At 39.5% G+C, this 288,358-nt stretch overlaps 1 protein-coding gene across 1 annotated transcript; it reads right to left on the bottom strand.

Moving 5' to 3' along the window:
- Positions 1 to 55,282: 55,282 nt before the first annotated feature.
- ADCY8 (adenylate cyclase 8) lies at positions 55,283 to 182,797 on the bottom strand (the record flags this gene model as incomplete). The annotated part of the gene is made up of 18 exons (XM_082044676.1): positions 181,850 to 182,797; positions 152,175 to 152,324; positions 132,622 to 132,752; positions 129,811 to 129,922; positions 118,488 to 118,615; positions 105,733 to 105,891; positions 101,639 to 101,909; positions 96,045 to 96,242; positions 89,328 to 89,428; positions 84,570 to 84,771; positions 81,064 to 81,153; positions 79,570 to 79,742; positions 75,768 to 75,849; positions 70,181 to 70,339; positions 66,424 to 66,570; positions 59,392 to 59,484; positions 57,060 to 57,174; positions 55,283 to 55,770 (listed from the first exon to the last, which is right to left on the bottom strand). Exons 1-18 carry the CDS (start codon positions 182,777 to 182,779, stop codon positions 55,283 to 55,285), a joined length of 3,729 nt encoding a protein of 1,242 aa, XP_081900802.1. The 5' UTR covers positions 182,780 to 182,797.
- Positions 182,798 to 288,358: the final 105,561 nt, after the last annotated feature.

Here is a 288,358-nt window from a genome sequence, read left to right as displayed (position 1 = left end):
GGATTTCGAGATCAGCTAGTTTAATTTGTTACTCAGGCAGATATCAGAAATATTATTAAATAATCAGTTTCTGTGGGTCTGTAGAATAATGAAAAAATACTTAAAAAACAAAGAGTGAAGGTATGTCAATAATAAATTGGGCCAAAATAATTTATTTTTCTCTTTTGAAAGGGAATTGGAAGATTGTGTGGACACAGAAGATGAGATCGGTTTAGTAAATTATAGATCAAGCTTGAGTGACGCTATTTGCAATATCCCGATTGACAGTAGCACATAAACTAGGAGAATACTGTTTAGCTCCCTGACAGCAAACGTTCAGTGTCACAGCAGTGGGGCAGGACAAATAGCGGGTTGTCCTAATCCCTTCTCCTTCTCCACCACCTCATTTTCCATTAAGAGGGTCCAAGGTTAGAGAACAGGGTCTAAATGTTGTTAGTGGATGTAAATATGGATTGAGGAGCCATGGAGAATGAGGGAATTTTCATAGTGAGAGAGGAATTCAGTGGGGCCCAGTCTGGGCTCCTGTGCTGGTCATTATCTGTGTGAGTGATTTGGAGGATGAAGAGACAACACCCTCAGGACAGCTGAAGAGAGCTCTGGATGGAAGTGGCCTGTAAGCTTTTGGTAGGAGATCAGCCTTGAAAATGGTCTTGATGAGTTGGAGAGCGTGTTTGAAAACAGTCAGATGAAGTTCAGTGAAAGTCAGGAGATAAGCGCTATACTTGGGGAAGAAAAATGCCCAAATAGTGTCTCATACTTGCATTAGTTCAACAACTTCCAAAAATAGTATGATGAGTATAGCGGATCACAAACTGAATCTGCATTAGAATGACATGGTGTTGCAAGGTTGAAAAATTTTCTTCTGAGAGGTATTGAGAAAGGTTTTGGATGAAAGACTGAAGAGGTATGAGTTCCAGAATAATTAAAAAACCCCGAAACATACATAAGCAGCATCAAAAGAATCCAGATAAAATCCACAGAAACAAATGAAGTTGGAAAAAGCTGGAGAAAGTATGTTTGTTAATCTAGAAAAGAGCAGGTTAAATCATGGTCAGTCAGTGTGCAAAATGGTGTGATGAGGCCAATGAAAATGTTGTCATTTGCACTTGTGGTAGGAAAGGAAAAAGTCAGTTCACTTTAATCAAGCTAGGGAAAGGCAAATTACATATTAAGAAATTATTTCAAAATATGAAAGATGAAAAGCAGTGTGCAGATTTTCTGGGATCTTCTTCATTGACAATTTCTAAGAGCAGTATGACAAAAATTTTTCAGGCACAATCTAAATATGAATACCTATACTTAGGGTAAAAAGGCCTATTGTCATTCCTTCTGGTCCTATACTTCCATGCATGCCTCATCAAGTGATGAAAGGAATTTACCCATCTGTGCCGGCTGCATGTGTGTAAAACATCGTCAGGATGTGCTGGAGGAGGAAAGAGGATGGAGTAGCCATGGTGTAACTTCAGGAAGGAACTGACTGCTCCCTGGCTTGTAAGGATAAGAACTGCAGAGCCCCATTTCCTGAGACGTTTTAGATATGACTTGCACACAGCAACTTGTCCCGTTTCTGTAAACATCTTGTTGAAGCTGTTGGGTTGGGACTGAAAAAAAACAAGGTACTGGGAAAAGTTAAACTGGAAATTTAAAAGACAGAACAGAGAATACAGACAAAGCCAAGTGATAATTCACAGCAAGCCTTGAAGAATGAAGGAAATGGGATAGTGCAGTAGAGCAGGGAGGATGAAAGCAGTGGCCTTGTGGCCGTGAGCTGGCGATCAGGAGGGGTCCAAAAGGAGCCACATGTGATGTTCATATTTCTTCATGATGGTGTTTCAGAAGTTAGCAAACTTTGGATAATGCAATAAAGTGCACCCTATCTTTCCTTACAACCACAGTGTTCTCCCTGGCACCCAGCTTTGCCCAGTACTCACAACTAATGTTTAAGCTCCTGATCCTTTGCATGTCTTGATTATCTGGACTTCATTTGAGAGAAAGGCCAAAATAAACTTGGAAATACTTGTTGAATATGTATCTATGCCAAAAGCAAAACAAAAATCCTGTAGTCATCTCTTCAGTTCAGTATTCCAGGCAAAAAGGGTGCCATTCTCAGTCTCTTCTGAGGGACAAGGACCCCTTTAAACAATATCATTGAGCCTCACTGATAGCACTTGAAGTTTTGGGTTGGAAGGGTCATAACTAGGTACACAGAGGTATGAATTAAGAAATTTGTCACATTACAGTCTAGAACGGAATTTGGATCTTCTTACTCTGAGGTTTAGCTCTGGTTTTACATTTTAAACTGCTGTGAAATAGACCACATCTAGGGTTTTTTTTGTTTCTGTTTTTTTTTTTTTTTTTTTTTTAATAATGACTTTCTATGCTAGCACATCATCAATGAAAATCCTTCATGACTCAGTTTTATTGACCTAAACATATTAAAATGCTATTTCTATTTCATTAACTCTGAAGGCATTATTGCACTTTTACTGGCTCTTTCCTTGTAAGAATTATGTTTCAAGGTAATTTTTGAAAGCAGCTTTTAATCCACTCTCTTCCATTCTTGCATTTTTTTTCTTTCTCTAATGAATACTAATGCTAGCAAAGAACGTAAGGCTTGACCCAGAAATGAGTTTATGCAAAACCAGCTTGTACACTCTTACTTTAAACCTAAAGGGACAATAGTCAAAGTTGCTTCACTTCTATTTCCACTGTGCAGATTAATTAATTCATGTACACGAAGTGCTCTAAAAATTTTGGCTAGTGGTGCTTATATAAGTGTTAATGTTAATATAATGAATAATTTTTTTCTGAGTCTGTTTCAATAGACATCAGTGTCAGGAGAGAAAGGCACTGAAATTAGTGACTAATTTACTGGTATTCTGGGACAGCTGATTATTGCTGGAGGCCATTGGACAAGACGGTTAGGTGAAGTTTTGCTGAACACTTTCATTCTTCAATTGTTATTGACACGACTGACACAGTCATAACAAAGTCTGAGAGGGAGCAGCATATCTAAATGTTTCATGTATGCCAATGTCTAACACACATAGTGTTTGGGGTAAAGCTGTTGATCTTCACATGCCATTTTGAGGTGTTGTGAAATAACTTACAGTTTTCTTATCATATTCATCTTTTCTTATCCACAAAAGATGCACAAAGGGTCAAACAATGTATTCATTAGTCTCAGAGGGATGGAATTTAAGTGAATTGCTAGGTTATGCTTGTTGGGTCGAAGGAGCAGGGACACTCCAATATGATGCCTTCATTAATGACCCTTAGTGGGAGAGAATGGTGGAGGAGCTGGCAAGTTTCTAATATCTGTTTTTAATTAGGGAGACCCTTGTTCCTTTCTCCAAGCCATAAACAATTTTCATGGGTAACATATATTCTACATCTACATAGAGCTGTAGTATCCAGCTCTCGCAATAGTCAGCTTCAAAGACCACCCAGGCTGTGGGGCAGTGTTGGAAAATGGCATCTCCTTGGACTCGGTAATGCAGGACTGATTCAAACAGTTCTGATTAAAAAAAAAAAAAAAAACAAAAAAAAAACAAAAAAAAAAAAAAACAAAAAAAAAAACAACAAAAAAGCTTCAACACACAACACATAGCTGGAAAAAAAAAAAAATCACTTTTTTATGTACAGACATAGCTCCTTTATCAGACCTCACAAATATCTTGTCTCTAAGTGCATCAGACCTTGTACACTGGGTCATGGGACTTGGACAATATGCTGGTTTACATGATGCTTGGACTGGGCTGCCTTCTAGTGGTATGTTCAACCAGTCTCCACGGTCTTCTTCAGCCAGGGGCTTTGACCCCTATCACTAGGATATGTGTTGATATGTTGTCTGGTTTTTATTTACACTGACAAGCAATGCAGTACTCACACATAGTTGATCAGAAACCACCCATGGAGTAACCAAAAAAGGACATGCCAAAGACTATCATCTCTGATTTCTTACTCATTGACCATTTCATTGTGTTGTGTTGCAGATTATCTAGTTGGCATTATTGTTTGTTCCTTCACTTAAAAATGCAAATCACAACTCTGGTATATGCCCACCCATACAATAGTTCTTGGTGGTGTTTCAAAAAGCACATAACAGGAACAGTTAAATTCCAGGCATTCTGTTTCTGCCAAACCCTAAATTGTGGGTTAAGCTCTCTCTGTGTTGGACTTCTCAAACTTTAGCAGCACACACAAGATCTGTGTAATCAACTTCCCTGTTTGAGGAGTTCCCCTGATGAATGGATCTGTTCATTGCCAGGACACATGCCCACTGCCAAGTTCCCAGCCAGGGCTTCTTTTAATCCAGCTTTCCATTTTCATGGCACATCAGCAGCTGTGACACAGTCCTGTGTCCCTCTTCCACTCTGCGGTGAAGCAGCACAACCTGCATGGTCCTCTTCACTGGAAGAGGTCAGCCTGGGAGGTCTGATGAAGACAGTGTTGGGAAGACCCGGCTGTGATGCTGTGTATGTCCCACCTGCAGAGTAACATGAGGCAGAAGACAAATGTGAGCCTCATGTTTAATATATGAGGCTCTGCAGGTCTGATGTAAATGTGTATCCCTGGGTAGTAGCAGTGTTATTGCATCTGCAATTATTGCCACCTGGTCTAAGTGAGCTGAGGAAGCTCCTCTCCTTCTCTGACCTTATTGGCTAGTCTGACAGAAGACACGTCTTCTTCCCCAAACTTTGTGTCTCCTTATGTACTTGTATAAACAACTGTTTTCCTATTGGTACACCTAAGTGCTACACTGCTCTAGAGCCTCATACACCACTCTGGCTTACATTTTCCATGGATGTAAGTGTCGTCTCCCTCATGTAGTGTCTCCAGGAAGCTCTTTGATATGCAATATAGAACACAAAGAAAGATTATTCTGCTGTCACTATTTATCATCAAGATATAGACATTTTAAAGGTTTTAAAATATCGGCTTTAAACTGGCACAGTGATTATTTTATTGCTGTAAACCAAGAATGGGGAACAAGGGACTGAAAGGAAGGAAACCATTTGAAAAAATAATAGAATAACTCAGTATTTCTTTATATAATGAAAAATGGACTCAGGCTTGTCAGTGTGCCATTTGTTAAACACTATCTTACTTTTGTTTTGCTATTTGCTTCAAATGCCAAAGAACCTCTGAAATGACGGTGATGAATGGAAGTTTTCTGGCATGCAGCACCACTGAGTTCAAAAGGAACAAATGTGATCAAGCCCAGTAAAATATGTTTCCTGTTTCATTGTATGCAGCCTCTCTTGTGTGTTTATTCAACATCCCTCTAGTCATACAAGACAGAAATGATGAGATGCGAGGTTACCTGGTCGCCTTCTTGAAAAACACTGCTATTTCGACCCATCTCAGCAGCAATAATGTCTTCAAAACAGACCTTTTTGGCTTAGTAAAATCCTTGGTTCCAAGGTAGGCCAGGGTTATAATAACAATGCTTAAATCTTGTATGGTGAATTATCGCCAAGCTTGAAAGCACTTTGAAAAGAAGGGTTGTTTATACTGGTAAATCTGTTTTTAGATGGGGACAATGAAGCAAAGGTGAAATCAATTTCTTTGGTAAACAAGTCAGTGGTGGAGCCAGGAATAAAACTTCTTAGCATTATAATTTGAGGAATCTTAACCAACGTTAGACTATAAAACTCCTGAAAGTGGAATTAAAGCTTAATTTCAGTAGAGCTAGGAGGTTTGACAATAGCTGAAGAGTGAGGCACTTCTGCAGAAGCATTACCTTGCACTTTGCTCTAGGGAACAGCTGGTCAAATGAGATCTTTGGTGTCTCTTTATGTTGAGTCATAGCAGACTCGTTAAAGCTTATCTGTTCTGAATCTCAGCAAACTAATAAATAGCTGTTCTGGAATAGCTTGACCATGATCTGATGGGCATGGACTGCCTTCAAGGAGAACAGGTAGTCAGAAGGCTCTTGGCTGCTGCTATAAATAACAAATTTTATTGCAAGATGGTCTCTGTGTTGTTTATGATGAAGACACTGCTGTTAGGATAGCAGCCCTAGTCTGAGAAAGTCTTCTGTGTGTATAGGTATTATGCAGTAACACCCAAAATGCATGTGCACATACTCAACTGTTGGCAAAGGAGCTAAAATATTAGTCTTCACCTGCAAAACTAAGGTGATGGCCTTTTTTATGGGATCAGTATCTGGGCAGTATAACCTACTTGAAAATGAGAACTTTTGATGTGAAATTACGCATTTCCTAGGTGAGGAGCTAGTGCTGAGAACCTCCAGCTCTGAAAACGTCTTCCTTTTTCCTCCCGAACTGTCTGAAATGGTTGGTTCTTTAGAGACAGTGTTATGTCCCTGACAGTTTAAGGCTACAATTAATTAGCAATTAATGGGTAATTACCTCTTTGTCCTGCACCTCCAGCCAACAAATTGTTGGAAAAACTGGGTGATCGTCCCACAGCTACTCCCTGTAAGCCCATGGCCAAGGGATGGAGTGACAGCAGGGCATCATTAGGATGTCCTCATCCAAAGCCACTAAGTGTAGGGCTCCAGGCTAAACAACTATTTGCTAAAGGAAGTGATAACAGTTGTAAATGCCTGGAGCAGGCAGGGAGGTGTAAAAGGAAGTCTGGTTATGTGACTGCATATGTATAAAAGCCATTGGAGGACTACCTTGGTGCAACTTTTCCTACTCCAGTTTTGCCCTTCTTCCTATTGGTGTGGCAGGCTTATAGGCTGCAATATCCTGGTGGCTGTTGGAAAAGAGCTGATATTTCTAAATTTGGGCTTTGGTAAAGCGATGTGGCAACTCCTGTCAGCTAAGTGCAGGGATCAAGCCTCACTAACTGTTGTTTAAACTCTGACGCTGCTGGTGCCATCTCATCCATATCCCTGGGGGAAGGTGGCAACTCAGCATCCTACAGGCCTGCGGAGTATTCAAGGCTGGAACTACATAATTCAGCCACTGCCTCAGCCCAAATTACATCCCATGGGGCCCGGATGATAGCACTTGGCCACATGATGTTTAACTCCAGCCTTTAGTGGTGTTTGACAAACCCTACCATGAGTTAGCAAATGTGGTACAGTCCTTCCAGTCCATCTGTCATGAAACAGGTTGCACAAAAAGCAAGCTATTTCTTGAAAGGACTCTTTTGGATGTCACCTGAAAGTCCCTGTCCTTCACCAACTGTCACCCTGGTCTCTGATAGACAAATCATTTCAAATCCTTAAACAGAGGTTAATCGGCTCTTCCAAATCCTACGTCTTTAGTCAGTTTAGTGCAACTTGGATATCAAGAGTGTGCCAGGCAATTGCTTGTGCACTTTACCATCTTGCTAAGTCCCTGGCCTTGACAACTTGCTAGATTACAGGGAAAACAGCTTAATTGCATGTGATGTATGAAAACCTTACTGGTTTTAAACTTTCAGGTTCCAATTTGAGTGAAAACCTCCTTGTTTTTGAGTGATAACTAGCAGAACAAGGGCCTGCTAGCTGCTTTGGATGGTGTGTTATTTCTGCTCACCAGGAATTACTTTAGCATGGACAGAGAGGGGCTAAAGAGCATGCAGCTCTCTTTTGGCAGCCGGAGTCTGCTGATATGACTCTCAGTGCAGCTGTATAGATAACACCCCATCCAGCCTGTGGTCCCTCTGTCTCTGTCTCTTCAGCATCTCTTCAGATCAGGTTTTGACATGTGTACAAAAGGAGAGACTGCTAAGAGATGCCCGCTTCTCCAAATCCTGGCTTTGACACAAGGCAGCAAGAATGATTGCAGGCAAGTAATGGCCTGATTTGAACAAGCTGATGGAGAGGAATATCTGCCTCTGGTGAGATGCTGCACCCTGCCATTGTCCTTAGTTCATCTGCAAGGACTCTGTGTCTGGTGGCCCTGGGGGAGCAGCTGAGGCTTGAAATGACCCTCACTAAAAACAAGAGGAAGAAACAGGAGAACTCAAGGTTGCCTTTCATCAAAGGGGGAGGGGAAAAGCAATTCCGAGGAGCCTCAGTTGGAACCAGATTGTTCTAACTACAAAGACAGTCTGTTTGTCTTTTTTTTTTCAGTCCCTAGGAAAACTGACTGAATGTCACCAGAGACATGCTAAAAATATCCAGACAGATCTCTGGACTGCTCTGGGGAGGCAGTGAGCTCTGTGCAGGAGGTCACAAATCAGGCTCAGATCACAGCAGATCCCCGGTCAGGGCTGCCAAGAGCTGCCTCCCTCATTGCCTGTGGAGTGCTAGTAATTTAGAGGTGCTAATCAAAACTTGGGAGCAGTAACTTGTCCTTCGGCTAGGTGGGAGGAGATATAAGGAATAAACAAATTCCTCAGACCGTTGCTTTCATTTAGGCAAACTTTGATCTTGTGTCTGTCTTCCAAAAAGAGACCGCCTAAATGAACAGTGATTTGTGGCCACTGTGGCTTTGTCCTGCACCACTTTTTTCCCCTTGTCCTACCCTTTTCACTCTTCCTTGCACAAATAGAAAAAGCAGGTTTGTCCTTAAAGGAACTCAAACATCAGCTTGTACCTGTAGTACTTAGCCTCTCTGTCTTCGTATTGATACATACCCACTGGTAAATCAATCTACTTTTCTAATTACTAGATTTAATTATTATACACGAAAACGGTTTGTAAAGACAATATTTTCCTGTATTATTATCTCTATTGGGAGAAGAGTTTTTAATTTTATTTTCCATGTTGTCAGTTCTGCTTTTTAACAAAGATAGATTCATGCATGCAGAAAAACACTTGAAAATGATCATAAAACCTAGGAGAGAGGCATGAAGGAGATAGGAAGGACCTTTAGTTTCTGTATGTGCATCCAGCAACTGATTTTTCTTTGCAATTAGAGAAGGTCTCCATTTAAACCTTTTGACTGATGTACCATGTCATAGGCAGTCTGATGAAAGTGACAAGTGGAGTTGTTACTCTGAGCTTGTCCCACATGGACAAACTGACACAGCAGAATCAGGAGGATGATGCTACACTCCCTTGTGGTCTCCCAGTGATGTTCCATGTACTATTTTGCTGCACTGGTAGGCAGGAAGGTTTATATTTGGGACCTTCAGCCCTGTTGAAAGAGCCTCCTTAGAGTTCTGAGGTGTTGAGATATTTGTGTCTGCTAATGAGGCTGGGAAGGTGAGAACTGTAGGATTCAACTGATAGCCCTTGATGAGCTGGCAAACAGGAGGCTCCTGTCTGGAAAGGAATTATGGAACAAAGTTTTCAGCGTGGTGCCTGGTCCCATTTTTCCAATGATTAGAGGTAACCTGGAGTTTGAGATGGATAAAGACATGAGAGCTGAATCTCACCTTTGTCCTTAGGGTTGTAAGAACCTTTGTCTCTGTTCTCTGCCCCAGTCTTCCCCTTGGGAAGGTAAGTCCCCAGTGCTCTAGGGTTGACACATACTCCATTAATGTGCTGAACCTTGCCTCTCCCACAAGCAGCTGCACTTGCTCTCAACTGTTTGCATAAGCAAAGTTCAGAGATCATCTATTACTCAAAAAAAGCAGCATATTCAGTATCACAGACTCAGGCTTGCTTTGCTTTATGGAGGTTACATTGTCATGGCTATCTTGTCAGTATGCATCAGCTTGGCAAACAAGAAGTTTGTTGAGGGGAGTAACAGCGCACATACATTTAGAATGAGGGCACCTGGATAGATATTTCTGACCCAGAGTGAGTAATTACTTCTGATAAAGAACTGGGAGATATTTGCACCAGTGGTTTCCGAAACTCTGCTGTTCCTGATGTTGTGCTGACAGGTAATAAATGAGGATGCTGCTGAACAGGGATATGAACCAAAAAGATGGCAAGTTAAACTTCATCATGGTTAAAAACTGGGAGAGAAAACAGAGAGCAGTGCTTCAGAAATGTAAAAGGATGAAAATGTGCAGAGAAGAGAAATGTTACGGTCTAGCTTTCAGGATTGCAATAAAACGAGACAAAATGCACAGATATTGTGTCCTTAATAAGAGGTTCCAAGTGCTCTAGAAACATTTTAATTAATAGCTCACAGAATCACTGTGAGCCAGAAAAGTGACATCAGCCTTTCATAGCCCACATGGACAGGAGAATTCAAATGGCTGTTTGTGTCTTTAAGGAGGAGAGGGAGATGATAGACACAAATATTTGATCTTTTGTTGTTGTTAGTGTACAAAATCCTGGTTTCCTGAACACAGAAGTAATAACATCCCTATTCTGTCCAAGAACGACCCCAGCTTTTAACATAGCAGTACTTAATTTTCTCTCCAGGATGAGCTCTGGGACTCATTCAGCATAATCCTTCACTTATTTTATGTCTTGTATTTTTTCCCTCAACCCCTTGCTCTAGTCTGCCTATTGCTCAAACAGTTCTGGTATGAGAGTCAGTTAAACCACTTCAGCGCACCTATCTCTGTTTCATACAGTGACATATTCAGGGTGAAACTGTTACTGTTTTACCTCTTTATTTCCAGAAGCAACGTTGTTGTTCATACCAGTAGCCATGTACTTCTTCTCTGGGTCCTCTGGTTTCCTAAATGCACAGATCACCTAAAAGCTTCTTGGTTTTTGAGTGGCTTGGAGAGATACCCCAGAAATCAGGATATCAGCCTGTCAAGGGTTAAGATTGCGGGGTGACAATAAAACCCTGGCAGATGTATTGTTAACCTCCTCTCCCCCCCACTTGCCCCTTCAGCCCCTCCCTCTCTCCCCTTCCCACTAGGGACAGGCGATTGGGAGGGAAAGAAGGACAGAGAGAAGAGAGTTGGAAAAATTAAAAATGTTTAACTAATGCTACTAATAAGAATAGAGAAAATAATACAAAATATACAAAACCAATCTTGAAAGTCTCAGCAACTGCAGAGCTGGCACCCAAAGTCCTGGACTGGACTCTGCAGCCAACTGGAGCTGGATTCAGTCTGTCACTAGGCCTCAGTTTGCAGGGACAACTAGCAAGGTCCTCTCCTAATGTCAGCCATAAGCAAAAAGGGAAAAAGAAGGCAAAAGGGCAAAAAGATGAGATCCTCGTGATCTCCCACTTCTATATGAAGTATTCACATGAATGGAATGTTATACACAGTTGGTCAGTTTCTTGGTCACTTGTTTCTCGTTGTCCCTCTCGCGAGATGTGAATCTGTCCTTATCAATAAGTTAGCATTCCATTGCTATGTTTACCAAAACATGTATCCGGTTCTCCAGGAAAATGCAGCTAATGTGAAGCTTTAGCTGACAGGCAAAATTCACTAAAAGAGAAACTTGTTTTTTAACAAAACCAGGACACAGCCTTTGGAAGACTCTGCTTTTTCAACTTTCCAGCTCTCCATGCTTTACTTTGCAGCCACACAGCTGCAGTGACTCCTGGATGCTGCTGGATATTTTCTGCTTTTCCACATTCTCCCCAGACCACTCTTTTTTTTACAGGAGCCATCAGACACAGCTTTCCCAGACTGTTCTTACGCTGCCTTCCCTGGAAAATGGGGTCGCAAGGCATTACAGATGCCTGAACCAACAGGTTCAGAAAACCCAAAGTGCTCTCACACCTTCCTGGAATCATTAGCTCAGAAGACCAGTCTAAGATAATTAAAATAGAGACCAAGAAGATCTGAGAAGCTCTGAGAACCTTGGTGTCAAGGCCTTTGACATCAGCAAAAGGCTTGATTTCAACTGAGCTGTGGGGCTGGTGCTTTGTCCCCTTCTTTAAGGCAGTCTTGAGCTCAGATTGACATTCTACTAGTGAATCATCTCTGTGCCTCCAAAGGGCAATTTCAACTAAATCAGATGTGATTAACAATTTTTAGGAATGACAAAATATGTGTATTTCCTAGGGGCAATGTCCTCATCTGAATGATAGAGTCAAAAGGGGATGGAGTCTTAAAACAGAGACAAGATACTGCTGTGTCCCTCTCCCTCCAAATAGTGCTCAGATACTCACCTCACAGATTGGAAGGGACTTCAGGATTCAGAGCAGGGGGATAAACCATGTCTTTGCCCCTCTCAATCCACTGTCGTGGCTGTTAAATCACAAATCTTCCCAGCACATGAGTCTCCATTTTATCAGGTGTTTGGCTTAGCAGAGCCTGAGGTACACAACAGGCAATGTGAAACAAATGTTTGCCAAAACCCTGTTTCCAGGGCCCCCTATATCTCAGAGCTGCACATTTCAGGAGTGCAGCTGAGCAGCTACATAGCCAAATGCAAATTAGATGTTAATTAAGTGGAAGTGCATGGGAGAACTCTTCTCTCTTCTTCTTGTAAGTCTCAGAGGGGGTGAACCCCTTTACCTTTGTGTTGCCTTGGTACCTTCTTAATTCACTGTACCTTACCCTGCGAAGAAATGACTGGGATTACACAAACTCAGCACCTGTGAAAATATGAACCAATTATTGTTAGAAGCTGGCAGTGAGCACCTATCAAGGAGCTTTCTGACAGCAGCCGTGTTGTTTAGGAAAGGATTTGTGTGGCACAATAATTGTGTCAAGTTGTCCCATCTCTGTAGAAACATGGCATACAGAGATGGCTGTGAATGTGCTTTAGAAAAGCAGCTGATCACATTCCCATTTTTGGCAGTGCTCTCTGGGGTGCTGGAAAGGGAGGGGGGTGACAGTGAAGTGCCCGTGCAGGTGTCAAGGTGCAACCCACACTTAGTTGATGCCAGTAGTGATGTTATCTACATGCCAGGAGAAGCCATATGATTAAATATTAAATGATCACATGGCATTTCACTGCTCACAGGTGTTTGTTTGGGTGGAACAGCATGGTTGTTTTGGAAAAATCCTTTTCTCTCTCTGTCAGGGCTTGCATGGCAATAAGGCTTAAGAAAAAGATGTCATACCACTGTTTGCCTGATAAAAGCTCACAAACAGCACAGGAACAGTGACAGCACAGCTGGATGGAGGGCAGCAAGCAGCAGAGATCAGGACAGGGCCTAGCACTGATTGATCTACTTCCACGGACACAGCTGGCAGCATCCCCTGAGCCTGGTTCCTTTGGGTACCAGGGCATCCCCCAGTTTCCTGTATCAAGGACTGTAAGACTTGCGGCTGTGCAGACTGCCTTCTCAAGGTTTCCACCCCTTCCTGGCAGCAGGCAGGCACAGTCAGCTGCCTTACAGCCTGGGCTCAGCAGAGGAGCGACTCCTGTGACAAGCCAACGCTGGCTCCAGCAGCTCTCTTGCGAGCCCTAGTGACAGCAGGACCTGTCTGCAGACAGATGGGGCTTCTGAAACACAAGTCTGTTCTCACAGAGAGCATTCGTTAGGAAAAAAAAAAGGAAAATGTTTCATTTGTATGCTAAACAGGTTTCTTTTTCCATCCTTTTTTCCTTCTCTTCTCCAAGAAGATCAAAACACCAGTGAACATCACTGATCTCCACAGCAGTGTGCAGAGTGGGGAGACTTGTACCGCATTCGTCCCCAAGAGAGAGATAAGAAAGGAGCCAAGACAGTAATAAAAAAAGGGAAGGCAGAGCTAGTTGAAAGAAAAAAAGAAATTCTTCTTATAACATCCCAAATGCCAAGACTTTTGCATTCAGGAGGTCATGGACCTGGTAGAAGAGCCATTTAGTCCCCCTTCCACTGACCAGTGAAACATGTTTTCATACCATGGTGAAAGGTTGTGTGGAATGAGGATGGGCACCAAACTGCTGTCCTGAATGGGGCTGGAATTCCCAGCTGAAAATTTACTTTCTACTGTATTTCAGAGTGGAAACAACATGATGCTGTTGTGAGTTTTATTTTTTCCAGAGGCCTTTTGTCCTGCTCTTCATCACATGTTCAACGTAGGCCTTAGAAACTGGGGTGCTGAGTAGTTAGCCAGGCGGCTTCCTTCTCAAGTAATGTTTTTATAACTGCAATTTTGCTTTACAGACAAGTCTGATTCAATGAAAAAGTCAAATACTCAGTGATCATACAAGTTCACATCCCCAGCAAATAGTGAGGGAGAAAGCAGAACATGTAATGTGTATTTTAATTCAAGGGACATCTACTATACCATCCATGGGTTAGAGCTGAATTCCTTTTTAATCTGAAAACTGGAATTAGTGTCTGGCAGATATTGTTAAGGACAATATCTGCCCAGTGCATGCTCCTAGTGAATGTGCCTCTGTCTTAAACAGATCAGATCAAAAGACAGTACTTGGACTTGTTCAAAGCATCTGACACTGTCCTACACAACATCCTTCTCGCTAAACTGGAGAGACAGGCATTTGACCACTCAGTGGATGAGGAACTGACAATCACACTCAAATAGTTGTAGTCAATGGTTCAATGTCCAAGTGGAGACCAGTCACATGTGGCATTCCTAAAGGCTTGTTATTGGGACTGGTGCTGTTTAACATCTTTGTTGGTGACATGGACAGTGTGATTTAGTTCACCCTCAGTAAGTCTGCTGATGACACCAAGCTATGTGGTGCGATCAACACACTGGAGGGAAGGGATGCCATTCAGAGGGACCTTGACAGGTTTGAGAGGTGGGCTTATGTGAAACTCATGAAGTTCAAAAAGTGCAAGGTCCTGCACACAGGTCAGGGAAATCCCAGCCTGTATTTTGTGGAAAATGGATTGAGAGAAGCCCTGAACAGAAGGACTTGGGGTGTTGGTTGATGAGAAGCTCAACATGAGCCAGTAACATGCACTTGCAGCCTAGAAAGCCAACCATGTCCTGTACTGCATCAAAAGCAGCATGACCAGCAGGTCGAGAGAGGTGTTTTTCCCCCTCTACTCTGCTCTCATGAGACCCCACATAGAGTACTGTGTCCAGCTCTGGGGGTCCCAATGTAAGAAGGACATGGACCTGTTGGAGTGAGTCCAAAGGAGGACCAAGAAGATGATCAGAAGCCTGGAGCACCTCTCCTATGAAGGCAGGCTGAGAGAACTGGGGATGTTTGGCTTCAAGAAGGGAAGGCTTCAGGGAGACCTTATAGCTGCCTTCCAGTACCCAAAGGGGACCTACCAGAGAGCTGGAGAGGGACTTTTTACAAGGGTATGAAGTGATAGGACAAGGAGTAATGGCTTTAAACTGAAAGAAGAGAGATTTAGATTAGATATAAGGAAGGAATTCTTCACCATGAGAGTGGAACAGACTGCCAAGAGAAGCTGTGGATGCCCCAGCCCTGGAAGTGTTCAAGATCGGATTGGATGGGGCCTTGAACAACCTGGTCTGGTGGAAAGTGTCCCTGCCTATGGTAGCGGGGCTGGAACTAGATGATCTTTAAGCTTCCTTCTAACCCAAACCGTTCTATGAGTCTATGATCCTATGATAAATCCAGCACCAATCTCTCATTAAGTGAATTGCTGAGAGCTGTCAGAATATCGCTTCTGGAGTTTCTGAACAACTAATATTCAATTCAGACTTTTTATCACCCATCTGATGAAATTAGAATTAATATGACAGGGGGAGAAAAGAAAACAGAAAAGGGCCTAGAAGCACGCATGTGTACATGTGTATATATATATATACACACATATACATTGCTAATTTTTACAGTAATATATATATATACACATGTATACACTCTTAATTTTTACATTCAACCTCAGGAGTTATTTTAAATATTCCTTATTTTGCTTGTTGACATGAAATGGGTAAATTTAAAAAGAAAATCTGCACTTGTTGGGGTAAGTTCTGGTCTTGTGTAGTATTGACCATTGTATTTATATTTATACCACAACAAAACAAAGAAATAAAAACCATTTCTATATTTATACCATAATAAGTGAGATCAGCATTTGGCAAAAAAAATGTACTCTGAATATGATAAAACAAACCTCTTGGTCTTCTTTAAATAAATAGACGTTTTCCATCTGGTTAGTACTAGGTCTGAACAGGCATTTTTTTCATAAGGAACTTCCAGAACTGACAATTTTGAAAGTTCAGAGTTTCCATCTTGTTCTCAGCCAGCTTCTTTTTTCATTGACAGTGTCTGGTCTAGCTGTAGGAATAGAGCAACAAATCTGTTCTTCCTGGGTTTCTAATTGCCTCAGTCTTCTAAAAAGCTGTCTGGCAAGGGTACTAGATTTATCTTCGAGAGTGAAATTTAAGTAGTTTGGAGACAAAACAGTTGAACATAGGCCTCATTTTTCTTTTGATACAGGCAGCAAGAGTTTTCCTACTGATTTAAAAAGAAGGAAAGCTGGATCTATCTAGAACTCTGGATATGCTTCATCTAGGCTTACAGACAATTGTCCAAGCAGACAATTCATCATTCCAGGAAAAATCATCCAGTTTACTCCAAATCAAATGTGAATAGGAAATGAAAGAGACAAAAATGTCAACTTCACCCTGTGTCAAGATGATCCTCTTTATTATCATGACCATATTGTACTTTAAGCATTGATAATCCAGCTCATGGTTCAAATCACTTACCTTGGATGCTCAAAATAATTTACAGACACTCATTTTATCTCCCAAAACCTGTATGTGAGAAGCATAAAATAACAGATAGGGAAAATGAAGACAGAGAATTTTTAAGTTATTGAAGATACTTCCCTTCTGTCCCTTAAGTCAGTGAGGAGAATGCCTGGTCTTGGTTTCCAGATGCTCTTCCCAAATAATCATCTTCTCCTTAAAGAGGAACAGCCTCCTTCAGCTCATATTATTGGCTTTGACCCACAGTATCTCAGCCAAACATGACCTCAGGCTCTCAATCATTTCTCCCACAGTCAGCAATTAAAAGCAAGGCAAAGCAGTCCAGGTAGTTCTGGGTGAGGGACATCTCGGTCCTGCCTTGTTACACAGGGTTGATGGAGTGTGCAACAGCTTGCAGGGCTGAATCTGGTCAACACTTAGAGAAGCAACTGCTCGTCTGGTGGCCCAATCTGGGTGGCCATGGAGAAAAATATGTGTGGGTCCTTCTCAAAACACAATCCTGTTTTTTAGGTTTTTCAGTTTTTTTAGGTTTTTTAGGTTTTTTAGGTTTAGGTTTGTTTTATGGTAAGAAAATTAGAGTGATGAAATTTATTCTCAAGAAATCACTTTTATCTTGGTCTGGTTAAAATAATTCTATGAAATGATACATAACAGGACTGAAAATACCCACCAGATAGCCAGTGGCATTTAAAGCTCAACCAAAGCCTTGTAACATGTACATAACAATACAAATAATTTTTAGCATCTAATGTGGCACTTTCTGTTTTCCATGTACTTTCGTAACATCAACTCATTAATCCTCATGACTGACAACAAAGTGTTTTACAGATGAGAAAACTCATGAAGAGCATCTTTCAGGGGCCAGATTTAAGGCTGTAAGATGACTTTTGGTGTTTTCAAAGGAACATTAAATACTCAAGGTGCTGTGGCAAAGTCTGTAATTATACTATAAATAAAATCCCTGTATATACAGATGCAATCATGCACTTATATATACAGAGAAGAGAGGAGGAGGAACAACATTTAGCAACTTGTAAAGCTTCTGCAGAGATGTATAAGGCAGTGTTGATTACCTGGGGCCCGATTTGAAGGTGAGAGGTACAAGTCCATGCATAGTCTTCCTTGCTGCAAGCCAAACCTAGAAACTGCTGTGAAATAACAATAAAATAGCCATTTGCAGGTAGGAGGAAGATCTGCTCATAAAACCAGCCTGTAGGTTTAAAATAGTTTTTGGCTCTGTTCCTCTTGTGAGATTCATACTTCTACTAAATTTGAGTCTGACACAGGCACTTTGATTTATTAAGTCACAGTTTAGTATAAAAAACCCAATGCCTCTTTCAAATTATGGAATATTGTCTCATCTACTCCTGTTATCATCCATTATTTTGGCTATTCATTACTGTAAGGTTTTGTGTGCTTATGATAATCTGTGCCACAAACTTCCAAGGTTCTTTGCTGCACGGATTTAGGCCTAGATAGACTTTCTGAGATCTCATATTTCACCTAGCAGTGGGTTTTGTTTGTTTTTTGGGAGGGGGGGAATTGTTAGATTGCTAACCCGAAGGGGTTTTTTTGTTTGGTTGCTTGGTTGGCTTGGTTATTCTTCCCCCACAAATATGAGCTATTTCACGTTCTGCATTTTTCTTGCTTTCCCTTCTGAGCCAGGTTTTCTGCAACAGCCAGATGGCTGCTAGAAAACAGGAAGGCCTGTAGGTGGTCTTTATGATTAATATTTTAGTAGATTGGTACAGCTGCTTATTCAATGGTCAAATAGAGATTATGTCAGGCTACAGAAAACATGCAATTAACTAATAAATAGTGACTGGAAGTATAAATATACATTTAAAAAACTTGTCTTCATTTTGACCTGATGCTCATAGCTGAAATAAAAGCAAAGGACGTTATAACGCATGTCTTTTTAAAGCTGATTAGTTATGCTCCTTTATAGCTTCAGTCAATAAAACAGATTGAACCAAGCTGCTCTGCTGAAGTAATATTTATAAATTAATCACAAATATGCACCAAACTGTGTACCACTTTGAAATGTGAGACGTACTGCATCAATCACAGTATCACAGTAAGTTTGGGACTGGAAGGGACCTCAGAAGATCATCCAGTCCAATCCCCCTGCCAGAGCAGGAATGCCTAGGTGAGGTCACACAGGAACATGTCCAGGTGGGTTTTGAATGTCTCCAGAGAAGGAGACTCCACACCCCCCCTGGGCAGCCTGTTCCAGTGCTCCATCACCCTTACTGAGAAGAAGTTTCTTCTCAAATTTAAGTGGAACCTCTTGTGTTCCAGCTTGATCCCATTACCCCTTGTCCTATCATTGTTTGCCACTGAGAAGAGCCTGGCTCCATCCTCGTGACACTCACCTAAAAGAAGGATTATTTTACAAGCAGGTATTCACAACACTATATGAAGGTTACAAATTAGCTTAGTACTCCTCCTTAGTACAGGTGCTTCCTCTTTGAGCACCTAACAGCTGGTTAAATTGGATCCAGGGCCAGCTGGTCAGTCCCATGGGTGGGCAAAGCAGCACAGAAAAATACTGACATGATGTAAGAAGTGCAGAAGTGCAAAATGAAACAGATGGGATACAATCTTTACACCTTGCTGGAAGATTCAAGACAAATGCAAAACAAGAAACTAAACCAAATTGTTCTTTGGAGCTCTAAATGAATCTTATTCTGCCAGATTGCAAAACAGAAAGCCTATACTCCTACAATACACCTTTTTTTTAGGTAAAAATTTCAGATTGGGTAATCTTTATCTATATGATTAAGGCTAATGAATGTGTCATTTGTTTATATAAAAACCATAATTTTAATTTAGGAAAATACACACTCCATTTTCTTTAGAGTATTTACAAAGGTAATATCAGGGGGAAAAAGTACAATTGGTATTTGTACTGAAAAAACACCCAGGTGTAGTGAAGCATAGAAAGAGGCAGAGAATGCACACAAACGCTATTATTGACATCTTTACCATTAAATAACTATGCAGTTATGGTCAGTGAACACCACTGTTCATGAGTCTCCATTAGAACTGATTGTTAAAAAGGTCTGTTGGAGGCTTTTGGCTTGATGGTAGAATTAGTGTTGAGGTTGCATCTTATATTTAGTTTCACACCCTCAGTGTTTTTAGACTACAATTTATATCAGACTGCAGTTAACTGCTAATCAATGCTTATGCTGGCTGTGGACTCTAGCTGAACAGGCGTCTCAAATTGAGCAGTTTTAAGTAGAACAATCTCACTGAAGCAGTGAAAGGACCTGTGTGCTATAGCAGACATATTTGTGAGTCTGAGATATATCTATATGAAAGCATGACATCCATTTTATTCAGTGGACTAATCAGGTTTCTGCATTGGCCTTAGGTAGAGATACTCATTATAGCTGCCTCCTCCGAGAAAGCAAGCTTGATGTCTTGTTGAAGAATGATGTGGAGATGCCACCAGGGTGCAGTGGGTTAATGGCTGCTGGGCACCCACCAAATCATTTTCACACTCCCCCTTCTCAACAGGACAGGGTGAGAAAATGAAAAAGCTCATGAGGTGATTTAAGGACAAGTCAACTGAAGGACGAGAGATTGCTTACCAATTACTGTCACAGGCAAAACAACCTTGACTTGGGGAAGATTAATTTAATTTATTGCCAATTAAGAAAATAGAGTAGGATAGTGAGAAACAAATGCAAAACTAAAACACCTGCCCTGTGCTCCTTCTTTCCAGGCTTAGCTTCACTCATTCCCAGCTCCTCTACCTGAGCAGCATAGTGAGATGGGGAATGGGGATTGTGGTCAGTCCATAATGCTTCATCTCTGCTGCTCCTTCCTCCTCACACTCTTCCTCTCCTCCAGCATGGGGTGCCTCTCACTGGATACAATTCTTCGCAGACTCTTCCAATGTGTGTCATTCCTACAGGCTGCAGTTCTCTGAGAAGTGCTCCAGTGTAGGTCCTTTCCATGGGGTGCAGTCCTACAGGAATGAACTGCTTCAGCCTGCAGTTCCTGCCAGAAGACCTGCTCCTGCATGGTCTCCTCTCTATGGACCAGAGGTCTTGCCAAGAGCCTACTCCAGTGCAAGCTCTCCATGCTGTCACATGTTCCTTCAGGCCACATGCACCCACTCCAGCATGGAGTCCTCCACAGACTGCAGTGGATCTCCATGGAATGCAAGGGGACAACCTGCCTCACCATGGTCTTCTTCACAAGCTTCAGGTAAATCTCTTCTCCAGCTCCTGGAGCACTTCCTACTTTTCCACTGACACTGGTGTCTGCAGGGGTGTTTTCCCACTTCTTTTCACTCCTCTCTCACAGCTGCCAAGCAACATTTTTCTCCCATACTTAAATATGTTATCATAGAATTAGAACTGTTAGAAATGGAGAAGGCCCATGGCACTCTGCACAGACTGAAAGCTTGGAAGATTTATACTTGTAGAGATGACTCACCACACAAAATGTTGGCATGGCATTCCTGTTATTTTCCAGATATACACATACCTCTTTCCTCCTCTGAAAGAATAAATGGTGTGGTGTTAAGATATTGTTCTGCTGTGTCATTGCACTGTCCTAGGGTCCAAATCCACAACAAGGTTGCCCACCGGTTGTGAGGCTGGACAAGCCCCTGAGAAGTTCAGGTCTTCTCAGGGTACTAGTCCATGTGCACCACAAGCCAGCAAACATATATTTAGATACGTCCTCTACAGTGGCTGCAGAACATATCCAGCCATAGCCAACTGATGAGTGGAGGGGCAATCCTCAGCCACTGAGGCAGCCACATGGAGACAGAGCAGTCCTTGATTGTAACTGCACTGGGATCAAATATTCTGCAGAATAAATTTAGCAACTGACACCACACATGTCCTTGCATGGCTGGATTATGGCAGCATGCACAACAGTTCACTGAATCAGAGCCCTAGGGTGGCTGCAGTATGAACTGGAAGTATCAATTGAATATGACAGCAGGGATATCACTCTGAAAAGCACTTTTTTTTTTTTTTTTTTAGCAATGACTGTTTCAGTTCAAATTTGCAAACTGTCAGCTTTGCTGGAGGAGTCCCTTTCTTGGATGTTCTATAGCTTATCATTTTCCATGACATGTGTTGCACTGTAATAGTAAGAGCGTTATCCTGAGAACAGTGTTCTGTGGGTGCTCTCCTGCAAAGTGAATTTTCCTCATCCTCAGTTCTGCTGTCACTTAGCAACCAAGAGGATAACCAATGAAATTCTAAATATTATCTTGTCGAGGAGATCAAAACACAAAACGCACACTGAAATTGTTGGGGAACTACTTTTTTTTTTTTTTTCCCCTTGCTTCAGCACCTCTCAGTGGCAGATTCACAAAAAAAATTGCTAGTTTTAGTGAATTTATATTGCAACCTAGAATATGGAAGATAGCTGGAGGGATAGACGCCTTTTAATACTCTTTAAGTAAAAAATGGCCCAAGGAGATATAGAGGTGGATCTGCTGAAGAAAAGGACTATGACTTAGCATAATGTCACCAGTAATAACCTTTACCTCCCGATGTTGCAATATGACCAAAGGTTTTTTTCGCAGAAATCAGTGAAACTTCACCAACTTGAAGGGTCATGTAGAGAACACAGCAAGATTAGGTCTATGCAAGAGTTTTAGAGAAGCAGGATATAATAGCAGGTAAGGACTATGGACAAGGAGTTGGAAGAGTCAGGTCCCACTGTTTTAACCCATCCGTATTGTGTGTGATTTGACTTCCTGGATCACTTAGGCCACAGAGTAGCACTCGGTGATTCTGTTTCACATCCAAGATTGCATTAAAAAATATCTTTTTAGAGAGGCAGAGTGGCCCAGAGTATGCATTGCATTGTAAATGAAAGTTTTCGGTGCTTAATCATCAATTAAAACATGCTATTTTATTTCCAGTCTGAAGTTGCCTAGCTTTAAAAGAGACTGTATTTCATCCTTTTCTATTACATTGAACACTCTTTATAGTGGTCATCTATTCTTCATGGAAGCATTTATACTCTGACATCAAATCAACTTCTCATCTTCCTTTTTTTGAAGGTCTGTTGACCTTCTTCAATCTCCCTCCCTAGTGCTGTATCCAACATTTTTTAAGACTGTTCTGGAAACTTTGTTTCTCAGAAACTACAGAAAATGAACAAAAATATCCCACAAACTTAATGGTTGGTAGAATCTATCACTCTCCAAATGCAAACCTGAGCACTGGGCTCAGCATCCTAGCACCGAGCTCCTCAGGCAAAGGTAATATTGTCTTACTTTTCCTGATCAGCATTTCCTTTCCACAGTTGGGTATGAAACTTGGTCTCTTTAGCTATTTATTACAAAAAGAGCCAGTGTTCATACAGTTACCTGCAAGGAAGTCTGAGCTGCCTGTTTTTAAAACACAGTTTGTTATTACGAAAGCACATTTTAGTCACTATGATAAACCTTAATGCAGCCTGTTGTCATGGATTAACCCCAGCTGACAACTAGGACCATGCAGACACTTGCTCATTGCACCCACCAAGTGGGATTGAGGAGAGAATCGAAAGGGGAGGGAGAAATTTGTGGGTTGAGATAATAAGAGTGTAGGAGGATGGCAAAGGAAGAGATAATAATAATAAAAATAGCAGTAAAACAACAACAACAACAATAAAAATAATATATATACACAAAATAAGTGATGCACAAAGCAATTGCTCATGAACTGCGGTCCTGAGCAGCCGAACCCAGGGAAAAAAAGAGCATAAGGATAGAGCTGGAAAAGCTACATAAACAGCATGATGCCAATGACAGAGAAGATCTCATTGACCAACCTGGATGTCAGTCTAGGTGCTGTCCTGTTATGCCCCCTCCCAGCATCTATGCGCATCTGCAGCTAGAAAGTTGAAAAAGTCCTTGATCTCCTTGGCAACAGCCAAAACACCAGTGAGTCCTGACATTCTTTTCATACCAACTTCAAAACACAGCCTGGCTGCTGGAAAGAAAAAAAACCCCACCCCTTCCTAGCAAAATCACCACACCTGTGTTAAATGACATATGGCATGAGTCCATCTTGAATGTGTTCTAGGTCGTACTGTATAATTCATCTTCCCTTAAAACTTATCAGTTATTGGGTTATTCTACACCTTTACTGCTTACTGTTTTGTCATTTTTTTCTGGCTAATAACTACCAATCATAGAATATAAGGTTAGAATGGATTTCAGTAGGTCATCTAATCAATCCTGCTGAACATAGGCAATTAATAGCTAAGAAAAGTCCCAATCAGGTGAGGTTCAGTGGTTGTCTGACTGAAGACACTCCAGTTTCACAGCTCGCAGTGCACAAGGGCAGGGAAAGGTATGACCAGAGTTTTCGTTTGCCCATTTTGAATACTTGGCATGAGTGATCAGCTACTTGCTTACAACTGGATCACTCAGAGGTGGCCTTCAGGTTCTGGTCCCCAGCAAGGTCCCAGTTCATGCTTTTCAAGCTGGAGGCCTTTGATAACCTAACAGCAGCACAGTTGTCCCCTGGCACTCTACTGGACTGTCTGGCAGAATTTAAGACAGACGAGAAGCTCCTTCAAGATGTCACTCCTAAAGTTGAGAAATCAGCGGCCCAAGTAGTCATGGCTTTCCATGAGAGGAGAAAGTTAAAAAGTGACAGCAGCTGTGGCTGGGGAAGACTATGTTGGTATGACAGCAGAGGGCTGTGCAGAACTGCAGCCCTAGGCCATACAACTAAAGTTGATGATCTTAGCCTTTCCTACTAAAATCCACGTGGCTGAGCTCAACTGATTCTGATAGTGTTGTTGCTTATTAAACAGGGAGAAAATGAACAGCAAAAACCACTTAGGAGTATGCCTGTAGTTCAGAATATCATTAAAGTAAATGAAGAAAAAATAAAATAAGGCATTTCTCTCCTTTTTCTATTCCATTAATAGCAGTTACGTTGCCTTTGGAGGCCCCAAGGCGTCTGAGAAGAATCCTTTCTGCAGGCACGGATCCAAAAGGCACAGAGATAAGTTAACTTGGGGAATGTCACACAATCATCATTATGTGAGTTGTGAAAAATCCCACAGGTGCCTGACTTTCATTTCTATGCACTGCTTAATAGATAACTCCTTTATTTATTCAGAAAACACACAGGGTTTCTGTCACTGACAAATGATTTACTTCAGCTCCTGTTTGTAGCCACATGAAAGATAAAATTAATCTGTATGCAACAACTCACAGAACAACGTCAACTCACTTGTAAGATGATGTTATGGGGGAAAAGAGGCTTCCAGTATGTTTTCCTGATAACTTGCCACAAAAGAATTTTGGACTTAAAATGAGAATAATTTTGGTAATACACTGATGTGTTAGTTGTTGCTAAGCAGCCAAGGACTTTTCAGCCTCTCATACTGACCTGCCATCTATAGGGTGGGGGTTAATAAGAAACTGTGAGGAGACCCAGCCAGGCAGAGTAGTTGGCCCAAACTGGCCAAAGGAATATTCCATACCATACGACGTCACGCTCAGTATATAAATTTGGGGGAGTTGGCTGGGGGGGTGCGATCACTGCTCGGAGTTGGGCTGGGCATCAGTCAGTGGGTGGTGAGCAATCGTATTGTGTATCACTTGTTTTGTATATTCTTTTATTATTATTATCACTTTCCCTTTCTGTCCTATTAAACCATTTTAATCTTAACCCACAAGTTTTAATTCTTTTTCCAGTTCTCTTCCCCATTCCATGGGTGTGGGTAGTTGCGAGCAAATGGCTGTGTGGTGTTTAGTTGCCTGCTGGGTTAAACCACAATGAGCAGACATCAGTAATATTCCAGATAAAAAGGCACAGCAAGTGGTGAGGGGTCCATGTGGAGGGATGATCCTTTTTCCTGTTGTTTATACGGTAGCTGCACATTCCCCAGGGTGACCCATACTCGCATCAACCAGTACTTCCTAAACCTGGTGGGAGGTAGAACCTTCCCTCCTGAGATGATAATTTGATGCCTTTGTCTTCCCCTGCAGCCTGTCATCCTGTAACACTTGTGGTATTGAAAGCCAGGGTGGGAATTTTAACGTTTCCTCTATGTGCATTTATGAACTATGAAAGAAATTAAAATTGGCATTTCTGTGCCATTGGCTAGGGGCCACATTTTGACTGAATTGTGCCCTCATTTATAACAACATCAGTGAAAGGAGCCAATATGAAAGCTCATAAACTGTTTCCATCCTCTTTTGATAGTGGCTGAACAACAAAGAAAGAGCAACTGATGTTCTCACATTAAACATTTTGTTCAATATTTAAACACCAAGGCCTAAATTTTTTAATATGGTGCAGAAATCTTCAGATATGTGCCTCTCTTGAAAAGTAATAGGAGGCATGGAGCTAAATCCGACCACACCACATTTAATATTTATCCCTAAAGGCTTTTTCTGCTGCTGAAGAAATTTGAGCATATTGCACTTACTAAGGCTTTTGGAAGCATTCCAGTATCACCTGTTTATGCTCTTTGCAAAGAGTATATTAACTTTCTGCCTTGCAGTGCATATTGGGGGGAAGCAAAACAGTTGTGCCAGGCTGCAGGCAATGAAAGAAGTTTGTAAGACTTAAAGGAAAATCACAGATTTTAGTTAATAAATGCAGTTTAAATAATTTAATATACGAATCCAACAGGACTAGATAAAAGATAAAAGAAGGAAAAACAGAAGCCATATATTTAGTATAATGTATTTTTAGATCTTGGCTGCAAAGCATGTTTATGTTATCCTTTATTTATGCTCCTCTTTGTGCCTCTGCAGCTTCAGTGCTCAGATATTATGGCACATACTTGTTCTATGCTAGATCGTTGAGTCAGCTTTACAACATGCTCCTTTATTCCCACTCTTGTCTGGGGAAAGCTGTATCAGCTTTACATTCAACACGGTGTACTTTTCCCTCCTCCCTTATGGGCTGTGCAATTCACTTGGGGGAGGAAACTCCATCCCCATCACTGTCCCCCAGGATAGAGAGAAAGAAGCCTGGTGCCCTCCATGGTCGCTTTCCACCCTGTGATGCAGCATTTGGCATGGAGCGTTAGTTTGAGGACACAGTGGGGCACAAAGCAGGATGAAGGATTGCCCCAATGGGGTGAGGGTATAAGTGGGAGGTGAGTGAAGAAGTTTGCTGTTGTACTAGTATGAAGTCGGTAGGCTCTCCCACTTTATCTTCACCAGCTTATGGATATACTGTGTGAGAAGCGTGGCTGTAGTACTACATGCTTCCCGTCCTTAGCTTTTCTTCCCCAAACTGCTGAGTGAATAACCTACATGGTGATGGGATACTTACCTGGGCACACCTCAGGTGTAGCTCATAGTATGGACTATTTGCAAGTCTGATCTTGAAGCTGCATTCAGCACTGCAGGTGTAGCCTATTTAATTTATGTTGTAAAAAATCCCACGTGAAGCTTTGCCCACCTTTTCTGTCCTTGGAAGTAAACGATTAGAGTTACCTCAATTCAAACAATTCTTGGCCTGTGCTATTGAGACCAGTGCCAGAAGTAATCAGATGGCATTTGCAGATTCTTGAAGAAACCATTACAGGGCTACAACTGATTAATGAGCTATATCAATTAAAACAGTATTTGGACTATTAACTAGTAACTAGCTAAGCAAGTGATCTATCAATTAAGAGGTTTCAGAAGTTACAAATTTACATAAGCTGATTATGGTTATCTGTGATTTCTTAAATGAGGATTAATGGAAACTGAGAGAGAGTTTATAATTGTGATGAATCTTCCTTAAAATGTTTTATTTTTCATTGTTCCTCAGCTTGCATAAAATAATTTAGCTCAGTAATTATGTTTTTATGCTCTTTTTTACATTTGAGGCATTGTTATCTGAGTAGAGCTAATGAATTTTTTCCAACATTTAATCTTAGAAATTTCATTTTGCATAAAATACAAATTTACATCAGGTTTTCAAGGTGCCCACCTTCTGGATAAAATTCACATTTCTTTGTAAGGCAAGATATTTGTGTACTATGAGTAGATATCCATCTGCATGTGATGTGTGAGGAGATGTTCTAAAGTGTTGTTGCATAAGACATTACCTTCTTCATAAATTAATGAGAGGAAAGCTTAATCTGTTTCATCTAAAGATGCAGCAATGTCAATCACAGTTATCTTGATTAGATGGCAAGAAGAATAATTGCTGTTCAAGTCAAATGTCTTCACTAATTGCTGACTACGTAATTGTGAGGGGTTGATAAAACACCCTAGCAACACAGATGTTAGTACAATGCAGTTTTTCCAGGATTTTAAAGAAAGTACACAGTGGTAAATAATGGTATTGTAGCAAAGTATTCAGTTCTGTGTCGTGCTGTGCTTATAGGAACTTATAGAAGGTACTTGAAATGTTATTGACAGACAAATTTGTAAATCCCATCTGTGTGGGCTGAGGAAACAACCACATTAATTGATCTGGAAGGACTGGACCTTGGATCTTTCCTCTGCATAGGTCAAAACTGACATTATAAAAGGACAGGGGGAGATATCCATGGGCCAGGGCTGTAGAATATGTATTAAAGGCTGATCCTGTGAGTAAGTTGACATCTAAGGCCTCAGAGCAGTTATGACTTTTAACACATTTTTTGTGATTTTTCATGAATCAGGCTTTTCATATATTAGTACTCCTATAGTGATATAGATACAACACTTCTTTGGTAGTCTTCTGTTTACAGTGATACTGTTGCATGGCTTCAAAAGGACAAAAGTTAAAGGAAACTAATCTAATTCGAGGACTTGTATCCTGCTGTTAATGAAGAAATCCTCCTGGCTTTGCAGGCTGAAGTCTCCCTCTAACATACCTGGACAGGTTATTTCCCTTGCCAAGGGTTTGACAGATAACACAAACTAAAATCTTCCTATCTCTAGGGATGACCTGATTAATTTGAGAAGCAGGATATTTTTAAACCTCATTTTACACTGCTTCTTGTCAGTGGTGACAACTCATTATAATAATGAAGGATAGTAGAGAGGAACTTTTTTTCCCCAGCAGCTATGAGAGATCATCTTCAATTTTCTGTACAGTATTCTTATGAAAAAAAATAATTTTGCTTGAATGATAGACATCATATTAACAATAATGATAAAAAGAGAGATTCTGAAGGGAAGTATATTAAAAACAGCTTCAACATTAGTTAGAGGATTAAAAAACTATTTGGTTAATTAAAAGCAAAGTGGGAAGATAATGAACCATCAAGACCTGAAAAATAAAAGCATAGTAGTATTTTATCATTACCTTCTACTGAGGCCATTAAAGAGAGAGGGGCGGTAGAATGACTTTGGAAGATCTTGTGTATGGACAATAAATACTGAAATGCTGACCCAGCTCTCTCTGCAAAGGATGGAGACAGACCTCTGAACTCACAGTTCTCCTTGCACAAAAGAGCTGACCTCATCTCCAGGATCCTTGTTCAGCTTTGCAGTACTTCGCCAGCAACTCTGTGTGACACCCACTGTCCCCAAATGCCACAATGGAAGTGTCTGTAAGGGGATTTATCTTGCTTAGTTTTAGCTATTTATAACATAGAGTCCTGTATAGCATCATGGCATTCCTTTATAATCAGTGGAGATCTGCTCGGTAGAGTCAACAGAGGATGTGATTTGTCTTACTGCAAAGTAGGTGCCCACATTTGAATGGATGGATGGGTCACAACTCAGACTCCACTGACTCACCATTGGCTAGAAAAGGCACTTAGCCAGTCGAGACTGGTGCTGACAGTTGGGATTAACTCCTTGGGCTATACTTTGCAAGGTGCCAGTCCATGAATGAGCTGACAGATACACTGCAGATTAAACTCTGTTCTTAGGACTTCACTCTGCTCTCCAACAACTTTTTGTGCCCATTTACCCTATGACATTACTTACAGCTCTGGAGCTTTGGTGTTTTGACAGAGTGGACCTGTGTCATCATACGCCTTGGTTGACACACAAGCAAACCAGGCCGAGAAGTCTTGAAGAAGAATTAATTTCAACTGCTTGCTTGTAGAATCAAAAACTCTCAGAGTCAGTTACCACCAATGCTGCCATTTGTATTGAATTTATGAGTGTTAAACATTAATCACAATCTCTTTGTGGCTGGTTAGTGCACAGTGAAACTGCGGAAAGCCTCCAGCTGGTTTTAATGACATAGGAGAGAAGCCTTTAGCTAGGCACTAAGTATGAGACTCTTTGCTATGAGCTGACAGGGGAGCCATGGCTTATAGCCCTGTTGTGGGAAGCCTTCTGTTGGAATAAAAATGAGTCCTTTTCAGGGACTGCTGGTTACTGATGTATCTCTGTAGAAAATGTCTGGTTTACCAGTTCTGTAAAATACACATCTTTAGTCTGTTAGTTCAGTTTTCATCAGAGTCTTCCCAGACTTGAGGTGCACAAATGGGAGCTTGTGTGTGGAGATATCTAAGAAAGACTTCTCAAGAAGTATATGCAAGTTTTTCCAGAAAGTTCTCTCATGTTAAAGAGGAGAGACTCATAGCCCTTTTACAAGGGTGGATGAGTTCTCTATGAATATCTGTTAAGGGCTATTTCTGAGCAGATGACAATGCATGTCTGATATATTTTTAGGACAGCAGTGTGTTTGCTAATGTTTCCTATGCAACAACAAAAGAATAAAATATAACTGGTCATGAGTGTGAGAAGTCACCTTTAATAGCTTAGAAGCACTTTCTGGATGTGAAATGGCCATTTAAATAAACTTTTGAATTTGACCAGTCATTCATTCTTCCTGCTAACCTGTGTCTCAAGGTAGTGATTTCAATGATAATTACATTCCCTCCTAATTAAAGCAGGTGGTTGAATTAGAGATCTATTACACAGATAATTTCCTGTTCTAGGACTGGTAGATATATAATCGTGTTGCTGTTCTTCAAGCCTTATAACCAGAAGTTTGGAACATTTTTTCCCACTCACAAAGCTGGATAAAGATCTGTGCAGCCTTCTATTCCTGTGAATAAATAATTTCTCTGCTATCTGAAAATCTGAACTTCTCACAGCTTAAATTTCCTTAAGCATAAAATCAATTATAAGCATAGAATAATATCTCCCAAAACTATGAGGGAACTGGGGCTGTTCAGCCTGGAGAAAAGGAGGCTGAGGGGAGACCTTATCACTGTCTACAACTGCCTGAAAGGAGGTTGTAGCGTGGAGGGGGTTGGTCTCTTCTCCCAAGTAGCAAGTAATAGGATGAGAGGAAATGGCCTGAAGTTGCACCAGGGAAGGTTCGGATTGGATATCAGGAAACATTTCTTCATGGAAAGAATTGTGAAGCACTGGAACAGGCTGTCCAGGGAAGTGGTTGAGTCGCCATCCCTCGAGGTGTTTAAAACACGTATAGACGAGGTTCTTAGGGACATAGTTTAGTGCTAGAGTTATGTTATAGTTGGACTTGATGATATTGATTGTCTCTTCCAACCAAAATGATTCTATGATTCTAATTAGCCCTTCTTAACCAAGCTATTAGACCATCCCGTTTGAAGCTAGTGAGTCACCTCAAGGCAGAGACATCTTCTGGGTAGTACTTAATGGTCAGCTTTGTGATTCAGGTGATGCAGACATCAGCTAGAAAGCAATAGTCTTGAATCTACACTCCCTTTTTTATAACAAGCTGACACTAAGGTATCCTGGCCTCTTGCAATGGTGAGTGAAGGCCTGAGGAGAACCGAATCCCAGTGGCACCCAAGGGAGACAAGCAGCTGGAGTGGTTCAGCTGCTGAGGCATGACCACTAAGGTCCCCAGGTGTGCCGCACTTCTGAAGAGCCATGGATCATCAATCACCTGCCTGAAGGTCATAGAATCTTCTACAGCATCTCAGCAGTGGAAAAGGAGCCATTGCACTGTTTTGCTGAACAGTGGCTCTCAGAGCCATGGCTGCTTTCAGTTCCCACATCAAAGCCCAGATGCAAGATCCAGATGACCTATCCAGTATTATAAAAGAGGCTCTTTTTTCTTCTCACCCCCCCTGAGCTGAGACAGTCTGAATGACAGAAGAAACATATTCATTCGGTGAACTACACCATAGCTAGAAAAGCATCAGACAACTGAGATAGCTCTGAAAATTTAGAGAAGAGTGCTCTGAAGATCAAGGGAAAATGATCCTGGTAATTCCTGTTCATTAAACTGTGAATAAAGTGATGGGCGTGTCCTGAAATGAAGAAAATACTGACACTGTGTGCAGAAAAGTATGGGACATGTTTCGAAGATTTGATTTTTGACAGAATTACACTGCGAAGTTTTGCCATTTTCAGCTCTCCGTAAACGTCAGGATCTAGATGAATGAAATAAATGTGAGAATCAGTTTTGGACTTCAAGGAGATATTGTAAATGGTGTATGAATGAATCTTACCCAAAACATTAGTTCAAAATGTCTTTGTAGGCAAGTTAGATACAAAACACTGAAACCGCAGCATTTCTGAAGATGTGGCTGATGGTTTACTATTGGAATCAGTCTTGTTTAACACCCGTGTTAATGGACTAAGAAGGCTGAGTAGGCTGCTTGTTAATGGGATTCTTAGACTATTAAATAGAACGGTAATGTGAACACCAGGCAGGAGAGAGTAATAACAATAAAAGGACACAAAGCTGCTAACAAATAACAAAATGAGGTTCAGCTTAGAGGAAGAGAAGCAAAATGATCCAGCAAAAATTATTTTTCATTTAGGCAGTGGATGGAGGAATATTATAAGTTAATGGTGCTGATTGAAATGTAGAGACAGAAATACACCTGTGGGAATGTTATTGGTAGAGTTGACAGGGTTTGAGTCAGTAGGATGGCCCAGATGTTTGTACCTTTCTGTCTTTTTTTTTAGGATTCTGCAAGTTTTCAACAAGCTTCTACTGAAACTTTTGATCTGCATAAACAAAGTGAGCAAAACAAAATGATCATTTAGCTGAGAGGTGTCAGTCTTGTCTATGTATCCAGCACATCAGGGCCATGCATTCAGAACGGTGAAGCTTCAAAGAAAAAAACAAGGAACTTGGGAAACTGGAAGAATTAAATAAAAAATAAATTATGAGATGCTAAATTAATCTAGTTAAATGAGGTCTTGTAGACAGGGATGGGTGGAGTTGCAGAGCAGACAGACAAGAGATGCTCTCGCATGACACAGCACCATGGTTCAGCCGTGACACTTCGGACACTGCAGGGCAGGTGTCCTGAACACAGCAAGAACATGAGAGGTGGGACGGGTGGGAACCTTGAACCTCTCATGAACAGCAGCTGGATACCCTGGGGAATCAAAAATGTCACTGTAGGTACTTGCATTGCCCCTGAGTATTTAGGGTTTGAACACATCAATTCCTGTCTTCCTTGGTAGATTATGTTTCCCAACACAGAACAGAGTCTTTATTTGTAGTTGCAGGACAGAGGCTCCTTATCTCCCTTCATTTTGGATGCTGTACAGGGGACTCCCCACTTGTCTGTGGGGCAGAGAGAACTGTGGCATGCAGAGACCGCAGCCTCTAGCAAAGCTGTTTGGTTACATGCACCTGGCTCATAACACTGCAGGCTGCTCTCCTGCCAGCACACACAACTGCACTCCTGTCCAGCCATCAGCTGAGATCCAGCTCAAAAGCAAGACTGTTGATTAGAAATCTCCCAGGTCAACCTGAGATTAATAGACAAAGTTCTCCTTGGGGTGTTACTGAACATTTCCAAATCTCATCAGATTTAACTAATAGCATCCCAGCAGGGCATAAATGAAGGAGTGGCTGGCAGAAGTAAGGACTCCAACACCATTCCTGGAGGTGTTTAAAAGATGCATAGATGAGGTTCTTAGGGACATGGTTTAGTGAGAGTGTTAGGTTAACAGCTGGAACTGGATGATCTTAAAGATCTTTCCTGACCAAAATGAGTCTGTTATTCTCCTAGAAGCCCAGCTACAGGGACATCTCTTTTTCACCACCACATGGGCCTGGGCAGGTCTCTTAGGACAAGCCAATTGGCGTGAACATGTAGCCGATGTGGCTTGTACAAGTGTCACTCGGCTTTCTGGAGGGGCCTGGGAGTGAGCAGATGTGCAGACAAATCAGATGGGTGTGTGCTCAATGCCCTTTTTTGTGACCATGGGCAGCCCCTTTCTGAAAGCGGTGGCCACAAACAGGATGGACACTGCTGTACTCTCAGGTGAAGCCTCATCCATCCCTCTAAACCCTCTCCTGCTCCTAATTTTATCTCCTTGGCTTAGTTTTCCCATTTGGCTGCTTCTTCCCTTACAAAACCTTCCCTAACACCACTTCCATAAGGGTGGGAGGCACCAGAGCTGCCTCCCTTCAGTCCTCTCTTACCTACACCAAGCTTGTGCTAGTCCTTTCCTTTTGATAGGAGAATTTTGGGACCTACAATATCCTACACTCTGTGTTATACTCCATGGATAGCACATAAAGGATATAGGTTACAAAGGTATAAAGCTAAAAGGGCCTTGGTGGTGATGATATAGGACAATTACAAATGTATTTAATGAAAGAAAAAGATATGCTTCCCTGTTTTCATGAGGAACACAAATGAGAAGTTTTTGAAACATGAAAGTAACTAGGAGAAAATCATAGTGACTCTTCCAGCCACAATATAGTACAACATGATTCCGCATTTTGTTAGATTTTGACAGATTCTGCTGTTGGGAAAAAGGGAGAAACGGAAGGAAGGAAGGAAGGAAGGAAGGAAGGAAGGAAGGAAGGAAGGAAGGAAGGAAGGAAGGAAGGAAGGAAGGAAGGAAGGAAGGAAGGAAGGAAGGAAGGAAGGAAGGAAGGGCCTGGAATTGAGATACATAATTTTCCTCAGTGAATAACTGTATTGTTAGTGTTCCCAGACAAAATAATGTCACGAATTCACAAACCATGAATAATCAGGGCTGTCAGTACAGTTTGGCAATCAAGACTCTTCCATGTGTCCCTGAATTGCTTCAGAACTGAATGTGTCGCTCATTACTGAAAATCAACAGGTCAGATACTAATTGGCATCACCTCCTTCTCTCATCATTTATGCTGTGTGTTGTGAGTGTTAAATATTGCTCTGGGGTCAGTGAGTCGAAAACTGTGATTTGACATTGAGTTCACTCAATGAGTTCACTCATTTTGCCAGACATAAGAAAAATGACTGCAGAAAATCAAGACATAAGGTGTTGGTTTGTTTTTAATGCTCAGAGCATGAGATTAGTTAGGTTGTTCCTTAAATTAGACACGAGAAAAATTATGATTTATGGGCTAGAATTTCTGCAGGTGTTAATTAATGTAGCATCAGTCGATGTCGTGGACCCATACCAATTTGCACCAATATGTGATTTACAGAAATTTGCATTGGCTTAGAATAGCATCCTAATTGCATTTTCCCTTTGCACGCCTTCCCTACATGTCAATGAAATAGGTATTTTTGCTCTTCATGTTTGGACTGTTTGTTAATGAGATATATGACAGGCAGTACACGAGTTTATTGAAGTGACACTGATTTAAGCAAAACAGTAATTACTCTAGCAGATTACTGATGATAACATTTGCCTGGCTCCATCGTGAGGCAGTGCTGTCTCTTAGTGTTTGCTGTTACATGGCCAGAGAGGGTAAAGAGATCTTTGAGTGAGTTGCCATACTATTTTGTACACTGAATGGTATTCATCACCCTTAGAAAGCCACTCACAGCTAGTTATGCTAGGCATTAGATGGACAAATAGAGCATTTTCTGGCCTCAGAGAATGCAAACATTATTCAGTGGGATCAAGTGGGCAAAGTACTGGTCTCCAGTTCAAACAAGAGAGTTTTCTTGCCTGCTGAGTGACCTTGAATAAATTGATTTGCCTTAGTTTTCTCATCTGTAGAACTGTGGCTGTGCTGCTGATCTCCATTGAAGAATATTTTGGGATGAAGTGATGAAAAGGACATTATTATCTCTAACAGGCCCTAGCTAGAGTGCTTTCAATTTTAGTGCCAAGCTTATAGTAGAAGAATCCATTCCATCACAGTGATTCACCCTCTTGAACTGAGGTCCTGTCTCACAACACTTACCACTTTTGACAAGATGTTTGCTATTGTTTCCCGCAAAACTAACAGAAAAATAGCTGTTCTACATTGCTCTAGCATCATGAATGAATTGCTTGATGGCTATCTTTCCCACTCCATCTGCTACATATCCTCTTCTAGAATATGTGATCTCCCCTTTTAAACTTTTTTAAGTGATTCAGTGAAAATTTACACAAAGGATGCTCTTTGTTTCTCTGAATATTCACAGAATCATGAACACAAAGTATTTGTAGTTGTCCTGGATTTTGGAGTTCACATATGGTACAACAAGAAGACCCGTAGTGATACTAGCCTCTGAAAATTGCAGGGTGCTGATGGAGATCTTTGAAAACACCCCCTCAGGTGAACTCACTATGTTTCAAAATGCCTACATTTTATACTATCTATCTATATTATCTATACTATACTATCTAATGTTTGGGCTTACTTCAGCGATGACTGTGAAGTACCCCAAAGAACGTGCTGCTTTGGTGAATAAATCTGCTTGGGGGACATTTAGTGTACCCAAGGCACCCCCAAACAACCAACCTGTCCTGCTTGTACATGCCACCATCACCCAGAGAGACATCTGAAAGGGGTCTGTGGTGGATTTCCAGAAGAGTGCCCCTTCCTTTGCTTGGGCTAATGCCTGTTCCAAAGCTTCTGTTGGTTTTGTTGTCAGGCTAATGACAGACCATGCCCAGGAAAAGAAGGACTTGGTTCATCTTGCTGAACACTCATGGGAAGGGTTTAGGGGGGTATTAACTGCCTGAGTTTTGGAAACGTCAGCTACTTCTGAAAGGTATGAATATCTGCTTGCTTTTTATGACATTCAAACTTTATCTTCCTAAAGAGATGTATTTTATATATAAAGAAAAAAAGAGGTAGTGACAATTCTGAGGTAACATGTTTAAAATGTCTCAGCTGATGCTGTTTTCAGTGCCTCAATGAGAGACCATGTCTCAATGCAAAGCTGTACCTATAGAGCCCTGCAGTCCCACAGGCTTTTACAGAAGTATTTAACTGGGATGACACAAAGACCTTCAGGCCTCACAGGTTTATGTCACGTAGTCTGTGGATATTTTCCTTGACAGCGAAGCAAGCTGGAGGAAGCCTTGGCTGCAGCTCATCTAGAGATTATTGCATTATCTGCTCTGGGCCACCCTGTATTGGATAATAATGTTTGGTTCCTTATAAGATGACATGGTACTATTTTTCAGAAATTAAGGATGTTAATAAACTCGTACTGTATCCACTATGGATATAATACATTCATATCTATTCTTATGATTTATTACCATAAAGTTATACTCTATGTTCATGATGCCACTGGCACAAGAGACTAAAATGCTTGTGACTTTTGTCATTCCTACCAAGGTGAGCAGTCCTTATAGGATCTAGCTTATAACTATTGGTTGTTTTTTTGTGTATATGTATATGTATATGTATATGTATATGTATATGTATATGTATATGTATATGTATATGTATATGTATATGTATATGTATATGTATATGTATATGTATATTTATATTTATATTTATATTTATATTTATATTATTTTTATTTTAATCTTAATTTTTGTTTTTATTTTGTGTTCTTTCCCTACTTGGGATAAAAAGACTGCCTGCATGGAGAATCACACAGTGTACTTTCTGTTATCGTAATAATCTCTGTAGAAATAAAAAAAAGTATTTCCCTCACAATAAACAAAGTCTTGCATAATATTCACCATTCATCAGCTCAAGCAGTTCTATAAATGGATAAACCTAAGAATGATCTTTCTTCAGCTCTTTTTCAGGGTTTAAGCTGCATTACCCCAATGAATAGACCTCTTCTTGGAAAATCTTGGATAACAATGCACTTGCAGAGGTGAAAGTCGTCTCTCATGTGAGATGCATGCACAGTGCAAGTGCCACTGAGAACCTCAGAACTGATGAGCTGCAAATTTGCCTTGTGACCTGAGATTCCAGAAAAACCTGAGCATCTCAATTGCAATGAAGGTTTGTGAAATCACTCTTCAACATCACTAGGAACTTGTGAGCATTTAATGTCTTCATCACATATTGGCTTTCAGGTCAGCGTTTTCATATTTAATGGAATGTAAAATTTGGTTGTTCATCTTGTCTGATTGTCTTCAAAATCTGGTGACTAGTGTCCCAAAACAAGGATTGGCTTCATAACTAACCTGATAGCATTTTATTAGTCTGCCCTAAAAGTCATGGAAGTGAGAATGAGAATTCTGGTTGCACTGCATTAAGTAAACTCCTATGTATGTTGTACTTTATATATGCATATATATGTATATATATAATATATGTATGCATGTACATAATACCACTGCATACAGTGGTATTGTGCATATGTGCATATATGTCTATTCCCCTCAGCTCATTCAAGGAAAAAACGTTTTGCCTGGCCTGAATGATGATATTTTACAACATGGGTATTTTACATTTGAGCTATTTTACCAGACAGAGACTGACATTCAAAGAAAACCTCTTCCCGTTGAGAAACTTTATGAAATAAAACAACCTTGCTTCACAGAGATCTGTCTCCAGTCTAGGTGAATTTAGGTCAGGATGTATTTTGATGAATGAAGCTTTCTAGTTTTGTTCTGAATGAACGTTTTGCCTCCTGCCCCACAAGAGGGCAGCAAAGGAAAACGGTTGCCAAAACGCAAGACAAAAACATTCAAGGACGTTTAAGCATTTAAGTTTCCTACTGCGTTTAATAAGATACTGAAAATACCATTGTGTGGGAACTCTGAGAGCTTGTGGAAAGCCACCTGCTGAGAGAAAGAGAGACTTATTTTTCAAATAAACTCCAAGCTTCCTGATATATTGTGAGCTTAATGAAGTTACTTGGTATTACCTTCAAATATGCTCCCCGGTCATGTGATAATGGCACAGTAGCTATGCAAGGTCTCCTGGGCTTCAGCAGCCTCTTCCCGACTGTTAATTGTTCTATTCTCACAGAATTTAACTACTTCGCCCCAAGTCCCTCCCTGTCTTTCTAAACACTCTCCGCCTGAGGAAACACAGATAGAAATGGGGAGGGTTACACTTGAAGAACAACCTGGTGACTACAAAACCATCTCACTTTTGCCTATTTTACCCCAAGATCCCACCTAAGTAACAAATAAATGCTGATTTGCGGGGTTTTGTTTTCCAGAAACCTTACCAGAGCTATTCAAGCGGGAGCCAGGGTGTTGCAGCTCGTTCCAGTTGCTGGGGGAGTGCCTGTGTGCTACGGTGGCTGTGCTGAATGCAAATAGAGATTTGGTCAAATAAGCAGTTCTGTGTCGCATCCTGCGTTTTCATTCATGTGTTCTGCAATCCTGCAGGCAACCAGGGCACCGGCATGCTAAATACCTTTAAAATATATAGGAGGCTTTTCCCCATTTTGAATGTTTCAACTTCTAAATAAATGGCTAACAGAAAGCAAATTAAAAAGAAAAAAGAAAAAACAAATAAGAAACCAACAAAAACCTCACACAGGAAAGTGAAGGCATCTTTCCAAAGGCTGTATTAGAGCTTGGATATGGACTCAAATATTAATCATTCTGTAGCCTTGGGATGGTGGTGTTTTTGGCTGCCGCTGCTGCCATATTGTGTCTGTCTGTGACCCCACGGAGGGCGCATGCTGGAGCAGGCTCCTGGCAGGACATGTGGACCCATGGAGAGAGCAGCCCACCCATGCTGGAGTGGATTTGCTAGCAGGACTTGTGACCCCATGAGGGACCCACGCTGGAGCAGTCTATTCCTGAAAGACACAGGGAAAGGACTCATGCTGAAGCAGTTTGTGAAGAACTGTCTCCTGTGAGAGGGACCCAATGCTGGAATAGGGAAAGAGTGTGAGGAGTCCTCCCTCTGAGGAGGAAGGAGCAACAGAGACAACGTGTGATGAACTGACTGCAACCCCTGTTCTCCATCCCTCTGTGCCGCGGCAGGGGACGAAGCAGAGAAATCAAGGGTGAAGTTGAGCCCAGGAAGAAGACAGGGGTGGGGGAAAAGTGTTTTAAGATTTAGTTTTTATTATTTAGTTTTTATTATTTACCTATTCTGATTGGTAGTAAATTAGATTAATTTCCCCCAAGTTGACTCCATTTTACCCATGACAGTAGTTGCTGAGGAATCCCAGTCCTTATCTCAACCCATGAGCCTTTAATTGTATTTTCTCTCCTTTGTTCAGCAAAGAAGAGGAGTGATAGAGCAGCTCTGGTGTGCACTGGCGACCCAGCCAGGGCCAGCCCACCACACTTAGTGAAGCCCTCCTCCTCACACTGGCAGTGATAACCACTGTGCCCCAGCTGCTGCTACTCATAAACTGACACGGTCATAGAATCATTTCATTTGAAAGAGACTCTCAGGTTCATCGAGTCCAACTGTAACCTAACCTAAATATAGCACTAAACCATGTCCCTAAGAATCTCATCTAAATGCCTTTTAAACACCTCGAGGGATGGTGACTCCATTGCTCCCCTGGACAACCTGTTCCAATGCCTGACAATCCTTTCTATGAAGAATTTTTTTTCCTAATATGCAATCCAAACCTCCCCTGGTGCAACCTGAGGCCATTTCCTCTTGTCCTATCCCTTGCTACTTGGGAGAAAGAGACCAGCACCCTCCATGCTACAACCTCCTTTCAGGCAGTTGTAGACAGTGATAAGGTCTCCCCTCAGCTTCCTTTTCTCCAGGCTGAACAGCCCCAGTTCCCTCAGCTGCTCCTCATCAGACTTGTGCTCCAGGCCCCTCACGAGCTTCATCATCTCCTCTGAACTCTCTCCAGCACCTCAATGTCCTTCTTATGATGAGAGGCCCAACACTGAACACATGATTCAAGGTGCAGCTTTACCAGTGCCAAGTACAGTGGCACAATCACTACCCTGGTCCTGCTGGCCACACTATTCTGATACAAGCCAGGATGCTGTTGGCCTTTTTGGCCACCTGGGCACACTGCTGGCTCATGTCCAGCCACTGTCAATCAGCACCCCCAGATCCCTCTCTGCCAGGCACTTTCCAGCCACTCTTCCCTGAGGCTGCAGAGCTCCATGGTCCAACATTCACTACAGAGCATCAGCCTGTATGCCCCACTGTGAGCAGCAGTCTGGGTCCTATTGGGTACCTGCTTGCAGCTGTGCACATTTTTCTCAGCACATCTGCCTGTTACCAGGGCACCATGTCTTTATGTGGTCTTTGTGTCATTCTTCTGTTACAGCTTTCCAGGGTGAGGTGTGTGGTCTTGTCCCTTCTGGGTTGCAAGAATCCACCCTAAATCTATTCCAGGGCCAGAAGGGCCCTGGCCAAGTCCTGGTTAAGAACAAAAGAGAAACACACATGGGACACAACCATGCACTCAGCGTAACACTTTAAAGCAAGGGAAAACAAAATCTTTTCCTTGTTAGACTGAACATCTAAAATAGTAAGTACAGCTCGGCTCTCCAGAGCTCTAGCAGATGGATGAACTGGGAGTGTTTTTTAAGCGAATGTGATTCTCTCCAAGCAAAATGCCACTCTCCATTATTCTGAGCTGGAAGAATAATGAAAGAATCAATCAAATCCTCTAACAGTGACAGAAAACAGACAAAAATCCATGTGAGTCTCTTTTAAGGCTCTAAGAGGATTAGATTCCTCAGGCAGGAACTCTTCTATAAGGGGTTGTTTAGAGGAAGAAAGAGAAGTTTGACAGATGTGTATGGTCAGTTCAACAATGCAGCCTGTAAAAACCTTGTACACCATCTGAAGTGACACAACCTGGTTCTTTAGGTCTGGTTTAGGATCAAGGACCTGAAATTCAATTTTTAATCTCACATGAATAGTCCAAGAAGCATCAAACAAATCCCTCTGGTGCTTAGGGCTTTTCATTCCTTTCCTATTAATACCATTTGTCTACTTTGGTCACAAGCTCTTCAAGGCTGTCATTCTAGACACACTTTCAGAAGTAGCCGCTGAAGTGGCGAATACAGCCTGAGAACCACTCAGGGAGTCTTGTGGAGTCCCACCATGCTAGATCTGTGTGCAGTGATGGAGATGAGGGGTACCAAGGAAGACTCCCTCTCTTTAGCTGTGCCTTCTGGAGTGCCAGCACCCCACATGGAACTGAAGTAGTGCAAGAGCACTGCTGAACACTTCCCCTCAGCCACAGTGTGACTGCACCTGGACCTGCATCTGATACCATTTCCAGGGGCACTGAAGAGATAACTAACTCCATTTATGCCATATGGAGTGAAGTGAGATTCCAACCTTGGCAACAGACTTTATTACAAATCAGCAAGAGTCTTGTGTAATATAAAAGAAAAGTAAGATGAATTAGCCAGACAGCTTAGACCCTGCATTTTGTTCATGGAAGATAACGTCTTGGAGACTATGATGCGTGGGGTAGATTTTTCAAGATTTTTCTAGTACAATAACTCCAGTAGAAAGAGTTTTTAATATTCACCTTCCACTTCAGTGTTAGAAAGCTCTGAGTTATGTATTACATAAGGTGAAAAGACTAGGCAAGTTGTATTTCTGCCAGGTGATTGACATGACTTGCCAATGACTGATGCCATTCACAGATTTGGGCTGAGTCTCAAACTATGTTCTCCTGATCAGAAACAATAGAGGTCCCGGAGCTTCATGAGTCACAATATGTCATGAAGGTCATTTTAAACAAATAGACTCGACTTTGCAAGTGGCAGAGGCTACCAGCAGGCACCCAGTCAACGACAATCGGTACCTTTGTGGGGAACAACAATTTGTCAGCGCAGCTGGAGTTCAGCTGCGCTGATTACTGTGGCGTCTTGTTTTAGACATACAGAGATATATACACTGGATAGGTGCAGTCCTATAACATTCAGGCCTTACTGAGGTCCAGCAGGGACAATGGTGGTGTCCTGGGAGTTACAGTTCAGTTACTTTCATTTAAGTTCTCATGAAATACCTGGCTACTGTAAAGGACAAAGATACTAAAACAGTCCCTGTCTCACACTGAAGAGAAACACAGGAAAGGCTGGGGACAGCCAGGACGAAATTAAGTTAGAATGCCCATGTGTTCTCTGATCCCCTCCTTCTCATCTCAATTCCTACCTCAAAGCATGGTGATTTCCATTCAAACCACACACTTCCCAATTAATATGCCGAACCTCTCTAGGTTAGTTTGAGCCTTACAGCTGACCTTAAAACATCAGCATTGTTTTGTGACCTTCTGGGAAACTGATGTGATCTTTGCGCAAAGTCAGATGATTTCCATACACTTTAATTTGCACTCTAAAATTTTTTGCTCAGCTATAAATATGGTAGCATTATATTTTTGGACAGATCTGCCTTCTTGTTCCAGGCAGAGGGTGTTGAGTGTGATAAGAGCATCTGACACTTGTTTGTTAGAGGCCCTGCGAGTTAAGAGCTCCTTTTAAAAAAATGATGTACTGTAGAAAACTGAAAGCAGCTGACCTTTCTGCACATCAGCATTCTCTGCTGGTAAAAAAGTGAATGCCATTTAAGGGTGTCGCGGGAAAGTAAGACAGAGGGAAAGTTGTTAGTAGCTACGTAAACAATGATTACACGGTAAATGGATCTCTCAGAAAATACTGAAGTGTTTCTAATGTTAGTGGTTTTCCTCTGCAAACAGTATGACAGATTTTCAGATGAATTAAGCTGTAATAGTCAGCAGATGTGATTGCTTTCCAGAGCAATTTTTAAGAGGATCCTACTGAAATTATCTTTTTTTTTTTTCTTTTTTTCTTTTTTTTCTCCAAGCTCCCTGCTTCCAACAGGAGCATACATTGCATCTTTGTTATTCTTCTCCCCCCAATATCTTAGGTGTTTTGATCTTCACTGGCTTAAAACTGGGTGAGACTTTGAAGTGTCTTGGTTTCATGGCAGCTTGTTTCAAATATCCAGGTCCAGGGCTGTGTTTGCCAATGTGTGTGTTCTGAATGCATTTTTTCATCTTTTATTTCTGTACCTGTGGCTCTTTATAACTTCCATCCTTTCAACCATGGGAGCAGCTGTTTTGTCAAATGCAATGAAAGAATTTGCACTGAACTCTATGAAGGGTTCAGGTGATGCCAAGTGTGGGAAGTTTCATCTACTTAATTCATTTTATAAGCATGTGTATACAAGTGTTTCAGGACCGAACTTGTGATGCAGTGAAATGCTATAGCAAAGGACAGGAAAGGTAGCTGTTATGATCTGATTGCTCTGGAAAAAAAAGCTCTTCATCTTTGGCAGTCCCCTATGTGCTTTGGTAACCTACATCACACCCTTGAGGGCTTGAATCTGGCAGGAGTACAACATAAAGAGGGCCAAGACTGGGCTGTCAATACTTGTAGAATCATGATCATAAGGGAAAGTCAACAGCAAAGATCAGATCAGGAGGAAAAAAAAATCACAAGGGTGTCTCAGATACCAGTAGTAATTTTATGCTGTTTGGCTTGCGAAGAAGAATCTCACTTGAACTGGTTGATGCCCCAGTAAAACATCGGGCTTACTTATTCCTGTAGATCTCCAATCTATCTCTCCATGACTGATGTCGTGGTTTAACCTGGGCTAGCAATACAACCATGATAGCCACTCACTCACTCTGGGGAGCAAATCAAAAGGGAAGGGAGAAACTTGGATTGAGATAAACACAGTTTAATAAACAAAATACTAATACGCTACTAGTAAACATATATATAAAATAGAAATATAATATAAAATAAAAGATACTCAAGGCAAATTCCTCACAAACTCCATCTAAACTGAGCAGCCAGTCCCAGGAAGCAACACCTGGCCCCAACAGCTGATCCCAAAGAGAGAAAAGGAGGAAAAAAGGCAGAAAGACACAGAAGCTTCTGCAGAACAACAGGATGGCAAGTGACCAAACTAAATACATCCCAAACAGGACTCCCCAGAGCAGGTCTCTGACAGCAAAGAGAAGAGCCAGAGAAAGAATGCAAGAGACAAAACTGGAAGCTCCCATCTCTCCTTAAATATGAAGCATGAAGCTTAAGGGATGGAATACTCTCATTGATCAGTGTGGGTGTCAGTCCAGCTCTGCCCCATCCCTGCCCCACTTCCTCAATGCCTCACACCTGTGGGCATAGCGCTCAGAATGTCTTTGGCCCTCAGACCACAGCAATTTAAAGCATTAGCTCTGTGCTGGGGTGTTATCTCTTGTTCTCAGACTAAGTCCAAATAATGACCATGCTAGCTATGAAAAAAAAAAGGTTTCTAACTGCATGAAGAAAATTAACTAATTTTCAGTCAAACCAGCACAACTGAGATTTGCATCGGCATGGTAGGTGCCTGCACTGACAAAGGGGTTTTCAGACACAGCTGGGAAAAGTTATGTTCCCATAAATGCTTGAAGAAATGAAATGTATGTACCACTGAGGAAAGTATTTGCTGTCCCCCTGATTGGCATAGAAATTGCAAGACTTGGTAAACTGAAAAGCTCCAGGTCGTAGGTTAAAAGTAAGTAAGGTCAGAAACAAATGCTAATCTTTTGCTGGGCCATAAAACTCATTTATTTAGATTATCCAGCCCTAGGTGCTTTCAGTGCAAGATAATAAAACCCATGGTCCATGGACATAACTTGCAGAAGGACTGTGCCCACAGGCAATGTTCACAGCTCATTATGTATTATCCCAGCATATATATATGTGTATATAATATATATATATATATATATATATATATATATATATATATATAAAATCTCTTTGTGGTGGCATTGTGAAGAGGGTACCTACACAAGAAAAGCTTCTGGTTGGCAAGTTTGATTTATCCTGAGCAAAGTTACTCCTTGCTATGGGAGTAAAAATTACTACCTTTGTCAGCTGTTAGTGTTTCCTCCTTTTCATCTCTTGGGACAATAGTTTCATCCTGACTACAGGTGCAAAAAGATATTGCTGTAACATTTATACTTGTTTCAGATTTTAAACACCTTATTTTTCTTTAAAACAGTAAAAAGTGATCTTCTGCCATTGAAATATAATCTTAAGTTTTCTAGGTAAAATAATCTAATAAGAGAGCTTCATGGTTCCCTCTAAAGCTGTCACACCTTGAATCTTTTCACCCATCAAGACAGAGGAGAGAGGATGAGTTCTAAGTAAAGATGTGTCCCTAGTCTGCTGCAGCTTAAACCTCAAACTGGTTGGAAAGCAAGGTCATCATCTTTCAGAACATTTATTTGGAAACAGCAAAACCACCACTGTCAACCCCCTGACCTGTGCTTGCTGGTGTTTCCCATGAGCCACAATAATTCCAGAGCACCATTAATAGATGTTCAGCACAGTACTTTCTAGTTGTCTTGAAGAAGCTGCTCCTCTACCTCAAAAATACCGTTCAAGCTTGTTAGATGCATTAGGAAAAGACTAAACATCATAACCTGTGGGATAAGCTGCATAAAGGCAACCAGGAGAAGGAAAACGTGATGCAGGGCAATTCAGACACAACTATATACTTATGTAACTACATTTTTTTTTTTAAAAAAAACAAAGCCTGAGGGGTTTAGGAGCACAAACCCGTTCTTCCATTTAGATGTTGTTGAAAATGTCTTCTTAAAATAACCCACTTGAAATCCCCATTTCACACCCCTAAGCAGGAAGATATGTCTTTAAGAAGTCTGCCCTGCCCTGAAACTGTCCCTGGTATGAAATAGCTGGGTGGACTCAAAGCAGTTTTAAAAGGCTTTAAGTACACTGGAAACTATGCTCCCCCCTCCTGGGGCACCAGAAAAGAGAACAGTGTGATTGGTATGTGCACTGTGGTGATACACTATTAATAATTCAAAGCAGCAGAGGCTTTTATTCTGCCTTGCCATTGTTACTTTCCAGTACAAATCTCTCGCCTCTGTCATTTAGTGGGAACTGTTAATCCAAGTGAAATATTAGGACTTAACTTGTTCTCATCTTGGTGACAGAATTAGGTAACAGTACGTTTTGGGGAGGGAAGGGGAAAAATTCTTGTCAGCCTTTGTGAGGAGTTTGAGAAATGCATCATGAATTACATGTTGCAAATAGGTAATGGGGTTATTTGGAAGATACTTTCTGAGCATTTAACATGCCTCTCTTCCCTCCACACGACTTCAGAGGAAGCTTTTATTTCCAGTCTTCTTTTACTGCATCCCATGTTTCCTATTCAGCAGAGGCTTTTATAACTGTGGAACAAAAGCCTTCAGAAGCCTTGTCAGGCTGTGTATCTTACGTATGTAATATCATATGCTTATATAACAAAGACAGGAAGATATCATGATAAAAAAACTACTCTTGTAGCAAACTCTTCACCATTTAACTCAAGGCCACTTTTTTAGTTACAAGGGAAAGTACGAACACCTTCATTGTAGCCAAAGTCATACAACCACAAAGATTTCCTGAGATCACACTAAATCCTCTGTGAACAGAATCCTGTTAAGAAACAATTTCTCTTCCACAGTGGGTTTTACAGCCCTTCCTTAGAACAAATGAAACAGGGAGTTATTGCTTGGAGCACCAGGGTAAGGAGAAACACAGCTCAGTGAGATCTGGTGGGGTGGGAATGGTAGAATGCAACTGGGGGAGTAGTTCAGTTTATTTCCTGATGCTTAACTAACAAGTTGTTAGTTTTTTGGGTTTTTTTTGCTAAAATCAACAAAGCAGTTATTTGAATGACAAGGAAGCTAAATAGCTTGGTAGAGTGTCTGTCAGACAGCTGAGCCACTGTTTTGCAATGACTCCAGTGCCTTTCACAAAGGGAGACATATAACAAATTATGTTTTTTTTCTGGGTTCTTAATCAATACATGAAATGGAAAAAGTTTCCCTGAAAATAGGTCAGGGTCTTATACTAATTTTTGCTCCAAAACTCGTTACTATTTTACATATATAGCTGCCTGCACACTATTTAAATTGACTTTTTTAATGAACTGTAAATAGGCCTTATTTTTGGAGTAGGGCTTATATTTCGAACAGCCTCAAAAATCCTGAAAAATCATGCTAGGGCTTATTTTCAGGGTAGGTCTTATTTTCAGGGAAACACAGTACTACTAGCAAGAGCTGTGAAATATTCCCAGGACTGAAGATTTTGCCTTTGTCTGTTTTGGTTGTTTATCTCAGTGGTGAAGACACAATGCCAAATTCATGAATTTAGGAAAAAAACAGTTGAAATATCCAGTCTATCCGTCGGGACTTCACAGATTGCAGAAAGCTTCATTATTCCCCTATCAGTGGACTCAGGCGCTTGTATTTGAATAAAGCATAATTTCCACATATGTCTCTATAATCTTGTTTTGAACTCTTCAGGAGATAATAGATTCATTGCTTTTCATGGTGGTTTGTTCCAGTGGTTAATCATGTTTGCTGTCAAATGTATGTACTTTATTCCCAGTTTGACCTTGTTTAACCCCCCACCATCATTTTTGTTCTGCTTTTCTCCACTAGCTTAAAGAGGTTTCAAAAAACTACTATTTTTGGTTCATGAAAGTATTCATATATTGGAATTAAATCAATTAACTCCAGTGAAGCCTTCATTTCCATAAGCCACACAGATTGACTCAGTTCTGAAACTGACCTCCAGCAGAATTCTTATGAAGACATTTTTGTCATCTCTGACAGTCTCAGAGATCACAACATCATAGAATTGTAAAATCATTTAGGTTGGAAAAGACCTTTCAGATCATCATGCCCAATGGTAAACTTCACACTGCAAAATCCACCACTAAACCATGTCCCTAAGTGTGGAGGGGTTTTGATAGATAAAGATCTGTTGCTGAATTAGTCAGGCTCAAAGGAATCTCAAGGCCGCTTCGAGAAGCTGAGAACAGAATCTGCTGTGGCCATGGAGTTCCACAATCACCGGCGTCCTGGCGTGGCGTGAATCATCGGACGTATCATCAGTGAGACTCCAGCGCACGGACAGCCCACGATACTCATTTAGCGAATCCATGCTTGGAGCGTGGACACGTGATTAGAATATAGTTGCATATATAAGGAGGCTTGTTTCTGTAATAAATGGCTTTAGTGTGATTCACATTGAATCGACTTGTTTTGCTGAGTCCTTATTCGTTCCAACACCTAAGAACCTCATCTAAATGCCTTTTAAACCCCTCCAGGGATGGTGACTCCACCACTTCCCTGGGCAGCCTGTTCCAGCCTGAGAACCCTTTCTGTGAAGAAATTTTTCCCAATATCCAGTCTAAACCCTCCCTGGAGCAACTTGGGGCTGTTTTGTCTTGTCCTGTGGCTTGTTATTTGAGAGAAGAGACTGACCTCCACCTTGCTAGAACCTCCTTTCAGATAGTTGTAGACAGCACTAAGGTCTCCCCTCAGCCTCCTTTTCTCCAGGCTGAACAGCCCCAGTTCCCTCAACTGCTCCTCATCAGACTTGTGCTCCAGAGCCCTCACCAGCTTCATTGCCCTTCTCTGAACTCTCTCCAGCACCTCAATGTCTTTCCTGTGGTGATGGGCCCAGAACAAAACATAGGATTTGAGGTGCAGCCTCACCAGTGCTGAGTACAATCACTTCCCTAGTCCTGCTGGCCATGGAGTAGCTAAGATTGTTCCAACACCGTGAACCCTGCTTGAAAGAGCCCAACACCTAAAATGAACTTACACAGGAGACAGGTGGCCAAAGCCGAAGTTATTACCTTGAGCAAATGTGACAATGGCTTTTGTCTAGGTTAATGACTTCCACCTCGAAGAAGAAACTCTGTTTGGATACCAGTCTCTGTCTCAAAGACAGATTGTTTGCTATTGTTGTTGTTGTTGCTGCTGTTTCTGGGTTTGCTTGTTTGTTTTTTTGCTTGTTTTACTGGTAATTTCTTAACCATTGGAACACTGAACAAAACCAACTTCTTCCCAAATGTGTTGATGCTAAGATGTGATACTTTCTGACATCAACAAGACTTATTCCAGCTTGGGTTTATAAAAAACAGGGATAATAGATTGGAGCTGTAAGGATGCTTTTTGGAGTCTTAATCGAAGAATACAAATTAGGGTATGTCTCAGTGTCTTAAAGTAGAAGTTCACTTTGCCCCTGTTGCCGTCAAATTTTTCTTTCTTGTATACTTGTCAGGTGATGCTCCACAGGTGGGAATACAATGACATGGGTGGTATGCCTAGCTGACTGGCTAATGTCAATATGCATTGCATGGGAATACAGATTAAATGCAGAGGCAGCAACAAACGTGAACATAAAACCTGTGAAACTGTGTTCTAGGGGCAATGGGTGATATGGGAACTCTCCGTGTTCACTAGGAGTTAAAAGTTCAAAACCAACGTGGTTTTTATCTGTAAGTTCAAAGTTCAAAATATCTTGGAACTTGTTTTATGGACAATTTTTCTTGTTTGTTACGTCATTCTCAGGCCCATAAAGGCCCTTCTGCTCTAGTCCTCTAGCACTAAAAGTGGTGTAAGCAGAATGATGGAGTGAACTGATGGCTGAGGTCTCCTTGCAAACATGCTGGATATTAACTTTTCAGTTCATAGAGCTGAGGGTAGAATACTTCTGGAAGGCAACTACGATGGAGATTATGAAGTTGCAATGGACACACAATCAACCTTGTCCAAGAGGGTAAGAGGAAGCCATGTTGTTGTTTAAGCTAATATTTTAAGTATTGGACACAGGTGCGGTTTTTGTTTCTGAATAGATTCCAAATGGACAAATAAAAAGGAAACTATAAAAACATAGATTTCTGTTTCTTCTGCAGGAAGAAATAAATAAATTAAAAAAACCCCAACAAAACCAAAACCAAACGAAGCCACAAACAAGCCCAAAACCAAAGGATTTGTTGGTGATGGTTTCATGAAAACTTGCCTGCTGACATACACATGATGGTTTCTGAGAGATGATGGGTCCTGCCAAGTTAATTGCCAGGAAAAGGGCAATTTAATGGAGTAGCAGGTGACTGCATACTGCAGCGTCAGCTGTGGCATGGAGGAGATATTCCCTGTGTCCTCATTACCCTGTGAGCACGTTTGGGAGAACCAAGCTGCTGAGTGGCCATTGAAACAATTTACAGGTTACTATGCTGTTGAAGAATGAGCTAAAGGCAGAGTCTTGACAAACCTTGTGGGATAGGTCCTGCTGGGATCTTCTTCCCAGCCTCATTCAGCTGGGAGAACTGTTTGGCTACAGCTCCCAGCCTGTCTGAGCCCCTGGTCTTGCCTTTCCCAGTAACAGGGCCATGGGAAAAGAGCTGGTGCTGCTGCTGTGACTCCTGGTGTCACCCATACTAAGTGTGCTGACCCCAGGGATGGGGATGTGACTCCTGACTCCTGGATAGAGATTTAGAGCATCAATTTGGCACATCCAGAGAAGATAATCATTCATCTGAAACAAAATTGCTTGGTGATTTATAGAAACTTAGAAAACAGCCTGTCACAACAGTCTCTGTGAGGAAAGATGAGTAGGAAGAGGCTGTTGTATTTTTATTATTTTAAGTAACTGATAAGTTAATTAAAATGATACTTAATATCCTGTTGCTGTGAAAATATCCCTTGATGTATCCCATGTAACTGCTGCTGAGAGTGGGTTTTGCAATCAAAAGTAATTTCACACATGTGTCATTTATTTTTGATTGTTATATTTTCAGCAAACCAGCTGAGATTTCTTCTTCTTTTTCTCCATGTGCCAATGGTGGCGGTGGTTTGTTGTTTTTTCTTTAAATATTGCAAAACTGAAGGAGGCACTGATTTCAAGACCCTCAAAATGTACATGAACTATGAAACAGAGAGATGTTCAGTATATTAATATTAACATATTTATCAGCCAGAAGAAAACACCTTGGGCTGAGTGAGATCTGGGTCAGGAGAAGAATGAGTGGCATTTTTCAGGAGATGCTGTCTAACCAGCATTGCACATTCCTGTCATTTTCATACGAAAGAACAGAATCAGTCTCTGGATGGCTCTGTAACTCTTGACAGCCATCACCTAAAAAAGAGCTTAGTGGAAAATAGACAGAAAAAAAATTGGAAAAAAATGGGCCTTATCTACTGAAGTTACATAAACCAAGGAAATATTTTGTTCTACTAGGAGAGCTAATGACAGCATTCCTTAAATACTAACTGAACTGCAATAAGTTTCAAGTGCCCAGAGTTATGCATATTGAATTTTCACCCCTTCCCTCCATCTGCCAACTCTTCCTCTGTCATATTTTTTCCCCTCCTCCAGCAAAGCACAGAGCTGGGGAAACCACAAATGTTTAATTGTGTCACTGCCACTGAGCAACAGGAAAAGATTGATGGGCAGGTTAATAAGTTGACCGTGCAATTATAACGCTTACCATGTACCGCTGACGCTGGTTAATGTGGTTATTTCCTGCTCCTCTGATCATTTCACTGCATGTTGTCACATCAGCTCTGGACCTGGGCTCTGCTCCCCATGGTGCAGTGTGACAGGGAGCAATGATGGGACATGTGGCTACCAGTCACCTTTCCTGGGCTGGTTATTTGCACAAACTCCTTGGCTCTCATTGCACTTAGGAAAGGCAGCCTAAGTTCTGCTAATGAGAAAAGGATTGGATGAGATTTATTTTTTCCTGCACTTTTCAAAATGTGCAAACAACTGTGAAGTAATCAGGAATGAATTAAGGCTGGAGACAGTGAATGATATTTTTCTCCTGAGTGCTAGGCTACTACATTTCTAAATGATATCATACCTACCACACTGTTCTCAGTAAACTCTCTTCTGTCTTGGGTCTTAATGTGAGATAAGAGTAGATACCTTGACTGTTATCAGTTCCTAACTGCGACTTTCTGAAGAGATATTACTGAAATTAGTGAATGGCATAAATTAATCAACACTAAAACATTTTCACTGTCATGCAAACAAGCACTCTTGCCACAGATATGATCTTTGCCAGAATATAGGAGTGATGGTTGAAAATATACGCTTGGAGCACTGCAGAATAATGATTTTTGGTCCAGATAGTCAATATTCCATCTGCTTTAATGATTAAGGATGAATACTTCAAAGCTGGCATAAACTGCCCTTGATGTAGTTGGTTCCATGTTGCTTTTCAGTGAAGAAAGCTGCAGATTTCAGCCCATTTCTTTAGAAAATATTTAAGGCAGCAGAGCTTATGGCACAGAGCTTGTTAGGGGGACCAAGGTACAAATTTCTGACCAAACAGCTGGCTTCTGTTTGTGTTTGCAGTAAGCATTTGTAGAAATGAATAAAGTGACATCAAAGAGTATAGTCAGATTTTGTCAATGCTTTCTCCTCTTAGTGGGGAAAATCTGGGAAAGCTTTCAATATTGGCCAGCTGATTTGGCCAAAGAGTTACAAAATCAAGGCAATTTGCCTTTGTTATCCCCAGCATGCATGTTTCAAAGGATATTCAGGATATGTTTTGGCTTTATAGGTTCTTCTTGTATGAGCAGTATTATCCTGTATGAACAAGAAACCCTGAAGATAGAGTTGTGAGGGAAAGGTGAATACTCTAATGGTACCATAAGGTCATAGAGTAAAACTAGAAGACTGAGAGCATAAATAATAGCTGCAGCTCCACTGAAAACAGATACTACAATGAGAAATAACATTGCTGAACCTTTGAGGTCACCACACTTGGAAAAGGAACAAGCAGTGTAATTGCTGGGATGATAAATAACCATATAGTGCAGACAAATAGTCCCAAGCAGTGATTTACCTGAGGCAGTCACAGGTGAAATTCCTCACTAAAGAATTATTCATGTCAATGAGTTGATTTAGCAAACACTATCTGGCCAACACAGACTCAGGTTTCATTAGCAGACAATTTTACTTGGGAACAGAGTTATGCTAATGGAGATTTTGAGAGGGATAACACAGAAAACCATCTGTGTCTATGATAAGGAGCAGATTTGTGGCCCTGCTAAGGAGCAGTGAAGTTGACCTCACAGCTCCAGTCTCCAACCCTGTTATCCAGTTAACACCTTCCACTCACTGCTAGTTGTCATTACAGAGGCTGGCAGCAGTGGTGAGAATTAGAAAACCAGTTCAGCTAGGATATGTATTTAGCAGGAATTAAATGTTCTGGGAACCAGGAGAAATGAACCAATCCAGCAATGAAATAAGCTGTGAAGGAGAGGACAGCTGTTAATGAGCTGTTTAAACCAGTCAAAACTTCCTTCTTTAGTGCCTCAAATACCACTGTAAATGTGAAATTAATTTAACTGCTTCGGATGCTAGACCTTCCTTGTCTTCATCTCCTACAGTGTCAGTGCTGGCCTGGGCAAGCTAAGGGCTTCAGCTTTCCCTATGTGGCATAAAAATAATATTTGTGGGTGTTCAAAGGAGTAATCAATTTGGAATGAGAGCTCAGTTACCAGTAGCTTCATTACTAGGTGTGACTTTTCAGACTGCTATGCTATCTGTACGCGGTCCCATCTTTCAGTGATACAGTTTTGTCTGAAAATTATTTGGTAATTTTTATTATTTTCTATTTCTGAAGACAGCACTCAACTGCTTAAATTTTGCCCCACATACTCATTCACCAGGCTATATTACAACAAAAAACATTATTTTTGTCTTATTACAATTCAACATTTTCATGTTTTGGTGCCTCTTTTGTTAGTAAACAATGGTGTTTCATAAAATGTAGGGATCAATACCTCCTAGCCATAACTGGCCATCTTTTGTGCCTGGTCCAATGGTGATGCTCCCAAGAAATCTCAGTTTTCATTAACAACTGGGTAACAGCCTATAAAAAGCAAGGCCCATATTTACAAAGAATCCAAATGTTGCACTGTATTTCTTGTGTGGGATCTCGTCTGGGGATTGCTTTGTGATTACAGGTTTTGCTTCTTCCACCTGTGATTTATTTTAAAGATAATATTTACTGAGACAAACAGCAGCTCCTTTGAGCGTACAGACTTGATGAGAGGCTCATTTGTACACTTCACAGCTCAGTGTGAATCATGGCACCAATGCATATACAAACTGGTGTAATATATTTACTGTTTCCAAGGGGAACATAATTAGCCATCCCCCCAAATTTTATCCTTCTTCTGATGCAGAGCTCGTAGCACTGACATGTGCCATTGTAGGATCCCAGTCTCTGTGCTGGCACACGATTTGGGGTGTCCTCAGTCTTGGCCTCTCTCCCTCTTGAGGCAGCTGAGCAGGAGTTTAGCGGTGAGCTGTGATACTGTGATACTGTACTTCAGCACATACTCATTTTACAGCCTCAGAGAACCCTTGTTTTGGTAAAAACACAGACCTGGTGATGGGGTTAAGAGTTAAGCTCTGGAGAATTTGACTCAGCTGTGGACTCCAGACACATCATTCAAGGTCTAATTCTGCCATCCATTCATAGGTGTTTTGTGCCAGTCAAGATACCATAGTGCATTTGAGCCCTCCAAATGGGACTGACAGATAAGATATAGTGCCTACAGGAGAGCTTTGACCTCCTGTCATGAGTGCAAGAGATCAGGTGGATTAATTTATCTGTCTACAGTGCAGTCACCCATTTGTGAAAAGGCCTGAGGCTATTTTAACAGCCCACAGCCAGTGGACTCAATGGAATCAGTGGGTTTAGGGTAAAATCAACCTCATCTATCTCCCAGATAGATACATCTTAAAATCTTTTTGCTTCATCGACTAGCTTTTCCCTGGCTGTTATGGACACCAGGCAACTAGCTTAGGTGCATATAACTGCTTGAAGGCAACCGAAGGTGAGAAGGACATACTCAATCTCCTTATGCCTTTTCTTTCACCCCAAAAGTGTGGATGGTATTGCCTCCTTTCCCTGTGATTAACTCCCTATATAAATTTGTGTTCTAAATCTCTTCAGTCAGGGGTTTATTCTTGCCCCTTTCTACAGGTAACTGGAACAACAGAGTGGTGGCTTAAGGCTACTATGTCTGGACTTCCAGAAGTTAATCACAGCTGAGGGGAGAGATGGGGGCACCATTAGTTAAAATGTAGGAATTAAAATCTCATAGAAACATCACACCAATAAATAATCACACTCGTTCTAAAAAAAATTAAATCCTTTTTATTTGTATATTTATTTTTATATATAAAAGAAATACAAAAAAAAGAACACAAACAAAATGCTGATTATGGCAATTCAGTTTTGTCAGCCCCCTCTGCCTGGACTGCTGCCTCAGATCCACCGGGAGTGAGCAAAGTCCTCCGGTTGTAATGTCCTTTTATGATTCCAGAATTATTGTTCTCATTAAGGATTTGCTTCTGTTTTTGCCTGTTAAGAGACTGTACAAGTCCTAGTACAACAGCTGCTAATGAATACTGTCCAGTCAGTTTTCTTGGTTGTAAGATTAAAGGATTTGGTTGAACTCTTCCTAGAAGAAAATACGTTTTGATTTTTCCTTCCTGTTCACTGATACCTTTGACATAAATCTCTCCTCGGTAGTCGAAGGCAAATCCCCGGTCCTTCAGGATCAGATACGTTTCTTCAGGCACTTGTATTCTCCCACTAACACCTGTGCTGTCCATTCGACTTGCTAAATTAACTGTTTTGCCCCAGATATCATATTGGGGTTTCTTAGCACCGATAACTCCTGCTACAACAGAGCCATGGCTAATCCCTATTAAAAAAAAATTGAGAAGAGGTAGCCAGTTAGAAAGAATGGCTGAAAACCATATTTGCACTCAAGAAGCAGGTGAAACCTGGTTCAGATACGCCTATCACTGAGCTTAAGGAAGAGACGTATATATAAAGAAAGTAAGAAAAAAAGGTCAGGACATTCATCACAGTGGAATCACAGTACTTATGTATCATCTGTATTCAGCACACTATTGCCAATGCTCCTGCAAACTGATTCTTATGTAGCAGGAAACATCTCTCTGAAGGATCTTTCTGTGTCTATAGTTATGGAAGACAACCTTCTTAGTGCTATACAATCAATAATTTAAATCAATAATTTACATTCCCATGTTTCATGAAGTGAAAATATTAGAGTATTCTGGGAAGTTATTGAAAGTCTATATCTTGTAAGATTATTGCATAAACTAAAGACAAGCAATAATAAAGAGGAGGCTTTTTTTTTCCTACATCAGTGATTTAATAATATGTTTAGTGATAGTGAAAGGCACATATTTGGGAAAAGTATCTTAGTTTTTTACATTTTTTTAAAGAATATTTTTTTAAAATTGGTAAGAGAAGTGGCTTCCAAATGCCGTTGCATTCATGCTCTATGAAATCTTTGCCAGTGATCCATACCTACTAAGACTGGATGCATTTTGCCCAAGAAATCTTGGGAACTGAGAGTATTCTGTTTAAAACTGTTAGGAAGCCCAGATCACAGACAGTGATGCTGCGACCCTTCATGCTGTGGCTGACAAATATACTTCAGCTTTTTTTTATGGCAGGGTAGTACATAAAGAACACATTTCTTCTGGTTGGCTTTTTGGTTTTGGCCAGTGATCCAGTCAGCATGAGAAGCTGTGAGATTTGCTCCTACCATGCTGCATATATTCAGGCCACCTTTTCATGTCCCTTCTTACTGCCCATCCAGGATTTCCCATCCAGGATAACAGGTTCTCCATCACAGCAATTCAGAGCTGCTGCCACTGGGACAGGTCAGGTCAGAACTGGCATTCAGTTCTTGTGCAAAACCAAAGTATTACTCTAAGGGTTTAGTAGAAACTAAACCTTAGAAATTCTGCAGTCCCCAAACCAGGGCCTATGATCTGCAAACAGAGCAATTCTTATTTCTAACTTTGTCTAGGATTAAGTCAATTTGAAAAGAGGAGCTTCAGTATGTGAAGTATTTGAAATTGCACAGGTCATTGCAATGCTCCTGGGGTACACTTACAGAGCCGGATCCTTGCAGACAAAACCACATTTTAATTCTCATGTTTGAATTCTGCTTACCAATACGGAGTTCAAAGTTGTTGAATGAATGTTTGTTGATCTCCTGTATGCTTTCATTCAGAGCTATGGAGAAGTCAGCCAGAGCACACAAATGCCCCCATTTGTCTTCACATTGCTGAGGATTAAGTTATAAACCAATATGTTAGAAAGATTTTGCAATTTGCCCAGCTCCCACCCATCCCTACCAAGTGTCAAGTATCTTAATTTAGACATCATAAGAACAGTCTCAACATACTGAACCAAGAGAAGTAGGGCATTATTAATGGTAATGCTTCCCATTTACATTATACTTGTATACCTGGATATAGAGAACTTAGCATGAAGGACCAGAGAAAGTAATTTCCTGTCGATAGTTTGACAGGTAAACATGGGAATTAATAAGGCATGTGAAACCTATCTAAGCCTGAGCAAGAAAGTATAGAGAGGATTGAGTTAGCTTGGGTGCAAGAGACAAAAACTGGTGAGAACCAGGGATGAGCGGAAGAAGTGAAAGACATAACTCTCCTTTGCTGAAACTGTCACGCAGGAAAAGTACCAATTCCAGTGCTGTCAGGGATGGAACACTGACAGGAACAACAGGGCAAGCCAGCCAACCTGGGAATGGTTATGTGTGAGAGAAAAGGCTATTCTGTAGCTGATCAATCACCTCTTCTTAGAGCAGTCAAGTCACTCCCTGCTCCTTCCCCTGGGTTCCCATTCCTGTAGGGAAATCCATATACAGATGGGGACCAGGAGTGGGTTTTGGTCTTCCCAGAACACCAGCAGGGCAGATGGTGGGGCAGAGACTCTCGAGGACAGGGAACTCCCTAATTGTTTCTCTGAGTGGACAGTGGAGTAAGGAACAGTTGTGGTAATGTGCGATAATGGTGTGGTATCATCTTATCTATTCTGAAACTAGGTAATGCTTTTATCAAACAAATATCCAGTCCATAGGAATGAAGCATTCCGAGGCTCTCCCTGGGCCATGCAGTCCAGTCTTTTGCAATTTTTGTCATCCATAGTTTTTAATCTGGAATATAAACATCTCTCTGGCATTACTCCATTCTGTTCACGCTGTGCTCAGTCCTTGTCCTCAGCCTCAATCATTTCACAGCGTGCCAACCTCCCTTGGCAGCCCTCACCTCTTAGATACTGACAAGGTGATAGACATGTATGTATGGAGATCAGTATATTTAAAACATCCATAACAATTCCATTAGGCTATTATAGTTCAAGAAAAAATAATCAGTCTTGGAAATGCAGTAAAGATTTTCTCCCTTTGAATTTTTACTCACATCAGGAGCCAAAAGAAGCAGTTAGGAGCTGTGTAACCAGCTACCTCCTTGTTGTTCAGTCTTTCTTAGCTCATCTCTGTACAGAAGCATTTTGAGTTGGAACAAACAAAATCTCATGCATGCCTAGTTTTGTGGATTTCTAGCTGTCAGCATCACTTGTTACTCTGTAGGTGGGAGATGCTCAGCTAGTTATACTCCACATATTTTATAATGTATTCTAAACAAACAATGGAAATTTTCTAATTTATAAAGCTCACATTAATCTGGCTTCTGCTTTTCTGGCAGTTGCAATCTATGTGGGCAGATCTGATTCCCGCTTTGTGGTTGAATCCTTTTTTGTGGTGCTCTTCCTTGGGGAGAGGAACCGACTGCCAAGCAAGACAGAGGAGACCCACTTCAGGCATATCCTTGGGTGTAATTATGAATGGATTTCTCTCATCTGACTTATTTGAGGTTTATGGCAGTGACTGTGCATGTGTCCTCTGTGGCTGATTTTTCCCCCAGCTTGGTTTACATCTCTGTGATGAGGGCAGAGTGCAGATTTCATGCTTTGTGATGTTCTTCAGTTGAACCGATGAGTCTGCTTTCTTTTTGATGTATAGTTTATCAGGCTGCCTGTAGATATACAGCTACATCATTACAAAAATGTTTAAAGACAACCTTACACTTCCATATGTATTCTGTCAGTTAATAGATCCTCTCTCTTCATAGATTTTTGGAGGCTGTCAGCCAGATTCTGGTCTGAGTTACAGTGGTAACTTTAACTTCCGTCCAAAGATAGAGATAGACCTGCTCTAGATTCACATGAGTGTGACTGAAAGGAGATTCTTTTTCTAAGCCTGAATTTGAGGAAGGAATCCATATGGTTCTTGTTCTGAGCACAAGATGACATTTCAATTCATCAAGAAGTGCAACTGTTGTCTGACAGAAGCCCCAAATGTCTATTTTATTTAGCAAAGGCAGCTCTACAAATAACAGAAAGATAACACTAATGTTGTCTAATATGAACAGTGGAACACGCCAAAAGCTTTGTTTCTTAAGGAAAACTATTGTCTTACCTGTTTTTCAGGTGATAATCCTGACACGGCCATGTATGTGCTGCCAATCGTTTTAATTTTTTCAATATCTTGAAATCTCTCTTCACCTAGCAACTAATACATATGTCAAAAAATGCTGTTACTTCTGTAATTCTTAATGCAAAATGCTTCTACAGATATCAAAATGAGTCATTATACTCATAGTATCCTCCAGTTGGATTCTGAGACATACTGAACAAAATTATCTACTCATAGAATGCATTCAAGCTAAATTGTACTGTTTGGTAAATCACATAATGGATAATATAACACACGGATATTCCAGCATAACTCAAATTCAGATGAGTCCTCTGTTTTCTGAGGTATAGTCACTGAAAATTAGTGAAGACAGGCTCTCTATGTATCTATGGACAAATATAAGTAAACGTGATCACTTAAAAGTGTTCCTAAATCTCTTTTGGAGGAGCTCAGTTTACAAATCAAGTGCTGATACAGCAACAATTCAGATGATGAAACCAGTGTGAAAGGGAATCCAGTTCACTTGCAATGCCCACTTTAACCATCTTACACAGTCAATGGATGGAGACAGGTGACTCCAAAGAACTTCTGTGAGAGTTTAAGTTCTCTTGTACTCTGTGATTTCATCTACTACTGTCAGACCTAACACTGGTGTGTCCATTGGGTCATTCGGTCTGCACTTTTGTTATGTATTGTCCCCTTCTACAAAAAATACAAGGAACCAATGGGAAGTGGTAAACTCTCATATCTATTTGGGGTAGCTATAGGTGCTAAGTAAGAATCAAGAATTTGTCAGACTGAGAATCTGCAAGAAGAAGAATAAATTTAGTCTAGTGACTAATGCACTAGTGGAGTGGGAATGACAGTGTGGTCCTTATTCTAAGTCCATATTCACAGTTTAATTTTGGACTTTCCATGAAATAGAAGCCAAAGCTTTATATTCTTTGAGAAGCCTAAGCAAATTTCAGGTTGTGAACTCTATCAATAACAATAGTTTTATGTGGGCTATGAGCACAAATCACCCCATCACAGGCTTTAAAAATGTGTCTTGCTGATGTTAATACTGAAATACCCCAGTAAACTTCATGATACTTCAGTGTGGTATCTAATAAATTTAGGTATCAATATGGTTAGGCAGTCCTGGGAGAAAACAAACAAACAAAAAAGCAGTTCATAGACACAAGGAATTTCAAACTTTCATTTCTAAAGCCTCAACTTAGTTGGGATTTGAACGAAAAAAATTCTTGCTGTGGTCAAGCAAAAATTTAATGAAGCATTTCCCCCTTCTTTTATACACTGCCAGGCATTCTTTTTCCATTTTGTGGGTTTGAGTTTCCTGTCAATTAAAAACTAAAGGGATTATTTCATTCAAAGAGAGAAACATACCAAAAGCATAACATGAAATATCCCCCGCCATTGAACTAACCACAGCGTACGTCAGCCGGAGCGCTGGGGTCTTGGAAGCTTTGCTGTTCGTGTGCAGATATTGCACCATCTGTCTCTAATGGGAGGCTGCACAGCATCGTGCACAGGGAACACAAAGCCATATGGTTAATGGCTCCCTTCCAAGTCAGGAAAGTCCAAAATCTTGACCTGCTTCTCATTTTTCTTCAAACTGCCAGAAAAGCCCATTATCTGCATTTCCCTCCTACAAGGGCAGCTCTTCCAACTGCTCTCTTAAAGAAAAAGATAATTTCTTGTGGCTCGGCTTTTGTGAGCAGTTTGAGAGCACCAGGTGTGTGGGCAAGGGGAGAAAATGCTTGTGGTTAAAAACAGGCTATATTTTCATTTCCAGATGGTTGCTGGAAGCAACAGCAAACAGCACAGTAATTTAAAATATGCGATAAATATCTGAAATTACTCTTTTTAAGAAAGAAAGAACCTGCTGGCTGTGAGGCAATTTAGAAGAAATAATCTCATGTTATCTTTTTCTTCTCATTCATTATTGTTTCCAAATCTGTTTTTTCCAGCTTTATCCTGTCTGATAGATAGATCCTTTCCTTCTTCAAATAATGTTTTATTTACCAACTACTTTCTTCACAGTATGACAGGATGATGGATTTTGATATTGGGGAAAGATATTCCAACTCAGTCCTAAATCAGCTGCTATTTTTTATGACATTTTAAACACGCTTACTAATTTACCAAGATAATTCAGGGAACATTTTCAAACACTTGAATGTGGTTGGTATCTGAGAAGCAACTAATGGCATGATGTCACCATTCATGTACAGGTCATATGGAGGTGAGACCCTGGGATATACACATGCAATGAAACATGTACAAAGTAGTACAAAAGAGAATGTTCCAGGACATGGAACACAATTGCAAAGTAATCAGCAAAGTCTGAAAGCAGGATCCTGTTTTCTGCCAAAAACCTCTGCTTGTGGCAACACCATATATTAAATCTGTTGTCATAAACACTGTGTAAATCACTGCAGGATAAAGAAAACAGCAGGAAAAAAGAGCCCATGGACAAGAAAGCTCTTATTAAAGCACAAATCCCAACTGTAATATCACTATGATACATAAATGGTAGATTAAAAAGGCTAGAAACAATATTACAATCCAGAAAAAAAAAAATCCTTCAAGACTCATAATCTTCAAGAGAAATGTTCCAATATTATTTTTGGTGCGGCATCTCTAAGAATGGGAGTTTAACCCTGTATGTGTCTTAAGACTACACTAATATAAAAATGCGTAATTATGAAAATAGTTTTTTCAATGTTCATGTTTTTTTTTTGATGTATGAACTGTCATGTCAGCACCACTGTGCTTGAGTACAAAATAAGAAATTATACAGAACTGTATTTTATAATGATGCTAAATATATGTATATATATGCATCTATAGCTATATCTATAGCTATATCTATCTATATCTTCTTTTCTCAGTCTGGCAACCAACACCTCTCATTCTGCCTCAGTTGTCAGGAAGCCTGGATAATTTGGAAATTGAGAGATTTGTGAGCCATCATGGAAAAAGAACCCTGAGCAAAGGCAGTGTTTTGAGAAAAGTCAATCACCTACTCCCCAAGATGGGCTTTTGGACAAGGTTCCCCTGGCTCCCTAAGAAAGAACCAGTCACAACCTGCATCCTCTGCAGGCTCCTGCCCTGTGCAGTTGTTGACAGGTTCTGTTCCATCATTCACTACTTTTTAATTGACTGCCTTTGACTCTCTAACATAAATCCACTAACTGCAAACCAAAATAACATCCGGATTGTAAACTTTGTTTTGTAGTAACAAGGAAACTCCTCTAGAAAGAAGAAAGAAATAATCCAGATATTCTTGTCATGGGCAGATCACATTTTCCAAATCAGACTGATTTGTATCTTTACCACTGCTTTCCTTCGGAAACATCTTCCTGGCTCTATGGACACAACATTCCTACTACTATTATCTATGTAAGGAAAGGAAGGGACTCAAAGTATAGAATCTGATTCAAGATCAGGAACTCAGTTCAGTTCTCTAAACACAGATGTCTCTTGTCATCTAGAGCATGCTTCCCTGAAAGATCTCCAATGGCTTGCTCCAGAAGAGCATGAGTTTTTGATGGTGTAGTATGGGACCTGACAATCCCATGTGGGTGTCTCAAATATCCGGGGATATCTCAGATGGCACGAGGTAGTGATGTCTCACACTCCTGTGCTAAGAGTTCTACACTTGGGTATCTCTACAGAGGTGTTCCCATGATCCTGAGGAGTAAAGTTTTCCCATGGCCAACGGATCTGCTGTGCTCTAAAGCTGTACATCTGCATTTGACTTCCAGAGCTGTAACGAGACAGCAGACAATCTTGGCAAGGAACGTCATGAAAAACAAGGAATAGTGACATTATGTTGTTTCATTTACATGGAAACATCATTGGCCCTGAAACACCATATCTGAAATGACTTCTGATTCCTTTTCCATGGGTAAGATTACTGACTTCAGTTGTTCTGTCTGGCCTATCACCTTTCAGACTGCTCAGACAGAATAAACTAATGGCATGACCATGCTGGAAGTAGGTTAGCAGTCAGCAGGGGATCACATAATTTCATTTACTGCCCGTACCAGGAACATATCTATTTTTCAACTAAACATGTCTGGGACGTAATACAGTCCCTAATTATGTCCTTTATTAATTACAGAGCAGGTGTTAGGGCCCTGAATATAATATTGGGTTAGCATTTTGATGAAAACCTTGTCTTCAGTAATTGCCATGGCAGCAATGGAATTCTGTTGTGAAGATTATATGAACACGCATGACAAAATGTCTTAAATTAATTCATAGCAATAGGCTTTGCATTAAGTATGAACTATAATAATTTTAATTAGATCTGGAAAGAAAAACAGAACTATTAATCGAGAACTGTGCTGACAGCTGTGTAAGATCTCAGAGAAAAATGCAGGTATTTATACCTACAGAAAAAACAATGAAGGAGCTTAGAAGGTGACAGAGCTCTTCTCATAAGAGAGTAGTTTTTTCTTCTACTAACATGCACAGGGATGCATCACCTGTGAATTCTATTTTCCATTAGTAATTTTCTTATCCGATCAATTATATGGATAAATTCCCAGTTTCATTGTCTCTCAGAGTTTGGTAAACTTAACCCTGGTCCAGTTTCTATGAGCTTCCACTCTGTAAACATTCCCCATGCAGAGGTCCAGGATAAGGAAGGATGACAGATGAAATTAAGATCCTTATCTAGGTTCATATTTACGTTCTGATATGGGTACAGATATCTTTGTTTAAAAAAAAAAAGAAAAAAAAAGAAAAAAAAGAAAAGGAGGAAAATCAATTACTCCTTTGTGTCTTTGTTTTCCACTTATGAAATTAAGATGACATAGCTTTTATGAGAGAAGCAAATTGAAAATAAATTCTTCAGAACTTGTGAGAGGCCTTCGGCACTTGCTGCTTAGGATGGAATGAAAAAAATAACGTATTTTTCTTTTTTCTAATCTCTTTTTCTCAGTTACATGCCTTCCACTTTCATGTTTTCCTCTAGTACCTTCCTCCGAAGCCCCTGGAGTTACTTTCTCTTCAAAACAAAAAACCCAGACCAAAACAAAAACTCTAGGCTAGATCCTCAAAGGCTGATAGAATTTTAAAGTAGGACTAAGGTAGGATTTAATAAATTAAAAAAAAAAAAAAAAGAAAGACAGCAATTCTAAAATCTTCATTCAGCTCTATTTTAAACCCTGGAGAGGTCTGAACTCTGCAGATGCTTGATTTATTTTTTTTAAACAAAACAAAAAAAACCTCAGACATTTTCTGTATGCTTAATCTACAGACAGAATTCTAGTCCAGATACAAAGAGTAAGTTTGCCTTCTTGTCTTCTCTAAAAAAGCTTTTGCATGCTGACAATGCTTTTTGAGTTGAGACCCAAAGTGGTAAAAGATGTTCTCTTTTTTTCAAATCTAAGTGGAGTTTTTCCCTTCTCTGTTCTAGACAATTGTTCCATGGCAACACAGCTCATGTGGGATGCGAGATCCAGATCCAGCTCCTTTTGAGGGAACAAAGTAATTCTTTCGTTTCTCTTGAACTGCGTATTAATCTTCTGCTGACAAAACACTCACCACTTCTCCAGTCAATACTCTACTACAATAGAAAAATTCCTTGGGATAAACAGAGCATGAGTTCCTTGGGTAGGATATTTTATATTTTCCCAAAGATTTCTCACTATCCATGTGCCCTCTCCCCTGGTGTCGAGATTAATCTTTTCTTACTTTACTTATCTTTCTTACTTTCTTACTTTCTTACTTTACTAATCTTTTCTTACTCAGCAGAATTCTGAAAATAATGTCTTTTTCCTACTTTCTCTTTCAATATCTTCTCCATTAAACAGAGTCACAGACCTATGATACCGCTACCATCTCTGACTTTCTTCTCCCTTTTTTTATCTGGACCATTCCAGCCTGGCACACAGACCCAATCTCACTGTTAAGTACAGAGGTGGGTCAGATTCTGCTTCTACCACTTGGGGATCTCAGGAGGGCTACAGAGTCCTGAAAACTGCTTGCAGTGTAGATATTAAAATTCCTCACACGAGATAATTTTGGCCTTATTTTTTCACCCTTCCTAGTTCTAAATTTTTTTTCAAAGCTCTTTGATGATCTGTGCTTCGTCCCTTTTCTTAATTTATCTTGGACTCACTGCAGGACATGATAACATCTGTCTAAGCTTCCTTACTAACTGGTTGGCAGACTCTGCAATACCAACCATGGACTTTGTTCCTGACTTCCTCTTCCACGTGGCAATACCTACATTGGGGATCTGGCTTTTCCTGTTTATTTTAGTTCTTCCTCATCTCCCTTTCTGAAATTAACTGGACAGGATACCTAAATTTGTTCTTTTTCCTTTTTATATCCTATTTTTTTCTTTTTTTGCATTTCCCTTCACCTCTGCATTCCTCAGTACAATAACCAAACTTACTTCATTTACCTCTGTATGATGTATTTGACCAGACAATCTCCTCAGTTAATATGTCAACACCTTTCATTCTCTATCCAACTTTTGATTCTAAGCTGCGTGCTTCCCATTCAACTTGATTCTATTTTACCTTTAATGTTAATTGAGTCCATTTGAATAATGTCTTTGAAACAGTCTCTTTATCTTTTTGCATTTAGACCACTGCTTTCCAGGACTGTTGCAAATACCTTCACCCTTCTTTCTTCTACAAAATTAAGGCATGGTCTACTTCTAGATACACTGGTGCAGATTGCAGGGTTTCTTTTGTTTGCTGGTTTGGTTTTTTGTTTGTTGTTTTTGTTTTGTTTTGTTTTTGTTTTTGTTGTTGATTTTGCTGTTGTTTTTTTAATGTGTGTTTATACTCAAGTAACTATTAATTTCAGTCTCTGTCTCACTACATCATTCAGACTAAAGTTTGGCAAGACCAAGTACAAAATTTAAAATAGACAATTGTAATAGTAATTGAAGTAAAAAAAATATTGGAAGCAGAATAGTTATAAATTTGATAATTTAGGATGATATACTTGGTATTTGGTAACTCATTGTTGAAGCGCTATCATATTTTCTCTAGTAGCTGGTATTACCTCATCGAAGTCTGCAATGATTTCATTTAGCAAGCGCAGACATTCTACTCCTTGTTTATTCATCTCGGTCTGGGAATAGAAGTCAGCAAATCCAGGAATAGAAGCAAACATCACACCAACAGCATCATAGGACTGAGAGTATAATTCCTAAAAGAACAGAGAAGAAAAATGTGTTGAAGTGGTAATATAGGGATGAGAACATAATCAGCTGCAATTAAAATAGGTTTCTTATTTTTTTTCATGCGTATGAGGTTAGCCTTAGTATATTAAGTGTTAGCCAAATTCAACAGGAGAAAGCTGGCAGCTCTCACATTTTTATCACGGATTATATGCAGGGTTTGCCCTTTCCTTGAAAGCCTGCGTTTTGTGCTTCTGAGGTCAGGGTCTACACCAGCAAACCTAAAATAGAATTTTTCATTCTGATTTATATGGGAAACCACTTAAAGAAATGAAGGATTCATTTGCAACTATGAATACCAGAGGATCAAACACTGTTAGGCAAGTAAAAGGAACCTAACATTTATTTTTAATTATTGTTTAAGTCTGTGTTGCAAATGTTTGCAGTTGACAATATTTTTATAAATTTGTTGATTAACAGGGATCAGATGGGGCCGTATAAAGCATCTAATATGACATCTTCGTAAGAAGTCCCCTCAGCACATTTTCAAATGGATAACTTATACTTCACAGTACTGCAGGTCTTTACAAGTGTTTTTTATTCACAGGTTTTCAGAGAGCCCCTGCTCTTACTCTATGGTAAACTGCGGTTCTCCTAAGGGGATTATGGAGCCATTTGGTTTCCTGGTGCTGGGAAAGTTTCTGCTCTTAGGGTTTGGAAGGAGGGAGAAACATAAGTGAGGGTGATAAGTGAGCAGTTACTGGGCAGAAAGCAGCTTATAAAGAATTGGATGCAGGAGGCTAATAGGATAAAGTCTGTCCTGGGATAAGCTTCTACTTGTGTTATTCATATAATTCACTCTGGTACTGAATGACAGATTCATTTATGGATGGGGTCTTGTCACTACATATGTGAAAATGCAGTCAGTTCTTCTCTGAATGCAAATAAATTTTTAGTAATAAAACTAACTTCAACTTTAGAAGAGCCTGGGACATAGTCCCCAACAACTCCTAGTGTGCTTTTCTAGTGACTAATGTATCAAAACCACATGCACTCTCTTTTGTTTAATTGTTTCTAGCTTTAGCCTCTGTGGTTCTACCCAATGGCAGATACTTTAATTTCTGTGACTTCTCTTGTGACATTCTGACCTGGAGTAGTTGCTTCTCAATGTTCTTGTCAGTGTGCTTTAGGAAATTTTAGTGCTTTGCTCTCATGGTAAAAGGACTTGCTGCTAGACGCTGTATACCTACTGTGAACACCTCAGGTTCCTCTTCTTCCTTCATCCTGCTTCTCCCTAGAAAGCATCCTGAACTCCTGCCCTGTAATTTACTCTGCTGCTAATGTTGCTTCTTATCTAGACTCTTTAACAATGTGGCCTATAGTAAAAGTGGAAAAATTCTGCTGGTTTCCAAGGATACTGCAAAGCTTTGATTGAGAAAAAAACCATGACTGACTCCCTTCCTGACTTTACACTTTCTTTCACTGAAGAACATCTGCAGGGTCATGGAAGCCATACTCTAAGGACACACTTATTCTCTTTCATAGGTATAGAAAACGTAATACACGTGTTAGTTCATGGATGCTTATGGAGGACTAGACAATATGTGCTAGGAGAAGCATATATACACTCAGGCATACACTTTCCCCAGATCATGAGGACAGAAAACAACTGGCTGAGCCTTCAGCTGCTCTATTTTTGGTAAGAAGCATCAAGACAGAAATAATACATCTATGAGAAAATGCTTACAGTACACATTTGAGAATTCATTTTTTGAGAGCAGAGAAATTAACTTAATGGCCAGACATGAACGGCAGGATTGATTGTACTGAAATCTGGTAGATGTTACAGCTGGCCAGCTCACGCATAAATCATCCCCAAGTATAGTCACTCTGGAAATTACCTTACAAAAACCAGGGGTGGTAGAATTCAATTCAGTGGCAAATTACTGGAGCATCAGCAGTGATCCATGGGGCATCTGTCTGCATTTGAAGATTATTGCGCATGTGAGTGTATGTAAATGAATGTGTAAGAGAGGACATATATTCCCTGAAAATCCATAATGAGGATATGCCAAAATACACTCATGGTTGATATCAGGGTTGCTCCATTTGCCATGAAGCATTTTAACCTGGTTGCTTTCACACATACATTTTCTTATGTGCAGAGCAGTGTTTTTATGGCAGTTTATTACCCACAGAGTGTAAAATTCCTCAAGAAGCTGATTTCTGAAGTGCTTTTCCTTGTAGCTTCTCACTATGTTGTCCTTCCCTAGGTGATATTTGAAATCACATCTTCAGAACACAATGATTCCTCATTTTGCAGTCTAATTCTTCTAGCTATGTCTATTTCCAAAATGTACAATCAGAAAAGGGTAGCCTTGATTCCCTTTTTTCTACCCAATAAATAGATATAGCAGTACCTGAATCTTGCAGCACTTGTGACCTCTTCATTTTAAAAGATAATTCCAACATTAAGTAAGAAAATTCCAGTTTCATCACACAATAGCTTTTATTCACGGGTAATATGATACCATACATTTGCCTAATTTCAGGTAAAGAGTGAGTGTCTTACTGCTACTTTCAGAAACAAATTCTGGAATTTCTTTTATCCCTTCAGCAACATCTCTTCAAACTCCGTCTTAGGAATACTCAGAGATGCCATTATCCAGCTTTTCTTCGTGTATTACTAACACTTTTTAGGAACATAGCCACAAACTATGTTTCTGCAATGGATGCTTTGTTAACTGCCCCAAAGGGGCAAATCGGGGGTAATATGAAATGGTAAAAATGTTCTCTTGGGTCTGGAGATACAAGGGGCTCAGGTCTGTTGCTTCCCATTGCACAGATTCCTCCTGTACTAACTGACGGGGCTGTAATAATACTTCTGCAATACCAGGCTACCTTAAGTTTGCATAAGCATTCTGTTAAATTCACATATCCTTTTTAAAAATACTAGATTTTCAAAGGCTCATAGATTGGAAGAGACCTCTGAAGGTCATCTAATACAGTTCCCACTCAAAGCAGGGCCAATTAGGTCAAGTTTCTCATGGCTTTGTTAATTTGAGGGTTGAATATCCCCAAGACTGGAGATTTCACAAGGTTTCTGAGCCTCGATGCAATACTGTTTTCCCAAGGATTTTTTTTCCCCTTGTATTTGACTGAGATTTTTCTTCCTGCAGCTTGTGTTGTTGCCTCTTGTCCTTCCACTTGCACATTGGAGGAGAGTTTGGCTCTGTCTTCTCTATAAACACCTGTTAGGTAGTTGAAGACAATGATAACATCCTCTTTCAGCCTTTTCCTCTTAAGTTGGAACAATCTCATTTTTCTCAGCCTCTCCTCATATGCCATGTGCCCCAATTCCCTGGTCATCTTGGTTTCCCTCCACTAGACTTGCTCCAGTAGGTCCATGTGTCTCCTACTGGTGAGCCTGAACCTGGAAACACTGTTCCAGGTGTGGTCGCAGAAGTGCAGAATGCTTTACTTTAAAACATGAATGTTTTTTTATGTGAAACAAATGCCAAATATTGGCAGTATTTGTGTAAAGAATCTTATTGAGAATTAAGTTCTAACAATATCCTAGCAGATTTGTTTTTATTTTGTTAATTAGAAAAAAGTATCAGAAATAAAACTGATACATACTTCATTATCCCGATCCTTCTCCAGGAAGTGACGGGCAACGTGACTGGGTAAAATATTCCGTAGCATATTTTCATTGTGTTCTCTTAATTCCTTCATTTCATTGATTTCTTCTTTTGCTTGAACACGCCACAGAAAATCCAGCCTTGCTGTGTATTCAAGCTGTAGTGCCAGAAAGAAAAAAAAGGCAACAATAAAATCTGATAGGGTAAGAGTAGAGACTGTGTTGTCATCCTCGTCAGGCTGCTCCTGCCATGTAACTGCCTTCAGTGCTGCTTAAGCTCTTTGACTCTGAAGTAATTCGATTTCATTGCCAGAAAAAGAGGTTATTTCTTTGCCTTGTGTATGGTGTCTCATAGGAACCTTAGTTAGTGGCTAGAAAATTTCAAAAAATTATTTTCCTTTTAATCAACTCTTTATTAGTTAGATAATAGAGTCAAACAGGAGATAAGGTATTGGAAGATATCTGTATCAGTATGAAATAAATATGTTACCCTCATATGCGTTTTCAAATGAAATGGGTTTCATAAGAAAATAGTGTGAGGGTCATTCTAAACACTTTGCACAGACAAGTAGTTTATTTCTCAAGGATGAACATCTTTCAGCAAAACTATATATAACAGCCCCACACAGTCCCAAAGAAGACTTTCAAATTCGTGGCACCAAAATGAGGTATTGCTACTGCCTGGACATGAGCTATGTGTCATTTAAGTCCTTTAAACATAGTGAAAGACATGCTATCTGATACCCCCTCAAATACGCTGTCCCTGATGTGGATCCAGAGTCTGCATTGACAATTTAGAACATGCACAGTGGCCATGCCTGATGCCCTCAGCTACAAACCAAAGTCAAATGATTTTCAGTGCTGTATGTGTACAGGAAAAAAAAAAAAAGGAAGATTCCTGCACAGCCTATATATGCATATATACGTATATTGTGTATTTATATATATATATACATATAAATACATATTCATATATACATAAACAACAAATGTCTGCAAGCTGAAGTGGGGAACATATTGAAACAGTATGCTGTTTGCCTGAGAGGCATGTGTGTCAGCACGTGGACAAGACCAACCCTCCCAGAATTTTTGGTGCATTACACTAATGCTTTAATCAGTTTTTAAGGCAGGCAGATACTATAGCTTGCACAAGGGGTGACTTGTTAAGATACAGCTGTGTTGAAAATGATGAATATATATCTATGTGTAGTAAACTGAAAGAGCAAATATATTTGTGAGCCTTGAGATGCTCTAACCAGAGATAATAATCAAAGGCGCAGAAGAGAAGCATATTATACCAGCAAATAAATGAATTTTACAATTGGTTATCATCAAATATTTTACCAAAAGGTGCTGGGATTAAGGAAGTGGTTGGGGTATAAGTCATGTATCAAGCTGAAATAAAGGGCAAACCTGCAGTGGGTGGGAGTGACTAAGAGTGGGTCAGGCATTGTTCAGTGACTCATTTTGTTCACACTTTTCATCGTCAGTGGCCAATGGTGGTGGTTCAGAAGAGAAACCAAAGCACCTTGCAAGGGGGATTACAGGTTGAACTGTACTTCAGGGAGCTTTCCTCTTAAAAGCTGAAAGAAACTCTGGCTTGACATAAGCTACCAAAGTTTGTATGCAATTTAGCAGTGATTTACTTGCCCTGTGGGTGCTATTGCCACCTTTCTAGACAACCTCTTCTCTAGTTCTAATATTTTGATTTTCCGTCTTGTGGCTATTAATTCCCTAAATTAACTACACCAAAAAAACTGTCAGAAAAAAGTATTTTTAATCATTTTTTTTCAACATTTTTCATTTTCCTTCACCCTTTTGTGCCAGCAGACAGAGCCCATATCAGATCATAACTGGCTTTTATCTCTACCAGCTCACTGAGAAGGCAACATTGACTATAATTTCACAAGGAGTTCTAAAGGTATTTTTCAGGTTGGCTTGGAGCAGGAGCTGCTGGTGGATTCTGAGTTCTTTGATGTTTCACATATTTAATGTACTACAATAATAGCTTTGCAAAAAACCTCAGTACAGTTTTTCACAGCTGATTTTTTATGCTACGGTACAGGAAAAATTCACATCTATAAACCTAAGTCAGAATAACAGCAGCTAATCTTTACATTTTAGATAATGTCATTCTGGTTATTTATAATCACATAGTAACAAAATATTTTTCTTTCAACATCAATAGACAATTGAGATGACACTGTCAGTTCAGAGATAAAAGTGTGTGCTACATATGAGGTTTGAAAATAGAAAGTTTTAAGAAGATGCTTTACTAAGTTCCCATATTTGTTAAAACTAACAAAATTATAGGGTTGAGTTTTGAGTTTATTTTTGACTGTGTAAAAAAATGTTCTTGGGCACAGTGATGCTAATAAAGATGACTGTCTGCAACATAAAATGTCCAGGTGTTCTTGCCCTGGTATGTAGCTCTACAAACACTCTTATTTCCAGTAGTGAGTGAAGAAGATGAGGAAGATGTATTACACAGAAAGCCTAATGCTACCTATGTCCTCTAAATGCTGTACAAGCCAATCTCTCTGCAGACAGTTGCCACATGCAAGGAAAACACAAGGTAAGCATTTGAGGGACAAAATATTTTTCCTTAAAGAACAAGAAAAGAGGATTTACATCCCAAAGGGGCACTTTCAACCACCAAAACCAGTCTAACTCCAGATAAAATAAGCAAATATCCTTTCTTCCCTTCACTAAAATCTGAATAGGAAAAAGAAATTTAGGAAAAAACTCTTCATGGAAATGGTTGTTGGGCATTGGAACAGGCTGCCCAGGGAAGTGGTGGAGTCATCATTCCTGGAGGGGTTTAAAAGGCATTTAGATGAAGTTCTTAGGGACATGGTTTAATGCTAGAGTTTGGTTATGGTTGGACTCGATGATCCTGAGGGTCCCTTCCAGCTGTAATGATTCTATGATGCTGTGATTCTATGAATATGGAAAGGATAATGAAGAGATCTGAAGCATAATGCCAGAATTAGGTATGTCTCTTCCTCTCTTTTTCTTTTTCAACTGGATCAATCCCTTCTTTGCATTTCCTCATTACTCCCACTTTTCCCAAGCATGAAGAAGGTTCAGGGGGTCATGTTTTTTGCAGATAAATTGCTGTGTAGGGATGTCAGTTCTTTCTCCATTTGATAAGGTTTTGAAGGATAGTTTATGTTTATACAGAATGTTCTGCTTCCATCATTTAAAAGATCAAGGAATAAATGAGTATATTTAAAAAAATAATAAGTCCAGCCTCAAAATTACCCACAACACTTCTGTCATGTGTTTTATGTCATGTGCTTCATGTCAGCTTTAGTTTGCAGAAACACTGCTGTATAATATGTTACTTGTGTTAAAAAGATGTGCTTCCAGATGAAATTTAATTTCTAATAGGGAATTAGCCATTTAGCCTGATGTCATGTAACAGTAACACAACTACTTTTTATTATGGGTTTAACACCAAAGACCCTTGACACCAGAGACCCTCATTGGCTGAACTACAAGTAAGATTTTAAGAAAGCTCTGAGTCTGATTATACAGTCTCACACAGCTTTTTGTCAAATCTAACTTGAAATTCTGGGTGCAAAAGTAGTGATTAACTTCAGATTATAATGGGTAAAGAACAGTAGTTAGTTGTTCAGAAATTAAAGGTCTATACGTCTGATCTTATAAAAGTCATCTTTTTTGTAAATCCAAATAAAATGGAGCAAGTTGTTAGATATTCTACTACAGAATACTTTTGTAATTTGTGAGAAGCAAAGCTGTGCTGGAGGACAACTTTATTGGATTTACAGTGCTCTTCATCAGTTCAGACTACTGAAGCAAATTTTTTAATATTCTCTGGACAAAATTTGTACATATGTTTTCAGTTTGTATTTTGACAGAGACATTCAGGTTAAATCTATAATAGGAAATTAAACAACACAAGGAAATATTCCTGGGCACTGCTGTTGGATATTGTTAAATTGATATAGTGGTCCTATGAATCGTTTGGGAGAAGATAAAAGAGTTAGCACATCTCAGGGACCATTTCCAAGGGCAGTTTGAGTACAGCTTCCCTGTTTTATGGAACAAGCAAGATAAATAGGATGGAAAAAGAGTGTGTTGTGCTAACAGACCTCTAAGCTGGAAAATAGTCTTCAATATCCCAGATGAGGCTTATGTAGAAGACAGATTCAGAATTGTGATTCTGAAGAACATTGCCTGGATTCTGCCTAATCCTTGCTCTACGTCAATTCCTTTAGTGTTTCTGTCTTAGTATGTACTCTCACTTGAGGCCATTTCCAACCTTTAGATTTGTATTTTTGCCTATGTTAAGAATCATTGGGAATACTGTAAGGCTTATATCACAAATTTGGGATAGTCAGTTCTTATTTGTTGCATGTTTTTCCTAAATGAGCTTAATGTCTTGATAAAGATATGTCAAAGTACCTTGTTTTCCATTAAACTTAAATCTGGGCACAAAGTAGATTTCATCCCATTTACTTTATTCACACATTCCTCATTTCCTCAAAAAAAAACAAGGAAGAAAATTTCTAGAATATGTAGGTCTTGCCTTCTTTATTGCTCTCATGTGGAAGGAATGGAGCCTGTAGGTACCTGCACAACTTATAAAGTTACTGTAATAGTGCAATTAAGTGTATAATATTGTGTTGTTCATCACGGCAACATTCCTTTCTTACTGTCTCACTAGAACTAGGGTTGAGAAATGCTGATACTAATCAGCCTAATGTACTTGAAGGGAAAATCTTTAAAGAAGTTGAACACGCAGGACAGCATCTAAAAGCAATTGTTGTTTTTGCTGCCTTTAATGCAGTTGTCCTGTTTGCCTGAAACTGCCTGAAGTCAATACGTATGACATGCAACAGCCTAGAGGTTGCCTGCCAGAAGTGGTGGAGAAAACACCCTGCTTTAGGTGACTTTTACACAATGGATTTGTTGTTTTGAATCTTATTTTGTCACACTTCAGTCTCTCTGTGCACTGTTTGTGGATTTGTGAAACACCTGGTTTCTCAGTTCCTCCTCAAGGCTATTGGTCCTAAAGCTCTGAGACTCCGAAATCCTGGTTATGATCTAGGTCCACATAATAGAATTCTTGTAAATGGACCATGACCCAAATAAGTTAGTGTTGGTGCTTAACCACAAATTTTCCTCATTTCCTCAAATATAGTGTTTTTCATCTATGAACTTAAAAAGCTATTTCATGGAAGTTTTATTATCTGCTGTTTGTTATTCCCTTTCTTCACTTTGGTTTTATGCATACTCAATAAACTGAAGGAGTCAGACGTCACTAAAATTGCATATGTACCCAAGATAAAAAAAGTCCAGTTTGTTCCTTCAATTTCTATTAGAAAATGCAGCACAACTTGCATATTGCTGAATATAATATTGCACATGTTCTTTAAGAATGCTAGGCAGTGTCAGATGTGGTCTTTCTTTAATCAGATTCTACACATGGTTTATTAAATTGTTAAAGGTCATATGCTCAAGTGGATAAAAAGGCAGTTGGTATTTTGAAAGTAATTATTGTCACATCCTGCAATTGCAAGTGATATAGGGAATGGTTAAAGTAAATGTTTGCATTACCTGTTGACCATGATAAAATACGGCTAAAAGGAACATTGCCATCAGTAGTAAAGATGCCTCCTTTGTACCCAGGAAGTCTGTGCTGGAAAAAAAAATAGAGTAAAATATAATTATTGATTTGTCAGTATTGTAATTATTCAGAATTTTCATTTCATTGTGCACCTTGGTACTTTTTGTTGTTCTTTAAAAAAATGCCCTGTGTTTGAAATTTTAACTTAGCAATAGTTAGTTCAAGAGAACAGGAGTGTAATTTGAGTGCTGACTGTTTGGAGACAAATTAATTAAATAGTTAAATTGTAGCCTACAGTAGGTACACAGAAGGTGATGAGCTTTTTCTTTCAAATGTGATATGCCAGCTGTGTGTCAAGCCATTCTCTGTTCCTGGGAGCTTTGTAAACAACCATAAACACCACAGCTTCTGCAGAGTACAGGAGGTGAGATCTGCATGGGAAATGTTGAGGCTGGAGCTGGAAAAGGGAAACTTCCAGATTGTTGAAGTAGAAACCCAATGAATGGGCCTAGAGATAAAAGATGGACACCAAGGCAGGTGCTGAAAGTTAAACATCCCCATATTGTGAGAAAGGTTTGGAGAAGATGACAGGTGAGTTAAGGAAGAGGATCAAAGAGGAAACAAAAAAATGGCATACAGTAATTCAGACTGGTTTCACTGGGCCACAAAGAGGAGAGCAGAGAAGAAATGTCTACCTATGACAGGGGACGTAAAGGAAACTCTTGCAGATATTAGGGAAGTAATGAAGATGAGCCAAGAAGGTACTGCGTGTATGAAACCTGATGTATAAAATCACTGATATGCTGTGTGTGGAGAAAGAACAAAGTGTGACAAAATAAGGTGAAGGGGGTCCAGAGAAGTGGTCCAGAAAAGTTAAAGTGGGTTTCAAACAGGGTAAGGAATAAGTTACGTGGAAAGGTGACAAAACTGAAGAAAGTGAGTATCTCTGTAATACCAGGGAGTTTAAAAAAACATATTTTCCAGGAGGAGAGTGGTAGGGCAAATCTTATAGTAAAACAAAAGGGAGAAAGAACTAAATTTGGATGCAAATGTAACATGGATACTTGACAATTATTTTATTGAAAGAAGATGCGGAAAGATGAGGAAATGGTTAAGAGGTGTCTAAAGCTGGAAGCTGTGAAAAAAAGTAAACAAGGAGCAGAAATTGGAAGAGAATTTTAGAAACTCTTCCATCTGCCTTGAGATCTAAGAATAAAGTCCCTACCCCAAATCCATTTACTGCAGTAATTCTGGAAAAAGATCAGGTGATATTTGTCACAGGAGGACAGAGAAACTAGAGATAAAGATTGGAGCTTGATGGAGACTAAACCAAATGGAAACTTTCTTGTAAGAGAGCTAACAGAACTGACTTTGTGGACCTTAACGAAGAATTTACTGTAAGGAAATATAGCACTGTGAGATGAGTCATCAGTAGAGAGCAAAAGACAGGCAGGAAGCATCTTTGTCATCTGCAAATATTTTGGAATTCAAATGTTTCCTATTTTGAAGTTGTTTGAAACACAACCTCCCAAAGATTTCATTGCAGAAGGACCCCTTGTATGCTGGATAAGGTCTCAGTTATGAAATAGTTTGTTTTTAACATATTTTGATAATGTAACTGTAGCCACAAATGTATCACAGTATTACAGTATGTTTGGGATTGGAAGGGACCTCAAAAGATCATCTAGTCCAATCCCCCTGCCGGAGCAGGAACGTCTAGGTGAGGTCACACAGGAACATGTCCAGGTGGGTTTTGAATGTCTCCAGAGAAGGAGACTCCACAACCCCCTTGGGCAGCCTGTTCCAGTGTCTGTCACCCTCACTGAGAAGAAGTTTCTTCTCAAATTTAAGTGGAACCTCTTGTGTTCCAGCTTGATCCCATTACCCCTTGTCCTATCATTGTTTGCCACTGAGAAGAGCCTGGCTCCATCCTCATGGCACTCACCCTTTATATATTTATAAACATTAATAAGGTCACCCCTCAGTCTCCTCTTCTCCAAGCTAAAGAGACCCAGCTCCCTCAGCCTTTCTTCATAAGGGAGGTGCTCCACTCCCTTAATCATCTTTGTTGCCCTATGCTGGACCCTCTCCAGCAGTTCCCTGTCCGTCTTGAACTGAGGGGCCCAGAACTGGACACAATATTCCAGATGTGGTCTCACCAGGGCAGAGTAGAGGGGCAGGAGAACCTCCCTCATTCTACTAACCACCCCCCTTGTAGATACCCCAGGTACCATTGGCCTTCCTGGCCACAAGGGCCCAGTGCTGGCTCATGGTCATCCTGTTGTCCACCAGGACCCCCAGGTCCCTTTCCCCTACACTGCTCTCTAATATGTAATTTCCCAACCTATACTGGAATCTGGGGTTGTTCCTGCCCAGATGCAGGACTCTACACTTCCCCTTGTTAAATTTCATTAGGTTATTCCCCGTCCAACTCTCCAGCCTGTCCAGGTCCCGCTGGATGGCAGCACATATGAGCTAGACAAGTTTCTTAGGCAGTTGCAAAACCTTTTTTCCAAATAATTGGTATAGCTAAGAAAAGAGATAAGTTTCTGGGCACACATCCTTGAACCTCATGCTTGCTAATATTGGAGCTGAAGTTCAGATGTTTGCCCCCAACATGGAACATCTCAGCTGAGTCTGCTACATCCTGGGCTGTTGGCTATGCTAGAGGATATTCCTATCTCTTTCTTACTCTCTGTGATAAAAGTCACTGGAGAGTTTTACTGACATGGGGAACAGAAACTACTCTGAATTATCTAAGATTTTCACACAAGAGAGTACATTTCTTTGCCGTGCTTGATTAATGACAAAAACTAAAGAAAATGATAACGATTTCTACTTCTAGTCACTTGGCTGAAGTATTGTTTACTGTCCTTCGTCATATTTGCTGGGCTCTGCTGTGAATAAGCTAAATGTTATATCATTAGTGTGTAAGAGCATAAGTAACATTAGTAAAAGGAATTGCATCCCAAATCTTTAGTACGCTGCTATGGTAGGAAGCTAACAAGGAAAGATATGCATGCAGAGCCTTATTATGTGTAAAGATGCGGCTGTTGTGTGAACCAATTCCACTGCAAATCTTTTGTGTCATTCAGAGGATCTTAATCTGGCACACACTTACAAGCAGAAGCATCTGCAATGCTAAATTGGTACAAAAGACTGAAGAAGTGTTTTTCTGAATGAGCTAAATCACTGCTGTGCTAGATTCAGTTACTGAAACACTTAGTGCCGTCTGACTCTGCTGCAAATTGCTGTGGCTCTTTTGTCCTCCTCTTCAACTCCTCTTGCTAGGAAGGAAGCCTGGAAGGAAGAATCTGATCTTGTAAGGCCCTCCTACAAAACGGGATCACCCCTGTATTCCTTGCATCTTTCATAACTATATGTTATAATTTGAAATTTATACAGTTAAAACCCTGCCCCAAAAAAGAAATCAGTTGTTCAATCCTGTTCTCTTAAATTCAGGTGAGAGTTTAAATTGGTATCTCTTGATAGAGATAGAATAGAAGCAACCAATGTATATGCGTTGTACTGCATATTTTTAGTAACTAGGGTAGACTAATGGAGACATAAGAGATAAAACCTGCTCAATATTTAAAAGTCCTCATGAAATGAGCATTTTAATAAAAAGTCCTGAGAAACAATCACATTATAAATCTTTTTGGATTAGTCATTGCCTCTTGCAGCCATCACTCCATACTTTACTGTGGTGTTATTCAATAGTGTATACTCTGGCAAGACTTGACCCATTACCATATTAAAAAGCAGTTCCTAAAAGGGGTTGTGAACACTTACTCTCCATTGTGGTTTAACTTGTCATATTGCAGAAAAAGGGAAGCATAAACGGTCTCAGTCAGCAGAGAATAGATTGCGATCATGATGAGAAGTACTGCCAGCTTCAGGACAGAGTTGAGACGAAGAAATACTGCACAAGTTACCATTGCCAGCACTCCAGTGAAGACAAAATACTGAAAAGAAAATAGCAATGGTTACTTTTGGTGATCAGTGACTACCTATACACTCCATAAATATCTACATAAATCATTGAGTGATCGGAAGTATAAAAGAAATTGCTCTGGATTTCAGGGCTCAGCTGTTTTCTTACGGTACAAGGCACTTTAAAAATAAAAGTTTTGCTAAAATAGAATGTGAAATTGCAAATTATTTATTTTGCATGGAACCTCCAAGTTAGCAGAAATCGTTCTTGGAGCCTTAATATAATTTTCATTGTATTGGAAGAGAAGGGGCATCCTGTACAGTGAAAAGAGGAAAGGAGCGATGCGGCATGTAGTAGTTTGTTAATAAAAGTCAACTGAGAGAAAAAAAATTATACTGTTTTTGATTCTCAGCTTCCACAAGACATCATTAATCAGGGTGTCAGAATCATATTCCTGCCTTAATACTTTTCCCCATGCTACTTGAAGAGAGCATAAAACCACGTTTGATTTCTTTTTTTTTTTTTTTTTTAATATTGCAGGTCTAGATTAGTTGCATTTCTCTCTTAAAATGAGATGCCTAGAAGTTGTATTCATATCTCTTTTTCTAATATCTTCATTGTCTCATTTTTCTCTATGATTAGTCATCTGTCAAATGTAATCCATGCAACTGATACTAAGATGTAGAACGACAATCATGGCCATGAGCCATTTGGATTTAAAATAGCAACATCAACACCCACAGCCCAAATGTAGTTTAAATTAAGTCTTATCATAGAGCTTTAGGAGAGATAGCATTCATTTTTCTGAGTAGTTTTTCTTTAGTATAGTTCCTCTGTAGAAATGTCTGCATGATATCAGTAGTATCATGACACTGCCATATGACTTTCTAAGCAACATGCTTCTTTCATCTGCACATGGCCAACCCATTGATTTTGTTGCCTTCTGTCTCACCATTGAGTGGATTTTCTTTCTCTAAATACAAATTTGAAATAACTACAGCAGAATCACTGCTGGTTTTGCTGTGTAAAATGTATTAGTCTCCATTAGCTTCATATGAATTGTGTGTTTTATTGCAGTAGGTTCACTGAAATATTGCTGGATGTGTCTCTAGCATAGAGACACTGTATGAAGTTCAAAGGTTGAAACTTGGTTGTAATGCCCAGTAAACCATGAAATTAATTCCTTCTGTAACCTGCCTCCTCTTTTTCTATCAGTGTATGGGTAGATGCAAAGGTTCAGCTTCACAGTGTTGTTGAGGCACCACCAGTACACAGGGCATTGAGTCCAGGTAGTGGTTGCCACGTAACCTTTGTGGATCCATGCCTCAAATTCAAACAGCCCTCAGAAATACCTCAGGATAGGAACAGATGTCTGGAAAAGATGCAGATGAATTGAACGTCTGGTTCTTCAGGGCTACTGGTTTCTCCAAATCACACCATAGCTGTGAAGAAAGAAGAAAAAAAATCAGGACTGTATTGTTCACTGGTGACTGTGTGGCTGCCTGGATTCAGAGGTGGAACTGGCTGATCTGCTGCTCTCCATGCCAGCTCCACAACTGGCGATAAGGACTGAAAAGACAGCAAGAAGACACACTGTGGAGATGAAATGGAAAAGCTATTCCTGCTACGGACATTCAGCATCTGAAGAGCTTTCCTATGCTCTCCTCTTGCCAAAGGGGAAAGATGAGGTCCTCCTGTGGGAATTTCAGAGGACTGTTGGACTCTTAAGAATTACACTCTCTAAATGATTATACTTTGCTATAAACTATAGAAAAAAATTAAACTGGGAGCATAAAATAAGACTGCATGTATGCGCTTGTCTGCAAGCAGGTTTTTTCTGCTGCATTGCTATGGACATTGTTATCCTTCTAGTGTGGGACAAAACCCCATGGCATCATGCAAAATTGGTTTGTAGTGTGGACCCAGAACTGCAACTGTGATGCCTAGAATAGAAAGGAATGAAAATTCATTCATGATACAATTGTTTTGAGAGTGTAATACTGTCTTTTGCTGTTTTGACCTGAATTCATTGTAGTGGTATTTCAAACCAACTGTACTAAATATAAACAAAGCAGTAGTGTTGAGTTGCAACATACATCATGGTCTTAGAACACAGGAAAAAAATCATTAATGGTTTCATATTTTGAAAGTTAAAGCAGATGGAGTCTCCTCTTACACATAATAATACAATCTGGATGTTTATATTAGGTCATTTCATCCACCTGGTATGTACAAGCTAGTTCCCCTCTCTGTCTTACCAACAGAGTTAGATAGTTTGTTTAATGAGGCCTGGTTTCTTATAAATAAATTCTAATGGATTTTGAACTTGGAACTCTCTTGTTTGTTCTTTCAGCAATTCAGTCATGTCTGCAATGCAGCAACATTTTCTAGGTTGTCTGTGCAATCCTCTGTGACAACAGATAATTAATGGTACCTTCTGCAAGTTTATGAGCTGTACAGCACCTCTCTGCAGGACAAAGTGCCCTGAGGGTGACAGAGCACTGGAACAGGCTGCCCAGGGAGGTTGTGGAGTCTCCTTCTCTGGAGACGTTCAAAACCCGCCTGGACATGTTCCTGTGCGACCTCACCTAGGTGTTCCTGCTCCAGCAGGGGGATTGGACTAGATGATCTTTTGAGGTCCCTTCCAATCCCAAACATACTGTGATACTGTGATACTGTGAGAACCACTCTTGGTGTCTTTTTAAAAGAACCTCTGGATCAGAAACTTAATTCTCATTTTACAAGAGTAAGAATACGCTTGAAATAAAGAACCACAAGACTCATTTGACCCCCTGGTGAAAACAAAGTCTTATGGCTGTTGTTAGAAAGCATCTGAGACTTAGTCCCCTCCAAGTGGGTGAATTTGAATTCAGCAGAAGATATAGCTTAAGGGTGAGCTGCATTACCTGTTTCTAAATACATGCAGGTCCCTCCTGAATGCTGCAGTCCACTATATGGAGCCTCACTGGCCGCTGTGGAACCTTTTTTTCAGTGGGGTACAGGAAGTAGTTAAAAGTAAACTATTAATATGGCAGGATTTTGACATATGAAATAATGAGGTTATATGTGGTTTCCTGTAGAGGTTAGGACTCAGTGTCTCCAGTCATTGCCATTCTGAATATGTGACAATAAATATAATTGTTTAGTGCCTTACAGAAGCACATTGGTATGAGAGTGAAAAGAATTCTGCTTCTTTTGACTGTTTTTAGATTAGCCATACCGTAAGATTGTAGTGGACAAAGTCTTAAAAAAATAATCCACAGTCATGGAGAAATCTCATTGTTATCATATTCATAGCAAATTGTTAGGAGAGCCCTTTGGAGGTCATCTTAAGGAGCAAGATGAATTTCACTACAGTCTTTCCCAACAGATATTTGTCAAATTTGATTTAAAAACCACTAAATTCTACAATACTCCTTAGTGATCTACACTATAATATGGGGCTGTCCTTATCTTCAGGAAGTTTTCCTGTCCTTTACCATATTTGTATTTTCTCTGCAAGGATAGCAATCAGTGGCTACATTCTTCTTTGTCTGGCTAGCTCTCCTGACAGTGACTGCATAATATCACTAAAAAAACAAGATAGAAGTCAAATCCTAGCACATTTGCAATCTGAATTCAACCATGGAAGAATGAGAGCAATAGAATGTAATAAAATCTCATATCTGTTAGCAAAAGAAAAGGCAAACCCTTGAAGTATCAGACTTCAGCATACTGAATGTAATGATATAATAATAATTATTATTATTATTACAGGATAATTGTTATTGCTGTTGTGTTGTTACAGTTGCTATTGCTATTACTGTCATTAGATGCTTTCTTGGACTCATCTAGAAGGAAATAAATTTTTACAAGTAATAAAGTTCAGATTAAAAAGCACTGCTACATCCATAGCCAAAAGGTGCCCTACAAGAGGGAAGAGTGATGAAAATGTTACTTTTAGTCTATCGGTGAGATATTTACCTTCTTCTTGGCTCAGGCCTGAACAGCTGCCAGGTTGTCTGATGTGATAATCTGCCTAATTCATGCAAAGCTGTCTCATATTTCTGAAGACATCCAGATAATCAAGGCTCTATTGGATTCATATTTGTTTTATATGTTTTACAAAGACCCTACTCTTATAACAAGACACTTTAGGGTCTTATTGGGCATATGTATACTAGGAACCCAGCCAGACTAAAATCAGTGTGTGCAGTAGAAAGAAGAAAATATCTTTATTGGGACCAGTATGATCAGAAGAATTGTTGGGGGATGTTTTTCTGTTTATCTGCACTGACCATAAAGCAAGCTGAGAGTAACTATGCCTATTTTTTTGGTACATACTTAAGGTGAACCTGGGCCAAAGGGTTTTTTAAACCCTTTCAGTTTTTTTTAAATGAGCAAGGCATGTTTAGAATTTATACTTCTTAACTTCTTTTTACATGCTGTGGTTACTGGCTCATCTTTCTCTGAGTAGTCCTTTTTTAAAGGTATTTGCTGGGTTCATTGACACTTCTCATCTTTTTTAGCAATATAATTAATAGGAGAACTGTGAGATGAAGAATTTGATATCTATAAGCATTACTTGGACTGACAGTTTTTAAGAAAGTGTGGTCATCAAAGGGTAGATACATTGAACAGAAAGTAGCAAAAGGGTTTTAAAAATAGATGATACTCATAAGGAAGAAATAATTAGCTATTTCAGAAATATACAGTTTAAGCAACAGAGACTGAATTTCCTGAAGCTGTGGTACTTTGCCTTTTACATTTAAACCATAGCTGCCTTATAAACACATTAGTTAACAAGTCCTGCAGCAAGTTTAATAATTCATAAATCATCTTTCCCTGTACAAAATTCCCCAGTTCCCTATAAGCTTACAATATTGATGATGGCTCCAAGAAAATTAATCAGAATGGATGCAAATATAATGACATTCCTGGCCAGGTAGGTCTCATTAATCCAGCAGCAAGTTTTCCGGAGCATTAAGGGTAAACATTTGTAATCCTCTGCTGTGGTGATTAACACAAGAGCGGAGTGCAGCATGATCAGAATAGAAAACTGAATGACCATTGGTATCACCCTGGGAAGAAAACAAAAAGAGAACCCAGCATTAAACCTCAGCACAATACTACTGCTAATAAAAATAAATGTCTAAACAGCTAAGACTAGGAAAAGCCAGTTGTAATAAATCTGAAACGAGGTGCTCTATGATCCAAACATGTTTAAATAAAACCTGTCATCTGGCATACCCTACAAATTTTGTTCTTGAGAATGTGACACTTAATTACATATTTTTAAGTGCATACACAGGACAGACAGTTCACAGAATCACAGAATGGTTAGGGTTGAAAGGGACCTAGTCCACCACACCTGCTAAAGCAGGTTCACCAGAGCAGATCACACAGGAATGTGTCCAGGTGGGTTTGAATGTCTCCAGAGAAGCAGACTCCACAAAATCTCTCAGCAGCCTGTTCCAGTGCTCTGGCACCCTCAGAGCAAAGAAGTTTCTCCTTATGTTTAGATGGAACCTCCTATGCTTCAGTCTGTGCCTCTTGCCCTTCATCCTATTGTTGAGCACCTCTGAAAGGAGTCTGGTCCCATCCTCTCAACCCTTGAGATATTTATGAGCATAAATAAGATTCCCTCTCAGCCTTCTCTTCTCCAGGCTGAACAGACCCAGCTCTCTTAGCCTTTCCTCATAATAAAGATGCTGGACCCTCTTGGGTATTCCTTGTTCTTCTTAAACTGGGGAGCCTAGAACTACATGCAGTACTCCAGATGTGGCCTCATGAGGGCAGAGTAGAGAGGGAGGAACAACCTCCCTTGACCCACTGGTCACACTTTTCTTAATGCATCCCAGACACCATTAGCCTTCTTGGCCACAAGGGCACATTGCTGGATCATGGTCAACCTGTTGTCGACCAGAGCTTCCAGATCCTTCTCTGCAGTGCTGCTTTCCAGCAGGTCCATCCCTACCCTGTACTGGTGCCTGGGGTTATTCCTCCCCAGGTGCAGGACCCTACACTTGCCCTTGTTAAACTTCACCAGATTCTTCTCTGCCCAGCCCTCCAGCCTGTCCAGGTCTCACTGGATGTCAGCACAGCCTCTGGTGTGTCAGCCCTTCCTCCCAGTTTGGTATCATCAGCAAACTGGCTGAGACTGCACTCGGTCTCTCAATCCAGGTCATCGATGAACAGGTTGAACAATTCAATTCCTTTAGTAAACCATTAAAGACCATGATTTCTTCTAGTCCAACTTTCATTCTATTTTCTTAAATTTATTCCTTTTTCTTGCTAAAATGTGGGACCTGGAGTCAATGGAGTTACTGACATGGCTGAGAAATATGGCAGATTGTTTTACTTTGCTGAGAAGAAAGCACTCAGCACTTCACAAGTCAAGATTTTGTACCTATTTTTGCCAGTCATATTCTTCCTGTGTCTCCTTACCCAAAGATCAAACCCATGCAAAATAAAAACATCTTCACTGCTCCTGCAGATCTCTCCCCTCTTCATTCTGCTTTCCCAATGCCTTTTTGCTAGAAGGAGAATGATGAAACTTTAGGCTTTGAACTAAGTAATTAAAATTTCTAATAACCTAGTTGTATACATGCCAGTTCAATACAGTGGTTTAATCATATTTTCTCACAGAAAAAAATCTTGAAAGTGGACTACCAGTGTGCTCCAGGGAGGCTTTGAACTTCCAGGTGCCTGAATGTAGGTGAGCTGTGCCCTGCTCATAAAGCCTTTTGTAAACGTATCTTTTGTCTTATTGAAAACATGAAGTTTCAGATTTTATTATGCATCAGCATTTAAGGGTGCAAGTTGGAAACAGAAGTGAAAACAACACAGCTTTTCTTTCTTCATTTTTCAGCAGGTCAGCCAGATCTACTCCCTGAATCTTGAATGGACTCTATCTCGACCTAAATGAAATTCTTCTCAATTTCAGGCAATTTCAGTTTGCTTTTAGAAGAGCAAATTCTAAACTCATACAGATCTGAACTAAAAAATGTTTAGGATACAATTCGTCTCTTTGCACAGAAGTCTTAGACTTATTCAGGTCCACTGACTAGCCCATTCTCTAGTGGCTATACTTTGAACCCATGCTATACACACTGACAGATAATTGTGAGACTAATTCCTTGTTTCCCACACTACAGCAGTATTTTTCAATAGCCTTCTTGCTTTGCAAAGCCAAATGACTGAGATCCTCTTTGGAACTGATAGTTTCTATCTATATCTCTGATATATATAGACAATCTATATATGTAGATGTACCCTACCAATTCTGTAGACCTAGCCTGACCCAGCTCTAAGTCAAACTAAATTAAGGCCTTCAAAAAGATTAGGGTCAAGCTTCAAGAGGTCAAACATGAGGACACTAAACAGGAGTTGTTATTTTGGGCTGCCAGACTCTACATGTAAGGCCCAGTGCTACTGAGTTAAGGTACTATAAAGGGAACGTCTAGGGACCTGAGTCCGATATATCAATCCAAAATGCAGCATAACCTGCTTAGGTGCCTGAGAAACCACTTGCATTTGTTTGTAATAAATATATAGGCAACAAAAATTCTTCCACTGCAGCTATTCAACTGAACATTGTTGTGTTTTTCTCTCGTCTAAGAATGTTTGAGATAAAAACAAAACTGAAGATTTCACACTGATGACCTCCTAGAGGATCAATCCAGTATCTGTGCTAAGATTTTGTTGGCAGCATGCTGACAGGATCAGGTACAGCAGAAGACATAGCCATGGTTAGAGGAATAGGAACAAACAGCTGTAATACTCTTCTGTCCATGGGCTTCTTCCAGAAGTAGAACAATTTTTTTAGGGGTTCCCTTATCATCAAAATAAAGTGAATTTTGAAATGGAGTTTTTGCCTTATCTCTTTCTTGTGTATAGTCTTAAATCAAGAGTGGAGTCAGAAGGAAAATTTATGTAGAACAGAAGTTGCAGAGGTTTAAATGAACAAGTTTGAAACCTGTTTTTATCCCCTCACAAGAATAACCTAGTGAAAACTTGACAGAATTAAGAACAGTTCAGCAGCTTGCTCTAGTATGAACCACCTCTCATGTGGGGGTATAGAAAGTTCATTGCAAGAAATTAATCAAACTCCCAGGCCTCTCAGATGGACAAGATGAATCACTGCAAGATTGGCAACGTAACTTAATGGCTTCATAGAGGATAATTACAGCAGAAATATGACATTATTTTATGCAACTTAAAGTAAATTCCCCAACTCAATATTTCAAAGAATGAAAACTATTGGAAAGACTTTTAAATTCAGTGCCTACACTGTCAGAAAAATGTATGAATGGATCAGATATTTGTCCTGCGGGAGCCAGATATAAACTGAGATAAAATTCTGAAACTCCCATACACAGTAGATGCAATAATAGAAAGATAATTCCCTTCTTTAACATACAAACTAAGGCAACCTATCTGGAAAACTCCCTGGAGATCCTTAATAAGATACATTTTTGATTATTTAAATAATATGTTTCCTTCCAACAAATTCCTAGAAATCCCCAAAAGACTCCGGTCAGAAAATATTCAAACATGTACTTAAGCAAATACAAAATTCTGTCCTCATTCAACAGGGCTCTGAAGCATTCACTGAAAGACACTTAAATGTGTCGCTAGGAAATGCAGAAGTTACCATGAGGAGTGTAAATCTTCTTGTACATTTGGAGAAAAAAAAATAACAGCTACCAGAAGTGAAGAATTTTGAGTGTGTATTGGGAGAAGAAATTTTAAAAAGCAAACAAACAGCTAATATTGGAGTAACATAGCACATAGGAACAGCAAGTCTGTTAATGCTCAAGATACTTTCCCAGCTAAGAACTACAAAATACAAGGGACATGACTGCTGCAGAGTGCAGTTACCTGCCTGCATCTAACTACCATTTTGGTATTCTTAGACATAAACATGGTGAATCAGGTCTTCCAGAGATGATCCAAGAAATTTTGCTGCATTATTGTAACACAGTGTCTTATTTCTTACATAAACACTGGATTTTCAAGGTTATTCTACAGGCAGCCATAAGATAAGGTTCATCTGAGTGTTAAAAACGACCCAAGAATTGTGTTCATCTGGGCATTTCCATTTTAGCACATGTTTTGCCAAAGAGCAAATGGGACCAGGGCCTATTTTAGTGTCAGTCATGTTCTGCTGGCTCTGCTGTGATGCTAGAAAACTGGTCTTAATCCTTGTATACACTCTTGTGTTCTCACTATTAAACAGTAGACAAAAATGCCAATTGATGGGTTTGACTGTGTGAAATGTGGACTCAGAGGTCTCAGCTGTGTCACGTTTTCTTCACCTTGATAGGAAGTTGTTGCTTGGTCAGCCCCATATAAAAGCAGAAGTGGGAAAAATTCTACCAGATCACCTCCTTGCTTCTTCTTAATGGCACAAGGTTGTTTTCCCCAGCTAGGTAATATGTATCATCAGCAACAAAGCACAACAGTACAGTGTTCTTGTGTAGCATGTAAGAAACAAACCCAAGACAAATATTTCTGAATACTTTCAGAGAACAAGAAGATTGTATTGGTTCATTGCATGTCACTCCTAGAAGAGTTATCCTGCTGTTTCCCCAAAAGTTCATTGAGATATAGAGAGATACATTTCTTTATTTACCTGGAAGAAGGAAGTAAGCTTTGGATAGCGGTGATAAATACAAGAACAATAAATGCACACACCAAGTTTGATTTGAATACTTCATCCCGCATTTGAGAATACTAGAATAAAAAAGAAACAGAAGAGTAAATTAGCTGTTAACCCATGCAGTGGTTTCATAAAGACGGATGCATAAAGGACACCTTGGGGAAATCAGCAGAGTTAACAAATCGATAAACCTGAAGTGGTTTTTTGAAATGAAAGACAACAAATAAATCATTAATAAGCTGGTAAAATACTTTATCCAAGAGAGCAAAACTCTGTAATTTGCAAAACAAAGTTGATTTACTTGGTTGCCTCTTCTTCAAAATTATTTGCTTTAAAAACCTCCAGGTAGATACCAGGGACTTGTGCTGCTGAGTAGAATACTAAATACTTAATAGCTTAACCTAGGAACCATGGGTTTCCTCACTTGAAGACAAACACTGAAGTCAGCTGTGACTCTGCATGCATGATGTTGGGGAGGTTTCTCCATGCTTGTCAAGCTGAGACCATTCTGTTTTATTTTTCTTCCTTTAAAATTTATTTATTTATTTGTTTTCAAGAAAAGTATGTCGTTTGGGACATTCTGTGACTATTAGGGAGATGAGTCATGATCTCTGTATCCTGACTTATCCAGAGCCTCTGCAGAAACTTGGCAATATGGCCACTCTCCAAGGAGAAAATGAAGGTATTATTATGTAAAAGACCATTCAAGGTACATTATTATTATTATGACTTATTGCAAAAGTAATTTTCTCCATGGTATCAAACCCCTGAAAATGCTAGCTAGTTCCCGTTTTATTTGAGTTACCAAAAAAGGAGTAATGGATACATGGGTGGATCAGTTGAAGTGGAAATGTTACCCAAGTCCTCAGCTGGTATTTATCACTGCTCATTCAGTTAAACTCCCATTGTTTACAGCAGACAAAGATTGGTCTATAGACATATTTTTGTAAATCGCTGTGTTCTATACTGATGCCACTACATTTTCTTCACACAATAAAAAAATCCCACAGATGCCTGCCCTGGTCATTTTTCCTTCTCTGAACAAAAACTCTTGCAGTTTTGAAGTAGCTAAGAGTTGCATGTGCAAAACAAAAGGAAACCAGAGTCAGAGACATCAGACTCCTCCCCCTGCAATTTGGAAAAGAGGAAAATTACATGCATAGAGAGCATTATAATTGAGAAATATGGAAAAAAAAAAAAAAGAAATGTATCAGGAACATGCATTAAGAGAGTTCATCTATGAACTCTTGCATTTTATAGCTAATCTGCTCTTGAAATAAGATTCTATCTAGACTTAGACCATATTCACTACATGAACCTTTGACAGGGATGTCATCCCAGTTATAAACCTCTGATCAAAACAACCTCAAGATCCTGAAATGATCCCGGTCACATTTATTATGAGTAAGAGAGGGGCTTATTTGTTAGCCAAAATCAGACATCTATCATTCTGAATCCTCCTTTGCAGTGATTTTACCCCGTGTCTGCCGTTGGCAGAAGCAGTATGACTTTGACGTGATTTTTGATGGTGCTTGCAGGCAACTCCACTTCATTTTCCTGCTGGAAGCACAGAGGTACTGACCTTGATTTCATGTGCAGCAAAACAGAACTGCATCAGTCTGCTTAAATAATGGACCAGGGCTTTTTTGGTTGTGGCATAAAAAGAACCAAAGGGAAAAAGAAAGGTATGTTCCTTAAAATATAACGTGAGATCCAAAATGTTCCTTAGGGAAATTGTAGCAAAATAATTGAATGAAACACAAACATGGAATTGCCTGCTGTGTTGAGCATTATGTCAAAAGGATGAATGCTGTCCTCTAATCAGTAAAAACGTGATGAGAACTTGTTAGCATCTCTGAGGCAGCACAAACACCAATGATAAATGTCGCACTTCTGTAGCTGTCCACTCCTTAATGACTTGGAGAAGTAATTGAAGGATAGGCTGAACCTCAAGGCACTTCCATAAGTATGGGAAGGCATGTACCCAACTACAGCTACGCAGAGCGGTAGGAAGAATCATGATGTGACCTACTCTGCAAAGAAAACCTTTGCTGCGGCATCCTACAGACCTACCTGTGCTGGCGTGACTTCCTCATAGCGTAGCGAGGGCTCACGCTGCTTCCCATGGGCTGGAGACATTTACCTCTGCTGGTGGAGGGGACGATTTACCCACTGGCTCCCCCAGCCAGCTGAAACTGAGCTTCTGTAAGAAAGGCCAGCTTTCCTCTGCCAAGTAATGCTGCTTATTCTCCATGGCTCTTTGAAAGGAGAGTACCATTAATAAAACAGGCTTTACATGTTGAACTTGAGAATGTGTTTGTGCACCAAGGAGGAAGATATTTCATCTTATCCTCACTGTTGATCTTTCACTCAGAGAGGATCTTATGGCTGAAAAGGGAGACCATGGCTTTTTCTCTTCAGAGCATTGGTGTTTGTGCCAAAGAAGACATATGAGGAAGCTTAAGGCAGGAGAAGAGATGAATGAACTCCTGCGAAGACCAAAGGGTAGAAACAGATGCAGTTGTTGACTAATGACAGAAAACAAAATGCCAAACAAGCCCAGAGTTTTCTCAGTGTTTTTTGAAGACCTTCTTGCCATGGGAAGTTTCTGGCTTGAAGGAAAGAGGTGAGGTCTATGTCTGCAAGGTTACAGCATGGAAGAAGGGCACAATTTGTTTCCTACTCATTTAATTTCTATTTATCTCACCCATCAGAAATTCTGAAATAGAACTCAGATATGTAAATCTAATGTTTGACTTAAGAAAATCTGTACCGTGAAATGCAAAGCCTTTTTGATATTTTCAGTGTGCTCACCTCACAGAAAATGTATAGATGCTTCATCTGTAAGCCCAGTCTGATTTACTATCCCAATACACAGGAAGACTTAGAGTATCTTCATACAAGTCTTTACATTGGAAACTTTCATTAACAAAAACCCTACCAGAAGATAAAATTCCCTGCTCTGTTACAGTTCTTTATCCTATATGAAAGTACACGGTACTGATATTTCTGAGTCACTGCTATTGAAGTATAACATCATAATGATATCTTTTAATTACTGGAAATCATCTAAAGTAGTATCAGATTTTCCTTATGAGCTATTACATATTTGGAAACCCTTAGTGTATTTTTATGCTACTATTAGAAGTACTCTCCTGTGATGAGTCTTTTGCTCTATCTGCCTACATCCTATTTGTGAAAATAACCTCTAGCAAAATTGAGAGTGAACTTGTCTCTAAATGAGAAATCAAGTGCTATTGAGTAAAATACAGGTTAATAATGACTAGTCCATTTAGGTAAAAAATCTACAACATATACCAGGTGAGGATCCTGCACAAATCCTCTTAAAAAATAAAATATTACAAAATTGATGTGGAAGTATATGTTCTGTCTCAGGAAGATAACATATTCATTAATGCAACCATTACTGCTTTCTGTGGAATCTACATTTATGCTATCACCAAGAGGCACACAGATTGGTGGGGTAAGAGAGGAGTGGGAAGACGTACCAGTGTTTTAATGTGCTGTGATATACCAGTCTGTTTAAACCCTTGTGAACCAGAAGCTGTACTAGCTGCCATGGTAGTTTTGGGCATGCTGATTCAAGATTTTTTTTTTTTACCTTTTGAAACCCTAAAGAAAGCAAAAGAGCACTTTCATTGCCAGTGTAAATCTGCTGTCTGCAATTGTTTTACAGTGAAACAAAGAAATGAAAAAACCCAGATTATTTAAATAGAAGTCCAGTATGATATTTCAGATCTATTCAAGTCACTCCAAAAGATTTATGATCCCATGGGATAGTAGTCCTGTTACTAAAGCTGGAGGAAGAAATATTGTCTATTGTTCCTACGGTTACTCACTTCTCTGTGGCTTGAGGTACAGAGCTTTAACAAAATTCTCATTGAACAAGATTAACGTAACACTTCTTGATCGGGAATTTATCTATGGGTAATGGTTGTTCTGTCTAGAAAATAACTGTATAGTCTGGGGCGAGAAGTACTTACAGATGAAAAAAATAAGTGTTAGGCAGATGCCGGAGCTGCCTGAAAGTGAAGGAACAAGATTTTACACAGGAGAATTGACTTCAGAGCTACCTCTGACTTGAAGCTGCCACTGGTCTGTACAGAAAGTGACTGGCAGCAAACAGAACCGGCGGCGTGAGACGGGGGGTCCACAGACACACACTGTCTGGGGACTCAACACTGCGGGGAGCAGCTCAAGATGCTGATGCAGAAGGTCATGTAAGCAGTTGCAAAATGTTAATGACTAGAAGAAAGCATAATTCCAGACTGAAAGGTTAGGGGTAGGGTGGGGAGAGCAGAGGGAAAGGCTTCTGAAATAGCTTTATGAAGCTCCAATTTAAATGAGTTTGCTTTGGTTTGTTTCCTAAATGGGCAGGAAGGGAGAAAGTGATAGATGTATAAAATAACTTGGAGGAAATAGTTACTTTCTGTAGGAAAACAGTTTACACATTATTTTTTTCATGACTGACTGTAGATTACGGTTTAACACTGAGGCTACTGGGGCAAACTTGTAATTACTGCACAGGCAAATGAGGAGGGAATGGACATTTCCCATGTTGTCCCACAAGAGGTTCCCCATGCCTATAATGAAGATGTGATTCATTTTCCTTAAGTCGCATCATCCCTTTGCACCCTGGTGCATTCTTCCTCCATCTCTGAGCACACCCATGGTGTCCCAGCACCCTGAGCACAACCAAGGAGGTTGCTGACCAGTGACTATCCAACTGTTGGAAGTGGATGAAACAGAGCAAGTAAAAAAGTGCTGATATTTTTTAAACATTTATTCTTCTGTAACTCTAAAAATGAGCATGATTTAGAGGACAGACAGAAGATTCATACTACTTTACAAAAAGGATTTTCTATTTGTATCGCCTGTGCTTACCAGCTGGGACTAACACCTAAGGAAATATTGAATGAAAGCACCATTTTCTCAGCATTGCAATGCAGGCTGGTGTTGGTAATATCATAAAGAGGAGAAAATGTACCAAAATGGCTCAAATGTTGACTTTTAAATAGACTTTTTGTCATCCAGATGCAATTCAAAATGTTATTAATATTTCAAATCTGACCTATGTAATGTGATGGATTAGAGCATCTTTTTCTTCCCTGTGGCTTTAATTGTTTGTAAATGAAAATCTACCCTTTCTGTATAGATTTTCCTTGTGGCTGCTAATTGTGAAGTCTAAAATAAGAAGAGGGTTTGTATTCTGAACATGGGATATGGTTTTGGGCAGTATCCCTTTACTCCAACCCATGCTCAGGCCTCATTTTTATTAAATAGTAATGTAGGACTAAGTGAACCATTTACTAGATTTTCATTCATCAAGTTTTTTGTGCTCATGCTGTTCCTTCTTTTGCACAAGAAAATCCTAATATACCATCCCCCACCTTCTAGGCTAAATGCTATTTTGTCTAGACTTTTTCACTTTATCTTTTGACCTTGTGCCTTGAGAAGTTTAAAGATTACTCATGGATTTTTTGCCTTTGGGTGCTAATTCACAGGATATCAGAAATCTTGGATTTCTCTTCCTCTGGTTCCCTGACAGATTTACTTGATGACTAGATTGAAATAAATATTATATCTTCATATCTACTGTTGCAGCAGTCATGGCTAATTTGATTTTGGGAATTCTACCTTGTGTCCCACAGTCATAAATATCTTCATGAAGAAATTGATTTTTTTTTTTTTTTTTTTTAATGAACCTTTCTTTTTCCTTCTGCAGCATTGCTTGTGAAATAGGGCCTTAGATACACTGCAATCGGAATTCTTCTTTTCTAGTGGTTATATTAAGGTCTCACCACTGATACCGCCTGAGGACTAGTTTCCCATAAGTCAAGTTAAAAAGTGTATTTTCTAGCAAAGTTTAAAGTGATGATGGAGAAGTGAGCCTCCATGCTTGCAATTCTCTGTTATTTGTCTTTCTTTTCAGTCTAAGTGCACATTCTGTTGCAAACCTGCTGTTGCTGCATTTTAATAGTATATAAGTCAACAAAATCATTTGAGATCTGTGCAACCCCACCCCATGTCATCAGTTTGCAAGGAAAGTTGTCCCATTGGATTCTCTTGCATCTGGATGGAGACTGAAATAAAAATTAGTGAGATCTTACTGCTGTTGAGAAGCAGTAAAGACATGAAAAATATTTACCTCTTAGAAGCAAATGTTAAAAAAGGATGTTTAAAACAAGGAGTTGACAAATTAGTTTTGACTTGAAATAAACATGGCAGCTGCCTAGAGGACATCAGATGGGTTTTATGACTAAATGAAATAATCATATCTATATAAATATAGATATATATGTTGAATAGAAGTGTCAGTTTATTAATATACTCAATCACCGTTTGTGCCAAAGCAACTTGTTGTCTGACAGAAAACTGCTTGTACTCTACAGCAAATGAAATGGGCAACAGGCTGTTGTTTTCAGAAGCAGAGTTTGCTCAGTGTAGGCATTTTCCAATTGTAATCATTGCAGCACTATAACCCCTCCATCATAACATTGTTTATTATGACCTCTAGCTAGTCTCAACTTCTGAAAACTGAAACAGAATTAAGAAGAAAAACAAAACCAGAAAACAAACAATGCAGGCTAGAACCTACAGCTTCTCTACTTCAGCAGATATTTATTACAGTTTGAGTTGCGAATAATGCAGCTACCAAGACCCAGCTACCTTATGCTCCAGGCTGGAGTCTTTAAACATCAGTGAAAAAGGCTTGATATGCTCTCTTCTCAATTTATCGCCACTCCGTAAGTCGATGGTGTGCTCTATTCGCTTGTTAATTTCCTCAGGCCCAGACTGGACATGCAAAGCTTGTGCAAGATGGTTTGGAAGCAGATTTATTGAATTTCTTGTTAGGGCAGCCAGAGTCTAGGGGAAAGCACATGCAAAAAGAATAAACCTGCTGGTCCCCTTGGGTTAAAAATGCAATGTTTTAGATCATGTTGCATTGCAAATCAGTACAGCATTCCATGCAATTCATTCAATGAAATCTATAGAAGTGTAAAATAATGTCTGTTCCACTAAACACATACAGTACCTCAAGGTGAGAACGTTAATGCCCTCTTTTATACAGACTAGGAGGTTTGCCGCTGCACTGAATGCTAGGAATATGTTCCCCTTTTCAGATTCTGCTAATTAATTATTAGAGCATGCATGAATGGAGTACACACCAAAATCACAGCAGGGTATCTAACTCATTGGTGTGTTTTAACAACTAAGAACATAAGCTACAGAAAACAGAAGTCAGAAAACAGAAGTAACAATGTTTTTCTTGATCTTAAAGTTACTGGATGTGTGTAGTTAAGGAACAGATAGTTAGGCAGGAGTGAAGAAGATGAGATTTCTGATTACTTCAGCATTGGTTTTCAAATAATATATTCTTCTTCACTACTGGTATATTTCAGCCAGTCTAGATTACAGACAGGTTATATGATTTAAATTAACTGTAAGTCATATTACTATTTTAAATATTATCTCAAATGCATTATTCCTTTGGTGTTTTATTAACTAATCAAAAGAAAAAAGAAAAAGAAAATACTTTTGCACAGCTTTGCAAGAGAAAGCTAGCAGAGATAGTACAAAGGGCGCTTCACCTTCAGGAAAGAGGTAGAGTTTGCTTTCATAAAGAGAATAAGTCAGTCCAGTTTCATGGTATCATTTCAAGACATAAACCACAGTGAAGCAGCACTTTACCACTTGAATGAGAAAATAAACTCTACTACATCTGATATTCCCAAGGATTAAGAAATGTTAATGAATGGAAAGAATATAAACCTTCATACATCACAGCATAAGACATTTTAGAATGATTTTAGATGAGAACACAGTTCTGCTTGAGAAAATTTATCTCATAGGTCATTGCTGGAAAGATCTTTTGCTATACCTTCTGCTGGGCACTGCTGGAAACAGGAGTTTGGGTTGGATTTTCCCATCAGAAAGTCCGTATTATCAACATTTAGAGAAAAAAAAAAGGGTCAGGCAAACTTTTCTCATACTCAAGTTTCAGATATCCCTGAATATATATATCTCAGCTTTAGAGCTAAGATGGAAACTCTAAGGTTAGAGCCAAATTCCAGATAAACAATTCATTGAATCAACTGTATTAATACATACTAAGGTACTACTTTAGTTTAGTTATTACTATGTCTTCTGAACTGAACTATGCAGAAAAGTAATTATCAGTTTGTGGTGGCTGAAATCTTACAAGAGGTTCTGAAGCCACTGTTAAAGGACAAGATCAAGTCAGAAGCTGTTGTGTGCATTCATTCCTCAGAATTAGTCCACAGAACTATAGCTCCACTGGAAATGAGGGTAAAGAAAGTCCCTAATGTTTTAAGTGGTCATTGTGTTTCATCAACATGAGGAGAATTCTCTCAATTCATTCTATTAAGTGGCTAAATTTTGCTTCAAATTATATTTTAAAGTTTGATTAATATGAAGAACTGTCTTCTTGCTGAATGTATGAAGAGGTTTACAATTCATGGTAGAAGAAGTTGACATGAAATCACCACTATGGCAATTGTGCCAGTAGTGTTGGTGCAAAAATGGACTCAGAAGTTGCATTTATTTTCAGAGGATAACAAGGATATTCATATTTGAGTTTAATGGAGTCACCTCACGCTCACTCTCATACACATACTCAAGACCACTGATTTCCTGTAATTAGTAATAACAATAATGAAAAATATCATGCAAATTATTGTCCCAATAATATGTTCTAACCGCATTTTGTCTCTGTATCCCTCTCTTTGCTCTGCATCTTTTGAGACCTTTTCATAACAAGATAAAGAAATATTGGTTCTCCCTATTACCTTGTTTACACTTTTGTGAACAGCTGTATGGAAGATACAGTAGTGAATCCTACAATGAGCTTTTGATCTTTCCTGTTGCTGACAATGACCATTCATCATACAGGAACACATACATTATTCTGTTTGGAAAAAACCCAGCCAGGCTTGCGTTTGACACTAAAAGATGGGATTAATTAAAACAAACAAATAATAAAACTCCAACTTTAGAGATACTTTATAGAGATTAAAAAAAAAAAAAAAGAGTAGGTGGCATTAGATTTTACTTCCTTTCCACAAACTTTTCACACAATGAGTCCAAGCATCCTGACCTTAATAAAGAGGTGAATGTTTAATTGGTGTCAAGAAGGTTTCACATTATTTTTTCCACACTGCAAACACCAGGTCTTAGAGGGATATAGGAAAACACAGGGTCATATGTATAATGTATCAGAATACAGGCTGGATTTATTTTAAGAGGAAGACACCTAAATGAAGGTGCCCAGGTGCTCGCTGTCTAAACATCTGTTACTGGCAATATACACTGTGGATTTTTTAAGTTGCCCAATTATAGGCAGCTATTGTCAGCTGAGATGCCCTAGGGTGTCCTGGACAACAGTCTGGAGCAGGGAGATATTGCACAAGACCTACAGGAGCCCCATGTGCTGCTGGTGGGTGGTGGGGCCCAGCTGCGGTGTGCAAGGGTATCTCAAGCTAAGAAGTTGAATCAAGCTCTTACTCAGTGTGTTTTGGTGTAGGTGTTTAGCACTATTTGAGACATCAGAGTCTCTTGCCTGGCTTCTAACTGATAGTCCAGACGATTTTATAGGCCTCTTATAAACCCTTTCTCATACGGATGTCTCAGGCACCCTAGAGCACCATAAGCAGCTGTTTAGTAGGTGAGCTGTGTGGGAGATCAACACCTGGGACAGTCAGTAGAGAGACAAATGCTGGTGCCTTGGTTTTGAACTGAGTTCCACCTTGTTGTTTATACTTGCCTGTCATGTGGCAGTCTTTAAGTATAATTTTTGTGATAACTGGTAAGGGTCATTCCAGGCACCATTGAAATACACTTATACAAGACATCGACATCTTAATATGCTTTTTTCCTAATTCATGTCTTTACAGGCCCATCAGGTGCTTCTAGGACCACACACAGTGACCATATAATGCTTTAAGCTACTTTTGCAAGGCCTGGTGCAACTTTATCAGCTACTAATTTTAGAGGAGGAGGCCTTCACTCTCTTAAGATAACTTCTATCTGACTTTTTTTGCTTTAGGAAAGAAGCCCAGACACTTGTTTCAATAACAGAAAGCTCCATCCATATTGGGCATGGGCTGAATCACAGAGCAGGCGCTTCCATCCTTGGCTTACCTCACCATTAGAGCTAAGGCACACGGTGCTAAATGTGCTGTAGGTTATTCTGCACCTTATTCATATCTACACAACTTCATTTCATTGACTTCAGCTGCCCCGAGAAAATGATTTTGAGGTAAAGAATATAAACTGTGACAAATTTGAATTTGGCAAGAGAAATCACCAGAGCCTTTGTCATTGCATATTCTTCCTAACATAACTACAGCTAAAAGAAAGACATGTGAGCAGAGTTGCTCAAACTTTGTTGTAACTTATATCAAATAAAGAAATAATTTAAATGCTATTGGTAATTTTTCAAACATACGGAGTGATTTATTGTTGGGTTGCTGCTACTTGGATCCTCAATGTCTGCTGCTACCAGTGACCTTTAGGCTGCATAATTAATGTTATTAAATTTTGCTTTGTCCAAGGCTGACACACTTCTGGAAAAAGGCTACTACAGCCTAGTATAATTTAAATCTATCATCTCAGTGTTGAAATACTTTATAAGCAGTAGTGTTTGTTGTCTCAACTTTAAAATTGAAAATACATAATTGAATCACACATGGAATAGCAGACTTTTAAAATCTTATTTCCACTAAAAGCTTATTGTAAATCTCTGTAATATAAAACTATAGCTATTTCCAGCAGAACAAAAAGTTCTGAAAAAGCAGTGAGAAACTGTTCTAAAAATGGATTTTTATTGCCGTAAGACAAGAATTTGCTTTAAAACCACTGTTTAGTTAGACCTATTTCAATAATTTTTATGGAATTTTTACTAGTTTATTGAGTGGAAGTTGTTCAATGATCAAATGAAAAACACTAGTCCTTTATTTCATTTGTCCTCTTTGTTAGTATCAAAGTCAGGTTTAGCTGAGAAAATGATCAATGAAATGATAGCCTGCTCTGCACAGATATTTTGGACTACAGAATTAGATTTTCTGACAGGGAAAGAAGAAGAAACAGAGAGAGATCAGAAGATATTCACAGCAGCACACATCCATACCTCCATTCCTAATTAAATGAGAATATAGAGACAAGTCAACGAAATACAGAGAATACTAAAAGGCAGTGTACATGCAGATACACAGATGTACAGAACATATATAAAATGAGTGTTTTATATAACAACAAACTATGCCATGCTCTGGTTCAGTCTGAAGAGACACACCACCATGATTGATTGTGAAGGCTTATTGCTTCTGAGCAGATTTATAAGCAGAAGATGGTTGACAAAGCAAGACCTCCACACAACAACGCTTGAAGTTCAACAGACAGTGCAGACAAGTAGGACTAAGAATGTGCAGTAGAATTAAGGATATATCATGTCATTACAGATCCCTCAGAAGAACAGAAGAAAACTCCAGCTGACCATCTTTCATAAAGACTCATCAGTCTTTAAAATGCTATGGAACATGTGGTGTCTGAGTGCATTTTAACCTTTCCCTCTTTAATTCCTCTGAGCCAGCAGGCTTCGCAAAGCGATTTTTGTGACTGTACAAGAATCCCTGCTTCCCAGGGTGCTAGCAATTAGCCATGCAGTGTTTTTGGAAAAGATCTGATCAGAAGCAGTTGTTCTCATTTCGTGTTTCTAACAAGCTACACACAACATTAGACTAACTCACCTGCTAGTGAAGCTTAATTATGTCTTAAAATCTTTTTTTTTTTTTAATTAAAAAACCAAAACAGAACAAAAAAACCCAGAATAACGAAGAATGGGCAAACTCTTTTCACAAGGTGCTTTTTTTAAGGCAAGCATTTTTTCTTTTGCTTGTACATCAATGACCTACACTATGCTTTTTGCTCTGGCAAAACATCCGTAACATTAGCTTTAATTTTAATTTACTTCTTTATGGACTAGTTCAATTAAAACTAAACTGTGTAGTATTTAATTTCAGTTGGGGAAAAAAAAAAGGCAAAAACCTCTGGTCCCCTGGCATTTCCCCAGTTTGGATACATGATTTATTTCTGCCCTGAAACAACTTTTTTTAATCCTCTGCTATTACAGTATGTGTTAGAATAAAGGCTAAGGATGAATTTGTCTCCTCTGAGTTTTCCATTATTGAAATGCACTCAAGCATGCATTTGTACTTGATGACATTAAAGAAAGTTTGACTTACATTCTGTTTTCCCACTATGTTATCAAATGGAAGTTCAGGGCTCCATGATCCTTCTGTAAATGTTGCTCCACTGTTTCTCCTGTCAGAGGAGCTGACAGCCTCTTTCACAATATCTTCAGGCAAAGTCAACAGGCTCTCCTCAGGTTGCTTAATTAAATAAGTCTCAATGTTATGTTTCCTCAAGAATTCATTACGCTCTTTGCCGTGGCCTTCTTCAACTCTATAATCCCCATTCAGGCAGTCCAGAGTGGCTTTAGAGATGTGAATTCTCCTGCAGAAGTGAAATAAGCTGTAGTAAATATTGATTGTGCTCTAGTATACATAGGTAGGAAGTTTATAAACTCTGTATTCACTTTAAACATGATGGGTAAACAGGAAGTTTTCTATTGTATATGATGATTTCTGTAAAGGAAATGAAATACTGTATTCAACAAACATGAGCTTCCTTTGAGGACAAATACTCTCAAGGCATGTTCACAACAATAGGATCTTGTGGATGCACAGAGTCCTGTCACAGGAAAAACACCTTGATATTCACACCTGATACTTTTGCTCACAGTAATAGTTTAATGGGAGACCTTACTGAGTAAAATACTATTCAGAGTGAAAGAAAATTGCCACTTCAGGTAAATATGGTGAGAGGAAAATTTATGGTATGCATTAGAGCAGTTTGTGTGAATGCTCTTTAATTTTCTTCAGTTACCTGAAGTAGCTGAGACTGAAATTAGCGGTCTGATTGTATCTGAAGTGAATTAGGGAAATAGGAAACTATATAAAAGCAGGTGGGGGTAATAATTTCTGGTAAGACTAAGTGATGATTCAAAGAGCTGTTGTGAAAGTGAAATTAATCTAAGAGATGATGTACAAAAAGCTCAAATTTTGTGAAAGCATCATAAGGGTTTGGAGGTCTTCCAACCAAACCTGAAGGTGTCTGGTGTTTGGACTTAACCATAATTATTAGTGTTTGAGAAGGACAGAAAGAAGTTTAAGCAAAAAAAAAATTAGGTTTTATTTCTATTTTTAAGAAATTTTCAACTTCCTACATATAGGGCACATTGCAGACACCTCTAAAATATATCCACGTTTTTAGCCATGCTATGCTTTATATTGAAGCATCATAAATGTAGAAAGAGATTTTTCATTAGACACTTAGATAACTCAAGCAAATAAATGTAGTTACTACATTAAGATACTGTAAAATCATCTCATTTTTCAAATGTTTATGTATGGTACTATTACATAGTTAAAATGCATAAAACACTGCTGGAGTAGAAAGACTATAAGCACATGTGTGACATATATGTATTGCTAGAAAATAAGATGCTAGTTGTCTTTAAGTATTGTAGAGTACCCAGGAGTATCAGAATTTAGCACAAACTGGGTCTGCATAGAATACTAAACATGAGTATATAAGTAAAAGATAAAAAGTTTGTATCTCAGCCATTTTTTAGCCTGTCTCAGCTTCCCTCTGAAGTCAATGTGGGTTTTGTGCAACATTTACTGTCTGGAGTCATGCTGCTATGATGTCCACAAAGATTAGTACTCTTTTGTAGTCAGTATCAGTAAAACTGACAACAAAAAATCCCCCCAAAATTTCTCAAATATAAGCAACTATTGGCCTGGACTTTTAAACCAGATCAATTGATCTCTCAGAAAGAGAATGCATTTCCTGGCTCTTAGAAAACCAAATGGACTAAATTGATTTAAGTAAAATACTAATTGAGGAAAAAGAAGGAAGGAAGGAAGGAAGGAAGGAAGGAAGGAAGGAAGGAAGGAAGGAAGGAAGGAAGGAAGGAAGGAAGGAAGGAAGGAAGGAAGGAAGGAAGGAAGGAAGGAAGGAAGGACTATCTTTGTGTCATTTCCACTCATATAATTTGGGAAGATTGTTTTATAAAGTCCTGAACTACGGATATTATAATGGAAATGATAACAGCTTTAACCAGAGTGTGGAGCTGAATATTGATGTAATACCCCTAAATGGGCCAAATATTAATAAATACTTGGTAGATTAATGGTATTTTCTATTTTCACCTTTTGTACAGCTTACTTAAAAAACTTAAAATCCATGGTGCCAAGATGTCTTTCTAATTTGATATGAATGTAGTAAATTTGGAACCTGAGCCCTAAAATAAATAAGCGTAGCCTAGCCTACTGTTGAAAACATATCAGGCCCAAAGCTTTAGATCATACGTGTCATTGATACATCCTAGAATATTAATTATTATATAGACATGGCGAAGAAATTTTTTACAGTGAAGGTGATGAAACACTGGCCCAGGTTGCCCAGAGAGGAGGTAGATGCCCCATCCCTGGAGACATCCCAGGCCAGGCTGGATGGGGCTCTGAGCCACCTGATCTGGGTGAAGATGTCCCTGTTCATGGCAGAGGGTTGGACTGGATGAGCTTTGAAGGTCCCTTCCAACCCAAACTGTTCTATGATTCTGTGATTCTGTGACCATTCACAACTCCAGAGAAGTTTTGCTGAAAAAAACAGAGGAAAGCAGTGCAGCTCTGTGAATGGAAATGATCTCAGTATTGAGGATGACAGAGGGATTTGAATGTTTGTGGCAGGGAGAAATAAGGAGAGGCTGAAGTGAATTTATCTGCTCTATTAAATCTGCTCTGTGCACTAGGAAAGCCTGATGTAAATCACTGTTTTGAGGGACCTGGTGAATTGCTGTCACATACAGGCTTTGTTCTGTTGGCAAACTGACATGGAGGAGTGGAGGTCACTCTGCGGCGATAGACTGCAGCCCGACCAGGCATTTTATCAACAGCAGCAAGGTGATGCATTCTCTGGGTTGTTCATTAATAGCAGTATTACTTGCATGCATTAACAGCAATAAAGTAGACTGTTTGTAAGTGTGGGTGGTGAAACTTAGATGATTAATTTGCTCATGTTAACAAAGCAGCATGTGACCTTTCTTAGTTATCTGGGGTTATCATGTGGGATACACAGCAGGCAAAGAAAAATTTTGTACTGTTCTATAGGCTAGTGATGTATGCAGAGTACAGGAGTTGTTTTCAGAGCCCTCAATTTTTCATTTTCTGCTGATTCTAGGAATATATATTAGTATCAAAGTCTACTGTGGAGAACAATGGAAGGGGCCTACATTTGCAAATACAATATAAAGCAAATATCTTCCTAACTTCCTGGGAACATGACAGCTCTGACAGATGGTGATGTGTGTAGTGAGTACAGCACATGACTCAGATTTGATGACTTAACACCTCTCTCACTCACGATGACAGCACCACTTAGGCTTTTTCCACATAAAGATATCCACTGATATTGCTTCTGTGTTCCATGGCCAAAAATTAAATTGTTGTAGGAGCTCTTTTGCTACATCTTTCATCAATGGAAGGTAGAACTGGAAGTGAACAGAGGATTCCTGAAATCACTACTGTTGATTCAAATTTAGGATTTGCAACTTCCAAACTACCATGAGATATAGGCCATGTCAGGCAGAAATAGCATTCAGTCTTCCAGGTGAATCAGATACCTCACACAAAGGAAAAGTAGGCAGCTCAATGGAAAACCATATATTTTCACTTATAGATAGGCTGATATAAATGTCTCAAAACACCTACCAAAGATCAGATTATTTAAAAGACTTTCTGGAAAGCCTGCTGTGCGTAACACCTTGTTATTAAAGTAATAATGTAAGAACACATAATTCTTCCCAAACGTTGTGCATTATGGAATAAAATAAATTATGTCCTTGTGCCTCACAACTGCATTTGAATGGAAAAAATGAGAAAATGAAGCCTGGAAAAATTTAGAAATGTTTAACACCTAACTGGGAAATTTGGGCTGCCTCTGAGTATTATATGGGCTGAATACAACCACTGACCTCTTCAGGAAATAATAGCCGTCAAAGAAAAAAAAAGATTTTTTTGTCTTTTCCAATGCTTCTGCAAGCTGACCATTTCTACTTTTCTTGACTGTAGCTTCACAAATCCTTGCAAACCGCAAAATAGAAAAATAAATTCATATTTGATGAAGTAATGTTAGACAGTTAATCTGTTGACAAGATTAACAGTGTACTGTGTTGGCAATGTTTTCTGACTGTGTGATATACACGTTGCCTTACCCAGGAATTCCACCTGACTCGAGTTTGTTTGCAATATCCACGTCCCATGACCAGACATCAAACTGCCACTTTCTCAGGCCCAGCACTCCACACAGAACCGATCCTGAATGTATCCCTATTCTCATGTCAATGTCATGCTTCGTTCTTGACCTAACATATCTGTAAAATAAGAAAAAAAAAGAAAGAAAGAAAAAATAAGAAAAGAAAAAAAAGAAAAAAGAAAAAAAGAAGACTCATGAAAGTACATATATTGCACATTTTCATATCTATTAGAAATTGTTACGATGTAAAACACAATGTCATTTGTTATAAAGAACCACTTAGTCTGTAAAACAAAGAGATAACTTTCTAGGTAGCAATGTATATGACTCTAAAAGCCGGATTATCATTAAGTACTTAATTGCATGCATGGTTCACTGGCACATATTATTATTCCTATCAGACAGGAAGACAAAGAGAGGAAGATAAAAAGATGTCTGAGTGAAATATCTGGACTCATTGAGTCCTTTAGCTTGGAATTATAAAAGAGCATTCAACATTACAAAAATCATCCAACCTGCATATATTTTTATATTCTATTGTACTTTTTTGAATAATTTTCAATATTCAGAAAATGTTACTTTATTGACTGAAATTTTCCAGAGTTACTTTTTGTCCAAAGGTAAATTATTTTCAGATTATTTGGCTAGAACACCATTTGCTCTGTTATGATAATGGTGTGATCCTAAAATCAGTTTCTTCCCTTGTGTGATGGCAAAGACCATTTTACCTCTTCAAAAATAAACACATGTGGGTATATTTGTTAACAGTCTCAAAAAAGGGACTTCGTTCCAGCACAGTTTTTAATTATCTTATCTATTGGTTATAAAGGGAATTCTATTGTGTTACAGGAGTACCTTTTCTCATACAAGACAACATATATCATTTATAGACACAGACACCTTAGTAGTACCTTAGATCTCTTCCAAATCAGTATTGGGATACTCCAGCAGATCAATGTGGGAAGCTCGCAACTAAAATAATTGAGCTGTATCCACTGGGGTGAGAAAGAGAGCACTTTCCCAGTTCTGCCTGTGTGACAACAATTATTTGCACCAGAAATACCCTTAGAGCTAGTGTTCATTAATATTTGAATAGCATGCTCAGAACAGGAAAAGCGTGTTGCTGCTGTTGGTCTACAAACAAGGTTTCTGTTTCTTTGTCAAGAGTCCCGGTTCTACCGTCACCAAAGTCAATAGCAGCACAGCAAGATCACACAACAGAGCAGGGAAAGAATAAACAGCTCTGTTTCACAACTCTGAAGCTAACTACCATTGCCTCAAATGCCTCAGTCATCACCTTGACAGGCCCTCTCCAGGGGAGAAAAGGGTAAATTGCTCACTGCACTCAACAGTTGGCCTTTCATTGTGGCAATGGGGCATCAATTCAGTTTGGGGAAAAAAAACAAACGAGTTTCAAAATGGAGAGCAACTGGTCATATAAACATGTGAGGAATTGAAAATAAGCAATTCATCTTCATTTCTCTTTCCTGCAACCATGGAGAAAACATATGGTATGTCCCAGTGCAGTTGTTTCCCCACTGCAGAAGATCTGTTCATATCAGGAAGCTAATATACTTCAAGTATCTAAAAGAAAGTGATTTAAAATTTAATAATAAAATTAAAAACAAGCCTTGGGAAGGAATTTATCTGTGTTATGAGACACTGATTTTAGAGTTTTCATCTACAAATTCTTTATTGGTTTGCAAGCAAGAGGGCTTGAAATATCAAAATTAAACAAACACCTGTCTCTGGAAGATAGGACATGGAAACAATTCCTCCACACTGAAGTGGTGCCTTAGATGTTGTGAGAACAGCTAAAAGAAGCAACCACACTGCAATTTGTAATATGTTTTGAAGATTTGTTATAAATATGCTACAAAAATAACTAAACTAGCACTTATAACTGTAAGAGGAATTGTCACACAACTCTCCACAGGACCATTTCCCCAGTCTGCCTTTTTCTTTTGTTCAGACTAAGATAATTATTTCTCATTTTGTCTGATTTCCTTATCTTGAAATAAAAAGCTAATTGGATCCAGAGGAATAATTAAGCAAAAAAACTTTTCATTGAAAAATACACACAATATATTATCTCTCTCTCTATGTATAGATATACACACACACTATTAGACCAATTTAGATTTTTAAGTACTATTGTATTTGATTGCTAATAAATACTAGTATTTAACATTAGACAAATACTAGAATTGGGCAATCATCGATGGCATGAAATTTAATGAGTCCAAATACCAGATTATATACTGGGGTAACACCGGGCACAAGTGGGAGAGGAGTGGCTGGGGAGCAGAGAGGGATCTGGGGGTGCTCACTGACAGCAGCTCCATACAAGTGTGTGCCCTGGCAGCCGAGAGGGCAAACCCCATCCTGAGGCACATCAAACCCAGCATGACCAGCAGGTCAAAAGAGGGGATTATCCTGCTGTATTCAGCATTGGTGTGCCCTCACCTTGAGGCCTGTGTGCAGTTCCGGGCCCCACAATTTAAGAAGGATGTTAAAGTCCTTGAATGTGTCCAGAGAAGGGCAACAAAGCTGGTGAAAGGGCTGGAAAGAATGTCCTTTGAGAAGGGGCTAAGGACTCTGGACTTGTCCAGTTTGGAGAAGAGGATGCTGAGGGGTGACCTCATTGCTCTCTACAGCTTCTTGAGGAGGGAAAGAGGAGAGGGAGGTGCTGAGCTCTTCTCCCTGGTATCCACTAACAGGATGTGTGGGAATGGTTCAAAGCAGTTCCAGAGGAGGTCTGGACTGGACATTAGGAAGCATTTCTTTACCAAGAGGATGGTCAAACACCAGAAGAGGTTTCATGGAGAAGTGGCTGATGCCTCAAGTCTGTTAGTATTCAAAAGGCATTTGGCCAATGTCCCTAACAATATGGTTTGACTTTTGCTCAGCCCTGAATTTGTTAGGCAGTTGGACTAGATGATGGTTCTAGATCCCTTCCATCTGAAATATTCTATTCTATTCTATTCTATTCTATTCTATTCTATTCTATTCTATTCTATTCTATTCTATTCTATTCTATTCTATTCTATTCTATTCTATTCTATTCTATTCTATTCTATTTCTATAACTTACGGCCTTGTATTTGTACCTTATATGGGAATGAACACACAGACATCTCATTGAAGAAACCAAGTACAAATGATGGTGCAACTAAGCTATGCATCCTTCTGTTTCAAGAGTGTTCACTACGGATTGTTGAATTTTAGCATTCTCTTTGTCTTAAAAATATGATGATGGTCTGAAAACGCTTCAGCATCTTCAGTCAGCCACATAGGACTTCTACATTTGTTCAAAACTGCACATAACTGTGCTGTCCACGCTGCCTCCTACATGACTCTGCAGTTTCTAACCAAGGTCTCATCCCCCTTGACTCAGCTGTTGTCTTTCACAGCCTCCCAGCAACCTCTTCCTGTGTGCTGCTCAGGTGATATTTGATCTCAGCTCTTCACCTGCAGTCAGGGAGGATTTGGCTACCTGCCTGCATCTTTTGAGGGTTGCTCCATTTCTCTGTCAGCTGCAGTGCTGGAGCACCTGCAGAACCCCCATCTTCACATCCTCCTCTTACTTGCCCTTTGCAGCAATGTGCTGGATATTTGGATGGTCAGGAAACTAATTGCATGAGGGGACCTGACTGAATTGAGCCACACGTAGTCTAAGATATATTTAAACAGGCCCTATCCAGAACATGAATCAAAGCAAAACAGAGAACTAGTGCTGCTCTCACTGCTTTATTATTTGCAACACAAGACTGAGATCAGAGCTGCTGAGAACATGTTTGTGGAGACATTAATTTTCACCAAACTTTTGTTATAATGCTTTAAATTGAATAAAGAAGAGATGGTTGTAGTTGAAAAGTGAGGTGCTTGATTAGTATTTAAAAAACCCATGGAGTTATTATTTTTCTTAAAATTTGGAATGATGGGGGGTGAAACAGATTTTTGAATTACATAGAGAAAGGGACTTCATCGTGGTCAAATCCATCTCTGTAGTAGCCAGACTGCCACATATTTAAAGAGGCTTTTTTAATATACTCCCATAGGAAAACAAACAAACCAGCCAACAAACAAACAAAACAAAAACAAACAAACAAACCAACCAAAACAAAACAAAAACAAACAACCCCCCCCCAAACAAACAAATCACAGCTTCAAAACTCTGGAACATCTTCATCAATAGGGGTACTTCTCATTTATTCAGTAAAAAACTCATAAATAATAATAATAATAGTATTTGCTTCAAATGCTTCACAGGCTCTCTGCAAATACTTCGACAAAGCACATGCATGAGGCTGCATTATTGATGATCTATAAAGCACCCTGTTTACCTCACAAGCTGTCTGATATCTTATCCAAGATGAGACAATTGTGACTGATGATATTCATGCCATATCTCATTTCAGTCAAGTCGGTGATAAAAATTTTATTGATTTTAATTGGATCTTTGTGTTTCCTTCTGGACAGCATTCTTTGATGGATATTTGATTTTTGTGCTGCTACTCGGAGGCTTTCCTATTTGCATGTAGAAGATGAACCAAAAGTCAAAAATCCGCTTTTCAGCCTTTTCTGTAGCTGCCAAAAATTGGAATGTCCTAGAATTCATGCCTTGCGGGTTCAGACAGTGACACGCATCTGTGCTCACCAGTTTAACTCTACAAGGCTCTGTCTGCGTTTTGAAATACTTAAAACTGCCCCAGATTTTTTTTTTTTTTTCCTGGCCAACTAGCTCTCTCACATCCTATTCCCAGGTTCAGGAGTTCATGTATGTCATAGACAATTTCAGTAGGCAGTTTGGATGCAACTGCCTGGTTTTGGAGGTAAAAAGAGTTGAGAAGAAAGGAGTTAGCCAGTTGGTGTCACTTTTTCTTGGTGACAGCTGTTATTACCTGAGGCTGTTTAATTTACCTATCAAGACACAACAATTATTATTCTCATGCAGATGTAATAGGAAAATATATGTATTCTGTTTGAAGTAAATAAGGATCATAGCTGAGCCTGCTTTGAGCAAAAGGTTGGACTAGTGATCTCCTGAAGGCCCCTCCAGCTTGAAGTGTCCTATGATCCTAAGGTTCAATTACCTAGAAAACTTTTTGGTTGGATGCAACAGATTTGTGGAATTTTCCTAAATGAACACAAATGTTTTTTGGTTCAGACATTAGAGAATAGTAGGTGAACTCAGGTAAATGACCTTTTCTAGTGTGATTCTGGGAACTGCATCATGCTTGCGCATGAGCCATCCATTATTTTTGAAAGCTAAGTAACAGGGTGCACTAAACTATTGAACAGTTCAAAGAATATAGCTAAGGTACGATGACTCACAGGATATAACACTTTGTAGGTGGACTTTACACAGCGCTGAATTTACAATTTAAGGTAGATATTATCCCAAGAGATCAGTTTAAAAAACTCCGGTTGAGTTTACCTTAGAATTAGAGCTGGATTCCAATGTCAGCAGAAACTATTATCTGGAGAAGTTTCATATCATCAGACTTATCATTAATATAACTGACTTGCTCTGTGTTCAGATGGATACTATAGCTTATGGACGAAGTAAAGCCTCTGCTGTATTCCTGTTTCTATGTCTGTCTGCTCTGAGAGGCAGAAAAGTGATATAGTATTACAGCACAAGGGACTACAAACAATATTATCACAAGTCTGCTTTTTAATTTGAAAAGTATGTTATAAAAAGCTGTGCAATTTTTGATACTCCTATGCCATCTGGCCAATGTAGCTTTGATTGTATTTGGTGGCTCATTCAAAGAAAAGAGGTCTTATTAATCTTTACCCAGTTCAATTTATATGGACACTCAACAGCACAAGCAGGGAAAGAGACACTGTCCTGATGCTCTGTTCATTCACGGTCAGTGGCTGAAATGGACACATGGAGGTGACAATGTGATCAAGTCTCAGTGTGAAACCTTTCACTCTGTGGCCTGTCTAAAAAGTTCTGGCTGAACTTGTGAATATCCTGCAATGCCCCTTCCACCATCACACAGAGATGAAGGCAAGGAATAGGTTTTGGTTTTGTGAAGCATCATTTTGTCCTCTGTAAATCATAGCTTGTGTAACATAGGCTGAGCCTTGTACAATATACAAGAAATAATCTGTGGAAGAAATCCTGAACTGGATCAATTCTGGTTTTATATAATTATATAATTAAAGAATGATTCATTAATTGTAGAATATGAAAGCAACTCCTGGCTGTTTCACTGCTTAAGTAATTGCTTTAACAAGCATTGATCACTTCATATATATATGTATATATATGTTTATTTTTTAACATCAAACAGAAGAAGTTAAAAGCTGTTTTTCCTGCAAAAGGCATGAAAACTGCCAGGTCATTCACTGAGATAGTCTAAAATAGCTGTGATGAGTTTTTGTTTTGGCTCGATGTTTTGTTTTTTGTTTTGTTTTGGTTTGGTTTGTTTGTTTGTTTGTTTGTGTGTTTGGGTTTTTTTTTTTCCCCCTCTCTCATGAACTGGTGTTAATATTAGTAGTTATTTGCAGAATTTTAATGACAACAAACTGTTATCTAATTTCTGGAGTTTAGCTTGCATTTTATGCTGGGACTACCTTTTCTGTCATAATAATGACTCTTTCAGCTGGTATTTTAGTGGGATATAATCCAAGAGATGAGCAAACAAATACACCAGCATAAAGGTTTGTTTGAATTTCCACTCTTATGTGGATTGTTGTTGGATTTCCAATGTTATACCATGTGAGTGAGACCTTAAGGAGATGGAACTCACAAAATCTCTCTCCCCACTCTCTGTCCAGCCGCAGGGATTTTAGCAATAAGGACATATGAGAAGGTGGTGGTGAAAGCAGCAGCCTTTAACCCTTAGAGGCATCTCCTGTCCCTTAGGCTGCTGCTGTGTCCCGAGCTGAAGAGCCGAAGGGATGGTTATGTTGTCCACCTTGATACCCTGTGCCACATGGGCTGGTACATTTTAGTCACTTGTGTTTGCTTATATTCCAGTAACTTGTGCCTGATGGAAGTATTTACTCCAGGAAGAAATTCAATTTTGATCTGAAAACAGCGAGGGACAGAAAAGCCATCACTTCTCTTAGTAATACCATTGCCCATTTGTAAATACATATTTTTCTGCCCATAGCATTTTTTATGTGCTGTTACAAAATAGGTTCTCAGTCTTTTTTTTTTTTTCTCAGCTAAAAACATCAAGCTTCTCAATTCTATTATTTTAAAGGCACTTCTGCCTCACAAGTTATTTTTGTGACTTTTCCCTGTACTCTTATAAAAATGTTTAACAAGCTTTTTAATATGAGGCCACCACAACAAGATTCTTTATTCTCATCTCAGTCCTGACATTGATAGACTGTGCTCTATAATTCACACTTTGGAAGTACTCTCTCCTCTTGTTTATGATTATTTGATTTGCCTCTTTTCACAGTCCTTCCTCTGCTTCCACTTTTTGTCACCCTTCCTCCTCTTCTCCTTTACCTCATTTCCCCTCTGAACTTTCCTCACTATGCTCTACATAGGTATTCCTCTTCTCACAGCCCAACCCAAAGAATGGAAAAGCCCAATGAACAAGCATGTTAATTTCTATCTGGAGCATAATGTGAGATTTAGAAATTATCTCAGTTCAGCTTACTTTTATATTCTGTATCTTTCTGTTATGTATTTTATATCCATTTAACATAATTGAAGGAATGATTGTCTTTGATAGGACAAGAGGAAATTGTCATGAATTGTGCCAGGGAAGGTTCAGATTGGATATAAGGAAAAATTTCTTCACTGCAAAGGTTGTCAGGCATTGGAACAGGCTTCCCAGGGAAGTGATTAAGTCACCATCCCTGGAGGTGTTTAAAAGACGTGTAGATGAAGTTCTTAGGGACATGGTTTAGTGCGAGAGGTTATGGTTGGACCTGATGATCTTAAGGGTCTCTTCCAACCAAAATGATTCTATCATTCTCACCAAATCTATCCTCATTGTTTTGTTAGGTCTTAAGCTCATGTTCCATATATGACTGTCAGCAAATAGATATCCCCATCTTGAATTTATCATATAGAGCATCCATAATCCCATCCAGCTGGCACTCCAGCACAGCCTTGGAATTTCAATAACATGCAATGAAATGCTGATGACCACTTTATTCTTACAAATCTTTCCCTCCCTATATAGACATAAAGATAAAGATAAGATAGTTGCTCTTTCTTATAGGTAAGAACAACTGCAGATTTAGTTTGCGTCTGTGTTATTGCTGACACTCATTTAACTTGGATGATAGCCGCTAAAATGAAACGTTATCATCTGATGACTAAACATTCCACTAGCATGTAATTTCTATCAACTGCCACTGTAGACAGACATTAATACAATAAAATACAGAAAGTTACACTGTATGTGAAAAGATATGAGAAACAGCTGAATAAATGAACCCTTGCAAAGATATTTTTCTTTTTATTTTAATTTGCATTTCTAACTGCAGATAAAGACAGTTTACAAAAAGATGGGTTTTGCAAGACAATCAGAGCCCAGATTCTTACTCGTACACAAATGTGATGGGGCAAAGTTCCTTGCTTTAGAGCTTCAGGCTTCATGGAACCTTCCTATGGCTGAAAGTTGTATTTCAATTGTACTCAATGGTTGCTGAGTCTGCTATGTGGAAAATTAACTTCATCTCAGTCAGACTCAATGTAGAGGGCAAAGTAAAAGAAGACAGAGTGGAACTACAAGAATAACTTTACTTTTATAAGATTTGTAACAAGACACAGTGATGACAAAAATCACTGCAGAGAAAATAATGATCTTGGATTGTTTTGTTGCATTCTGAATAGTTCCTTACATCTGCAAAGAAATGAGCAGAGCAGCAAGACTCAAGTCTAGATCCTTGGTGTATGAGCTCAACATCAAGTTGTAGAGCCCTAGTTAATAATAAATTAACACTTTATGAATATGAGCTGTATTAAAACACTCAGAAGTCCTTTGTGAGTCAATCTGTCCATGTAGATTCATTTTACGTTTTGTGTAATGAATAGATTTGATGTTCTTGTTCAATTCCTGCTGACCATGCAGTCATCAAGAAGATTAGAGGTAAAAGCTAGTAATGGTACCCTGAGATGGTAGATTTTGGGGCAACATCTCACCAGAATCATTGGTACTGATCTTTGCAACATTACCAACTACCTGTTGTTGATAGAGAGAACATGAATCTTGCAGGACCTGGGGAGGAAATTTGTTCTACTTAATTTAAAGTTCTTTATACAATAATTACTTAAAGAGCTTAAGCCAGTATAAGAATCAGGGGGTGTAAATGTAACTAGATTGCTCTCCATTATTTAGGTGCCTAAATCCCAATTATAGGTGGGATGTTGTAACATAAATACTATTTTATATTTTAATGTCTGATGCTTAAGCTATGCTAAGCACTTGAGCTAAAATATAGCTAAGATTTAAAAGCTAAGATATAGCTCTGTAGGAGGGAGAAGAAACGACTGTTCACATAGGTTTTATAAGTAGTGAAATTTTTGAAAGTCTGTAAACATCCTCTGATTTGCAAGAAGGTTTTGAGTGCATCTATATAACTTGAATGTATCCGTGAAGTCTGAATGATGGCTTCATGTATCTTGGATCATCTCCCTACTATTTTAGAAACACAAAATTATTATTTTGTGAAATCTTCAGATGAAAATAAAAAATGTTATAATCATCAAAATATCATTTTGATCTGGTTTTACATCTAGTAAATATTGCAGTGACCAATATAGTAGAAACTCAGTTTTCTAAAGAAGTGGGGTTTTTTGGTGTTTGTTTTTATTTTGTTTTGTTTTGTTTTTTTCTCCTCATTTGAATTGTGAGAGATATCTACTAATTTAAGTTCTAATTAATAGATTGTAGATAACTTCAAATTCTCGCAGAAATGTGGAGTGAAATGTAATCAACATAATGGCCTTCTATGAGGCATGACTTGCTGGGTAAATAAGGGGACAGCAATGGATGGCATCTACCTTGACTTCAGCAAGGCTTTTGGCACTGTCTCTCATAACATCCTCATAGGTAAGCTCAGGAAATGTGGGCTAGACGAGTGGACAGTGAGATGGATTGAGAACTGGCTGGATGGAAGAATTCAGAGGGTTGTGATCAACAGCACAGAGTCCAGTTGGAGGCCTGTATCTACTGGTGTTCCTCACAGGCCAGTACTGGGTCCAGTTTTATTCAACCTATTCGTCAGTAACTTGGATGAAAGAACAGAGTAGACCCTCAGCAAGTTTCCTGATGATACAAAACTGGAAGGAGTGGCTGACACACCAGAGGCTGTGTTGCCATTCAGCGTGGTCTGGACAGGCTGGAGAGTCAGACGGGGAGGGACATAATTAAGTTCAACAAAGGCAAGTGTAGGGTCCTGCACCTGGGGAGGAACAACCTCACGTACCAGTACAGGTTTGGGGCTGACCTGCTGGAAAGCAGCACTGCAAAGAAGGACCTGGGAGTCCCGGTGGACAAAAAGTTAACCATGAGTCAACAATGTCCCCGTGGCCAAGAAGGCCAATGGTGTCTTGGGGTGCATTTGGAAGAGTGTGACCAGCAGGTCGAGGGAGGTTGTTCCTCCCTCTCTACTCTTCCCTCATGAGGCCGCATGTTGAGTTCTCGGCTCCTCAGTTTGAGAATGACAAGGAACTACTAGGAGAGTCCAGCAGAGATCTACAAAGATGATTATGGGACAGAAGCATCTTTCTTATGAGGAGACACTGAGAGAGCTGGGTCTGTTCAGCCTGGAGAAGAGAAGGCTGAGAAAGAATCTTATTTGTGCTCATAAATATCTGAAGAGTAGGTGTCAAGAAGATGGGGCTAGACTCTTTTCAGTGGTGTTCAATGACAGGATAAGGAACTATGGGCACAAACTGAAATACAAGAAGTTCAATCTGAATATGAGGAGAAACCTCTTTACTTTTGGGGTGACAGAACCCTGGAACAGGCTGCTCAGAGAGGTTGTGCAGTCTCCTTCTCTGGAGACAGTCAAAACCAGCTTGGACACATTCCTGTGTGATCTGCTCTGGTGAACCTGCTTTAGCAGGTGGGTTGGACTAGATGTTTTCCAGAGGTCTTTTCCAACCCCAGCCATTCTGTGGTTCTGTGATGCTGTGATCAGTAATACCCCATGGAAGAAGTGATCCTCCCTGTGAACTCTGTGAGCACACATCAAGATAAGTAACATAAGGCTCCTATACTCTGAACAGAACAGCCTGGGGAAAACGTCAGGCTCACTGAATGGCCAGAAATTCAGATACTGGGATTATCAAATAAATTGGAGGTGGTCTGAATGGAATTAGCCTGGGATGACCAAAGTCCTAATGGATTTTAATTTCACAGTTCCCACAAAATATAACTGTCATTTAAGATGGTAAAACCACAGTACTATTTCTACTGGATTACCACCTTTGAGATCCAGTTTATAAAAAGGCACTGGGGTGTTAAGAGATTTCACATGTGTAATGAGATTCAGATAAATATACTATCTTAGAAGAAAAAAGACTTACAATGGGTTCACTGCAGATTATATTACCAAGCAAATGCAAATGATTTGATGTATGTCTCCAAGAATTTGTAACAATGCTGGTAGCTTTTTTCATCTGTGTATGTTCTCTAATTCATGTTTCACTTTCACTGTAGGGATTCCAGAAGCAAAAGATTGATTAATTTTTGCAACATTTAGTCTGCGATAATTGAATCCAATCTTCTTAGAGATCATTGTCGCATAATCATTATTCAGTTACATTTTCCATTAATTAATTTTTGTCAAATTCTTTCTCTATTAAGATACAGTAATGCAGCTGCAGTACACATTAACTGTCTGATGTAGGTAATGAGAGACACTCAGATTAAAGGAGGAAAGCAGTCTGGAAAAGAAGCAGACAAAGAGATGATTGGACAGCAAAACATCAATGGAAAGAGGAGAGTGCTTCCATTAAACAACACTGTTTTAGGGAAGACAGGAACAGAAGAAGGATTTGGAGAAGGGGTACAGAGCAACATTGATACAGAGGATAAAAAGATGGAGAAGACCTCTATTGAAGCATTAGACATTGGCCACTGTTACAGTAAATCGGTGGATAAATTTTATACATGGACTGATGAAACATTGTTATTATTAATCCTGATTGCATTAAATTACAATAATCAGCAAAACAACTATATTTACATGATGTGAATACATCCTTCAATTAAAACATTTAAGCAACAATCTAATTTAACAAGGAAAATTTACTCATCTGGCAAACCTTAGTGCTTATGAGTTTGTCTGTGAGGTAGTTTCCAAGCTAAAGTATTGACACAGATGTCTATTTAGTGTTCATATTGTTGTGTTTTTTTTTTTAATTATTATTAATGGGATTATAAGAAGCAATTCAGTATCCTTCTCCTCAGCCTCCTCTTTAAAATGACAACAGTACAAATTGAGAGCTGTTAAGAGCTGTGAAACCTGTCACTCGTAATGCACACACAGCTATTGTTTGACATGCTCTGAAGCAGCACAGCTTAATAAAATGCATTTACTATCTGTTCCCATGCATCACGCAGATTGAAAAAATCCTGCCCTTTTCACAGCAATAATCCTGAGGTCTCTGAACCACCGTAGGAATTACTTGTCTAGTAATAGCATTCTGAGATAAGAAGTTCAGGACACAGTCAGAAACAATGAAACAAGAAGAAGAAGGGGGAAAAAAAGGCATTACCTGATAGTTTTGATCATGCTGAGCCCCATTTCAACACAGCAGTGTGCATGGTCCTCACGAGGTTCTGGAAGCCCTGACACGCAGTAGTAACAGTCCCCCAGGATCTTTATTCTGAGACAATGATGTTCCTATATGTAAAAGTACCAAAGAGGAAGAAAATATTTGCAGTTTTGTTTTCATAATTTTAAGATGAATGTTAAAGTCATTAAAAAAGGACTAAAAAAGAAAAATAAAAGTTTTGTGCTGGGTGTTTCCTGCTTGTGATTATCATAATCTTGATTTATTTCACTTTTCAAATAAAGTACATTTACATTTTCAGTAAAAGAAAAAATATAGTGATTTTCATATTATGTTAGTCAGAGTTGTTCTTGCTGATGGTGAGAAAGGTTTCATCAGAGTTAGTCTGGAAGCTAGGCCAAGGATTCAGAAACACCAGCTGAGATAATGAATAACTCATTTTAGACTATATTGCTCCAGGGCATTCTTTCTGCCCCCTTTTTACACTGGAAAGAAATTAAAAACCTCTTTCCTCCCACTGACAATCCCTTCCCACCTAAAGTTTCCACTGTCACACTCAAGCATTTCCAACAGCTGTGGGAGCTGATCAAGTGTCTGCATGCCAAGGATATAAAAGAAGGTGCCTTTTATTAGGCTTACACTGTGCAGAAATTTCATTTATTTGGCATCCATCTAGAGACATCCTTTAGCCTATGAGAAAATACTGAATTTAATTTCTTAAATACATATTAACAATATCGTTATAAACTGACACAGCATATCACTCTGCGACTGGATCATTATTTTGGAAGATTCATTTCTGTTGAGCAGAAGTGCCCGAGTTACTGAAACTTTTGCAGTTCCCAGGTAAGCAAAACAAATGAGCCCGAGATTAGCTGTAAACTTGACCTATGTATTTTGCTGGCTTGGCCCTCACAAGAGACAATCAATGCACAGGGACAGAGACCATAATAATTTGAGGACAGAGCTGCAAATGTCTTTGGGCAAAAGGTATTACAAGTTGAGTCAGGGAAGCATTTTTATGGTAGAGAATCATTGAAATAGTAAGTACAGTGTTAACACCCTATCAGCAAAGGCTGTGATGGCAGAACATTAAAAGGAAGACCAGTCACTACTGGAGGACAGGATAAAGATTTGCAAAACCAGTTCAGTAGATGGCTGCAAAATTTGGCCTATGGTATTTATCTCAGCTTTTCTCTTTCTCTCTGGCAACCTGTGATGGAAGCTGTACTAATTAAGGGAGCAAGGATACACTGAACCCACTGGGGAAGAGAAAACTCTAAGTAGGACATAGGAACAAATGTGAACACTGACTGTGCCTCAGGAATTGAGTACTGGCCAAATGAATGGGACTCTAGCTTACTGTTCAAGATTTTGCCTAGGAAGACAGAAGCTTTGTAGTCAACCTCAGACAAGTCCTTACAAATCCTAGAGTGGCAAAGGGAACCTACACTCTTGTACCCAAAGCTTTTTCAGAAGTCAAGTGAAGTTTTAAGCATGCCAGTGAGGGAAAAATCTGCTCTGGGCACAGGGCCAAAGTAAGCTGATTCACCCTGAAATCTTCTTAAACCATCAGCAGGAGCTGACTGTGTTTGAAGCTTTGACTAAGTCTTCAGCTAATACCATTGCTGGCTCTCAGAGTGCAATGCCTCGTTGCCCAAGTTTCACAAGGAAATTCTAGACTAAAGTCAGGCTTCCAAAATGTCTAAATTAATATGTAACTCTCCACATTCCTTGTCCCCTTCTCTTCAAACCCCCTGCAGACTCGCAGAAGTGAACATCAGGTATTTTTCATACTGTTGCAAATGAAATAGTACATCCTAAAATCTACCAAAATATTAGTTTTTGACATGCTTCCTCCTCCACTGAAAGAATTAGAGATTTTATTTTGCCACACTTTCCATCTACTTTTTTTTTCTATAGATTTTCCATCTTTTAATGGGCTTCCTTAAGCTTCTCTTTGTGTTCCCTGGTTAGACAAAATGCAGAGATAAAGGTACTATAAAACAGACTCTGAAGTTCTTCAGCTTTTCTAATAGCGTCATTCAATTGATTCATATTCTAATTGTCAAAGTAAAAGGAGAATTTGCAATGCCATATTGGTCTGAGGTGAAGTAAAGCAAAAGGCAGAACTTTAACTCCATTCAGACTCGTTACAAATACACCACAACTGAAAATCTCATAGTAAAATACAGGAAAAAAAGGGAAAACCAGTCAATTTACAGGAAAGGAAGGGAAGGGAAGGGAAGGGAAGGGAAAGGAAGGGAAGGGAAGGGAAGGGAAGGGAAGGGAAGGGAAGGGAAGGGAAGGGAAGGGAAGGGAAGGGAAAGGGAAAGGGAAAGGGAAAGGAAAGGGAAAGGAAAAGAAAGGAAAGGGAAAGGAAAGGAAAGGAAAGGAAAGGAAAGGAAAGGAAAGGAAAGGAAAGGAAAGGAAAGGAAAGGAAAGGAAAGGAAAGGAAAGGAAAGGAAAGGAAAGGAAAGGAAAGGAAAGGAAAGGAAAGGAAAGGAAAGGAAAGGAAAGGAAAGGAAAGGAAAGGAAAGGAAAGGAAAGGAAAGGAAAGGAAAGGAAGAAACATGTCTCAAGTAGTATTTTATTATCATATTTTCATATTATATTTTCATATCATATTATCATATTTTAGTACTATAATTTAGTTTTTACGTTTATCAAGTGGTCTTGCACCTGTCGTACCTTCCTATCTGATGATGTGAGAATCCCCTGTTAAGTGAGCATCTAATTCAGCACAGTTACAGAACGTAGTCTGCAACAGAAAACAACCTCAGCTGTTTAGTTCTTAATGATTCATTTATACTGGCTGAAGTGCTGATTCCATTATAGTCAGATGAGACCTCTGTCACCTGGCTGCATGTCTGCTCTTTTGCTGAAAATCAGAACAAAGCAGACCACTTCAAAAAGATGTGATTTTGATAAGAATAAGAAAGAAGGATCTTAATGCATAACAAGAGCTGCTAATGAGGGTTCAATGTAAGCAAACCTGTGTGTCTGTGTGTGTGACACAGGAAATCCTTTTAGATGCACAGGAATTTGTACTTTTTCTTGTCATGATACATCATCTTTACACTCATTTCCCAAAGCTCAGTAAGTCATCTACAGGGTGAGATATCCAAGTGGAGATGACTATATATAGGTGTCCATATGTCAGTCAAGGTTGCCATTACAAAGGAAAGCCAGGTAACACAGTCAGTGAAGCTGAGGGACTGATTCAGCTCACAGACAGAGCAGCTGGCTGGGATTCAGTTCAGTTGTCAACACAAAAGCTTACAGTGCGTTGGTAAGACCACTGGGTACATGAGGCACCCATGCAGGACTAATAGACACGACATAAGGTATAATGTGTGTCCCTCTGGAATGGTGCAAGGACCGGGCAAGGTGTCTCTATTAGCACCAGAAGCCACAGGGAGCACTTCAATAACTCCGCATCTTCTTTATTTTTCCTCTTAGTCAAATAATTATGACTGTTAAACATGGAATGTATCAGAGTCTGACTATATTGCCCTTAGGCTTCTATTCTTCCCTTATTATTCCCACCATACCTATTTCAAAAGTAAACTGTGAATTTCTCATCACTGTAAAAGTTTCAGCTAGAAGAAGATGATTCGACAACTGCCTGGAAGGACAGAGGACTAATGGTATTTGCCTTTGGCAGAGGAGGGTTGCGTGGGCTCCTGAGATTCCCTCTGATAACTCTGTAGTTTAATCACATCTACAGTTTAGACTAGGTGCTTTGTCAGGCTGTTTTTATTAGTACATTAAGGTTAGATTCATAGCTAATGTGGGCAGCCATGCTGTAGTTGTAAATAGGAGATGGAGTTTTGTAAGGGCTTACCTACTTCTCAGTGGTATAAAATGGTAATAATAGCAGTCAAGATTTTCCTCACACTCTAGAGCTCAAGCCCACTTCCTAAAACCATCTCACCACAATGATATATAAAAGGTGCAAGTTGATGTTAAATGAAAATGAATGAAAAATATAAACATGCATGAAGAAACTGTAAAATAAGTAAATCATTTAAATAAGAGAAAATAGCCATAGAGGAATTTTGATGCAGCAGGTACTACACTACAGTGTTAAATCCTTACACTGTCATGAGGCTGTTATGATCGCCTGTTTATTTTATTCATTCATCTTCTCATAAGCAATTCCAGAAGTTGTCCTTGGGCATGTGAATGACAGCTGATATTATACAGACATTTATATCAGTATCCATCACCCTCACATCCCTCCCCATAGTCACTCATTAATGACATTTACTGAAGGTATCAATTAATTTCTCAGCATGTCACAAATAGGAGCTTTTTTTTTTTTTCTCTTTATTTGCAGCTTCTCATTTGCTACAAGTGAAAGATTAAGCAGCCTGATTCTACCTAGATCAATTTAAATCAGTAGAAATTTTGCCTTGGGATACTGAGCAAACTCAAACACTCAATCATTACTAATAATAATTCTAGATTAATTCAGTGGCAGTTGATTAAAAATCTTTTTCCAAATCACCTTAATCCAGAGCAAAAGAAAATATGCAGATTTTTCATAAATAATTACCTTATACGTGTGAATTATTTATGTTTAAGCCTATTAAATACACTCAGTGACTGGAAAGGAAGCTGAAGAAATGAGTTGCTGAAATATCAAGTTACTGAAAAACACAGTCAGAAATTTCATTAGTGTTTGTTATTTCCTTGGGTTAAATTTATGACAAAAGGAAAAAAAAAGTAACTGCATGTTAGAAATTATGCCACTTTTTCAATTCTGCCTGTGGTGAATTGATCACTTCACCTGTTTTTGAAGGGAATCCCATAGGCCAGTGAACAGCCCACAGAAAAGTCCACACTTACAATTTTTATGATTTTATGCTAAAAATTTAGAACACTGTGGATGAGAAATTGCTGAGGCCGAACTGCAGAACAAAGAGATCATAGACATAAATCTCCTTTTAAAAGGCAGCCAGAGTAGGGGGTGGCACGGACTTGGCCTTTGTGTACAATAGCTCAGTTCCTGAAACACTTGCCAAAGGTATAGGAAACTTAGATAAAAGGCCTTTCTCAGCATGAGTGAGGTCTAGGCCAAAGCTCTTAATCAGCAGGCTGTTTTGGGGTTTTGGCTGGAGAGAGATGCATCCAAATTCCTCTTATTGCAGCTCTGTTGCTTTGGAAAACAGAGCTGGGACCTTGACAGTGCCAGTTGAAGGGACGTTCTCGAGTCTGGTGATAGAGGCAGAAAGGAGGATGCGATTTGGGTCACAGTTGCAAGAACTGCTTCTATTTTTTATACACAGAAAGGGAAAATGTGGCAATATTTCATTCTCTGCCTGGGCCAAGTAATACTTAAATATAATCCCATATTAAATTATTTTTATTTATTTTAGCAGATCACACAAGGAATGCTTTCTTCTTTTTAGAATAGCTATAGAGGGCGGTTAAGACTTCTCCAGGCTGAAGAAAATATGAGTTTGAGGCCTCCCATGTTGCAGAAGGAACTGAGGCATGTTCTTGCTTGAGTTTTCTAGGTATATTATATCAACACTTGTGCTCCTTGACATTCTGTGGAAGAAAAACAGCTGCGGTTGCTGTGTCTGGTGAGCAACCATCCTCACCAGCTACTGTTAAATAGTAGATTATGCCATAAGTGTTTTTAGGCACAGAAATCCCTGTTAGAAAGATTCAAGGTCTGTTATTTTCCTGCTAAGGCAGGAGCAGTTCTGCATGGAAATTCTGCCCCTTAGGAATTTCTAGGACTGCATATACATAAAGGGTGAGGTAGACATTTCTCAAGAATATACTTGTGAAGCTTAAATCTCATTCAAATTCCAATTTAGGCCATAAAGTTTTTTTGTCTTGTTTTGTTTTTTTTATTCATTTGTTTGCTTTTCCTTAGGTTTGGATTTACATAACTCTTGATTCCTATATCACTGAGAAATTTTGAAACTGAAATTTAATTTAATCTCTCATTTTCATCTGCCGACTATCACTTCTAAAAGTGTTTTGTGGACTGGGCTTTTATCTGACTGTGCAGGTCTTTTGATGTTTTACTGGGCTCTTTAGTAACTGAAATATTAATACTATAACTTTAGTAAGAACATTTTTAACAGTGTCGTTTGTTCACTAATATTAGGCAATTAATTATTGACACTGATGAGGAGGGAAAACATCCTAGAATTAAACACTGCAAAAAGAGCATTCACTTCCTCACATTACCATAAATTCGTACAATGTCCTTAGAATTAACTAAATATCACATATGCACACTTATAATCCAGTTAAGTCTGCTTCTTAACACAGTACCCCAAGCATATACTTATGAATAAATTCTCACCTTTATTTACTGGCACATATATTTAAGCAAAGAGGGCATTTTAGGGAGCCTCTAGAGTCCTGCGGGTTATGTGCTTGAAGATTATTTCACAAAAGAACAAAGCACTGCTGGCTCAAAGGTTAAATGTGGCAGGGCACGACAAAACACTGCAACAAGAGTGTCTTTATTGAGGACACAAAAGGGCCCTTAAGATGGTCTTCTTGCTGGTGCAGGTAATGTACTGGGGCAATACAATGTTGTGTTCTTGTGAAGCCTTCTAGTTAGGCTGGTTTCCATCCCTGGAAATGCTGGTCAAAACTAAGACTGGTAATAAATACACTGTGAGAGGAATTTCTGGCGGGTTGTCTGCAATCTCTCAAGAAAGAAGTTAACCAAGGTTGCAGAAAGAGACCACCTCTCTTAGAAAGTAAAAAATAAAAAAAATTAGCCAGTTCTTTAATAGTTCAAAGCAACCTGTGATTCACATTACATAAATGACTCTCTTGCAAACACCAGGCTGGTGACACAAAGACAAAAAACCACTCATATTAAAGCATGAATTTTCCATTCATTGAGTAAGAAGCACTGGTATTCTGGTTATCACATGAAAGCTGATGAGACTGTAAAGAGATGAAGTGTCTTACAGGCCGGCCATTTTGTTCTTACATTAAAACTATGGATTTTAATCTTTCAGAGAAGATTTGTGCATCAGTGCCTCACATTAAAGATGGGCCCAGCCTCAAACCTAGGACTCCCTGTATGTTCATCTTTGTGTGTGTGTCTAAATTAAAATGTTGTGGTTTGGTTTCACCTTTAGGTCTCAGTGATGTAGGACTACATTTCAGCTGCTGTTGTGACAAACCTTACGGATGTCTGCTCCTCTCGTGAAGGTTTTACTCTTTCCTCTTTGCCATATCTGAAACTGAATCTACACACAGTGTGGGTACATTTAGAAATAAAACAAACAATTTGAATCATAGTGTCGGCTGACATTTAGCACTGCAGAGAAGGCAGGGGAAAACAAACAACGAAAATAACTATTATTTCATCAAATCAGGACCTTTTTTAGGCTTAAGTATCTTACCAAATGCCATCTTATTTCCCTTCTCTCCTCGAAATTTTTACCAAAAGAAAATATTTATATTAATTTCTGTTTAGACCTTTCAGTAGATTGATATATAAGGAAATCTTTTTTTTATTCTTCCTTTTCTCTTTTCACTTTTATTTTCAGTAAGTATCAGTCTTTCACAAATATCAAGAGTGATTAGAAAGGGGATGTATCTGTACATAACATAATATTTCTTATACAAAATATAATATTTATTATATTTCTTATATGAAATACGGAACTGAGTTCTAATTTTTATTCAGAGTGTTCTGTGGTAATGATACCAATATTATGGAATTTTCTGTTATTAATTATATGCATCAACCTCTGCCATAATACTTGAAGAAACCAACTGAAGATTCAGAAAAACCCCCGAGCTCTTGTTGCTTCTGCATTGCACAAGAAAAAGGAAAGCTGAATATGAGCAACAAGAAACTAAGCTAGATTACATTATTTAGTATGTTGTGCGATAGTGTCTTCTTTAATATTATATGATTTATATAAGAAGATAGATCAGATCAAACAATCCTTTATATGAGATGATACAATAGTATTTTATGTAGAAGTAAATAGGGATTTATAAGGGTTTTCCTTAAAATCTAAAGAAACTGCCTCAAGCTTTCTGCAATTGACCTCTGATGATAATTCTTAGCAAAACCCAAGAGTTTGAGCAACAGTGTCTATTTTAAAGAGTTATGATGACTCTAGTTAAGCTGATTAAGAACTAGTTAAGTGATAGATCTGGAATCTAGATGTGGATGTGTAATCCTCATTATTGGAAGATCCTTCTAGGGAGGTTTCAAAAGGGCCACTTTCCAAAAAGACTGTCAAGGACTTACAGGCAATTATGAATCCATTGCTAATAACATTTGCAGAAGGAATAAGACTGAACAAAACAATATGTTTCAGTACAATAATGTCATCACTGTACATTCAGAAATATATGATGAAGGAAAGAGAGAACAGGAGGAACAGTGATGATCTGTCTCTATCACACTAGTTGGGGTTGGTCCAGAAAGTCTGCTTTCAGTGCTAGTACCTATGTCTTTAAAGAAATTCTATAAAATTTGAGGGGTCCAAAATAATCTTACAAAGAAAAAAGCTTTACAATGTGCTTGATCTATTTCTTTTATTAAGAGCAAACCTGAAAAGTGGCTTGATCAAAGCACACAAATCTATTCTTGGAGAAAATCAGTGGCTACAAGGTAGCTCTTTTGTCTGCGAAAAATAGGTCACAGCAGGAATCAAGGGACGTAATTCAAAGTCAGAAAGAATCAAATGAGAAACAAGCCATGCCGAATTAACAGTGAGAGTGCTAAGGCACTGGAGTACACTCCCACGATACACAAGTATTTCTCCATCTCTTGGAAACTTCAGGTGAAAACGGGGCATTTTTCCAAAAGAGAAACCTTTACCAGGTGTGAAAGCTTCACACAGTATCAGCTGGGTATGTTGATGGCTCCATGTAAACCACAAGTCCTTAAAATTCTGGTCAGTGTCCACTTCCAAATTTTCTCGAAGGCAAACATTAAGTCCAACACAGGATTTAGACCCTTATGTTTTGGGCAACTGGTCCCCTCTTGGGTTAGACAGAAACACCAAAAGCCATGTAGAGCTCCTGTTCCTCTCTAGGGCTGTTGGGCATCTCTATCGTCAGAACATCAGGCAGGTGTCATGACATCCAAGTATCAGAAGCCACAACCAAGGAACACAATCAAAATGCCTTTCTTTGTAATTAATTCTAATTAGTCATAGTTAAATGACTCTAACATTTGTTGTCTAATCTGTTCAATTTCTTTGGTGATTCTTCCCTGCATCTTCCACCTTTCAGTGGATTGTTTTAAACAACTGGATTAGTCTAGTCAACGATGTGTGGAAGATAAAAGCAAATTCACAGACTAGGAAAGAAAACGCACAAAGGAGCCTGAAGTCTTGAATTTAGTGACTGGAACATTCACCTGAGAGGTGACTGTCCTGATGATGAAGTTTTGCATGCAGAGTTCTTTCATCTCAAACTCTGCAAATTTCTGAGTAAGAAATTAACTTCTTGGCTATGTTAGATAAACTGGCATATTTGTTACTGTTTCTTTAAAATAAATGCACCTACATTTTTGGGATATCCACTCCTATGTGTGCACATTCAGAGTTCTTCATGAAGATTTTTCAGTTTAGGACTGTGACAGAAAGATTTCTAGAGGGTTTAAGTAAGACATGTGTGACAAATCACAGAGAAGGGGGAAACTCCTGGGCCTTTAAAGATGTAAAATTTTCAGTTCCTATAAAATATTAAAACCAAGCAGGGAGTTTTTTTCAGGGTAAAGTGGCAAGTGAGAGGAAATTCTCTGGATTACACTTTTAGATGTAAATGCCTTCTTTGTTTTTAACTCCTTTATCGGATCTAGTCATTCTATACAAAATATCTATTGTTAAATATAGTTTATTGAATGTCAAAAATATGCTTAATTTTCATGAAAAAAAATAATCTCTTCTACCAAGAATGTTAGGAAAAAATGAAATGTAAAGCAAGGTAATAATTTACACTATGTACATATTCTGCCTAAAATACTTCTGTGACATTCATACATTTAATTTGGTTTAAAATATGTACCTTCAGTTCAGGTAGTTATTTTAGTCAAGATATACAGCAGCAGACATTACTCCTATAAGCTTTCTAAAAGGCAGGACTGAGGTAATTTCTTTCACCCTGCTTGCTTGTTAATGTAGATCAGAGTGAATGGGATTATTTTGTTTGAGAAACAAATATTGTAGGTTGACCTTATTGCATTTACCAATTTACCAGTGTCCGGGCAATGGCATGCAGGTTATGGCATCACTTTGTACATGAGAAATCACATCGATATTTCAGATAAAAATAGCTGACTCCAAAGAGCTTTGAATAATTACAGAAGTCTTGCCTGTCTTGACTTGAATTTACAAGCTGAGAAGACACCAAGAGTTTTACTGGTGCTTGTGTCATATTTGCACAAATACTCCATAGCCCTGAACCAGAAATGCATAAAAATCAGTGAGGGATGCAGATTTGTACATCAGAGCAAGTCACTATAGGCTCTTTTTATAGTAAATAGAGAGCAAAGTCAATGACATTCAGACTGTAATTCCTGTTTTCCCATAGTAGGTGCCTACATTTGGTTGCATAAATTATAAGCTAAACTCCATTAAATGTACTTCAATGCCTACACTAGCAACTTTATTAGCCAGCTCAGATGTTGACAGCTAAAGATGATAGTCACATAAAATGAAACTTTGACCATAGAAGAGAAGAAAATGAAAGCCTAGTAAAATTGATCACATGTTCTGCTTGTATTTCTGTGCTTTGCTCTTCTTCTAAGCACTACTAATCAAGTAGCAAATAATTCACCTAAGGTAACAAATTCCCCAGCAGTTTTTAATTAATTTCGTTGCTGAGTTAAATAGAATCCAATCCAAAGATTGCAAACCAACCATTGCAATGACTGTGGTGACTGATTAGAAGTCCTTTCAATGAATAGGTCTTTTAACCTTCCTCAGTTCTTAAAAGAAAAGTATAAATAAAACTATAGTCTTTAAAAAAAAATCATTATCCAGCAAGGACCAGAACTACAAATCTTCCTTAGAAACTGTGGTATGTGATCTGTTTTCGTACCATTCTTGGTCTAGCGCTGCAGAAACATGAAGTTGGAATGACTATCTGAGCTTTCACTGGCTATTGGAAGCCATCCTTTTTGAAAAAAAACTTGTCGGTGTCTTCCAACCTCTATACCCGTATAGAGGCCCAATGGGGAAAATCTGGATGAATATTGCTCAAAGTGATCGTAATATATTTCCCAAAGCTCATAAATACAGAGTTGACTTCATGTCTTTTTGCAAATTAATTGTGTTTAACTCACATGTGCTAGTCGATCAAATCTGGCAAAGAGTTCATTCAGCATTCGGACCAGTTCCTGGGCTGACAGAGTTGTGGAGAGGTTGGTGAATCCTTTAACATCTGCAAAAAGAATACTAAAAAAAAAAAGAAGATGTATTAATATTGAAGCCTATTTCCTTTGCTAACTGAATATGTTAAGTTACCTTCTAGTAATTTGCTACTGAAGGATCATTTTGAAGTCATGCTACCTTAGGGCTGGACTTCTGGAGATTCTGGTGTCGTGAATACAAATATTGAAGGAACCAAAGAAATACCACCAAGTATGAGAAAGGGTTTTGCGAAAAATGTATGTTATGTAATTTTGGATTTTCAAATCATTCAGGAAGATATAGTTAAGCCTTAATAAGTGCAGTTGTTGTCATTTATGAGTGAGAAGATGGAAGCATTGTGCACCCGTAATATAGAGGGCTGCATAAACAGATAGATTTGGCACCCAGCTGTCTGTTAGCATGACAGTACTCTTTGAGAATGGGTTTATATATAGCTGTTGTTTACAGTGGGTTTGACTTCAGTGATTTCAATTTTTAGTGCTATTTCAGGCTTTACTTAACTATGTGCCATACAAGACCCAAATCCTAAGACAACAGATTCATGACAATCTTGATATATACCAGGCTCAGGCCAGCTTTATTGCATCTGACTTTAGGGACTTGACAGAAGTACCTGAGTTAGACATACAATGCTCTCTATATAAGTTATGGATCTTTATTTGGATGATACCTTGTTCTTTCCATTGACTTCACAGGGAGTGCAGTGTGCTTATACTTTGAATTTAGGTGCATTAGACTGGGTGCCTGATGTTATGGTAGGGTCTTAATCAAACAAACTAGTTGCAAACAGAGCTCTAATTGATATTTCAGCAGCCAGTGAATTTTCTATCTATGCAAGTTTGGCTGTTTGTTATGCCCACAACGAGCACATGTGAATATAGAGAAACATACACACACACACAAGTAAAGCCCATGTTGTGCAAGCTACCATCTGGACTAACAGCTCAGTACTTCGCAGATTGAGAAAGGAAAGCATCGTCTACTTTAAAATTTAGTAATATTCAAAAAGACACATATCGTGCTGGCACAGACTGGAAATAGTCCAAATGAACCTTGTTAGCACTTCACAGTCAACTAATAACTGGTGTTACAATCTGAATAGCTGAAGATCTTTCATTTGTGTTGAATGAGATCATTATTTGACAATGTCCAAGAATCATCAAAGTAACTGATTAAAGTATAGTAATGATGAGGTGCTCATTGCAGGGAGGTTGGACTAGATGACCTTTAAAGGTCCTTTCTAAGCCAAACTATTCTATGATTCTATGACAATAAAATATGAGTAATGATAATTCAACTCATTTTCAAAAGTGTGGCCTGGTAAGAGTATGGGTGAGGATCAAGTAAGAGGCTCATAAACTGGGTAAGATTTTCACTAGTGAGAAAAAAACAAAATTCGAATGCAAAGCACCAAACTACCTGAGAATAAATGAATATTAATGATAGCTTAACTTGATAGAAATATGATTTCAAACAACTAATTTCTACAGTTTTCATTATCGAAACAACAAAAAACCCTAACTGAATACTAATTTTAGGGATTCATATTCAATCAGTTTAGATAGTGTTCAGTGCTCAACAATTAGGAAAAAATACGGTGAAATGCAGTTTTGAAAAGATCTGGTCCCTAGCATTTGTACTCCAAAGCACAGAGAATTTTAATTCTAAATCTCTTTAAAGTTTTTAGCCCTGACTAAACCCTTTTTTATTTAAACAGAAGGGCCATCTTCTCCCTATTTTGATTCTTCCACAGCAACACTTAATCTGAGAATTAAAAAGAGTAATGGAAGACTTTTTAATCTAGTGCAATTCAAACTTTTTGTGAGGGTCCTTGATACCTTCCAACAAATTGAATAAGGCCACAGGAGAAACAGATAATCAATTCGCTCTTTTGCAGAAGTTCAAATGATGTTTCTCAAACTTGTCCAGACAAAGTTATATTTGAGTTTCATCAAAAGGCAAAAGACATGTTTTCCTAGCAAACCATGTCTCATCATATCCAAGGATGCTTGTCATTTGTTAGTCATTTGTCCTTGTGATTTGGGACAAACTTGTGGAAAATGTTAGTGGCTTAGCTAAATATTCTGATGATCAGGAACCACAATAAAATCAGAGCTTCTGTAACATCATGGAGTGGAAACTGATGATTTTGGTGTAAATGTACAATTAGGACTTCTTAGCCTGAGTAGCAGCTCGTAGGATAACTATCACCTTCCCACTGACTAATTTCAAGAGAGATAAACTTTAGATAGAGGAATAAAAAAGGAAATGGAATTAGGAAAATGATAACAAGGATGATTGAATGAAAATGGCTACTAAACAGAGAAGCCACATGACATGTCTACGTCTTTGCAAGCATCTTGCAAGTCTCCATCTAATTTCTGAGCATATGTGGTCAACCAGATTGTTGTGGCAGAATACGTGTTCACATGCAGACAGGGCTCCCCTTTCTGTGCAACCTTGACCACGTAAATAAAGTGAAAAAATATACAAATGGTCCAGCCCCCAGTGTTCAGTTCAAATGGGTCTTGCCATGGCAAAGGCATCCAGTCATCCTGATGAGTAAAGAAGCCACTAAAGTGCTTATCTGCTCAGCACTTAAACAGGGGTATGCTAATTTTCTAATTTATGAATGGATAAAGCAACAGAAGGGAAACTCTCAAACAAAAGACACTTCACAGCATCTGAGACATTAAATGTTAAAGAGAAGCTCATCCACTCACCTGACATTCTCATAACGATGAATGTAGATCTTATGAAACTGATGTTGCAAATGTTCACCTTCTACAGTGCTCATATCATTGATCATTTCCAGGACTACAAACCGTGGTAAGACAGAAAGCACCAGCCGTTCCTGAAACGAAGACCAAACCAAAGTGTCAGTATCAGTCTGAATTAGTCCTTCACAGGAAACTGATTGAGCGCTGCCCTATTTATGGAGTTGTATAACCAGCAGTTTAAGTTGTGACCATCCCCTCTAAAATATCTAGCTCAGACCATTTGTGATAACCCACATTATCAACTTGAGTCCAGAATATGGACCCTTCTCTCTTCCCTTCCTAGACATTCTTACTTCTAATGCTTTAAACTTACTTGTTGATTATTAAAGATCCATCCTACTTATTACTTCCGTTACAAGCTTCTCACTAAAGTTGACTTATGAACATACCAAGAACTGCATTTCAAGCAATGGTCACTTGATTAACAGATACAGGTCAGAGGATTTTTAAAGTCCTCAACAGCAAGTAGAATCAGATTTTTATTGTTGCTTATTTATCAGAAATTACATACTCTGACATTCCCCAGTCACTTTAAAATGTAGTTCCTGTTAACTATTATGACAATATTAACATACAAAATAGTCCATGGCTTTGTGGACTACAAGTGGACTAGTGGACTACTAGTCCACATCTTTCTCAGCTTGAAAATCATGTAAGCTTGAAAACTCAGAAATAAGCATTATATGATTCCAGGATGACTCATTTGTCTCGTGGCCCACTTCACCTCTTTTTTTAAGATCCCCCCAGGACAAACTGTGGGATGAGCTGTTCTGCTGACCCAGAGCTGACTGTTCTTTTTCCCAAAGGCCTTGTATGACCTCCCTGTCCCATAATGGATTTACTCTGTTTGTGTCATACAGTAAGGACTGTACAACAGCAAATACCAAAACAGTCCATGGAATATATAGCCTTCTCCTATGTCCAAAAGCATGTGGAAGTGGGGAGAATGGGTTGCTCTGCAGATGACAGCCTGCTCCTGGCCATCTTTTAGGCTCTAAGGGAGCAGATAGGTTTTCAGTCATGCATTGTATGGTCATTTCTGGCAGAGTGCCTGTTGAGAAAGAATGAACTAATTCATTGGGATGTTTGCATAGGTTGATGTTCTCATAGACTCAGATCTCCCAAAATGGACAGTTGGCTACTGGTGGTGATGGGAGTTTCCATTGCAAGTGTCCTCGTGGCAGTGTCTTCAGCTAGGTCAGCAGAGACTTCTCACATGACTGTTCTGCTCAGTTCTTATAGCCTGGCTGGCCGATGATCACGTGTGACAACCCCAGTCCTACATAATTCACCCCTATTGGTATATTTTGGCCACATACTAAGCGCTTCTTAAATATTTAAACTACTTACAAAAGACTAGTTCCATAGACTATTTCTGCAAGGACAGTTTCTATTTGGTATCTAAAGAAATCACCTAGCAAAGGTCCTGGATGGGGCACTCCACCTAGAATATTGGTTAGCACACTTAAACAAAATTGGACCAAACAGAGCAGAAGGTGAATCTGGGAATTTCCAGAACTGACCAAAATTCCCAGCTCCTATAAGGGTCTATCAGTGTTTAATTGTGAAGGTTAAGTCAATCTCCTGCTTTCACACTGGTTTCAGGTTAGTTCATTCTATCCAAACAGTCTGTTATCTCGTTTATACAGAGGACTAACCAAGAAGCTGCTGGATCACACAGAGAACTGGCAACGTAAGTCTAATATGTGAGCAAACACACACCTCTCAGGTGTTAGGTCACAATTATGAAAATCAATGATTTAGTTATACTTGCAATTCGAGTTCCTTAGCTGTGTTACACAGTTCTACTCAGAAGGCTTTACTCTTCTGCTCACGTGTAATAGGTCCAGTCATGTGAAGTCAGCTTAGGCTCATCCTTTGCTTCTGGAGGAAGGTGCAAGAACTCCCTGAGTGGACATTTGCAGATTGTACATCCAGGACTGAGGGCTAGCATGTCTCTTGACTGACTGATGTAGGTAAGGAAGAATGCAAATTATTTAAGTAAAGATATTCAAGCTGACCCTCTCTACTAGGAAGAATGGAGAACATATTCAGCATTTCTAATTAGATTTGTCTGTGTCTCAGCAATATTCAGGCTGAATAAACATCTGAAACAAATTGATGTGACATACATGCACATGTTTATTAATAAGGTATATTATTAATGTACATTACTAGAGTATTAATGTATATTAGTTTATTATTAGTGTGTACATACAGTACATCAATGTATATTTGTGTACATACACATATAGTGTTAGTGTAAAAGTATATATATGTACAAAAAAGTGCCATTTTCCAGACCCTGTCACAGTATAAAGACTAACAGCATTCAAGTAGAGCCAGGCAAGCCCTTGAAAGATTATTGAATTCTTTCATGAAAGCCCTAGATCATCCCCTGAGAGATTTTACAGTGTCCTCATTTCAGTGGCTCATCATTTTGACAGCTTTGGCAGATTTTGCAAGTATTCCACCCAAATCTGTTTCTCTGAAAATTAAGCTTTCTTTTTATCCTTTCAAAGTGGGTATGGATAATCATTGCTTGCCACCTTCTCCGTAACAATATTTCTGTACTGAAATACTGTTATTGTGTCCTCTTGCCCTCAGCCTTTCTTTTCTAGATTAAGTAGATTTGTCCAGTATTGGAATATATCACTCCAAATCACTCTGAGGCAAAGCTGGCGGTTTTTCACTGAACTGGCTTCAAATTATTAAGCTTGTGCTTTACAGGATTGCAAAGAGTGAAATCTTCTTGAACTAAAGAAGAGAATGCCATTTCTGTAAGCTACTTATCACCAAATTTCAGCTGACATTTTGGGGAATAGGATAGGTCTAGGGAAAGTCAGATGTGAACTTCCCAATCAGGCACATATGAAGACTGTAAAGGGCTGGAAGACACCAATGAAGAAAGTCGTCCCAGGCAATGCCGATGGAGGAAATACAGTGCAGTGTGCATCTCTTCTTGTAATTTCGAAAGACTTTAGTGACACTACCATGGTGAAAGCACTTATAAACTGCCAAGTCATACGGGGGCAGAAGTGGTTCCAGACTAACTCTTCTTTTTCATACTTAGGAAAGGCAGCTATTTCCTTAAACCCTTTCTCCATCTCCTTCACCCCACCCATCACACTTTAAGAAAGGCCCTTTGCAAGTTTGGGAACTGAGATCAGTGTTGAACCCAGACATGAACTGGCAGCAAAAAGATATCAAGAAATCAGTTTCAGAAAAGAAAATGTCCAAAGGTTTCAAAATCTCTTCAAAATCCAAAAATATGAATGTGGAATAAAATAAGTAATTCAATATAAAGTCCTATAAATATTTTATAAGAATAAACATGAGTCCTGGAAATAGATTTATAAGTTTTAAGATGCACCACTTTTCCTAAGTACCAAAGTGTGTAGCACCCAGGAGTCCTGGCTTCAGTTCCTCTCTGTACCATCAGTTTTCTTGTGGAAGATTAAACATGTTATGCACACTTTCAATGGGCTTTGATGCCAGAATGGTTAGACGCTGTGGATGAACTGTAGCTGTTAACGAAACTTCTGAAAAAAAGAATGAGCCTCTCCCAGTGTTTGTAAGAAGCAAGATAGCTTTTCACTTATAACTTTTACAGTGAAAATCATAAATTATTCCTACTCTGAGCAGCCTTAGCAGTTGGTAAACAATCCTCAGCTACAATGAAAAGGCATTGTGGATAAACACTTTCATTAGTCTAGATGGCAGCCCCAGCTGAGGTGAACTGTACATTTACTTAAGAAGGCAAAACACATTCTGTTAACAGCTTCTGCTGGTGTGGCAGTGGGCAACACTGCACCCTGAGATGGCAGCTTTCTCCTGGGCTCCTGCCTGCTAACATGGAAGATGAGAGACTAGAGACTCTACTAATCTTTAATCCACCTTGTCCACAAACCTTTACTAAAGCAAAGGCTGCCTTCAGGAGGGGAGAAAAAAAAATGCTGCAAGGCAGTGACAGCTGACACAGAGAAGGCAGTGAGATATCATACAGCAAACTCATCCTTTATTCCGGTAAAAAAAAAACATCTCACACCTTCCATTTCCCCATACATGGTGTACTAATTTTAGCACATTTACATTGTCCTGACTTTCTTCCACCATTCCCACCTGGGAATCCTGTTATCCTCCCTTCTTCTTCTGATGTGTAAATGCTGGATGTGGTGTTTGTGGTAACAAGAAGAAAAACAGTCTCTCAGGAGGTCTTTTCCACTCCTGAAAGCCCAAGTTATCACAGGAATGTCTATCCCCAAGGTAGCTCCACTCTCAAACAAATGTCCCATGGCATCATAAAATGGCATGTTTGGTAACGGATGGTGATTGATATTCCAGGAACCAGAAATATATCTGATATTTGATGTCCTTCAGCCTCCTATAACTGAAGGCGCTTAGGTTATATATTCTCTTATTCCTTCACTATTAAGATACGTTTCTCAATATGACCGTATAATAAATCCACTCTTTGAATTAATGAGATCAGTCTTTCAGGGAGCCATATGATTAAAGTGTTCGATGAGAGCCTGTGGAGATACTTTCACAATAGCACAAAACCTTTTCACTCTAAAAAGAAATATGTTATTTCCTACCTTATCCTTGTAGCTGATAAATAGAAAGACAAATTCAACAAGAAAAGAAGATAAAAGAAGGAAAGCAAACATGAATCCTGGTTATTATTTAGCTGCTTATGAAATATATGATAAGATAAAAAATGCCATTTCTTCATAGATACATGGCTAAAATTAAGAAAGCACTTTTTTTTTTTTACAACAGGAAAATCTCACTTTCCTTGTTTGCATTCTCTTAAGAAGGTATCAAGCAATGGCTCTAGAACGTTTATTTTTTTAAAAAAAACATAGTTCACTTAGCACATGTTCATTAAGCCATGAAAAATGTCCCCAGCACATTTGACGTCTTAACCTTCATGCTACTCATTTAGGTAAGGCAAATGTTCTTGACTGCACATTAGATCTGGCACTGACCTGTAAAAACAGAGGTTAATTAGTATGTTTCTGCTGCAGTACTCCTCTATTAATACTGCAGCATGTGAAGAGATCTCGTCGGGATCACTATTGAAAGCATATATACAGTTCATGCCACTTCTCTGTATTATGTACGTCATACCGTGGAGCAAGACTACAAGGAAAATAATGTCTAAGTGTGTATGCGTGTCTGTCTATATATAATTTTACAGGGTAGTTCAGCCACTGGTCAGTTCTCTGGTACTGAAATATTCAAAGAACAGAAAATTCTTCCCTCTATGTGCATCAGCTGCCTTTTTCTGTTCCAAGCTGCTCTTACTCTGCCAGACTGACAAGGTGGTAAGGATGCTGAACCAGGTCGTTTCCACAAACTGGGCACTGAGAGATGGATTCTGGTATAGAATGTGTCTGTCCTTTTCCTACAGCTGATGTTAATGTTCTATGGACCAGGATACGTCCCGCTTGACAGGCCTTTCACATCACCTTGCTTCAATCCAGCAGTTAAGAAAGTCCCCTTTATATAAAGATCCTTCCTACATAACTTCCCTATAAACTATAAATTATTATTATTCCTATTTCACAGATTTAGGTACTTTGTCACATAAGAACAGGGCAAATGTGGGAAGGTCATGTGCAAAAGAACAGTATCAGATCACAGAGAAAAAATAGAAATTTTTCATAGTCTTCTGTACCTCACTATTCGCATGATTAGAGTCCTCACATTTCTAGCCAGACTCTCCTATAAAGTATTTTCAGAGGGAGAGGGGAAGACATGAGAAAAAAATCATTACCTTTTCAGAGAAAGGCCTAATAAGGAAGTGTCATGAGCTCTAAGGTGAAGGAAACTACATTATCCAGCTTTGTTGAAAGCTTGCTGGTTGACCAATTGGCTAAGCAGAGACAATTCAAAGCTGGGCAGCAGTAGCGGTAAGTGGTTTGAAAAGAAACAGAGATATATTTGTTCAAGAGAAAATCTACAGAACAAAGAAGATAGCAACAAAAGTATTTGTAAAAGAGCTGATGATCTATTCTCCTATTAACCATCCATGACATGAATCAGCTCTAGTCTTTAAAATGTAACAGTCACATTTTAGAGTAACTAAATGAAAAAAAGAACCTTTAACCCAAAGAATACCCAAGTAAAAGACAAAAAGAATAGTAGAAATCAGTATGTGTAACAAACTGGTGGTAGAATTCAGATCTGGATTCAGACACCTGATTTTGGCAACTACAGTGTAGGTATGCCTGAGCTTCTATTTTATCCAGGGAATCTGGAGAGGTACTCAACAGATCAAATATAAATGACTACTTTGGTGTCACTACAAGTCTCTTCTGGCTCCATTGTCTGTTTTGACTAGATCTCAGCTGACTGTAGCAGAAGCTCAGAGGTTATAAGAGCATGTAGTCACCCAGTTTAGGTGCTGTCTAAATATGTAGCTGACTACTACCCAATCTACTCCTTCAGGAAAACTTAGGAACAGTGAAATAAATCCTGCAGTAATAATGCAAATTAACTTAATGCGTCACATATGTCTGTTTAAAGTCCCAAGACTGTACCATTGATACTTTCTCTAATGCCCACTTCTTGTTTTATGCAGCTGCAATAGTCATTCTTTGTTGAACAGCTTCCCTGTGGTCTCCATGCACTGATCCCTTGTGTCCCTCATACTGAAATCAGGAGGAATCAACAGTGCTTACAGCTGCATGAATGTAGCTAAGCACAGTGATGGAAAAGTGGGACGTGTCCCTGATGAGTAAGTAACAACCTTTGGAACATTTTTTTGTGAAGAGTCAATTAACCAGTGCACAACGTCCCAGTCTTGTAATAAAAACTGAACTGGAGACCTTTCCACTGGTGCTGATCAAAGAAGACAAAACACCACAAGCACAAAACATCATCAAACAATCTGGGGCCTGCAGGAAGTTGCGAGGAGGAAGGTCAAATTCACCAAGGTTTCCCTGCAGACTATGTGAGGAATCATCCCTACAAGATCTGCTGTCTGCATAAGCTCCCTGCACTGTCTCCCCTTAGTTTGTACACGGCAAATGACAAAATGCTGCCTGTACTGCCGCAGGATTTTCCTTTGTTTCTCAACCTGTTTATCAGGGTTGACTTTCCCAGGGGGTGAAAAGCCCCTCTTGAATGATACTTCAGTTCAGGTTTTGTTCTTTCTCCTCTACAAATGCTTTCAGATGGGTGAACTCACACCTTAATCCTAACCCTAAACCTATACCTTATGTGAGGAAGTCTTTGGATTGGGGAATAAATTGGATATGACTGTTCCCAAGATGCTTCTGTAGAACTGAAGTGGACTTACCCCAGAAAGGTTTATCCTGGCAGGGACTCTAGAGAAACTGCTACACACTTCCCATCTTGTTTTTTAAGAATCATTTTGCCAGAATCATCAAGCTTGACTTTAACAACATGACCAATTACTATCATAGAGGCTTTATTGTCTTAAGCACTGAACTTAAGGGGGCTGAGAAAAAGGCTGTTCAGAGCAGAGGTTTTAGCCTTTCCAGGACTCATGAGCTTGTTACATTTCAGGGAAGTAGAAAAAATGGTTTTGTTTTCTACTGAAAAAGTTACAATGCTCAGAATAGTTGTAATTATTGTAGATGCCACTCTAGAAAATAGCAATTAGCACTTCTCATTATGATGAACAACTCTAAAGATAAATTCATTCATTCTTAGTTAGTGCACAATGGACAGTCTATTTGCAGCTGTTCTTTCTTGTGCATTATTGAGGCAGTGGCAAGTAATTAAAAACATGGAAGGAACTGCAATATCTAATACATTCAGACTCGTGGGGTTATGAGTTTGCTGTTTGCTTTTACTACTTACTGCTGTAATATGTGATACAAGCTATATCATCTTTCTTCCATTTGAATTCAGGCAATTACCATTCCAATTCATCCCATCCTTGGCTGCATGTTCCATTTAGGCATCTGCTGTTCTCAAAGAGAAACAAGGCCAGATCACACAGGAGGTTTTGGAGTCTCCTTTTGTTTAGCTATTGGCCATGAAACATAACTAGAGCCTTATCCAAACTGATAGCCCAGTGTTTATGAGAGTCATGTCTTTTTATCGTGGTGCCCAAATAGTTGTTAACTGAGATATTTTGTAAAGCTTTTGCTAATGCAAGAAGGAAAATTCTTCTTGCACACAATTCTTGTAGGAAGCATATTTGTCCAATTATTTCCTCAATATTATTGTCGAGAACAGCATGAGACAATATATGTAGCATATACTGAAGAGAAGGACTGTAAGATACTGTTGGTCCTTTGCTTTGTTTGGGTGATGAATGGTTTAAAGATTCAAGTACCTGAAGCCACATTACAAAATCTTGGCAGGGATGATGATTACCGGTTGATTGCCAGGTGCCTTTCTCATCGGCCAGTTGGCTATGTAAGAATGTCATAATCATAATGCCTGCTTGCCCCGTGCTCCCTGAGCAGTAGATTGATTCCAGGGCTGCCAGTTAGTATTTTCCTGCCTTCCCAGTGTCATTTTGGCTTCACAAGCACTTAGCTCAGCCTGTAGCATGCTGGGAAGTGGTGGAACAACTTTCCCTGTCGATTTTTTTTTGCATGGTACACTGCTGCGTGTATCTTTTGAGTGAAAAGTTGTATTCCTCCATAAAACACTTGCAAAATATTTATTAAATGATTTTTTAAAGTGACATGATTAATCATGAAACTAAGTGCGGGTGATGCCTACACTGTTTGGTACCAGCACAATGAATCAGCTCACTGTGAAGCCACATGAGCGCCAGTTACTTGCATGGGAGTGGGTGGGAGCACGTGTCTGGGGATAAGAGCTGCAGGGAGTAAGTCTGTGTTCCCTGCCAGCTGTGGCCAGCTGTTCAATCTGCTGGGCTAGATCACAAAACAGTCTCCTCACACTGCTTTGTCATCTGAGCTGTCTTTTATCTTAGGCAATAAGATCTTCAAATTCAGTGCCAGTGTCTGCATTGAGTACAAGCAATGGTTTAATAAACCAGGAACTTCTGGATCCTAAAACACATGATCTTTTACTTCCTGAATGAAGATCATGTTAGACTTACATTCCATTGTGAAACCCAACCATGCAACAAAGACATGGGACAAATAGTAAGAGTTACAAAACAACTTGTATTACCACCCTGCCTTGTTGATATGAATGCTTATGTTTACAAGTGATGCTGCCCAGCCCTGTAGTAATCCATTAGACATTTCGAACACATAGAAAGACAAATTTTACAATTTTGTAAATTTGTTCCTTCCAAATCTCATGAGCATTTTAATTTTTTTTTTATTTTGTGTTAAATTATTGTAGAAAAGTAAAATATCCAGAGCAAAAACATTTATATAATAATAAGACACATATCTCAATAAAAATTGTACTGTGTTCTAGTATATTGGCTTCTACAAATTCTAGTTAGTTTGGACTGGAAGGATGAAGACATACCTTAAGAAAAGAAGATAGACACACCTACTGGAGACTGATTCCATAATGGTACGCTCTTAAGCTATTCTTTATTTTACAGGAATAGAAAATGAGAGTAAAACGGCTCCTACGATTTAATTTTTTTCTAAAATATCTGAATGGCCCCATCTGACATTAATGTCTGTAGTACTCAATGCACTTTTACTTTTCTAGGACCACTTTGTCTCATCTGCAGTTGAATCTTCACGTAATTGTTCTGCCCTGTTTCTACATTCTATTCATTTAGATGTTTGTTTTTCCATTTTGTTACTTTTTTGCTGGTTTAGAAACTACTAATCAACTTCAGCAAAATATACATTTCTCAACAGTACCAATTTTGCAGCTAATGATATGGAAAATGGAAGAAGGCAAGCTTACTTGCCACTTATTTTTCAGCTTTATATGACCAAATCGCTGCATAACAATGAGGAAAAAAGCTAGGAGGTCATCTATTCTGCTCAAAACGAGGAATATACCTTGTTAGTGTCTTACAAGACTACAATATTAAAGAGCACAACCTGAATAAAACTACCCATGGGAACTTTGTATAGGTGGGAGTAATGGTCTCATTCAGAAAATCATATCCCTTTTAATATGCTTGTAGGTGGGTACTTAAATACTTCAATACTGATAGTGTGAAAGACCTCCAGCCTATTCATAAAAATGAATAAAAAAATTTATCTTACCTTAAATTATCTCAGCAATGGCATCAGTGCCTTGACCCTGGCCAGCTTAGAATTGGTACTGCTCATGGTCGGATAATTTCAAGCCATTATCTGGACCACAGAGTCTCTTTAGTGATTGTGAAGCTTGTAAGGATTTTAGAGTTCTCCTACAGTTATTTCAGGGTAGTCAGGAAAGTTGGTATAAACTGACTATAGTACTCTCAAAGTTCTGATACTGAACAAGAAAGAAAAATGACTTTACAATGAGTAAGTATAGTCAGAGGTCAGGAAAGGTACTAGCCTGATGAATCTGGAGCCTGGAGTTCTTTATTTAAGCAGAGATGACTGTACCACAGACCAGCTGGCAGGAGTGTCTCATCACTGTAAGGGATTGAAACTATTTCATTCCCTGTACTCATTTCACCTTTGTTCACTTCCCCGAGACAATCAGCAAGGGTCACTAGGCAGTGGCAGCTCTGATAATAGCTTTTTTATTATTATTATTATTAGATGCCTCTCTTTAGCAGGGAGCTGTGAACATGGGAGGCACAGGCCACCAAAACCTGATCAACAACCTATCAGACCCATTCACTATCGACCAGCACAGCATCTGAACAGCCTAGTTTAGAGATAGATAAAACCCGAAAACAAAACACGCAGATTTTCAGAAAGCAGTTTTACTACTAGTGTATCCAAAAGCCATCTGCTGGGGAAGGGAAGCAGAGGTTACCTTCTCACAAATCTATTCTAGGGAAAGCTCCAATGCCTGAAGTCCTGACATTCTTGGGGATAATTTTTCCCCTGTATAAATTGTGGTTCAAGATCTGATTCCCATCTTTCTATCACTGGCTATAAGTCTCACTCTTCTGTTTGAGTTTATGTGACTACCCCAGATTTGCAGGGAATGGGAGAGAAGGCAGAGGTTGACTTTTATCTTGATTTTACCTTCTATTTCTATTTGAAAGCAAAATGTGGGGATTGTGCTTTGATGATAGGAAACACATCAGCAGCAAATGTGAAGCATCTAAAATCTGACAGGTAAAATGCTGTTTCCTACTGCAAGTGGGTTGAGCAGATGGGGTGTTTTTAGACAAGTAGATGTAGAAAATGAGCATGCTGGTCCTGTGATATCTTCCCTGGTACCTATAAAAAAAATATGTGCATATAAATATTGCTTCTCCCCACCCCAATGAGGTGGAAAAGCCTATCAATAGACTTAGGAAGCATGTTATATACTGAATAACAATACAGATATGGATCATGAAGAAGAATATAAAGCTTTCATAATCCTTTTCTTGTTGGATTAACCAGTATGTTATACTTTGAGTTTGATCCTGTAAGTACCAAAGGAGCAAAGCCATGAAGAAATTTCTTTCGGGATCATGGTTCTTTTGAGAAAGGCACCAAAATGAAAGAAAGTCTGGATAACTGTGGAGCCATTCTGAGCATCTCACATTCAACAGATTATTTGCTATAAAGAAAAAAAGCTGACTAAAATGCAAAACCTAACCAGAGGTTTACACAGAACTTTTAATTGTGGGGGTATTGTTTGCCCTTTAAAAATAAAGCCTCAATTATTGTAATAATAATTTTTATTTATGAAGCATTTGAAACTACTTTTATAATGAAAAAGGAATGTCACATGATCTCTAAAATTCAGATTACTTTTTTTTTAAAAACAAATCTGGACTTTATCCTCTTACCAATCTAGAGGGATTTTCATATTCTTAGCATCAATATGTAAAACAAAAGATGACTTCACAGTGTTTAACCCTCTTAAAGTGTCCTTTCCAATCCCAGTCCAATCTGCTCTTACTTTAGAGGTTACAAAGTACTGATGGTTGATTAAAATCTAGATTTGTAAGATCTCGATAAAACCTACACAACATGTAAGCTTCTTTAAAATCAAACAAACAAACAAAAAACAAACCAAACCAAACAAAATAAACCCACAAAAGCCAACCAACAACAACAACAACAAAACAACACAGCAAAAACAAACCCAAACAAAACCAGCACAGAATTCAGCAATTTGTAAAGAGCTTTTTAAAGCTGGGGGAAATAAAGATCATTGCAGAGGAAAGTGTGAAAAAAATCCTCTGGAAGTAGATGTAGAAGGGAAACAAGTGTTCAAACAGAACAGTTTTCTAAAGGAAAAGGAGATCAAGACAGGATTATAGTTTTTCCACAGATAACAGACAGAAGGGATTACATATGCCAACAGCAGACTGAGAGGTGTCTTCTCCTTCTACATCCCTTATACCCACACTGGAACAAAAAAGAATGTGTGTTCATACCCAAAAAGAATGCAACCCACTTCTCACCTGGACAAATGGTTCATTAGTGTGGTTGAGTTCAAATCCTTTGTGGAAGTCAAATGAAATAATATCCAAACTGTTTTAACTTTCAAAATGAACTTTAATTGAATTTGTGGAATCCCCTATGAGAAAGAGATTACCTGGGAAGGTGATGTCCAGTTAGCATGGAAGAAATGTCTGCTAGGGTGTTCTCACAGAAGATTCTTATCATTAGATGATTTAATGAAGAAAAGGTTTTTCTTGTTCCCAGTAATCTGACCAAACCTATAAATCTGCCCGCAGTTGCCTGTCTTCGTCCCACCTTGATGTGAAGCATCCCATTAAGCCTGGTGCCTAAGGCGTGATGCCAGCCTGGACCTTCTTGCTGGAGTAATCCTTGCAAGACTAGAGACAGACACTGGTTATTCCCTACCAGCTATCCTAGTTGCTCCTTCTTCTACCCTTCAGCTATTTCCTCTACCAGTGTGCTAGACACCCAAGAAAATATTCATGAAGTTTAGGGAAGACACTGAGAAGTTTTATTTCCATATAAGAGGACTTTCTCTTGATGATGCCTGCAGAGAAAGGGCTCTGCTTGCTAAAGACTGTGTTGGAGAGTGATGTAAACAACACAGCTGAAGAGACTGATGCTTTGTGGTTTTACTACCTTCTAGAACTGAAACTGCACAAATGTAATGCTAAAGTAGAATAATTTTCTCTATTTGGCTTCTCGGGGCTTAAAAATTGGAGGATTTCTTTATGATTTGAGTTTAGTCCCTCCCAAAAGCTCAGTGCAGCAGTGCCAGTGCAGCTTTGCTGGTGAACTCTGCACACCAGGTAGGGAATTTTCTTTTCATGGATGATGCAGAACCTGCTACAGTGACAAGTAGAATGAACAACTCACCAGAAGATTAATATAAGCAGCACACAGATCTAGACAGATTTCATCTGTCACCTCAAACAACTTCAGAGAAGATTCTTCTTTCATAAGATGCCAATCACATGTTTTAAATCTACCAGAAGTAATGCAAATAAAATGTTTCAGAGAACCTATATGTTTTGGGTTTTTTTGAACTGTATCAAAAATAGCGTGGTCAGCAGGACAAGGGCAGTGATCCTCCCCCTGTACTCTGCATTGGTGAGGCCACACCTGGAGTGTTGTGTTCAGTTCTGGGCCCCTCAGTTCAGGAAAGAGATTGAAGTGCTGGAGCGGGTCCAGAGAAGAGCAACAAGTATGGTGAAAGGACTTGAACATAAGACCTATGGGGAGAGGCTGAGGGAGCTGGGGTTGTTTAGTCTGGAGAAGAGGAGGCTTAGAGGTGACCTCATCACTCTCTATAACTACCTGAAGGGAAGTTCTAGCCAGGTGGGGATTGGTCTCTTCTCCCAGGCAGTCAGCAATAGGACAAGGGGGCATGGGCTTCAACTCTGCCAGGGGAAATTTAGGCTGGATATTGGAAAGAAATTCTTTATAGAGAGAGGGGTCAGGCATTGGAATGGCTGCCCAGGGAGGTGCTGGACTCACCGTCCCTGGAGGTTTTTAAGCTGAGATTGGACATGGCACTTAGTGCCATGATCTAGTAAATGGACTGGAGTTGGACCAAGGGTTGGACTTGATGATCTCTGAGGTCTTTTCCAACCCAGTCGATTCTGTGATTCTGTGATTTTGTGAACACTACTCCAGTCAACAGGTTATTCATGTAAAAATAGAGTCTAACAACTCTGCTTAGCTTGAAAGCAGCCTCCCACGCAGATTTCCCTATTCCTTTATCCAGGTTTCATTAGTCTCATTGGTCTAGAGAGGCCTTGAATGGAGAGTAGAAGTGTGGCTGTGACATGGGAGAAGTTTCTTAATTCTGAGTGAAATTACCTTTCTATGAATAGCAGTCCTGCAACATTGCAGCCTTATTACGAGAAAATAAGTAAGTACTGGACTGATTTTTAAAACCATCTAGCTACTTAACTTCTGTGATGTCCCCTTCCTAGTAATTTTAAGTCTCCGTCTCCAGCTTCAGTCATAAGAAATATTATAAGTCAAATATTAACCTACTTGCACAATATTTTTTTTCAGATATGTATAACTTAACATATTTATGTATAGTGGAGGCAAAGGCAGAGTGACAAAGCTATCTGGGATAGTCTTTGTAATTAAATGGTAATATTTTAAGGTTTAAAATGTTAGACAAATTTCAACTGAAGATGAATTGTTGGAGAAAGAGCAGGTAAGGACACCAGAGATATATTATCAATTCAATTCTTCATAAAGTCATCATTTCAAGATGTGTTTGGATTTAATATGTCATTCATTTAAAACTTAGGGATTTTGTATGATAAGAAACAAAAATGAAAATGAAATTTACTGCAGATTCCTTCTCTTCATTAAGGCAACTTCACAGCATTTTCACAATGAGGGAAATTACATACTCATTGTTTTCAAAAGTTTTCTAATAAGAAAGAAAGAAAGTTATACTTTCTATTTTCATTGCCCAGATCTGATGAAATCAGAACTACCTGGTATGTTCTTACAATAAAATAAGGGTAAAAAGGAAGACAATGTTTTTGAAGTGGTTATTAACATAGTACAGAACTAGGTGCCAGAGTTTTTGAAACACATAGGTATCAAACAAAAAGAATTACCTAAAATTTCAAACAGGTAGGGGAAAGTCAGGATGTTGTTGGGATGAAATGGACCTAAGAAAACTCATGTTTGTTGTTTATTTGTAATTACAATGTGTTGAGAACAAAATTGGAGGACATTTTATGGCTGCCATTTTTGGTTGGCTGATATAACTATGCATTTTAAGCACAAGCAGCTAACTACATTTAATTAGAAAATATTTAAATTAATTATTTTCTTGATAACTGGTAAACCGAGACTGCTTTTACGACAAATTATTTTGTTTATGCTGCCTTCTCTATCTTGGTTCTCTGATATTTCTGTCTTCCTATGACAGTTTTCTTGCTACTGATGAGAGTATATTCTCATTTAACTAAGTCAAGCTCTGAAATGTTCTAAATCTTCATCAAAATTTGAATTTTGTAATGAAAATTGGAAAATAAATAGATACAGATGCTCTGTCAGTTTCACAGAGTGCTGGGATTTCCAAATTGCCTCACACAGACAATACCTCACAGTAAGTGCATAAACATCATTAGCAATGACTGCTAGAGTATTTCTCCTTTGTAACCACAGTCACTTTTGAAAATATGACTAAAACTCCTAACTTTCTGAAATACTTCTGAAAATTTTATTTTAAACTCTTGTTGAGAGTAAATGGTGATGGGGGATGAAGGATGAAAAAAAGATGTAGGAGTTGTATTGTACAGAGTTTTGGAAAAATGGAAACTTGAAACTAAGTCACTTAAAAACCTAAAAAAACTTTGGCCAGTCTTCTTGAAGTATTTTCTGTCATACAGGTCTGTACTTCACCCTCTTCCTCCCTGTGCAGTAAGTGAATTAATTGCAATTATTGTAAAAGCTGAACTTGCACCTGAGGACATTTTCCGTGGACAATGAGCTGATAGAGATAATTCAGATTCACAGATATTCAGTTGAGACCATAACATGGCACACAAAGATTTCTACAAATCAAAATGGCTTTGACTGTTAAACTGAAAAACCCCACAGAAACACTGAAACAGAGCAAGGAGTCCTTAAACTCTGAAAATCCCACAAAAGGAAGAGATCATAGACTGATGGAAAATAATGATGCCTGGAAAATAATTTGTCATATCTAACTGTCCAAATTTAAGGTCATAGTAGCACAAACAACAACAACAAAGAGTTTTTTCCACTAGTGGGATTTTTGTGGCTTCACCTATTCTCATCACACTCCACAAAAAGACATGGTGGCAAATGAATGAATGAAACTGCTTTCACTGAAAAAAAGTTCAGCTTGTCTATATGCATTTTCTCAGGAAATAGGGAACCATCTCTTCCTTTTCATGGCAAGAGACAAGCTGATATGGTAGAAACTTCATATTTGTATTCCAGAAAATCTGCAAATACTCATTAGACAATTCTTAAAAATCTCTGAAGCCCAAACAGATTCTTACTTATCAGTATTATTGTCTCCTTGTACTGCCCCCCACATGTCGGATGCTTACTCATCTTACTCATCTCTAAAATAGAGATTATAGAATGTTTGATTCAAAATTGGATGGCTTTCCATCCAATTTTGACATGGAAAGTCATTTTAGGCATTACACAATACTGAATGATGATCAGAATAACATTTGTAGTTATTAGAGTGATAGATTATTAGTGATGACAAATCTAAGGGATATTGAGAAATTGGAAGGGTCATTTTAAGAGTGCACAAACTTGATTTCTTAGTTTTGACAATGAACAGTAATGAACAAAAGTATATCTGAAGCATTTGTATAACCTTGATAAAAAATTGGAATATTTTTCTGCAATTACTTATGGAAGAGCATACAATTTCTTGTTGCTTGTTTTAAACTATGTTGGTTTTTCTTATTTTAATTTTACTGGTGTTCTGATTTAAACAATGTACAAAATCAAACCCTGTGGGACCTATCTGGCAAGCTATCATGCTTTGTATGTGCATGACATGTCAATAGAATTAACCACTGTAATTATCTGTTATTTACAGTGTGAGAAGTGGAAGCTGTGTGAGGTGGAAACAAACCTTAAGAGACCACAAGTTAAGACAGTTTATGAAAAGTGGAGGAGAAATAAATCAAAGTGCAACAGAATGGAGAATACCTAGAGTTATTATATGGAAGAATCACACAAATAATTATTCCTCTATTTTCTCTGCAAATTTTGAGCTTCTCAGCCGTATTTTTAGAAATCTTCAGAAGCCACATCACTACTATTGGCCAGCACACATTTTCCTGCCCTTTTCCATCCCTTTTTTATACCAGAGTTGTTGTCTAGAAAGTCATAGAATTAATTTATGAAACCTCATGAGGATTTAATGCTTACTTCTTAAAATGTGGTATGCATTAACAAGTAATATGATTTTTACATTCATGTGAACTACAGATCCCCTGTATCATGAAATATATGTCTTCAAGATAGAAAAATGCCAGCAGTCACTGAATTAATGCCTGTGGATACTGATCAAGTGACCCTGAACAAGCTGCTCAAGAAAAGCAGTCACCTAAAATATGACATTGCCAGTTAAAAATGAAAGACTGAAGGAAACAAGCTCCCCATTCATCAAAACCATCCAATATTGGAATATTTTATCATTGTCATTGTCCCAAATACAAATGAAAAGCTGAAAAGTATATTATGTGTACTATATATGTATATTTATAGATGTGCGTAACAACACAAAGTTCAACAAAACTAATGAGAAATATTAAAAATGTTTTGTTCCTAAATTTTAGGTTAGTTTATCATTAAATTGGGTTTTAGAGGACATCTTCCATTTGGTGTCCTGATGTCTGTATTTTTCTCTTCCGGGCATTTTTCTTGGCCTGAATACATTTTCCTATATGCATTTCCATTTGTACAATGCCTATGACACACTACTTTGGTTACAGTTGAGTCTTAGCTGCAGTGATGTAACTCTCCAGGAAGTTCTGCCTTCAGGGGACAGCATAACCCTGATGCTCTGCAAGGCACTGGGCCAAGACAAAATTGACAGTTCAACATCTATTGATTAGAAAAAAATATTTCAGATCCAATCCTTACTTCCCCTCTTACAAAAAAAAAAAAAAAAAATCTGATTTTTTCAAACCTAGCCAAATGGAAACAATTTATCTTCATTTTTTCTAGCAAGAAATAAAATTTCAGCAAAATTGAATTTCTCAAAAAAAATGTTGTCTTCTTAGAAATCTCATTTTCCATGAGAAAATAAAACAATTCTAATGTAAAATCCTCAGAGACATCTGGAACAGGAGAATCTTTTGATGTTGCTTTACAAAGTTTTATATAACAAATTCTACAAAGCAATGATCAAAGTAAAGCTTACAAAATACTAGTTTATAAAAGAATAAAGAAGAAAAATAACAGAAATCAAAACCAAAACCAAACTCACAAAAAAAAACACAAAAGCCATAAAAATGTGATTCTGCAGTTAAAATGAGAATAAAGCATCCTAAATAGCATCCCTCAAAGGCTCTTCAGTCAGCAATGGCTGAAGAGATGTTCTGGCATAGGTAACTTGCATTACTCAGCACAGTCATGCATTGGTGCTGAGTCATTAGTCAGTAAAGTCTACAATATGTCTTCCTAGATCTCTATATAAGACCATGGCTTTCGAGATGCCAATGAAATAAAATCTAGAAGCAATACTCATATCTATACAACTGGACAAAATCAATAGCCAAATAAATTTGAGAATGAAATAACAATGTTATACATATATATCTCAGTATATATCAGGTGAACCTTCTTATAGTTCAGTGGGAATGTAAAATATGCACAGTACGTTACATCTCATTTCTGCTGCCTTGGTACAAAATAATAAACAACAAACTTCTTTCTATTCTATGCCTCTTATACTAGATTGGAAAAGTTGATGTATTAAAGAACAACCATAGCTGCTTGGATGGAAAGTTCATCTCACCCAGTGTTCTACTGGGCACAGTAGCCAAGAGATTTTTAGGGACGAATTTAAGAACATAGAATGCACAGAGTAATATCTCTCTGCAGTGGCTTTCCAGCTCCAAAATTTCAGCTGTGAGCCAGATGTGATGTTTTAATATCTTCCTTGCCTACAGTTGACTCCCATGAACATGCTTAGTTTTGCCTTGACTGATACAACCTTCAGTATCCACAACACTTTGAAACATTAAGTTCCCCAGTTTAACCTCTCTTGTGTAAAGATGCATTTTTGAACACCTGCCAGCTGCTGTTTCATTTGATGGCCTCTTCTTCTTGTAAGGGAAAAGACAATGAACAGCCATTCTCTAACCATCCTGTTCCCCAGTGAAAATCTTTAGGTTGTTGCATCAGATCAATACACACCAAGAAAAGAACATCATGAAACCCACTTAACCTGCACAAATCAGGCGATATCACACGAGGCTACAGAAGCTCAGTCTTGTCCAATTATCAATTCCACTTAACATAAAAATAGGATAGTTTCCCCAATACCTGTCGTTGATTTTCTGTCTCTAGTCTCAGTCTGGCTTCTACACATCTTCTGGTCTCCAGGAAGGCTTGACGTTGTGCTCTGTCTGATAGGTAGCTAATGAAGATTCCCGCGGTGTTCATACACATAAATAACACTGCCTGAGCCGCTATCTGCAAGGAACAACAAAGAGGATTTGATCAGAGAGGAGAACCAAAAATAGCTATTTTAAAAATAAAAAGAGAGAGAGAGAATGACTGCTAACTAAATGGTTAGGAAAGTTTGTATGAAATAATCTCTTGGATCTTAATTAGAGGCATCAAACGTGTAAAATTCTCTCTGCCTTGAGGAAGAAATATGCAGTATTTAGGGGCATTAAACTCTAGCTGAACCACAAACGATGTTTCCAAGAACTGACTCACAGGGCTCTACTCAAGAATAATTACAAACATAATTAACAATTTGTTTTTGCACTGCCTCTTCTGTAAAAGCAACTTTGTGATTTGTTCCATGGCTTAGTTTGAGAACAAAGCCACATTAAGGAAAACAAGTGTGTCAGTTAGCTAAGGATTAATATCAGTGATAATAGTTATTCTGTTATTATTGACCAAATTAAATAAATTCATTTTCAGCTGATGATGAAGCACAAGCTTGCACAATCTGAAACCTGAACCATTCACAGGGGAAGCTGAAAGGATAACCAAATACTTGCACAGCCTGTGCCTGTGTACACAGGCCTTTTCTTCACTAATATCTACATAAGACCTGCACTCTTTTTCCTTGTACAAAGTGCGTCACAGCTTCTTCCTTTGCCATATGAACTTAAAAGAGGCAAATGGGAGTGAATCCTTGGACGCTGTAAATTCCAGTCACTTATTTGTCTTTCATTGATTCCTCTTTATGATCTGCACATTTATAAGGCAGAGAACGTCAACACCATTGAAGTGAGGATTGTTTGGGAAACCGAGTAAGAAATATATAATATTTGCATTCACTAGAGACACAACACAGGCCATAACACTGTGGGCTAGAGGTTCCATTTTTGTATAACCAGTCTCCCTAAAATCAGTGTTGCTTGTCCTAAGAGAGAAAATGTTTAGAAAAATTCCCTAGTCTTGTTGTTTTGCTGTGCCTCAGATCTGCAGGTCTTGCTCCTCACATTCATGTGGGTTTGAAAGTGAGATTTGATATCAAATCAAATGCATCTGGCAGAAACTTCAGCTTCATATATTCCTGTATTCCTGAATCTGGAGTATTGTTCTATGATAGTACAGGGAATTAATTTACAATTTATATGCCATGATTAAATAAGAATGCATATCCTGGCTCCAACTGAAGTTTTGTTTAACCTTTGCCAGTAATAGATGTCTAGGCAAAGCTTGTGAGAGATAGGGTATGATTAGCATGATCCTTGCATCTTCCTGGCTTCCAGGATCCTGTTGTTTACAGCACCTTTGAGCTGGAAATGTCATACTCTGTCTGCTTAACCTTTTCTGACACCTTTCTGAAGCTAATTGTACCTTTGACCCTTATGGCATACAATGAGAGATTTCTGCAATTTAAGTAGGCACTTTGTGATAAAAAATGTTTATTTTGTTTGCTTTAATTCACAGTCTTATAATTTCTCTGAATGCCACATCATGCTTATGTTATGGGAATCAGTGACTAATCATTCCCAACTCATCTTCTGCTTGCCATTCCTGGTTTTACTGACTTAGAGGATTACCCCTCTCATTTTCTATTTTTTTTTTAAAGAAAGGAATTTGAGACTATTTAGTCTCACTGCATTTGTTCCTATTCCACCTCTTCTTTTCCCTTGTTAACTACCCTACTCTGTTTCACTGGAGAAACATTGCCCTGGACCTTCAGAGCTTCCCACAGAGACTTTCTGCCATTGCTCCAAGATAAAACAGAGAATGTAGTTAATTCAGCCCATGAGATAACTCCTTTCTGGTGCAGGCTACTAGGAGGCGTGTGGTGAGCTGACGTGAGATAAGACCAGTTCAGAATTACATTGTTCAGCAGGACAACTGAAGTCAGCTGTGGGTGGCTGGAGGAGTCAACGTTTCATACCTTGTTGACTGATGTGAAGATAATCAGTGCTCACACACTAGGAAAGCCAGAGTATACAGTGGAAAAAAAAAAAAAGAAAAAGAAAAAGAAAAGCCTTTCGCAACATTTGAAATGTGCATTTCAGCAGTGAAAACGGTGGCAGGATGCTGTAGTTTTCTTGTAAATTTAATTGCAAGTTCCTCATGAACCCAGTTCAGTCACCCATCTATGCTGATACTCAGGACTAGTGCCACTCACTTCAGCAGATCTCCTTAGAGAAAATGCAGTAGAATTTGCCCTTCAATTAGATTTCATGAGGATGTAGTTTGATTTGCACAAAGCGAATTATGGAAAACATGTAACAGGTAAAACAACAGCTTACTCTGAGGCAGAATCTGCTTTTCTTACACATAGTAGTCTGATTGAAACCAATCTAAAGAGTAAAGCACTATGCCTTGCAATGATATTAATCTATGGTTCTTGTTAACAAAAGAATAAATAAAGACAGATAATACTTGAGTCTCTCATTGCCAATTCTTTTTTTCTACTGTTTACTGTGGCCAATTCCAGAGTCTTGCAGGTTTTTCTACTCCCTATTAAGGACACAAGCTAGGGAAGACTGATTTTATATGACATACAGAGTTGCATGTCTTTTTGACTGAAGATAATCAATGCTCACACAGCAAGAAGGCTGAGGTATAATGTGAAAAAAAGAAAATATTTTCACAACATTTATAATCTTTTTAGTCTATTTGTACCTTGCACAACACTCAAATAAACAACCGTAGCAGAGACAGCAAGTGATCTTAAAAAGCCATGAGTGTGTTTTCATATTGAATAGGGCTTTGTGGAGGTCTGCTTCTTGAATATTTAAAAAATACAAACAAGAAAGTACCCATCACCATCCTGATTGGGAATATCTGTGTAACAGGATCAGCACTGTCCCCACTGAACCTGCAGTTGCACATAATCACATAATAGGATAAAAAGAGCTAAAGAAAGTTACTTGACAAGAACATGCAGGTAGCTAGAAGCAACTGTTAAAATTTTTGCTCCAAAACTCTGCTTTCCATATTTCTCATAGGATGTGATTAAGAGCTTAGTTCACAGAGAAATCATTTGTCAAATAAATGTACATTTAGAAAGTGTTTGTCATGCAGGCAACTTGGAGCCCCTTGTAAAATTGTTATGAAAACTAGCCAAAAACAACAGCAATGAAAGGAGAGGATGCATAAGTCAGACAAGAAAGCTAAGTTTTAATTTGACAGTACACATTGATTCAAAAAATTTCATTTTTATCTGTCACTCGTATAAAAAAGGCTTTGCCCAGACAGCTGAAACCAAGATAATATTTTGAGTGGATTTGAGGACCACCAGATCTCAGACAAAGAAACAATTAAAAGGCACTGGACACAGCTGGTCAGGAAGAAGTGTCAATCAAAGCATGCACAGCATAGGAATGTAAGAGAACAGGAAAAGGAGAATTCATTTGAAAGGCAGTGAAGTAACTCACAAGTCTGTTGCAAAGTGGTAGGTGAACCACAGTTGCAGACAGCTTACCGAGACAGAATTTAATCTAGTTCAGGAGACAGGAATTTCAGAAAGTAAAGGTGAGTTAGTGAGAGCTGAGCTGGACTACGCATAATAACAGGGATTTGCAGGCACTTCTGCTAATAAGAGCACCTAATTGAGTTTGCCTTGATTTGGAGTTTACACAGATTCCTGTGAGTTTATGAACAACTGGGATCGAGTTAGAGATGGATTTGCAAATGCCAGAAGTTTTAAAACTTCAAAAATCATAACTGAAGTGTGTTTTATTTTTGCCACGAGTTTCTTCTTTGAAAAGGTCAATTGTCTGTCAGGAAAATTATATAAAGCCATAAGGCCAGCTGTAGAGTCTCCTAATTCAGTGCTTTCTAAGACCTGCAAGTAATAAACATTTATAGACTGTGTAGTGATAGAGTTCAGTACTTCTGAAGAACCCATAACCTGAGGAAAAGTGAATACTTGGGAACATTCAACAAACTCAACATATTGGAAATATGTTGATTGATAGCTAGTCCTGAAAGGTAGTAACTGCCACAGACAATCTGTCATGAATAGTTGAACAATGTATCATATATTCACATGGAAAGTACAGTGGAGTTGGAGGAGAGAAAGACAAAAAAGTTTAGAAACAATTTTGAAAACCAGGAGGACACTGAGCTTGTGTGTTACCACCTCATGAACAGAAAGAAACCCTAGGGTGCTCTTCAGGAATAAAACTTATTCTCCTGTTCAGCAGGCAATTCTGTTCTGCTGTGCAGAAACAGAGAAGTGCCGGGGCTGTTCTCGCCAAAACACATCTGAAAAGTAGAAAAGTGGTTTCCAATGTAATCTGTAGTTGGACATTCTCAAAGCAGATCAGTCCTAAAGAGCAGCAGTTTCATTAGTTCCTGAAATGAGGCTGCGGAAAATAATTTCATTATTTTAATATTTTGCTTTCTAATTTTGATTTGGCTTCAACAGTGGATTAGAGTAGTTCTTGTCTGGTTTTGGGAAAACTGGAAATGTAAAGATGTTATATTTCTTTAAGAGTGTTTTCAGCATGTGCCACATAAAGAACTGGTTGCTATGGTAATTATTATTGGGTAATTAGGTTTGGAGAAGCATTTTGATTCATCATTAGTTTTTTAACTAAAAATAGCAGCTCACCACAATGTTGTTTTTTGTAACTAAAATGTCTCAGAAATCCCATTGCCCTCTCTCCCTTCTCCATCACCCCCTTGCTTAGGCTACTTCAAAGAAAAATAACTTATGCTTTTATAAGAACTTGTCACCAGGAATGAACTGAGAATTGCATGAGAAGTGTGGGGATTTGAGACTTTGTATAGAATAGGAATATCTGGCAGCACAGACTCTACCGCTCTCACTGCTGGGCTAGAGAAAGCCTCTGTCTCCAGCTGAGACCATGATTTTATGAATCAAAGCTCCTGGCAGCGAAACAATTAAATACCTGTATCTCTGTACTGCCTCTTGCCCACCTTGATCCCTCAGCACAGCTTCTCCTTTGTCATGCCAGATCAATTATTTGTGGGACCATACTGTGAACTATATCAGGGAACTTGGCCAACTTAAAAAAACAAACTTTTGGCACTGACAGTGATTTTCCTATCCAGTCTGATTGAGTTCACAACACAGCCTCCACAGGGAGAGGAAGCACGTGAACGTTCATAGTTGGCACTGCTGCCAACTCATTAAACTGAAATCATTGCTGCCTTATTGTTAAATCACCTTGTAAGAAGTTTTTTATTCCCCACATTTACTCCTTCTGACTTCTCCTGGCTCTAGCTGTTAAATGCCAATGGTCACGATAGAGGTTTTTCTGTTTGTTTTAAATTGTGAGTGCTTCTTCATTAACATTTATTGGAAAGCAACCTGTCACACAAAGGTGCCCAAACTGCTGCCATGACTTTTCAGAAAGCTTATCTGTCCCTAATCCTCTATATTGTCTAATGTATACGTAAAATGGCTCTTTAGCTCTTACTCATAGCTGGAGCAAGCGCTAACTCTTTTATCTCTTCTACATATACACAGTTTATCAAAAGACAGGAATATGCCATACATCTGAGAAGGTAGGGGTGGAGGCAGGTATATTGTTCATTCATGGTAAATGTAGTCAAGTACAGATTATGATGGCTAAGAGCGGTGCTTTACCCCACCCACCCCCGATTTACTAAATGTGAAAGGAGCCATCCGTATCAGTTTCACCTCCTGATTTTGTGTTTAGAACCAAATTTTGTGGTTCAGCTGTGCATAGCTCCCACGGGAACATTGGCTGATTCTTCAAAAACTTGGATCTTATTTATGTCCATAGGAGAGATGAGATCTTTTAAGAAACCTGGTCTTCATCCATCCATAGTAGGCATTAGAGGAATTCACTATATACTTACGGACACAGTCTAACATGTTGCTTAATATGCATGAAATCTGCAGCCTGCAAGGCAGGTTGACCCTATCAAAACACAGGGTGTACCCCAAGGAATTATTAATTACCATCAAAGAGAGTAACTGGTGTCAGACACGGCTTTCTCCATCCTATTGCAGAATATCCTAACATACCTATTGCTTCTGAACTGCTAATGATTTAGAAAACGAAGACCATTTTCCCTCTGAACTATGACACGTTTACATAAAATCAACTCAATACACATTTCAGAAATGTTTATCTTTAATATTGAGAACAAGAGTTTAATTTGCTCTTACAAGAATAGCTGTCCCCTTCTTGCTCTTTCTCTCACTGAATCCATTAGAAATGTAAAAAATTGGTTGTCTGATTAAGTTGTTCATAGGTAGCTCGAACCATGCAATTTGGTAAGTCAGCTATCAACTATGGCAATAGTCTTGCAACATGGTGTGATACAAGAGATCTTTCAGGTAAATGATGTCATATCAGACAAATAAGGGCTGACATAGCTTGAGTGATGCACAGAGGCAGTCAAGCAAATATAGAACCCTGCTAGTGCCATCAAGGAGCCCCAAATGGCAAATATTTTTCAGCAAATCTCCTCTAACGCCCTTTAAGTTTGTCTAAAATTTAGGATTCGGACAATCTTTATTTTAAAAAATCTATTCTGGGACTTTGGTTAATCCTTTTTTGGTGCTTTTCTTTTTATAGATGTTAAAATGACTAGGCATGTCTGGGACAATGTCAGGAGTGGGTCGTAGCCCATGCATACAGGCAAATGGACAGAGGCGGGTAAATGATCTTCAATTTTTGGTAACTGTTTTCCATGGTTAGAGGGCATTCTGCTGAACTCTCTGGCCCTCATCTAGGAACTGATCCTGAACTACACCATGAAATCTGGTGATCGCTTCTGTTCACTCAGAAGCACTGTGCTCTTTTGTCATCATTTTGCACACAGGATGCTATTATGGATACCTGAAATATTCCTATTTAGAATGAATAATCTTATCCTTTGACACGAATAACCTTCCCTGTTCAGTGTTTTCTGTGTGTTGGTTGCGTACCTTCTGCCTGTACTCTGAGACATCTGCATTGCAGGGTAATTACAAGGAGACATCTAAAGCCAAACGTTGCAGATGTCATCATTTTATTGTCCAAAAACTTCATCTCATTTGGTGTGTTCAGGTAAATGTGAAAGGCTCAGAGAGGAATCTCTGTTTTCTTCTCCAAGTATACATAACCTTGAAATCATAGAGCATGTTCTACAGAATTATTTTAAATTACCTGTGCTGTCAAATCAGGAGTGTATCCTGCAACAACACACAAAACCCAGCAAAAAACAAGGCACAATACAAAAGCATGTGCAAAAGACAATGTGCTGGAAGCAGCCCATGGCAATCAGGTTAGGTTAGGAAAGGGCTGAAATGATGTTCACTGCTCACAAGGGAGTGTAAAGCAGCTGTGGAATTTCCCTTTCTGTACTTCCATATTTCAGCCTCATGAAGCTCAGTCTGACACTGAAATATTCCCTACCCTTTTTTATGTGGAAACTGAACTCCCCTACAAGCTGCACATTAACTGTTCAAAACAAATATCAAAGTAATTATGTTCAATAGAAGCCACATTCCATTTAAAGCCACTAGAGAAATAAGTTACTCCTAATAAAAGTTACAGCAATTAAACAAATATTTGTAAGGAAATAATCTGAAATAGGGAACCACACTCACAACATCCTAGATGTTAAGAATTAGAAAAAAATTCTGGGATTTTGTTTGAAGTAACCCTTACCAAATACTAACTTTTCCACTAACATTACATACATTGATGTCTGAATTGTAAATAACTGTCTCCCAATACAGATGCACCAGTGTTTGGGGACCAGGCACCAGACATCATAGATAACTTCTCAGTGACAAAGCCTTCTATCTAACATCCAGTCTGGAAATGTCTGAGAGCATCACTGGGCCTGGACACCATAAAATTAGGATCTCCAAACTGAAAGTCACTTTTGGAAATTTTCCTCAAATTATCTCAGTAGTTCTTCCTAAGTCAATGCAATAGAGCCAAGGCAGAACAACTCCCTGTACTCCCCTTCATAGATTATATAACTGATTAGGAGTAATGGTAGGGGAAAAAAAGATTCAACAAAGCTGCTATGCAGCATTGGGCAGAGTTTAACTACATTTTAAGGGAAACAGAATTAGGTAGTCTGCATTTCTGCTAAATGAGATTGGGGTGCTGTTGTGCACAGCTGTTTTTATTGCTCTAGATAGCGGCTCTTATCCAAAGTAGGATGTCAAAACTGAGAAAGCAATAATTATGTTTGTAGGGCTAACAGCAGTTTATCTTTTCTGACACACTTCATCGCTGTTTTCATCTGATAAAATGCATGCATACCCCAGCAATTACCTGCAGTATGTACTCCATGTCTCTTCCCAATTGAACTGGCAATCGTTGTGATTTGTGTACACGTGACCCTGCTTTGGTGCATTCTGCAGAGTTATAACAGCAGTCTGCACAATAGAAGCTTTTAACTTTTCTTCCCAGCTATGCTAAGCCCAGTGATGTGTGTTTTCCTCTGAATTATCAGCTTGTGGCCATAGATGGAGGAAAGAAGCGAGACTTTACAAATAATTTTTTCCTATGGTATTGCAATGGAAAAAGAAAGTAATAGCAAAACATAATAATCTTAAATTACTCTTGGATTTTTTATCAAAAAATAAAGACAGCCTTATGAAAGCCACTCCAGTTTGGGTGAGAGTAAGAGTAATATCTATTAGAAAGTAAATTGATTTAATTGAAATACTACTGAAAATACTGGCAATGAAAAACAGACAAGAGATATCATAGTGTTGAGTGTCCTTTTCCAAACAACCCTTGTCCTTCAAAGCCTGCTTCTACTCTGATGGCAAGCTCTGCTGATCAGCTGTTAGTCTTTATCTGTTACACCTGCTGGTAAACAAGCCAACCACCACAGCTGTACTTTTTTTTTAAATGAAAAAATGCCAAAACAGTGCTGGAAACAAAGGCTTTACACTTTATTATCAGCATTTTTAACCAAAGACCAATGGCAGGGCTAAATTTTTCCCACAGTTGCATGTGTAAGTGGTTGTCATTTTGCACAGATTTCATTAGAGACGAAGTCTGCCCATTGAATCTACACTGGATTAAAGTGTGAGACCACAAGAGCAGACTTACAGATCCCACATCAGGCTGTGGGTTTGCTAGCCCAGAAATAATAAGGAAAATATCTCCTCTCTCCAAATTTCCCATTATGTCTGCTCTGCTTCCGTTTTAAATTATTTTTGGAAAAGTGACCTGAAAACTTCAGTGGAAGCAATTTAATATTCCCTGTGTTTATTTGTCCCTCGTTTTCTCATTTTGTTGTTGGCTATGTTGATCCCCTGAAAATCAAGAAAAGACAGAACTCAACAATTACATTTTTAGAACCCTTTCCTAGCAAAATATTTTTTAAAAAAAGGTCAACAAAAAACCTGAACACCTACTTTCTTGTCTATCCCTGATGCTAGCATTGGGGTGTAAACATGGCACCTGAGGCCTGCCTACACTTTAGAGAAATCTTGGGCAGCATAGATGTAGTGAATTGTAGTCTAAACTCAGAGTACACAGAATTTCAGGCATCTTTAACCACACTGAAAGCCACTGCTGATAACACCTCGGGAGACCATAGGAAACAGCGAGCCCATGAAGATATAGATGGTTGGGGATGGGGTAATAGGGTCCAGGAGCCTTTGTCCTACGAAGCTGAGCTGAACACAGATTAGGCACAGTGGAAGACATGAATAACTCTTTTCCAAGGTTAAATTGGATTTTTATTGATAACTATCTAATGTTACTCAATATTCTCTTTAAGTCTGATTTATCTCAAATTTTTAAACTCTTATTTAGGAACTATCCTGGAGAGAAAATAGGGAAGGGACATGGGAGCAAGTGGAAATGTACCAGAAGTAAGCCATGGGAGGTTGCAACATTCCAGACCAACTGGATTAAAACTTTATCTCAGAGAGTTAGGCGAGGACAAACATTTTCCTTTGTGAAACCTGTGGGTGTTGTTTTGCTATTAGTCACGGTGGATGCTTCAGTGTGGTGAGCTAGAAGAAGTCAGACTGACATCAAAAGTACAGAGAGTGCTGTGGGAAAAAGTTGACTCAGTCCTTTGGCTGGCAGAAAACGCCACAGACAAATAATGAAGGATTAGGTTTCTTCTGCCACTTCACTAGCAGAGGAGACATTTAGCACAGGATTCATTCTGCTTTGGCACTGGTGTGACCTAGGACTAACTCCTTTGAAGGCAGTGGCTTATTCTGGTATAAAACAAGGATGGGATTAACATCAACCCCTGGTATTTACCATGGGCCAGATTATCTTTGCCTGACAATACAAGTCATGCCTTTGTTTTCACTGCTTGTGTAAGCAAGAGAAAATGAAACTGGACTGTTCATCAAATATTAAATAAATGGTACAAGACAAAACGACTTCTGTCTCTGATGTTGAGTAATGAATCCTGTTGATACCAGTGAGAGCTGCTGGAGAGTATTAAATCTTGATGGACATAAAATAACAGCAGAAGCCCTCAGATTTTTTACATCAGTATAGCTGTGTTTCAGTTCATAGAAGGTTTGATGCAATGCACAGCCATGAATGCTGTCCATATTTTTGCAGTTCAGGTTGTTTAAAGGTACCCACTCAGTCTTAACCTGCTCATACAGAAACATACAGGATTCAAAGGGAAATTTGCTTGAGCCGAGCAGTGTTTGGTCTTAGTGAGAATTTAGTTCATGTATATACTATTCAGATCAATTTAGCAGCAGTCATGATACATAAATGTTGCTCACTTCAGGGCACTCAGCAGATGAGTGCTTGAAAAGAAATTGTGTGTGGCCTTGGACATGCTGGGCTATGAATACCATGGCTGACAATGCTGTGCTATGTGGCACAAAGAATGTGCCATAATAAGTCAAAAATTAGCCAACATAGTGGATTTCTTGCTGGAATTTCAGGCAGTGGAGAGAACATGGTTTCTGAGCCTTAAAAAAGAGAACCAGGGACAAACTGTTTTAGCAGCTGTCCTGCCTGATTGGTTGATTTTTTTTTAGAACCAGACAGCGTTAATAGTTAAATTCATGAAAGAGCTCAAGGAGAAAGGACACAGTTAATGACAGGGTGAGACATTTTCTAGTGTTTAATGCTCGATCCAAAGGCTGTTCTGTTTGATGGAGATATGTCTGCTGACTCTTAAGGCTTTTAAAGCAGTTTCCTCCAACAATTTTTCTTTATTAGCTACCAGAACACAAGTGAAACGAAGCATCTCAGATATCCTAGGAAATCACTTCTGTCTTCTTCTTGATAACAATTTGAACTATTTTTTTTCCCCTAGAAGGATGAAATCCATTCATAGAATGTAAATTTTGCCACCCAGACAGTCAACATTGGCCAGATACACCCTTTCCCAAGTGCACATAAAAGTTTCAAACTGCAAAAACATTAGATTTTCTGTTCTTTAAGGAAAAAGAAAAAGGCCCTGGCCAGGCCCCACTGTTCAAATTATTTTCTCTTTGTTCGGATAGGGCAGTGCTGAAAGCAATTAAAATTGTGTCTACAGACAGCACTTCAAACATGCTAGTTGTAAACATCAAGTTGATATCTGATGGCTGACACTGTACAGTAACCACACATGTAACCTATATTAAATTCTGGGTAAAAACAAGAACAAGCTCAAATGACTTCTTCATGTTGCCCTCTTCACGAACATCCATATCCATTTGTTAAAGTCAACTCAATTATGTGAACATAAAACTAACATAACCTTGCAATAAGTGCACAATGTAGTTGTATCATAGATAACTTTGTCATGCATTCTTGCTTTCTAACATATTCCTATGTATTATTTCCACAAAGAGTTTATAAAAAAGAGAAACAGTCACACCTGTTATTTTTTTAAGGAGAAAAATATTAATAAAAAAGGAAAATCCAACAGAGGAAATGTTTCATAAGATGGTATTAAAATATATATATAAATTTGGGATCAATATCTGGAGAAAGGCAAGACAAATTTGGATAACCCAAAAAGTTTTATGAAGGGCTCTTTTAACAAGATCCTTTAATGTAAACCAAAATGTGTGTGTGTGTTTTAAAATCTTCAGTTCTCAGCAGATGCTAAAAAAACCGCAAACCACATTTTTTTCTCTTCCTGTAGTTAGTAGCAAAGCGGCGCAACTACTGCATTTCTGAGCAGCTCGGCCTTGTATGTGTGCAAACGCCTTTCTAAGCCTCATATAACTCTGGTGGCACCCAGAAGAGAAAATGTGGTTGCCTAGAGATATTTAGGATTCAGAAGACACATGTAGCATGGGGGCAGCCTTTGGTAACTCTCAACTCCTTGTTTCCACGAAGTTCAACTGGAAACTGAAACAGAAGAGTCACTACCACTCAAAGTTGGAAAATCCCTCCTCTGGGAGATGGAGGCTCCTGCTGACCTGAGTATTCAAAAAAGCCTCTTTGCTGGATCACAAGTGCAGACATTGCTGATCTGCAGGATTTGTAATTGTGAGAGGTGGTAGCTCAGCAGCCAGTCCAGTCCAGGGCTCCTGGGAACACAGCAATACCACTAGATTTGGCTGGGATCATCCAGACATTCCTGGAAAAACTTATCCTAGTCCAAAAACTGTCAGTGTGAGTAAAATCAAAATGATTATAATGATAAAAAACCCCAGGATGACCTACCTCTACCTACTTCCTTACTTTCATTAAGAAGATGAGAACCTGTATTTCACATGTGTTTTATACCATTGACTACTCTGAACAGAAAACCCAGCATGAATTCGCAAAGTATTCATCTTTCAAAGACATTCCTGTATCTGGCAGGAGTAGAAATGGTTGTTTAAAAATCTTTCATTAAAGGCTTCTGTATAGTTGCTCTGAACTGCTGATACTTATTTTGTAGTCTGGAAATAAAGGCGTTTTGCTGAAAGACTGAATTGCCCTTCACGACAGGAAAAACGTGACTAAAATATCCTGGCAAGGTCAGAGTTTATTGCCCTTGAAGAGAACATTAGCCACCATGTTCCCTGAATTACAATCGTGTGCTGCTAAGGCCTTTGTCTTTATTGGAGTAGGAAGGGAACATTTTATGTCTGTTCAAAAGTACAAAGCCCAATTCCCTCCTTTCTGGCAGAGTGGGATGCTCAGCCCTAGGAAAGGTGCTTTGCTACTCCAGAGACACAAAACAGCCTCAGATCTAATGGATCCATTGTGGGTGTTACACATGTAGAAACTTTGCAAGAGACAAACTATCTCATGAGGCTTCCCCCTGTATAGGCTTGATATGAATGTAAAGGAAGAATCAGGATCCTTCCATCCCCCAATAACGTTCCAGCTACTCAGTAAGCATGAAGTAATCACTACAATTACTTATGGCACTGTATGCCCATATTGTTTCCATTATTTTAATGTGTACTATATATCTAAGAACAGTTCTAAAGCCAGCTATAGTCCCACAGATTTCTGAGACAATATCCATTTCTTTAAATGCACACAGGTACTTTCATACTTTGCTTAGAACAGAGACAGGTAAATTCTTATTATATATGATCAGATAAATCCTTATTCTTTTTAATTAGTTGGCATATGCATCACAAATATATATAAAAAATGGAATACACAATAAAGATGATGATCTGAATATATTTTTATATTTTTATATATATAATACGTATATTTATATATGCTTATAAATAAAGCAAAGCAGATCAGATTTACAACATAAAAAGCAGAGGATTGAAAGTCAAATAAAATAGACTGATGATGACCTGAAAAATATTTTCTGCTGGGTAAAAATGGCCCCTCCTTACTCAGCAGATTCACTCTTTACTGTTTCTTTTCCTCCAACAGGACTTTATTAACAATACAGTCCTTTCACAAGTTGTTAGCCTCTTGGAAGAGACAATTAGATTCTCTTATTTTCTTTCACTATCGGGAATATTATTGGGTAATGGTTCATACAAGGTGTCCTTAGCAAACCACAAATATAAATCCTTGAACCTGTGACATTTCAGGCTACCTAAATGAAGCTATTTCAGACTAACCCATCAGCCTCAGTGTAGCAGTCATGAGAAATATAAAAATGTTTGCTTCTTTGGAAACTGGGGGTTGAGAACACTTTGCATCTTAGCCAGAATTAGGAGCCAGTATCATTTAATTATAGAAAATAGGGCATGAAAGGACCTTGACAGGTCATTTAACCCATGCTTCAGGTCCTGGATATTTTTAAATCACTCCTAAAAAAATGCCTCTCTAAACTGTTTGTTCATGCCTCAGGGTAAAACCTCACAAGAAAAATTATGTTACTTAAGCCATAGTTGTAGGTTATTGTTACCAGGTTTCTACTACTATCTAATGTAAATATTCCTTATAATAACCTAAGTTCATAATCTCTTGATAGCTGTAGAAGAAAAAACACCTGATTTCTTCCTTTCTGTAGCAACCTCTTCCATATTTGAAGGCTGTCACAGTCTCCCTTCAATCTCCCTTCACTCTGGCAGCTCATGGCCTGGATGGCTGTTCTCTGTGATGGATAAAGAACTGGTGGGATGACGAGGCCCAAAGAGTTGTGGTGAATGGAGTCACATCCAGTTGGTGGCCAATCACAAGTGGTGTTCCCCGGGGATCAATATTGGGGCCAGTTCTGTATAATCTCTTTATCAATGATCTGGTTGAGGGGATCGAGTGCACCCTCAGTAAGTTCGCATGACACCTAATTGGGTGGGAGTGTTGATCTCCTGGAGGGTAGGAAGGTCATACAGAGGTTTTGTTGGATTGTTGGGCTGGGGCCAATTGTATGAGGTTTAACAAGGCCAAGTGCTGGGTCCTGCACTTGGGTCACAACAATCCCAGGCAGCGCTACAAGTTCGGGGAAGAGTAGCTGGAAAGTGCCTGGGAGAAAAGGATCTGGGGGTGTTGATTGACAGCAGCTGGATATGAGCCAGCAGTATGCCCAGGTGGCCAAAAAGGCCACGAGCATCCTGGGTTGTATCAGGAATAGTGTGACCAGCAGGACTAGAGAAGTAATTGTGCCACTGTACTGGGTGCTGGTGAGTTTGCCCCTTGAATCCTGTGTTCAGTTTTGGGCCCCTCATCATAAGAAGGTCATTGAAATACTAGAGAGAGTTCAGAGAAGGGCGATGAAGCTGGTGAGGGGTCTGGAGCACAAGTCTGATGAGGAGCATCTGAGGGAACTGGGGCTGTTTAACCTGGAGAAAAGGAGGCTGAGGGGGACCTTATTGCTGTCTACAACTACCCGAAAGGACCCACCACTATAAAATCTCACTACAAGAAGCAGTGAAAATGAGCAGGATCCACTGCAACTGAAAACACCTATGTTCAGAGATTTTCAGTCCTTTGTTGGGAGAAAGTTAATTTCTGGGTTTTTTTTTACAAGAAGGATAGAGTCAGTTGCTCAAAATATTGTCCTAGCATTGGTAGGCTGCCTAAGGGTAAACCTGTCTCTAGCTTTCTTTGGCAGCTAGACCTGTTGAGAAAGCCTTAGTGAGGCCACGGTTCACACACTGTATATCAGATACCTCCTAGCACTTATGTAGCAATCTGACTATCTGGAACTGAATGGATGGTACTGGTGGAGGAGCTCTTTCTGCTGGTGAAAAGAAAGGACTTTTATTACGGATACTCTTCGAACTCTTCTACCTGTCATATTGCACATTTCACAGAATTGTTCCCCTAAAGAAGTACAGACTGTGAGTGTGCCTGATGTTTGCTGTAAGCTCGTGCTCCAGGACTGCCTGATGTTACCAGATGGGGATGGGGAAAGCAAGGATGTTGCTTGAGCTTTGGACCATATGATGGTGATAAGCCCATAGAACAACTCTCACAATGAAGTGATGTGCCATGCCAGGTGATGACGTGGTGGACTCCGTAGTGTTAGGTTTGCAGTTGGACCCGATGGTCTTGAGAGTCTTTTCCAGACTAAATGATTCTATGATACAGGCCTGCAGTTAAGTCCCACAGTAGGACTCAAGGCTGGAATGGAGTGAAGTGAGCACAGAAGGCATGTCACGTCACTTAAGCCAGATCTGGCACTGCAGTCACAGGAGCTGTGCACTGCTGTGGCTGTGTGTTTGCTTCAGGCTGGGTTCAGAGAAGTCATTTCTGCCCTCCAGGTCCTCAGCAGATCTTCAGATTTGTCTGCTTGAAACAATGTCTGTACTGCTATCATAGAGTCACAGCATAAGCGAGTTTGGAAAGAACTTCTGGAGACTGCATAGTCAAATCTACTTCCTCATAGCAGGATCACTTAAAGCAAGTTGCTTGGGGTCTTGTCCAATCAGATTTTGAATATTTGCAAGGGTGACAACTCCACAACATCTATGGACAACCTGTTACAGTGTTCAATCCCCCCTAGGGTAAAAAAGGTATTTTTATGTTTAAATGGAACTTACTGTGTTTCATTTTATGGCCATTGACTCTCATCCTGTCATTAGACACCGCTGAGAAGAGTTTGGCTCTGTCTTCTTTACTAACCTCAGTAACGTATTTATACATATTAATCAGATTACTTCCCCCTCAGACACACATCCTGAACCTTCTCATCTCCAGGCTGAACAGTTTCAGCTCTCTCAGCCTTTCCTCATTTGTCAGGTGGCCTTTCATTGCCCTTCTCTGGACTCACTCCAGCATGTCCATGTGTCCTGTATCGGGTAGCCCGGCACTGGGCACAGCAGTTGAGATGTGTTTCACTAGGACTGAGCAGAGGAGGAGGATGACCTTCTTCAGCCTGCTGGGAATGTTCTGCCAAATGCAGCCCAGGATGTTGTTTGTCTTCACTTTGCTGGCTCACAATCAATTTGGTGTCCACCAGGACCCCTAAAGCCTTCTCTGCAGAGCTGGTTTCCAGCCAGGCAGCTGCCAGTCTGTCCTTGTTCATGGGATAACTCCTTCCCAGGTGCAGGACTTTACACTTCCCTTCTACTGAACTCCATGACGTTCCTGTCAGCCCATTTCCCCCGTTCTCTGAGGTCTCTCTGATCAGCAGCACGTTCATCCAGTGTACCAGCCACTCCTCCCAGTTTTGTGTTGTCTGCATCATGTAAGATTGCTTAACTCTATTGAGATGGTGGGAGTTAGTGGGACTTAAGGAGTCCAACAAGATACTCTTACAACCACTTAAGTTATTTAAGGAGTCCTTTAGCTTGTGGAGTGTTGAAAATCTCACTTGCTACCTCCTTGTACTTTTAAGTCCCTACATCAAATTGAAAAACAGGCTTAAGACCAGATGACTATCCTGGAAATAATTGCTATGACCAGCTATCCTTCCATGTTTTGTAGACCACAGGGCTCATACAAGGTCTTCGTGTTTATCATTTGGATTTTTAATCCATTCTTTATTTGTTGAATGCTCTAGAATTTTCTTATTTTGTCTGAAATTCTGTCCATTGTCATTATTCGGTAAAGGCCACTAAGCTCTGACTAAGCACCTTGTAAGTTCTTAGCAAATCTGCAACAGCTGAATCCATACTGATGTTAGCCAGAAGACGACAGTTTGATTTCCAGATTATAGTTTGAGTTTTTAGTTATAGTAATTAGAAAAAAAATTTCTCTTAATTAATGGTGTGTGTATTTTGTGTTTTTAAATTGCACCTATAAACTCCCTTTAGATATACACAGACGTTAGGAACATAGTAAATATTATTTTGACTTGCAAATGTAATTACTGAACCTGAAAGCAAGTTACAAAAAAAAAGAAGAAAACATGAAATTCCACAGCATTGCCTTTGCTGAGTATTTGTATCTATCTAATACCAATATATGTAAATCTATAAAGTGGTTTGAATGCTTAGAAATTTAAATGTGAGATATTATTAAATTTTATTAGATATGTTGGTTGCTTTTGGATTTTAAAAAATCAACTATGTTGATTACAGAAGCCTTGTGTTGCAGAAGAAAACCAGAAATGGTCTCAAATACTCTTCCTTCTTATAAATAATTCAAAGAGTTCTTTAATAAATGACACTTGGATAGACCATTTGTGAATTCAATAAGGAAGTTAGAGTATTCTGGTGCCATGGAAAGCAATCTGGCCAGCAAAAGCTTTGTTAGCTGCTTGAAGAGTTAAGAACATCTACCTTAACAATCTTTGTACTAAGTTTTATGGCCTCAGACTGTCAAATACCTTAAACTTATGCATATCTTTAGGCATATGAGTGCTTATCTTGACTTTAAAATAATTGGCATAATGTTAACATGCATTCTTTCACCCTTCTCCAAAGTCACATTACCTCTGAGAGCCCCTTTTTAAAGCTTTTAAATTTCATCATGTTGATTGTTGATGAGATTTGAAGTAACTGAATGCTTACAATACATATTCTACTATGGAAGAATAGCAAAGAGGAGTGTCTGTCATCAGGTAATGTACATAACTATCCCTTAAGAATAAGGAGGCACAAATACATTTTTATAAGAAAGAAAGTGATAAGTAGTTGGAAAAATCATTTCTAAGCATGAAGAGCTATTAAAATTTTAAGAAGATTATTGGAGGCCCTATCATCCTGTACTATCACATAGAAAATGGAACACCTCATATATTCTGCCATTTCTACTGCCCTCTCAGGTAGCTAATGAAACACAGCAGACAAAAGCAAATACATTAGAACACATGAAACACATATAATAAATTCTTCTTCTCTTACCATTATTGTCAACAAGCTGCTATTACTCTAGGGACTGGTGAGAACATGGGAACTATCACAGCATCAGTCAAAGTGGCATTTAGCTACATTCTGGAAATGTCAAAACCATTTTTACAATAACATCCTTGGGCAAGATACATATGAAATAAGTTCTGCCTAAGTCTCAAAGAACAATTTTCACTAGTTACTCTCAAGGACCTCCAGATCTTGGAAGAATCTCATATAAAGCTCACCAACCATTTTGAAATACACTGCTCCCTCAATGCTCCAAGTATAGGCTACTATATGTGCTTAACACCTTTATTAGGTGTGGCAGAATGCAAACCCCCCTCTCTCCCCCTCCCTCCTTCAGTATGGAAGGAGTAGGCACATCTCCCTCTCTCTCTGCTACTTGAGGCTGACAGCTTCTTTTGTTTGGCCCCCAGAGCACCCTGGCCAGGGCCATTAGGAGAAGGGAGTGCCGAGGCGCCACTGAGCCGCTGGGCACCTGCGGGCAGTGTGGGGGATGTTTGGAGGCTTCAGGGGCACCCACAGCCAGTGTGGGGGTGCAGAGAAGCTTCTGGAATGCCCACAGTCAGATCTGATCAGCCAATATAAAAACAGGACTCTCGTTGAGCCTCCGCCCATTGTCTCGGGTCTCTCGGAGCACGAGCAAGATGCTGCTGCCGAGAGCCCCCCCGGGATGGAGACTCCGCTTGCCTTGCCGCCACGGGTGTGAGTAAAACTTCTCGCAGGATTTCGAGTATATTTATACTTTTCGTGCACATTTGCACGTGTAACTTTCCGTGCACATTTGCACGCGTACTTTCCGTGCTTAATACAAGCACGTGTATAAATTATTTCCTCGCACAATCCCGAGTGTATTTTCCTCCCGTGCTTCCACATAAGCACGTGTAATATTCCGTGCACACTTGCACGTGTAAGTAAATTAACCCTCGCAGGATTGCGAGTGTATTATAAATTTACGCTCGCACAATCGCGAGTGTACACTTCCCGTACTCACTACGAGTACGTGTATCTCTTTTAAAAATAATCCTTCACTGTGTTTAGGCAAGTGTGTACTTCTCCGGGACTCAGGGACGGCTCCGCCATTATTTTGGGTGAAGCCACGTGCATGCACTCTGTGGACCGCCTGTTGTATTAGTTGCTGCCCCTTAATAATTTTCCTCAACTGATATCCGAACCTGTATTTAAGTCACTTTTGGAGTGCTAAAACCCTGTTTCTCACCGGTTTAATAAAAGTTGTTTTGGACCCTGTTATCCCTTAAACTAACCTCAGGGTGCCTCTGTGACATTAGGCAAATCAGGTACACACCTCCCACGCAGCTTCATTGTAATTCAAAAGAGGACAGACAGGCAGGGAGGCTGCATCCCTGCAGTGAACTAAACAGCATTGAGGAACCTTTTTGGAATGCAACCACTTAAGCTGCTAAACCACCAGAACAGTCCCAGGTACTGTTCTGGCCTTGATCAACCAACCTTCCCTTCACAATTCCAACATGTGGTTTAGGAGTCATCATAGATTTGGTTTTCACAGAATCATAGAATAGTTTGGGTTGGAAGGGACCTTCAGAGGTTATCTCATCCAACCTCCCTGCCATGAACAGGGACATCTTCAACTAGATTAGGTTGCTCAGAGCCCTGTCCAGTGTGGCCTCGAATATCTCCGGGGATGGGGCATCTACCACCTCTCTGGGCAACCTGGACCAATGTTTCATGACCCTCATTGTCAAAAATTTCTTCCTCATGTCTAAACCGAATCTTCCCTCTTTCAGTTTATGACCATCACCCCTTGTCCTGTTGTAATAAGCCCTGCTAAAAAGTCCATCCTTGTCTTTCTTATCAGCCCCTTTTAAGTACTGAAAGACCACAATAAGGTCTCCCTGGAGCCTTCTCTTCAGGCTGAACAACCCCAAGTCTCTCAACCTGTCCTCATAGGAAAAGTGTTCCATCCTCCTGATAATTTTTGTGGCTTCCTCTGGAACATCTCCAACAGGTCCACATCTTTCCTGTGTTGAGGGCTCCAGAACTGGGTGCAGGACTTCAGGTGGGTTCTCACCAGGACAGAGTAGAGGGGTAGAATCACCTCCCTCTACCTGCTGGCCATGCTGCTTTTGACGTAGCCCACTGGGCTGCAAGTACACATTGCTGGCTCATGTCCAATTTTTCATCCATCAGTAACCCCAAGTCTTTCTCTGCAGGGCTGCTCTCCATCCCTTTGTTCCTCAGCCTGTATTGATATGGTGGTTGCAACAATCAAGGTGCAGGACCTTGCATGTGGCCTTGTTGAACCTCATGAAGTTCACATGGGCTTACTTCTCGAGCTTGTCCAGGTCCCTTTGGATGGCATCCTGTCCCTCAGGTGTGTCAACTATACCACTCAGCTTAGTGTCAACCTCACATGTTGGATGCAGGCACCCTATTTGGAAGGGCTTAATACAGACTTGAGGAGAGGGATGGACTGAATGCTGAAATGTCCTAACTTTGACTTTGGGCAGCGCAGAGCTCAACATGAGATGCACATTCCCTCTACATTAAATGTATTCATTTTTTAACAAAAACCATGTGTGTCTGACAGAAGTCAATAGAGTATTCCTCTTTTGATGCATCATGGATGGTGATGGGCATGTTTTGCACAAAAATCTCAGAGCAATTAAATGTATTAGTCATATATTACAGCAACTGAGAAAGGCAAATTTTCAAATCAAATGAAGCACAGAAACATAAAATGATTTGTGTGGGTCAGCACAGGCTGATGATAAATTTAGTGATGAAATGGGAATGACCCTCATTCCCAGTCCCTACCTGAAATCTGTGGTGATTATCACTCCTTCCTCTAAAAGAGTATACATATCTGGTACATTAAATTAGATCCATACTGAGCACGTGTGAGATGATTTCTATGTTAATTATGACCCTATCTAGTATGCTTATGAAGATTATTAATACTAATAAGCATTAGAGATACTTTCATATGTGACAGGGAATTAGAGGATAAAAGAACATGTGTATCTAGATCTTGTGCAGTTATTAGAATAACTGCCATTAGAACTAATATCCTTACTTCAGAGTTATAAAACACCAGCCCACAGAATTATATCATGTAGTTCTTCTATGTTGATTGACTTTCCTCATTATTATTTTTTCTTATTTGCATTGTGATGATATTCTGGATTGATGGATGAGGCTCCTACTGTGGTAGACCTAAAGCAGGCAGCACAGAATAGATAGCTCCATCACTGAGTATCTCCCAGGTAAACAAAACAGCAGAGTTTGAACAAAGCAGAAATAATAACGTGTATGGAGATTGGTTCCCTCAAAAAAACCCACAACAAACCAAAAAACCCAAAACAAACAAACAAACAAACACAACAAAAAACAAACAGCAACAACAATAACAACAAAACATGAATGAAGCCTGATTTTCCCAATTAGCTTTCCGCCACTGTTAAATGCTTGATTTTAGTAAAGAGGGATTTCTGCATTTTATTGTTAAGGAACTGTGCTGTTAAAACAAAGTGAAGACACAAAAATTCCAAACTGTAAATAACTACTAAATCATAATTTAAAAAAGAAAATTGAGTAGGTCAGAGCATTAAACAATTAAACTCATTTACATAGACTTTCATTTATACCAGGGGCAACTGTTCTCTAGATTAAAACGAAGAGCATAATGCAAAGGTATATATGTGTATATATATATATTTTTTTTTTACGCTGATACACTTCAGCTGTTTCTCAGGCTGCAGCAATGGTTAATTACTGAACTCAGCAGCCTTCCTGTCTCCTTTAGGGCTAACTGCATGAAACCTTGCAGCAGAAGCAGCTGGCAAATGAAACAGCAGCACTTCTTAAAATAGTTGCTAATAAACAAAACTCACATGATGAAATATTACTCTGTTAGCCAATGGCTGCCTGGCTTTGCAGTTTTCCCTGTGTTTTCTTGATATTTTTGTTCTAGATCAGGCAGCACTACAGAGGTATCTCTGCAGACCTAGGTGTTTGGAGAGGTAAGAGTGACAGAGCTCACTCTAATAGATTCCTGAAGGAGCTGGGTGTCCATGTTTGTGTCTCTTTCAGAAGAAATGTGGTTTCACATAAATGCTTTCCCTGCAGAAGGTCCTGAGAAGTGATCTTTTTGGTTTACCTGAAGATCCTAATGTCTGTGGGATTCTTTATATTACACTCTGTGGGATTTAATTCAGGTCCCTAAATCAAGCTGTTGTGAGTCTCTGAGTCAGTCAGGTCCTAATAAGCTCCCTTAGTAAGACCCTTAGTTCCAAGAAATACTAAGTACTCAGTACTTTTTGTGTTTGATCCCTTTTGACCAATCAGGTCTCTTTTGTCCCTGGTTTGAATGAGTGAGGCTGGTACCAAAATGCTTGAGATTCCCTGCACCGTTAACTCAGCAATTTGCATTCATCTCCCTCCTTGGGACAGATTGCCGCTCTACAGGCCTTTCTGCACTGGGGATGGATATGAGCTGCACTGCACCAAGAACAGAGCAAGTGAAACCAAGTTTGTGTCTGAAGGAAAAGCTTGATGAAGAAAGAAAGACTCAGAAGCCACAAAGCAAAGTCTTTATGCACCTCGTTTGCAGACACATGACTACTAGAGTTTAAGCCAGAAGCCCATGTTGAATGACAGCATGCTTTTATGGTTCCTTACACAACACGCAGAAAGAATCTCATGTCTCAGATTGAATATAAAATAGCCAGTGTGATGAATGATAAGAGAGCTAGGTAGGAGGGAACCATGAAAGATAGAAAATATATCTTAAATCTTATTTTTCCTCTGGATTCAGGGATTGATTGTGAAGTCTTCCCTCTACATTTGGGCTTCTCAGCCCCAAGCCCCCTTCCCTTTCACCCCGGAGGGCACTACCTATATATTTTTGTTCAAAGGCTGACAGAGACTGCCATTGACTTTTAAAATAGCTATAAATCTTCTATATAACGGCTCAATGACTGGAGTCTCACCCTTCCTTCAGTTTCTCTTGTCTCCCTAGGAAATTCCCTCCCTGTAGGCTGTGTTTGCTTTTGAGGAGCTGGAGGGGCAGCAGATAAGGAGGGAGAAGAATTCTCTGTGGAATCTGCACCACATTTCATCTGGTCAGAGAGAGAGGACCAGACTGTACAGCCTGCTGGCTGGGATGTGTGCTTGAGGGAATGATTTAATAGCATGATATAAAACACTAAAATGTTCAGCAAGGACACCACCATGGATGAATTCTTTAATCAGTTGGTTAGAGTAAAGATTGTTCTTTTACTCTTTTTTTTTTTTGGCCCATTGGATCGTAACCTTTTATCTTCCAAAAATAATAGCTGTGCTAGGAATGTGGGAAGGTTTGCTTTGGAAACTCTCTGGTGAGGTAAAAGAGGTGGATTTCAATCCCCTCTGGGGAATAAAAAGGATTTAAACCTCGGTCTGTCACATCCCAGGAACATCTTCATCACCACATTTGTTACACAGAGGAGGGGCACAGTCTCCCTCTCATCTGGCTTTGACATCAGGCTGATACTTTGTAGTACAATTGCAAAATGTGTTCCCACTAGAACAGAGTTTGCATTCTGGCTGGGCTGAATGGTGACTTTGAGCCACTGAGACCCTTCATGGGATGCTCAGAAACAAAAGTGGAGTTAAGTGCAAGGCGGCTGCACTTAAAGAAAATTGATGTTAACAAGACGCCTGAAGAGATGGGGTTCGAGACAGCAGCTGAATAAAGATTGTTTGGTTTGGAGTTTCTATCAGCCTAAACATTCCTTTAAACCTTAATTCCTTTCTGTTTACTAAAATTCATCTTTTGCATGAAACACCCCTTGCATGAAACAACCTAGTTTTTCTTGTGCTTTGCCAGATATTCTGGATTAAGGAAAACAGAGAAAGAAGTCCTTCCACTCCCCAGCTTCTCTGCCCTCTGGAACAAGAAGAATCCATTAAACTGCTCTAGTTTTGCCCTCTTCTATTTCCTGTTCAGATCACATCATTGACAGGGTTGAGAAGTGCAGTAAGAGGATGGACTGGAGATGCTTATCCCCTGCAGTCTTCTGTGCACGCTAATAAGGATCATTCCAGCATGATCTGCTGTTAACTGTCAGCTGTAAGTGTGCTGCTCTGGTGTGATTATTTTGCATTAGATGCTGCTATTTTAGAGCATATGCGTCTTTCTAGGCCATGAGAAACAACAAGTAAGCAATAAACAAAACCTTAAAAACAACCCAGAAGTGTCCTGACAGTAGAAAAAATGTCATATAGATCTAACAAAGTAACCTTCACTGAGAACAAGTGTACTAACTGTTGTAGGCTGGAACTCAATGATAAAAGCAGGTTTCATTCATGTTTCTGCCATTTTGGAGGAACTCTCTGAAGGCAATTAATCATCAAATTGTAAATATAACTAATGCATTTGCCTTACTTAGCACAACAATGATGCAGCTGCTTCAGAGAAAAGTGTATGCAATTCCAATCTAATTATGCTGTGACCCACTGATACTGGTCAGGTGATATTACAGGATATAAAAAGAAACCAGATCATAATCCAGTCTAAAATCACACAAACAAGTTATAAGCCACCTATAATGAACTGTGGCAGAAACACTAATGGTAAGTAATGCTATGGAAGCAACCATATGGATAAAAGTGGAGTGTTTGGATTTCAATCCTCAAATGGCAGACAACTTTGAAATATCTTTATATCTTACAGATTTAACAGCTACTTCACTAGAATCTGGCAGAAATTTTGAAGAGGTGTGTTTTGTACATACTTGTATACTGATATCTGTGATCAGATTTTGGAAAACATACAGATGAAATATGCATATAAAAGCTATCTGTTGCCATTGTATAATTATGCTGATTTATCTCTATAGGTTTTCTTGTGACTTCATGAATCCTGCCTTTTCCTCTACTAGTAGTAAGCAACCCTGAGAGAGGGTTTGAGGGAAAAAAACAAGGAAGCAAAATCACTGTATTAATTCACAGAACTGCCAAAACTTGGAAAGACAGATGCTAAAAGAGGGAAAAGAATGAGTTTCCCTAGTCTTGGTATTACTCACTTAAAGGTTATTTCTAAAAGTATTTTTTAAAGTTTGATTTTATATGCCCAAGTTAGGACTTGATCCTTCAAGGCATCCATTATACAGGTGACTTACAAGTGTGGGCTTACTGACTCCAGTGGAATTTACTCACATGAGGGAAGAGCGCAGAGGCAGAGGATTAAAATCCAGAGTATATTTGTAGCTTATGTAATTCCAAGACTGTCAAAATTCATTTCTATATTATCATCTGCCTACGTTACATAACACTAAGAAGCCTGAGTTGTTTGTTCCTCCTCATATGCTGGAAACACATATATGATCTTAGAAATTTTTGATTGTATACCGTATTATCACCAAGGAAAAAGTAAGAATGAAAGCAATATAAATGAAGCGTACATTTTGGGGAGTGTCAGAGGCAAACACCACCCCCCACATGGTACCTGACCAGGCACACAAATCAATGCCTTTGTTTACCAGTAAGATCTTGCATTTCTTATATGTTTCCTGACAGAATATTTAGTGAAGTCAGTATCAGTGTTACCTTTACCTAAACCATGATACCAGGATCTTTTTTCCTGGCTCTCACTTAGCCAAGCAACAACACATTGCTCAGCATTTGAGGCTGGGGTCAGCTGGATATAAGGGTGGTCTTATCTCCCCAGAAGCATCAAGCACTCTGCAGGATTGAAAACAGTGAGTTTACATGTGTTTTTTTTTTTTTTTTTTTTTTTTTAAATCTAATTTCAGAGCAGTCTTTCTCCTTCACCTTTACCTAGGATGCTAGTTCAAGTTAATTTTAGAGATGCAAAGGAAGAATAAATCCATGATAATGCATACTTTGTCAACTTCAACAAAAAGCTGAATCAGGCAGCAGTACTGCATGTCTGTGTTCAGCATTGCTAATGATTTAAACTGCTTGTGAACGTATTTATTAATGAAAACTAAGATTAATTAAGAGATCAAGGGAAAACAGATTCTAGCACTTGATTTTCCTATTGTGTAAACTATTGCAATATTATGAGTTTAGATAGAGTTGTAAATGATTTACACCTGTGTGACTGAGAAGAAAATCAGAACCATTATCCCTGTGGATACTAATGGGTACCGAAATAAACTGACTCCAGGGCAGACAATTCTTTCAGCTCAGAATTGAATTCACTGTTTTCTGTGCATGAAATCCTGGTCTTATAAAAGTCAGTGGAAAACCCATTATCTGTACCACGATCAGAGTTTTACCCACTGTCTTGTTTAGGTCGTTTTTGGTTGGTTGGTTTGTGGGGTTTGTTTTTGTTGTTGTTGGGGCTTTTTCATTTGTTTGGGTTGGTTGGTTTAGTTGGTTTTTGTTGTTGCTGTTGTTGTTTCTTTTTGTTTGTTTTCATTGTATGCTTTAATTCCTGGTTTTCATCCAGTGGAAGCAATTCTCTGCATCCTGAGGCACAGCAAGATGGTCACAGGTATTGCTACATAATCAAATAGTTCTTTTAGTTTTGTAAGGCTTTTCTGAAGGAGAGATGCAGCATTCTACCAGGGAAAATAAGCCCTATGATAAAAGAGAGTGCTTTGTCTGCAAGATCAAGAAATCTGTGTTGTCTCAAAGATTTCCTATATGACCTTGATGACACAGTCATTTAGATTCTCTGCGTTCACCTGCAAAGTAATAGTTATATACTCTTCATCAGCCATAAAAGCCTTCATTCTCTAACACTTGAAAGTGCTCTGCAGTTCTCTGGGAAAAACAAAACAAATAAAAAACAAAACCAAAACCAAAACTGGTGCAACAGTACAAAGTAACTGGGTAGGTCTGCATCTCTCCTCAGGCTCCGGGGCCGGCTCCGCCAGAGCAGAGCGGCCGCAGCGCCTGAGGCCGGGAGGCGCGGAGCGGGCGCAGCTCCGTGCGCGGGGGCGCCGCTGTGCGCGGGAGGGGGCGGGCGGGTTCCCAGCGGGGCCGCTGGGGGGCGCCCCCGGGCCGCGCAGCGCCGCGGCGGATTCAGCACCACGGTGCCGGACAGCGCCCGGGCGGCCGCGTTCCGCGACCGCGCATCTGTCCGCGGGATGGGGGAAACAGCGCTGCCTGCGGCGGGTTCGAAGCCTCTGTGCGGGAGGCAGAGGGTCTCCGGACCCCTCCGGGCTCCCTCTTGCATGGGGGTGGGAGGGAAGCCCGGGGCCGGGGGGAAGGATTCGACCTCCCGAGTTGAAGGAGCCAGAGCGGCACGCAATTAGGCAACGTGAAGTGGGCTCTGGGACGGCGGGAGCCAGTGTAACACAACACCGCTGTGTGGATCGTGTTAAGGAGATTTATATGTGTAGTTCATGAAGGCAATCATCTGGCTGGTGATGTCTCATTGTGCACTGCTCAAAGGCAGTTCATTCACACAACTGGCAAGGTACCGTGCTGCAAAATGAAGATATTAGTATATCTCCTGAGAAGTGTCTTTGTCAGGAATGTCTATGGGAAATGTGTGTGTGTATGTGGACCGGCTAAACAGCTGTGATACCTGTACATAATGATATAGCAGCGCATTACTCATAGCTCCAGGATAGGACATGGAAGTAAATTAAGAAATCAGCATAACTCACACAGCTTTTGACCCAGCACTAATATCACCAGCAGCACACAGGAGTGAGACACAGTGCACAGCTGTGGTTCATTCATCAGCATGCTACCATGAACTGGGTAACAACTCTGTGCAGTCTAATTGTCTCACATCCATAGCATTCAGCCAAGCACAACACACCGGGGCAGGTTTTCCCACAACAGGGTGAGCCTGTGAAGTGGGGTCAGGCAACCCACCCCTAACAAGGAGGGGGATGGACAGGGAAGGCAGAGATTTTAGAAGGGTCTGAGGGAATTAAATGTGTCCCAAGGACCATCATCATCAAAGCTTCCAGGTGCAAGATCAGTCACTTCACAGCTGTGCCACCAGCACCACATTCCTCTGCACCCTCTCTCCTTTGGGGATTATCTGTCAGCACCTCCACTGCCTTCTCCCTGACTCCTGGAGCAACTGATAATCTGCTGTAAAATATTGGTAGCACAGAGCTGTGACAATCTGGGAAGGGGGGGAAAGGGAGGAGCAAGAACCTCCAGGATTACCTTGCCCTAGAAAGGAAATGTTATCTTGCCTTGCAGGGATATAGGGAGTTCGGTGCATTCTCACTTTTGTGTGGAAGAAGCCAGGTGAATGTGAAGCTGGATTAGTCTGGTCAGGTTAGTTTTTAACTCCTCAGACCCATATCTTTCCTGGTGCCTCTCAGCAGTTTACGCTGCACCACCACTCCCACATATAACCAGTACTCTGTCCTAGACATCACTTGTAAGGATGCAGCACGACAACTTTTGCCCCCTAATCACCAGCAGAAAAGGCTTCTTGGTGCCCTCCAAAGACAGGCTAAAACCTCACTCCAGACCTCCAATGGAGACCTTCCCCTGATTTCACTGAGACATTGCTTTGCTCCCCTGGCAAAAGAGTGGTATGTTTTGCTCCTGTTTTCCCACAGCCCAGATCAAACTGTGCTGCACATGGGAAAGCACCAGTCCTCCCAGCAGATTGAGAGTTAAAAGGCATGAGCAAGTAAAATGAGAGACAAACAGAGGGAGAGTTTGGACAAGCGGAGTCATATCATGCCATGGACTACTGCTGGAAATAAGGGAGGGTAATGATAAACGACACATCCTCCCCACTTGCCACAGGATCTCCCATCCTCAAAGCTATTCTGGGGGACAACAGTGAGTGAACGTACAATGAGAGGGAACAGAGTGGTCACGAAGTGTCCTCATCCTCAGCTTGAGGGGACTGGGGAGTAAGGAGCAGGAGAGGAGAAGGTTGCATTTTGCCTATGGTCTCCCCACCAAGTAACAAACTTCTGAGCACCTGACTAAAAGGGAGAGGATCTCTTGGGACACCCCACACCTCCTTTCACCCAGAGTGATGGGGAAACAGTACCTGGTTGAGGGAAGTCACAGCCAACCTGGGGATAACCAGCTGCATGACGAGCTGCAGGACAGAGGTCACCAGCCCAGCCAGGATAGCCCAGGTGAGTGGCAGCGGGAGCATGCTGTAGGTTGCAAAAAGCGTGAAGAGCACGTAGCCAATGCCGTCCCCAAGGAGGCCACAGCCCAGGCCAGCCGCCAGGATCTGCGTGGCCATGGCCACCCAAGTGACCACACCGCTGTACTGCAGGTAGGTGTATGAGGTCGTGTCCTTCCTGACCACCACTAAGGCACAGATTACCACTTCGATGCCAGTGAAGAAGCCCAAGAGAATGCCCTTAATGGGGTCCATGGGAGCAGAGGCCAGAGTCAGGTGAAGGAACAGCAGGGTCAGCTTGGTCAGCACGTCCAGGATGTTCACGACCACCTCGGATTTGCGCCGCTGGCCCAAGAAGTAGCGCTGGTAAAGGCGCTCCAAGTCCCGTGACTTAAAGGAGTTGCGGAGAGTAGGGAAGATCACCCCACGGTACGTATAGCCCCAGTTGAGGAAGAAGTCGGAGTTACTGGGGGCACAGTCCAGGGGCAGGAAGCCCAAGTCCCCACTGCTGCTCGTGCCCTCCGGGAAGACTTTGGTGCCTCCGTTGTTGTGGCGCTCACTGCCCAAACTCCGGCCGGCCGACTGTCGCCGGAGATGGTGGTGGTGCGGCGGGTGGGGGTGGTGGTTGGGGCAGCAGGTCTCCTCGGAGCTGAAGCCCTTGCCCCCACCGCCGCTGCTGCTGCCGCCGCTGCTGCTGCTGTGCTCCTGGATGAAGCGCTGCTCGGTGATGTGGCGCACGGCTGTCTGCCACAGCAGGCGCTGGGGTCTGCCGCTGCCGGGGGGGGTCCTGTTGATGGTGTAAAGTTCATCGCTGTCGCTCAGGCACCGCACCTCCGAGAGCTCCATGGCGGTGACTGGCGGGGGGCAGAGCACTGGCGGGCGGGGGAGGGGGGGACTGTCTTTGGGGAGGGGAGTCGGGGGAGGGATGGAGCGGCAGGAGAGGAGGGAGGGGATGGAGGAGGGCGGGTGGCGGCGGCGGGGTGTCGGTGTGGGGATCACATTTATAGGCAGGTCCCTGGGTCCGATGGTTTGGCTGGCGGCGGGGTCGGTTTGCCGCTGGGGTCCGTGGGACGGCCGCACCGGCTCAGCTCAAGCTGCCCTCGCACCGTGCCCGCGCCCGCTCCCGCGGCGCCCCGCGGGGCCGCATCCCGCGGAGCCCGGCTGCGGTGCAGCCCCGGTGCTCCGGCGGGCTGGGTGCGCGCCCTCCTCGGGGCGGTGAGCAGGGAGGGAGCCGAGCCGCGCGTCCGGACAGGAGAAGGGAGGAGCGCAGCATCTACGGGCGCAGTCCCGCTGCCCGGCGGGCGATCCTCGGCCCCATCCGGAGGCGAGAGGCGCGGAGAGGTGGGGGGAGCCGCCTTGCAGGGCCGTTCACAGAGGGCAGCTCCTCTCTCCGGGGATCCCGTGGCTTCGCTCCGAGGTCTGATGCCTGGGAGCTGCTGTAATTCCCGAGGCTGCGATCAGCGGGAGCCCTGAGAGCTGGGACGGGAGGGGAGAGGCGGCCGGGTCGCGGGCATCCTCGGTCACGTCGCCGGAGCCGCCGGCCGGGGGTTGCCCGCCCGCATCCCCCCGGCGGCGGGACATGCCCCGCCGGGCGCGCCGCCCTGGCTCACGGGGCGCCTCTGCCCGGGGGAGGCTCGGGGCTGCCATCCATCGCAGACGCTCGGCTTGCTTGGTAAAGAGAAAAAAGGAGGGAAAGAAAGAAAGGGAAATTTTTTTAAAAAAAGGAAAAAAAGTCCCACGGAAAAAAACAAGCCTAAAAAAGCGAAAGCGCAGGGAACGAAAATCCCGCCCTAAACTCAGAGCTCTGGGAAGCCCGCTGGGAGCATCCCAACTTCTCCGCGGGTCAGGGCAGGGAGGGCTCCGGCCCTGTGGCTTCTCCCGGCAGCAAGAAGGAGGAGCGGAAGGAAGGGGCGAGGGGCAGGCGGCTGCCGGGCTGCGGGGAGCCGGCGGCGGGAGCTGCCCCAGGAGCGGCGGGGACCAGCACGGCGGAGCCGCCGCCGCCGGAGTGATGCTGCGGGCGGGCGGCCCGAGAGGAGGCAGAGCTCGGCGCGGTCAGCTGATGCCCACGACGTCGGCGGGGCTGCCCGCAACCCCCCTGCCCGGTTAAAGCAGCCGCAGCCGCGGCGCCGGGAGGGGGACAGAGAGCGGCGGCTCGGGGCGGGGCCGAGACAGGCTCTCCGGTCCCAGGAGGCTCGCTCTGCTTGTCACTTCGGTTTCTCCAAGCTGCGCTTCTGTAGGTGCCACGGACTGTCCCGCTGCGCCTAGCAGGTTCGTCCACCTGTCATGTCAAGTGAGACCTGATGCTGAAGTCGGGCATCTCTCTGCCTGAGGACAAGGCAGAGGCGCCGCAGGCCTTGCTGGGGAGGCAGCGCTCCTGCCCGGCGTGGGGGAGCCTTGGCAACCAAGTCCACCTCTTCACAGGAGAGCTCAGACCCTCTGAGAAAGGTGCTGTGTATTTGATTGCTCCTACCCTGTCAGCATGTATATTAAAGCCATTGAATGAAGAACAGAAACCATCCTGTGTACAGATACTGGAGTTAGAGCTACTTCTCACTCCCCCATGTTAGCAGATGAAATTGTCCCTGCTTGTGGAATCTGTCCATGCTAGTAAACCTGGCTGCTTTGTGCACAGTGGCACAGACTGGAGAAAAGGGGTAGGATGTATCTGTCTTTACCTGTCCCACCCCTCCCCTGTCCAGAATCAGCCTTAAAGTGGGTGAAAGGCAGTTTTGGAGCTGAAACCCTCTCACTAGAAGCAGCTGAAACAGAAATTGTCTATACGTTAGACTGTTGTAAACCAAGGGAGAGGTGTTTTCTTTGTATTTCAAAAGTCAAGAGTGAAGCCTGTTGAATTCCTTCAGATAAATGTGCAGCTGCCTTTGGTCAGCAGTGAGGATGTGTGTGTGGACAGAGGCACTGCCTGAAAGGGAGCTCTGCTACCCCACTCAGAGCTCTGGCTTCTATTGAGAGACCAGATGCTTGGACATGGCATGTGACGTCTGACCTTCATCAGGCCTGAGCCTTCATGAGCACTCCTCTGACTGCCATTATTTAATTCAACTTTTATTATTATTGTAAGGAAAGCAAGGAGATTTAGGAAGGATTTCACTGATTGTTTCAGTATTTGCTCTACAATGGATTTGGGAACTGCAGCCAAGCTTGTGTCCCATGTGTGAAGCAGGTTTTGTACAAATATAAGCAGAGGAAATTCTTGTTCTTGATAGCCCAGATAAGGAATGAGTGGTGCTTTTGTGAACAGGGATGGGTCTTTCCTGTGGTTCAGCCTGACCTTGCTAATCTGGAAAGGGTTAATACTAGTTTCACAATAATAATAGAGACACACATCCTTACTCCTAGATAAATCTCATGGAAATTGCAGTACTACTTGAAGACTAAAATGTTACTATAAGTGGGGAAGCTTTATACAAAGACTTGCATATTTCTTTTATAAAATAAATTATAATTATTAGTGGTATTACCCCAGAGCACAGCAAGAAAGCATCTTGCTCATTCAGATTGCTAAACACAAATCATGCTAAATCAGAGGGAAATGAGACAATATATAATGCAGTTTAAGAAGACACTCATTCAAAAGAGATAAGATGAAGTCAAGATAGGAAGCTCTCAGTCCTCTAATGTTGCTGTAATCATTGAATCACAGTGCTGGAAGGGTCCTTGGGCCTCACGGCAGAGTGAGCTCCACCTTCACCACTGTTGCTGTGATGAAGGTCCTGTACCTCTCCAGGCAGCCTATTTCTATGCTTCTCCATCCTTATAATTTTCATATCTAACCTGAATTTTCCTTGCAGCATTCACTAAGCATATCCTTTCTTGTCCTGTTCACCATGGACAGGGAGAACAGATTCTCTTGGCAGTAGTCTATTCATATTTAATGAATGGCTCTTCCATCTGTTCCTCCTCCCCTTCTCATTTCCTAGGCTAAACAACCTAATTTCTGTCATTTTTTTCCCCCATAGGTCACATTTTCTCAGTCTTTGATTGCTCTTTTTGTTTTGTTCTGGATTCTGTACACTTGTTTCATGTTTTATTTTCTTTTATTTTTTTTTTTTTCCTCTCTGTGAGATGCTCACAACCCAACTCAGTTCTCCAGTGGAAAGATTACTAACTGTGTCTTATGATCTGCACTCCTATTTATACATCCCGTGAGATGTCTGCCTTCCTTCCATCACAGGCATATCCACAACTGATGACCTACTGAAACAACTTTGCTGTCCTCAAGGCCTGGGCAGGTGTTATTTGCTCCATATGTGCATAACAGCCTACATGAAGTATCTTGCATTTGGCCTCACTAAAAGGCATAGTAGTTCTTCCATCTGGTACACCCAACTTTCTTAGAACATGATGAATACTAAACTTGCCCTCCTCCATGCCAGCAGTCCTCCCCAGCCTCTTTGCCATCCATGTGTTTGATGAGCCTACTCTCTCTTCAGTGGTGATGGCAAAGTAGTGCAGCTTAGTTTGCATGTAAGTTCATAGAATCATAGAATGTCCTGAGTTGGAAGGGACCCACAAGGATCATCGAGTCCAACTCCTCTCCCTGCATATGACAACCCCACAGTTTACACCATGTGGCTGAGGGTGTTGTCCAGTCTCTTCTTGAACACTGTCAGGCTTGGGGCCGTGACACCTCCCTGGGGAGCCTGTTCCAGTGTCCAGCACCCTCTGGGTGAAGAAGCTTTTCCTAATGTCCGCTGGCACATCTTCCTACCATTCCCTTGGGTTCTATCACTGGTCACCACAGAGAAGAGATTGGCATCTACCCTTTCTTCTTCCCTTGTGAGGAAACTGTAGACTGTGATGAGGTCTCCCCTCAGTCTCCTCCAAGCTGAACAGACCTAGTCACTATAGCTGCTCTTCATACATCTTCCCATCACCAACTTTGTGGCCCTCTTCTGACTAACTTTGTCTCCCTCATGAGGGAGAGCAAGCAGGGAGGGCACCTCTATGAAGGAGGGGCATCCCACTGTCTGAGCGGGAGACATATGTGTACTTATATGTAAGTGTATACACGTGTACTTACAGGTCAAGGGCATCTCCCCAGGCAGAATGGTGCTTTAAGTTACCACATGCCAGTTATGCTTCTGGAGTTGTTAGTAAGGACTCAATTCAGTCACCTGAAGGTGAGTGCTCAGGAGTATTTGAAATGGCTCATGGTATCTGAGACATCCTCAAGGGTCTGGCAGACACAACACAAAAGTTAAGTCAGACCTTTCTGGAGTAGGAGCTTGCAATCTAAGACTGTGGCACAGCAAATGACACTGGACACCAGCATTTAACTGCAGAGTAACTGCCTGTGTACCTGCACCCAAGTCCTCCCTTGTGAGGTGATGTGACTTAGCCCAAAACATCAGTGAAATAACATTATCTCTGTTTTTACTTCATGAGTTAAGAGAACATATAGATGGATAGTCACTTATGTTCTGTTTTATCCATTTATTTTAAGCTCCCACATCGGTCATATGTCAAAATTAAAAAAAAACCAAACAAACCATAACACAAAATGAAGTCCAGGTTTATTATCCATTACTAAAAACCTTGTCATTTTTTGTATTGGGTTTATGTGGCTTTTGGTAGTGTGGAGACTACAGGGGTGACTTTTGTGAGAAGCTACTAGAAGTTTCCTCTATGTTTGATAGAGCCAATGCCAGCCAGCTCCAAGATGGACCCACCACTGGCCAAAGCTGAGCCATTCAGCAATGGTGGTAGTACCTCTGTGATAGCAAATTTAAGAGGAAAAAGTTGCTGCACAACTGCAACACAAATTGGAGAGAGGAGCGAGAATATGTGAGAGAAACAGCCTGGCAGACACCAAGGTCAGTGAAGAAGGAGGAAGGGGTGTTCTCAACCTCAGAAGCAGGGACATCTTTGTGCAAGGCTGCCAAGGGATCTTTCTGAGTGTAGAGACCCACTGCAGCAATGCTCTGGGCTCTGCAGAGCAAGGAGAAACACCAAGCACTGTGAGGAGCCGAAGAGCAATGAGGCTGCCCAAGCCCTGGTTGCCACTGAAGGGTGAATGAGCCGGGAGTCCAACAAGGTAATTTCACACATACCTCCTAGTCCTGTGGGTCCTGATAGGGCTCAGTTGGCCCTAGATTAATACTGTGCATTTTTCAATCTTTGTTGCTATTGGATTTTTTTTTAATAGAGCTAAATGACTTGGCAGTGTCATAAAATCACTAAAAGCCATTTAAAAATAATACTGTCACTAGAAGGCTTTTGAAGGATGAAATTAGGCAGAATTCATTCCTCTTCTGTCACCTGAAAGTTTATGTCATACTCCTCCTTCCCCCTCTCTACCCACAGAAGTAACATTTATGTACAGTTTAATGTTATGATATTTTATCATGCAAATAATGATCTCATTCACCATGGTGGGACTATTTATGTCCTCAGGATTGTAAGCCTGTTACTGTGCTCTGCCAAGCACTCCAGGGTTGTCCAATAAAGGTACCCTCAATATCTAACTCATTCTGAAGGAATGCTTGTGCTACTATAGATCATCTTTATTTAAATACAGATTTCACAGAATTATTTAAAAAAGGAAAAGTGAAAAATCAGCATATAGTCTGTCTATCCCTTCATACACACATGAAATGTGAAACTTCAGTAATGGTGGAAATGACAGAATATGAGCAAATTAGCTTTAATTCCCCCATGCATATTTTGTTTTTTCGTTTTCCTGTAACTTTATTTCCTTTTTTTTTTTCTTTTCTCCTCAGCAACAATTTAGACATTCTAATAATAATGGAAAAAAGGAACTTCTGCTATTGATTGAGTGTCCTTTTTTAAAACCCATCTATCATTTTTCTCAAATGAATGTGTATCTTGGTATGATGCCTGCATGAAAGTAAGCAAAGAGCATAAGAGAATGGATTAAAAACTGTAACACTAGCTAGTAAAAGCACTCAGACTGATTAATGAAAGCCATGGTAAAAGAAAAGTAAGGTTTCATGGACTGAAAGATCAAAGAGAATGAGGATGAGGACATATAGTTTAACAGATGATGGAAAAAATAAATCAACATTTGCTGGGGTTTGCAGTTGATTTTTCTCAGTAAAGTGAAAAGATCAATGGAATACTTTAAAGTTTGTAGGCAATGAAGTTAAGTTATTGCATACCTTAATGATACTATATCACAGGGGAAAGAAATGGAAAAAGAAAGAAAAAAAAAGAATGAAAACAAGAAAGAAAGGTCAGTTATAGTATAAAGAGGTGGTAAGTAATGTCAATTTAAATGTCTATATTTTAAAATAACATTTTTATTTTTTAAAAAACTTTTTTTTTTTTAAATTTCACTTTCAGTTTTTCTTTGTTTTCTGTGCATGCAAAACTTCTCCATGTTTTGAAGCTAAAGTCCCCTTGTATGAAAATGAATTCATTATTCTATTCACAGATACACATACTCACATACAAGGGTGTAAAGATGGTCATGTGGATTTTATGGAGGGAGATAAGTGGTTCAAAATTAATAATTCACCTTTTAACACATGGGTGGAGCTGTGTTTTCCCCTTTTCTCTTCCAGGTCTTCTTCCTTATCCTCTCAGACACCACTCCAGTTTTTAAAATGAATTAACAGCTGTGATCATTGCAATTCTTTTACTTATGACTTCGTGGGCACTCGTACTGACCAGGAATATATTAGCTGGACTGGTTTGTACTGAAAAATATTGGTTTGTCTATTCATTCAATTGTTGCAGTTTCCCTGAAAATTAACCTTCAGAAAGACATTAATATGATGGAAATTTTCAACTCCTAGGAAAAAACAAACAAAACATGAAAAACCAAAAAAACCCAACATTTAAAAAACAGCGAATGTAAGGTTTTCATTTTCAAATATTTCTTTCAAATTTTCGTTGTGGATTACAAGCTTTTTTTTTCAGAATCATAGATGAAATGTGATGTAGCTCTTAAAGCAAAGAAGATTGATTAGAAAATGAGACAATTCTTCTTTGGGAAATGAGGGTCTTTATCCTAATTAAAAATCAAATATGGTTTCAATAATTTGAAAAAAAACCTTCCCAAAACAAAGCTTTTTTTGGGGATCTCCAAGTGACCCAGATGTTTCTCTCCACCCTTTTACCCTCTTTCAACTTTTTTTGCTTTCTTTCCTTTTCTCTCTCCTCTACACACTCCATCATTCTCCTGCAATGCTGTTAATGCTGGTGAATCCTTGAGGCACCCACATTGCTGAATGAATAATACTTTTTACAAAGCAGTGGATAGTTCTTGATGCTTTATGGGATTCCTTTGAAGAAGAGATTTATTCTTCTTTTAATACAAAAGACCTTTGACTTGCATGTTAATTGCAACAGAAGTTAAAAGGAAATGAGCTATTAAATTCACCTCTCAATGCACTACAAGTGAAATTTTCATAATCTACAACAGGCAGACTATTCACAAGCATTTTATTATTGATTTACTATCTGAAGCAGCAAGTGGTAGGAGCGAAGGCCTGATGGGTGAAGTTACAATTGAAACTAATACTAGAAAGAAGACCTGAATTTGAGACACTCGAAGCTAAAAACCCCCAAAAGCACACGTAAGGCTACTCTGTATAACTTTTTCACTTGGAATAATAATTCTTAGCTCTATGTAGAGGTTTTCACAAGCAGATCTCAAAGTGTTTTTCTTGTTACAGGATGGAGATGTTTCCTGTGGATGTATACAATAAATCTAATTAGACTGCAAATAGAAAGCCATTATATTGTATGAGATTTTAAATCTATTCAGATCAGTATCCTGCCGTTACTGCAGCAAGACATATCCTAAGAGGAAATCCCCCTGTCAGACAGATCAAAGAGAGGAAAGTCTGGTAGGGTTGTGTATGCATGTGGTTATGTGTGTGTATTAAACCTTGGAAAAGGAACAAACCTAGAAACATTCATGTTTCCAAGGGAAAGGAAATTCCTTTTTGTTTCTTCTCCTTCTTCTTCTGTCTGGGGGAAAATAATTCTGTTCAATTTTTAAATAAAATATGAAGCCAGCTTTTCATCTCATGGGAACTCATTTCTTTGCAGCCCTGTTGCTTTCAGAATCAGGGAACCTGGAAGCCTTGGGACTCTGGTTACACTTCCCTGCTTCCAGGGATGCTGGGGTTGCAAGGATGGTAAGAGCTACAGAAATATCGGGAGTCTGGGCCAAAAAAGACTTGCACTATGTCAGCTGCAGAGCCCGAGCTCTGTTCTCAAGCAGCTCTTTACAGAGCTGACAGGATACCCAGCAGGTTTTTGCAAGTACCTGGAGTATGTTTCTGAAACATTGCTTCATCAGATGTTTTGCATATGCAAATGTGTAGGACTCTGTGTTTTGCTGGCCTGCAGATAAGCACAAGGTTTGATTCAGCTGGATTCCTAGGCAGTACTTTTCCCCAGCTACAAAACTCTTGCCCCCTCCAACTCCCTTATCCTCCATATGAAGGTTTCTTCCATTAGAAAATTGAGAGAATGTAAAATAACCCTTTAAGTGACTCGCCGTACCACAGCTCTGATGCCTGGTGTGCTGATATTAACAGTGATTTATTTCAAACTGAGCTCCCATCATAACTGAAGCATGTTAATCTGCTCATTGCCAGTCAAGCTGGGTAGGTGTTCTTAGACAAAATGTTTAGGAGGAATCGTTGACTCATAGCAATCTTTAGTCATTCTCTGAAATGATACTATTAATGTGTATGCGATCAGCAGAGTACTTGTTTCTCCATGCTATTATCTTGTTTTAACATTCAGTAACATCTTCCTTGGCATAGGGGGAGGATAAAAGATTCATGTTTGAGCAATCTATTTGATATTGCATTTCTCTAAATCACCAAAACCTGTCATTTTCTAGTGTTGTAGGATTTGCAGTAGCAGATTAAATCTGGTCTCCTTTTGATAGCAATGGCAGGTTGTTGGTGCTACAGAAGAAGATTTAAAATTGGCCTGTAGGTGGTCTACCCTACACATGAGATTAATCTGATTTTCTCTTACAAGACTAGAAAAGGTAATGTCAGCCTTAAAGGCTGTATGTACTCTAGTTTCAACATTATGATGTTACTAAGAGCCAAGGAGAATATCATCTCATTGCCAGGTAACACAGCAATCTACAGAACACCCAAAAGCCTTTTCTAGGAAACAGGCATGGAGAATCGCTATGACACCTATAGGGCTCTAAAGCCATGTTAAATAGCTTCATATGTAAATTAAGCCACAGGTACCTTTATTATGGTTAATATTACTTATAATGGAAACATGAATAATTTACGCGGAGGCTGGCTGTGGCTGCTCTCAATTGTATGGGGAAGCAAATACAATTTTTTTGTTCTGGAATCATAATGGGAGACAAAATATCTTAAATTCCAGTGCTTTGTAAGGAGGAAACTCTACATTACACTACGCTCTGCTCTAATTTTTTTGGCATCTCTCTAATCAAGACGTTTCCAGTGGATGTTTTCATCAAGCAGCAGCTCAGACATTTTGTTTTAGCAGTAAAGAAACACTATGGCACTACTGCCTACTGGTCCCAAGTGTTACCTGAATATGGTTCACAGCAAAATATACGAGAGATGTGTCCAAGATGAAGGCCCAGTGTGTTTGATTGGTCCAGGCTTTTGCATATACTTTTTTCTTTGAATTACCGTCTTGACTTGTGGCTACAACCCCATTGCATATTTCTCTCTAAAAACAAACAAACAAACAAACAAACAAATTGTGTCTACAAACAACAAAACATTTCTAATTCCAATTTGCAGCCAGGAGTGGGACACAGCACTCAGATGTAGTGAAGAGCTGTATGGAATTATAGATAACAAGAGAGCAGTTGTGACCACTGCAGTAAGCAATGGCCCTCACATAGCAGTTGACTTCTTTTGAGATTTCTGCAGAAATTATGGCAGGGAAGTATTTAAATATTTAATGGGTAAGACAATAGCTTTCCTCATTTTTATAGAAGCTGACAGAGTCTTAGTGAAATGTTAGAGCGAGATAAGGACTTAGCCAAACCAGTCGATTCAATGTGAATCACGCTAAGCCATTTATTACAGAAACAAGTCTCCTTATATACGTAACTATATTCTAATCACGCGTCCACGCTCCAAGCATGGATTCGCTAAATGAGTATCGTGGGCTGTCCGTGCTCTGGAGTCTCACTGATGATACGTCCGATGATTCACGCCACGCCAGGACCCCGGTGATTGAGGAACGCCCCTCTTTCTCACAGCAGACTCTGATCTCAGCTTCTCGAAGAGGCCTTGAGATTCCTTTGAGCCTGACTAATTCAGCAACAGGTCTTTATCTATCAAGACCCCTCCACACTTCCCCCTTTCTTTTCCTGAATTAGTCAGGCCCCTTAAACCGCACGGTGCATCATTTTTGAAATATACTGCAACATAGAACACGTGATTAACAACATAATTACAATTACATATAATGCAGTTAAACCTTACTTAATAAGATCAAACTACTACCTGCCTATTCTTAAAACCTTAATTCCATTATAACAACCTTATCAACACACTATTTTAATAGATTCAAAATAACCAGACAAGTTAATACAATATTTTCTCTTAACCTCCTAAATATCTATAACTGCGCAGTTTATAGAGTAATATACTTAATATCATCAGCATATACTAATAATTGAATTAATATCTTAAAAGTTATCTTAACCTATTTAAAAGATCAATAGCTTAACCTTGATAACCCTTCTAAAACTTTATCAGTTGCTAAACTTAGTTTACTATGGTAGAGATATCTCATAATTTTACCTTATCTATGCATTAACTATCTAATCATAATATCACCCTTTTGGATCTCCTGCTGATTGTTCAAATTGCCATTCTCCACAGAAGGTACACCACCTGCTTGCTAATAGGCTTCTAGATCACCAGGTCTGCGAGCATCTGTAACACTGAATTAGGATCCATGGTATACATCTGAATCAGTCCTCACAACTTATCTCCCTCCTGTGCATCCGTTGAATCTTTGTTGAATCCATTTCAATCCTCGGCCTGTAATGACACAAACATAACCTTTTCCCCAGGTTATCAATTGATGTGGCCTTTTTAATTGACTAGTGATTTGACCATAACTAATGTAGGTTCTTTCTGATTTAGCATGGTTTTGGGTCACACTTGCAAAGTATTTCATCACATACGATGCTTTTGACAATTGGTTTTGTGGTGTTTCCCCTACTTCCCCCTTTTTTTTTTTTTTTTTTTTTTTTTTTATAAAAACAAACAAACAAACAAACAAACAAAAAGTTCAGAACCAGATACGTGTGTTAGATCTTGATTACGTACTCAAAGTCACAAATCAAATTTAGAGGTTCCTCATTAAAAAGCTCTAAGTAATTTAGAGGTGTGCCAAGTTCTACTAATTGGGTTGAACCTGCAATAATTTTTACAGAATGATGCCAATTGTTATCTCCACACCAAACCACTACACCTTTATGGGACTTCCCAGAACCATCAACAAAAACTTTGCAAGTATGTAAGATCAGACCAAATACAAGTATGGCCTATGACCTGATGTTAAAGACTTGCAGGTTCTGCAGCAGTTTACATTTAGGCATGCCAAAAGCTGTGCTGTTAAGAAAACCAGCTAGTGCAATTTATAAAGACATAGATTACAAATAAAAAATCAGAGTGACAATTGGTATATAACAGTCAGTATATCAGTTTGCTAGCAATCTCATCATACTGTCCCACAATAGCCACAGGTTGTTTCTATGTTGTAGCTATAGACAAATCTGCAAGTCCAATCGAATGCAGTCAGCCTGTAAGGTTGTCGTAAATTCATTCCTCAAAGTTTCTAACTCCATTTTGGCTGTCATATTTATTGGATATTGTTTTCCCTTACCGGATCGAAGTCCTGTTTCAGATCTATCAGTGTAGAATTTGCTTTATCGAAACATTGGCTGTTAATACTCGTGGAAATACAGCATTTGAAATTTCCTTGGAGATTTCTCACTTGCAGCAAGCAGATCTGCACCATCCCAGCAGCTTCTTGTAGGCCATGCAACTAAACAGAATTCTCAGAAAACGTTATTTGAGCTTAATTTACTTAACAAATCTTAACCTAAGAGAGGTATAGGACTTTCTGGCAACTATAAGAATTCATGTATTAAAACTTTGTTCCAAATTTGACATGCTATTGGTCTCAAAAAATGGCCTTTCTTTCGTTCTCTCCTATGACCTCAAAAACTAGCATGGTGAATTTACTAAGAAGTCTCTTACAACTAATTACCACAGAATAAGTCTATCAACAAATTTTTGGTTTAATTTTCCAGTTTCATTAGAACTATGGGTCTGCTAAGGATGCCTTTAAACTTCACCCTCAGACTGCTCCATTCAGTATTACATCGCTGCAGTAGGGGGGAGAGAAAACCCCCCTTTCACTGCTTTAAAAGCAGGCAGCCAGGTTTTTCCATTTTTGTTTTTCTTTCTCTTCGTGCTGCAGTTTAGAGATAACCAAGGTCACGCAGCTGGCATAATGGCTGGTACGAAGTGGGAGGCTCTGGGAGACTTCTCAGTTACAATGAGCTGCACACAGGCCTGGGATGTTTTGGTCTTTTGTTTTCCCAGTTCATTCCAGCCATAATACACTTTATATGCAATTTCAAGTAGCTCAACAATAGTTACATTCCTTAGCTCCATTTACCTTTTACAATTTAGAGATGTCAAAAAACAGTATAAACCAGTATAATAAACATCAATCCATTATTCTATTTTCTTAAATCTAAATCAGTTAATATTCTAGCAACTTTTAAATACAACCTCTTCTAAATTCACATCTATCATAGCATTTTAACAATTTAAATGCTTTTCTAACAATATAGGCAATTACTCTAATATGTAAGGATGCATCCTAAGGGGGAGCAAGGTGGAATTTTAGCAGTGGAACCGGTTCCCATTTTGGAATTATCTCCCCAGAAAAGATTCTTTTGGTACCAAATATGAATATGCAAACCAAAATACTGAGCTCAGATGTGAAAACCAAATACCCAGTTCAAATATGCAGATGGATCACAGTCACACTAATTTAAGACAATATCTCAATTTTTGCATTGCACCTTTGGGCCGCTCACTGCTCAGCCAGGTGGAGGTACCTCTGGGTCTCCCTGACAAAACAGGTCAGTGGCGCCGGAGCCCATCGGCCCCCCCGCCGGACTGAGCAAGGCCTTCTTTTTTGCTTTGTTTCGTTTCCAGTGTCTCATCTGGTGCGCTACAACTGTTATTCCAAAACCTGGATTTTTTACTTGATGTGCATACGAAAAAGCCAAATTTAGTGCACCGACATGAGAGACAGCCTGTCACAGAGTTGCGCAAGTCTGAATGCTGGAATAAAGGTAGCATGCTGGAGAGAAAAATAACAGCTACTACACGCAAAATTTTACGATCACATTCACGCAGTAAAGAACCAAATTACTCATGATTTTCTGAATTATCACAAAATGCACATTTTGAGTCAACGGAGTCTCATGATTTAACAGACTGTGAACTTATCATACCATATAGCACAGACCTACCAAAATTGCAACGTACTTAAACAGATACCCACAAAGAAAACAGGTTAATAAGGAAAGCATCTTGCAGACTCTAACAAGTTTGCTGTGACCTGTGTGTTATCAGTTAACTCTCTCAGCTGTCTGAAATGATTTAATGATCTCTTGTAGGGATTTACTTTGCTCCACTCTTCTCGCCCTAAAAACAACATTAATTGCAACAAGGTGTTATACTTTAAGATTCTATTCCCCAGACACTATTCCCAATCATTTAACTTATGCCGCAACCACCACTAATTACAATGTTTTACAAGATCTTCCTTCCTTATAATTCCGAGTGCTTTCCCAAGTTTTAAAACACCTCCCATTACTGATTTTTTAGGAACACAACTGAAAACAATTATTCCTGACCCCATCTTGCAAGTAAAAACCTTGAGAACAGGGAGGGAGGGGGGGGAGAGAGGGGAAGCGGGGGGAACGCACAGGCCTGCTTGAAAACAATTAACTCACATTCCTGACAAGCTGCTTGATTTTCAGAGAGGCAATACACAGGAGCACATAATATGTACTGTAAAACTTGCAAATAACATGTTGATAGCAAACATTAGATTCTCTACTGCTAATCTCAACACTCGTGCTTCCTCAGCTTCTAAGTTTTCAACCTGCTTACTGATGGTGTCTTGAAGATAGTCAATAAATTGCATGTAATTCTCATTGGGACACTGATTAACAGTTGCAAATTATTTGGCTGCTTTGTTGGTTTCAGACACCTCTCTCATAGCTTGATATGCAAGATCTGTTGACTACCTCAGGATTTCAGAAATTTATCGTGTCTGTAGCTGTGGTGTGTCAGTTAGTGTCTCTTCCAGGAGTTGTGGGATACCTGCCCCTTTCAAAGAATCCGCATTGTTCTGTCCTAAACGATCTATAGCTGTTACCTTTCACAGAGTTCTTTTGCCCAGTTCTCATCCGGCGACTCCTTCTGCTCTTTCGTAGGAGTTAGAAGGTTGAAAGACAGTAAAAGCAGATTGGTAAAATTGGTAAAAGGACTGATAGTACACTTGTTTACGACTTTAGCATTCTCATCTGTCACAGGTTCTTTGAGCAAGTTGTCTGACTCCAATCCTCTGGACTTGCTGTTCTCACCAGGGTTAGATGACGGTACAGGAGGCCACCCGCTCGGCATTTTTCCTCCCCCCGCCCCAGACTGCTGTATCATAGGGGAAACGGCACAACAGGGGATGGAGTGGGGAGGGGGTCAAAAAACACTATCCGGGTAAACTTCACAGTCATTTTTAGATTTGTTATCAGGCTGCAACACTGGAAAAATTCTGGCAATGGTAGCCCGCTCGGCCTTAAAGTCTTTTAAGGTGGAAATTTTAAGCTTCTATGTAGTCACTAATGATTTATTTTCTTTATCATCTCCATTGTTGACCTTATTCCATAATTTCTGCCCTTTATCGTTCCAAAGTTAACATTTAAAAGCCTTCTCATTTTCTCCCGGGTAGCCATTAATTCTGTACCGAATTAATAGTCTACATATGTTACTTTCTTCTTATTAAAGTCCTCTCATAGAGAGAATAGGCAGGAGGAGTTTAACTATAACTTCTTCCTCGAGGATATATTTTGCTCCATAACTTCATTCTCCCCTCCTCCCGCTCCCAGCCGCTCACCCTTTTACGGTGACTTCTTCAATTAACGCGGAGCGTCCGTACACTCCGCCCGGTTTTCAGTCCAGCTGATCCGCCTCCGGCTGGGCCTGCTCTAGGCTTTTCCCCAACTTCAGTGGTACGCCGTTCAGAGTATCACGTCGGGGTCACCATTTGTTAGAGCGAGATAAGGACTTAGCCAAACCAGTCGATTCAATGTGAATCACGCTAAGCCATTTATTACAGAAACAAGTCTCCTTATATACGTAACTATATTCTAATCACGCGTCCACGCTCCAAGCATGGATTCGCTAAATGAGTATCGTGGGCTGTCCGTGCTCTGGAGTCTCACTGATGATACGTCCGATGATTCACGCCACGCCAGGACCCCGGTGATTGAGGAACGCCCCTCTTTCTCACAGCAGACTCTGATCTCAGCTTCTCGAAGAGGCCTTGAGATTCCTTTGAGCCTGACTAATTCAGCAACAGGTCTTTATCTATCAAGACCCCTCCACAGTGAAAGGCTGGGAAAGTGGTGAAGCTTTAGTGCCACAAATTCAGAATAGAAAATTGAAGTCTTTCTCCAGCTTTGAACTGAGAGCTGTCCAAAACCACTCCAGCAGTAAATGTACTCCTGATCTTTCATATATATTTTGTATATTTTTACCACCTAAAATCAGGAGCTCTTAACAAACATCCTGGTGGACCATTGTGTCTGTGATCATACATCACTGACTTTTTTTAACTTGCAGTATCATTGAGTTATTTACTCTTTAAAATATCTACTAGGGGTAAAAGCATGGATGATGGAATAAGTGCTGTTCTTACTAAGCATCAGGCCAAACAGGACAACCAGCAGTTGAAGAGCACAACCAGATTTAAAATGTTTTTGGGTAATTCAAGTTATGATCTAGAAAAACAAAGAAAAAACCAGAAGAAGCAGTTCACTAGGAGCAAGTGCAAGGTACTGTGTATAGCGAGAAATAATTGGTTACACTAGCATGTGATGGGGAACAGCTGCTTAAGTAGCAGTTCTGCAAGAAATGATCAGGAGGTTATTGAAATTGAGCCAACAGTGTCATGCTGTTGCAGGAAAATCAAACATTGCAGTGCATAAGCAGAAGGGTAGTCTTTGAGGGCTTGTGAAATAATCCTTCCACTCTGTTCAATACTGGTAAGGCTGCAGCTGGACCCTGTCGAGTTGCAAAAGTACAGTGTGGGCTGGGCACTCTCTGGGGATGGGCACAGAGAATGGTCCCCTGGTGGGGCCATGCAGCCCCAGTCCAGGTCATCAGGTGTGGGGGACAGAGACAGGCTGAGGCTGAGACACCGTGGGCAGGACTGGGGGAGGCCCTGGGTGAGGTGCATGAGGGTCAGTAAAGAGCTATTAGTGCCCTCAGGGGCAGGACACCAGTTCTGGGAAGGTCACATCAAGAAATACGGGACCTTCCAGAAGCAGTTAAGAGAGTGCGATCCGAGATGCAGGAAATGGAGCCAGAGAGTTTGGAAGGACCACTTGTTTGGCTGTGTTCAGGTGTTGCCTTCAAATGTTGTTTCCTAATAAAAATAATCACTATGCTAAAAATAGTAAAAAAGTAAAGCAACACAAAGCAAGTATTAATGTTTTATAACTGTAGAGGATACTGCTATTTAGGTATTTTAATCTGACTGATACATATTTGACTAAAGAAAGGAGGCATTCAAACTGTGTTAGTAATTTTCTAGAGAGTGTGGTGGATGCTACTTAGATGTGATGACACTTGTCATCACCATATGTAAACTTTATGCATAATGTATTCTTGACTCATATTCACCTTTGCATTTCAAAACTTCATTTACTCTGTGTTAATTTAAATGATACATACAGCAGTACGAGAAGGGGACAAGTTAAGAATTTCCTTTAAAAAACCTGTCACATTCTAGCAGATCAGTTTCAACAATTTCTGTAGCACAGGGAGGAATTCTTTCTTTTACCTTTGATGGGCTATTAACTGTTGAGATGTAGCTATTCACCTTCCATTATTTCAATAGCTCAGTCATAGATACTTATACATTTACTCTCATAATGCTTTGAATTTTTGCAGGCCTCAGTATTTTGTATGAGCTGAACGCACAAGACCATGTTCTCATTTCATTGAGACTCTCTTGACTCAGCAAAGAGACAGGTAGGCAGAAGTCCAGCTACTTTTGTCCAGTTCCGTGTTTGATGTAGGGCCAGACCCACCATAGTGGCCCATCCCTGGAAGGAAACGAATCCCCAGAAGTCAAGATTCACCATTTGGGGTGCACTGTGTGTGTTGTGGTATTTTATTTCTTACTGGATCTTAGCGCAGCTGTGTAGCAGAATGAACGACCGTTCAGCTGGACCTCCATTTACTACTTCTCATTTGTTGGAGTGGTTCCTTGGGAATGGCAGAACAAAGGCTGCTGAATGACAGTGCTGAATCCTTTAGCTGTTCTGTACTCATTCATTCCCAATCCAGCTCCACTGACACCTGTGCTGGTCTTCTCAGTACAAAAATACTTGCAAGCCTCTTGCTTTGCTGCACTCTCCTGGGAAGCACTATTTTCACTCAAAGAGTCAATCTATTCCACCTTGCCAGCTTTTCTCCCAATTTATTTTTATATAGCCATGGGGTATTAGTGTTATGCTGAACTCCAGATGCCTGAAGCTATAAAATTCTGACATTGATATAATTGAATGATTCATGCCATTACTGACACTATGCTCTGAAACTCATTTACTTGGACACTGTGGAATGGGACTTCCATGCAGGCAATGCTTGTAATCAAACAAAAGGTCACTTCAAATATAGATAGGTCATTGCAAAGCTTTTGCTGCCTCTTTGCAAAGTAGGAAGCAGAGTTAATTTTCCCACATATTTTAAAGTGTGACATGAGGGAATGTCTAGAACTTATTGTCATAGATGGAAAGGGTAGTGTCTCAAACATTGTGGCAAAACCAGTTCCGCAACATCTTGCCACAGGAAATGGGACAAGGAGAATGAGATGAAACAATTAATGATAAGGTGAATTGTGATTTACATATCAAGGGCAAGCTAATAAGCCACAGACAAAGGCCAGGAGACTTGTTGAAGGGCACGTAGCCCTGTATCCTGAAAGGGAAAAGACCCCAGAGCACTCCAGGCCCTTTAAGGTGGCCCAAGACCCTTTGGGACTTTTCCATCTTTCGCAATGACCTCCCAGTGATGCCTGCACAACTGACCAAAGATTATGCAAGCAGGCGATCCAGAGGTCTATAAAACTCCACCTGTACAAGCACTGGTGGTGCGCACCCACCATTCTGAGGACCACTCCATGCAGCAGTGTCACTGCAGGAACTGAACAAGACACTGGAGGATGCTGCATATCGCTGGATCCGAGAATCCGAACTCCATCACACATAAAGCGTAGCCATAAGGATGGTGAAATCTTTCTCTCTCTTTCTCTTTTCTTTCTTTCTGATACTTCTATTATTTTGCTTTCCTTCTTATAAGTACTATAGTAACATAAGATTTACAGCCCCACATGTGTAGCAAACTTTTTATGTTTACCAGTTAAACCTAAAATAAGGTAAAACCTTCTGCCACCAAATCATTTGCCAATTAGGCCAAACTGCAAAATAAAAGCCTTTTATTCACAGACCTTAAGTATTGTGTATACTCTTTTCCAACCAAGGGGACCTATGAACCTGAGTTACCTCTCACCCCACCCATACCTCTGGGTGGGACATGACACTTATGCATCTGTGTTTCAGCCTGGCTCCTGGCTATGCACATACTGAGAACACTCAAGGCATAACCCACTGGGGTAAATCTTAATCTAGGATGTAACTTCCATTTTTCCTCTTCCTCTTTAATGTAGAATGATGTTTCCAACAGAGGATGTATACTGAGGTATGCAGGATCATGTGGTGGATGCTACATTTCCTTGTCATCGGTTTCGGAAGCTGGTGGTCTGGTGAGACCAAAGCAGACAGGAAAATTCTTGCTCCATGGTCTCCTCAGTCATATGGTTATAGTGAGTCTAGAAAAGGAAAGAGAAGAGCAGTGATACCTGGGAAGAAGGCAGCGCTGCCAGCTTTGAAAGAGCTTTGTCCTTTGGGAAGTGCCAGCATTAAAAAAGAGTCACGAGAAAAGGAAGCAGCATGCAATTGTGCCATGTTACATGAAGTGAAGAAAATAGCTCAAGGAAAAACTCCAGACTTTTCCTAGGAGAGGAATTTGAGGAAGAGGTGGTTTGAACCACTGAAAGGGCAAGTAAATCATAGAGAAATATCAGAGAAGTATATGATAAATATGGCCCAAGGCAGGAGCCTGAGACAGCACCAAAGAACAGGGCTGATGTTCTACTCAGTGTTTTTCATAGCATAGTAAGGCATATTTGACCAGAGATTTGGTCACCACCCTACCAGAAAACTCTACCAAGAAAAGGTTTTTTGCCATTTTTTGCCAAAAGGAGAAAAGATTTCAAAGATATTCCTAGTGTTCACTCTGCTGCTTGACACAGAGGATTCAACCACCTAAGTACTTGAGTCATGTCACATATTTAGTCAGGGTTATCAAGATAATTTTGATAATATCTTATCTGAAACCACTTCCCTCTCTGAATCCTTTGAATGTAGGAAAACCTGCTGGGCACCCTCACAAATTTTCCATTTATATTAGAGTAGCTGCCTCAGAAAAACAGAATGACCTTTATATTTTTTTCCCCCCTAAAAGTACAGTGAAGCCAGAGGAATGTTGGATGGGTTGGAGATAGTACAATTTGTATGGTTCATGACATTAAACTTGGTAAAAACAACAGAGATGATATATACCTGTAATGTCTTCCCAATAACACACACTTTGACATCAGAGATGTCAAACAGCACACACTTTGACACCAGAGATGTCAAACAGCAATTTGGAAGCCTGGAGCTGTATTGTACGAGGCCTTCGATTTCACTGCAATGAAGAGGGTGAAATGCAAATAAACATTTCTAAAGCAGACTAATAATCACTGTAGTTGGATGAGCAGTAAATGTGCAGAATGATCTAGGCTGAAAACAGGTGGTTTCAGCAGAGCTGTGGGTTTCTAAAACCACCAGGCAGAGTTTCAAGTCAGCAGATTAGAAACAGAAAAGATGATTATCTATGTCACAGTTAAATTCTCCCATTAAACGAGGAGACCTGGTGGCTAGGATCTCAGCTGCCGAGGCAGAGGACACACTTGAGAGACCCTTTTGCTAAATGAGGTCTGAACTTATATGGCTCCTCAGCAGCTTGATGAGTCAGAGGTGAAAGCTACACTTAAGTGCTGGGAAGTGGGCTATGAGGATTAATTGAGTGTCCAGGGAGAATGGAGTGAGTTTCTTGCATTTCTGTCTCATACTTTTAAAGAAAAAAAGGGTGATATTTCTCTGAATAAGAGGAATGAGACTGCCAGTAGGGTAAGAAGCCCCTCTGTGTTAAGAGGAGTAATTAGAGGAGGAAGGTTTCCTGCCCTTAATGAAGGCCTGGAAACACAGAAGAAAGTGTTTGAGTGAAGAAGTGCTGCACAAAGAGGGCAGGAGCAAGAGAATATCTTGGATGAACGTTCCATGACACATAACTAGGAGGAGAGCTTTGTTCTTCTAAGGAATGCATTCTTGCTCCTCTCTCTCCTGGGATCTGTCAGAGCTGTTTGGAGATGTGTCCGTGAATGGCCTGTTGGGTCAGGAACATCCTTTATGTGACTTTGCGTCTTTCTGGGTGTCTTGTTGATGGTAGCTGATGGGCGGTGACATGCTGATGTGCCATCCACCATGGCAGAAACATCTCAAGGCCTCTCAGCACAGCTTCCAACTGCATTTGCAGTTTGCCTATCAGGCTGTCTAGTGGGCAGGGACAGAGAAACCCAGACAAAACAAAGACTACTTAAGAAATCATGAAGTTCACCACTGTGAAGGATTAAGGATACTGAGACAACTGAACTTGAAGTGGCAGAAAAACTAGGGCAGCTCAAACTACTCAAACATTTCTCTGCAGCTGCTGATCCAAAGACTCTCTTCTTTATTCAGTAATGATGTGCAGCCTGAGCTCTCAGGGGTAAGACCTGAAGTCCTGTTATCAGCCTCCATGACTGAACTTGGAAACAGAGTCCAACAAGTATATCCAAGGATGAAACTCGGACTGGCAGAGACATGGGCTGAAATGTGTCTCCAGGCTTTTACCAGCTGTGGCAGCAGTTAATGCAGTGACTTTAACAGGTCTGAGATCTAGAGACTTTTCTGACTCAGCTACATTAAAAAAATCATCCATGACCTTTATTTCCTTTCTTCGAATAAAAGAGTTTCTGTTTCCAGTTGCCAAATACAAAATCAATCCCACACACATCCTCCTGAAGACAATGAAACTTAACATGTATTGTTGTACAGCTTCATTCCCGATTGCCTGTCATATATTCAAGTCAGAGATAAGACCGAAAGTTTTGTTATTCGGTAACCTCCTCCAGCTCTCTGCTTATACAGGATTGACTCCTTGTTCTGTTTTGCGCAGTTTTCAATTCCTAAAATGAAGCGCTGCCTACCACAGGCATGTTTCTCTCCAGCTAACAGGCATTGCCATTAGTCTATTGCTTTAAGGTCAATCTACAGGTATTTTTGCTCTGTGCCATTCTATACCTTCTATTTCTCATCCTCCACCATAAAATAACTCTTATCCTTTCATCTCCAGAACCGATATTTTTGTCTCCTGTGTATTTACCTATCTTTGATCAAGCAATACACGATCTCATCAGTTTTCTTACTTGTTGGTTTTAAGTAGTACAACCTCCCATCTTTTTTTTGTTCGTTTGTTTGTTTCTTTAACTTGTTTCACTAGGTGTATTCCCTGGCTTTGAGCCCCACACATTCTTCAATATCTTAACACTGTGTTAAAGAGCAAATCCCTTGAGCATTAGAATACACAAGATAGATTACATCATTTCAATGACAGGGCTACCAAAAGGCCTTCCAATTTAGACACACTCTTTGCCTTTTCAGCAATCTCCTCAGTATGCAGCAGAGCAGGTGGAAGGAGTTTCAAGGTTGGGAAAAGAACAGACTGTATGTATACAACATTACATGTATAATTCTCCTGCCTCCAAAACAGAGGTTTCTTCAGATAACTATACGTCTAACTTAACTGCCAAAGATAAGGATGAAAGCTGAATACATCTGATTAGAATCGATAATGTTTTTAATGGCAGGTTGTCTCTCAGATGCATTGGCAGCATCTAGAAAGAGAAGTCAGTAATTCAAGAAAATGTTTTATCAAAGATGTACTGTGTCTCTATCTCATTGTTGTGGCTCTATTTCTTTGTTTTTCTGATTAAAGTCACAGTAGGTCCAGAAGTAGCAGACCAGGAGAGGTCGCTTCTTCAGGACAACTCCATGAACTCCTGTAGCTGAGGCAACATGCATTTCCAAAATGTAAAGCTTTACTAACCCATGAGGGGTGTCCAGGTTAAGATGCCTTTTTTTGTTGTGCATATAATTTAAAAATTCCACCTCAGTGAGGATGACAGGAACCCCACCACTGTGCTATGCTTCAGTATTCCCTCAGACTCTTCTTGTGTGTGGAGGCTGTTGTGACAAATTTTTCATGTTCTGTTATTGTCTAATTTAGGATTTAACAAATGCTAGAACAAAACATGTTGTTTGTTCTCCTTCCCAGGGGCAGTGGTTTCTCAATATTGGACATTTCAGCTCATGCACATCAGGAAAACTGATGATGAGTCCCCACACTTGTGTTGTATGTTAACAACAGCTTAACTTTCCACATCTTCTCCTGCCAGGCAGTCTTCTAAACCCTTCTCTTCTTCACATTTTGGAATACTTAAGCTAATCTTGATTTGCTATTGTGTTATGAAGAAGATTTTTCTTCTCTCATGTCATGTGAATAGCAGAATAACACATGTTGGCACTGAGTAGTTGCAAAAATATTCTGACCCATAGGTGCTAAATCATTTTATTCCTTCAGATATGTGTTCCTGGCTTTCTGTAGTCTCAGAGTGAGTATTTTCTGCCAGAAGTTTTGAAAGTTTTCAGTGCAACTCTTTAGAAAATGGGATTTTGGAGAATAATCATAAAGCTTCTTGCACACTATTTACACCCTGTATATGCTACTTGATACCTTCATCAGTGTCTGTGATCCCACTATCTACTCCAAGTTATAAATATTTAGCCAGATCCCGTATCTGCCATAGGTTCATGAGATGAATAATGCCTACAACACCAATCAAATGTGGTTCGCTGTCAGGGAGTGATGAGGGCTGGCTGCTCTCTAAGGGAGAAAGGGCCAGGACCCGAGGGTAATCCTTGTGCAGGCAGTGCCACCACTAATGGGGCACAGTCCCTCAGGTTCTTAACACAGTGAACAGTGTACAGGGTCCACTGTCAGCCCTAGACATGGCAAAGGATGAACCAGAGCCAGGGTCCATGCAGAGGTTTTAGTCATGAGTAGAAGGTTATGCAGCAAGGAACAGGACAGGAGATTGGGCTACAAGATTTGCCTCCTGAGTCCATCCAATGGAAAACACTGAAGATAGGGCTAGGGACAAGGTACAGCAGATATCTGAGAGGTTTGGTCCATCAAGGAGTTAGGGTCAATGACAAACTAGAGGCTGGTGATTCTGCAACAGAGTAAACACTGAAGGTGCAGGGACTGAAGTTCCAGGGCTGAACTGAAATGGCCATCCCCAGGCCCATGGGGAGAGGGTGAAGGTGGAGGCCCCAGCCAAGACTGGTCAGTGGCATTCAGGCCTATTTGTGCCCTTGGGGCTCTGACTCTCATCTACTGAGGAAGGCAATCAACCAAAGGTTAGAACACCTAAATCTTACCTGTGTGTGCATATGGTAGTTGCCTAAGCTCTGTTAGAGCTCATATGCACCTAGGGCTAAATATAGACCATAGGTCATTAGCCACACACAAGTATATATGAAAATCTACAGGGAGCTGACTGGAGACCATGTGCATTATCTCTGAAGTGCTGGAAGCCAGGTGGGAATCCTTCAAGCAACTTAGCTGGCCCCAGGCATCCCTGTCAGACTGCCATGTTGTCCATGTTGAGCTGAACAGTTCATAACATTCAATTCAGATGCCTATAGCCAGTATCTAAGCCCATTTTAGACACCATGGAGGAGTTGTCTGACAAACTCAATGTGGAGATGAGAACAGGCTGATATAATAGTGTGATTTTTTTTGTTTTGTTTTGGTTTTAAATCTTTTTAAACTTCTTGTGCTCAGCTTTGAAAGTTCCTATCTCATAATGATTTTAGAAGATAATTCATGTTCTTCCTTTTCCCCCTCCTTTCACACATGGACAAATGATCCAGTAAACTCAAAGTAGGACAAGCATTTTATAAGAACATGGACAGTAAGTGGGGAAGATGACCATATTTGTCCAGGAAACTCATTGATCCAATCTTCCTCCTTCCTCCTCAATTATATGCACTCTAGCTCCATGTTATAGCTCTAATCTTCATCTTCAAAATCAGCTTGTGTTACATCAGCAGCACATCCTTGACTATAGAAACTGGGATGCTGACAGAAAAACATGTCCAGAAAGGAGAGCAGTGCACTTAAACTATAATCATCATGAGTCACTACAGCAACTTCTTAGCACCAAGGGAAGTATCTTGACTTGTGTTCCATTTTCAGTAAAAAGCTAGAATATTCTGAAGAAATCAGACACTATAAAAAAATAATAATTTCCTTGGTAGTCCAAATTTTCTTTTAGTAGGTAGTTTTCATGTAAATTTTTCAGCTAGCACTTGTATTAGTTTTGTTCAAGACATGGTTCTTTCAAAATTTTGACATCAAGAAAAAATAAAGATGGGATTAAAAAAAACACAGTCTAATCACTAGAAGCACAATTATGTGAAAGCTTAATCCATGCAGAGGTTTCATTTGATATTTCCTTGAAAAATGTTTTTGCGGAACATGACTGGTTTTGGTCCCTCTTTGTTAAAACCTATTTGAGACACAGGGAAAAAGAACAAAATCTTGTTAGGAACTATAAAGTATGCCATTAGAGGATTGTTTGTTGAGGAGACAACTGTGTAAGTGAAGCCTGGAATTTTAGAATCTCTTCCTGGAACACCTTGAAAGATGAACATGTATGAAAAAAGATCTGCAATAATGAATGGGAAGCATTTGATATAGCTTATTGGCTTTTGAGGATCAAGACTGGAAAATGTCAAAAACCAGTTATAAACAGTTACAGCACTTGGTAAGAGTTAAAAATTGATCACAGATTTTGGGGCTTGCTTTTGATGAAGCTATACTCCTAGCTCATCATGTCTGATGCCGTGGGTTCAAGGTAGATGAATAAAAACAACTTGAATTTACACTGTGCAATCTGTAAGCTGTACACTGGCATAGACAACAAAGTTTCACCCAGATCTCTGCCAAAAGGTTGGGAAACCCCTTTGTAACTTCTGCCATTAAAAATCGAAATAGAAGCAACAATAGTCCAGATTGCAGGTCATTAGTTTTAATGGTCTCTTAAGATCTTGCAGGATAAAAATAAGTCTAGAAGAACATCAGATCTTTACCTGGGAAACACAAGGAACTAATTGGACTGAAATAGCTGCATGGCAAGACATGCAGCTTTGATGTGAGATGGCTCCTTCCCATCACAGAGCAGCCCCTCCTGTTCACAGCCATCCAGAGTTCCTGCTCTGATCCCCCTGCGCAGTCAACATCTGTGACAAAGCACAAAGCCTGGGAACAGCTAGCACTGAAATCAAATAATCTGGGGGTAGGAAGGGTGTGCTTTTGCATTATTTCTTCTGCCTTCATTCTTACTTCTTTGCAGAAACACTGGTGCTGTTTTTTGGTTTTTTTTCCCATTCTTCTTTGAAAGGGACTGAAAAGCTTATTAGTTTTGTACATGCCAACTCTTCTTTTCCTTTTTTTTTTTTTTTTTTTTCTTCAGAATTTCTATTCTTAACCTCTCCAGCTGCAGAATGAAAAAACTGTCAGACTCCTACTCACCTTTTACCAGTCAGAAGTATATGTCAGGTTGTTTTCTGTCATTAGTGTCTTAAAGCAGTTTGGAAGTTGGAAACATTGCAATAAGGAGTTGTGACTTTTCTCCCAGAGGAGCTTAAAGGCAGTGCTAATGTACTTGAACCAGATTTTAATTCATCACAGTAGAACTGCTACCTGAGGCTGCAAAAGCCAGTGAGTAAATGAGTTAGGTTTGTTCCTGAGGAACTCTCCTTCCATCTCCACAGGGAGAATGGACCAGCCTCTTTACAACCATTCAGATGACTTCTAGCTGTTTCGAAGAAAAAAAAAACTCTTCCATATGGCACTCTAATTGCACAATAAAAGTGATTTAATTGAAAATAATTACTTTGTTTTAGAAGTACCATAATTATTTCAGCCCAGAGCCAGCTTTTGGAATAGTGTCTTGTCAAAGAGTTCATAGCTGATGGAGGTGTCTGCTTCTTTTTTAACTATTCTATCTATCCTTCAATCTACCTACTTGGTATTGTTTATATTGCTACAAGGAACTACAAAGGGCTGTTGGTAAGAGCAGTCAGAAATAAAACAAGGGCAGAGATAAAATATCTTTAAAGAAAATATCAGAAGGCCTTAAAAGAACAGAGGAGGATCAGGGGAAATGCATATTTATCTGGTTGCTGCCAAGTACATTGGCATGTTTTTTTTTTTTTCCAGTGTTGGAGTCTAAGATCAAAAAATAAATGAACTCCTACTAGCCACTTCTATAGACAGTTTGGGGGTAAGCAGGAGCTGGCATAGGGAAGTGAGGCAGCAAAAAAGCTTTTTAAAGTTGTTGCAGGAGTGAGACCGAGAGAGCCAGAGAAGGACCAGGAAGCTCAGGGCAATGAGCCTGGCTGTTCGAGTTAAACAGCAGCATCCTAAATTTGTGGGGAGATTGTGCACTTTAGTTAGACTTGATGAAGCTTTGCTCTTGGGCTAACCCTCTCCTCCAGCAGCTGCTTGAGTCAATAAACAATCTTTTATTTTGACCAAGGTCTTTTACATCACTTTCCTCAGCAGCTGGTCAAAAGCTTCCTGGAGTTTCTTGGAGGTGTAAGAGTGGCTGAGAGAGTGAGTTCCCGAGCAGCTGTACCTTGACAGAAGTGAAAGACAGACTGCTGAATGCCTGACAGTAGTGTTTGAAAGGGACTAAAGCAATGTGAAGCAGAATTTAGTTTGTTTCACGATGGAGATTTTTATTTTGGGATAGCTTTAGTGCTAGAGTTATTCCAAAAATAGGTCTGGCAAACAGCTTATGCCTTTTAGACCTAGTCATAAGACAGTCTAAAGTAAGCAATTCTGATGCTGAAACATGTACTCACAGAGCCTTTGGGATTATTTTAATGATCCAGGTGTGACTTCACATTAGCAGCTGTACTGATGCAGCTTTCACCTGTAGACCACTTTGTGTTTCTGCTGTCACTCAGTACATCCAAGCTATGCTTTTATATCACTTCAGAGGCATGATCTCAGGCACTCAATTATCCTGGTGTAATGTGAATTGTTAAGGTCATTCTGTTGTTAATTAATTGGTTGTGCCACGTTAAAATAGCCTCCCTGAAGTCCTCTGCATTACAGTTTAATGTGAGCTTCTCCACAGACCTAGCAGTTTGAAGCAATTTAAATGACACCAACGTGCTGGGTTGATAGTCATTCTTGATATTGCATCAGGGAAAGATTTCAATAACATTTCAGCTGTGTTTGGATGTCCGTTGGAAATACTCTCTCTGAAATACCAAATGAAATCCATGTGTCATAAAGAGAATAAGTAGAACAGTGAAGATCCTTTGTCTATGTCTGATGAGCTCAAATGAGCCCACAGCGTTAGCAGAAGAATGATCAGAAGAAACAGAATTAGTGCTTTTTAAAAGCATGGCTGGGAGTCTGGGAAGCCACCTGTGGGGAACCTCTAAATGCTTGGCCTCACTAAGAACTGACCATATTGTTTTTAATAATCTCCCAGTCTAAACTTGGGGAAGTTTATTCACAAACATAATTGTAATTTCCATGGGCAACTAATCATTGCTATTGTACTCATGTTCAGCTGCAGCTGGCTGCAGTTAAAAATGGAATGCTGGATTATTTTTTTTTCTCCTGTAGTTTTTTTTTAGTAATTAAGGTTCTGATAGTTGGAGCATTATTGTGAGAGTGAGAAGCATGAAAGCTTTCCAAAGCTCACCTTGTGATTAAGCTTTTAATCTGAAAAACTTGGCTCAGGTTCTACTGTTGGGCAGGATTATTCCCTGAGTCGTCCACTGCTCTCATTCTTCTTTTGACAGTCCTTTCAGAATCCCAGAGTGCTGGTACGAATGACTGCTTCCCTTGGCAAACAGCACTTGAAGCCTTCTTTCTGCATCCCATTCACCTGATTTCCTTAATCAGCTTCTCCTCATGAACACCACTTGTTTTCCTGATCATTGGGAACTCTTTGTCCTTCAGTTAGGGTATAAAGAACATGAGAACATAAATAAAAAAATACTCATCATGAGATTAGTTTAACACTGGAAGAAGGGCCAACAGAGATGGTGGAAGCTCCATCCTTGGGGATGTTCAGAAGTTGACTGAGCCCTAAATTAGGCTCTGAGCTGCCTCAGCCAAATTTGAAACTAGCCTTCCCTTGAGCAGGGGCTGGGACTAGACATTTCCAGGAGTCCTTTCTAACCTATGTTTTTCTATTATTGTGTTTTTAGTCTAGGGTGTTTTTTCCATTTAGTACTGAAATGCAGAAGAGGTCATTGAAACATTTAATCTGAACCCTTGCAAAGATTTGGTTATGGAAGTTCGGAAGTTCAGAAGTCCTGAACTGAGTCCAAGAAGAAATTTATGTCTCAAACACCTCTTTGTACATTTAGAGGTTGTCCTTTGAGGCCTACAACCCTTTATGTATGTACCAAGTTCTTGTAAGGTGGGTGGAAAATATTGCCAAACCAGACAGGGGCACATCTGAAGCCCATATCACCAAGAAGTGTGTGCAGCTCTTGGGCATGAACTGAGCTGATGCTGCTCAGATGTGTGTTGCTGGGAAAGAGCCTTTCCTTTCCTCAGAAGCCACCGAAGACCAGTGCTGTGTCAGGTTCTGCATACGTGCCCTTGCTGCAAGAGTGAGCTACTCAGTTGAATCAAGTGAAACTGATTGGATAAGGTAAAAAAAGGCACTTTTCTGTCTAAAGGTGGGGGTGCCCAGGAATGGAAGCTGTTATATTACCTAGTAGCTTTGGAAATCTCAAAACATATTTTATAAGTTAGTAAGAAAGTAGTGGAATTAAGGTTGTGACGTCCATAAGTACATGGACCAAGCCTGTAGGTTTTTGAACTCTGTGGACACCTTTCCAAACTGTAAGTGTTTAAACCCAGCTGGGACTCTCAGAGAGGATGTTTCCTGGTTTTCATTCCCTAGTGGAACAACAGTGGTTCCCATCTTGGTCCTCTTTGGCTCCCTTTAGGTAGAAGTCGAATGATTAGAGAATTTGGCACAGAACCAGAGAAGTTCAGCTTGGATTTTCTCCTCCACCTTAAAGGTTTGGAAGTTACTAACCAGTCGACCCTACTAAATAAGGACATTCTCCCCATTCCTCCAAAGAGGGGCCTCTGGGCCTAGAAAAAACACACAAATGAGGACATAATTGTGCTATTGTGGTTACAAAACGCAACTGGGAGATAGAAAAACTTGGTTCTTTTTGTAATTCCCAAAAATTACTTCTATGTTTTATTACTTATGTTTCTTTAGTAATAATTGTTAGGTAAAATACAGGACAGTCTACTAAAGTAGAATACTAAGCGATTCAGAATGCAAATAAAACACATGATTATATTTTGTTTAGTCTGTAGGCTGCTCAAAAAGCATGAATTAAAAGCTATGTGAAGTCTAGATATGAGACATTAAGATTCTGCTTCATTTCTTTCCAAGATTTTTATTAAAAAATGACTTGAAATAGATGAAGATCAGACAACTTAATTTACATATGAAATGAGGTCTGCTTGGAATGCTCTGATATTTGAGCTACTGACAAGATAGTTCATTATAAAAAAAAAAAAGAAAAAGCAAGATTTAGAGAAAAAAAGAATATATTTTTGTTATTTCAACTAATATTCTTGGAAAAAATAAACAACTTCTAAGGCAAACAAAACCTTTTGCAGAACTCTAGACAGTTATGGCTACAAGAACATTATTCAGAATAAAACAATAATAATGAAATTTTAATTGTAATAGCCTGAAAAGGTCAACTGACATTTTTTGGGAAAAACAAATGAAACAGCTACAAAGCTGTCTAAACTTCTCAATAGCAAAAAAAAGGTATTACAATTTTGATTTATTATTTATTTTATTTTGAAATGTCAGAGAGACTTGTGCAGTTTCAGAAATCAGAGGAGACTTTCTATATTTGTTTGTTTGACTATAGTGAACATTACTGAATAATCTTGAGAATGAGTACAACTAAATCCAGAAATCTGATTATGAAATAGAGATGCCATATATGATGTGGGGAAAGAGATAAGATCCAGATATCTGAGAGTAACAGAGCAGGAATTTGCTAACTTTCATCCTTTTGTTACATGGGATAATTGGACAAAGTAAACCCATTATTTTCAAAAATTATCTGCAATGTTGAATGTATAGTTTCAAGTGATTCTTAAGTAAGATACAGTTTTCAGCTGAAGACCCTACCTAATGTGAGTGCTTGAATCATCTTGGAATTTGATCTTGCATGTCATGTCTAAACTGTGGAACACAGACACTGTGGCATCAGAAATAAGTGGTTTTTTTTAAAAAAAAAGAAGTTTGGAATCATAGAATCACAGAATCGACTGGGTTGGAAAGGACCTCAGAGATCATCAAGTCAAACCCTTGGTCCAACTCCAGTCCATTGACTAGATCATGGCACTAAGTGCCATGTCCAATCTCAGTTTAAAAACCTCCAGGGACGGTGAGTCCACCACCTCCCTGGGCAGCCATTCCAATGACCACTCTCTCTGTAAAGAATTTCTTTCTAATATCCAGCCTAAATTTCCCCTGGCAGAGTTGAAGCCCATGCCCCCTTGTTTGACCCATGGCTTTTCTCAGTGTTCTGAAAAGTCCAGAATGCTCATAGCCATATTCCCTCTGAGCTCAGTGGAAATACTCATTTTGAGATACATTAATACATTGACTTGTATTATATATGGTATAGAGACATGGTAGAATTCCATTTGTATTTTTATAGTATTTGGGAAACAAAAAGATTGCTTTGTCTAAATGTGTTCATTGTGGACAAAGTGAACATACATATACCCCCCCCCCCCCAAACAAACAAACAATACTTTATTTCATTCAGTGGTAGTTTACATTGTCGAATTTGTGATAGTGTCAGAGGTGTTTGGGACGCCTGGTGTTCCCTCAGTGATGATGGATTTGTGATACTAATCCCTGAAGAATAGCCCAGGGCATTCTTTATTATTTTTCTTTCTATTTCATACATTTTATTAAGCATCGAGCTCTGTTTTTCCAATGCAGGCTTCCATTTGGTTAAAAGCAAATGATTCTCTCAGTCAGGTTTGTCTGGCTGGGAGTCATTTCCTATGCCTATGCAAGAAGGTCTGTCAAACTGTGAACTGTCCTCATCCCTGACATGTTTACGTTGGCAAGGTCACAGAGAGACACGTAAATTGTTTGGTTTGAATAAAAGCAATCAGAACATTTAAATCACAAGCAGATCGTAACCCAGTGACACAGCAATGGAAATATCTCAAAGTGCTGCCCACATTTTTCAAATGAGGTGCTGTTCTAGTATTGATTTATGGGCAGTGATATTTTAACAAAAGAGAAGATTGAAAATATCTCCAGCTGGCAGTGGTTAGGGGATGTCTGAGGGCAGCTGGGACACGTCCCAGCTACATCTGCCCTAATAAACTACCTGTGTTCAAAATCATCCTTTGGTACTCTGGCTGACCAGCTCAGAACAGCCCGTGCCCATACTGTTAGTATTTCTTGCTCTATAAAGGGTGATTGTGTACAGACTAGTTACTGAGAGTAGTTTCTGCCATTTGCTCAGTCCTGGGGGTAATGCTAAATGTCCCAGACCAGAACTGTGACAGTCTGAAGAACATACCGTGTTTCCCTGAAAGTAAGACCTACCCCAAAAATAAGCCCTAGCATGATTTTTCAGTATTTTTGAGGATGCTTGAGATATAAGCCCTACTCCAAAAATAAGGCTTAGTTACAGTTCGTAAAAAAGTCAATTTAAGTAGTGTTCAGGGAGCTATACATGTAATAAAGTAAAAATAATTGGCAATAGAATGCAGCAGGACAGATGCAATTTGGAAAGTTATGATGATGTTCCAAAAAATGGTGACATGACTGTATTTGAATAAAAGTTGATTTTTGTTTATGAATATTGGTCAATGTAGATTGTTGTACATGGAAAAAGGAAACAGAGTTACAAGAAATTAATTACGGAATTTTGTGTTTGGAGAGTTATGATGATGTTCCAGAATGTGATGACATGACTATATTTGAATAAATGTTGATTTTTTTTGTTCAAGAATAAATGTAGATTTTTTTTTTTTTTTTCATGGAAAAACAAAACAACCCCTGAAAATAAGCCCTAACACATCTTTTGGAGCACATCTTTTGTCTTATTTTCGGGGAAACAGGGTAGCAATAATTACAGTTTAGGTCTAGTACCCATTGATGTTGTCTCATTTTGTTAAAATTATTAGGACAGCAGTTATACGCTTTGAGTGTCTTACTATGTCCAACAAACTCCACTTTCTTTGGTTTCCAGGTTCATTACAGCTAAAAGACATTTAACTGAGTGATTTAATATAAGGCAGGAGCTGACATGGTCCCATTTTCCCTCAGGGAAAGAAATGGGGTACATCACATCTAAGATAAATAGGAAATATTGCTTTTCTTGAGATACCTGTCTCTCTCCAAGAATACATGGGAGATTTAGATTGACAGGTGTCTGCCATGGGTACCTCTGGCTAGTGCCTGCAGTTAGATAGGATGAAACTGGGGCTTTACATTTCCTTTCTTTCCCATGTCAGCTGGGAAATATATGGACTCAGTGAAGTTTGATGCTCAGGAAGTCATGGTCCAGCATATTTTAAGTGCTCAAACAGTTTAAGTAGGTGTGCTCAGTGGAAGCAGTCACCATCAGCATTTTGACTATCAGACTCAGTTTTAAAGTATACACTTCTAATCTAAAAATAGGATGCAAACCCAGACACCATCCAGACCAGCAGCAAGATCAATCTAACCTCAGACTGGCAAAGAAAATTGAGTGTTTGTACAAACTGCTGACTTATTAATTGGAGTTTATTATCAACATTTCAAGACATACATACAAAAAGCTGAAAGCCAAGTAAGATTTTAATAATTTTAATCATTTTTACATGACTCTTGCTACAGAGGCACAATGCACTAAAAGGAGTATGACTGTGACAGCACAAAGCTGAATTGAATCTAACAATAACCTCTTGACTTTTTGTTTACTTTTCCTTGTTTTAGCAATCATTTTGGTTCTTCTTGTTCAAGAGGTCTACATATTTTGGGACCAAAAAGCGATGGAGAGAAAAGACATGTGCCTGATAGTCTGACAGGAAAACACTGATAATAATAATGCCAATACAATCACTGCTCATACTGGAGTCCACTGCTTTCATCTTCTAGGTGGGTGAAGAGACAGGGCAAGGCTAAATGCCTTTTCCAATGAGAAAAGTGTCTGGACTGTCAGAGACCCCTGTTAGCTGGAGGAAGATTAAACCTCTTCAGTCCTCTGCTCCCAAAGTGACTTTGATTTAGAGAAGAGGGCAGGCAGGAGCAAAACTAAGTGATGCCTGTTACTTTGCCTAGGAGAAGTGAGGAGTAGGAGTGGGGCAAGCACTAGAGCAGCTTACTCCTAATTTAGTGGTCTGTAGACACCCTGCATGATGGCTCATCCCTTTCTTTTCCTGCCTGGCATCCAGGAGTCAGGAGACAGACAGTGGGAAAACACTATATTGCTTTAAGCAGCAAGGTATTTTGAAACCGAAGGAAAAGTAATAGTATTGAGATTTTAATTCATTTTCTGATCTTAGATATATAAAGCACCTTTCTATATTCAGAAGGTCCCTTTTATTACAAAAAGAGAAGAGAAAAAAATAATTCTAGGAATTAGGGCTTCAGGAAATACAAGATATACTGAGACCGGCAGATAATCACTGCAGTTGTTAACCTTGCACCCACATTGCAGGTTTTTACCTATCATGTATGAGGAAAAACACCGGCAGTTCAGCCACGTCCACTAAGGCAGATACAAAGCCCATGGACTTGTACTTCTTTCTGATTTGTGGAAGCTCTTCTGCAGTGAAAACTAGGGATGAAGTCTCTGGTATCCTTTAATCCCCCTATTGAATTTAAAGTCGTCTTGGATTTCATACCTTGGTTTTCTTCAGCGAGCAATCAAATAGAATATCCCTCCACAAAGCCCTGCTGGCATGGCTCTGGGTCTTTTGAACCCTCCAAAATGACATTCTCCATTTGCAGTATCCTTTTATAATTTTGTGTGGAGGTTTTGGAAAATCTCTTCCTCGTATAATAAGTCAAGATAAAAACTCCAAGTGCTGAGTCTGGTCATTGTGAAATTACTGGTACAAATACAAGGTTTAGTTTATTACTAGCTAGAAGAGAAATTGTTGTGAGAGGGAATCCAGAGCTACCTGTATTTTCCAAACTCATTGCATGCAGAGATAATTTCCATTTCATTTCAATATCAAATCCAGTATTGTCTCTGTTCTATCTCTTTAGAGAGTTTGGAAAAAATAATTTCTTCTTCTCACAGCCTTTCTTTCTCTCTCTTCCACCTGGGACCTTTTCTGTGCCAGACCTTTTCTCATGCTTGAAATAAACTCTCCATTCCTCTGGCTGACACATTGCCTTAAACCTCCCTGACACTTGCTTTGCATCTATCTTTCCCTTGTTATTTGCTCTCAGTACATGATTTGCTGCCAGAAGGGCCAGGGTTATGGACCATCCACTAAAATAAGAAAACAAAACAAAAGAAAACACAGCAAAACCGAACTCACAATTTACAAATATCTGAACTTTTATTCCAGCTTCATTCTGTGTGCCCATCTGTTAATTTAAGAGGAGAGCCCTCTGAGAGAAGAAGAATCCCTGTAGGAACAGCCCTGACAACCTCAGGAGGTCACGGAAAGACACCCCAGAAAGATATTTAGTGAGCTGTCTCCTGCAACGAGCTGACGAGACTTTTAATTCCCAGGGTCCTCACTTCCTCAGGACCTGATAGTTTATTGTGTACTGTAGCGAAATAAGGGTCAGACTGTTTGGTATTTACCCAGGTGCTGACAGAGGACACTTGGCCCACTCAAAGTGCAACCCACACAAAGGACTGAGGCAGCTGGGGGTTCTGCCCCAACGATGGCCCCTTTCCTGGGGTCCCAAAGGGTACAACTTATCCTAAAAAAAAACAAAGAAAGAAAGAAAAAAAAAAAAACAAAACAAAAATGAAAGGGAAAGAATGAAAATTACAACAATATGCAAGTCCATGCTCATCTATCTTATATTGCTCTATTTGAGGACTAATTCTTGTTTCAGAACTTTTTCGTTTTCTTTGATTGCACTCTTTATTGCAAAGCACACTTATAAGAAGCTAGACCTTAGTGTTTGGAGTGTTTACCCACTCTCCCAAAGTCCTCATTTCTTGTTAGTCACCTCTTCATTGATTGCTGTGGAATAGTGATTAGGAAGGCTCAGGCTGAAGATAATGACTTCAGGTGGAATATATGCTGCAAAGCCTGAGTAATATTAAGTATTCATGTAAATCACTTTCTTAACAAACAAGAGCCAGGTCGGGGCCAGCCTGGGGGAAGGTGTGGTGGAAACAAGGACCTTCCACAGGTCATGCAACTGTGCTGATAGGGCTAGGAGTAATAGACCCTTCAGTGATATTCCATCTGTGTGGAAAACTGCCTTAACATCTCTTTCAATCTGCTTTTTTAAAACACTGCCTGTACCATTGACTATGGTTGCCCATTGCCCTTGTGCAAGGTACAAAAAGGAAGAAACATCCCACGTTCCCCATGGAGCCTGGGGAGTTCTATGTTAAGTCACTAAGACAAGAGGGGAAGAAAACCCCTGCTGACACTACTACAGGGAGAGACACCATTTCAAACACTGAGACAGCTTGAACTGTTTGTCCTCTGCAAACAGAGGAGCTCCAGGCTGGAAGGAAGGACTGTGTGGGTACATCAGGTGTAGATGCTTGCAGGGAGCTCTGTCTCGGTGAGCTGCTCACCTTTCCTGCTGCATCCCCATGGCTGGGCCGAGGGCAATGGGCAGGGGCCACAAGGAATGGGAATCTGGTCCTCTCTCCACACAGCTGTGAGCAACCCCTCCAGTGGTCTGTGTCACTGTACATAGGGTGTACATGACCAGGCACTGACCAGGGGGCTGCAGGGGTCTCTGTGAGGAGAAGCTGGGCTGATCCATGCTGGATACAGCTGGTTCCAATGGCCACACTTCAGGACACAGCTGAGCCCCTCAACCAAGCTGGGGGCTCCAGCAGGAAAACAGGTTTCTGAAAGGGTCAAAGGCAGCCCAGGCAGAGGAGGAGGAAGCTAAGGAGGCAGCAGCAGCAGAACAAAAAAGAACCCAGAGAAGTTTGTGGGTACACCAACCTTTCTTCAGGTCAAGGGTCTCTGTGTCTATAAGCTCATTCTCTCTTATTTTTTTGGTAACAGAATCTAGTGCTTGAATAAAGGGAATTGGAGATCTAAAAAGTCTGACTCACTGTCTGAGATTGACATCTTGCTTCCTCCTTACTTGTTGAAGACAACTATCTCTGGTGGGTGACCCAGGCAACCTTAAGAGTGAAGTAATTATAGCAGGGATTAATTGCTTTTTTAATTTTTTGTTTCTTTGTTTGTTTTCTATTATTTCAGAGGAAAGTTAGACAAACTTAAAAAGCATATTTAGCTTTCAGCTGGCTGCATTTAAGTGTGATGTATCCTTCCCTTAGCTCCTGCTATATTCAATAAGGATAACCAGGTAGACCTTTTGCTTGGGATGGAGGGCAATATTCACACCATCTGGTTATTTTAAATGCAATGCAGGGGACAAATATGAGATGTTACATATAGATAGTACATAGATGCCTACAAGGGGCACTTGCAAAGCCCTTATTTAGCTGCCAGTGACATACAAGGATCTACAGAAATATGCCCCATGTGTATCAGCATTTCTGAAAGAAGCAACACAGTGTTGTGCACAGGACCTTGACAAGGCATCTGGTTTTAAAATGGGAACTTTCTGTAGAACTCTGGAGTCTTTAAGTGTCTTAAAGATGTCTGAATGATTTGCAAAACAGATCCATCCAGGTAAGATGTTAAATCTCACAGAAGGTAAAGGGTAAACTCATTTGAATGCTATAATAGCTCTCCCTTGACACCTCTTTATCTTTAAAGGTCTAGATACCACTGTGAATCTTGTCTGATAGGCTTACAGCCACACAGGGAGTTAGGTGTGATAGTGCTTCACCAGCAGCTAAAAATGAGAGTGCAGCTTTATTTTCTCGACCTTCTCTGAGTTGCTGTTTGTCTCCTCCATTTAAATTTGAAGAGAAAACTGCTATTTGCCTTATCCTTGAACTGGTTTAACACAAAAACAGTCCTCAAAAGTTGATACCTCCATAGAAAATGGCAGCATGAGCCTTGGTGTCCAGGCAGCCCAAGCAGACTGTGTGTTCATTTTCTGCATCCAGTGGTGCAGAGAAGAATAACATGGGTATCAGTCTCCCAGGCTGAATGACCTGATGCCCAATCCAGGATAAACGAGCACACACACTGTTGCCAATAGCCATTGCTTTGTTCCTAATATGTGAATGTGCCGAGCCTAACAGCACCATCAAGAAGTTAATTCATGGATGCAGACAACAGATGCTGAAACATTCTCTGCCCCACCAAAACCTGTTTATTTCTTACCAAAAGTAAAGCCTATGCTGGGCAGAAGGGGAGACTCATGAGAAAGAAGCTCCCAGCAGGCATGGTTTAAGACAAAGCTCCTGGTTCAGAAAGTCCTCAGCTCTTGCCAACAACACAGCACAGTTTCTCCAGCCCTTCCTATGGTGGATTATTTTTTTCTGGTGTGTGTTTTTTTGTTTGTTTGTTTGTTTGGGTTTTTGTCTGATTTTGTTTTGTTTGGTTTTTATTGTTGTTGTTTTGGAGGATTTGTTTTTTGTTTGTTTCTGTTTGGTTGTTTGTTTGTTTGGTTTTGATAGGCATAATTTTAACACCTGCCTGCTCAGAATCAGAAGGTGCTCGGTGGACTCTGACAAATTGTAGCTTCATTACAGCCCACTGAGCAGTGTGTTTTGCAAAGGCAGAAGCTTGGAACAGAAGCACAAGGAAAGACGTGGCCACCGCCAGGATAAGCACGTGCAGACTGTGCAGCTACCAAGGATCATAAAATCATTTTGGCTGGAAAAGACCCTCAAGATCATAGAGTTCAAGCATAACCTAAATCTGACATTAAACCATATGCCTAAGAATATGTCTTTCACAGTATCACAGTATCACAGTATCACAGTATCACAGTATGTTTGGGATTGGAAGGGACCTCAAAAGATCATCTAGTCCAATCCCCCTGCTGGAGCAGGAACACCTAGGTGAGGTCGCACAGGAACATGTCCAGGTGGGTTTTGAATGTCTCCAGCGAAGGAGACTCCACAACCTCCCTGGGCAGCCTGTTCCAGTGTCTGTCACCCTCACTGAGAAGAAGTTTCTTCTCAAATTTAAGTGGAACCTCTTGTGTTCCAGCTTGATCCCATTACCCCTTGTCCTATCATTGTTTGCCACCGAGAAGAGCCTGGCTCCATCCCCATGGCACTCACCCTTTGTATATTTATAAACATTAATAAGGTCCCCCCTTAGTCTCCTCTTCTCCAAACTAAAGAGACCCAGCTCCCTCAGCCTTTCTTCATAAGGGAGATGCTCCACTCCCTTAATCATCTTGGTTGCCCTACGCTGGACCCTCTCCAGCAGTTCCCTGTCCTTCTTGAACTGAGGGGCCCAGAACTGGACACAATATTCCAGATGTGGTCTCACCAGGGCGGAGTAGAGGGGAAGGAGGACCTCTCTCGATCTACTAACCACCCCCCTTCTAATACACCCCAGGATGCCATTGGCCTTCCTGGCCACAAGGGCACAGTGCTGGCTCAGGGTCATCCTGTTGTCCACCAGGACCCCCAGGTCCCTTTCCCCTACACTGCTCTCTAATATGTAATCTCCCAACCTCCAGGGGTGGTGACTTCACCACTTCCTTGAGCAGCCTGTTCCAGTGCTTCACAACCCTTTCTGGGAAGAAATTTTTCCTGATATCCAATCTGAACCTTCCCTGGCACAACTTGTGACCATTTCCTCTCATCACTTGCTACTTGGGAGAAAAGACCAACCCCCTCCACGCTACAACCTCCTTTCAGGTAGTTGTAGGGAGCAAGAAGGTCTCCTCTCAGCCTCCTTTTCTCCAAGGGAAACAAACCCAGCTCCCTCAGCCGCTCCTCATAAGACTTGTGCTCCAGACCCTTCATCAGCTTCGTAGCCCTCCTCTGAATTCTCTCCAGGAAGGCACAGGAGAGAGACATACATCCTAGCCGTGACCAGATTTAGCTTGTTTTTTCTTTCTATATCTCTAGGGTGTGAAGAATGACCTCTTCATCTGGGCAAGATTGCTTCAGGTCTGCTGCAGCTGAGAGAAGTTGAAAACTTCACTTTTTCCCTCACCCACGCATATTTGTACTTTCTCATAGGTTCCTGCCTCCAGACTTCTCCTCCATGAAGAATCCACCATGCTGCAGAAGGCAGGTCAGGGCAGCACAAGGGAAGCACTGAGAAGAGCCTGTTTGCTGCCTGCACTGCCAAAAGCACATCCCAGCTGCACTGTCTGAAGGCATGTGGCCACGTGTGCCACCACCTCACCCTTGGCAGCTGGTAGATGTTTTCTATTTTTGGCCACATACTCCAGCTGTTCCCCTTGCAGCTCCATTGCACCTCTAACCCAGTACTGAACTGAAGAATAGGAAAGGATTAGCAAGGTCTCCTGACCCTGAGGGCTGCACTGGCAGTTGCCTTTAGAAAGTAGTATGCAAATGCTACACTGCCTGTGTATCTCTTTAAAACAGTAATATTTTTAGTCCTTGATTCTCCTCAGTTTAAATAGCTTCAATTTGATCTTTTCAACTCAGTCCTTCCTTTATGTGTGCCAGCACTGAAGTCACAGCTTCTGCTTGTGCCACCATGGTCTATCACTATAGGAAAGTAGGACCTCTAAGTAGGCCTTTGCTGATGTATAAATGTATATGTTGTTTTATGAAATGCACACACATTTTCTCTTAATAAATGCCAAGAAATATCAACAGGTAATTTAGTTTTAAATCCTGAAGTGGTACTTTCCTGGTGTCCAGTTACTGGTCCTGGATGAACTTCCTCAGATCCAGATCTGTGAGTTTCATCTGATTGAACAGTTATTCACTCTTCTATGAATCAAAGAAGAGAGCAGATGAGCACCATGCCCTGTCCTCAGCTGGCAGAAAGCAGTTGAGTGCAGCTGAAATCTGTTCAGTTAATTGATAAAAACACAGCTGGGGACCAAGTTGGGTGAACCTTTTTGAGTGCTCTGAGACTCTCAAGATCATGGGGTCCAACCATAAGGAAGTGGGAGGTTAAAAGATATTGACCATTACAGGGATTTTCAGCTGGGGTTTTCCCTTACCTGAGTTTAGAACTAATTAGGAACTAGTCAGAAATGTATACTGGGACTGGTTTTACTGTAAATACCTGTATTCTCAGGGCTAGAGAGTTCTGCTGCTGTTTGGAAGATGTGGGCAACCAGGTAAGTGGAGAAGCATTATCTAAAAATCAGGTAAAGCTGTAGTCTCTGATGCTTGACCTGTGATGCAGGGAGAGACTGGTTGTTCATTTTCCTTTGGCAGAAAAGTAGAACTTTTAATGTCGAGACTGATTAGGCAGCTGTGAGTAGCTGAAGGAAGTGTTATTGTGTTTAAGATCCTGGGCAAGTAAATATGGAATAAGGGGGTAAAATCACCCTCAGCTGTAAGGAAAATTTATTATTAATGTTGGAGCATCCCACATGAGATCCCACAACATCTTAAATGGTCCTAAATAAGTGCTGAGGAGGTATCAGTTGCTCTTCTTGTTACATCCTGATGGGGAGACCGGGAAGTGATGAAGTTGTCAGCAGGGCCATGTAGAAGACAGGATCTCTTCTGGCCATAACACAGGAGAAGCTTGCATGGATGGGCTGACACTCTTTAATCCCATGTGAGGCAGCAGATCTAGATCTACCCACAGGGATATGCTAAGATTCCTTGTCTCCTCTTTATTAATTCTTGTTGCTGTGGTCCCAGCTGTGTTTACAAATTACTAAAACCTGTTTTGTCCTAAAAGGACACAAGCCTTCAGGAGTTTCCTTCATTTGTAGCTCATAACCTTGAAAATCTATTAACTACATGTATCTATACTTTTGAATGCACTTTGAAGGGGAACCACAGCCACCGAATAATTTGTCAAATGCTTCTGTAAGAATTGCCACCTTTGAACTCTATTTTGTAGGCAAGAAAGAGAAGATAGCAAAATGGAATTGGAATTTCTATGCCTCATGTGAGCAGCAACTGTTTGATACATTAGCAATTCAGGAATTCAGGAAGAGATGTTAGAAACTGCAAAACTTTCCCATGAGACTTTTTTGAGCATAGCTGTTGACAGGGTATACTTTTCCCTTATGAAATCCAGTTCAGTCCTTTGCTTTTCATGTTTCTTCATTACAATGAGCTAAGCAAGAGACAGTGAATCTGAATTTCTGAATTCTGTTCCTACCTCTGCAACTCACCTATCACATATTCTAGAAAACGATCCTGCCTTTCCCAAAGTGCTCATTATTTCTGTTTTCCTGGATACTTGGGTCCTGGATCTAGGATAGTTTTGTCACTGTAATTAAAGTAATACAAAATAGAGCCATTGCCTACCTCTTTTGTAAATTCTTTTTTGTTTCCTAATAGAGAATCAAGCGTGTGTTTGTATGTGTGTGTGGACAAAGCACAGATTGCAATCAATATCTTCTACAATATCTGCAATTCATTAAGCTGTTATTACTGATAGCAGATAGCTATTCATACAACATATTCAGTTATTCATTCACTCAGATCATTCATTTATTTATTGGAACAATAGCTGGGAAAACAACCTCAGCTGCTCACTCAGAAGTAAAGTCAGCTTCTAGGTAAGGGTTCAAATCCCTCAGATAGTCCTTTGCTTCACGAGATGTATATATATAGTCCTGTAGTCTTCATGTGCATATGGCTGCACTCCTTCTCGAATGTGGCCTGAGTTACACGACCTGTGGTTGATATTAATATGTGCTCAAGTCCTTGTACACATTCAGAAGACTTTTGGTGCTGTAGGTTCATCAGCTCTTGCAAATTCAATGGGAGACTACTGGTGTCCAGAGCCTATTAGTCCATCAGAAACTTTCATATAGAAGTCTTCTAAGTAGACTCTTTCTGGCCTGTTGTTTTCTGGTAAGTATTTCCATCCACACCTACAGAATTTGTTAATTGAAATAGAAAGAGCTTTTATGACCCATCTTCCTCTGACCATGAAATATTTCTCTAGGCCACTGCACTGAATATACAAGTGCAATTTCATGTTGTACTTCACCTGATAAAAAGCCAAGTTGCTGCAAGAAAAGCAGATCTCCTACCTCCTCCCCTGTATCAAATGTAATGTTGTTCTCCAAAGTGACCTTAATCCTTTTGTTGACCTGAAGAAAAATGAAAACTATTCTTTTTTTTAATTAACTATTTTTCTTGTAAATCAATGAGATGGCACAATCAACAGATTGAAGTCAGCAAGGACTATGTGAGTTAACATTTGAGATTCTTGGGGAAAGGAGTGCGACAGTGTTGGTGACAGAGTTGGATTACATTAACTCTAATGTTAAATTTCTCCCCCAAAACCTAGATGACAAGTCCTTGAGCTTTTTCACACCACTGCGCTGATCAGCAAATGAATGTGATCATCAAAACATTCTGCAAAGTGCCATTTTCATACATTGCCTCTACTATGCATTCATGGATTCCTAAAGCTATACAAATGTGACTGGGCATCTCAAGAGAGTGGATTGAGTCACAAATGTTCAATGCATATAGCAAAGCTAAGATCAAGTTTCTTCACTATTTACAAGGTAATAGCATTATGGCCTCACTAATTTCTGCAGAGATCAACTTGATTTTTACATTTGAATGAGAAAGGTGAAACAAATCCACAAAGAAGTGAATATAAAAGGACAAAGATAAGGATAAAAATCAAAATTCCGTAACTCTGTTGCCTGACAACCCCTGTAATGTCAGAAAGGACACAAATGCAAAAATGCTTGCTGAGCTTTTAATGGTCATTTTACAATTAACCACTCAGATAAGACTGTTAAATTCCAAGCTGAATATACATCATTCTGATGGAAAATCAGAATGCAGGGGGCGGGGGAAGAGAAATAATTACCCTTTTTTTTTTAATGGGAATCCTACTGGAGAGCTATTTTTTCAGCAGAAAGGTAAGATTTTATTGCTTCCAGGCATTTATTCTAACCCTGAGGACTCTTTTGCTCACACTCCATTTTAAATCTATCCCCAGTACAACCAGTTCAGTAGAGCAGTTCACGTCTCTGGAGTATTCAAGTACCGCTGCAGCCTTAAACTCCTGTTTCTGAAGGCTACATCACAGTACCGAGGAGCTCAGTTGACCCCAGAGCAACATGGTAGCCCTCATGAAGATTTATTTAATACTGATGCTAGAGGGTTACTCTGCACATCTGAAGGCCAGCTCGGTACTGGCTGATATCAAGTAGTCATTCACAGGAGCAGAAGCAAAGGGCAGGACTCAGTTACTATAATCCAAAAGAAAGATTTTATGGAAAGAGGAGGGACACACGCAAGACTTGTTGCTGTCTCTGTTGAAGCCATTCTGCAGATCACAGCTCATCTCAGATGCCCAGGTCCAAGACACCCCTTTACTGTACTGTGGACAGGTATTTATAGTTCAAAGGGACTGGAAACGCAAGCAGCACAATCTTGACACATCTGCCTTCTGCCTATCAGCCCAATGGAGAAATTTAATACTTCCTTTGTCTGAGATGTTTAGGTTATTTTCTTTGTTTCTCTGCTAAAAGCATGGCTTGAAGTGATTTTGATAGCAGCTGTGAGCAATCAGCATTTCAGTAGACTAGACCCTGGGATGTGCTGTTCCACACCTTCCCAGTAAAAGAGGAGCTCAGAGAATGATGACTCCTGAGGTGATCTTGTCCAGCATCACATGAAATCTATAGCAGAGGGAAGAGAAAGATCCAGTTCTTCAATTCAACCTGTCATCCTATTAAACCTGCCTTTCTGTTGCTCAAAGAATCATAGCATCATTTAGATTGGAATAGACCATCAAGATCCTCAAGTCCAATTGTAACCTGACTCTGGTACTATACCATGTCCCTAAGGATCTCATCTATATGTCTTTTAAACACCTCTGGGGATGGTGACTCCACCACTTCCTTGGGCAGCCAGTTCCAATGTTTCACAACCCTTTCTGGGGAAGAAATTTTTTCTGATATCCAATCTGAACCTTCACTGGCACGACTTGTGGCCATTTCCTCTTATCCTATCACTTGCTACTTGGGAGAAGAGACCAACCCCCTCCACGCTACAACCTCCTTTCAGGTAGTTGTAGGGAGCAAGAAGGTCTCCTCTCCTTTCATCCACTATTCCCCGACCCCATAGCATCTAATAGGGTTGTTGTGACCCAAGTGCAGGATCCAGCACTTGGCTTTGTTAAACCTCATACAGCTGGCCTCAGCTCAATGATCCAGCTGGTCCAGATCCCTCTGTAGAGCCTTCCTACCCTCCAGCAGATCAACTTTCCCATCCAACTTGGTGTCATCTTCATACTTACTGAGGGTGAACTCAATCCCCTCGTCCTGACCATTGATAGAGATTAACCAGAACTGGCCCCAATACTGAGCCCTGGGGAACAGTACTCGTGACTGGATTTGACTCCATTCACCACTACTCTTTGGGCCTGTCCATCTACCCAGCAAAGAGTAGACCCGTCCAGACCATGAGCAGCCAGTTTCTCCAGGAGAATGCTCTGGGAAACAGTGTCTTTACTGAAGTCTAACTACACAACATCCACAGTCTTTCCCTCGTCTACTACATGGGTCACCTCATAGAAGGAGATCAGGTTGGTCAAGCAGGACCTGCCTTTCATAAACCCATGCTGACTGGGCTTGATCAAGTAAAGGAGGTTCTTGTAACAAGCCCAACAAATTCCTCTCCTGTATGAGTTTGGCTCAATCCAAGGACAAGGAACCAAAAATGCATAATCAGGTATTTAAATATGATATTTTAATGCTTATACAGAAATCACCATTCATCAGTCCTCATTGGAGTTATTTCTGTACATACAAGGAAAAGACTGAGTTATCCTAGTTTAAGCACTTCTACCTTAAGCACAGATAAGTACAAACTATATCAAGGGTAAATTTATGTCCCACAGAAAAAGTCTATAGGTAGTTCAGGGTATAGACTTCTTGTATCCATTGCTGCAGTGTTCCACCTCATGTACAGAGATTAATGCCCAAGCAAAAAGAACATCAGCTGTGCAGAAGGTTAAATTGAGATACGTAAGAAATTATTATGTTTTCATACTTAATTTAGAAACATGAATTGCTAAAGGCCTTTGGACGTGGTTTCCAGTTTTACTTATTCTGTCTGCTTGTCCCACAATCACAAATTTCTGCTAGTACATAATGTTATGTACTTTTTAGAGGATGCTACTGTATAAAAATGCATCTATAAAAAATGTACATAGAGTTGCAACTCAATATAGGAAGGAGTAAAAATAGCACAACTTCACCTTTCTGTGAGGCTAAATTTGAGGAGGTTTAAGAGAGATGATTTAGCTACACTACTTTCTATAGAAAAAGCCAATAAATACTGTGACAACTCTGTGAAGGTGACTCTTTTACCTGATTTGAAGACAGGCAAAATTAAGTGCTGCTTTCCTGATCTTATGGACTCCATGCTATAGACACCGAGTAGAACCAGACAACGTGTCATGTGTCAGTACTGTTGGTTAGACTGACTCAGGTCCAGTCTCTGTGCCATGGCACGGTGCAAATTCTCAGGTCAGCACTGGTAGACTGCCCCTGCCCAAGTTCCTGAATATCCTGAAAGAGGGAACACTCAAAGATGAACGTCTCTGCTACACTCATGGCCAACATGGATGAGAAATCAACAGGTCATGGCAGATATATTTACCATGTTGAACTGTGTACAGCCATCATGAAAACAGTCTCTTTACATAGGATTCAGGTTTCTTCTCTCATGGTCTTCATTGTTTCCCATTTACTTATTTTTATTTCATCATTGAAGAAGAGAAATGATGAAAGCAAAGCTTTCTCCAGTAGTTATTTATGGCAACAGAAAGAGAAATGCCATTTGCAGGTTACTTCGAATCATAGAATAACAGAATAATTTAGGTGGGAAAGGACTGTATGTCCCTCTTATATGTCAAATAGTCCATCCTCTTGACCATCTTGATGGACTCCAGCTCAACCTGTTACTCTCTGCCAATGTCTGGGGAGCCCAAAGTGAGCTCCCTTCAGTTTAGTGTCACCCACAAACTTGCAGGGAACACATTTCATCTCCCCCAGTTGGTTCTTTACGAAGAGACAAAACAATATTTCCCCCCAGTATCAAACCCTGAGGAACACTGCTGGTGACCAGAGGTTTGTAGAAACCTTACTAGGTGATCATCCTCCAGTTAGTTCCTGTTGTTGAAACTCTATCTGGGATCACTGATCATTCATAGGAACAAACTGCACTTCCCAAGGTGAAATTTCCATAGTCCCAGTCAAACCCTGGAGACTCCAGTGAGCTGATCATCTGAATCCTTCACATTTTCATTATTATATATTCTTTAACAAAAACAGTAATGCAATCTGTGAAATCTAATAGCAGTGCACAAAAAGGATGGAATTTCCAATCTGGGTGAAAGAGGTCTCATTTTAATTCTGGCAGCAAATATTAAAAATAGAATTAAATATGAAAGAAAAAATGCAGGAAAATGTGATTATACATGTACACAACAGACCTGGAAAAGGTATAATATCTCTATCTAATTTTTGTTATGCTTCTCCAGTGAAGGGCACATGAAAATGGCAGTGTTCTTTGCAAACCTTTTGGTCAAAGTGCATCTATCCTTTTTTTCTTCTAAAATGCTACTTGCAGACTATGAATTTAAGCAGTGAGAAGCACAGCAATAAAAGGTAGTAAATCAATGTATATAGTGGCTTATTACAGACATAAACTCTGCCTTTGGAGAGACAAAGTGAATTCAGTAGACCATTGACCTGTGGCAGAGTCCTTAGAAAATAAAACCGTCCAGACACGGTTTATTTTACTTTATTCAGAGCTTATTTTTTTATCAAATGAGATCTTGGTCTTGAGCCATACACATTCGTTCCCTGGACCTTCTCACATCTATAACTGCTGCTCACACCTTTAATGAAGAAAGGAACTCACCACTTCAATGTTTTAAATGAAGTATTCCAGCAGAGGCAATACTACACGACATTCGCATGTGTTCCAATGATTTAACAAGGACGTGAACAGCAATGGCCAGTGGCAGTGTGGGACCTAAGCAGATGAGGTTGTCAGAACCAAACAAATGAGATTTGCAGTGGTTTTGTTGTTTTTTTTTTTTTTCTAAATGACTATTTTTTTTCTTACTGCAGGTAAGAAAATTACAAGACAGGAAATGTACTTTGGAAAGCAATTACTTCTGCAGGCAAGAAAATATCAGTGCAATGTGCAGGTACTGCAGATTTCTTTCCCAATCTAAGTTTTGATCTGTTTCCAGTGTTAGTTACATATTCCTTCAGATCACACATTAGAAAAGATAGAGGAAAAAAAAGTTTTAAAATTGGCTCAACCACAGAGATAAGAGTACTAAACTGAATCTGCATACATGCATTATTTAAAGTTCAAATTTAATATTTCATAATACTTAAAACAAAATAAGATTAAATATTTCGTAAACATCTGGATTGGATATCACAGAATCACAGAATGTTAGGGATTGGAAGGGACCTCGTTATCCCAGGAGAACTTCAGCTAGTACTTAAAAAAATGAGGTGACATCTACAGGGAGAAAAATAAGGAAGAATGGGGAGAAAAATAAGGAAGACATGATCCTTGCTTTTAAATTTCTCCCTCTGGAAGTAATCACACCATCTTACTGTAGGCATCTGTATCTAGGTGCCAAGTTAGAACTTCTTTCCTTGGATCTCAATAGCTCTACGGAGATGAACTGACTCATTGATGGTGATCAATACACGTCTTAGGCTTTAGCTCTGCATTATTTGTTGGAATAGATTACTTTTCTCTCTTTGTGTATACAGATTGAAAACAAGGGGATTTGCTTCCTGGTGTGGACCACTGAGTTTGATGTCTAATGTGAGGTGGTGTGAATATACCTATTTGTATGGATGGGGCTCATCTGACCTACTGTGAACATCCACACGTGGCCTGGTCATGTCTGCTGCTTACACAGTCAGTGAGAGAAACATGGTACAACACATCTCACCCTAAAAGGAGGAGTCTGAAAGTGAGCACAGAAATATTGGTCCAAAAGTGCTCTGTCTCTCCACTGACTAAATCAGGAATTTAAGTTATTTTAAAATCAGAGATATTTTTTAATGGTCTGTACAGTTTAAGTTTAATGAGATAAAGTCCGCCTTACATATCTGGCATTAAATTCCTCACCTTTTGTTAGTTGGTTTACAGACAGGCTCTGATTTAATCAGAAACATAGTTTCCCAAACAGTTTTTTATCAACTGTGATCTTTTCAACATTGAACAAAATATTTGCTAAACAACCTTTTCTACTTCCACTGTGAGAACAAAATTTAGAAATTGCAAATCTGTTAACAGCTCATTGATCAATATATATATTAGCTTTTTTTTAGATAATTTTATATAATCTGGAAACATTCCAGGGTGATTTCTAAAATAACTGTATGAGAGCTTCATTGATCTGCTGAACATAAACCTAAATAATGACTGAAGTAATCCACACATTCTGTTAAAGTAAAAGTCTCAAATTTGAATATCTAAATGGAGGCACAACATCCATATTCAGATGTCTAAATGATTTATTGAAGTGCTTAGCACATTCAGCTTTTTAAATTTGAATGCAACACGATCCAGCTGCCTAAACACAGGCATTTGAGACACACTATCAAGACATCAGCATGACCCCAGCTCATATGCCACAAGGTTTATGAGAAACCCTGCTCTCCCAGCTGGATACTGGAAACCAATACCACCAGTTACAGGATGGGAAGCTGACCTTGGCCCATGGAGGCAACACAAAACAGAGGAAGATTTCCAGATAACACCTGGAAATCACGTCTCTCTCTGTAAATGACATGCTGCAAGCAACCAAGTCAGAAAACTTTAACCTCAGCTCTTGGAGTAATGCACTTAATGCCTTAATGTAAGGCACTTTGGAGCTCTGTGTGGTCTCTTATACTAATGGAGATTGCTGGTAACATTTAATATCTTTAGTAAAACATCCAGTCTCTGTGGGATCGCAATTATGCATAAAGTGGCTGGAGAATGAGCAAACATGACACACACTGCAGGGAAGTGAGAACAGCTTAAGTTTGTTAGAGGTAATGGGAGAAAAGGCTGCAGGTAGAGCAATGCACTGTGCTTTGCTACCAGGAATATTTAACTTAACTGTGTTATCTCTCACCACACAGGGAGGGTGTCAAGACACTTTGCCAAAAGGGAAAATTTCAATAGTGTTACTGCTATACTGTACTATAGTACAAAGTAATAATTATTTCACAGCAGATGATCATATTATGAGGTAGTTTTGACTTGGGAATTACAAAGAAACACTATCTTTGCAGTCATTTGTGAGGTTACTAGTTGCTAGCTAGTAACAGGAATTCTAAATAACCAGAGATAATAAAGAGCTGGACCATTGGTTTGGGGTCCATGAGTAACCACTGATTCAAGAGTCCAGCTCACATTCAGAATGCTCACTCTCTGTCCAGTTCTAAGCATACTGGGTAATTAAACGTTTTTGGAAGTCTCAGAACTAGTGTTTGCAGTTGTCTATTATTTTACCTCATCACCTAACTTAGGTAAATCTTTAAAAATATTCTCAAAATGGGTTCTTGTTGAACCTGTTATATTTAAATAGTTATGTGATGTTATGACCTCACCAATACCACTCCTTTTCAGGAAATTAACATTTAGTTTTCAGGTTTTCCATTCACACTATTCCTTTCGATTCTGTTTGTCACCCATTTCTTGATCCCTCACAACTCTGAACAATGATGATGAACATCACTTAGGAGGACGAATATACCTTACATGATTAAAGATTCTGCAACCTATCCATTAACAACATTTAGTAAGGTACCCTGAAGGCCTCAATATCTGCCAGTCAGTGCAGTGGCTTTGCTAGTTCCCAGGGATATCTGGGTTCTTGAAGAGAAATGCCAAATAAGCCCGGAGAGTGCGATGTCTTCTAGACACACTTGACTTAATGTCCCTACTGTAGTCCTAGTGCAGGTGTGACATTTGTGTGTGCAAAACATGTGTGGTCTAGCCTGTCCTCAGTATGTCAGACCTACTAGTCATGAACTCTACAGCAGATTTCACCAACAGGAATGAGAGACCCCTAAAGATTCACTCTGACATAGGTCACTTACAACCATGGCACTGAGTAGCACTCGATGTCCCTCTTCCCCTATGGATCTTGGTGTTTAGCCTGTTCCTGCTCTCAACATATTTATCAAAGACCCTTCAAAATTCTAAGTGTTCAGGCTTAACATATATGTTGCCATAGTGATATTTCCTTTATCCACTACACTAACGATATACAGAAAATTCCAAGAGAGTAGGGTGATGTAATTTTCTTCTGCAGGGGTCAGACTGGCTGGTCCCTCTCTTGAGATGCCCCCCAGACATTTGTTATTCTGGCTGAAGTTGTTTATATATGACATTTACCACCATCTTCTGCTTTGGAACAGTGGGTATTTTGAAGACAGACTGCATATTTTTGTAGATTTTTTTTTTCCATACTTATGCTCCCTTAGAACTCCCAGGTGTGTCATTTGGCTCTGATGAATTTTATCACTCTATAAGTTATTATTTCTTCTTCTGACATTTCAATATCCAAAAATATTTCCTTTTCCATGCCAGGAAAGAACAAGTTCAAGGTATTTACCCAGCAGTCTTCTTCGTGAAAATTATATAAAAAATCTGCTAAGCCTCTCATCAGTGTGCTTATATTCCTTCATAGATCCCTTTAGCCCCTGATGATTCAGTGGAATTATTGATCTCTTGCAGACTTCCTGGTTTTCATTTGTTTTCACACCATCAACTATTTATTCTTTGAAATCTGTCTTGTCCTTCCTAATTTTCTTCTCTACTTAATGGCTGTTTGCTTAATCTATCTTCCTGTTTATTGGCTTCATTAGGGTCAAAAAATAACAGATTTTTGTTTGACTAATTTTGCTATTTAGAAGCTGCCATTTAATCATGTCAAATAATTTCTCACCTCCCTTCTGTTCCTCCTTTTCCCTTTTGTTTGTGCTTCCTAATTCCATTTCAGACTTGATTTGTAGGATGTTTTTTTCATAACTGACTTTGCCAGTTGCTTTTTTTTTTTTTTAACTGTCGAATATTTTGTCCAATTTTCCAGGTTTTTTTTAGTCTTCCTTGTAAAGTTTTGCACCATGTTGCTCCTTTTGGAACTCTTGCTGTGTCCTTGAGTGGAAAGGAACTAGACGATGTTGGCAGTTAATGTAGAGGCTCAGTTCTTTGACTCATGTTATCTAAGACAGTGTCCCCCATAAGCGACTCCCCTCAGCCACATAGCCTGAGAGTGAGGACACCGTCCAACCCCTCTTTGGTGATTTAAACCACATCTTTTGGCTACAAGACTATGAACCGGAATGATTTAGTAAGCATTATCCTTCTAAAAAGATGAGGCAGGTAGGTAAGAGATAACATCTTACATAGATTACTGGAGGTCTTCAAGTCCTCTCATACCGGCACTTCTTGAGTTATTTTCTATGTACTACCTCCGACGAGGACAGAAACCTGGAAGACTAAGGATGCCACTTGCAGGTCTCCATGTTCCACATCCCCTTCTGTCAGCCCATGTTTAAAACAGACTCTCTACCTGCTTCCCCAACAGTTTGTAATTTGCTACATGGATATCAAACACTAGATGATCTTTTGAGGTCCCTTCCAATCCCTAACATTCTGTGATTCTGTGATTCTCTGACACTGAGACTGTGCTGACACAATCTCAGCATTCACTGAGGAAGTCTGTCTCTCCATTTTGAGCCACAGTTAGGTTTGGTGGAAACTAGGAGATGGCATTTCCTAAGACATATTAAAAAAATAAGTTCTGACCTCATGGGTCACTTAGGAAATACACTGCTCACCAGGGACTTTAAGGATAGTCTAAATATGATGATGACATTGCTGTTTCAATCCACTGAATTCTTAAAACTATGCTTCTCCTTTCTTGAGCTTGAAAAAGTTAATGGTCTTTTCCCCTTCTGTCTTGAAAAGGGAAAATATGTGGTGATAGATTGTCCTAATGGTCATTCAGAATGACATGTTTGCTTGCAGTAATTTGTGCAAATTGGAAATCCACTTTTCTCTCCAGGAAATGAAATTATTCCCGGTGTTGACACATTTCCCTGGACAGCTGAAATAAATGGACAGTTCACATTTCTTGGAACCATGCTGCAGGCTGCCTGCGAACTTATCCGTTATTACTTACAGGTAGTCAATCAGTTGTGAACAAGTATCACACAAGGTGAAGTATTTGACACGTAGTAGCGGCATATCTGCCTGTGCCCTTAGAAAGTTAATGTGAATTGCTGCAGAGAAAGTTAACCTTAAGCTAATGGAGCAATCCCCTTCTACTCCAGGCACAGAAAGAGCACATATCTAGACTCACCTGCATCACTGTGTATTTGCCTTGTGAAGTAATTTTACCTGGTGTGTGCAGAACATAAGTTAATTTCACTCTTACAAATTTCCTGACTCACCTGCTTCTCCCTTCCAGTTTAATTATATTTTTCAGTCTCACATCATTTATCTCCAAAGGTATGTTTCATTATCCTGAGTGCAAAATATTTGTAATTGATTATATCATATGTAAAACAGAAGACAGAAGTTAATCGTGCATGGAATTTTATTATTATAAACCCAACATGTGTCTATAAAGTTGTTCATTTTCAGTCCTTGGTTTCTTATTATTTTTATGCAGACTATGTGGAGAATTTCCAGATGCAGATGGTAAATGTGTCAGGTACTGCAAACACTAAGTTTTTTGGTTTGTTTCTGTGTTTTGCTTGTTTTGTTTGTTTTTTGGTTGGTTGGATTGGGTTTGTGGGTTTTTTTTGTTTTTGTTTTTTTTATAATAAGGGTAACAATTCTATTTCATGCAGTTTCATTTGCATCTGATCCATGTATCATGAACTTAGCAACTTCTTGACGTGCTTTAATATCCCATTTTTTTCTGAATAGGAACAATGAAAATAAGGAGCTATGAAATATGTGAATTCAATATCTTTTCAGTGACATGAACATTATAATTTTTTATATTGTATATCACCAGTTTTTTAGTCTTGAATGACAATCTTTTTGATGATCAAAATACCCGGCCAAAGCCCAATTTTGTTGTGTGCTAATTCTAATAATGAAATATGAACTTGACTGTCATTGTAGGCTTTCCATGAGGAAGCACCAATAATTTTGACTGAATATATTCAGTATATTAGAAAAGCTATTCTAAATTATGCATAGTATAAGTATAATTAAAACATTACCCAAAGGCTTTTTATCATTACTTTCAGACTCATCTCTTTCCTCGCAGTCTCTGCCCTTCCGATGTAATTTCACATATACCAGCATAACAAGCTATTGATAATCTTGGACTTTTGCTGGGATTTCAGTAGCCATTCAGCACTGACTCCATTCTCAGGACTCTTAGCTGAGTGTCACAGATGATGTTGGCATTGACATGTAGGTAGAGAAGTGATTCTTAGGAGGGACTATAGACAGAACAAGGAAGATCCTAAATCTCACCTTTGTGGTCAGTCAAACTATGGGTATCTTTGTGTTGTGTTGTTTTGTTTTGTGGTTTTAAATAAGGTAGCAAAGATAGCATGCTTTGAAAGGTATATGGTAGCTCAGTCATTCTGAACAGCGGCTCCAAGGCCACAAGGATGTAGATTCTCTGTCCGTGGATATGTACTTTGTGTGGTTCCTGATGCAGCCCATAAAAAACAGTGAGATACATAAAACCACTAGATACAATAGAGAGGGGTGAACAGGTTTGATTCCCCCTGCTTTGCTCATCCAGAAGTTTAAAGCTCAATGCAGGAGCCTGTGAGTGAAGGTCCATGGCGTGTACTATGCAAATATTCAGTGTAGCTCCTTGAATTGTCTTTTAAATGAGCAAAGACGAGACTGCTAGCATTTCTGTTCCTCAATACATAGACAAAGACATTTGTGCATATCGGTACAACATATATCCATCCTTTAAGAATTTATTACTCCCACACTTAATGAACTGCTGCTTGCTATATTAAAAATTATATTTATCCTTATCTTACTCAGGGGAACAGACAGGAAATAAAAATGAGGGAGACCTCCTTATGTATCCAATCCAATTAGAGTTCCCCTTTTTACGTGCTGCAGTGCATAGATCCTGCCCTTCTGGTCACCAACGCCTAAAACTGAAAATAGGAAAACACAACCAGCTCTTTAGAAATCACAGGCAGGTTCACCATGATGTGCCAATGGAGCATGGAAGAGGACAGGCAATGTCAGGAAGATATAGCTCTGCACAGCCAGCCAGACTCAGAAGGGAAAATCTGTTGCATCTTTCAAAGGGAACTGTAGCTTGTTTTTGTGCCTATAGGAGGAATATAATTAGGACCTGTGACCATGAGACAAATGTCTTTTCCAGGACTGCTTTTAGCATGGGTCAAAGTCCTGCTGGTTTTTGCTCAGGACTAAGCCCAGAACTTCAGATTAGTGCTATGAAAATAGTTTTTAAAAATATTTTTAAAGTGTGCATTAGTCTTTCCCACATTTAGTTTTCACCCTGTTTAATTTCCATGTGATTATTAAAAGTATATAAGGGAAGCCTTTATACTCTGAGTTTAATTAAATAAAAATTACTCAGGGAAAGGTATTCCACTTTTGCTGGTACTCCACTTGTGCCAGGATTTCTAATAAGTGATGGAATCAGTGTCATGCATAGACTGCAGTGAGAATTACATTTTATTAAAAAACAACCAACGAACAACAGCAACAAAGCAGCAAACAAACAAACCATCCGAAACAAACAGACAACCTTAAATTTACAAATAAGCTAGTTTTTCTTGGTCTATTTTCCCTTGGGAAATTCACATTCTTTGTTAAAAATGCATTTTAAAAGAGAAATAGTGCAGATATTATTCCAACACAAATCAAAACAGGAAAATAGCGAAATATTAAATCCCTATGCATCTAAGAAATCCAAGACAGTTACAGTTTTTCTCTCTAGCCCTTCAGTAATAAGCACAATCACAATGCTTAATTTCCAGAAAAATAATATTTCACTTACGGGTGTTTTGCAGAACTAAGCATGGGATGTTCTTCCTGACTGCCAGTATTTTTCAGTTAACTGCCTTCTCATCCGCCTACCTTCCTTCCTGCCTGCCTTCATTCCTTCTTTCCTTCCTTCCTTGCTTCCTTCCCTTCCTTCCTCATTTTCTTCCATCTATCATCCATCCATCACTGTATCTTTGAAGAACACCTGGTAAATATCAAGTACCACACAATTTATGAGGAGGTTGCTGATATATCAGTAATGAGAAAATCTTGTAGTCTAAGGAGAAAACAGAGAGAAATTTGAAACATGACACAGGAGATTGTGGCAGGCCTGCAGAGTAGGTTATCTGCTCATAAATCACGTCTCTGAGCATATTGCACCATAGCAATGGAAGGTGGACTGGGACTACAACCACTCTAGTCCTCTCCTTCCTATTCCTACTCCTGGGAATATTGTAAGTACTGAAAAAATGTATATTAATGTCCTGGTTTTGTTAAAAAACAAGTTTCTCTTTTAGTGAATTTGTCTGTCAGCTAAAGCTTCATATTAGCTGCATTTTCCTGGAGAACCGGATACATATTTTAGTAAACATAGCAATGGAATGCTAACATTGATAAGGACAGATTCACATCTCACGAGAGGGGCAACGAGAAACAGGTGACCAAGAAACTGACCAACTGTGTATAACATTCCATTCATGTGAATACTTCATATAAAAGTGGGAGATCACAAGGATCTCTGCCCTCTTTTTCCCTCTTCTTCCTTTCTGCTTATGGCCAACATTAGGAGAGGACCTTGCTAGTTGTCCCTGCGAACTGAGGCCTAGTGACAGACTGAATCCAGCTCCAGTTGGCTGCAGAGTCCAGTCCAGGACTTTGGGTGCCAGCTCTGCAATTGTTGAGACTTTCAGGATTGGTTTTGTATATTTTGTATTATTTTCTCTGTTCTTATTAGTAGCATTAGTAAAACATTTTTAATTTTTCCAACTCTCTTCTCTTTGTCCTTCTTTCCCTCCCAATCGCCTGTGCTTAGTGGGAGGGGCAAAAGGGGGAAGAGGGGGGAGAAGAGGTTAACAATACATCTGCCAGGGTTTTATTGTCACCCCGCAATCTAAACCCTCGACAATTAATTTCAGAGGTTTCTTTGCCAGGTTGCTCTGTGATCAAAATTCAGCTAGTCTGAACCTGGGTTGAAGAAGGGTGTTACTTGTGGTGGAATTCTGGATAAAAATGTTTAATTTCAACAGAGTTTCACTTTAATTGTTCTAAAGTCTTTCCAACACCAAACTGAAAGGGAGACGCTAAGAGTAACTCATGGAGCATACAGAATTTGAAGCGCCATTTCTCATTCTTTCATTTTGTTTTGGAAATGACATAGCTCTATGTAATTTATTAGAAAACAGTAATTTGGATGGAGAAACCAAGGCACGTCAAGTTACCCAACTAGCCCAAGGCCACATGGGACTGGGTGAAAGAATAAAACAAAACAACCAAACAAAATAAGTCCAGATCTAAAAAATGATCCCATGCCCCAGGTTTCCTCTCACATGTCTGTACTCCACACTAAAGGCCATTTAAACTTTAATTCTCCTCTACCTACTTTCAAAAACTTTTTTTTTTTTTTTTTAAATTGCGTTTTTTAAAATGCTTATGAGCCTCTGGGTGTGTTTGCAATTATTTCGTGCTATATGAGAAGTCTTATGTGCATAGGAAGATGTGATAGCAGGAGGGAACGTTTCTTCAAAACAAAAGTGGTACTCAACACGCTGGTGTGTCCTTTGCTGTGATTTGTGCGATGGTACTGTGTGGACATGTATTTGTAATGCAACCTTTACTGTTAGCAACTGACCTTTCTTCCTGATCAGACCCTGTGCTTTTTAGTCTTTATATGAAGTGAGGAAAAGAAAAATCCTCAAATGCCTTTTCAAGCAGAGACTAAGAAGCTAACAAAGGACTCTGCAATGATGAGGAAAATCTGAAAATGTGTAATGTCAAAGAAAGCTGGTTTACTATAAAGTAGATTTTGGGAGAAAATACAGTGTGGGAAGAATAGAAAAGTATTGAAGAGACTAGAAAAATAAAAATTTGGGGAAAAATAAAAAAAAACAAAAACAAAAACAGGAGAAACAGCCTCAGTTATGAAGAATAACATATAGAATTTCAGATATAGAAAGCAGATTAATTAGATCAAGATTTTACAATGAAAGGCACTTTTTCTTGGCCAGAAAACTGTTCATAATTTATTGCAAGATGAGTCAGTGGAGAGGCTATTCTTTATCATATATCTCCCCTGTGTCTTTGAAAGTCTGCCCCAGCAGGAATGGGTTAGTAAGATTAAAAATTTGAGCAAAATATTCCACCGTGTTTTTAGTCAAGTAAACTGCCTCATAGCCTGTACCATGCCCACACTCAGTTTAATGAAGATTTATTGGTGTTTGGCATTATGTCCTTTTGGAGACAAACAAACAAACAAACTGTTAAAGAAGCTTGTCATAACGGTAGAGGTGTGACATAGCAATACTTTATAGTACAGCCTCTTTGAGGTGATTTGTGTGAATAAAGTCTAATCCAGCAGACTGTCTCTAAACCTGCCAGCTGCCCTGCTTGTGAAACATAAGATTTAACACAATGTCAGAAATAGCATTTGTCAACTCATTTATCCACTAATGGACTAGGGCCAGCACCAAATACTTTACAATAAGATGAAATAGCTCTCACAGGAGACAGCTATATGATAATCTGCCTGACTAATGCTCTTATCCTGAATCTTAATAGTTACTGTTTGTCTTGAGCTTTGTATCATGAGGATTCATCTGTCTTTCTTCATCTTAGCTCTTTACCTTAGCTATTCTGCATCTTATTTATAAAAATATACACTCCCTTCTTACCTCTGGCTGCATTCTTGGCCTTGAACGCTGTCAGTGGAAACATGTTTCATGTTGAAATGGTGCATTGGGAGGGGCGGGGGGGAAAGGGAAATAATTCTATTGGCTTTTGCCCCTGCCACTTTTAAAAGAGAACATTTGAGAGTCTTCTCTTGACTTCCAAAATGTCACCTTTTCTCACAGTGTGACAGATGCTGCTGTGATTTGCTGTTATGTGGGGCACCCTGTACCCATGGCTGACCCCTGAAAAAGGTGAGTGGGAGCACAACTCCCTGTTCTGTCTATCCCAAGCAGCTATTTTTTCTTAAAGACTACTGAATTTTAAGGAACTGGATAAACTTTGTAGCTTAGCAACTCCATTCATGTAAAGACGTGCATTTGAGGCACCAGGCCAAATATGGTTTTCTATACAAACAGAAGACAGAGCCTGTCTTACAGAGGGTTTATTATCCAACTGGTCTAGATGGAAACAGAGCCAGGAAAGGTAATGAAACAGATAAACATTATGATCTGAAAGAAGTTTGGCAAAACACCATGTTTGCATGACAGATGACCTTTTATTTTGTCATTTGGCTGTCATTTTTAACATTTTAGGGCAGGAGTAAGTGCATGAAAAATAAAAATGAGACTGTGGATGTTAAAGGTTGAGTGAAGGAAAGGGGTATGGGGTAAGCAAGTGAACATCACTGTTAAGCTGGAAGAAAGTCAGATGGCAGACAACAAGCAATGTCCACAGCTGAGGTGAGGGTGGCATTGATGAGACACTGTTGCTGCTGGCTCATCCCATTGACCATTATGGTCCCCAGTTCACTCAGATGGGACTGTAAGAGATCATACTCTTCCCTGCAAATTCTTGTTTTTCTCATCACTGGATCAGGTGGGGGGTACAGCCAAGGAGAGAAGGGAGGAAATATTCCTGACTGGATCATCGTTCTCTTTCCCCTCTATAGTCTGATTTCTTTTCCGTGCCAGCTCTGCTGTGTATGTGATGCTACAGGAGGTACTTTCATCAGTGTAAACTTTACACCTTTTCTCCAAAGATCACAATGAGCCTCTAATTTTAACATTAATCTCTCTCCAACAATGTGAACAAAATAGATGCATGATGGAGGGTTTTTTTTAGCCTCCTCACTGTGGCTTGCTGCCACAAACTCCTCTGATGTTCTCTGCAATGACAGCTGATCTCTGATTCTCTCTCTCAAATGACTGCAGGCTCGTAGAAGAAAACACAGGGGTTTTTTTTATTTTCCCCAAGGAAAAGACAAAGGTTGATCCATGTGTTTAAAGATACAGAGTTACCAATTACAAGTGACTTTTTTTTTCTTTTAAATTAAGACAAGAGTCTTAATTATTTTCTAAAGCACATTAGTGCAACTCCTTAATTTCAATGATTTCATGCAAGTGTAACAGAGCTGAAAATAAGACCCAGTAACTTGGTGTAGCAGCACACATGGGAATTATTTAAGCATAGGCTGATGATATGAGTAATGTTCCATTCTGACAGCCTGTTCCCGTGCCTCCCTCAACTTTGCTTCCAGTCTTAGAGCCCGTGAAGCACAACAGTATGCTAAGCAATGAAGAGTTCCCAAAAATAAACCCAATCTCTTGGACAGATCCCTTCACTGTTATGTTTTCTTCCTGGCCCTTTATCTGTTACAACATCAGTTTTGTTTTTTTTGGTTTGTTTGTTTTGACTGTAAAATTAAAATACCAAAGAAATTCCAGAGCCCTGAAATATTTCAGCTTGGAAACACTTCCAGGATATTTTACAGGTAGTATAACTTTGATATATGTGTATCTCCTTTCTGTACATTAGCAGACTATTTTACGTCTTGACTGATGGATAGTATGGTCCTTAACAGAAAAAGAGATAGCGTATTCTGGATATTCCCAGCTTCAGAGAATCACGGGAGATGTGGATTGGCAGAGAAAGGTGGAATTATGCAATGGGATTATAGTTATCATGAGGTATTCTAATAACATTTTGAAATACAGAACTTTCAATTATTGCATCTTTGGGCAATTTTTAATCTATGATTTAAAAGATTTATTGGAAAATAAATACTAACTCCCTTGAAAAAAATGCTTGTTGAAAATCCAATTTTCTATAAACCTTCCAACCAAACAGCTGAAACACAACACTGTCAGCCAGAACCTCTTGCTCTGCCCTTTTGTGGTGACTAGATCTCCAATCTCGACCACTGTTCTATAAAGAACTGCACAGCCCTAATAAGAAAGGTACACTGCAGAAATGCACTGCAAATCCTGGAGGCAGCCAGGCTTATCACTGATTCTCTGTGGATAGAGGGGTCCAGCTTCCTTGTCTGTGGATCAGCCCTAGTCTTGAGACAGTGAATTTGCAAATTCAGTTTCATTTAAGTCTCTAAATGTGTATATTTTACAGAAGAGACTGGACTTTAAAGCTCATTTCCACACAGCCAAGCTGGTGAATTACATTTTCAATAGTCAGGAGGAGTGAGGCCATTAAGTAAAACCTTTTGAATGCCTGTTTTGTATACCTAATCATTTTAGGTACTACAAGAGCATGTCCATACAGGTGAAACATTCTCTGAAGTCAGGGAACAAATCAAGGGCTGAGATCTGATCAGGAGCCCCTCTGGCAACACCCCCCTCCGACAGCGAGTCAGGTCAGACCATAAATCATTTGCTCATTCGGTGCTCACCACATTTTCCTCCCACCACCCTATTGTGTCTGTGTTTCATTGCCATTTCTCAGCACCTTTTGCTCTTCCTACAAATCATGCTAATTTACCAAAATAATAAGATAAAATATGCTTCAGACAATGTGCAGGAAGGCTTGTGTGCTCCCACAGACTGTCTCTGCTATTCGCAAAAATAGGAGAGTATGGTGTATGTGTCTCCAGGTTCATCACTCATATTAATCTGCAATAATAAAAAATAAAAGTAAAATATATTCTTTCATCAGTCATTTAAATGCCATGATCAATTGCTTTAATAAAGAAAAGAAGAAACCAAAAGGCTTTTTATTTGGAGCAGCATCAAAACAAGAGCTTTCTTCCTTTCTTTGAAATTAACGGTGTTTATTCTTTTTCTTTTTTTGAATGAACAGCCACTCTGTTTCTGTGTTGTGCTGTCATTTGCATAGATGGCTCTGAACTTAGGAAACTGAACTGCCTGTAAGTAAAGGATCAGCTGCTGTGACAAGACTAATCATTTCATTAATGGTACAAGCTCTGCAAGGCCATGCCTGGGGCTCTGAAACCATGGAAAGATTCCCAAGATAGTCGGACATTACAAATATAGGGCTGAAACCACAGGCAGTCAAGCATACATATTGAAGCAAGTGGATACTCTGTTTGGATGAGGACTATATCTGATTCCAGTGCCCGTTAACCTGCCGTGACATGAGGTTCGGTGTGTGAATGAGGGGACAGACATTTGTTGCGGGAAATGTCCGTCTAGGTAGTATCGGTCTAAAGGTGAGGTGCCTGTAAGAGGAACTCAAGTATATTCAATCTTGCTCCTTAATTTGTATTTCCAATAAAACTCCTTGTTGCTTATTAGTTTCTTCTGTTCAGCTTTCTACTTGATGAACTTAATGGGATGGGTTGTTAAGAAGATCTCGTTTCTTTTCACTGAACAGTTTTGTTTTCTCTGCAACATTATCTTATCACTTCTCAGCTCCGTCAAGCTGTACACCTGGGGAGACCTGTTTTGCCAGACCAAACACAAAAACCCCATAAATTCAATATGAGTTTTTCTCAAAAATACTGGTATTTTAGATACACTTACTAGGGGGGGTTGTGTGCAGTCAAATCATAGTTCTAATTGTTTTCTTTGCTATTTTAGATGTGTACATCAAATATTGCATAGTTTACAGTAAAAGCCAAAGGTGCACTTAGTATAAGGCTAAAAGGTAGGGCAATCCTTTTAATTTCAGACATAGTATTTCATCTAGTTATCTCTGCACTGAGTCCAGTAACCTGTGTCTGGCAAAAATGTTTCTTTCAAAAAGGCATCAGAACTTGATTTGAAGATATCAAAACGTGATATCATGGCCGAATTTGTGCCACAAATGAGACAGGTCTGATGGTGAAGGAAGATAGAATAACATGCTTGAACACCCCTGCTGGCTTTCCTGTTATGTGATGTGTTAGATGACCAATATGGAAGTATAGCTGAGAATAGAAAGATGATTGCTTTTATGATTTGGAATCTGGTAACATCTAACTCGTTCTGTAATGCTAGTTCAAGCCTCCTATATGTTAGCTGTCTGCAGAATTTTGCACATATTAGTCTTAGCTTATACTTTCTCTGGATGGTGAACAGGTCAAGGTCTCTTGATCTCTCTGGTGACCAATATTAGAACCCAAGGAAATGACAGGAAAATGTGTCAGGGGAGGTTTAGGTTGGACATTAGGAAAAGGTTCTTCACCCAAAGGGTGGTGCAGCACTGGAACTGGCTCCCCAGGGAGGTGTCAGAGCTCCAAGCCTGACAGTGTTCAGTAAGTACTTGGACAACACCTTCAGACACATGGCATGAATTTTGAGGTTTCTGTGCAGGGACAGAAGTTGGACTTGATGATTCTTATGGGTCTTTTCCAACTCAGGAAGGGTCAAAACAGGCTTTTTTTGCATGTGATTGCCCACATGTAGTTGGCAGGGTTAATATTCTCTGTCTATCCATCCAAGCTGAGGTCTTTCTCAACAGGAAGAAAGGCTTCACGCCATTGTACTGCAAGCATTGTAGGTCACTGGAGACTGGACTACTGCAGCTGATACCAGCTAAATTCATGGCAGCAGTGTCTTTCACAGCTGCTTCTCAGCTCAACCATGCCAAGGAGCCTGTATGCACCTGATGCTTTGAGATTAGTGGAGTTGCAGTGCCACCCTGAATACTTGGCAGTTCTTCTTCCACAGGCCTGTTGTCTTGATTCATGATGCTGTGGCTTGTTCAGAAGCAATCTCATACCTCATTAGACCCCCTCAAGATGTTACTTCAGCAGCTGTGACTTGAAGGTAGAGGTAGAGTCTTTAATACTAGAGTCAAATATGTCATTCTTTACTGCACTAGCATTTGCATGCAATTTTCTGCACAATAATTGCAAGGTGAAAGGGCAACAGATGGCAATAGGAAGGCTCAGGGAAATGCCAGTGGAAACATCTGCACCTTCTCACCAGCTACAGTTCATTTACTTATCCACCAGAACTTTGTGGCTACTAGTGAAGGAATCCCTAGTTATTCTTTCTGGAAAATCTTCATAGCTGTTGTCTGTAACTTGAAACTCTACATATGCAGGATTCAAGAAATAAAGCTTATATTTTCTTGATATAATTCAGTGTTTGCCTCCGTAGTCCCTTTGGCATGGACCTGCAGGTCCTGGCATGCCACCTCCTTGAATTTCCATCCGCAGAAGTTGTCTAGTGGCACGTTTATAATTTCATAGGCAAGTCTTCCTCTTTCTGACTTCACAACGTTAGCTATTTTCTGTCAAGGATTTTGTTATATAAAGAGAAACTGAGTAAGTATGTACTGTCACAGTTACAGCAGATCCATGAAAAATGTTGAATTCTTGGACATGAAAACATCTGAAGAAGAATAAGCATAAAAGCTTATCATTTTGGGACCTGCTAGGAATGCAGCATTGCTATCTGCTACCTCGTTCAGTTTTATTTAACCTGCCATACTAGTAAGAGTAGCAAAACACATATGATCTGGCTGAATGCCCAGAAATATGTAAGAGATGACGAGAGGTTGACAAAAAAATGAAACAAAACAACAACCAAAAAAGCATGTATGTCATCTGTCCTAATCATGTCACTGTGGCCTTCACTGGTGATAAATCATGTAATGTTTTTGATTGCCTTCTTTTCCATGAAGATCTAGATTATTTTCCTTTATGTAAGAAACTAGCTGGCCTCAGAAAAAGGATTGGAATGTTAATCTGCAATATCCTTTTCTTCATTTAAGATGTACTCACTGCAGTATTGGCTTGACACTTCCTACAATGCTACAGTGCCCATTAACAACCGTGTCATTCTTACAGACTCTCTTTGCAGTATCAGTTATAGCTATGGTATATTTCAAGTCCTTTTGGTGTTAACAACATAGCACAGATGGCTATACATATGCTGTTAAATATGTCCACTCTGGGGAATAATCCCTAGCTGCTTGGTTAAGCACTACAGAGTAGTTTTATTTCAGCATTTGCCACTGGCCCCTCTAGAGTGAAGTCGTGATATCTTCATTAGAAAATTATTGGAATAACTCCAGAATCTATAGGTCTCTATGGCCCAATGATATAATTATCATTTGTTATGTATCTTTTCAATTTAGCGTATTAAGAAAAAAGGCAGGACCTGTGCTGAATCCTGTGAGAATGGTGTGGTTATGGTATAAAACCAAAGCTTGTCTCTTTCTTTTTTTTTTTTTCCTGGAGTGTGACATAAGAACATATAGTGATGCTGGAGGATGGAACACCTACTCAGATAGTGTTAGAGGACTGTGTGTTCAGTGCCAAAAATCCCAGTCTCATCCTTACTACCCATTAAGAGAGGTTTCTTTGGATAAGTGCTCCTAACCACATAAGTGTGTTTTGTTTCAGAGGGGTTTTGTTGATTCATTCTAAAGGAGAGCCTACCACCTGTTATGAAGTGTTGATCAGAACTTGGGACTGAACCTGACAGGTTATTGGGCAGCAGACTTCAAAATCCCTGACACAGTAAACTCCATCACTGAGCACATATCTGGTGGAGACCTTGCATTGTAACTTACCTCTAGCATCTCAGGTCAAGTATTTGCTTCCGTGTCTGACTTGGATGTCAATAGGAATAAATGGAATTGGAGACACAAAGGAAGCATCCATGGCGCTGCCTTGCAGCTTGGATGGGGTGATTATCCCAAGCCACGGCCTTGCTGTCACAACAACAGCAACATTTAAACCAAAAGTCTGATGCAGAGGGAAAATCCCATAAAACATGGTCGTATGCCATATAAGTTGCTAGGTAAAGGGCTAAAGTTGAAAAAAAAATAAAGAAAAAAATCTTTCTGGAGCCCCTTTGTTTAAGAGATATCTCAAGTATGTGCTTCCAAAACTCTATTTTAAACAATGCTAACAACATCCCAGGAAAGGAACGGTTGGGGAAAATGAGCAGAGAGAGATTAAGAAAGCAGTGGTGTAGATGGACACTAGAATAGACACAAACGATTGTGTCATGGCTCAGTGCTCACACATCGTGGCATGGGTGTTATGAATCTACGACCTGCAACTAGTAGCCCTACAGACAGTTTCAGTGTATCATTCAACATAACCAAAGCATGCAGTATCTCTTTTGGGAGTTTTGAACTATTGGCTAATCAACCTCATTTTTAAAAATATTTGCCAGATTTCCAATTTCAATTTGTGTGGCTGAAGCTTGTAGTCATTAATTCTTGTTATGCTGTTCTCCGCTAGATGAAAGAACTCTATTTTCTCCTCATTAACACAAACATTTTGTAATCAATTCATCTCTCAGTCATCTTTTGATAAGCAGAACAGATTCAATACTTCAGGTCTCCCACAGGGAGGCATGTACTTCAGCCCTCTAATTATTTTTGTAGCAACTTTTTGTATCTGTTCCAGTTTTCCCCAGTGTAGCTATTACGTCTGGATACAGTGTTCCTCTCTTGTTTTTTCCTGTGATGTATACAAAGTAACAAATAAATAAGTAAATAAACAAATAAATAAATAAAGGGTCTTTCTGCTCCTCTGCCCTCACTAGCTGGTTCAAAATCCTGCTAATATATATTATCTATGGTACTCAATTTGGAGTTCACACTGAGTCATTTCTACACTCCAAGGCCTGAATCGCAGTCAGAATCACTGACTTTTCAGGATATAATTCTACCCTCCTACACTCTGGCTTTCATTCCTTTTCCTAGGTTGGCATTTGCATGTAGTGAGATTTCTTCTTGTCTGTTCTGATGGGTGCTAGTAAGCCAGGGATATAGATTGCTCCATATGACAGCCTCAGCCGTACTGTTATATATGATTCAGGCAAGCTTTAGAGCACCTGCAAACTATACTATAATTTTAAAAGAGACAATTAACAACAGTAAGAGGAATTATGCAGGAGTCAGTGGAAAGGGCAAGGAAACATATCTTTCCCCCTTTCTGCTTCATTAGAGTGTGTGAAAGACAGAGGAATAGCAGTCACCTCAGGTTTCTCCACACTTGTCCCTGTATTAATACAAACCTTCTTTCAGGATGAATTCTTCTGCCTCTTTCCACCTCTCCAGACTTTTACCATGTCTTGCAAAAGTCTGATTATTAGCAAGGAAACAAGGCACTGTGTTGGTCACAGCCAATAAATCAGTGAGGTTCACAGGATAAACAAAAAAAATCTGTGGATGAACCTGGAGTTTTTTAATGTACAATAGGAATGGAAAATCTTTGACAGATTGAGGTCTTGTCATGGCAGAAGAAGGTATTCATTAAAAAGGTTATAAGGGACCACCGGGATGCAACTTTATGAGAATATGTGAATTAAAACAATGACTTCTTTTCATTCTATGGAAAATACAAAACCAAATAAATAAGTAAAAAGCAAAGGTCATTTATTTCATTTTCATGCTCTTAGTGTTCAGGGAAAAATCTTGGAGTTTGATGCTTTATTCTCATGCTGTCACAAATATATTCTAATGGCATTTTAGGTTTTACTGCAGTGCAGCAGGAATTCTCCTACCTACATGTGTTCAACAACAAATACAAAAGAGGCCCGACCCACAGCAAAAACACAATCCCAACAACATTTGACTCTTATATTTACAGCAGAATTTCATTCAAAGCAAGCAAACACACAAGGCTGAATCTAATTTTCTCACATCACTAGGAGAGCATAGTGCTCCAGTGCCCCCATTTTGAGAAAAACAAATTTGAAAGATTTTCTAGAACAGATCAGCCCACATATTTAAATAGTACAATTGAATAATGGAATAGTTAAGCCAGTTCAGCTGCAAATGTGTATGTAATAAGCTTTATAGACAGGGGGTATGCTCACACAAGTACATTCACAAACACAAATTATCTTCTATGTAGACCAAAGTTTACTTACATAGATTTATGGTTGATCTGAAATGTTTCTCTAGGGCTCTTTGTTATCAACAGAGAGGAAAGAAACAGACAAATTGAATCTCTTACTACGCCTGTTTCCTCTCTGCATGCACCTCCAAATCTTTTCTTCGCTTTATGCTAGTAGTTATTTGTGTCACTGACATTAACTCCAGCTCATCCCAGAGTACTAAGAGCAGAATAATTCTGCCTATAAAACCTCCTACCCTTTCCAGGCTGAAGCAGGCAGTACAATGCCAATAATTAACCTTGTCTACGTAAAATCCTTAGGCCAGGTTGGCTATGAAAACACTGCCATGAGGACATGGAACTTACTAACATAATATGAAGAGCTGACACAAAAAAGGACTGTGGGCTTAACAGTTTGTATTTTTTTCCCGGCTATACTAGCTGGTATGATAAAAGATACCATGTCTTCCTTCAAACCTTGGCTCTTCTATCCACCCTTAGGTAAAATAACAGCATGATCAATAATTACTCTCCAGTGAATTTTCTCCATCATTTGAACATCTCTCTTGCCAGGTTTTCATCCATGTTTCATATGAGAGAACTGTTCTTTGTTATACTCATTCCAGAAAAGATATAAGACGCTTTGAAAGGTGTAGCTGAAGGAAAGTTATAATAACACTGGTCCAAAAGTTTCTTACAATACATGTTTTCTGTGGACTGGCATCACCTGAGAACTTGTGCAGAATTTAATAAACTGGCTAACAATCTCCATGAAAGCATGTCTAGTTAGGTTTAATACTGTCTGTTAGGACTGTCTTTAATTTTGCCCAGTTTTCTACTCACAATACATGTTTTGTTATTATATAGCAGAAGCTGGATCTTGTTTGTTTTTATCTAGAAGACAGAGAAAGGAAATAAAAAGAAGCAGAAAGAATGCTAATTCCTATTTCTGATTCCTATTTCCTATTGTATATGTTGTATTTATTGTATTTGTGAAATAACTCAAGCTTTTGTAGTTTTAAAGCAGGTTGAGAAGATAAATGCTTTTCTAACTCAGATCTTGCAGATCTTCTATATGACCTTTGAAAGCTGTTGTAGGGTACAGAGTTTGAATGGGTAGTGACAATTTTGACTTGCACCAATATCAGAGAGACTGAGGTCCATCTTCCTGGATAGTGTGCCACAGGGGAGCTCAGCTGAGGTCCTTGACCTCTGAAGAGCTTTTTGGGTGAATGATTGTGCTCTTGTAAAGGAAACTTAAAGAAAAACAGTGTGTACCTAAAGAAAAGTCTTCATTTCTCAGATATGGGGAACTATATCAGGAATATCTACTTAGTTCTATTTGGAAATATTGCTCATTTTCTGTGTGAATGAAACATAGCATGCTTTTTTGGTGCTAGATCAGTCAGATCATGTTCAAGGCACAAGATGTCCAGAAATAACATCACTCTCCAGCAAAAAAACCCTAACACTGCAGAAATAAAAAAAAAACATAGATAAATTTGCATACCAGGTGCTGTAAGATACTTAAAACACTCAAAAGTGGCTAGACAGTACCATGAATATTACTTTCTACAGTATTACTAATGCTAACACTCTCGCTTCCTGACTGAGTTGTCATTATGTTGGACACTATTCATACCATTAGTGGTTGTTCAGAAATCTCTTGCTAATTCCATTTTTCTTATCTGTCTCCTTCTTTTCTAAGTACCATATCATAGTGTTTGAGCATGATGTCAGCAGAAGATTGGACAGCTGATTCAAGATCTACCTCATTTTTCACTTGGGCTGTAATGATTTTACCAATATAAGCATCCTTCAAGATATGTCATTCTTGTATTATGGGTTAGGACAATATCAACAAATGAAAGAGAAATAATAATACCTGATGTAAACAGGTATACATGTCTGGAAGTATGTAAGAATTTGTGGACAGCCTCTGACATTTCAAAAGGTGATTGTTTTCTGTTCGTGAGAGAACGTGTTCTGCTGCACAGTAGAGGATATTTTGCCCTTCTTGTTCATGATCCAGAAAGTCTATTTAAGTTTAATTCACTCATACTGAAATTCTGGAAAAGTTTGAAGGGAATTATCTTCAGGTATTTTTTCATAATCTATTTTTCCTAGTAAAGTTTGTGGGATTTGTTCCAAATAAAAGAGCCCAGTGGAAGTCATCTAGCTGTCTCTTCTGAACTGCCTGTGTGCTTGACTATCTCCTACCTAGCACATACCTTCATGGCTGCTCTTCTCATTCAGTAGAAAAGAAAAAGCAAAGAAGAGAAGAGCAGGAATATGTGCTGCCTACTCTAACTTTTGAGTCTAATTGTCAATAGTGAGAGATTTGTTATAAAACAGCAATAGCTTTTCTGCGAAGTTGAAAAGAAAAAAAAAATGCTTTAAAAGTGCAGGCAGAGCCTTAATACTTTGATTAGATTAGATTAGATTCTTTTCTCTCTGTATGAATAATGAATCAAAAGGCAAGCAAGAGGTAGGGAAGTTGGCAAGCCCCGTTAGACACAACAGCAGCAGCTGTCTCACAAAACTGCAGCCAAGCCGATGGAGCACGACTTTCTCTAACGGACCATGTTTGTGAAAGGAAAAATTCTTTGGAGCTGAACAAAAAAGGAAGAAAGGCTTGAAATTAGCTTGAGTAAGCTCGAAAAACAGAGGGTGAGATCCAGGCTTTAAAATGTGTGCATGAAGAGGAAAACATAAACTGGGAATCCTCTCATCTGGGATGAAGTCCTCCTACTACTCTCCCTCTGACCCTCATCAGTAACTGGCTGGACTGGATTCTTTGCTGCTGGTTACAGCCTGAGCTGGTGCAGGACCACTGGCCACCCACACCAGTGAGTCCCATCCATGGCAATCACAAGCAAATATGTAACAGATGCTTTGCAGAAAACAGCCTGCAAGATTTAATGTGTTCACTCATGCAGCCTACAAGGCACACAACCCTACTCATCCTATCAAAGCAAGTGTAAGACCTGGAAAAAAAATAATGTCCTAGAGCCTTCAAATTGTTAATGGCTGAAGGAGGGAGATGACAGAGGGCATGACTGCATTTACACAGGTATTATTCTACTGGAAAAAGTTTTTCCCTGTCACTACATGACTCAATTTCTTTTGCCTCCTATTGTAATCTCCATCTTTCAGACCATAAAAGCATAAGAACAGAGCTAATAGTTATGATCCTTGCAACCTGAAAGTATTTTCAGCTGAGGGGACTTCCTGAAGCTGACATGGTTTTCCATTTAGGAAAGCCTTATATTTGTCTCTTTCAGCCTTTTCCAGTCACTCATCTTTAGCAAGGAGTTCCACAAATCTATTACCTGTACCAGGAAGAATTTCCCCTTGTTTGTTTTGAACCTGAGCCCTTTTAATTTCATATGAAATTAAATCATATTCAGTTTACCCCTCTCCACCTATTTGTTGGCCCATTCAAAAAGCTTTTAGATGTACCAAAGTTCTGCTACTCTTATTTTCTAATGCAAGTTTCCACAGATCAATTTTCAAAAGTTGCTAGTTGACTTCAGGATCTAAACCAACATGGTTTTTGGTGGAGTTTAGTACTTATATCACTTCAGACCCAGACAGTTCAGCTTAGCAAGCTAGCTGAGCCTTGCAGTAGCTATCTGTGGAAAAGCTGTGCAGCAGAGCATTAGTTTAACACTTCCATTCCTTTTTCCATCCACATGCATAGCAGGGCATAGAAATGCAGCACCCTTGAAGGCACACACATGCTGGTTTGTGTTCATTGCCTGCATTCCTTTTGTTTCAGTCCCTGGCTGTGTGTCAGAGGATGCACAGAGCTGCCTCCACGCTTCTCAACCTGGAACTCCACTATATTTTTGAGTCCTCACAGGCAGGTGAAATTAAAACAGCTCTTGAACTTTGACTTGGGATGAAGGAGAGACCTGAGAGAGCTGAGCTTGTTAACCTCGCCTTGGCCATAGTTAATTCCAGCAGGTCTGGGACGAGAAGCAGGTGGTAACTGCTTCTGTGGGTTCACTGACCACAGGCATGGGTGCAAGTGCAACAGCAGAAGCTTTCAGGCTGGCTGTCCTGTCAGGAGACTTGTGGCACTTGAATAACACAGTTCTTTATATGTGTACTGGAGGTGAGGCTGAAAACGGCCTTTCCAAAGGCTACCTCTCTTTCCATAGTGTGCTGTCCTTGTTGTCTGTCTGTTTAGTCAGACCCTCTGTATATATTTTTTTCTGGAGAAGAGTCATAGGAAGAGTCAAAGGAGGAATATTCCTCCTTTTGGTAGGGATAAACAGCCAAAATATTTAGTTAATAGGCTGAACTAATGAGAAGTAACATGATGAAAAGATGCTTATGGAATTCCTGAACATGAGAAGTTTCTTTCTGTTGCTGCCAGCAAGGAAAGAAACAGTGACATGAAATAGTTCTTACAACTTCATAGTTACCTGATCTAACATAGAGCAGCTTGAAGAAAGGCCATTTTATCTCATTCACGGCAATTTGAAGAAAGACCATTTTATCTAAATTATTTGCTCCTCAAACCCAAGCAAAAATACCTGTCCAGTTTGGAAAAGAGGGTGAAATTTTCTCCCTGTATATCCAGATCCCTTAAAGACATCAAAACATTGCTCAATTCAGCCTGGTGATGCCTTTCACAGTGTGAAACTCTGGAGGGATTGTTAAGGAATCTTAAAATGAAAAAATGTTAAAAAGAAAGTCAGCAGAACACAGGCCTTGATCCTGCATTCACGGAACTTCATAGCAAAACCCCAGGTCTGTTCCCCATGATGAAAGCTGATTAGCTTTTCTACCAACAGCACTTTCTCATTATATTTACAAAGGAAGGTGGATTTTGGGCTAACCTCTAAAAAACCCTGCAACGTTTCAAGGTTAGAAGTGCGTGACCGCTGGAAAAAATTGACCACTAAGAGATTTACACGCTGAGAAACATTTATCTATGACGAACCGTAATTATATAACTGATTACTCAGATGTCAGCCGCAACCAGGGGACATCGCAGAGATAAGGCTCTCATCATACCAGGCACTCTGCTGGCAGCGGTGTGCTCCATGCCAAAGTAAATGAAGTATCAAAAAGGGAAATAAAGACATCCCAAAGTGACTTGTGTTCCTCACAGCCATAGAAAAGGATGCTGGCAGCACTGGTCTCCTAATCCTTCCTCATACTTTCTCTGCTTTGAATGGATCTACTTCGTATTTGATTACAATTCTTGTCTACCAGCTTTATTATTAATTTAATGCCATTTATCTATTATTGATATTAATATTAATTATTGATAAATATTCATTAATTGTATATTCTCAGTGAAAAATTATAGTAAGTAAACATGCAACTTGAATACATAACAAAAAAACTTTTGTGAATGGAATAGTAAGCCCAAATAAGTGAATATTAGGAAGCAACTGTTAAAAAACTATTTAGCATGGAACCATAAACTGCATTGATTTTTTGTTTGTTACAGAATTTACTCACATAGCAATTCCTTTGATTAATTTTTTACTGTGGTTGGTTCCATATAGCAGTCCCTATGCTTTTCATGTGGTAATCCAATGCAGCTCAAAGGTCTTCTACTGCAATCAGCTGCTCATGAACAATTTACTTATTGGTTATTTTGCAGGTTTATACACATTATTTTGAGAAAAAGAATAGCCGTTTCTTATTTTATTAGTTATAAATTGCTCTACTGGTCAAGTTCTGAATGCTCTAAAACGTGAGCCATATGAGTAATTTAATTTTTCCTTTTATATTTTCTTTTTCTTCAGTTATATACAGCTTTCAACTCCGTTCCTTAAATTCTTGAGTCCTGCCACTATTACCCCTGTACCAGCCTCAGGTGAATGTAGTTAATTTAGTGCTCCCTAAGAGGATTTTTCCTGACAGCCTGAAAAACAAACTCCTCTTTATACATATGTACAGCATATGTACATTAGTACAACATGGAAGTGATGCTACAGGCTCCTTGAATAGTCCAGCAAGAGGTTAGAAGATACATTCTTCATTTTTAGTGTGTTTTCCTAAATATCTTCTATGACACATCCAGAGAGTACAATACTTGATAGAAGTGTTTTGTGTTATGGTCACTGGGTGGTGAGTCAACATTAACAGTTATTTCAGTTCTAAATGACTTTTATTCTGCATCAGTATGGTCTGAATTAGGTCCATGGACCTCATTATGGTTCTTGTTCTGTAGGTAAATGTTGTAGGTAAAGTAGGCAAGGTAGGATACTCTATGTATTTTCTTGTGAGAGGTGAATCAATTTAGCCATATCAACAAATTATATAAGCATCAAAATGTTTTGTATTCTTATATGTTTAGAAGCTGGCAGAACTGAAACCCAGATCCCAATAATATTCTAATTTATTCCCTTTTGTACACAATCTTTTAAACAAGATAAAAGGTTTAATTCAACCTTAAGGCATGAGCATAGGTATCCACTCTCCCCTCTTCATCCTCAGTGACTTATTTTTTTAAACTAGAATAAACTGAAAATTATAGAGAGCTGCTTATAAAATGAAAAGAGGTGAACAAGTCCAGGAGATCCTTCAAGGCAGTCACAAGCAACCTTTGATCGGATATTTGAGCAACAGAAAAGATTTGGCTAGATGAGGCTTCAATCTTCAAAGCTGTGATCCCATGGCATTCCCAAGCGTCTCAACCACATGCATTTTCTCTTAAATGCTGGTATATACTCCTTTTTGCTCTCTTACACCTTTCCCTAAAACAAAACCCCGCAATTGATTTTGTATAACCACCTCAAGAACAATCAATAGTTCCTGATGTAATGTAATGCAGCACTTTGTTAAGCTTGCAAATGGAAAAACGATTATATGGGGCCAAGTGCTGGTTCCAGGACTGGTTTGCCCCTTTCAGATATGGGCGGAGAAGGTTTCCCTCGCATGCTAATGTGTTGTGTTGCAACAGGGGTCAATAGATTCAGCCTTGATCTTGATTAGTATTTAACGGGATATTGTTGGAAAGTGTTAGCTGAGGCATTTCAACCCTACAGACAAGTGAGGAAACTAAAACATATATTTGCTGGACAGATTCCATTAGAAATGCACTAATACCTGTAAAAGCACATCTTTGCTGCTCTCTATGGTGCTTTAAAATGCATTCCTTAATAGAGCCTAATTTGCATTTAATTCTAGAAAATACTTACCTTGATGCCACTGCCCACCCCAAACAGACCCCAGTTTCCCAGCAGGCTGTATGAGGTAGATTGAGGTTTCATTGCCTCTCCGGCTCATCAGAAGCCTTGCTCAAAAGGCAGTTCATGGCAAAACAGAGTCTCCTCTCTGCAAGATGCTTCAGGGCCAGCCACAATGATGGGAATCCGGAGGTTGTGGAAGATATGGGCTGACAGGTAGCTGGGGGAGAAAGGTGCTGCCAAGCCTAAAGATGGTACAGAAGTTGAAGCAGAGGCTGAATTGGAAAAGTAAAAGTGGCAGATCTTAAGCAAGCTTGCCCGTGATTGATACTGAAGGTGTCTCTCATTGTGAAGCACCCAGCCCCTCTTGATGTACATGCCATGCTCCCTCCTTGTATGCTCTGTTTAGCAATGAAGTCACTGACCTTTTTGTTGTCCTCATGGTGCTTCCAAGGACTGAATATAGGTTGTTTTTATCTCCCAAAATGCTGGCAGCCCTTTTCTCAGTATTAACTATTCTGGGTTTATATCAATTTTATAAGTCCACTTCTGGAGGCAAGGAATCAGTGGAAAAGGATATAAGGTATCAGAAATTTGTATTTGCAGGTTACTGTGAAACAAAATGAACTGAAAGCTTAGATTTCTGCACCAAAAAGAGCCACACAAGAAATGTCCTTCCTAAGGGCAGGAGCAGCTTGACCCATGCTACTGGATAACAGTTTTCTAACACCTAATGAATTATTTTCCAAGATTCACACCATTTTGGACTTCCTCATTGTCTAAAGCTTTATCTCTTGAAGATACTGTACACAAGAACTGCTTCAGAAGTTCAAGGTCCTGCTGGCTTTTTCCTGATTTTCAGTTTTTGGATTTGTCTAGGGGGAGGCACAAAAAGACAGAGAATAGCTTTCTCAGCTATTTTAAAAGAGACGTTAAGGAGAGAAGCAAGGATTAAAATACATTATCTCCATTAAAAGAGAAATAAATGAGGGAATTCAGGGTAAAAATTTAAAAAAAGAGAAGCTCTAAACATGCTCCAGAGCTGTCATGCAAAGGTAAAAAAGAAGTGTTTCCAATTATGTAAGCTAGAGTTAGAAAAATTGCCAGGGAATGTATGAACCCAGAATAAAAAAAAAAAAAAAAAAAAAAAGATCGTTTTTTCGTGGCGTTTTCACCAGGAGGTGGGGCTGTTAAGCACTGAATTTATTCGGTGCAGCACTGAAAATCTGTGGGTAAAATGAAAACTGTCTTCCTTTTCCCTCTGAAACTCATTGTGATAATGTGAATAAAAAGCATGAACTTTCAAGATATTTTAAGCATTTATTTCGTATTCTGATGCAAAAATGGAAATAACTTTTAAATTGTTTTGCAATGGTTTAAATGAACTGCCTCTAGGAGTGAATTAAGTACCACTGCCTAATTAAAACATACATTAATTTGGGAGACTGGAAAGCTCAGGAGGTTTGTAATTATTGCTATTCCCAAGTTTCTATTGAGTCTATTTCTAGGATAGCTCTGCAATTCAGTTACAAGGATTAAGTCACAAAAAGAAATCACGGGACCCTGCAATGTGGCTAATTGCATAATAAAAAGATAAACACATTTGAGGTCACTTGATTCTAATTCTGACAAGCTGCCACAAGTGATGAAACAGCTTTTCTAAAGAGCCTGAGCTGGGGCAAGTGCTTATTTCTGGTGCTTCCGTGACTCCTGCTTTCACCACCTCTGAGGGAGATCTTCAGATCCCTTGGGATGGGAAGGTGCAGCCAAAGGAAGGAAAGACACAACACAGCAGGGAAATGGGTGCAGGCCTGAGCCCTCACCTTATGCCCTAGTCATCGAGCCAAGATGGCTCAATGGCAGGTCCAGTTGCCTCTATTCATTGTCAGAATTGCTTTGTAACGTTGAAGATGCACTCCTCCATTTTATAAGATGTGTGTGATGGGCATATAATTACTGGGAGAGACTTGCAGCTAGGATGATTTAATGGGTTCTTGTCACCACCAGGCTGTGTTGCAAGCTCTCAATACAGCAGGAAATGTGATTATCACACGGTGCTGATCTGCTTCTGCACCTGCAGAGAAAGCATTTCTGACAGACATCGTCAGAGATGGTCAGTCCTTTCCTTGTCCTCACAAGTAGCCTGGGTACAGCCCACCCTCAAACAGACATAGAGAACAGACCTTAAGTTCATGCAGCCGATCTTAACAGATACCCATTTAGCCATCTGAAGAGTCTGTGCCTGGTCACAGGACTTAGCTGGAGCACCTAACACCAGCCACATCAGAGGTGGCCCTAACCTTTTCACAATCCAAAGTCACTGTCATGAGTTAACTAGCTCAGAAAAGACCATCAAGACATCCGCAGTTACCAGGGAGGGTGCAATCACCAGGCAGGGGAAGTCAAAAATTATTTCCAGCCACTGGTGCTATTGAGTTCAGGAGTAATGACTGATCATTGCGTCCTGCGGCAGTCACAGCTTCTGCCAGCTCATCCAAATGCTTCCTCCCACTCACAACACAGCACTTCCCTCTCCTCCGAAATGACTCACGCTCTGTTCACTTTCATCTACAGCCCGGTGCCTGTCAGGCACTAGGAATAAAGCACAGCCAAAATGTGGCCTTGGGTGTCATGGTGAGTTCTATCAGCAGCATATGGAGGGCAATGAAGTCCCAGTTCTTACTCGGTCTCCTCTGTGGCTTCATCTAGATATCAAGTAAGATGGAAACTCATGAACAAAATGGATTTTGTGATAGTCAGCTGCCCTGCATTGTGCCTGACCTGAAAACATCAAAATTTTCAACCCTAAAAGAATTCAAAGGCCACTTAGCACATATTTTTGTTCAATAGTTTCAAAGGTCAATAATAAGTTTATTCAAATAAGGGTGGATACCTTGTTCCTGTCCATAAGTAGAGAGCACTAACCAGACAGTGTGAGTTTGTTTTCCATATCCATATCAAAACAGGCATCAGGTGCTGGCCTGCTATTATAAAACTTCCAGAAGGCCCAACAGAGGGATATAACAGATAAAACAGCTTGCTCTGTTCAGTGGTTCTAATATTGGCAGTATTATGAATTATGAGACTGTGCAGAAGTCATGTTTCAACTCTTGGGACGACAAATCACCAACTTAACTCTTTAGTGGGCAAATATTTCCTTTGTGATCTCAGATTTGTAATTTCACACCATTTTTAAATACACCATCTGTATCAAGATACCTTATACACCCATCTACAATAATACGCTAGTAGAGTCACATGGATGCTTGAAAATATTAATGTTAACATATGGGAAGCATCAGCACTACAGAATCTCGGTGGACCTCTGTGAGGTTCCACTCCCTGCTGCCTGGGCATAGAGTGCAGTCTGCATAGGGCAGCAACAGAGCAAGGTCAGGACCCACTGCTACAAAGGGGATTGCTGAGGTTACACTCCTTGTCCTAGTGAATATTTAAATATTATATATAAACTAGATCAGATATTAAAGGAAGGAGTGAAAGGTTAAGAGGTCCTTAACTCAAAGCTCCCTAAAAAAATTATGGTGCTACCTCAGAGGGATGTGGCATGAATTCAAGCCCTCTCAGTTAGAGGATGTCTGATATAAGTGCATTAGTTCATTGTTAAATAGACAAAACACCTAGCTTGCTTCCACCCTCCCTTTTTGGGTTGGAGTTTGAAATTACTCAACCTTCCCGGAGCTTTTGAAATGACAGTAGCTGTTTAGGTGTACACTGGCTGAAACCTGCAGATGACTTCAAAGTGCCAGCATCTCACTGACAGACATGAATATCTTGGAAGACCTTGAGCAGAAAAATGTAGCTTTCTGTTCAGCAATATTAAATTTTTATTGTAAAACACTCACACTAGGCTGGTGGGAGGGCAAAGTTATCAGCTGTTCTGAGGAGGAGAGATATTGCAGTGTGATATAAATGCTGTAAATGAGAGTTTTACTGTGGATTCAGTGAAGCCAGCATTTCATCCTACATCGCTGAACTCTTCAAGTTAGAAATCTTGCATATAGCACATACTCAGCTGACCATTGTGCATTTCTCTCCTCCTGACCTGTAACAAGGCAAAATAATTGACCTATGAATTCCTTGATGAGCATCAGTTACACATTTTTTTTCTCTTTTGCTTTTGGCTTATGGTGAAACTACAGAAAATACATCCAGAACTTATTTTAGTTTCCATAAATATTATTTTTTTTTGCCTTAGCTAGCAGCAACTTTCTAGTCCTGAAACTTTGTTTTACTTCTGACTGAAATTTCACACTCATTTAATATTAAAATTTGATAAACTGGAAACATTAAAACTGCATTATCAAATAGTTTGAGGCTACAATTTAATCCGCTGTAAAGCAGACTCATTCAAGTAGGGAATGTCTTGTGGTAGTTTTACTGTCTGTGTTTAATATACTCTTTTGTTTCTTAAAAGTTACTTACAGCTTAAATAATTAACCTCAGTTTATGCCTGAAATGACAATAATCTTCTTTGCATACAGATATGGCTGAACTGATTCGATTGTGAGATCCTCTGGGCAAAACTGCTGTTTCTTCTGTCTTACACATGACTAAGAAAATTAACAGGTAAATGCAATAATACAGTGAATCTCATTCAGGCAAAATAAGGGGTATAAGATAAAAATATTTGCATCCTGATTTTGATTTGAATCCACCATTTTTTATGTTGGAAATAAAAGAAGAAAATACAAGAATTGTCACATATGGAACCTTCATATGCAAATATTTATAAGCTTTATTCAACACATAGTTTGGTTCCTTCAGTGAGAGGTTATGATATTGTAACTTCTAGCACCTTTGTCTCACTAATGCAATATGACAGTAGAGGTCCATGAGTTCTCTCATGGTCACATTCTATTTCCTGCCAGGGTGTTTCAAACACCAACATTTCCAAACATAGATCATCAGTTTGGGGGACAAGATCTGACCAGGATGCTGTTGTCTTCCTTGTGCCAAAAAGCACAGTTCTCTTTCAAGCAAATTCTGTCCCCAGCTTGAAGTTGACTGTCACGTCAGAGCTCATGAAAAAGCAAACAAACAGCCGATCTACAATGAGTTATGCTGTGTGCTGAAAGCACAAATGGGAAGGTGACAACCTTAGCCAAAAGAAAATAAAAGTACTAAAAAGACAGCAGATTGATTTTAAACATTTTGACAGGGTACTAGTAATGAAGAAAAAATGATGGACACCATAAAAGTAGCAAAAAAATGTGCTTGTGACCAGAAGTCAAAGATCTGTTTACTTTTCTTGTGCCAGACTGCTCTTGTAGTGCTGTTTGCTTTTATGATGATCGTTTATTATTTCAAAAGTTTTGTAGATGTTGCCAGTATGGGAAACAGCATGATGTGGCAAAAACTGGCACAAGGACACACTCAGATCTTGATCCCAGTTTCTCAGATTTCAAAGGAGCTCAGATTTGAGGTTTCATTTGGAGCTCCTCTCTGAAGACAGCACATCTTTGCTCATACCGTCAATGTATTTCTTTGTTCTCCCTACAGAATGGGCTATTTTCAGTGGTAATTTGCTTTAACAAATTAATCTGTGCTGCAACACTATTCAGAGGTGTTTCTGTTCCATTGGGATATATAACAACTACTGAACCCATAACGGTGAAATAAATCCCCAATAAAATCAAAGTAAATGCTCCCTTTTTCTTGAATTATTTCATTGATTATTTTCAAAATCAGCTAAACCTGGATAGCACCTTTTTAATTTTTAACTTTTCAGCATTTTCATATAACTGGAATTTATTTTCTTCTGCTTCTTATGAAACATAGTTGAGAATCTCTCTGTAGAGGGAAGTAGGGAAATTTTTGGCTTCTTTAACCATGAGAAGTCCATCTCAGAATCTTTCCTGGGCTGAAAGGTTCATTGAAACAGGGCTTGTTTTGTTATGTGAAGAAAGGGAAAATGCCTTTTATTTTTACAGCTGTTGCATGACTGGTGCATATGTCTGTACTGATATCAGCAGATATTATATTCTGGTTCTATCTGTCGAGGATGAATAAATGTTTAGTGGATGATGGGCATGAAATTCATGTGTTATGTAAATGTTACTAGAACATGACCCAAAGAGCATTATAGATGGTGATACAGTGCTGGCTGTATGTATCTGTCTGCCCTGTTTTCCCAAGGCATAATTTAGGAAGATATCTCTTCACTATTCACTCCTTCCAAATGTATTTTTAGCTGTAGAAATTACACCAATTTAGTTCACCTGTTCACCTAGTTCATCTATTCTGTCTCATTCACAGATATATAACACAGGAGCCATGCCATTCCCTTCTTCAGAGTTTTATTAGATTTACAGAGGCAAAACCAAGAATTTGGCCCTATATAGGATAAGATACAGAGCACACTTATTGCTGAATAGATAATCCTGTCTTCAGTTTAGTTTTTCTCATGTAGACACAAAGAAATGTTACCCTCCGTTCTTTGCAAGCCTTGCTATATTTCTCCATTTACATCAGAAGCTTTTTTCTTTTTTCTTTTTTTTTTTTTTTACTTTCTCTGTTTAGAGTGACAGAAGCCTTCAATTCTTTTGAAAGAACTAGAGATCATTAAACACTGTTGAAATGGAAAACAAAATGCCACAGAAAAAACCCTCAAAACCTGGGGAGGTGGAGGAGGCTATTCGCACCTTATGCAATCTGGACTTGGTGTCTTATATAGAAAAGAGAAAAAAGTCTTTGAAAAAGGCAAACATGAGGAGGAAGAAGCAGTAGAAATCAGACTTGACCAGCCTGAACAGCAAAACTGAGTTTTGTGGGTGTTCAGGCTTTTCTAAACCAAAAATGCACCTTGCAAAATAGGCCCTGGTCCCTGCTCTGTCCCCAGCCCTGTCACTTCTCTTTCATCCACCCCTGCCCAAAAAGAGCAAACAGAAACAACAACTGTTTCACAGAATCACAGAATGTTAGGGATTGGATGGGACCTTGAAAAGTCATCTAGTTCAATCCCCCCGCTGGAGCAGGAGCACCTGGATGAGGTTACATGTTTCATAATAGTAGCACATTTTATTGTAGTATAGTAGAAGACAGGAGATACAAGGCAGAGGAGGAGATTGGACTTGGAGAAAAAACTAAGGGGACCAGGAGGACTTTTCTGAGTTGACTTTCAGTAGTTCTAATTTGTAACGGGAACATCAGGAGATGTTTGACACGTCCCTTTCTGCTGGCAAGGTACCTGGATCTACTTAAATTCTTCTCCACCCTATTGTTTATGCAGTTTAGTTCTGTGCAATTTAATTTGCACACCTTCATGTAGTCCTCAAATCTGATTCTTTTTACAACGAAGCTCCTTTGCATTTCCTTAGCTCTATAAAGGGGACTTAATATTTCATATTTGCGTTGTTTTTAAGGACTTCTGCCCCATCAGAGTACTGAAAAAAGAGCGTACTGAATCTGAAAATCTACCTGCATCCACTGTATCTGGTTTACTTTAGTCTCAAGGAGATCTCTAGCATTTGTTTGTTATTGTTCTCCAAAGAATACATAGCTGTAGTGTCTTCAGTGGAAAAGCTCCTGGGTTACTAGAAGAGCCTGAAGTCACCTCTCAGTTGAGATGGTTGCAGAAGCACTTCCACATCTACTTCATTGCAGTGTGGCTGGTCTGGGATCACATCCCTGAATCACAGAGTCCACATATGAGCACATGAGAGTGTATGACCTTGTTTTCAATTATTTAGAAAGAAAAATGTGTGATCAGTGTCCTGCAATTTTAGAACACAAAAAAACTTTTACACACATACAACAGGCCAGAAAAGAACTTGTGAAGCAGCTCTTGTGAACTTTATCATAAGCACTTTCTGGATTAAGGATTTCTTTATTCCTACAAAGCAACTGTTTGCATCCAGCTTGCAGGTGTCTCCCTGTCAATTAGAGCGACCCATTGCCTGGTGAGTTCACCATCTGTGTACCTGAGCGCTACAAAAGAGACAGTGGAGGACATTGTCATGCTTTGGACCTGATTATCATTGCTGCTTGGGGAGCAAAGAAGTGAAGGATGTTGCACGTAGAGACAGCATGAGTTTGTAGGAGTTCCCTCCTCATTACTGTTTCTCAGATCACAAGACTATGTTATTCTTAGTCTGCACTTTAATAAGCCAGGTTTTTTCTTCCAGCTCTCTTTTGTTTCTGGTTTCTTTTTATTATTTTTTTGTTGCTGTTGTTTTGTTTTGTTTTGTTGTTCCACATACTTATGTTAAATTTTAGTAGCCTCTGAAACAGAGTAAGATATGCTTTATACCCTCTCAGCAATGTTCCCTTGCTTGTTCAATCTTTCAAATGAATTTCTTAGTTATTTTTTTTCTTTCCTCGGGGGAATATCCTGTTCTGTATTTTGCTCAACAAGAAGCAAAGAATGATTTTTCTATTTTTTTTCCTATTTTTTTCTTTTTCTTTAAATAAAGTCAGGACAGGGCAGAAAAACATATGCTTTTGACACTAGGGAGATACAGACAGTAGAAGCACTTTACCAGTAATAGAATAGCAGCAAAGCACCAATGGTGCTGTACTAGAAATGCTGTACTGGAAATGTTCTGTTTTATAAGTAAATAAAAATTATGCCATGCAGATGTGACAGAGCTAATGCATGTGCTGTTGTGACTTATAACAAATGCATATAAAGGAATGTGAATACAAAATGAAAGGAAAAATTTCTGAGAGGGAAATCACTTATTTTAATGCAGAAATCTTACCTAATATTCCTAAGTTCAACAACTGAGTTTCAAGAAATATTTTAATATCTCAAATGAGAAGCTTTATAGTCCCATTCTTCAAGGACAGAAGAGCATATCTGGGGTGCCAAAACCATCTTTTATTACTTCAATCAATATTGTGAAACATTTTAATCTATAAAAATGTAATTGGATATGATTACACTATTTTCCTGTAATCTAAATAAAGCAAGGATGTTTATGTCTGCTTGGCAATTAAATGGTTTCTTCTAACTTTTAATCCATCTAAAGCCTTAACTCGGCTCTTTCTCGTGCATCTGATATTGTTTGATCCTACAAAGTCCTCTTAGTCTAAGTAAGTACTAACTGTACTGCCTTACATGTTACTCACATGTTCTAATCTCATACTTTTACTCATTCTGTCTGCAATGGTTGTGATATACTGTTTCCCATACTACTTTATATATAATACTATTAGTTAAACCTAAGAATTAGGATCAAGTTATGGACATGTAGGACCTTCCATTGGCATGGCTCGGTCCGTGAATAATCATATCCCTCAGACCCAGACCAGAATAACTATTTCAGCCAAAGCTTTTTGTGTAAGTCTTAAAATCTTTAATTTATCCTCTCCAGGGCTAATTTAACCCACTTAGCCTAGTCAGGACTTAACAAACTACAAAACCTTAATAATTTTACTAAATTTAACACATCATCCGAACTTCAGAAATGAAGGCCAGAGATTCTTCCAAGAGGCAGGTGTGTGAGATCATGAGCACCCTATCTTGCCTGCATGGCTGATCAGAGGTTGGCTTTGCTGGAACTAATTAAATGGAAAATAGTTGAAACAGAGGGACTGAGAAAAGGCAAGAAGTAAGCAGTTCTAACACACAACTGCAGGGTAAAAACTATTTAATTTAAATATTACATTGCTTCTGCCTAAAACTAAGCCAACTCTATGAATGTCCAGCAGCTGACATCTGTCTAATCAGGTTTATGAATATATATCATCCATGCACTAAAAAGGACAACTACTGCTATAGGTTACCTTGCTAATGGAGAGGTTTTGTGCTGTTGGACCAAAGTACAACATTGCTAGCAGAGCAGTGTATAAACCAGGAGAAGTTTGCTGTTGTAATACACAGCTCTGCTTGGGCCACTAAAGCACTTGGAAGCAGGTTCTTCCTGCTGTTGGCTGATCTGTTTGTATCTTTATTATTCTTCAAAAAGCCCGGAGATTTCATGGTTTAATCTATGAGACAGACAATGTGGTCTGGTCAAAACTCGTTATTATTCTGACCACTAATGTTGTGTGGCTTGAAGAAGAAAGATTTCTTCCCTCTGATTACATCATTTAAAGCCCTTTCTATTTTTAAAAAGTGTAGGTGATACAGGAGATAATATCTTTGATATTGCAAATCTGAGTATTAACTGTCCTCAGAAGCTATTGCATTGCCTGCAGTGAAAGCATTTGATAATTTCCAGTCACTTCATAGTTATCCACCAGATAATCCTTTTAACAATCACGAAGGAGATCTACACTTAGTACTAAAGGCACTAATATCTCTCCTGAACAAAAATTACAGGAGCTCAGAGCATCTGAGCAGGGAAACTGCTGCTACTTTGAGTCATACAGTTCTAGGTGTTATTTAGTTACAATGTAGTAGTTATCAATAATCTTTCATTGACTTCAAATTTGCTTCACTGGGAAGAATCAGAACATGCCTTTTCAACACAGTTCAAATAAAAGGTTAATAAAAAAATCTATTTCCTCACTGAAACCTAGGAAAGCATTGAGGTTTTCAGGATAATCACCACTGTCCCTTTGTGAATGTTAGGTCTGCTCTAACACATATAGTCAGAGGTATTAGAGTCCAAAAGTCCCCCCGGAAATACCTTTCCAGGGGCCTCTGTTCTTATTATCTCTTCTTCCCTTTGGAGGGACTTGATGTCCCCAGAAGAGATTGAACTCTCCATGGTCTTTAAATCCAGAAACAGCAAAATTTTCTGGCCATTAAATGAACTGTGGCTCAGGCACAAGGCTCCTCTGAGTCATACTTGTATTCTGTGAATAACAAAGCAGATCAACAAGGTCATAGATGTCACTTAGAACATTAGGCATATTCAGGGAAAGAGCTTAAAAGAGAATCAAAGACCACTTGATACTGACATATGGAGATACTGATCTGTACAAGAATGATTTTTAAGTTAAGATACGATAAATGGCAAAATAATCTTTATACACTTAGAGTGTATGACATGCTCAATAAATACATAGATAAAAAAATAGATTGCAGTAATAAATAAATAAATAAATAAGTAGATAGGTATAGTGCAGTAATTACTGATTTTGAAAGTGGCACAATCTTATTTTCCACAGGATCCATAAACAGTGAAATCTGTGCACTGATTGCATGAAAGCAGCTATGTGTTGTGCCAGCCATCTGCGTAAGTATGACTGGCTGTGAGGAAGGTTTTGTGCCTTTTAAAAATGAAACCTGTCTTTGCCTTTGTCTTAACACAATAGGAAGGACATGGAAGGCACCAATAGTTTCCCAATGACATGCAATGTTAAAACATTCTCAAGAATGATAAAGAAGAATTAAGGCAGAAGCAGACTGCAGTGGACAAAGGTCATGGTTACAGTTACAGGTTGTCTATGAAGGGATGCTTCTAAGATTAGAATTCTAATATTTCTCCTAAGATTTAGTAATGCACAGTTCTGTCCCTTCCTGACTGGTGCAACCTATTTCCCAGGGAATAACACAGAAATCAACTGCCCCAGCCAGATGAGACTCCAGATTTGATGTCATAGACCCCTTCAGACAAAGCACCTTTGAGGTTTCCTATATCGGTATTTAACAGAAGTGCTGTCATACCAGTGAAAATGCCAACGTCACACATTTTATAAACATTTTTATATATTCCTTTCTCTATGAGATAGAACCACATTTTGTCTATTAATTAAGTATGGTTACCCTTTAATGGCCATATATAACTTACAGGTAAGGTGTGTGAGGCATCTGTCAATAACAGAGCAAGAAATGGGTCTGACTCTTGCTTTCTTCCTCTAACCTCCAACCATGAACCTGCCTATTAGCAGGGAAGGTTTAGGTGGGAAAATGAGATGGACTGATCTTGAAGCTTCATTTTCCTCCCCTACTTTGATTTCTTACACTGCTTAGATTCCAGGTATGCACGGCTCTAGCAACAACCATGTCTTTCCATAATCCTTATTCCTTCCACTCTGTGCAACTGAGATTGGGACTCATTGTGCTACACCTTGTTGAACCACACACATACTTGACTAACTTTGGTGTCTTGTGACTTATTTAAATGTAAATTGCCTATAACAAATGGACATCCATTTGTTTTAATTCCCCATAAGTAGAACTGTTACCTGAGAGAGATTTTTGAGACAGTGTGCAATACTGTCTACTAGACTGCAATAAAAGTTATGCTAGACAGGAAAACTCAGAGAGAGGCTGCAAGGATCATTAGAGGGTTTATTTTTTTCATTTTTTTTTTTTTTTTTTTTTAGTGGAGGATTTAGAAAACTGAATTTGGGTTGTTTAAAGGAAAAAAGTTGACAGCATATTTAATCAAAGCCCAGGACTACCAAGGTGATCAATATTTCTGATGCCACAGTTCTCCTTAATCTAGGAGATAAAAGTTAATAAGAATCAGTGGTTAGAAGCTGATGCCAAACAGTATAATTTTAGATACAAGCCTTAACTGTTGGTTGCTCCTTCTATGCTATTAATTCTCTAGACTCACTCTTTGTTTGGAAAATGATGGTGCCGATACAGGAATTCCGTGGTGAAGAGGTGTAACTCCTGTTGGCCAGGAGCTTAGTTCAGATTGCTGTTTTGTCCTTAAAATTCACAGCTCTGTGAAATGAGGCTTAAATCCTTTTGTAGACACCCCAAGGAAAAGAGAAGCCCAAACCAGGAGACATGGGCCAAATATGGAACTGGAAATGGAGAGGGAGTGAAGTGACGTACCTGATGTCAAACTGTGGGTGGCAAAATCAAAAATAAACCCAGGCTTCCTGTTTCTCAGTGTGTTTCTATATTTGTTTGGCCACGGAAGTTACTATTGCAGTAACCAGGGCTTGTCAGAAAAGTGTTTTTCTTTTTTTTTAAAACCATTGATTTTTTAGAAATAGCAAGCAAACACCTGAAGACTATTTCAAAAGCTCTGGCAGGAACTCAGAAGTTCTGATATCGTGGGATTTGCAGTTTGCTTTTAGCTTTTTTTTCCTGATCAGGATGCCCACTTTGCCCACTGTGCTTTTGTTCTCCTGTTCTTATTGAGCTACTTCAGTATGTTAGGAGAGTCACACAGCCAGAGGTACCATATGGAAGATGTGTACTGGTCAGTGAGCCTTCATATAAATGGAGAATAAAGGAAGAGAAGCAAAATCAAGGAACAACTTGGCAAGGTTTCAATCAAAATGATGACTTCCACCCACCAATATTCAGATTTCTTCTGAATAAGTTCATTTTTTGGTTGTATTTTTTTTTTAAGTGTTTTTTCCATGCAGAATGGCTATTTTAAAAATGTATGAAAGTAACAAAAATTCCTTTCTTCAGTTTCAAAAGAAAAAGATTCAATCAGCTATTCTAATGACAGTAGTAATAAGGAATCAGAACTTCAGTGTGTTTTCACCAAAAACACAGGTGTTTATCAGACAGGTGTCTAAATATTTTTGATGGGCGTATTTTCGTTATACAAAGCCTCATAAAAAAAATCATATTTTCATCTTTGAACATTTCTAGCTACCTACTTGTGTTGAAATACTGTTTCTTTACCTAGTATTTTTACTAGCCATCATATAGTTAAGATCAAGATGAACAGAAATATGTAATTCAAATAAACTTTCCTTAAATTTTTTCAGCATAATTTAGTTTAAGAATGGAGAATACTTCTTGTTTCATGGAAACGCAGATATTTTAAATCAAGATATCACTGTGAGCAAACTCTTTTAATTGCCAAGTCCTTATGTTATTATATAAAATTATATGTTTTTCATAAAATATAAAACCCATATAAATTACATTGTAATTATATAACACTTATGTTATAACATACATTCTAGAATATATTTCTAATTATTATTAAAGATACATAAATATATAATTCATAATAGCTAATGGTTTAGATCTTAGTTATATAACAGTTTCATATGTTATGTTTATTAAATGATATTCACATTAAAGATTAGCAGACCATTAATGAAGCATATCTTCATAAATTTCTTTGATGTTATTGTCAGACAGGGAACTCGTAACTTCATTCAGTCTGAAAAAACATTGCACTCAAGTTCCCATGTGAAGAAAGCTATTAATGACTATTTTGATTCAAGTTTCCGTGACAACATATTGCTGTGCAGGATCAGGTGGAGTTTTACAATGGTAAGTTGGTTTAAGAATTTAATTCCGCATGTAATAGGATAAATTTACCATCAGGAACTGGCTTGAACCTGTGTAGGAATTAATAGGCAAGGTGCAATCCTTCTGCTCCAGCAGATTGTGCAGAAGCAGCTCAGCTTGCAGGGCACAAACAGATGTATACATTCCCTTTTCTGTCTGGGAGAGCCCTGAGGCTGGGGCCCAGCATGAGATTGCTCTGGGGTGTTCTGTAACAAAAGATGTTGGGGTACAACTGCGGGTTTGTGGGTGCCACAGTATAAAAAGGACATAAAGCTACTGGAGAGTCCAGAAGAGGGCCATGAAGTTGTTGAAGGGTTTGGAGAAGAAGCTTTATGAGGAGCAGCTAAAGTCACTTGGTTTTTTCAACCTGGAGAAGAGGAGACTGAGGGGAGACCTCATTGTGGTCTACAGGTTCCTTACAAGTGGAGGAAAAGGGGCAGATGTCAACATCCTCTCTCTTGCGACCAATGACAGAACCTGAGGGAATGTCAGGAAGATGTTTCAGGGGAGGTTCAGGTTGGACATTGGGAAAAGTTTCTTCACCCAGAGGGTGCTGGACACTGGAACAGGCTCCCCAGAGAAGTGTCACAGCCCCAAGCCTGACAGTGTTCAAGAAGAGACTGGACAACACCCTCAGACACACAGTGTTAGCTGTGGGGTTGTCATATGCAGAGACAGGAGATGGACTTGATGCTTGTGGGTCCCTTCCAACCCAGGACATTCTATGATTCTATGATTAGTATAGTTTAAAAGTAGAAGTGATACTCTTCTAGAGAGACACACTGGTAGGATAAGGGGAGCTTTCATACCTTCTTCTCTGGTGTCATTTCACACCAAGTCCTTTTTATCACTTTATCTGATGCTGTGGCTCTTCAGAATTTTGATTCTGGTAAGACAGAAAGGATGCTAAACTGCAGAAAAATGCAATCATCTATGGAAGCAACTGAATTTATTTTAGTTCTTTACATTTCCTTTGCTACCTGGATGGTTTATTAGATTAATTGCATGACTTCATTCTTTGCTTTCTTTCTTAAATACATCCTCTCCTCAAACGCCTTTCTCCCATAGAATATTAGCAGCTTCCTGTGGTGGATGTAGTTATTGAGGAAATTAACGAGGAGAGACTAACGAGGCTGAAAGCAGTAATTGTTCAGAGAAGAATTGCTTTTGTGACAGCATATTTCATGGTCCAGATCTCATGGTCCAAATTTACAATTAGCAATAGAGTTATTCTGTGACCAGAAATTCACTTAGGTCACCTTGCTATTTCTCTCACACGTTCTCTCTCTCTTATCTACTTTGATGTTTATATTTTGGGGGTAAGGTTGTCAAGGGCTGACACAAAGACAGCCACATTGGAAACAGGCAATGAGAGGTCATCGCAACACTGAAGCTAAACTCAGTCAATGGGATTCAGGAGCATGCACACCCTAACACAGTGCTAGAAAAAGGAGAGGAGGCCAAAGTACAGATACCCTTCTTACTTCAGTGGATCTCCATCTCACATATATCATGCTTCTGTACTGTATCCATCGCAAAGAGTCTACTATCTTGACTAAGACCTTTGCAACATCAAAGTGCAATAAGTGTGACCTTTTGGATTAATTCAGGGTCGTATTAAGCTCACAAAGTAAGTTGTGAAAGATTGTTTAAACTGTTATCCAAAGACTTAATGTTTCTGAAGGGTTAAAACTAAACTAATTACCTTTTTTTTAAAAAAAAAGCTTATTTTTAAGGAAAAAAACCCAAACAAACACAAACCAAACTAAAATCTTTTCCCTGACAATTTAGTTTCATAGCCATGAATAAGGTAAAATTGAGGTTATTATTCACAAAATGATCATTTATATAAGAAAGATGCATTTATCCGAACACTCTTCTTGTGAGTATTAAACAGCTTTTTATATATTATTCTCTCTGACAGCTCAGGCCCGTGGCATTCTTTCTTACCTGATATGGACCTTAAACAGACATTAAGGCATTATGACAGTTCATTGGTCTGGAAGAGAGAACAGGTTAAGGTATCCCTTTTACAGCAGCATATCACTACAGGAATACCTTTTGATATCAGTCTGGTCTCACACATTATTAAAACCAGTGGTTTGCAAAATTGGAGGGATAAGGGAAACTTTTTATGGATTGTGAAGCTTTTCTGCTTCCTGGGTAGGACTCATTTTACTTAAGTTTAATTATCTAACAGTTAAGTAATAGAATCTGTGAAGGAGGCAAACATTAGACAACAATTCACCTCATCTGAAACTTGTTTTAGGATGGTATCAGTAATTTTTTAGGATATGCCTGTTGATCTACAAATATTAAAAGAACTGAAAAGAATAGCTTATACTAAATGCTTCCTTTTTTAAGCTAGACATAGACCTGTCCATATAACGTTTTTCACCTATTTTTTTTTATAACCCTGCATTTTTTGGACTTCTCTGATGAGAGAAGTAGTATGATGTAAAATTTTCTTCCAATTAAGTGATTTTTATTTTTTTTTTTACCTAAGAAAAACCAAACAAAAAACAATACCAAAACCAAACAATCAAACAAAAGTCCCTATGAAATACATGTCAGGAGTGCCGAATCTGGTAGCCTGAAAGCTATGAGACTATTACATCTCCATGCCTCCAGGTCCACCCCAGAGCAAAACCAAGTATGTGTTCCCATTAAGCATACATACATAGAAGATGTATATACAACATATGTGTACATGAGTGATCACATAGATCAACACAGACACACAAACACAGCACTCAAACACAAACAGTATAGAATCACGGAGTGGTTTGGGTTGGAAGGGACCTTCAAAGCTCATCTAGTCCCCTGCCATGAGCAGGGACATCTTCACCCAGATCAGGTCGCTCAGAGCCCCGTCCAGCCTGGCCATGACTATTTCCAGGGATGGGGCATCTACCACCTCTCTGGGCAACCTGGGCCAGTGTTTTACCACCCTCATTGTAAAAAAATTCTTCCTCAAGTCTAGCACTAATGGCCTCATTCTATTCCCTTCTCCAGCTGATCAGGATGAAGGTCTGTCAGTGAGAAACCTATTTGTATGTGCAATGTGGATCTTTCCAACAGCTGTGACCAGACCTTTATTCTAGCCAGCAGCTGCCCCTGGATCCCAGTCTGCCCATCTGCTGACACTTGGGCATATAAGCCTGCAGTGCTGCTGCCCTGCTCCAGTTGCATGTGTATGTGAATATAAACACATGCAGAAACACACGCTATGGAGCCAACCAGCAACAGACAGTCTACCTAATAACTGGCCCTTGAATCTGCCTATCTCTAGTTGCCTTGTGCAAAGATGCATACGTGCAAATGGGTGTCTCTGGTGAACCTCAGACCTTACAGTGTTGCCGGTAGTTGGCTTGGACCACATGGTTCCTCTGGTAGCCCACTGGGAGACCTTCTAGTATCTTGGTCTGTCCCAGACTTATGGCCACTTCAATACCTACCTATTAAGCTTCTTACCTACTCTCCACCAAGTCCTGCCTAATGCTGTCAGTCACGCACTGACATACACATCCACGCTCTATGCTTGTGCTTCAGTTCCTCCAGCTGATGGCATCCAGAAATATGGGTCTGTGATGGACCCATTCCAGCTGCTGGCTGTTGTGGTTCTGGGCAACTTTGAGTGTGTGCAGATGAGTCGTGTATCACATAGCCTTAACATATCCATCTATGTTACTTTTCCCAGTGTGTTTTACAGATTCTATATAAAACAATAACTTAATTAAGAAATATCTGTTTCTGGCCTGAAATGTGTGATCCATGACATCTGTTCAACAGAGTGTGGCTCCTTCTGTAGCCAAAGTCTGTAATGTTCTAAAAATGCAGGCTATTGGCTAAATATCCAAAGGCCAAATATGACCTAGACAACATGAGTAAGATAACTTGAAAAGAAGTCTTGTGATTCTAGGTGGCTTCCAGTAAGTTTTACTTTAATTTCACATCTCTTTTTGATATTAACTCCATATTTTTAAGAGCACCAAGCTGAATTAAAAGCCAGTATCAGATCACTGAGTACAAAACTGTTGTCTTGTGAAAATATGGATCTTCAAAAGTATAATGTAATTCAGCTGTGAAAAAAAAAAAAGTTGTTTACCTTAATTTTAAAAATGCTGGTTTTTTCACATTTTCTGGCGCTGTTTCTCAATGCAAGTACAATGCTGAGATTCAATAAAGGCCCAATTTCATAGCTTTAAATAGAATAGGTCTTGCCTAGTTCTGAAACTATCATTTATTTGCTAGGTAAACTATGTGCTAGTGTATCAGATGAACATAATGTTCCAGCAGTACAATTAAAACACATTTGAATATGTCTTTATCAGCTCTTTACAGCTCTATAGTAAATAATATTCATAGGCTCCATTGTGATTTTTTCTCTCTGATTAAGAGACAGTGCTAAACACTAAGCAATGAATGACAGAAGAAAGTACTGTTTTATGCTAATTGATTTTTAAAGTAACCCATGAGCTAGAAACAATTCAGAATTACTGAAAATGAAGTCTCACAGAGGTTAAGTTTGTGGAGATTTTCAGTTAAAAAGATGAATTGTGGATTTTTTCCTCACTGAAATACTGTAATTACTGTAAATGTGAAGCAATACACAGAATCTAATGGCTGATCTTATCTTTTAGAACTTAATAGACTTTTCATAAAAACATAGTACATGAATTTTCATGTATAAGAGGAGCGATGTGATTAATATAAAGCAAATTGAATAAGCCAGATATGATCAATATAGCTGAAGTGCAAAAGCTCCAGAAAACTGGAAGATGGTTAATGTGAAGGCAACAGATCTTTCAAGGGAGACTCTAAGAGCTATAGAGTAATAGTGCAACACCCAGTAGAACCCCTAATGAAGAGAAGAAATAATGGACACATGAATAAATATTGGGCGTGTGCCAATGTAGCCTTTGGAAAAGAATTCGTAACTTACCTGCTGGGGTGTTTTGAAGAATTAATAAGTATATGGATTTGTTAATATATTTGGATTTCCAAATTCTATTCAATACAAATCCAAAGAAAAGCACTGAGGAAACTCACCACATACTCTTACCAAAATTAAGCTGCTCCAATGTAAAATAGAAGTTCTTTATATGGTGGAGTAATTTTTCAATTGCTGGGGAAAGAGGGATAGTGGTAAGCATCAGACTCCAAGTATAGGTAGGTCAATAGTGGAGTTGCCCTGTGTCTGTCCTGGGAAAGAATATGAAAAATGAGTCAACAAAGGTTGCTGATGAAACTAAGTAATTTATGGTAGGGAAGACAGGGCAGCTGTTGCCTTCTGAAAGATATCACAACACTGAATAACTAAGCAATAAAATGACAGATGACATTCAATGTAGATAAATTTGAAGTGATGCTCAAGCAGTCATACAGTCCAAAATTTACATAGAAAATGATTGGTTTTGAGTGGATTCTTATCAGCCAAGAACAGGACCTGGGGTTACAGTATAAAATTATGTAAAAATATTAGCTTAATGATAAGCTGTATCAACAAAGCAAAATGAATATTCAGAATTACAGAAAACAAAATAAAGAACATAATTACACCACTGTACAGGTCCATAGTGGGTCCACATCTTCTGTAGGGTATGACAAATAAAGAGTTTCACAGAGAGCAAAAAGGATATCAAAGGTCTGGAACAGGTTCTGCACTCATGTAAGGCCAGCTTTTTCAATCTGCAAACACAGTCCAGGAAGATATTAATGAGACCTATAAACCATAGGTGTCCTAAAGAAGATGGGTGGGGATCAGCTGTTTGCTGTCTTTTCCAGTACAAAACCCAACCACCTAATGGAAATGAACCTAAAAGGAAACTAGAGAGTGACAAATTGAAAAGAAATATAAAAGAGCAGCTTTCACATGGGATGAAGGATGTGCCCAGGATATTGTTCACAAGGACAGCTGTCTGGTTCTGGAAGTTGCTGAGTCATAAACTGCTGGAAGCAATGAGAGTATTTTCAGGAAGTATTACTATTTACTGCCTGATACCATCTCCCAGATACTCACTGTTGGTCACTGTCAGAGGCAGAACAGTAGAATAACTATATCTCAATTCTGACACAATATGCCTATTTTTCCATTATTATCATCAGATCTAACCTCATACATGCTGTGGTTAAGGGCAGAGCACGAAGAAGTCATGTTTTCTTTGTAGAAAATGCATTATAGTGATTTAAAAATAGGTGAAGTATCCAAGGGACTTACCTGAAAAGACACTGAGAAGCTTCAAAAATTATCAACATGTATGGACATTTGGAGGGTGCTAAATCATTGAAGTATTTTCCTCCTATGCAGAAAAAAATATACTTAACAAAGCAGAATTATTGAAAATAATGGGAGATTCATATAAATGAAACAGGTTTCTCCAATGTTCTGTCAGGTGAATAAGAATTGGTGCAAAAAGTCACCGCATGTCTGTTGTGCTTCTGCAGTTGTTGGTAAGGACTCAATTCAGTCACCTGAAGGTGAGTGCTCAGTGCTATTTGAAATGGCTCATGGTATCTGAGACAACCTCAAGGGTTTGGCAGACACAACACAAAAGTTAAGTCAGCCCTTTCTAGAGCAGAAACTTGGAATCGGACAAAGACTGTGGCAGAGCAAATGACACTGGACACCAGCGTTTAACTGCAAAGTAACTGCCTGTGTACCTGCACCTAAGTGAGGTGATGTGACTTAGCCCAAAACATAAGTAAAACAACATTATCTCTGTTTTTACTTCATGAGTTAAGAGAACATGCAAATGGATGGTCCCTTATGTTCTGTTTTTTCCGTTTCTTTTAGGCTCATACAATCGTCATATGTCAAAAACAAAACAAAACAAAACAAAACAAAACAAAACAAAACAAAAAACCACAAAACCAAAGAAATAAAACCCCACAACTCAAGCAAAACAAACAAACAAACAAACAACAAAACCAAACCAAACCAAAAAAACCCACAAAACAAAATGAACAAACACCCCCCCTTCCTCCAAACAAACAAAAAACAGCCACAGAATGAAATCCAGGCTTATTGTCCATTACCAACCAACCTTTTTCACTCCTCCTTGTACATTCTTTTTCTAAATACCATCTGATTCTATTTCTGTAATGAGATAGAATGTGCACAATGCATTTGTTAGGCAAAGGGGTTATAGCTCTGTATCAGTTCTTTAATGAAGTATACAGGCATGAACGTTAATTTTTTATTTGCTAATAGAATAACAACTTCAAAGATAAAACAATAATGAGAACTTGTCTTTAGTTAAATGTTTCACCAAATGGAACAGTAGGGGGAAGAATCTTAGAGAGCCATCATTAAATTTAATGAAACTGAGCATCTGAACTCAACTCCACCCAAGCAGCAGCAGCAAAATGCAGCTGTGTAACTGCCAACAGTCAAGGTGTAAAAATAGAAGATAGTTATTTTTCTTCTGAAGTGAACCAAATTTTACTGTCTCTCTTTTTTTTTCCAATAAAGCCTTGTTGCGTTACATGCTAACATGTTAACAACATGCAGCTACTGCAGGCCCTGACAGAGGTGACACATTTTCCCAGCCAATGATGAATCTTCTGAAAAAAAAAGTGTTGCAGTAAGAAAATCTTGAGAGGAACCAGCTGTTGTGTATCTTACATTTCTGCCTCCCATACACGAAATGCTTTGCTTGCTCCAATGGAAATATGATGGAAATCTGTCATCACTGTGTTGCCAATCCAAGGAAACTTCACTTTTTCCTAAAATTGTGACTGGCCACTGGATAGTTCAGTTCCAGAAGGAACACTGGTTTTGCTGTCAACACAGCATCTGCGGGTGCAGGGATCAGTATCTTCCCAATGAAATAATGTGACAACCAGAACTGTTGTTTACACCAACATTTACAACCATAGTGACACTGTACTCATACTATAGCCGACTGTAATGGCTCACCTGGGGACCGATTTGAGAGGAGCAGTATGGGAAGGAATGGGAAAAATCCTTCTTGGTTTTTATGTGTTAGTTCACTTCCCTCTGTGGAAGATGGATAGTAAAATTCACAAGCCATTTTGCATTGTTGTTAAGGACTGTGCAAGGACAAAATAGTTCTCTACATAGTGGGACAATCAAATGTGACTTGAAGAGCATACTTTGGAGCAGGTTGAGGTTAGACAAAGTACCATATTATCCCCCAATAACTTCCATATGCATTAGAGTACAGTGATAATAACGCATTCACTGTCCTATTTTCTTAATCCTCTTGCTTGTGGAGCTGTGGCGTGGGTGGAAATCAAGATTAAAAGATATGAGTCTAGATAACTGTGCACAGCTAAGCCCTGAAAATATTAATTTTTGTCTTTGAACTGTGCTAGTCATGGTGGGGAGTAAATTAATGCAGGATTAGAAACATTATTTTATACAAGATGTGATACAGGGCCAAACTGAAGAGCCCTCTTCCCTGTTAATTAAACCACGCAGTTCATATTGTACAAAAATACTGATTTAAGGAGCAGAACTGCAAATTAGAAAATATTTTGGTCTGCTTATGTTTCATTTTAATTAACCGAAGATATACTAATTTGACAAGTGTTTCACAACACAGAACTTGTAAAGGGAGAGTTGAAGGTTATGCTTCATCTGTAGGCTATATTTTAAGTACAACTGCATTAAAAAAATCTTAAATACCTACTCCAGCCTTAAAATATAAGACATTTAAAACACTTTACTGTAGGCTCTTTATCAAACAAATGTTTTTGCTTGACATAAAATTATTGGTTAAGTATCGTTGAACCTAACCACTATGTATTTCAACAAACAAAACTGATCATTTCATTTATTTCAGTCTGAATTCTAGAAACAACACCCATGCAGAGAATCAGTATTATAGAGGGGGGGTCATCCCATGCTGAGCTAGGTGTCTGTTTAATATAAAATATAACACATTCTTCAAAGATAAAAATCTCATTTCAGTGGTAAAAGAAGAAGCCCAAGTGATGAACTTGAGGTTTAAACATTTCATTTTTTTCAGCAATAAACTGAAAAAATAAAATCCAGATGAATCCTACTTTTTAGGTTATTGTTATCAATTCTGTTTAGGCAGATAACTTTTTCTTGCTGAAGAATCAAAGTAGGAGTGATTCATTTCAAGTTGGGTTTTCCGCAGAATCCAGTGAGTTTTGGGTATCCTTGGAATTGACAGTGTAGATGTTTCTGTTCTGGAAGTCTAAAAATCCTGTTTCCATTTCATACTGTGATATCTGAATCTACCAAGCGTTAAATATATTATATGAATAATAGAAAACATAAAATTGGGGGTGAGGCATGGGATAACTTAAGTAGTTGAGTATAACACCTCGGTATCTTCAACAATTATGTGAGAAATACAAATATAAATATTTTCTTCTATTTTCTGTCTTACACTTATTAAGAGCCAATTTTCCTTCCATTTGATTTGCTTCCACTCTGTGTATCAGTTGCTCTCCTTTCCTTCAACAGTAGTACTGAAAATCATTAATTAGCCCCATTACTCATGCTTCTCAGGTTGATTCTTCTTGGAGAAAAGTGCTTCTCCCATAGTAAGGCTCTGCTTCCCAAAAAGTTTAAACAATCCAGTAGAAATAGGTTGTCTCACTCATCTCTGGGAGGATCACTTTTTCTTCTATGGCTTGCAGTGTCATGACTGAGAACTGATTCTACAAAAAAATGGTCTTCACGATATGTCTGAGGGAGATACAGTAGAAGAAAGGCAATATCTTTATGTCTGGTCAATCTCACACATAGTTTTGAGAAAAGAAAGGTCATGGGCTTAATGAAATATCCAACCGGTAGCTGACTATGTTGAAGAGAGGAATCGGAATATGAAGTGATAAGTTACCAGAGAAAGTTGCTGCTAAACAAGGACTTGCTTGTGAATCTTCGAAGGTTTTCCAGAGTGCCCTTTCTGCTTTTCCATTGTACAATAAAATCAAGTGAACATTTCAGGTTTGAGTAGTGGGAAACAATCATATTTTTGTAGACTTGGAAGGCATCACATTTTGATTACCTTTGGGCGAATTGCTTGCCCTTTTTAATGCCATAAGTTGCACTTAATATCACAGTGTTCACATACTGATAATTTTTCCTTGAGCAGGGACATCCCTGAACATTTCTGCAGGGAATATAATTTTTGAAATGCAATTCTTTGAGCAGCTATGTGATTAAGATTAGGGAACTTATCTTGTAAAAAAATGACAAAGTCTTCATCTGAAGACAAAGTTTACTTTCCACAAATTTTTCTATATAATTTTGTTCTTTAAGGAATCACTTTCGGTTAAATACATCAGGACACACAATTCTTTTCACAATGAGTACTAATTTAAACTCCTTTTTTTTTCTTAATACATAAGGCTAGTAGCACAGGCAATGATATGAAAGTCTGTAAAAAATTATGAACTTCATTAAGTGATGTCAAGTCTTCCTGGAGAACAAGTCTTATACAGAAAGTTTGAGGTCTGACTAAAGATTTGATCAAAGTTTGATAGCTGTGACAGGAGGTGAAGTATTCAAACCCTTCTCACAGTCTTTTGAAGCAGAATCTCTTGATCAAGTCAGTCAGTGGAGCCAAGGAGCTGGAAAAGCCATTTCTCTTGACAGTAGACCAGAAATTAGAAAGAAAATTGAGTAGGAGTTTTAGAAGAAGAGCTACAGAATAATTATAATAGGAAAAAGAGCAGACTTAGCAGCTCTGCCTGATCCCGGTACCAGATGTAACTATTCCTCTACTAATAAGAACAACAAAGTTGTGTGGCGGAGCAACATCAGGGATATACGAGGAACTGGCATTTCCTTCAGCTTCTGGATCTCAGTTTTCTTGATTTTTTCAGAGAATCTTCTAAGGCTTCCAGCATGTCTCTCAGAAGATATCCCTGTCTTATTTTTCCTATCTTGAATCAGTGGAAAACTGTCATGGTAAAAGCCTTTACAGTTAGTGACAGATGGGGAGTATTGAGTTTGGGATTATTTTGGAAAATAAAAAAATAAAATAAAAAATCCAAACCCACCTATTCTTTATTAAAATATTCTAGATCTGCTTTTCTGAATTCATGCACATGTGCATTCTTTGATTATGAAACAATTATTTTTTTCTAGTATCACCATAACTAAATATTGAAAATGGCTCATAGTAGGTCAGACTAAGAACAGAATGAATGTGCCATTCTGAGTGAATGTTAGTCTTATCCAAAACTAAATTTTCTGTGTTAGCAAACTATAAATTTGTCAACAGAGTTCCCTTTGGATATCTAACCACTGGCCGTGGTAATGTTAGGACTACATCTACAGTATCATGATATAACTGTGGACATGCCATGTCCAAATTTCTAGAGTAGTTTACTTTTGAGTTACTTTTGAGTAAAAAGGGGTAGTTCCTTAGAGTCACCAGTAGCTGAGAAGACTATATTCCCAATACAAGTTTATTCACACCGTTTTCATGTATATGTCTAGTAGTCTGCCCAAGTTAGGACTAAGCTCACAAGGTTCCCTATAAAATCGACAGAGAGAAAAGCACATCGGCAACTTGATTTCAGAGGTGCAAACTAGGCCATGTTGCCCTCTAGAGGAACCAGTCTTCTAAAGGAAAGAAAAAAAGGCCTCCTGACCAGGGATTCTTTTTTTCTTACTGAATTGCACAAAAGTGACTGGTTGCTACATGCAACTCAACAATCATGACATCACGATTGAGTCTGCCACCATCTCTAAAACTAAAAAGGACAGCTTTTGGTGCTTGAACAAACATCTGAATCACTCAGAATCAGATTCACGTCTCTGAAAGAACTTATTGGGAAGAGAATCTGTCTTACCAGGTTGGTGACAACTGATCTGTGGTCTCTAAAATGCACAGATACCAGGCTCCCCATAGTGGCATTGCTATGATTTGGGGTATCTGCTTGCACACAACTTATGAACTCAATGAACGATCCACATTCCTGTTTGTTCCTACACCTTGTGCTCCTTACATGGAAAAGGAGAAGCATAGTATTTACAGCTCTGTCTTAAAATTACCTCATTTAAAAGGTTATTATTCAGTGAATGTTTGGTCTGATCCAGGAAAAGCTGCATTCCTTATTCCTATCGGATTTCCACAGAGAAGAATAAAAAAACCACAATATTAAAAGAACCATACTTGTACTCTCCATTTCTCAATGCATTTTACTGTCACGTGCTGTACACAGATAGTTTTTTACAAAAAGTGGCAGACCACATATGGGATCTAAAGTTAGATGTTAAGTCAAACTTTGGCAGACAGTGTGAGTGTCCATATAGCAGGGAATTATATATGAATAATGCAGGTGCATGTCACAGCATAGCTATAGACGAGAGCTGAACCCACTGATGGGTAACACTCATGGTTTGAATAGTGGCTGCTAAAGAGTGATGTTGCGCTTGGCTTGGAGAACAATAGCCAGGCATATGCAGCCCAGATTGATAAGATAAATGAACTCTGGTAGCAATTCCCCCAGTTTTGATCTCAGTCTCAACTCCCTCATGTTTTCTGGTGACTTTTGACTGATGTAAAAAGAGATGCTAATCAAATTGCCATGTTCTTCCAGGATTAGTCCCTCTTCGTGACAGACAAACACCCTTGAGACATTTATTCATATCCACCTGCCCTGCACAGAGCTGCTGGATAATGAAGTGGCCTTTGCCCAGTTCCTTTAAACCTTCAGCAAATTCGCTGAAGGTGGAAGGCTGATTGCAACCTGGAGCCTTTGGAAAACCACTAGATAGCATTGACTCTAAAATGTTTTTCAACTTTCAATGGGAGAAGGGGAATCACAGGTAAAGAGATGAAAAGTAATAGTCACTAAAGAAAAAGTATTAATGTAGAGTGTTTGCAACACTAGAAGAGGACACAGGACATCAATGCATGAGACTTGGAGAAGCTGAGCAGTAGGATAAGTGGTGGCAGGAGCACAAAGCCAGAAACAAGAAGAAAAGACAGCTGGGGGAAAAAGAGGTACAAAGAATGAGCTGGAAGAGGTAATTTTTACATTGTGAATGTCCTTCATCGGAACTGGCAAGCAGAGAGATGCCAATGCTATATTTTGATAGCTAGATAAAAATTATATCAAGTGTAAGAAATAGACTCCTCATTCAACTTAGCTACTTGGGGAGACAGAAGAAGACATTCATAACTAACACCCTACAGGTAACAATCAAGAGCTGAATAACTTTATATTGGCAAATTAATGATGCAACGTTCCAGGCCCAAGGAGAAGGATTTGCCAATATAAAAATGGCCAATCACTGTTCATAAGAATGATTGGAATGAGAAGCAAAGAAGAGAAAATAAAATAGGTAAACAATGTTCACAGTGAGGGAAATTTTCCTTATCTGTTATTAGTTTAGTTGCGTACTGTTATTTTGAGTGAAATATCTGCTGAAAGCGACCTAATTTACAGAATAGTTAAAAAAAAAAAATCTGAAGCAGTGGATTCCTGTATTATTCAAAGAACAAAACCAACTTCAAAAGGAAGGCAGTAAGCCTTCAAAAAGGTGAGAAAGTCAGACAGTGATATACAGAGTGCACAAGAACGAGGAGGAAGGAAGGAAAGAGTGATCTTTGTGGCTGGAGGGTTCTTCCAACTCCAGACATCATTAATGAAAAGAAGAAAGATGTTCCTGAGAGAAATGTAGATCCATATATGAGATATCATATAACAAGTTGCAGTTGAAAGGAGCTTCAGGCAGATATTTTCACTGTTAAACTTAAATCACTTGGGAAAAAAAAAAAAAAAAAGAGAAAAAAGAAGAAGAGAAAGGCATTTTATTCATTATAATGGACAGGATTGTACGCATAGAACTTTTCAAAGCAGTGTAAATATTTAAGCAGCTGCAATGAAAAACTTTTATATTTTCTGAGAATGAAAGTGTGTTCCTGGAATCACATATTCTTGAGTCTCTGATCAGAATAAAACCTGAGCTTTTCCATCCACAAAAGACTTTCAAATCTTCTCTGTCATCCACCCGCCCTCCTTTACAATTTCCATTTCTCCTTCACTGAGCAGATAACCAGTAGAGTGTTTGAGTGGTTAAAACTAAACTATCCATTCCCATAGAATTCCTGACAGTTGGAACACAGATTTTAGCAGACCAGATAATGTCAAGACAATGTCTGTAAAGGGCTTTTTGAACATAAGGCACTTACTGTGGTTGGATTTACCCCCATGAGTCTCAACTGTGTTCTGTTGTTGAACTCTGAGACCAAATTGCTTCTTGGGTCTAGGCCTCAGTTTCCAGTTTTAAACTACTGAAAACATGCTACTTATTGCATGTATTTTTCCTGCCTTATCAACATTTAAAACCAGAATGGGAGGATGCTGGGCAGGCTACTACATTATCCAGCAGTTGTATGAAAGGCAGGTGGATTTGAAAAAATCTCTTAAGTGTGTTAATGCAGATAAAAAAACCTAGTTATTCTAATTCCCTGACCAGAAAGAATAATGACATTGTTATAGTTCTATTCCATAATCTTTCATTCAAAATAATAAATACCTAAATAATAGGGAAAAAGTTCACCAGGAAAGACATTTATTTCTGCTCTGGAACACTCCCATGAGCTCTGGCTCATATATTTTGGCCTAGGCCAGTAAACCTGAGGCAGAAATATCTTAGGCTTGTGACAATATCATCACCTAATCTCCTGATTGCAATGGTAAAATTACAAAATTGCCACCAAGCTAGATAAAAGAATAATAAGGACCAGAAACATTACTCACTGTAATAGAGTAAGGCTGTGGCATGCTCAAATTCAGGTAATATCTTTGAAATTTCCAAAAGTACTTGCCAATCCACAAGGCAATTGCATTGATGTCAAATATTAAACCAGAGATTACTAAAGTAGAGTTATCAATATATCATCAGATTTCAAAATGTTTAATAGAACGAAGAAGAGATTTTAGTACAAATGCTAGAGGAGCCAAAGCACCTCTTCTGAAACCCACATATGTATGCAAAAGCAGGTATAGATTTGATATTTCAAATGATTTGTGAAAACGGGGTAGGCATAGATAATTTACCTGGCCTAAGAGCGGAAACTTGAAATAAGGTTAATTCATAGCAGCACCAGAAACCCATGGGAACACAAGAATGCAAAAGAAGATTTGGGGAACACTGCAGGAAATACCCTATATATGTCTGTCATAAATAATACTTTGTGAGACTTTAATGGTAAAGCCTAACTAAAAAGCACATTATATTAAAAAAGCAAAGAGTAATTTTGAGGAAACAATTTTACCTGAATATGAATTATATTTATGCATATAAAACCAGCAAAACCAGCCATCCTTCTTTTTGTGGTTTTGAGCAGGAGGAGATGCAAAGACAAGCATCAGAAACAACACAGTATTAAAGATGTCACTTCTGAGCCCAGTACCAATAGTACCTCAGCTCTGTATCAGAGAAAAGAACAATATGGTAATCAAGCAAAGTTACGTTAATATTACATCAGGCCGAATAATAAGATTACTTCGGTAATGCGAATTCCAAATAGAATACCAAAGAAAACATGAAGGCCAAATTTTCTGCTGATTCTATTAACATACAGATAATTTCAACTAAAACTTGTGGATGCATCAGCTTACCAGCACTAAATCTGATACAGACTATTTAGGCAGCAACAGAAAATAAAGGCAGAAGGAAAAATAGTGAGCCCAAGCAATGGATTATGAAATTTTGCAGAAGGGCTGCTGACTACCAGGAAAGTTCTACCTTTTTTCCAGGGGTCCTGTAGGTTACTCTTTGCTCAGTGAAATATCTACTTGGAATGATGATCCAAAGTAAATTAACAGGATAAGTTCTCTTAGCATGCATGACTAATAGGTCCACAAGCTGGATAAGTAGAAAGGTAGCTACTGAAAGGCCAAGGAAGATGCACAATTGTATAGACTGAAAATAACTAAAATGAGCATTCACCCAAAGTTTCACTTTGCGGAAGAATCAATAAAGGCAAAACTGGGATGCTTGGCCCTAAAGACATGCTAGAACTAGTCATTGGAAGCCGTTTAATTACGAGGGCAACTGCCTTACCATATATTCTTTATATTAATGATAGATGTATGTAGCTGAGCAGGTCAAAGGTGGTAAAAAGCATCTGTGTGGCCTGAAAGAAGCTTTTCCAGAGTTGCAAATAACAACATAGGTGCCTTGGAACTGAAAACAGTACTGGGGAGATGTGGCAGATCACATCCATTGCCTTGTTCCTCTGCTAGGAATAAGTAGAATAGTGGAGCTAAAATTACAGCAGAACAATTGTTTTCTTGTTACTGTAGAATGATATTCGGGACCCTGGCTCCTGCC

The sequence above is a fragment of the Streptopelia decaocto genome, assembly GCF_964273445.1.
Source record: "Streptopelia decaocto genome assembly, chromosome: 2".
Classification (NCBI taxonomy): Eukaryota; Metazoa; Chordata; class Aves; order Columbiformes; family Columbidae; genus Streptopelia; species Streptopelia decaocto.
The sequence above is the reverse complement of the archived record's forward strand: the minus strand, read 5'-3'. Positions and strand labels throughout refer to the sequence as shown.